At 40.5% G+C, this 259,969-nt stretch overlaps 7 protein-coding genes across 17 annotated transcripts; 5 read left to right on the forward strand and 2 right to left on the reverse strand.

Moving 5' to 3' along the window:
- Positions 1-13,802: 13,802 nt before the first annotated feature.
- Positions 13,803-39,204, forward strand: LOC119794100 (plastin-3-like). Its single transcript, XM_038301452.1, has 16 exons — positions 13,803-13,940; positions 16,362-16,431; positions 20,495-20,646; positions 22,572-22,701; positions 22,783-22,915; positions 23,006-23,087; positions 23,180-23,345; positions 23,423-23,562; positions 24,242-24,337; positions 29,896-30,082; positions 30,178-30,256; positions 33,156-33,276; positions 33,372-33,505; positions 33,721-33,844; positions 35,336-35,460; positions 37,978-39,204. Exons 2-16 carry the CDS (start codon positions 16,371-16,373, stop codon positions 38,108-38,110), a joined length of 1,863 nt encoding a protein of 620 aa, XP_038157380.1. The 5' UTR covers positions 13,803-13,940; positions 16,362-16,370; the 3' UTR covers positions 38,111-39,204.
- Positions 39,205-41,146: 1,942 nt separating this feature from the next.
- Positions 41,147-65,344, forward strand: LOC119794095 (cyclic nucleotide-gated cation channel-like). Its single transcript, XM_038301447.1, has 11 exons — positions 41,147-41,320; positions 41,605-41,694; positions 49,116-49,217; positions 49,427-49,618; positions 49,709-49,822; positions 53,801-53,907; positions 56,251-56,738; positions 56,819-57,097; positions 57,987-58,085; positions 61,492-61,869; positions 64,893-65,344. The coding sequence occupies exons 2-11, from the start codon at positions 41,606-41,608 to the stop codon at positions 65,076-65,078; spliced, it is 2,034 nt and encodes a 677-aa protein (XP_038157375.1). The 5' UTR covers positions 41,147-41,320; position 41,605; the 3' UTR covers positions 65,079-65,344.
- A 5,319-nt stretch (positions 65,345-70,663) lies between these two features.
- On the forward strand, positions 70,664-82,874 carry fgl1 (fibrinogen-like 1). The gene is made up of 7 exons (XM_038301448.1): positions 70,664-71,282; positions 74,451-74,619; positions 74,728-74,887; positions 74,978-75,066; positions 76,595-76,683; positions 81,936-82,123; positions 82,213-82,874. Exons 1-7 carry the CDS (start codon positions 71,229-71,231, stop codon positions 82,409-82,411), a joined length of 948 nt encoding a protein of 315 aa, XP_038157376.1. The 5' UTR covers positions 70,664-71,228; the 3' UTR covers positions 82,412-82,874.
- Positions 82,875-85,866: 2,992 nt separating this feature from the next.
- On the forward strand, positions 85,867-133,503 carry snx25 (sorting nexin 25). Its single transcript, XM_038301459.1, has 22 exons — positions 85,867-86,073; positions 86,252-86,862; positions 90,044-90,128; positions 108,402-108,618; positions 110,288-110,460; positions 111,070-111,256; positions 113,506-113,576; positions 116,901-117,091; positions 117,173-117,304; positions 117,565-117,714; positions 120,887-121,012; positions 121,138-121,299; positions 121,375-121,506; positions 123,029-123,169; positions 126,059-126,172; positions 130,448-130,525; positions 130,605-130,688; positions 130,777-130,894; positions 130,975-131,041; positions 131,125-131,306; positions 132,779-132,879; positions 132,950-133,503. The coding sequence occupies exons 2-22, from the start codon at positions 86,518-86,520 to the stop codon at positions 133,013-133,015; spliced, it is 2,922 nt and encodes a 973-aa protein (XP_038157387.1). The 5' UTR covers positions 85,867-86,073; positions 86,252-86,517; the 3' UTR covers positions 133,016-133,503.
- Positions 133,504-136,136: 2,633 nt separating this feature from the next.
- Positions 136,137-161,283, forward strand: LOC119794105 (centrosome and spindle pole associated protein 1-like). Of its 4 annotated transcripts, none has more exons than XM_038301460.1 (28): positions 136,137-136,230; positions 136,633-136,771; positions 138,460-138,532; positions 138,699-138,802; positions 142,126-142,391; positions 142,474-142,574; positions 142,716-142,812; positions 143,094-143,151; positions 143,241-143,518; positions 145,777-145,895; positions 145,976-146,117; positions 146,194-146,305; positions 146,400-146,438; positions 150,659-150,806; positions 150,886-151,050; positions 153,560-153,672; positions 153,788-153,937; positions 154,025-154,168; positions 154,862-154,957; positions 155,099-155,165; positions 155,249-155,375; positions 157,505-157,644; positions 157,722-157,832; positions 157,900-157,940; positions 158,015-158,075; positions 159,666-159,775; positions 159,871-160,012; positions 160,956-161,283. In XM_038301460.1, the coding sequence occupies exons 2-28, from the start codon at positions 136,673-136,675 to the stop codon at positions 161,126-161,128; spliced, it is 3,276 nt and encodes a 1,091-aa protein (XP_038157388.1). In that variant the 5' UTR covers positions 136,137-136,230; positions 136,633-136,672; the 3' UTR covers positions 161,129-161,283. The 4 variants fall into 4 exon arrangements, with proteins under 4 accessions (XP_038157388.1, XP_038157389.1, XP_038157390.1 ...); XM_038301461.1 differs by having other exon boundaries at positions 157,725-157,832; XM_038301462.1 differs by having other exon boundaries at positions 142,129-142,391.
- Positions 161,284-193,515: 32,232 nt separating this feature from the next.
- On the reverse strand, positions 193,516-198,391 carry LOC119794108 (piggyBac transposable element-derived protein 3-like). Of its 8 annotated transcripts, none has more exons than XM_038301469.1 (6): positions 196,979-197,270; positions 196,037-196,870; positions 195,730-195,780; positions 194,229-194,298; positions 194,033-194,090; positions 193,516-193,957 (listed from the first exon to the last, which is right to left on the reverse strand). In XM_038301469.1, exons 1-4 carry the CDS (start codon positions 197,169-197,171, stop codon positions 194,243-194,245), a joined length of 1,134 nt encoding a protein of 377 aa, XP_038157397.1. In that variant the 5' UTR covers positions 197,172-197,270; the 3' UTR covers positions 193,516-193,957; positions 194,033-194,090; positions 194,229-194,242. The 8 variants fall into 8 exon arrangements, 7 of the variants coding, with proteins under 7 accessions (XP_038157397.1, XP_038157396.1, XP_038157395.1 ...); XM_038301468.1 differs by having other exon boundaries at positions 193,516-193,960; XM_038301467.1 differs by having other exon boundaries at positions 194,033-194,145.
- Positions 198,392-205,797: 7,406 nt separating this feature from the next.
- On the reverse strand, positions 205,798-209,755 carry LOC119794107. The gene is made up of 5 exons (XM_038301464.1): positions 209,689-209,755; positions 207,829-208,041; positions 206,704-207,753; positions 206,434-206,602; positions 205,798-206,353 (listed from the first exon to the last, which is right to left on the reverse strand). Exons 2-5 carry the CDS (start codon positions 208,037-208,039, stop codon positions 206,218-206,220), a joined length of 1,566 nt encoding a protein of 521 aa, XP_038157392.1. The 5' UTR covers positions 208,040-208,041; positions 209,689-209,755; the 3' UTR covers positions 205,798-206,217.
- Between the last annotated feature and the right edge of the window lie 50,214 nt (positions 209,756-259,969).

Below are 259,969 nucleotides of genomic sequence, written 5' to 3' on the forward strand. Positions count from 1 at the left end.
GGAGCATTAATGGTTATCTGTGAAGCAACAGTGTCTTCATGCCTGAGCCCGTCTTCTCTGCAGAGGAGATGCAGGGTGGGTGAGAGCAAGCCTGCACAGGTGAGCGGGTCCCTATACAACCCATGAGCCAATCAGCAGCCGAGCTGGGAGCCTGACCAAATAAGGAGGCAGAGGGCCGCCGTGTGGCCGGGATGGGTGTGGTCGCAGACAGACGGCCTCTCATTAGTCTCATTTGCTGTTTATTTGCATGTAATAGAAAATGCAGAGCTTCCATCACACGCAGCCTCAAGGTTTGGTTGATGCTTCATCAGACACACACGGGCTTAAACCAACCGCAGCAACAATGATCCTGGCAATTTACAAAGCTGGAAGTAAGGGAGGAAGGTTTTCATCTCTACAGCTCAGCTATAGGGGTCAGAGGTCACAGACGGGAAGTAAGGACACATCACATTACATCACATTAGTTTGAATCTTTTTTTCTACAGAGAAAAGAAGGAGAGGACTGTAGCAGAAAGCCAAAGGGGAGGCGAGCTCAGCAAACTGAATAAAGAACCAATAAAAAAGATAAATACTAATGAAATATTGTCATTTTTCACTCCTTAAAAAAAGTAAAAATTTATATAAAATGTTAAACGGGTGTGAAAACTATCAAGAAAAGTTTGAGAACCGTTTCTTTAGACTTTTATTTTGGTAAGCCCCTTGCAAACGGGAATCCACTTCCTGTTACTGCCTGGCTCTGTTACTGTGACCAGTTCGCTCATCCGGGTCCACTCATCCGGCCCGGTTCTGGGAAGATGATGCGTTTCAGGGTGTCGTCACAAGCTGCCCAGAAGCTCCTGTCTAACCACTGCCCTCCCGCCTTCACTGGGGCTCATTTAACCTGGGACTTGAAGATGGCCGCCTTCATCCTGACAAAATTATCTCTACTTCAGCTAAATTACCTTAGGCTGATCAGCATTTTGTCCTTTGAACTTTGGTGAATAATTTTAAAGCGAGATCAGTAAAAACAGCCTTTCACCTGTAGCTGGAATGATTGACACCGAATTATGTTGATTTTAGGGGGATGGGGGGTTGACCTCTGGTGACCTCTTGAAAGTTTTCATCGGTATCTTGATGGCGGCGCAGTCACCAAATTGAGACGAGCTAGTCTCGCTGGGGTCCACAAGACAAAACAAAAATCAATTAAAGGGGTCATAGAATGGCAAACCAAGTTTCCTTTGTCGTAGATGAATAAGATGAATTCAGTGGGTGAAATGGACGTACAGAGAAGTTCAAACCCAATCGACACCTGCTTTCTCTGCAAATCTCACAATTCTAAACTTCCACCATAAAACGGACGAATCCAAACGAAACCCCAAGTTGACGTAAACTCAGGGATGTCGCCTTATTTGGTTCTGGTCTGTACTTTTGCCACGTCCTGAAATTTACATAGAGACCAGTCCTCTGGTTCACTGGCCGGGGGGGGGGGGGGGGGGGGGGGGGGGGGGGGCATGTCGACTGCTGGGCCGCTGACTGGACCGGACCTCAGCAGAGAGCCATGAACCGCCCGTCCTCAGCTGGAGCAGGGGGGCCGGCAAGGCAGGTGGGGGGAAACACGGGGCCGCCGGTGTCCAGGTTACTGTCACCTGGTCGGGTTCGGTCGCTCTAGATCCCCGCTGGATCCCTGTCCCCGTCCGCCAGGGACCTGCCAAAATCCCAGACTATCTTGAAACACCCCCTACGCCCCCTGGACATATTTTTCAGTATGAAAAGTAGGACATGTCCGGGAAAAAGAGGACATCTGGTCACCCTACCATAACAACAATTTTATGTTTCAGTGAGTGAGTGCTTGTTGCTATGATGCGTCTTTTCTCAGCAGCTTCGCTCGTTGTAAACCAACCAATCAGCACACAGCTCATCTAAATATTCATGAGCATACCATAAAAGCAAGAAAACCTGTCGGGCTTTTAACCAGGCTTGCATTAGGGATCATAGAACAGCAAATATGCAATTTTCAGCCCAACCAATGTTACACACCCTATTCAGAGACCTTAAGGACCAGCACCAAATACCCCGTAGAATCATTCTATGACCCCTTTAACATTTAAACATTGTAGACATTATTGTAGATGTCATCAGAAACTAATATGGAATAAGTTATTACATTCATATCTAATACATTATTTCTCACTTTCATAACGTTAATATGTTAATTCACTACTCACTCGCTCTAAACTGTATATAATGCTTTCTTAAGTAATAATAAAAAGATACTTAATTATCCAGCAGTGGTGTCAAAACTACACACATTAGTTACTTAAGTAGAAGTATAGATACTGCGGTTTAAAAACACTCTGGTAAAAGTTGAAGTATCAACTTGACCTCTTTACTCAAGTAAAACTAAAAGTATGTGCTCTAAAAACTACTTAAAGTATAAAAGTATAAAGTAACCTTAAATAAAAACAGCCAGATGCCACTATATGAATTGAAAGCTCAACTTTTCGACTATTTTGAAAAGTTCTTTAAGATAGGGCCAAGGATGAGGGAGGTCTTGTTGGTCTCCGTCTCCCGATACGCTCTCGCCTGTGTCCGACCTTTCAGACATTTGAACATCTTTTCCTGAATCCTACATTGTAGCATGGCATAGACAATTCATGTTTGCAGTTTGAAGAACACCTGCTTGCTGCTGATGATTTCCTTTAGCTAACCAATGAGTGTTTGCGTTATATGACTCATCCAATTACACCAGTTTTCACTCTGTGTGGATGGCGGCAATGATCTGCATTGGATGGAGCACATGACGTGAAATAAATATTCATAAATAAAACAAAGCCAAGAGAGAAACATTTGCTTTAAAAATGTAAGGAATAGAAAGTACAGATACTTGTGTGAAAATGTAATGAGTAGAAGTAGGAAGAAAAATAAGTAATGCAGTAAAGTATAGATACCTAAAAAGTGTACTTAAGTGCAGTAACAAAGAAGACCTTTAGATGCAAAGGACCATACAGGTGCACAATAATCCAGGTCACATAAAGTTAATGATTTTGTCACCTGTCCCACAATATTTGTAGGGACATAAGAAAGACAACAATTATATTAGATCATTATTTGATTTAAAGAAGGAGGGAGTGGGCGTCTCTTTATACACAAGATTAGGAAAGAGATGATTCATAAAACTAAGTTTATTTAGAGTAAATGTCAAAAAATAGAATCAGGAAGAGAATTTTTGATTTGAAAAAATAAATTAAGTTTTTTTATGCAAAAATCAGTCTTAAAACCTTCATCTTTTCATTTAGATGTTTTCAAATTTCCATTTTTGGAACAATATATTCTCTGCTTTCAGTAAAATTGGAACAAATTTCTCTCCCTATGAAAGAGCAGAAAGCTCTTTAGTGAATCTGCACTGCTCAGCCTGTTATAAATAATTCAGAATTTTCCTCTGAATTCTCTTATCATGCATTGTTAATATAATATAATTTGACTAAATGTAAACAGGTTTTGATGAATGGATGCTTGGAAAATCTTTGTAATCTCTGATCTCTGTTGTCCCTTTTTAAACTAACTGCTCTGCAGAGTTAAAGACCAAATTAGTGCTGAACCGTGCTGCTGGTGCACAGATGGTAGGTTAATGGGTAACAGATCTCTGGGCTGGGAGGCACCCTGTCTAAACAGGCCTACATTCTATATTCAAATGTTTAACATTTAAAGAGAGAAAGGACAAGTTCCACAAACATCAGTGGCTTCTGAACATTTGCTTGTGCGTGAGATGGTCATCCCACAGGGCTGGCTGTTTTCCATTCACCTGCTTTTTCCCACATATGACTCAGTGGCGAACAATAAAGAACTGGGCAGCTGTTTATTTTGCCTGCTGACTTCACACAAGTGCTGCTCATCATGTCAGATGGGGCTGAGAGGCGGTTATGGAGCTGCCTATTAAATGGAATGGGTAGGATGGCTCACCCTTTGAATAGCTGAATTCCTTTAGGATTTAAGAGTTGATTTTAATGCACATGATAAACTGATCTTCAGACAGCTAAACCTATGAGAGCAGGAGTTTCCTGGTCTGTGGTGTACAGATGTCTGTCTACTCAATGCCAAGGAGGGAAAACAATGGCAATTGTTTTAACTCCTTGTTGCAAATATGCAACAAACCATTTTTATCACTCAAACAGCCAAGATAGGTTAGCACGCAGGACCCATGTACAGAGATCTGAGTCCTCGATGCGGCCGACCTGGGTTCGAATCCGACCTGGTGTCCGCTCTCCCTCTCTCATTCCCCCTTTCCTGTCAGCCTACTGTTGAAAAAAGGAGCCACTAGTGCCGCAAAAAAAAAAAAAACAGCCAAGATAGCGCATGCGTTTCCTCAATGCCAGGTATTATACATTCAGTGTGGACCTAGGAACCTTTGGCTAGCTCTTGTTTCTGGAACAAGTTGTCCCTGATGGTGTTTGCTATCATTGACCTTCATAACTGATGTCAAGAATTTGGCAACTCAAGCTTTTTTTTTGGTTGTTTTCTCCTTTTTTTGTAATTAAAGTAAGAATCTCAATGTTCTCAAATATCTGAACCGTTCCCTGGACTCATCACTCTACCGGTTCTTAGACCGATCCCTGGACCCATCGTTGGACCAGTTCTTCGACCAATTCCTAGACCGATCTCTGTACTGAACACTAGACTGCTCCCTGGACTCATCACTGGACCTTTTCTTATACCAATCAATAGACCGATCTCTGTACTGAACACTAGACTGCTCCCTGGACTCATCACTGAACCTTTTCTTATACCAATCCATAGACCAATCTCTGTACTGAACACTAGACTGCTCCCTGGATTCATCACTGGACCATTTCTTATACCAATCCATAGACCGATCTCTGTACTGAACACTAGACTGCTCCCTGGACTCATCACTGGACCATTTCTTATACCAATCAATAGACCGATCTCTGTACTGAACACTAGACTGCTCCCTGGACTCATCACTGGACCATTTCTTATACCAATCAATAGACCGATCTCTGTACTGAACACTAGACTGCTCCCTGGACTCATCACTGGACCTTTTCTTATACCATAGACCAATCTCTGTACTGAACACTAGACTGCTCCCTGGACTCATCACTGGACCTTTTCTTATACCAATCAATAGACCGATCTCTGTACTGAACACTAGACTGCTCCCTGGACTCATCACTGGACCTTTTCTTATACCAATCCATAGACCGATCTCTGTACTGAACACTAGACTGCTCCCTGGACTCATCACTGGACCTTTTCTTATACCAATCAATAGACCGATCTCTGTACTGAACACTAGACTGCTCCCTGGACTCATCACTGGACCTTTTCTTATACCAATCCATAGACCGATCTCTGTACTGAACACTAGACTGCTCCCTGGACTCATCACTGGACCATTTCTTATACCAATCCATAGACCAATCTCTGTACTGAACACTAGACTGCTCCCTGGACTCATCACTGGACCTTTTCTTATACCAATCAATAGACCGATCTCTGTACTGAACACTAGACTGCTCCCTGGACTCATCACTGGACCTTTTCTTATACCAATCCATAGACCAATCTCTGTACTGAACACTAGACTGCTCCCTGGACTCATCACTGGACCTTTTCTTATACCAATCAATAGACCGATCTCTGTACTGAACACTAGACTGCTCCCTGGACTCATCACTGGACCTTTTCTTATACCATAGACCAATCTCTGTACTGAACACTAGACTGCTCCCTGGACTCATCACTGGACCTTTTCTTATACCAATCAATAGACCGATCTCTGTACTGAACACTAGACTGCTCCCTGGACTCATCACTGGACCTTTTCTTATACCAATCCATAGACCGATCTCTGTACTGAACACTAGACTGCTCCCTGGACTCATCACTGGACCTTTTCTTATACCAATCAATAGACCGATCTCTGTACTGAACACTAGACTGCTCCCTGGACTCATCACTGGACCTTTTCTTATACCAATCCATAGACCGATCTCTGTACTGAACACTAGACTGCTCCCTGGACTCATCACTGGACCATTTCTTATACCAATCCATAGACCAATCTCTGTACTGAACACTAGACTGCTCCCTGGACTCATCACTGGACCTTTTCTTATACCAATCAATAGACCGATCTCTGTACTGAACACTAGACTGCTCCCTGGACTCATCACTGGACCTTTTCTTATACCAATCCATAGACCAATCTCTGTACTGAACACTAGACTGCTCCCTGGACTCATCACTGGACCTTTTCTTATACCAATCAATAGACCGATCTCTGTACTGAACACTAGACTGCTCCCTGGACTCATCACTGGACCTTTTCTTATACCAATCCATACACCAATCTCTGTACTGAACACTAGACTGCTCCCTGGATTCATCACTGGACCTTTTCTTATACCAATCCATAGACCGATCTCTGTACTGGACACTAGACTGCTCCCTGGACTCATCACTGGACCTTTTCTTATACCAATCCATAGACCGATCTCTGTACTGAACACTAGACTGCTCCCTGGACTCATCACTGGACCATTTCTTATACCAATCCATAGACCAATCTCTGTACTGAACACTAGACTGCTCCCTGGACTCATCACTGGACCTTTTCTTATACCAATCCATAGACCGATCTCTGTACTGAACACTAGACTGCTCCCTGGACTCATCACTGGACCATTTCTTATACCAATCCATAGACCAATCTCTGTACTGAACACTAGACTGCTCCCTGGACTCATCACTGGACCTTTTCTTATACCAATCCATAGACCGATCTCTGTACTGAACACTAGACCGTTCCCTTGATCTATCGTTGGACCAGTTCTTAGACCAGTTCTTAGACCAATTCCTAGACCGATCTCTGTACTGAACACTAGACTGCTCCCTGGACTCATCACTGTGACAGTGCCTGGACCAATCCCTGTACCAATCCTTGCTCCAATCTTAGACAATTTCCTGGACTTATACCTAGACCTTTCCCTGGACCAATCCATAGACCAATCCATGGACCATCCCTAAACTGGACCAACAGTACGGAGGTTTCCCAGAACTGTCCTTCTCTTCTATAGAGTCAAATGTAGGGGTTCCTGTCTGACAGCTTGTCTCTACTAGATCATGCAACATGATCAACAAGCACAGCAGCAAGCCTACAGCAGACTGACAGGAAGAAAAAAAGTAAGAGATGTACCATTTTTACTGAGGTTAAAGAAAATCAGTCTGAGTAAATTCAATCTTATTAGTCTGAAATACAGGCAGTGGTGGGAAAAGTACTAACCAGGAGTACTTGAGTAAAAGTTAGTACTCATGGTCAAATCTTACTCAACTAAAAGTAAAGTGACTTGGTCAGTAATCTACTCAAGGTAAAGTATTGAAGTACTCAATTTGGAAATTAATTAAGTTTTCAAAAGTACATGTATTTAAAAGTAATTAAGTATTTAGAAATGCAAATTAAATGTTCTAATATCAGTACATTTCTACGGCGGATTATTAGGGCCAGGCAGGAGTTATTTTTTTCTTCTATTTGGAGAACAAAGTTGTAAAATTACGAGAAACAAGTTGTATTTTATGACAGCTCTTACAAGTAGCACTTTCTTCCCTAAAATGAGGAATGTGGAGCATCATGTGAAGCTATAATTTTACTCTGGTTTGAAAAATAATGAAATCTTTTAGCAGCAGCATCAAATAGGGCAGCAGGTCAAAGTGGACTCAGGTTGCTGAATGGTGGAGCTGGTCAGCTGTCCTCTGCTGGTCGGAGCTCCAAGCTTTCTTTATGAAACGGGTTGTGGTATGATGACTTCATTCTCTTAATATCACACTTTTATTCTCGTAATGTTACAACTTTATTCTCAAAATAAATAAATAAATAAATAAAATAATTGAACTTTATTGATCTTATATTGGAGAAATGTACTCTGTATTTAACCCATCCCCTTGGGGAGCGGTGGGCGCTATTGTGCAGCACCCGCGACCCAGAGGGAGGCAGTGCTATTCGAACCGGATACTTGCAACCTTCTCAGAACACTGTTCTAACCCACTAGGCCGACACTCCCCCATTTATTTAAAAACAAACCACAAAGAAAACAGGAAAGTTTTGATTCTCACACTTTCTCTCTGGAATAGAGGTTTAAGGTTGAATCTGTTGCCACAAATAAACCACAACTCTGGTTTGAAAACTCATCCTACTGAACAACTTGGCAACATGACAACAACTCATGCCTTAATAACATTTATTACTTTTAATTCTCTTTTTAAATAAATGTAACTTCTAATTCTTTAAAAACATCAATCAACATTAGAGTCTCCTACCTACATAAGCAAACAAAATAAGATAGAATATATATAAATATATATATATATATATATATATATACACTATATTGCCAAAAGTATTTGCTCACCTGCCTTGACTCACATATGAGCTTAAGTGACATCCCGTTCCTAATCCATAGGGTTCAATATGACGTCGGTCCACCCTTTGCAGCTAGAACAGCTTCAACTCTTCTGGGAAGGCTGTCCACAAGGTTTAGGAGTGTGTTTATGGGAATTTTTGACCATTCTTCCAGAAGCGCATTTGTGAGGTCACACACTGATGTTGGACGAGAAGGCCTGGCTCTCAGTCTCCGCTCTAATTCATCCCAAAGGTATTCTATCGGGTTGAGGTCAGGACTCTGTGCAGGCCAGTCAAGTTCATCCACACCAGACTCTGTCATCCATGTCTTTATGGACCTTGCTTTGTGCACTGGTGCACAGTCATGTTGGAAGAGGAAGGGGCCAGCTCCAAACTGTTCCCACAAAGTTGGGAGCATGGAATTGTCCAAAATGTCTTGGTATGCTGAAGCATTCAGAGTTCCTTTCACTGGAACTAAGGGGCCAAGCCCAGCTCCTGAAAAACAACCCCACACCATAATCCCCCCTCCACCAAACTTTACACTTGGCACAATGCAGTCAGACAAGTACCGTTCTCCTGGCAACCGCCAAACCCAGACCCGTCCATCAGATTGCCAGATGGAGAAGCGCGATTCGTCACTCCAGAGAACGCGTCTCCACTGCTCTAGAGTCCAGTGGCGGCGTGCTTTACACCACCGCATCCGACGCTTTGCATTGCACTTGGTGATGTATGGCTTGGATGCAGCTGCTCGACCATGGAAACCCATTCCATGAAGCTCTCTGCGCACTGTTCTTGAGCTAATCTGAAGGCCACATGAAGTTTGGAGGTCTGTAGTGATTGACTCTGCAGAAAGTTGGCGACCTCTTCGCACTATGCGCTTCAGCATCCGCTGACCCCGCTCCGTCAGTTTACGTGGCCTACCACTTCGTGGCTGAGTTGCTGTCGTTCCCAAACACTTCCATTTTCTTATAATACAGCTGACAGTTGACTGTGGAATATTTAGGAGCGAGGAAATTTCACGACTGGATTTGTTGCACAGGTGGCATCCTATCACAGTTCCACGCTGGAATTCACTGAGCTCCTGAGAGCGACCCATTCTTTCACAAATGTTTGTAAAAACAGTCTGCATGCCTAGGTGCTTGAATTTATACACCTGTGGCCATGGAAGTGATTGGAACACCTGATTCCAATAATTTGGATGGGTGAGCAAATACTTTTGGCAATATAGTGTATTTATATATATTCTATCTTATTTTGTTATTTTGTTTTGTTTTTTGTCTGCACCAACAACACCAAGTCAAATTCCTTGTAAGTGCAAACCTACTTGGCAATAAACCTGATTCTGATTCTGATTCTATCAACAAACAGACTCAGAGGAACCTTTATTGTTTTGGTCAGAGCTTTAAACATCACTATCACTGTCGGTGCTGGTCCTTACTTGAAATATCTTGCAAATTGTATATCCTTGGTCCATCCCACCCAAATCTGGAAAATAGATGAGGAGTACTTTGGAGAAATTGACTTGATCCAAGCACCTCAAATTTGTAAAGACGCTTAAGCCACTGCAAAAGTGTGTCAGTGATTGCCATGGTATTTGCTATTCAAATATTGATTGTAGCAAGGAAAGAGTAAGGATGAGGGACCAATATGCTTCCTAGAGGACCTTTGTTTACTATAGGGACCTCACATTCCTAACAGCTACAAGGGTTATGGTTAGGTATACGATTGATTGCATTCCTTTGCGTGACAGAGCCGATAGGAACAGCCCACCTCAGACAGTTCAGTTTAATTTAGTTTATTTATATAGCGCCAAATCCCAACACATGTCATCTCAATGCAATTTACAGTTCAACCAGATCATACAGTCTAAGTGATTCAAAGTTTTCTATTTAAGGAAACCCAGTTGATTGCATCAACTCATTGACTGGAATGCAATCCCTCACACTAAGCATGCTTGTAGCGACAGTGGAGAGGAAAAACTCCCTTTTAACAGGAAGAAACCTCCAGCAGAACCAGGCTCAGTGTGAGCGGCCATCTGCTGAGGCAGACTGGGGTTCAAGGAGACAGAAGCAGAGACACAAAAAGCAGCTGTAAAAGGCGGCCCGTCCAGGAAACACACAGCCAGGCAGACGAGCTCCGAGCCAGCTCCCATGTCAGAGGATGAAAGAGAGCACATCCAGTTAGTCACAGTCAGAGAAACAGGACTACACTGGAAAACAGGCCGATCTCCAACATCTATAAACAAAGGTGTTGATGGCAGCAGCACAACTGATATTTCTCTCCAGGATGGAGTCACAGCCAAACAGGAACAGATGAGGTGAAGCTACTATGAGAAAAAGCAGAGAGAGCAGAACGTTAGAGATTGAACTAACAGATTCTGCAGAGTGGGAGAATAGAGATAGAATGAAGCACAATAATGAAATGGGGTTTCTACACTGGAAAAAAATATATAGATAAGTCATTTTTTCTTAAAATAAGTGCATTTGTTCTTGAATTGAGGAGGTAAAAGAGATATTTTGCCAAAGGAACAAGACAATTTACACTTAAAATAAGAAAACACAATTCCATTGTCTTAATTTAAGTGCATATTATCTAATTATCTTTTAAGAGTAGAAATACTCATTCCATTGGCAAACCAAACTACCTCATTTACCTACTCAACTTAAGGTTGAATACACCTAATTTAAGACATTTTTACTTATTTCAAGATCGTGTTTGCAGTGTATGTCCTCCAGAAGTCTAAGCCCATAGCAGCATAACTATAGAGATAGTTAACAAGCCTTCTAGAAATCTCCTCTCTGGTTCTTGGTACACGAGAAGAATTTATTTCCTCAGTCAAGATTCAGCACATCGCTTAAGGAAGAGAGGGTGAGAGAGCAAGAGAGAAGTGGAGAAAATGGGAAAGAGAGTGAGCAGGAATTCCAGCATGTACAGACTAGCAGCACTGACAGCATGTTTGCACAAAGGAAGCATCCAGATTTTAAAACAATATCAATACATATGCTGTTCTGCATCGTGATGATGGTCCATATATAGATCTGCTGATGCCTTCCCTTTTATCCTGACTTAATGCATTAGGATATTAAAGTCTGCTGATGCAGCAGCATGCATGCATGCATAACTGTGCATTAGTTACACTATAGCTAGAGGGTCTTACTCTCCCTCTGATTCACGAAGTATGTCCCAATAATCTGGAGAGTGGGGTAGGTGAGGCTTCCTCTCACGGGTGAGTAAACGATACTTAAATGTTGAGCAAGGAAGAAACATTTAAGGCTAGAATTAAATTTCAGGGCATATTTGTCAGCCTAAATATGAGTCTGTAGAAATATATGTAAATATATGTAAAAATGAAACATAAGATATTTTAAATACTATTTTCAGCCAGCTTAGTATTTCAGAATAAAGAACTCCCAAACTTTTTCACAGTATTTTATTTTATATGGGTTTTAGACGATGGACCTACACACTGCAGGATGTTTGCACTCAATGTTCTGCTCATACGGTGTGCCCTGCGACGCCCTTAGAGGTCCGTTAGTGAACAAAAGGGAACAAATAGCATCATGAAGACCAAGGAACACAGCTGACAGTGCAGACACATGTGGAGAAGTTTAAAGAAGAGTTAGGTTATAGAGCAACATCTCGGAATGTCACAGAACCTCATTCAATGCAATACCCCCAAACAGAAAGAATATGGCTCCAATCAAAGAGGAAACAGCCTTCAACCTAAACTAGGAAAGAACTGGACTAGTTTAAATAGATGAAAAGAACAGGCACTTTTTATGTTAGTAGGTCACTTTACTTTACAAAAAACCCATGTGGCGTTCACCACCCGTGAACACTGGGATGCAACTCAATGGGAAAGGATATGATTTTTATTTCAGCCCTTGCATATATTAGCTGCGACATATGAATGTGATTGACAGATGACCGCTGATATATGATTGGCCGAATTTAGGTGTTCAGGCTGACGTATGACTAACTGGCCTCCATAAGATAAGGGGGGAAAAAACACAGATTTTAAGACAGAATTTTTTTTTAAATAAAAATGTTCTAACTTTTGGGACAATATTGTCTGAAAAAGAGTACATTTATATACATGTTTTACCCTGAATGATTTGACATTTAAATATGATTTCCCTACAACTTTAAACTTGGTTGTTACATAACTAGTGTTAGATTCCATCAATGTTGGTGGTGACATAACTGTTATATGCAGGACTTTGGCCTCTATCTGTAGGGTTGCTGGTTCAATCCCTGGTTCTGACATCAATGTTGCTGCTCTAAGTAACTTATATGTTGGTGAAAGGGACAGTTTTTTATTGGTTTGCCCTTTTACCAATATAGATTGGTTGTTTTAACCAAAAGATTTTTTTGGACATACCAACCAGATTTGTCAAATTTGACCAATTATTACTGTTATGCCGATGCCATTTTTTGGCCCTGATACCGATACCAACTGTTTTAACTTGATGTGTGTGTATATATGAAGAACTGCATGCTACTTGGATGTAAAATAATCACCATCATGGCTACCTGGAATGGGTGACAATAGTTGAATAAACTTCTGGCTCTCAAAATGCTATCAGTGCCCTATTTGTTGGTACTCGCCGATACCAATACCACCATTTTAGTGCTGGATCGGGGCCCCGCCCAATACTGGTATCAGTATCGGTGCAACACTACCAATTATTTGTTGTTAAAACTCAGGAACTCGTCAACACAACCTGTATTTTAAACTTTTAAACCATTTCAATACATTTTAGTTGCCTTCTAAGTAATTTTACCAAAGGGTACTGATTATGACCGCTAATTTAAAAGGTCTCTTTAATATAGTCGCTGTTCTAGAGGCTGATAAACCAGAAAGTTTACTAATAAAAGGTTTCAAAATCCTAGTTTTCTTCTCTTAATTATTATTTAATGTGTAAGAAAACGCTTTTTAATTACACACAGAAATAAGAAGTGTGCTCATAATTGAAATACATTTGAAAATTGTCCCATGATGAGGTCAATGAAGACCGACTGAGCGATGCGCTTGCCCGCGGCAGGGCATGCAAATGTCTGTGGACGCGCACCTCTGGAAAAATCTATTTAATTTCAAATTTAAATAAATTTAAAACCCTGCAGTCTAATATATTTTTCTTCACATAATGAGTCTGTAAACACCACGTTTCATGAGAAAAGTATCCAGCTGTAAATCAGAATAATGAGCATAATTTTAATCTTTGCTTTAGTAAACAAATATCAAAAAAGTAAAAACTTTCGTGCAAAAAAAAAAAATTGTTTTTGGATGACTACTTTTCTATGTCTATATAAAATGAGAGGGGGTTTATCTTATTGCAACAGAGCAATCAAAGCAGGAAAACAGTGAGCATCTTCCAGGAGGAGCAGTGAGGAACCTCCCTGATCTCCTCCTTCCTGAGGAGGCGGGGAGGAGGAGGAGCAGCTCCAGCAGCCGGGTGGTGTCAGCCCTAAAAGCCGGGGCAGAGCAGCAGAGGCAGGCTGACAGGGACACATTTCACCGCACCAATCCAGCAGACCACAGGTAAGGAGAAGATGATCACTCACAGGGTTTAGGAGCAAGCAGGGAGGAAATCTAGGTTACATCATCTATTCAGCTCAGCTCTGCAGTGCAGTAGAAATAAACATCATAGAATTGCTTAATATTCTAAGACAGATGTTCAGCTGAGAAAGGAAACAGATCCAGCTTAGAAGCTGTGTGATGATTGGCAGGATGGGCATGAATTCATGATGTTCCTACCAACCATCCTGACAGACTCACAGTTGTTGTTTTTTTAATTGGTCTGCCAGATGAGACTGTGCTTTAGCTGGGACTTGGTGCAGGAGGTGGACCAGTCTGCTCAGACTAGTCTGGATGAACCCACTGCAGCACTGCTGTCAGTAACTCCACAGGATTTAATGACATTCCCCTTTAGACAGCGACATCTAGTGGTAGTAAGATGCACCTTATCCACAATGTACAGAAAACAGGAAGTCTGTGACATTACATAAATAAATATCCTTAAAAAGTCATTAGAAATTAGACAGACACTTGAAAAATAATCTAGAAATAAGTAAAATGTCTTAAAACAAGTTTATTTACCCTTCATTTGAGTAGGTAAATTGGATAGTTTGCTAAAGGAGTGAGTATTTTCACTCTTAAAATAAGATATTTAGATACAATGCACTTGAAATAAGACAATGCAATTGTGTTTTCTTATTTTAAATGTAAATTGTCTTGTTCCATTGGCAAAGTATCTCTTTTACCTCCTTAATTCAAGAACAAATGCACTTTGAAAAAAAAAAAGACTAGATTTGTCCAGTGCAGCAGCTCTATTGATGAGGGGTGGTTGATATTTTTCTTGCTCTGGGATCAGCAGCTGCTGTTATTAAATATTATGCAGATTAGAGCGTATTGTCATTGTTTTGATCTATGAATAACAGACACACTGGAAAAATAAAAATCAAGATACGTCATTTAATCACTTTAGTCACTTAATTTAAGACATTTTTACTTATTTCTAGATGGGGTTTTTTCAGTGCAAGCAGAGGTGTTCTTACACTCGTTCTTAGGTCAAAGTATAGACGCCTTTTTGGAAAAAAAAACAACAAAAGACTGGTAGTTGAAAGTAAATAAAAATACTAATACATGTAAAATAATTTTCTTCTTTTCCCCACTGGGTTGTAAAGTGAATATTAAATATACAGACTGTCTATTTTTTTCTGAATGAATATTTCAGAGAGGGTGGAATAGATTGAACTGACCAGGAGTCCTTCATTAGCAGCACTGTGGGATTATCACAGCATTAAAGCTGTAAATATAATTAAATCTGAAATAGAACTTAAAAGAATCTGCAGTGTTTCCTCTCCTCCATCCATGTCTCGATCAGTGTTTTAGTATGAACCTAACAGGGTTCAAACTGGACAGATTCTCTTCATGTTTTGTTCCACGGAACAATTACGTATAAAAGTAAGGAGCAGATCTGAAGAAATTCATGAAAGAAAATACAGATATTTGTGTTCAAAGTAAGATTAGATACAAGTGCAGAAAAAAAGCTACTTATGTCCTCGATACGTCTGGGTATACAGAATTTTTTTTTTTTTATCATCATTCCTTTTTTTTTCTTTTGTGTGATACTGCAAACAAAACAGACAAAAGAAAATCTGCTGTTTGTTTTAACATGGGGATCCTAATGCTTCCATCTAACTGTCTATTTGGTTTTTGGTCAGTCAGGCTCACTGCTGATAATTTGATACCATTAAAGATGATAGCTAAAAGTTTAACTTCTCCCAGCCAGTAAAGGGGTGTACTCCAGCTCCACACTGTCATTCTGTACTGCCAGCTCCACTAAATAATACTAAATACGTAGTATAAATATATATATATATATATATATATATATATATATATATATATATATATATATATATATATATATATATATATATATATATATATATATATATATATATGGTATCGGTATCGGCCAATAGTGCACAGCCAGGTATCAGGGCTAAAAATTTACATTGTCGCAACACTAGTTAAAATGAAGAATAATAAGAGGTTTATTTTTTTCCAAGTCATTTTTTCACTATGTCATTCATTCATTTATAAAAATCTTAGTTTGTTAAATAAACATTTAGTTTGGAGCTAAGTATTTAGTTTGCAAAATAAATAATCAGTTTGTTACATAAATATTTAGCTCCAGGCTAAATATTTAGTTTGCAATATTTATTTAAGTAAGATTTTTATAAAAGAATAAATGACATAGTGAAAAAATGACCATAAATATTGCTCCTAATTGTTGACTGCTTAACTTTACACACGGCGCCCCATACATAGCAGCCATACTTGTGAATAAATGGTCGAGAAGCATAGAACCTCTTCCAGTCAGATTTGCACTGCCATGAATTATTCAACCAACAGGAGGAGAAAAGATGCCTGAAATATTTTCCTCTCCCGCAGGTCGTCAGCATGTCTACGAAGGTGAGCGCCGAGGAGCTGGAGGAGATCAGGGAGAGCTTCCAGAAAGTGGGTGAGTTCACTCTCAGTGGGCAGGTCCTGAGCCAAGGAGCAAACTGCTGCTCAGGCAGCACATGGTGAAGAACCTTAAAGCATGTTGCAATTTATTGCAGTAGTTTGATAGGAATGCAGTCTTCGATCAAAAATAATGCTTATATTAGAGGGAAACAGTACTGGGTTGGATTTTTGTTAGTATTTTTCTTTTTGATTTGTATATAATTAATTAGAATCCTATTTGAGGAACCCATGTAAATAGCCCTTAAGTTAAGTGTATTTACACTAAATTTGAGTAGGTAAAGAAGATGATTTGTCAGTGGAATGAGTTTTTTTCACCTTAGAATAAGATAATTTGATAATATGCACTCGGGAGTAAGACAATGCAATTGTTTTTTCTTATTTTAAATGCAAATTGTTTTGTTCCACTGGTAAAGAGTCTCACTTACCTTCTCAATTCAATAAACAATGCCGTTATTTTAAGAAAAAATGACTTATTTAGATTTACATTTTTTGCAGTGTGTGAATTGAGAAATGGCCCTTGTTGTAAAAATTCTAAGCACATCTAAAAGTAGTGACTCTATACCCTAGAGCAGGGGTCTTCAACGTTTTCCAGGCCAAGGACCCCCAAACTGATGGCGAGACGGAGCGGGGACCCCATAATTATATATACAGGGATTGAAGCAAAAAAAATCCTGAGCCTGTACTTTTTTGACACACACACACATATATATATATATATATATATATATATATACACTATATTGCCAAAAGTATTTGCTCACCCATCCAAATTATTGGAATCAGGTGTTCCAATCACTTCCATGGCCACAGGTGTATAAATTCAAGCACCTAGGCATGCAGACTGTTTTTACAAACATTTGTGAAAGAATGGGTCGCTCTCAGGAGCTCAGTGAATTCCAGCGTGGAACTGTGATAGGATGCCACCTGTGCAACAAATCCAGTCGTGAAATTTCCTCGCTCCTAAATATTCCACAGTCAACTGTCAGCTGTATTATAAGAAAATGGAAGTGTTTGGGAACGACAGCAACTCAGCCACGAAGTGGTAGGCCACGTAAACTGACGGAGCGGGGTCAGCGGATGCTGACGCGCATAGTGCGAAGAGGTCGCCAACTTTCTGCAGAGTCAATCACTACAGACCTCCAAACTTCATGTGGCCTTCAGATTAGCTCAAGAACAGTGCGCAGAGAGCTTCATGGAATGGGTTTCCATGGTCGAGCAGCTGCATCCAAGCCATACATCACCAAGTGCAATGCAAAGCGTCGGATGCGGTGGTGTAAAGCACGCCGCCACTGGACTCTAGAGCAGTGGAGACGCGTTCTCTGGAGTGACGAATCGCGCTTCTCCATCTGGCAATCTGATGGACGGGTCTGGGTTTGGCGGTTGCCAGGAGAACGGTACTTGTCTGACTGCATTGTGCCAAGTGTAAAGTTTGGTGGAGGGGGGATTATGGTGTGAGGTTGTTTTTCAGGAGCTGGGCTTGGCCCCTTAGTTCCAGTGAAAGGAACTCTGAATGCTTCAGCATACCAAGACATTTTGGACAATTCCATGCTCCCAACTTTGTGGGAACAGTTTGGAGCTGGCCCCTTCCTCTTCCAACATGACTGTGCACCAGTGCACAAAGCAAGGTCCATAAAGACATGGATGACAGAGTCTGGTGTGGATGAACTTGACTGGCCTGCACAGAGTCCTGACCTCAACCCGATAGAACACCTTTGGGATGAATTAGAGCGGAGACTGAGAGCCAGGCCTTCTCGTCCAACATCAGTGTGCGACCTCACAAATGCGCTTCTGGAAGAATGGTCAAAAATTCCCATAAACACACTCCTAAACCTTGTGGACAGCCTTCCCAGAAGAGTTGAAGCTGTTCTAGCTGCAAAGGGTGGACCGACGTCATATTGAACCCTATGGATTAGGAACGGGATGTCACTTAAGCTCATATGTGAGTCAAGGCAGGTGAGCAAATACTTTTGGCAATATAGTGTATATATACACTCACCGGCCACTTTATTAGGTACACGGTCAAGACAATCTCCTGCAGTTCAAACCGAGCATCAGTATGGGGAAGAAAGGTGATTTGAGTGACTTTGAACGTGGCATGATTGTTGGTGCCAGAAGGGCTGGTCTGAGTATTTCAGAAACTGCTGATCTACTGGGATTTTCACGCACAACCATCTCTAGGGTTTACAGAGAATGGTCCGAAAAAGAAAAAACATCCAGTGAACGGCAGTTCTGTGGGCGGAAATGCCTTGTTGATGCCAGAGGTCAGAGGAGAATGGCCAGACTGGTTCGAGCTGATAGAAGGGCAACAGTGACTCAAATAACCACCTGATACAACCAAGGTGGGCAGAAGAGCATCTCTGAACTGTAAAGTGCCTTGAGATGACATGTGTTGTGAATTTGGCGCTATATAAATAAACTGAATTGAATTGAATTGAACGCACAGTACGTCGAACTTTGAGGCAGATGGGCTACAGCAGCAGAAGACCACACAGGGTGCCACTCCTTTCAGCTAAGAACAGGAAACTGAGGCTACAATTTGCACAAGTTTATCGAAATTGGACAATAGAAGATTGGAAAAACATTGCCTGGTCTGATGAGTCTCGATTTCTGCTGTGACATTCGGATGGTAGGGTCAGAATTTGGCGTCTACAACATGAAAGCATGGATCCATCCTGCCTTGTATCAACGGTTCAGGCTGGTGGTGGTGGTGTCATGGTGTGAGGAATATTTTCTTGGCACTCTTTGGGCCCCTTGATACCAATTGAGCATTGTTGCAACGCCACAGCCTACCTGAGTATTGTTGCTGACCATGTCCATCCCTTTATGACCACAATGTACCCAACTTCTGATGGCTACTTTCAGCAGGATAATGCGCCATGTCATAAAGCTGGAATCATCTCAGACTGGTTTCTTGAACATGACAATGAGTTCACTGTACTCAAATGGCCTCCACAGTCACCAGATCTCAATCCAATAGAGCATCTTTGGGATGTGGTGGAACGGGAGATTGGCATCATGGATGTGCAGCCGACAAATCTGCGGCAACTGTGTGATGCCATCATGTCAATATGGACCAAACTCCCTGAGGAATGCTTCCAGCACCTTGTTGAATCTATGCCACGAAGATTTGAGGCAGTTCTGAAGGCAAAAGGGGGTCCAACCCGTTACTAGCATTGGGTACCTAATAAAGTGGCCGGTGAGTGTGTATATATATATATATATATATAAATTTGACTTCTGAAAATCCAATACGCAACGTCCAAAAGTGCATCTATATTTCCCACTTGCAGGAACCACATTTCTTTTGATTTCCAGTTTTGCTGCTAAGTATTGTGTTTGTCAAGGAAAGCACAAACCCTTATTTTTAACTCGTATAGACAGTCAGTTTTTTACGCTGGTACTGTACATCAGCTGTTGCCGTAGCTCCCTGCAAACGTATAGTTTGCTTGATGACCAGGGTCTAACTCATGTTTGTGTAGCACCTTTTTGCCACTGGATGCGTAAATAAGCATTCCTGGAGCACAGCGTGGTTCGCCTAACGTCCTGCACCAGCTGCTAAATGGCTAGCCATCTCGCCCTGTCTCCTCCAGTCATGCCTAGAGCCATTTATTTTTGAGAGCTTTATCTATGGTCGTGAGATCTTCCCTGGAGCTCATTATCTGCATTGTGCCTACTCCATGCAATTTCTCTCCGGTGCATGGTGACTTTCCGTGTAGAACTTCAGCACTGTACCACAATATTTCTGGCGACTTGAGCAAGAAACGAGAGGAGGAGGTACACGCTTTCCTAAGACCCGCCCCCTTCATCTTCTGATTGGCTAATACTGTTAGTTTCAGAGCGCTCCTTTGCTACCATTGGCTGACAAATGCAAGAGGGATTTCGATAGTCTTTTTAAAATGTATTTACCGTATTCCGGCCTAGGGCTGGAATACTTTAATCCCTGTAGAGAAGGTGTCAAGAAATGCTGACCTCCTTTCAAATAAGATTGTCAACTGACAGCATGTATGACACAGTTAGCAGCCACACTGAGCCTTGCTTTATTCCCCCACCCTGTCTAGATGTGGACGGTAGCGGCTACATCTGCGCCTCTGAGCTGGGCGACCTGTTCCGGGAGGTGGGCTGTCCGATGCCTGGGTACCAGATCCGGGAGCTGCTAGAGAAACTGGACCGGGACAAAGACAGCAAGATCAACTTTGAGGAGTTCACGTCTGTAGGTAACGCTAACTAACTAACTAAATAACTAACTAACTAACTAACTAACTAACTAACTAACTAACAGCTCTTGTTATCTGTTGGTCTGGTGATTGACAGCTGATTGGTGCTCCATCTTCAGAACCATAATGACATCACAGAGCTAAATCTAACCCAACCTAAAGATGGATGCAGACATTAACAAACAATAAATGATCACAGTCAGACATATAATTGGCCGTTTCTCAATAAGTTTACTTGTGCGTTCTTGTGCTCGTGAAACGTCATCAGCCTCAACCCTAGTGCTGTTCCAGTTCACAAGAACAAGAAGACAGAGAGCAGACACAGTCCCCGGATGTTGATCTCGCCCCTCCCTCTTTACCCAGCATGCATCAGAGCAGACTTGTGTGTTCTTCACACTGTCAGCTGTCCCAGCATGCACTGCGGCAGCAGCAGCTTCCAATGGAGTGCTCACAGAGCTCAGAGTATTAAGTTAAAAGTTATCTTTTCTGTTGCTGTTGTTCAGTAAACGTCTGTTTTAAGATCATTTGGGGCAAGAACATTATATTTTAAGTGTCACTATATGGCCAGATTACTGATTCAAATTATAGGAAAGAGACTAGGAAGCAACTAACATCTTCAACACACAAGAAACCAGCACTGAATGAAGGTTCTAGTGCTCTTTTAAGCCCAGCACTATGATTGTAAAGATTTCTTTCACCTGTGTAGGCTACCCAAATTCTCCACAAAGATCTTCTAGAGAGGCACAACTCACACTAACCCACACACAGGAACCCTGACAGCAGTCCTCTACAGTAATCCATGACCTCTGAACTAGAGGCTACTAGTTACAGCAGCTCCAGCCTGCCTACTGATGGTGGTCAGAGGGCCCTATGGCGCCAGTGTACGGTAGCCTCGCCTTTGTCAGTGAGCCACAGGGCAGCTGTGGCTACAATGTAGCTCACCACCCTCAGTGTGTGAGTGTGTGCGTGAATGGGTGAATGACTCAATATAGTGTAAAGTAGAGACTGACATTTTTTTGGGAATCCCACGAGTCATGGGATTCCTGTGGGATTCCCGTGGGATGGGAGTCAGTATTAGTAACGATCAAATGATTGGGACGGTACAGGATTAAACATTAACGGGAGCAGACGGGAGCGGGAGCAAACCAATAATAACTAAAAAAAAAAAATCTAGGATCGATGCCAAAATATAAAATAAAATAAAATAAAATAGAAAGGAAAAAAAATCCAGTACTGGCGCCGCCATTTTGTAGTTTTTTTCCTTGAAGTCTACACTATAATGCGAGTCAAAAAAACTACACGACCCAAAAACCAACAGTGCTTCCACTCTGAGTTTTTCATCTGCGCTCAAAAGAAATTCAAATTCAGTGTATTGGCAGAAATCTTATTGAAGACAACAAGAATGGGATTGGTGCAGGAGTGGGAGTCATTCTGAATTGGAGCGGGAGTAATTTCACCAGGAGTGGGACGGGACAGGATTTAGTTTTCTACTCTGGCCCGGGATCGGGACGGGACAACATTTTTTTCTGTGGGAGTGGGACAGGACAGGAATGAAAATCCACTCCCGTGTCAGTCTCTAGTGTAAAGGCTTTAATCAAGTCTCTTGATTTGAAAAAGCACCATCTAAGTACAGGCCATTTACTACCTTTGAATGTAGTGATGTCACAAGTAGGTTTCTGTTCCAATTGACACAGATTTATTTTGCATGCTCCCGTTCTCCCTGAGTCCATACTTGTCTGTGTTCTTGTCAAGAACGTGTCGAGAACACAAGTCCCTACTCGCGTTCTTGTGAATTGAGGAATGGCCTCTGTCTGCCTGGGCTCTAAGCTCTTCCTGTCGATCTATGCCACCTGACCTCTGATCCCTTAAAAAGCAAAGCAGATTCTAACCCATTGGACCCGTCTTTCTTCTGGACTCTCAGATCTTCCAGGAGATGAAGGACGACCGCATGGCTCAGGGTTTCAGGAAAGCTCTCAGCAAGAAAGAAGGCGTTGTAGCCATCAAAGGCACCAGTGAAATCTCCAGTGAGGGAACCCAGCACTCCATCTCTGGTTAGTACAGCCTGCAGGCACGCATTCACAGGCTTTTGAAGCAATTCATGTAAAGTGACATAAGACTGGACTCTGTTTCAGAGCAGGAGCGCTTCGCCTTCGCCAACTACATCAACTCAGCTTTGAAGGAGGACCCAGACTGTAAACACATTCTGCCCATTGACCCAAACACCAGTCATCTGTTCAAAGCCGTGTCAGACGGCATCATACTCTGGTAAACCTCAACTACCTCCTCCTCTTCCTCCTCCATATCTGCTCTCAGGTTCTGAACTTCTGTGTGGTTTCCCCTTATTAATCGCTGCAGTAAACTCATCAACCTGTCCGTTCCTGACACCATCGATGAGAGGACGATTAACAAGAAGAAGCTTACCCCTTTCACCACCCAGGTTAGTCTCTCACCAATGCATGAACACCCATCGCTGTTGGTCCTGAGGTCCAGTCCACAACAGTATCAAGCTCCGCCTGACTTGACCAACAGGAAAACCTGAACCTGGCTCTGAACTCCGCTTCAGCCATCGGGTGCCAAGTCGTCAACATCGGCGCCCAGGACCTGAAGGAGGGGAAGCCTCACCTGGTGCTGGGTCTCCTCTGGCAGATCATCAAGATCGGACTGTTTGCAGATATACAGCTGAGCCGCAACGAAGGTGAGCATTCACAACCCTGCACGTCAGCGCAAAGCTCCCGTGTCTTGCTCCACTCTGAACATCGTCGTGTTTCACAGTCCTGGCGGCGCTGCTGGAGGAGGGGGAGACTCTGGAGGACCTGATGAAACTCAGCCCTGAAGAGCTGCTGCTGCGGTGGGCCAACTTCCATCTGAGGAAGGCTGGCATGACCATCTCCAACTTTTCTGGAGATATTAAGGTGAGAAGGCGACACTGTGGGATGATTGCCTGTATCTCTGCTCATGTTGTTGGGCGATTCTGATGTGGTTTTAACCTAATGCCCTACCTGGTTTAGCTTGTTTGCTAATATTCGCTGAAGGTGCCCATGTTGTTTGCCATGTTTGCAGTAGTCTAGCTGTAAAAAAGAAAGAAGGGGGATGGTGGATTTTTATTTAGAAGCCTTATTAACAGTCTATTAACCTAAAGCAATTTGCATGTCATGTTTAACCAAGCTTTTAGGCTTCCCCCTCTCCAATTTTCCCTTTACTCCAAACATGCCGTAAGTCCGAAATCTCGCAAGACTTGCAGCAATATTTTCCCACAAGACTTCCAATGAGAGTTAATAAGTACACTGCAAAAAATGAAAATCTAAATAAGTCTTTTTCACTTCAAATAAGTGCATATTCTATTGAATTCAGTAGGGAAATTAGACACTTTGCCAATGGAACAAGACAATTTACATTTAAATGAGAAAAAACATTTACTTTGTCTTTTTTCAAGTGCATATTAAGTATTTATATGGGTTTGCCCTTAAATTAAGGGTAAATACACTTAATTTCAGATTTATTTAACTTACTTCTATGTTGTTTCTGCAGTGCTGTGTTGAAAGTGGGATGTATTCATAAGATCTCGCTTAATTTCTTGTGTTTTCCCTGCAGGACTCTAAGGCGTATTTCCACTTGCTGGAGCAGATCGCTCCAGATGGCACCAAGGAGGACGTTCCTCGGGTTGAGATCGACATGACTGGTCTCTATGTGAGTACTTTGTGAGAAAAATTACTTCCTGTTTAAAAGCAGAGATTGGCCTGCTTGGCCTGCTTGCCAGGACAGAGCAGCTTTTTGGCTTTATGTCAGAAATGGCCACACTGAGATCACTCTTCACTTTGAGGAGTTGTAATCTGTAACTCTTTTTTCTGTATTCCAGTGCAGAAAAGGTCTTTTTTGCACAGATATGTGGATGCAAATGGAAAAACATCAATTGCAGTGGTTAAAAGTGCTTTGTACTCTGTTGCTACTGACAACCAGAACTGTTTAGCAGGCATGCAGAGAACTAGCAGTCTATAATGTTGGATCAGAGGAGAGATGGAGCAGGGCGCCCTGCAGCTCTGATGACAGCTGATGCACTGTGAAATTTTCCGGCCTGTCATAATTCTGGGAAAACTTTCAAGCTGGCTCCTTAGGTGAGAGGCACTAGTTCCTTTCATAGTTTGAATGTTTACATCATAACTCTCCATAAAGACCTGGCTGTGACTCCATGCTGAAGAGAAATATCAGCTGTGCTGCTGCCATCAACACCTTTGTTTATAGATGTTAGAGATCGGCCTGTTTTTCCAGTGTAGTCCTGTTTCTCTGACTGTGACTTGCTGGATGTGCTCTCTTCATCCTCTGAAATGGGAGCTGGCTCGGAGCTCGTCTGCCTGGCTGTGTGTTTCCTGGATTGGGCTGCCTTTTACAGCTGCTTGAACCCCAGTCGGCCTCAGCAGATGGCCGCTCACACTGAGCCTGGTTCTGCTGGAGGTTGCTTCCTGTTAAAAGGAAGTTTTTCCTCTCCACTGTCGCTACAATCATGCTTAGTGTGAGGGATTGCATTAGAGTCAATGAGTCGATGCAATCAACTGGTTGTCCTTAGATAGAAAACTTTGAATCAATTTGACTGGATGATCTGGTGAACTGTAAAGTGCCTTAAGATGGTGCGTTGGGATTTGGTGCCATATAAATAAACTGAATTGAATAAGGACCTCCAGCTCTGCAACTATTTCGAGATTTCCCCCATCCACTCAAACAGCCCACCGCTCCAGCCTTCTCCTAAATGCTGTGACCTTACTGGGTCAGTTTGTTGCTGTGTTTTGGCCTAATTACAGCCGACAGTAACTGGTTTTGAGAAATAATTGCCTGTTTGAGACCAACCGCTCACCGTCCTTCTAATGTTCTACATTTATTTGTATTATTCATATTTACATTTATTTATATTATTACTTTATTATTCAATTCAATTCAATTCAGTTTATTTATATAGCGCCAAATTCACAACACATGTCATCTCAAGGCACTTTACAGTTCAACCAGATCAAATTGATACAAAGTTTTCTATCTAAGGAAAACCAGTTGATTGCATTGACTCATTGACTCAAATACAATCCCCCACACTAAGCATGCTTGTAGCGACAGTGGAGAGGAAAAACTCCCTTTTAACAGGAAGAAACCTCCAGCAGAACCAGGCTCAGTGTGAGCGGCCATCTGCCGAGGCCGACTGGGGTTCAAGGAGACAGAAGCAGAGATACAAAAAGCAGCTGTAAAAGGCGGCCCCGTCCAGGAAACACACAGCCAGGCAGACGAGCTCCAAGGCAGCTCCCATGCCAGAGGACGAAGAAAGCACATCCACTCAGTCACGGTCAGAGAAACAGGACCACACTGGAAAACAGGCCGATCTCCAACATCTATAAACAAGGGTGTTGATAGAAGCAGCACAGCTGATGTTTCTTTCCAGGATGACGTCACAGCCAAACAGGAACAGACGAGGCAAAGCTACTCTGAGGAAAAGCAGAGAGAGCAGAAGGTTAGAGATTGAACTAACAGATTCTGCAGAATAGGAGAACAGAGAGAGAATGAAGCAGAATGATGAAATGGGGGTCCCTATGTCCTCCAAAAGTCTAAGCCTATAGCAGCATAACTATAGAGATAGCTCAGGATAACCTGAGCCACTCTAACTATAAGCTTTATCAAAAAGGAAAGTTTTAAGCCTAGCCTTAAAAGTAGACAGGGTGTCTGCCTCACGGACTAAAACTGGTAGTTGGTTCCACAGGAGAGGAGCCTGATAACTAAAAGATCTGCCTCCCATTCTACTTTTAGAAATTCTAGGAACCACTAGTAAACCTGCAGATTGAGAGCGAAGTGCTCTGTTAGGAACATAAGGAACAATCAGATCTCTGATATAAGATGGAGCTTGGCCATTTAAGGCTTTATATGTGAGAAGGAGGATTTTAAATTCTATTCTTGATTTAACAGGAAGCCAATGAAGAGAAGCCAGGATAGGCGAGATATGATCTCTCTTTTTAATTTTCATTAGAACTCTGGCTGCAGCATTTTGGATCAGCTGAAGGCTTTTAACTACAGTTTGTGGACTTCCTGATAGTAAAGAATTACAATAGTCCAGCCTTGAAGTAACAAATGCATGGACTAGTTTCTCAGCATCACCCCTGGACAGGATATTTCTAATTTTTGCAATGTTCCTCAGATGAAAGAAGGAAATTCTAGAAACCTCCTTGATATGGGACCTAAATGACAGGTCCTGATCAAAAACAACACCAAGATTTTTTACTTTATTATCTGAAATCAGTTTAATCCCATCCAAATGAAGTGACTGGCTAATCAGTTTCTTTTTCAGAGACTCTGGTCCAAAGACTATAACTTCTGTTTTGTCTGCATTCAGAAGCAGAAAGTTAAGAGTCATCCAGGTTTTTATGTCTTCAAGACATGCCTGTAATCTATGTAATGGGTTAGCTTCATCTGGATTTATAGACAGATATAGCTGGGTATCATCAGCATAACAGTGGAAATTAATCCCATGCTGTCTAATAATTCTACCAATTGGGAGCATGTATAAAGTAAAGAGAATTGGTCCTAGCACTGATCCCTGTGGTACTCCACAGGTAACCTTTGAGCGTGTTGAAGATCTATCATTAACATGAACAAACTGAATTCGATCAGATAGATAAGATTTAAACCAGTCTAGTGCTGTTCCTTTAATTCCAACAAAATATTCAAGTCTTTCTAAAAGAATATTATGGTCAACTGTATCAAATGCAGCACTAAGATCCAACAGGACGAGCACAGATACAAGTCCATTATCTGAGGCCATGAGAATATCATTAGTGACTTTCACCAGAGCTGTTTCAGTGCTATGATGAGCTCTAAAGCCAGACTGAAACTCTTCAAAAAGTTCATTATGGTGGAAGTGATCGCAAACTTGTTTGGCAACTACTTTCTCAAGAATTTTGGATAAGAAAGGAAGATTGGATATAGGTCTATAATTGACCAAGTCATCTGGGTCAAGAGACGGTTTCTTAAGCAGAGGTTTAATTACAGCAACCTTAAAAGCTTTAGGTACATATCCCTGTAACAGAGATAGATTAATCACATCTAAAATGGAGGAGGAGATCAAAGGGAATACCTCCTTAAATAACCTGGTTGGAACTGGATCTAACATACAAGTTGAAGGCTTAGATGAAGACAATAATTTTGCTAATTCAGAGAGTTCAACTGGATCAAAGCAGTCTAAACCCAGTTCAGATTCCATGACTACCTCAGGTACAATCGCGGATAGAGGAGTGCTTATGATCTTATTTTTAATAAGATCAATCTTATTTATAAAGAATCCCATAAAGTCATTGCTGCTAAGAGCAGGTGGAATGGACGGTTCAACAGAGCTATGGCTCTGGGTGAGTTTGGCAACTGTATTAAAAAGAAATCTAGGATTATTCTTATTCTCCTCTATTAATGAGGAGAAGTATGCTGCTCTTGCTTTACAAAGGGTCCTCTTATTATTATTATATATTTATTTTTAGAAGCTACATTTATTTTGCACATTTCTATTTTTCCAAAATGATTGAGAGACCCCCAGACATCATCTTGCAACCCCAATTGGGGTCGGGACTCCAAGGTTGAGAATGGCTGTTGTAAACGACGGTGGTATAAATTTTGTTTGTGATGTGTTAAATGTCTCTGATGTGTAGCTTGCGCATTTAGGTCCTGGTAGGAGAAAGCCAGTAGAACCACGTCAAAAAAGCTGCGACAAGATGGTCTCAGAACCGGACCCTTTTTGGTTCTTGGCTGCTCCTAGAAGTCCTGTCTGTAAAGGTTACTATCAGGACTAGTGACACAGGGACCGTTTCTCAACTCACAAAAACATGAGTACAGACTCGTGTTCTCTCCAAGTATGTTCTTGAGAAGAACACAAGAAAGTCTGGAGTCAGGGAGAACGGGAGCACGCAGAATAAATATGGGTCAATTGGAACAGAAGCGTACTGATGATGTCACCACACACTCGGCTCGTCTGGAGCTGCATTTCACCTCCTGTTATTAATAGTCTCTAGATAATAATAGATTCTAACTTTTTTAAATTAGTGGGGGAATAATAATGAAAACAGTCAGATAAACACAAATCAAATGAACATTTTGTCAAATAAAACAAAAAAACTTGTCATCAAAGCCAGCGGTCCTTCACTCACAGCTATGCAGAGATAGGGCTGCTGCAGACGGGCTAACATTAGACCTGGCTACAGTTACCCTCAGAGCTCCTCTGGCTGCAGCGGTCCTCTGAACTTCAGAATTGTTTTTTAAATTACATATTAATTCCGTAAATGGGCCATATAGTTACCCTTAAAAGTACAATGTTCTTGCCTCAAATAATCTTAAAACATACTTTTATTGAACAACTGAAACTGAAAAGAGAATGTTTAACTTACTACTGTGAGCTCTCTGAGTGCTCCATTTAAAGGCGCTGCTGCAGTGCATGCTGGGACAGTGATCTGAAGAATGGACAAGTCTGCCCTGATGCATGCTTGGTAAAGAGGGAGGGGTGAGAACAACATCAGGGAACTTTGTCCGTTCTTGGTCTGCAGTTCTTATGAATTGGAACAGTACTAGGGCTGAGGCTGACAAAGTTTTTAATGACGAGCACATGAGAACGCACAAGAACACGGCCAATGTCTCAAGGAGCTGGGTTCCAGAGCCCTGGCTGTGTGAGGAGGCGGTCCAACTATTTCTAGCAGGTATTGCTCCAGCTCCGACACAAGTTCAGGCTCCTTCCCCCCAGAGAGGTGACATTCCACGTCCTCAGAGGGCCCAGCAGGGTCCCGCGAGGAACCACCTAACCACCAGGGGCTCGTCAACCAAACCTTACCCCAGGCCTTGCTCCATTGTGGGGATCACATTTTTTTTTTTTTTTTGGCCATCATTAGGGATCTTTGAACCACTCTTCGTCTGGCTTGTCACTCAGAGCCGCTTCGCCTTGGGACACCCTACCACTATCACTAATATCAATGTTGATTGATATTTGTCAATCACCCTAAAAAAATTGGTCAGATGTACCAATAAAAGCCTTATTCTACATTAAGAATTACTTTTCATCTTTATTGTCCACTTTAGTAAAATGTCATATTTGCACCCATAAGAGGAACATCAGAAATGTTTGGATAAATGAAAGAAAATCTACGCTACGTAGTGGCCGTTTATTTAGGGGGACTGATTTTCTCTTTTGGGCGTTTCTGAAGTTGTTGTTGATCTTAAACATGATGCTGTGTTTGTGTCACCAGGAGAAAGACCTTCGGAAGAGAGCCGACTGTCTGCTGAAACAGGCCGACCTGTTAGGATGTCGTCAGTTTGTGACCGCCACCGATATTGTGACAGGAAACGCCAAACTCAACCTGGCCTTCGTGGCCACACTCTTCACCAAACACCCGGCCCTCACCAAACCCGAAAACCAGGACTGGAATCTTGAGAGTAAGCATGCAGACCCCGCCCCCAGTATGATAAGACAGTTTTCCCACCCATGTGCAGAGGTGTGCAGGCTTCGTCTTTCTTTCTGTGTGTTTTAGGTGAGACCAGAGAGGAGAGAACTTTCCGGAACTGGATGAACTCGCTAGGAGTCAGTCCACATGTTCACTACGTCTACGGGTCAGTGCCTGTCTTCCAGCTGCAGGGACGTATATTTTCAGTTCCCTGCAGCGCTAACATCCAGGGACGGATTTAGGAAATTTGGGGCCCTAGGCAAAGACAGGCAGGAGGCCCTCTGAATTGAGAAGACAACACATAAAACAGACCATTCATACAGATACAGAATTTTTTATAGGATAGACATCCATTATTAATTCTGGGTTTTGTCCCTCTCTTCTTGTCCCTTTCCTTGTTGTTTTCCTTTCTATGTTTTGTACTCAGCTGACTTTTCATGCTCTCTCAAAAGGAATTAATTTATTTTTTTTCAAGCACTAAGCTCACTTAGTTGATTGTTCCTTCCTGTGTTTCCAAAAAGGCCAAAGTAAATAACCCAGTCCTTCTTTTCACTGTCAACAAGTCATGATCTGCTTCTCTGTTCTCCATTTTTTCATTTGGATGAAATAATAGCTGCATGAATCATGACAGCAGACGAGATAGAGGAGAGCAGGAGGCGGGGTTACCAATCTACGAGTTCGCTGCTTTTATATTTTGTCGCCAAAGTCTCCTGTAGCAGAAAAAAGTCACTAGATTTGGCGCTAGGCGCTTTTTTGAAATAAAAGTACTAGAGGGGTCTGAAAAGTCGCTAAATAAAAGCGCTAAGTTGGCAACACTGCTCTTCACACTGTTTGCTTCTGAATGGTTTGCTGCTGTCTGTTTGGACCTTTCTGAACATGTGCAGCAAATGGACTGATCCAATATAGTGGACACTGAAGGGGGAGGGGGGAACTGCCTAGTTTTGCCTAATGATAAATCCACAGTTGCTAACATCCATGGCTCCATTTACACTTCCCTTTTGAAACCGTGCCAAGATCAGTCTCAGCACGGTAACCAAGGTAACTGTTAAGTGTAAATGGCACACCAAACTGAACTGGACTGCGACAGATGGAACAGAACCGAGCTAACATGGTACTAGTTCATCAGTAGGGCTCAGCAAGGTTCAGTTTTGGCGTGGTTCTCAGACAACAAAGAACGCATGAGCAGACCGCGTCATCTCCAGCCATCTCCTTACAGTCAGCCTCCGTAATCATGAAATTTTAGACATTCATAAAAATACTAGCTTCCCTAACCTGCCACACAATTTCAGTGATGAATCTACTTATCAGTGTGATAAACCTCAACGTCTGTTGTTGTTTCCTGTGTCTGTAAGCCCTGATTAGACTATCGTTAATCATATCCACTACCCAAACGCCGACTATGTCAAGTAATTTCACAAAATGATGCCTTCTTTGCCTCACTCTCAGTCAACAACGAAATATCGCAATTATAACCAAACTTCCGGAATGTTACGGACACCGCCATGTTGGTTTGCTTGTTTCAGAGCATGTGAGCAGAGTTGAATGTGGAGCGGAAGAAATATGGTGGAGCGCAGAGCGGTTTTTCAATTCAAAGGCCAGAGGGAGGATTTCGCTCCGACTTTATTTATATTCATGTTTGACTTAAAACCTAGGCCGATGCCTATGCTGTAGTCTGTGCCTATAATCTGTTATAATCCATGTTTCAACTTTACCATGAAATCGCCAAGACGAGGATTGCATATTGTGTGATAAAAAGTGGGATAAAATATGATAGAAACATGCACTATCTATACTTAACAATACAGAGTGGGTTTACATAAATAGATAGTTGTGGTAAGAGCCTGTTTTTGAAAATGGATTGCATACATGCATCATACGCTATTATCTCATTGGCAATGGGATGTGAAGTAACCTTTTTTAATGTAGTCTAGTGAAATAAATCAACAATTAAATAGGAAATACGGGGCAACATGTATGGAGCGAGGTGTTACGTTCACAGCTGGTAATAATTTAACAGCCAGTTAAATAAGACAATCCACATGTATCGGTCACATCATGGAGCCATTGCGCGCAGCTCCAAGCTGACTGTCAGGGTTTTGGTTGAGGTTGAGGACCCATATGCAGAGGCAGAGAGGCTGAGGTGATTTCTTGGAGTTTAATGGGAAAAAAACCATAAACAAAGGCAGGAATCCAAAAATCCAACTAATAATGTTAAGAAAACCAGAAATATGGAGACATCTGGGGAAACCAAACATGAGGAGACAGGGAGAGACGAGGTAGGTAGACAACAGCATGGGAGGACAGCAAAGACAAGGAACCTACCAAGAGTGACAGCAGACGGAGAGTATATGTAGCTGACTGGGACAAAGGGAGGGCTAACGAGCTGACAAGGAGCCGGTGTGAGGAGACAACGAGGGAGCCAAGGGGAAAGGAACACACACAAGAGGGCAAAAGAGGACAACAACCGAAAAACCTGAAAACTAACATAAATCTAGAAACTACAACAAAATAGGAATTAAACCAATAAAACTAGAAAACAAGGAGCAAACTAAAGCACAACAGAACCAAGACAATGACAGTGACACCAAAAGTTCCATACCCCACAGCTCTGGGACTGTTGTAGTTAGAGGTCTGAAATTTTCTGCATTTGTGGTTGACATGCTGTAGAGCAAATATAATACAGTAAAACCTCCTTTTTCTCAAGAATGTCTTTATTACTGCTGTTCAAAAAAGACCTATAATTTCCAAGAATAAAAAAAAACAACAACTTTGAGTCATGTTTGAACTGATGCAGGGTGGTCTGTGTTCTAGTCACCCAATTTTCTTTATATATTAGGAAACAAGAGGGTGTTAGCTTTCAAATAATGTATTGCACATGTAATTTGGGCTTACAGTTCGTAAGTTATTTGCTTTTCCATTTGGGTATGCAAAATAGGCCAGGATTACCCAAAATGAGGTGGATGTTAAGAGATTAACTGGTCCAAGCTCGCTCCGAACTCAGCACGGATCGGTTTTCAGAGGTTAGTGTAAATGGGGCTTATGTGTTTGTTTGCGTTTGCATGCAGAGATCTACAGGACGCCATGGTGATTCTGCAGTTGTATGAAAAGATCAAAGTACCGGTGGACTGGGGCAACAGAGTCAACCTTCCTCCTTTCAAGGGAGTAGGAGGAGGTCGCATAAAGAAGGTCAGCATGGACCACAGCAAGACTTCAGATTCAATCAAAAACTTTAAATCAGAATACTGTACATCTGCTTGTTTTCCTGTCTTTCTCTTTAACAGATTGAAAACTGTAACTACGCTGTGGAGCTGGGAAAACAGAAAGCCGGATTTTCCCTGGTGGGGATCGGAGGTCAAGACCTGAATGAGGGAAACGAGACTCTCACCCTGGCGTTGGTGTGGCAGCTGATGAGGAGGTGATTTACCGTTTCACCTTCTAGCTAGAATTAGCAAAACTACAAAGCTTTGACTGTGAGTAGTTGGCATAGAGGTAAAGCTCAGCTGCATCCCTGGAAGAACAACCTAAAATAGAGAAACTTTATGGGAAAGTTTTATATTTATTGTAATTTTATTAAGAAAACAGCACAATATCTAGTTAGAGGAGCTAATAACGACATTCAACCCGATACAGGTACACTTTAAACATCCTGGAGGACCTCGGAGACGGAGAGGTGGCTGGAGAAGATCTGATCATCTCGTGGGTCAACAAGACTTTGAAGGAAGCCGGCAAGAGTTCCTCCATCAAAAGCTTTAAGGCAAGAGATACAGCTGATAACCAAAACCAGCAAGAAGCTCATTTTATTCTTAACTCCCCCCTAATTTACATGAAAAACCACATGGTTGGGTTTAATGTGGGAGATTAACACTAAATAACACATCATGCTGTCGAACGGACCTCCACTTTATTCATAAAGACATTGAAAACAACAAGATATTTCCAGCCTGATGTTAATGAAGGAATAGCCTTACCACATCAATAAAAGCTCCAGAAAGCAGATTTTGCCTGATGTAGGTCCCTATACACTGCAAAAAATAGAAATCTCAATAAGTAATTTTTTCTTAAAATAAGTGTGTTTTTCCTTGAATTGAGGAGGTAAGTAAGACACTTTGCCAATGGAACAAGACAATTTCCTTTTAAAATAAGAAAAAACTATTTTATCGTCTTATTTCAAGTAAATATTATCTAACTATCTTATTTTATGAGTAAAAATACTCATTCCATTGGCAGATCATCTTATTTACCTGCTCAAATTAAGGGTAAATATACTTAATTTAAGAATTTTTTTACTTATTTCTGGATTGTTTTTGCAGTCTATATCATGAAAAAGTCAGATATTCAGGAGATGACTCCTTTAAATAAGGTCCACCTAGTTTTTTAAGATGTTTATACAGAACATTATTGAACCACCAGCATCATGAAGAACATGTGAGAACTGTTGGATGTCTTAAAGTCATGTAGAAATAGTAATAATATGTATGACAGAGGTCACGGATTAGCATACTACGGTCCGGATCCAGACCCACCTGCTGGCTAAACTCGACCCAACCTGATTTATATACCGCATGTTGTCTGACGACAGTGTCTAACTTCACTTGCGCCTCTTCTCCTGTTAATACGGTAAAGCTTTCCAGAGCGTCCGGCACCAGGCTACAGGTCATACAAATTAGCCAATGAGCTGCTGTCAGTCTGGGTTGCTGCTGCTGCTACTGTGTGCTGCTGTGGGAAGCCGGGCGATGGGAAAGAAGGAGAAGATGATGAGAAAAAGAGAGTAGAGAAAGAAAAGTGAAATGGTGCTCAAAGATGACCCTGGACATTTAGAGGATGTTTGGCTCAACCTGCTGCTGTGAAGCAGGATTCTCCACCATGAACAGAATCAAAAACAAATATCAATCCAGACTCAAAATGAGCACCTTGATATTTGCTTCAGAATGGCTTAGTCTCCATTCAGACAGTAACAGATTATAATAAAAATTTACTCCGGACCTTTACTGGTTTATAATTTTCTTTATTCGGACCCCGCTGATTTTTAACCGTTTACCCCTGCTGTAGAAGAAAGTGCTGTGGTCAGATTAGATCCAGATTCAGTGTTTGGCCTCCATCAGCAGCACTGTGTGGTTAAAGGGAAATCTTTAACCATCGACATGCAGCCATAGCTATAGTACAGAGGTTTATACAGAAAAAAAAAGTCCATGTGTTATCATTTTCAGGGGTTATGCTAATTTATGGTGTTTGTTTCTTTGTTAAGGACAAATCTATCAGCACCAGCCTTCCAGCTCTGGACCTGATTGATGCCATCCAGCCTCAGAGCGTGAACTATGACCTGGTGAAGAGAGAGAGTCTGTCCGACGAGGACAAGCTGGACAACGCCAAGTAATTAGCTAATTGACTTTCCTCGAACCAACCAATCATTTTAGGTCTTATAGGGATCCATGACTAGCTGAACATGTTGGCCTAAATTTGTTGTAATTTTTCTATTGAAAAAATGTTTGTAATATGAAAAAAATGTATAATTACTCCAAAAATTATATATTATATATAATATATTATATATCCTATATTTTTCACCCATTGAGGTTACCTGTTAAAGGTGCAATGCATGCTGGGTAGATTACGCGGTTACCTCTGACTGGACAGGAAGCTACAGAGTAAACTTGGGAAGGCTAACATTAGCAGAGTTGTTTTTTATCGTATCGTGTGTCACATGTTACACTGCATCGCTGCCTCAAAGTTTTCACGAGCCATTATACGTGAGATTTTTTGTTGAAACAAGCAAATGTAATTGACTTTTCACCTACTGCTTACTATATTAGCTAGAAATAACGCCATTAGCTGGAGCTAACGTGAAATCCAAGTCAAAACAAAAAGTGATGGAGGACTGTTTAAAGTTACAGTAAAGCACCTTTCAGTCGTCGCAACTCATCATTCTAACATATCTGACAAAGAGAACCTTCATCAGCATATCTGACAAAATGTTTTGATGATAATGTTAACCGCTAACAGGCTCAATTAGAAATCGGCATTCTTTGTAGATTAGCTCCCTATCTGGGTTAGCATCTCCTATTAGCAGCTCTATAGCCAACTCTCCTATCTTCCTCTGTTTGGTCCTCCTCACTTTCACCACCTGTTGTGATTTCTACCTTCTCATCCATTTAATCGCGCTCTGGTTCTAATTGAAAAGGGTGATGCCACGTTCAGGCAGCAAGCAGCAAAGGCAGGAGGAGCAGCTAGTATACTTGAGAAGTCAATGGTTGACGCACATCTAGGTGCAGCAAAAGGTCCCGAAGCGCGTTTTGAGAAGCAAGACTAGCACGTTCTGAGCTTCTGAGCATCTGATGGCGGGAAGCGCTGTGAAAGCAGCAGCAGCTGGAGTTTGAAATATTTTACTTTTGCTGCTGGAACGCACCACATCAACCAATCAGAGGAGCTGATCTGGGAGCTGGCAGGGAGACGGACACAGTGCTGCTGATGCAGAGCGCTATGATCATTCCTCTGAAACAGTTTATTAATGCCTAAATTAACTAAATATGTCAAAACCTGCTGGCAAAATATACTTTTATTATTCTGGTGCCTGCAGTAGCGGCAAACCGCGAAGGGGCGACCAGGCCAGAAGCTGCTGTTGAACGGGATTCCCAGTGACAGCGCTCTTCCGCTGTATGGAGGTCTGAGCGTCTCCGACAGCGAAATAATATTTGTAGGCAGGATGGTAATCTGGATGAACTGACTGCACAGATTAAGTTTTCAGGTTGACTTTCTCACTTAAATATATATTAAAACAACTTTTTACCCACTGATCACAGCAAATATAGCTGCCATTGTTACAGGCAAAGAAAGTGAAGGGTAGCTCCGCATCAGACCCACTTTTCAACCGCACAGCTGGAACAAAGATGCTTTAGCCGCGCATCAGAAATAAACTTGTACAAGCATCGAAAATGAAGCAGTACGCGCCTTTCTGCTGCTCCTGCTGCTTATGATTTGAACGTAGCATGAAATGGTTTAACGAGGCCAAAATAAATTTTGCATGTTTTCTAAGCCATACTAAATCTTTGTTGGGCTACTCTATAAAGCTTTGAACTCAACGCTAATTCAGCCATTTTGAATTGAAGAAGCTTCCTAGATGGGAAACAAAACGTCTTAAAACTTGGATACAAATTCCAGTGGATTGTTTTTTTTTTTACTTTTTTGGAAAGAGTTCAAAGACCTATCATTATTTACCCAGAATGCATTGCATCTTAGACAACAAGGCAACGTCAGTGTGGTAATGTTATTTACATTTTTTTTTTTTTTTTACAGTGTCCTGTCTGGCAATGTGGCAATAAGAATAATTGTCTTGATGCCGAAAAAGAGCCCAACAGATTTTACTTTCACAGGTGGAGCAGTACGGCTATCGCCATAGTGTTCCGCTTGATTTATGCATAAAAATAGCTTTATTATAATTATGCAGGGAGTATTACAGATTATATGGAGACTGCAATGTAAGTAGAACAGGAAAGGAAAACAAAAAAATTAGAAAAGATGAAAGAAAGAGGAGATAAAAGGCAGATAGCGATAAAACATCTTCTGTCTGCCTCATCAACTGCAAAGAGATGTAAAAAGAGCAGCACAACCAACGGACATAGTATAAGAGATACAATAAAGTAGCACCTTGATACTATCGCTGAAGTATAAGTAGTATTGTTTAATCTGACATGTATACTGTGGTAGCTGAAGATTAGAATATGGGCTTTCTGTAATTTACATTTTTAATTCTAAACAGCTTACAGCAGCTTTATTGAGCTGTTTTAGATCTAAAATAAATATTTATCAAATAAAATCAGTTGTTATAGCTGATTGTAGATCCCTATAAACTATGTTTCCATAGTAACTTCATTTAAACCTTCCCTGCCCCAGGTATGCCATCTCCATGGCAAGGAAGATTGGCGCCAAAGTCTACGCCCTGCCTGAGGACTTGGTAGAAGTCAACCCCAAAATGGTGATGACCATCTTTGCCTGCCTGATGGGGCGGGGCATGAAGAAGGCCTAAGGAGCAGCGTGGACACACCTACCCACCCTGATTGACACACACACACACAAGGACTGTCTAATCCTGCTGAGATATCTGATTTGTTTTAGTTTAGACATTTTTTTTTCCTGTGCTCTCTGACTTTTAAGAGAAACATCATCCAAAAGCTGAGATGTGAGCAGCAATAATAAAAAAATAATCAAGTTCACAATCATTCAAATATTTAGGGTTACATCTAACTTGGAGTAAAAATTAGAGATCACTGATGGGACCACATGCTCACCTGTAGAGGAAATAGTGTGTTAGCTCCTGTGACAGATGTTATGGCTCTGTGTAATTTCATGTTTTCTGTATGTCACTGCTTTCTCAGCTCTGCTGTTTGGCATCCTGCTCACATTTATCAAAATAAGCCATAAAAATCCTCACAGATGCCTTGAATTGTGGCCTAGTTAGATTATAGAAGGTCTGTACAGTGGATGTCGTTTATCAGGACTGAGACTGAATATATCCAAAAAATATTATGTTCTAGAAAGAAGGCAAAAAATTCATGAAACCTGGGTATAAATATTTCTTTCCAACTTTTTCTAACCTTAATAATATTAAAGTAGTTATTTCATCACACTAGTTTGCTGTTTTCTTGTAGTTTTCACAATCAAATTGTGAACAAATGCTGAAGCTCAATGTGTTTTTCCTCTCCACCGTCGCTGCATGCATGCTCGGTGTGAGGGATTGCTGCAGAGTCATCCACACTATGCAAGCGACTTTAATGTCTTCACATGTTAATCCAGAAGGAGCGAATCCTGAGAAGTCAGTGCCTTGATGCAGTCAAGGAAAACTTCAAACCAATCTGGCTGGAGGAGCTGATTGTCTCTCTAAAGTGCCTTGAGATGACATGCTGTGAATTGGGGCAGTAGAAATACTTCCGAATTGTAACTGAATTTAGTTTTGCTGCTTTTTCACACATTCCTCTGCATCTGTAATGTTTTAAAACTCATCTGTCAAACAAGTCATTCACGTTTCTGCTTTCCAATCATTTCAGTCCAGTTCAAGCTGGCTGAAAACACTCTGTGTACGATCATATCTCTTGTTTTAAATAAATATGTTTTTTCATTGGTTTTGGCAGTCTTCTGTGCATACTTAGTAAAATTGTCATGATTTATTACAAATATATACCAGAACAATTAGAACACACTCACCTTTTCTGCATCCTTGGAAATTATTCAAAATCATTTAAAACCTAACAGTAATTACCACCCTATCTTACATGTATTACTCTGCACATTATATCTTTCAAGGCCAAGCGGTCACAATGCCACAGATGTTACATCTGTATATTCACATTTAAGAAGTTCTCTCTAAGGGAGACCCTAAAGAAATCAGATGCCTTTTGTAGGGTTTTGTTTTCCCTAGAGATGTCCATTGAATGCAAACTCATAGCCATGTCTCCATGTGTAGAACACTACACAGTACCTTTCATTTGGTTCTAATAACAGCTGATTGTTTACTTTTTTGTCTACTAGTAAATACTTTAGTTTTTTTTTATTATGATGATCATAAAGCAATTTTTACACTGTGTTATGTCATTGGCTGATCTTTAATAAATATTTTAACCAGTGTTAGGTTGGTACAACGTTAAGTAGCTTCTGATGTAGTTAAGCTACTGTTAACACATTAGTGTAACTTAGCTTGCTATAATTCTTTAGTTGGTAGCTTTTGTGTAGTGGAGCTTAATTTATTGTTGAGTGACTGATAGCTTAGCTCACTACACTGGACAAGTAGCTTGCCCAACACTGGCGACAAGCTCACTGCAATACACTGCTGCGGGAGGATAGCCAGCCGTTGAGCGTGATGATGTCACCAGACAAGCAGCTGCTGTGGGGGGACAGAGACCACGCAGTATGCCAGCAAGGAGTTAAACCCACCTTTCTTTGCCAGTGGGAAGAATGCAAAATGCAGATGGTTAACGGGTCGACCCATGTTTGATAAACCCACGTTAAAGAGCTATTTTCACTGGGAAAGAGGCTTTGGTCTCCACTTTTAGCAGGACTCATTGCGTTCTGCCTCTATGCTAGCCCCCATGTGCTAATGTAAGCAGTTTTCTAGGATGGATGAAACTCAAGGTTGAGGACCAGAGTTTCTCTTTGTGGAAAACGTGCCACTGTGAGCTTTTTTTGTTGTCCTGCAGATTTTAACTGAGGCCTAACACCAAAAAAAACAAACATATATTGATTACCAACTCTTGCATGTGGACTCTGTCCACAACTACCACTGAGCTACTGGCTCCTCTACACTCAACCCTGACCTCACACACAATTTTTGTGAAAGTGAATCAGTATTATACTGTGGTGTTTTTTAGTCTTGCACCGATAACGATACCAGTATTGGGCGGGGCCCCGATCCAGCACTAAAACGGGAGTATCGGTATTGGTAACTACCAACAATAGGGCAGTGATACCATTTTGAGAACCAAAAGTTTATTCAACTATTGTCACCCATTCCAGGTAGGCAATAAAAAGTTCTACTGGATTCACTTTGTATTAGTCTTTGCTTCACAAAGGTAGGCAGCAGCTTGACAAAGCCATGATGGCAATTATTTTACATCCAAGTAGTATGCAGTTCTTCATATCTTCGTAACTGTATGGTATCGGTAATGCTATAATCAAAATATTAAAGCGGTTTATCTCATTTCATTAATACCAACAACACAATCTGTCAAAGCTATAAGAGTTGATAAAAAATGATAAAAGAGTTTTCCAGAGATTAGTGAATCACTAATCATTCTCAGCTAAATGTTACCAATTGGTTAAATAAAAAACAATGAACCTAAACAATGTTTCTAGGCAGACATGGTCCTAAAAACATTTCTCAGTCATTAACCAGTGGAACACTGGAAGACACAGCAGCAGCCCAGAGGCCACTTCAATCAGGGTTGTTGAATTCAGATGAGCCTAGTAGTTAAAGAGGAACACCCACAGACACACATACGTACCATTTACAATTTAGATGATGCTTTTCGAGTGCACCATGTGATCATCCCTTTTATTGGTTACATTTGGCTGCTTCATCTATTCCAGCTGTCCTCTGTGTGTTTGTTTGTCCATTATGCTTTTTGTGATGAAAGGCTGGAAATAAGCTGAACACACCAAACAAGGTGGATTACAACTGAACTGAACATGCTAGTTAATTTGGAGACCTGACTAAGCAACGTTTGGGTGACACACAATAAATCAGGTTAGTTACTTCTCTGTTTTATCTCTTTTATTTTCTGCCCATCAGCTTGTTGCTAAGTGGTTTCTGTGGTGATGCCAGGAGCAGCGTGACCTCGCACTGAATGACCTTCGTTTTGTGATTGTCTGATTGCCTTTTTTTTATTTGAATAACACCAGCAGCTTTCTTTTGCTTTTGTTTTGACTAAAGTCGGGGATCTCTGCTTATTGTCTGCTGCATGTTTGAGGTTTTGGTTCTTAGACTATATGTAAATGAAAAGAACCATTCTCTGCTCCTGTTTTCTGCAGCATGACGGGTCCACTGCACGATTCTCACAGGCTATCAGTGAAAACATGGACAGAGGAGGAGAGTGATCGTGCTGAAAGCACGATTAGCAGGTAGACACACACCTCCACAGACCCACAGCCAAAGATCCTCATTTTCCTAGTCCCTTTCCGACGTGTGGGTTAGCACGGTTTGAAATGAAACCCATCTAATGATCAATCTGAGAGGAATGGTTTTCCTTCACCAGTGAAAAAACAGTTCAGTTACCAGGGAAGGAGGAGCTGGTAGAAATGACCCTTTGTAAGAATTTGTCTTTTTTAAATCTAATAATTAACAATTTTGTTAGATACCATTATGGCAATTTGGAGATCTAAAGGAGATAGCAGTTTATTTTATTTCGCTATCTGGAAGGGGGTCTGGAAAACATTGTGGAAACCCAAACGGGGGTCCAGAAAGAAAAGTTTGGGAGGAGTCAGTCTGCTTCTCAGCAGTCTGTTTCGTCCGTTTTAACTCTTCTTCTTTTACATTTTGGATTTGGGGTTGAAGTTGAAGTATTATTCAGCCATTGAGACGTTAAGCGGCTGCTCCAGGTTGTAAGAAACCAACTGGTTGCCAACGGTAATGCATCATGAAGTCCACTAAGAGCCTTCCAGCTGACCTGTCATCATCACCAGAGGAGTAAACCGTCCCCAAAAAGTCAACCCGATCGACAAAAGAATAAACCAATTTTTTTTTATTGTTTTTTAAAGATTATACAGGAACGAAACTAACAGAGCTCTGCCAACTCTCAGCCACCTTGAGCAGTGCAATTCTAGAAACAAAGACTATTTACATAGGAGATATAAGGATGTTTCTTTAGAAAGCAAATAGAAAAAGATGTTTAAATATATTTGCTTAGTATTTGATGGAGATGGTAAGTAGGCTGCCTTACACACACACACACTTTTTCCCCTCTGGCATTGTAATGGCCTTTACTAAAAGCTGATGTCTTTAAGTCACTGTTGTACCTGAGCATTAGGTTATTTTTCCTCATGATGCCATGTAATCTATGAGACCCTCCAGACCCCACACAACATCCCACATCCAGACTGACATAGGAGTCTTGTTCCATCAGTCAGCTGGTATCCAAACCTAGTTTTTTACAAGATGACCACTTTTGTTCAACTTGGCAGCAATTTTCCATTTTATTTGGCTGCAACATTATTTATTATGCAACTCTGTAATTATAAATTTTATCTCCTGCAAATTCTCCTGCACCTGGCATGTCGGTATCCCGGGGACTCTGGTTTAATTTGTTTTAATTTCGTCCAAAGAAAGAACAGTCAGTGAGCTCTATGTGAGATCAAGCTGAAGTTCAAATAACATCTCGAACAAAGAACAGACGGACAGTTCAATCTTCTAAAGTCTATTCTTAATCTTTAATACAATTTCTGTGAATGAACACCTCCAAGCAGATTTACGTTTTTTCTGGAAGGTGGAAAGCATCATGTTTAAGACATTCATCCACGATCTGTCAAGGCTCAGAAGAGAAGATCCTCTTTTTGAAGCAGACAGTTTGATATCTCAAAAAACATTTCTTAAGAAAGATGGATCTGCAGTGAACAAAGAGGCAAGAACCTCTGCAGGAAGTGAACATAGGTTAGTGAACACGTCAATCTGACCGAGGATGATTATGAACGTGTGAGTCACTAACCTGGTCTTAAAGTTTAGTACGTGCCCAGAGGATGAGGTAGATCCCAGCCGGTTGGCTGCCAACAAGACGGAGCAGGAGCCGCTCAGAGAATCCCAGACGCTGATGTCCCGGAGGCCGTAGAACAGGCAGGAGAGCAGAACCGAGCAGATGAAGGAAAGCAGGATAATCCAGAGTGCGAAGCCAAAGCCGATGTCGAGAACGTGCTTGGAAGTCAGCGCCAGAAGATCAGAAATCCGAAGGGTAATCCAGGAAGGTGCCAGGTACTTTAGATACTGTTGGGAGCTGGAGAAGTTCCACCTTTCACCAGCAGAGTCCGCCGTGGATCCTTCTGAGGGAGCCTCCTGCACAGCTGCAGCCCATCAGATCATCAGAGGATCCATTATATAAGCTGTCTTCAGACCTTGCCTCAACGCCGCAGTGTTGATCCAGTTGGTCAGCGCCTAAGCCTAGATTCTCTGAGAAACCTTGTGACTTTGAATCCAGCCTGGATTCTAATCGTTGTCTCTGTCTTCCAGGAAACCAGTGTCTCCTTCGAGAAGCTCAGGAAGAGCTAACCTGCCGAGCCGACCCTCTGAGCCAAACCTGAAGAATCATAGAGAACTTCCATGCAGCTCAGGACTAAGAGCTGGAAACCCCTAAGCCAAGGTCTGTTCATTATAAGACGTGAGACGCTGAAGCAGCAAGCGGACTCTGCTGATGAACTCCTCTCCAGATCCAACAGTGACTCTCCCAAAGCTAACCACAAGAACCCTCAAGGTACTATCAGTTATCTTCAAGAAAATCAAGCTTCAGCTTGCAACGCTAACTGAACTGTCTCCCACGCAGACTCCGGTGAACCAGTGTCCAGGTCCAAGCCAGTACCAGTACATTCTGTGTGTTTGTTCCCCAAATAAACTTGTTAAACTTTTATTCTTGTGTCAGTCAGTGGTGTTCTGCATACTTGGGTCGCTCTTTGAGAACCCATCATGACAGAACACTGCGGCCAAACTCAAGGCCCAGCAGATCACCTCATCCGTCGATTGGAGGAACAGGCGGCCCAGATCCATGGACAAGGCTTTGCGCTATGTGAGTTAAACTCCCACATTGAAAGACAGAATCAAGCTATCCAAAGCTTTGCTAATTACATGAACAGCGCTAATGCTGCACCTCAACCATTTCCGGGTCCAGTTTCACCTCCGAGGTCACCAGTAGTGACGTCATCAGAGTTCCGCCCAAGTCTCCCAGAAAGATTTTCTGGCAACATGAAAGATTGCAAAGGATTTTTATTTCAGTGTCGTTTGATTTTTCAGAACTCTCCAGGCAGCTTTTCCACGGATTACAAGAAAATAACCTTCATCCTTTCTCAGCTAACAGGAAGAGCCTTGGAGTGGGCTCAGGCAAGATTTGCCGCCGACGATAGCCTTAACTGCAATTACTCTGATTTCCTCTCTGAATTTACTCAGGTATTCAACCAAGAGACAGATCAAACCATTGACTCTCGAGCTCTTTTCAATCTTAAACAGGGAAATTCTTCCGTGGCTGAATTCTCCATCAACTTCCGGGTTAAAGCGGCAGCTTCCGGATGGAACCAAAGCGCCCTGAAGGGAGCCTATTTTATGGCTTTAAATGATCACATTAAGGATGAACTTGCTACCCTCGACGAACCTGCTACCCTCGAAGATTTAATTCGTCTTACCATTAGATTGGACAATAGAATCCGTGCCAGAAACAGTTCTAAAAAGCAGGGGACACTTTCTCCTGCCGCACTTAACGTGACTGTTTGTTCTTCCTCTACAGAGCAGCTGCCCATTCAGAGACCTAAGTCCCAGTCTCTTCCGCTGCCCATTCAGGCCTCTCATTCGGGTGAAAGAGATGTCGAACCCATGCAGGTGGGACACACGAGGCTCACCCCAGAGGAGAGACAAAGACGTTTTCTAAGCAAATTATGCATATACTGTGGTGAGAGTGGACACTTCATCGCTTCCTGCCCGGCTAAATCAAAAGCCTGGGCCCGCCAGAGGATCTGAGGAGTCTGGCGGGCCAAATTAACACTAAGAAATCTCCTCGACTGTTACTTCCTGCCACGTTGTTTTGTGCTAACCAAAGCCTCTCTTTTTCTGCATTCATCAACTCAGGCTGTGAACGGAACTTAATCGATTCTAACCTCGTCCAATAACTCCAAATTGAAACCATTCCTCTGACTCAACCTCTTAGTGTTTCTGCTATTGACGGAAAGAGACTTCATCAAGTTACCCATCAAACTCAGCCCCTCGAGCTACTTCTGTCAGGTAACCACCGAGAGACAATAACATTTTTTGTTTTTCCTTCTGCATGTTCCCCTCTGGTGCTTGGTTTCGAATGGTTGGAGAAACATAATCCTCACATTAATTGGACAGAGCGTCACCTGGAATCATGGTCCATCTCATGCCACGAAACATGCCTCCGTTCAGCTGCCCCCTTGGTGGGGTCTCCTAGAGGTGGGGGGGAGATGGACTCTCCTAACCTTTCTTCTGTTCCTTCCGAGTACCATGACCTAGCTCCTGTCTTCAGTAAGGTCAGTGCGACGTCCCTACCTCCACACAGGCCATATGACTGCGCCATTGAACTTTTACCTCGCACACCACTACCTAGCAGCAGGTTGTATAATATCTCCAAGCCTGAAAGAGAAACCATGGAAAAATACATTAATGAATCATTAGCTGCAGGTATAATCCGCCCATCTTCCTCTCCTTTGGGCGCCGGATTCTTCTTCGTTGGAAAGAAAGATGGCTCTCTGAGACCATGTACTAACCGAACCTATGTACCATCTTCCGTCAGGTCCCGTCTCATCCAATGGATGCATGCCGCCAAGTTTTCTGCTCATCCGGGAGTCAGCAGAACAATTGCTTTAATCTCAAGACGCTTCTGGTGGCCCACCCTCCATAGAGATGTCAAGGAGTATGTGTTGGCCTGCTCCACATGTGCCCGTAATAAGGCCTCACACCAACCTCCTTCTGGTCTGCTTCAGCCGCTTCCTGTGCCCTCGCGCCCTTGGTCCCATATCGCCATTGACTTTGTCACCGGCCTCCCAGTTTCTCGAGGTATGTCCACCATTTTCACCATTGTAGACCGTTTTTCGAAGGCCTGCCATCTTATACCCCTTAGGAAACTTCCCACTGCCTTCCAGACAGCCCAGCTCCTCATCAAACATCTATTCCGGTTACACGGCATTCCCCAAGAGATCCTCTCGGACCGAGGTCCTCAGTTCATTTCCCAGGTTTGGAAGGCTTTCTGTTCTGCTCTCGGCTGTAAACCCTCTCTGACCTCTGGTTACCATCCTCAATCAAACGGACAAACAGAGAGGATGAACCAGCAGCTGGAATCAACCCTTCGTTGTCTCACCTCTACCAATCCCGTGGACTGGAGCCAATTTCTCCCCTGGATAGAATACGCGCACAACTCCCTCAGATCTGCTTCCACTGGTCAATCTCCCTTCCAGGTTAGTCTCGGCTATCATCCACCACTTTTCCCCGCAGACGAGAGAGAGATTTCGGTCCAGTCAGTTAACCAACACATCCGCCGCTGTCAGAAAATCTGGAGAGAAACCATCGCCACCCTCAACCGATCTTCAGAGACCAACAAACGCTTCGCCGACTCCAGGAGACGTCCTGCCCCCGAGTACACTGAGGGCCAAGAGGTATGGCTGTCCACGCGGGACATTCCCCTTAAGGGGATGTCCCGAAAACTCTCGCCCAGATTCATAGGCCCCTACAAGATCTCCCGAGTCATCAGCCCATCTGCCGTCCGTCTCCAACTGCCTCAGTCTCTCCGGATTCATCCAACCTTCCACGTGTCACAAGTCAAACCTGTCGTCTCAAGTTCCCTGTGCCCACCTTCCGACTCCCCACCACCCGCCCTGGAGGTCGATGGTCATCCAGCCTTCACAGTTCGACGCATCGTGGACTCCCGTCGACGAGGTCGCGGATGGCAGTACCTCGTCGACTGGGAGGGCTACGGACCGGAGGATCGCCAGTGGGTTCCGGGCTCGTACATCCTCGATCCTGCCCTTATCGAGAAGTACGAGCGATCCTGCCCTTCGACCTCTTCCGGACCGCCAAGGGGCGGTCGTTGAGGGGGGGGTACTGTTGGGAGCTGGAGAAGTTCCACCTTTCTCCAGCAGAGTCCGCCGTGGATCCTTCTGAGGGAGCCTCCTGCACAGCTGCAGCCCATCAGATCATCAGAGGATCCATTATATAAGCTGTCTTCAGACCTTGCCTCAACGCCGCAGTGTTCATCCAGTTGGTCAGCGCCTAAGCCTAGATTCTCTGAGAAACCTTGTGACTTTGAATCCAGCCTGGATTCTAATCGTTGTCTCTGTCTTCCAGGAAACCAGTGTCTCCTTCGAGAAGCTCAGGAAGAGCTAACCTGCCAAGCCGACCCTCTGAGCCAAACCTGAAGAATCATAGAGAACTTCCATGCAGCTCAGGACTAAGAGCTGGAAACCCCTAAGCCAAGGTCTGTTCACTATAAGACGTGAGACGCTGAAGCAGCAAGCAGACTCTGCTGATGAACTCCTCTCCAGATCCAACAGTGACTCTCCCAAAGCTAACCACAAGAACCCTCAAGGTACTATCAGTTATCTTCAAGAAAATCAAGCTTCAGCTTGCAACGCTAACTGAACTGTCTCCCACGCAGACTCCGGTGAACCAGTGTCCAGGTCCAAGCCAGTACCAGTACATTCTGTGTGTTTGTTCCCCAAATAAACTTGTTAAACTTTTATTCTTGTGTCAGTCAGTGGTGTTCTGCATACTTGGGTCGCTCTTTGAGAACCCATCATGACAGATACTTTAGAGGACTCTCACCAAGGACTCGAATAATCTGGCACTGATTACTGGAAGAAGACAGGTGAAATACAGGCTGGAGCAGATGGAATAGGTGAACGGTAATGAGACACTGGGCTGAGCTAGACAGGTGAATGAAATGAGTAATCAGACCAGTCATAAGCACCAAGATCATGACAAGATCATTTACTGAAGGTAAGAACGTTTGTTGAATCTGATGTTCTGCATTGGTAAAGCCCTCGGTGGGAGAAAAATTGAGAAAGATTAATGACAAGAAAAAATAGACCTGTGTAATTCCCTTTTACCTTTTCAAGAATTAGAAATTCTTATGTCCCAATACATCCCCTTACTTAAACTTAAGCTCTTTGACCCTTGATGCCTTTTCAAGTTACTTTCCTTCCCATTTGGTTTGGAATAATGATTTCCTCTCTGCTGATTTCCTTTTCAAACCAAATTGCTAAAAGTCTAATTTCATAGTAGCAAATCAAACTATTATCAACTTTAGCCAGTATAATTTCCCTGTTCTTGGCATCTGGAGTTAAATTGTTCGTTGTACAGGATATAAAGAAATGTCTTCTAGTCCTGTCAATATCATATGTTTTAAATAAACTATCTGAATTCTGCAGTAGTCCATTCATTGGACTACAACTATAGAAACTAGGGAGTAAATAATATAATGCAAGGAATGACTCGTGACAGACTTAGCAAAATAGAAATTAGAAAAAGGTGGAGGATAAGAGGTTAGAACTGAGGTCAACCAAGGACACCAAGAGGTTGAGAGCTGAATTGCAAAAGTAAAGCAAACAACCTTAAACTTGTGCTTTAACCAAGGGAACCAAACAGCTGAAACCAGTTCTATAGGAACACAGGACAATTTAAAGGGACATTTTCCTCACTGCATTTTGTGCATCATTTGTAAAATCAGTTTAAAGCTGTTGTTTTCATCCTAAAACATAAACAAGCTGCATTCATTGGGGAATGCATGTCTTAGATTTATGGGTACTTTATAGTTATTTGTTTTTTTGTGTCTCTGCATTAATAGAGGGCAATCAATATGCGATGATACTTCCTCAGAGCTGCAGAGAATGGCAGCCATTGAAAGGAATTCCCAGAGCTCCTTTCGAGGCCGAGGGGCGCTATCCAGGTATGGCTAGAGTCAATAATTTGAATATTCAGCAATGCAATGTGATCTTGTATTCATCTTTGTCAGCATGTCAGCTCATTCTCTGATGTAAGTAGCAGGTGCAGTATTAAAATAGTAATTGTATCATTACCAACAGTCCAGAAGATAAATGACATTGATCTAAAGCTATTTAAGGTAAATTCCTGGATTCTTTGTCTGGCTGCCTGCAGGATAGTGGGTATGGTGATGACTCTGAGAGAATGGGCTCATAAGAGTCTGGCTGAGGAGACAGAGCGGCCCGATTCCTTTTTGGAGCGCTTCAGGGGCCCTGCCAACATGGACATGCAGGGCCCACCCAGCAGATTCAGCCAGAGCCACACAGGTTCTGAAACAGAGAATGAAATCCGACGCTCCAGGCGCACGTAAAAGACCAACGCTGATCCAGTTTAATGTTTCTCTAAATGTCTTAACCTTGATTTGATTCAGTCTGTGATTCTGACTCTTTCCCTCAGGAGGAAGAGGAAGTGGAGAATTGTGGTTTTATCCCCATCTGATGATGCCTACTACAATTGGCTGATAGTGATTGGGGTGGCAGTTTTTTATAACTTCACACTATTAGTTGTAAGGTAGGAAACTTTTTACTACACTACAACAAAATGCATTGTAATAAATATAGTTAAATCGCCTCCCATATCTTTCAATTTAGTTGAATCTATATCTCTTTCTTTGAAACGATGGCTTAACCTTTTATAAAAAAAAAAAAAAAAACCTCTGTCACATGGTGTCCACTTGTAATTTTCTGTATAGAACTTCACATACAAGACTCTTAATTTTTCAGTTTTCCTGTGGACAACAACTGGTTTTTTCTTGATGTATATACAAGGTCTGTAATTTAAAGTAGCACATATGCAGATGACTGTGTGATTCAAACGTCTTCATATGGTTGTTGTCAGCTGGATTACAACTGGCTTTTTGCTAAAGAATTTATAGCATCACAGTGACGTCATCGGTTTCAGTGATAGCCTAGCAATGATCACCGCCGTCTTAGGAGGGGTAAACATTTGCTTAAGGCTGATTTATACTCAGCAACCAGGTCATCTTTGTGTGTGTCGCAGTGAATGTGCTGCAGACATTCTGCGGCACCTCTCCAAAACTGTACCTGACCACAGACAGGAAGCCTCTGATTGGTCAAATCTATATCTACACTATGCCTATTTCCTGTTTGGTACCTTACCAGCTTGTTTTGTTTGTATGACCGCCATTGTGGAAAACGATTCGTAATTTGGACCAGCCAGAAGAGCGAGGTGAGAAAGAACGCTGGGGCCCTTTTTTCACCTGGATCCACGCTCTTTTTTGCCCTCACATCCCTCCGTTGTCACATAAACTTGCCCCCATTTCCCCATCGCCTCAGCTGTATCTAGACCCACAGCTAGTTGCGATTGTCCCTCTTCCATTGTGGCGTGAAATAACATAGTGCAGACCACACTTCAATATTGGGCATAAATCAAAAATATCTGCGACAAGCTCACTGCGACACACTGCTGTGGAAGGATAACGAGCCCTATAGTGTTTTACAAATTTACTCTATTTATTGCCCAACCCAGTAGAGGTGGTTAATATGTTGTTTTAATCAGATTATATTCACTGTCATTTACTTGCTATGAACACACATCCTACTGGCTGTGTGTAAGAACAATAAATGAAAGCGGGAAAGTATAAATTCACCAAAACTTCCCTTCAAAATATTATTGACAAATACATCCAGCTCCACTTTAATCATATTTCAAAAACAAGTGAAACTCAACCAAACTAAGCTACTATGTACAACGAAGAAGGAAAAACATGGTTGAAAACCATAATAAATGAAATGATGCAATGGTATCACGGTTTAGCATGTATTTTGTGTTTGAAAACCAAAGTTAATCTTGAAGAATTTGGGATGTGTTAGCTTTTTTGATAATTCAGAGCAATTGGACAAATCCACAATGCATAATTTAGCCAAATAATGTTTTCTTAAATATTTGCTTAACCGGCTGCTCAATGGAACAGTGGGTAGCACTGCTGCCTTGCAGCAAGAAGGTTTCTCGTTTGATTCATGGCCCGTGGTCTTTCTGCATGACTTTTTCCCACTGTCCAAAAACATGACTGTTAGGTTAATTGGCTTCTCTAAATTCTCCTTAGGTGTAAGTTGTGTGTGCATGTATTTTAGACTTTAGACTTTATGACTTTAGACAGATTTTATTTGTCAGTTTGTTTATACAAGTGTAAAACTAAAATAAATTTAGTTTGGAAACAGCTCACTGGACAATTTCATCTTTTAAAAGTGCAGCCTTGAAAAATAGTAAAAATGACTGAAAAGTTATAAACTAAATAAATTAAGGATAAACTTTAATGACTTGATACCAGTTGAAGCAAGTTGTGGGTGCATTCAGTTTTTAGAGCTTTAAACTTGAGTTACATCATGCATCTCTATACAGTTATCGCTCTACAGTCATTGAATCTTAATACTTCAAATTACAATAAGATGTGAATGATTTGGTTTAATAAATGTGAAAATTCCTCCTGTATATGAACATGGGCCTGTATCAGGGGCGTTGCTAGGCACAAAGCTTTACTGGGGCACTGGCCCCCTAGTGCATATGCCCCTCCTTCCATACATAAATACAGACAAGCACACTGCCCAACCCTGATATATTCCAACCAAAATTACCAGTTGAGATATTAATGAGTATAAGATCATATTTGTTTTAACAAACATGAACATTTTCAACATTGCAGCTATAAAAAATAAGACATTACCAACTTTAAAAATAAAAAGTTTCCTTATACACATTCTGAAGTAATCATTAATTTCTAGGTTTCAGAGTTTTAGTTCGGGGGAAATGTTAACTCATCCTGAACTAAGTTTTTCTTTTATTTTTTGAGCATTAAAGTGTACCTCCTATTGTTCATTTTTGCAAAGCGGTCAATCACTTGACTGTGACTCAGCTTAGAAAGCTCTTCCTTTTCAACTGATAAAATAGCAAGATTATGGAGCCTGTCTCGTCCCATTGTGCACCTCAGCCAAGTGTGGAGCTTTCTCAACACACTGAATGACCTTTCACAACTCCATCTGTAGACTGGGATTGTGAGGGAGATCTGGATGACCTGTGTTAGTGTTGGGAACATGATCTTATCAAGCAAGTTGAAAACACACTGCATATCCTTGATGACAAGGCTTTCTTTTTCAACCATAAAAAGCTTTCAAACCATTTTGAATTAAACAAACGTTTTTTTACTCCAAATTTGTGCTGGGGATAGTGGGATAACTTCACTTGTTTAGGACCATCATGCTTTCCCCCTAAGTCACTAATGTCACCTTCTTTTTTGTGGAAGCTGGTTGTTGCATCCTCATCACCTTCATGGTCCTGTCTCTCCTGTCCTTCACCTGTCTCTTGCCTGTCAGTCTCGCCTCCTCCTCCCTTTCCTACTCCAGCACCTTCATTCTCATTCTCTACAGCAAACATAAAAAAAAAACGTAAATCTATAATTATGTAAACATCTATCATATTGCTTATAACGTCCCTAATGTAACTGCTTAGCTTAAATCACTAATTCATCACGGGACCTTACCTCCCTCTCTCTCATTTTGTTTTACTGCTTTCCTGTCTCTGCTTCGTGTGAGGAATTTCCTGATATCCATCTACAAACCAGTGCAGTAATTTTCAATTTTCAGTCCTTTCATGTGGTTTCACTGGGAAAATATTAAAATTGACAGGTAAGAAACATTACCAGAACTAAAAATGCGTTGCGGCCGCACAGTGTCCCATCCAAAACAGTTGAGAGCAGTGAGTTAATTTACCTGCAGTTCATGCAGTGACATGCGCTGACGTGGGGGCGCTAATACATCCTCAATTTGGAGTTACCAACACACTTGCTGCGCATTTGAGTAGAAATATACGTCTCCTCCCGTTGGAATTATCTAAATTGATGCATTAAAAAAAATGTAATACTGTTGCAAATATTCATGAGATTTATACTGGGGCACAGCTCATTTATACTGGGGCACGTGCCCCAGTAAATGGGGTCTGGCGACGCCGATGGCCTGTATGATCCATTCCAATAAACTTTTCTCCCTGAATTGAGACCTCATATCTAAATGTAGACATGTCCACATAGATCAAGATGAAAAACACTCATTCTCCATTTCCATACCTAAACGCAAGCCAATACTTTGATGTATCCATGAAAACCTAACTTCATCTACATCTCTCCACTTATAATCCGGTGTACTTTGCTCACCATTGATTGACAACTGAATATCTATCTCTGGCATTTGTTCATTTCTAGATCCATTAAGAATCTTTTGTGAAACTGTACAATAGTGCACTCTGTTTGCTCACATTGAGCAGCTGTTTGCTGATCCAGAGAAACTAAACCAAAGATGAGCACATAGGCCGGGTTCTTCTTACGTATTCTCTGTTTCCAGGTAACATTTTTCACAGACTGAAAAAAAACCTTAGCAACCATCTCTCGGAAAAATGCTGAAAAGCCTCAGAATTTCTGTGTAATTTCTTGTTGATTGCAATGTTTTATATATTGTTTGTCTTCCTGTTTTACTGAAGGGCCTGTTTTGACGAGCTTCAGATGAAAAGTATTCAGGTATGGCTGGTGCTGGACTACATCTGTGACGGAGTCTACGTCCTGGATATAGCTGTTCGTCTCCATACAGGTACTCAATAGGCATGCATCAATCAAAGATGTGTTATGTGCCTTTTGAAGTATTGCATTAGAAGAAAAACAGCAAATTTGAATGAACTTCAATTTTGCCAAAACGTTTCTACGCTTGCATGGATTGGATGTTGACTCTTTCAAAAAAGATTTAACCAAGTAAATGCGCTAGGGAGGGGGAAAAAACATTTGAATAAGGTCTGCCGTAGTGAACATTAAGCTCATATAAGTGATCAGCTATTTCTGCTGCCGGTGTCCTGAATGCTGGTGTAGGTACCAGATCTGCTCGGGTGGTCAGATTTGTAGGGTCCTGCGCATGTAAGGGCTGGGTACCGAACATTGGTTCTTTTATGGTACTGACCGAAATGCTTCGGTTCTACAGAGTATCGAAACATGCCTCGTCTTTCGGTACCAAGTTTCGGTGATTGGCTGTAACACTTAACGTGATTGGGTCATCCAGGAAAAATACACAGGTGGTCATGCCTACAGCCAGGGTTCATGTGTATCTGTTGTGAACTGGTTGCGAGCGTCGTGGAACCCCTTTAAAATGCCCCCCAGGTCAGAAGTGCGGCTTCACTTTATTAAGACTGATGCCAATAGTGCGCAATGCAATACATCGTGCACGGAAACAATTTAAGAGCAGAAAGTTGCTCGGTGTTTGACTGCAAGAAGAGCGGACCGCAGCCAGCGCGACCATCCTCCTCTCAGCAGCCCGTGGGCAGAGCAAAGCCAGAGCGGAGTGAATCATGCTGCTTTCAAACTGGACGCAGCAGGAGCAGCAAAATCACGTCTGCTGCTTCCTTTTTGCTGCTTGTACCGGCTTCTGACGCGCGGCTGAAGCAGCTTTGCTGCTCTGGCTGCGCGGTCGAAAAGTGGCTCTGACGCGCGTTGGGCGGAGCTACTCTGTCCTTTAATTGCCTTGCAGCTATATTCGCTGTGATCAGTGGGAAAAAAGTAGTTTCATTATGTTTTTAAATGGGAAAATCCACCTGAAAACTTAATCTGTGCAGTCAGTTCATCCAGCTCACCATCCTGCCTTCCAATATTATTTCTGTGGGTGCCGCTCAGACCCCCACATACCAGCGGTGCGCTGTCAGTAGGATCCCATTCAACGGGCTTGTTTGTCTCCTGAGAAAGCAGACATGTTAATTTTTCTAAAGAAAACTGCTAAGTAAAAAGGTCCTCACAATGTAACAGTGAATATTAGACACTGACTTGTTTGCAACTGTTCTTCTTCACTGAAAATTTTTTTTTTTTATGTAAGAGGAAAAATGTAAATGAAAAAATAAGAGCTTAAATTAAAACTCCGGATTTGTACTTTATTATGTTGTGTAATTTTCATTTTCTTCGAATTGATATTATAAAACTGATATCGAAAAAAGTATCGTTCAGGAACCGGTATCGAAGTGAAGATATCGGTAATTGTACTGGCACCGAAAATTTTTTGAACGATACCCAGCCCTATGCGCATGCCAGTAATGTTACGCTTTTTTTTCGTAACATTTTTTAGTATGTTACATTTGCCCTTCCTGCCCTCAGATCTTAAAAAGAATAAAAGTAAGCTGAGACTTTTGTGTCATCTTGTTAAATGGCAGAGCTCAGTCTGTCTTAGAACGCAGTACTTTCCTTCAAGACTAAAAATGCTTGTTTTCTGTAAAATAATAGCAAATATAGGTAATAATATGTTGAAACTCAGATCTGATCACCCAAACAGATCTGGCACCTATACCAGCACTAAAATCCCACCTCTATTTCAAAGTCTCTGGAAAGCAGGAACCATTGCTAGCACTGGCTAAAATAACAAGTCTGTTAACATCCCCGATTGCAATGCATTGACTAAAATCTCAGTCCATTATTACTCTGTGGTCCTTGCTAGCTAGCTTTAGCTACCTCTACTTCCTGTTTACTACAGCCAATCCTAAAATCAGTGCGTGATGACATTACGCTAGCTCAATTGCCCAGAAATACATCTAATTTAAGTTTTCTTTTTTTTTTCTCGACATTTTTAAGCAGGCCTCACCAAAGTCTGTCCTGGAGGGCCACTGTCCTGTAGGTTTTGGAGGTTTCCCTGCTTTAGCTCAGCTGATTTCGAGGAGTGCAGTTGAGCAAAAGCCTGTTAATCAGCTGTCAACCAACTTTGGGGATGCATGTTTGAAGCATGTTTCAAGCTTTTAATGACATTCTAATGTGAACCGCAGCTAGCCTTTGTATCCTGATATAAATAAAGCCAACAATCTTTTTGTCGAAATAGAAAGCTATATTCAGTTCTGTTGATTTTTATTGACACAGTTTGTCCTAATCCCTTATTTTGGTCATTGCTTTTTTTATGTTTGCCTGAGTGAAGGTTTCTTGGATCAAGGATTGTTGGTAAAAGACGTCCGTCGTCTGAGAGAAAGCTACATCCGAACATTGCAGTGTACGCTGGACATCTGCTCCATCCTCCCTACGGACCTCCTGTACCTCATAGCTGGAATGAGCTACACCCCTCTTCTGCGATTTAACCGTCTCCTGCGGCTGCCGCGGCTGTTCGAGTTCTTTGAACGAACAGAGACTCGGACCAGCTATCCAAACATGTTCCGTATCTGCAAGCTAGTCCTGTACATCCTGGTTATCATCCACTGGAACGCCTGTGGTTACTACAGTTTCTCCAAAGTTCTGGGTCTAGGCTCTGACTCATGGGTTTATCCCAACGCCTCTGACCCTGAGTTTGGTTCCCTGACCAGAAGCTACATATACTGCCTGTACTGGTCGACTCTGACACTCACCACTATTGGCGAGACTCCTCCTCCTGTCAGAGATGAGGAATATCTGTTCTTGATATTTGACTTTCTGGTAAGACTATGACTCATAAAACATGACTTCCACTGCATGAATCTCTACTCCAAACCTGCCTGTTGGTGTTTCTGTCCCAGGTCGGGGTTCTGATTTTTGCCTCTATTGTTGGCAACGTTGGAGCCATGATATCCAATATGAATGCAACTCGAGCAGGCTTTCAAACCCGCGTAGATGCCCTCAAACACTATATGCACTTTAGACATGTCAGCAAGGTCCTGGAGCAGCGAGTCATTCGCTGGTTTGACTATCTCTGGACTAATCAGAAGACGATAGACGAACAAGAAGTCCTGAGGAGCTTGCCCAATAAACTGCGGGCAGAAATCGCTATTAACGTTCATCTAGACACACTGAAGAAGGTAAAACACCCAGAAACTCCACTGATATTTTAGCTTTTTAATGTTTTGGATATATGTACCCAATTTACACTACCCTTGAAAAACCGATCCATGTCGAGACCGGTCCGATCTCGGCTCCGTTAACCAGGCCGAGCTTGGTTCTGACGACATTTTACACATCACGCTATCTCGGTTCCTTGACTCCTCGCCTCCTAGTGACGATCTGCGGTATTACTGCCAGTATTGAAGGAGGAAATCAAGCAGTTGGTGGCGGTAATGCACCAAAAGTTGTTTGCCACATGCATAAAGCACAAGAAGAAGAAGACGAAGAAGGAGGGAATCAAGCAAATCAAAATGCCGGTGCCTGTCACATTCAGAATGTTATGCTTGATAATTATTGCTGTAAGTCGGTGTTTGCGGAGGGTCAGGCGAAGACGGCAACCTTTCGTGGATTTACTTTAGAAAGTCGGCTTAACTTAATTGTTGTTCTTCTTCTGTTTTGTGTTGGTTGGCAAGCAACTTCCGGAGGGGCCTTACGGCCAACTACTGGAATGGAGTGTGAATCGGGATGTGCAGCCAGACGGGGATGACGCGTTCTGCTCATGCGCTCTTGTAATCAGAGAACTGAGCCAGGGAAAAACCGAGCCGAGCCCACCTCCGGAACTGGTCTGCAGTTAGCTCGGTCCGGTTGTGTCTAGCTCGGTTCAGTTCAGTTTGCTTTCCATTTACACACGATAAGTTATCTCAGTTACTGAGCTCGGACTGGTCTCAGCACGGTTTTTCAAGGGTAGTGTAAATGGGGTATTAGTAAATGCATATCTATTCTGCTCTAATAGCTGGTCGTTCTTGTGGTTTAAACCTGTGTTCATGTCTTGTGCCCTTGACTTTCTGTGAATGTGCGTGGATCTAGGTGCGTATATTCCAGGACTGCGAGGCAGGTCTCCTCGTAGAGTTGGTGTTAAAACTTCGCCCCCAGGTTTTCAGCCCTGGTGACTACATCTGCAGGAAGGTTTGTTTCTTTTGATGGTGCTTCAGATATGATTTATTTGTTGGTCTTGGAAGAATTAAAGACATCTAGCGGTTAAATCACAATGGTTTAAAGAAGAGGCAAGACACATGAAAACTGTTGTTGGTATCGTTAGACTTACTTCTGGTCAACATGTTCACCACATTAAACAGCAGAACAGAAACTTATTCACTAAAACAATACAAATATTGTATAACAGCAGGGTCTTATTTACGTATGGAATAACTTATTCTCATCTCGTTGAGGCAAAGAAATGTTTTAAAAATGGAAAATCTATTAAAAAAATGCAATCCAGAAATCAAATTTGATTAATATTTTGTTCAAAGAAAGGTTTTAAGAGTGACTTTACTGTTTAAATATATAAACTCTTGTTGCTGATCATGTTTTACCTATATTCACAGTTAAAGATAGATGTTCTACTTTTCCAGATTTGTGGTGCTTTTCATTAATTACCGGTGCTAACCCGAGTTTGGGGTTCCTGAAAAAAAGGTTCTTAATAGCAGGAGTGTATGACTGCATCTCCTGTGACATAGCATCTGAGATATTTAAACCACACCCCCGTCGTCAGTATTTGCTGCACAGGGTAAATGACAAGCAGCGGACATTGTATCATGTGACCTTAAACAAAAAAAATCGAAGTTTAGCAAAAGTTACTTTGTTAGCTTTAGAAGTGTATGGTAAAGTGTGTAATACTGTTTCTTTAGGTTTAGGGGTCATGCTTAGGGTTAGGGAAGGGTTAGTGAGTTAGTTGTGAGTTTTTATTTCACAGCTGATGGAAAAAATGTTGTAAGTTCCTGTTACAGCCTGTCTCATGAACCCTGCGCATCAGTTACTGATGAGAGGGACATCCTCGTCGCATCAGTATGTGAACCTTTGACCTGTCGTCAATAGGTGACGAGATGGGAGGGAGAACGGGTTGGATTATAGGCCTATATCATAACTTATCCTTTTTCAGGTTATCATTTGTCTGTTTTTAATAGTTTCTTCACCATGTAGTTGGTAAGAATGAAAAGCAACATTTTAAGAGATTCTTTGACGGATGACTTTAAAAGTAGGTTTAAGGATAGGTCCTCTGAAGTTAGGATTAGTACACAGCAGACTGCTGAGGCAAGCATGATGACAGAGATGAGACTTCACAGAACCTATCACTATTTCAAAAAAAGCGCCTAACACCAAATAAATGTTTCTGCAATCAGCTAAGTGAGCTTAGTGCTTGGAAAAAGTCATCGCAGATTGATATTAAGGCTTCTGATACTTTTGACGTTTCATAGAGAACTGCATTCTGATAACTAAACAAGTCATTCTTGACCCAAGAGAAGAGTTTTTTGTTTTTGTTTTCGGGAAAATATTACAAAATTATGATCTGACATACCAAACAGAAAGTTATAGAATTTAATAATCTGTTCTGGCTTATTAATGAATACTGAGTCTGTTTCAGTTTTTGACTGTTTTTTTATTCTTGTAGATTGCTCAATATGGAGAACAATTTAGAGTATCAATTCAATCATTAAGTTCTTTCATGTCCTAGTTGACAATAAAATCCCCCATTACAATTATTTTAATGGGTTTATTATTTATAGTGTGGCACCTAAGTATTGTCTTTAATTGCTTATTGAAATGTGTTTTTGCTGAAGGGCAGAGGGGAAAATAAACAGATGAGTGTAAAATTCATTTCCGAAGATAGAGAAATTTTAACAGAAACATTTATATATTTCGACCTCTAAGTTGAGTGCAGTCCAGTTAATTTTTAACATACATAATCACCCCTCATCTTCTTCCAATTATATCCCACAATGTTGCTGTTTTCGAATTCAAGCATTATGTTGGATGCAAACAAAGTTACAGTAAAAGATAATGTTTCATTAAATAGGGCTGTAATTTAGAATTAGATTAAATTTCATTCAAAATAGTGCAAAATACTTTTTTCTGACCATAAATAAAACCATTAAAAATCAGCTGCCTTTTTTAATTTGTTATATTGTCAATCAAAGCGTAGCCATTCTTCCAGTGGCATAGTAAATGTAAAACAATATCTTCCTCTTTGTGTGTTTGTGTTGATGTAGCCATCAGCTCATTTTTAACTGTCTTGAAAAGATTGAGGTTTTAAGGTTTGGAAAGATCGCTAGATGAGCTCCAACACTACCATCCATGTTTACTTCCATATGAATCACGCTGGCCTGTGATGTCATTACGTCCTCTACTGCGCATGCGGGACACTTAAGTTGTATGAATGCAGTTCACATAGGAGATCGCATACAAGTCGCAAATATTTGGAAATTTGAATGGCGACGCAAAAAAATCATATTTAAAAAAAAAAAAATCGGAATTGAGCATCAAGGCCTGCAGTTGAAACGTACCCTAAAAGATCTGCCTCCCATTCTACTTTTAGAAATTCTAGGAACCACTAGTAAACCTGCAGATTGAGAGCGAAGCGCTCTGTTAGGAACAAAAGGAACAATCAGATCTCTGATATCAGATGGAGCTTGGCCATTTAAGGCTTTATATGTGAGAAAGAGGATTTTAAATTCTATTCTGGATTTAACAGGAAACCAATGAAGAGAAGTCAGGATAGGAGAGATATGATCTCTCTTTTTCATTTTCATCAGAACTCTGGCTGCAGCATTTTGGATCAGCTGAAGACTTTTAACTACAGATTGTGGACTTCCTGATTTTGAATAGAATTTTTGCAAAATATCCTGCAGATGAAAAAAGGAAATTCTAGAAACCTCTTTGATATGGGACTTAAATGACAGGTCCTGATGAAAAATAACACCAAGATTTTTTACTTTATTATCTGAAATCAGTTTAATCACATCTCAATTTTTGAGGTCCCACATGCAGAGATCAGGAGGCAGAGGGGAGTCTTGTAGAATTAGAGAGAACACTGAGGCTGAAATCCAACATACAAAAATACTGAGAACCAAAAATAAGAAACTTCAGGGAAGACTCACGTGGGGAGCCAGATATGAGGAAGGAAATTAACAATAAACCAGCTCTGAGGGAGACTGAACCAAGACAGGCTAATCAGCAGATTGGGAGCAGGTGTGGGATAGACCAACTAGGAGGAAGCCAAGGGGAAAGGAAACAAGCACAAAGGGCCAGCAGAGGGTAACTAAAGAACGCAGCACTGATAGAAATAAACTATAATGACACAGAATACAAATAAACTAAAAATAAACCCAAGCAGACTGAAGAATCCTGACAGTTTAGAGCTGGACAATGATCTTTCCGGGCTTCTATGCTAAAGCAAAGCAATATATACCAAACGTTTGTCTTGATAGTGTTTTTTTTTCCTTTTCAAACCTAACAAAGGATTTTTGCACCAAGCATGATCAGCTGACAAATTGTAAAAGTCTTTATATGCTACATGCTCTCTGCCTTTACCCAGGGGGATGTGGGTAAGGAGATGTACATCATTAAAGAGGGCCACCTGGCAGTGGTTGGGGATGATGGAGTCACCCAGTTCGCTGTCCTGACCTCAGGCAGCTGCTTTGGAGAAATCAGCATTCTGAACATCAGCGGGAGCAAGATGGGGAACAGACGCACCGCTAACATAAGGAGCCTGGGCTACTCTGACCTGTTCTGCCTTTCCAAGCAAGACCTGATGGAGGCACTGCAGGATTTTCCCCACGCCAGGGCACAGCTGGAGCAGCGGGGGAGGGACATCCTTCAGAAGGAGGGACTTTTGGAGGAGGTGAACGTGTCTGCCGGAGAAGATCTGGAGGAGAAGATGGACAGGCTGGAAACCAGTCTGGATCGTCTGCAGGTCATTATTTAAAACACAGACCACATGGGGGAAAAAAAGAAATTTGACAACAATTTTTATTAGAAATTTTTCCTAGATTTTATTTTCGCTATAAAAATGTCATTTTTTTCAAAATTTCATTTCATAAAAAAAAGAAAAGATTTTTATTTTTTTAAAAATATTTTTTCCGATTGTAGTTATTTGTTTAAAGTTGTAAGGAAGTTATATTTAAATGTCAAATCCTTCTGGCTTAAACATGGATATAAATGTACTCTTTATCAAACGTTAGAGATCAAAGTTGGAAAATTTCTATTTAAAAAAAAATCCTGTCTTAAAAACTTTTTTTTCCATTATCTTCTGCAGGCCACTTAGTTATACGTCAGCCTGAACACCTAAATTCAACCAATCATATATCAACAGTCATCTGTCAATCAAATCTTTTGGGTCATAGCATCTTGATTCATATGTTGTAGCTAATATACACAACGGTTGAAATAAGAAAAAGGAATAATTTTCCTCCCGTTGAGTTCCGTCCCAGTGTTCATGGGGATGGACGTCTGTGTCTTCAGCAGGCGTAGAGCTAACAGAACTGGCAGCGTTGCGAGGCAAGGGCTCAAACATGTACAGCTGTAAGCCTTCTACACCAACACTGCAAAAAATGTAAATCTAAATTAGGCATTTTTTCTTAAAATAAGTGCATTTTATCCTGATTTGAGGAGGTAAATGAGACACTTTGCCAATGAAACAAGACAATTTACATTTGAAATAAGAAAAATCAATTGCATTGTCTTATTTCAAAGTGCATATTATCTAATTGACTAATTTTAAGTGTAAAAATACTCATTCCATTGGCAAACTATCTTATATACCTGCTCAAATTAAGGGTAAATACACTTGATTTAAGGCATTTTAACTTAATTTCAGATAATTTTTGCAGTGAAACCAAGCTTTTGCCGCCCTGGCGTCCTCTTCCAAAACATCTTCATCCCCACTTTCCTCCTCTAAATAAAAGATGTACACTCACCGGGCACTTTATTAGGTACACCTGTCCAACTGCTCGTTAACACTTAATTTCTAAGCAGCCAATCACATGGCGGCAACTCAGTGCATTTAGGCATGTAGACATGGTCAAGACAATCTCCTGCAGTTCAAACCGAGCATCAGTATGGGGAAGAAAGGTGATTTGAGTGACTTTGAACGTGGCATGATTGTTGGTGCCAGAAGGGCTGGTCTGAGTATTTCAGAAACTGCTGATCTACTGGGATTTTCACGCACAACCATCTCTAGGGTTTACAGAGAATGGTCCGAAAAAGAAAAAACATCCAGTGAGCTCAGTTCTGTGGGCTGAAATGCCTTGTTGATACCAGAGGTCAGAGGAGAATGGCCAGACTGGTTCGAGCTGATAGAAGGGCAACAGTGACTCAAATAACCACCAGTTATAACCAAGGTGGGCAGAAGAGCATCTCTGAACGCACAGTACGTCGAACTTTGAGGCAGATGGGCTACAGCAGCAGAAGACCACACTGGGTGCCACTCCTTTCAGCTAAGAACAGGAAACTGAGGCTACAATTTGCACAAGCTCATCGAAATTGGACAATAGAAGATTGGAAAAACGTTGCCTGGTCTGATGAGTCTCGATTTCTGCTGCGACATTCGGATGGTAGGGTCAGAATTTGGCGTCTACAACATGAAAGCATGGATCCATCCTGCCTTGTATCAAAGGTTCAGGCTGGTGGTGGTGGTGTCATGGTTTGGGGAATATTTTCTTGGCACTCTTTGGGCCCCTTGGTACCAATTGAGCATCGTTGCAACACGACAGCCTACCTGAGTATTGTTGCTGACCATGTCCATCCCTTTATGACCACAATGTACCCAACTTCTGATGGCTACTTTCAGCAGGATAATGCGCCATGTCATAAAGCTGGAATAATCTCAGACTGGTTTCTTGAACATGACAATGAGTTCACTGTACTCAAATGGCCTCCACAGTCACCAGATCTCAATCCAATAGAGCATCTTTGGGATGTGGTGGAACGGGAGATTCGCATCATGGATGTGCAGCCGACAAATCTGCGGCAACTGTGTGATGCCATCATGTCAATATGGACCAAACTCCCTGAGGAATGCTTCCAGCACCTTGTTGAATCTATGCCACGAAGAATTGAGGCAGTTCTGAAGGCAAAAGGGGGTCCAACCCGTTACTAGCATGGTGTACCTAATAAAGTGGCCGGTGAGTGTATGATGGAGGAGACTCATCCACGACCTCCGACACTAAACTCTCCTCCTCTTGCATGTTTCCTCTGTCCATAGCGTTCCTTGACAGTGTCGTTTCTAAGTCATCAATTTAGAACCTACTAGCACTAAGTTGCTAACTGGTTAGCAAGATGCTTCAGACAAACCAGCCACAACCAAACTTTCCTGTTAACCTTCCGCCACAACAATCCCGCCCCCTTGATAAAGGACCAATCACATTCACTTTATTCACTCGTGTAAAGTCGTGCACCACTCGGGAGAATTCGGAAATGCAATGGTAAGAACTGCGCATCCCTATGACTTTTTGACGCATTACATTCTTTTCAAATCTCATTGACAGATTCCCCCCTCTGATCGTTTTTTTGGCTGCTCTCTGTGCGGACCAATAGAAAGTAGCTTGCTCTGCTTGGTCATTTGAAACAGCCTCTCTCTGAGGCCAAGCAGATGGTCCAAGCATTGACCAACCAGAAGTGTAATGGGAAAATCTGCAAAATAGAATAAAATTATTAAAAATATTTGAAAAAAAATATTGGATTTATAAGGAAAATTAACTAAATTAAAACAGAGAAAAATAGCGAATTGTAAAAATATTGGTTGAACTTTTGCTCTTTTGCTCATTTTATAAATTACTCTCAACCTCTCAAAGTTTTATAAAGCTTTGTCTTTGAAACACATTTTTTTTCGTTTCGTTTTTTGAAACATGTTATTTCCTTTAACAAATATTGAAACAAATTTCTCTCCATAGAAAATGCTGGAATCCTGACAATAACTGGGAAAAAACTTCTTTTCAGACATCCTTGGCGCGCCTGCAGAGTGAGTTTAACTCTTCGCAGCTTCGACTGAAGAAGAGACTGACCTCCCTCGAACACAGCATCCCCACGGCAACCACTGGCAGCGGCTTCCTGTCAGACCCTGATGGCGCAGACAGCATCTCTGGCTGTGATTTTGTGCGAAGTGAAATCAACATTCGTCTCTGAAAACTCCTTTCACACAACCGTCACAAATATTTCACTAAAAAAATACTTATTTTTCTTTTTGATAACTTGTTCTGTATCTCAATATAAGCCGTTTGGTAAAATTATTTGTAATTCTTTACATTTTCTATCTAAAACACTCTCATGTGTTTTCTTGAGATTTTTGCGACAGACCAACATGGTTTTTGCATAACTGTACAGTGGAAGGAAAAGTATAAATAGTTTCTAACAGTTTTATTTGCAAATAAAGATCCCAAAGGTAATGGAAAGCATTTATATTCTCTCCCTCATACGTCCTAAAACCACCGCTCTGAATGTTTTGTAGATGTAAATTGGTTATTTTGATGTTAAAGTTGTAGATTTGACCTCTAAAGTCATAGGGAAATCATATTTTAATGTCAAATCATTCTGGCTTAAACACGTATATAAATGTACTTTTATCAGATCATATTGTCCCAAAAGTTAGAAAATTTCAAAATGCAACGGTTGGAACGGCAGCTTCCCTACGACTTTAAGCCTTCCTCTCAATGATCATCTTTAATATTCTGGATCACACTAATTCAGAATAAAGCACGGTGATGTTTGAGGTTTCATGAAATGTGTAAAAGTTTCAGAGCCATCAACATCTACATTGCAAAGATAAACTTCACATACAACTTGAACCGATGAAGTTAGATGATTTATTGGGAAGAAAATCCCATAATGCTTTGAGCTTGAATCCCACAAGGCGACTTCTTTTTTGGTCAATCTGTTTTAAGTTACAATCCATTGTATAAATCCTAATAATGCCATCCTATATAAACTATTTTTTGTTGTTAAGTATTAGAAATGATTCATTCTCAGCTGTAAAAAAGGCTGTGTGTGTGTTAATGATAGTGATAATCGTGTAATGTGGTCACTCTGTAACTGCTCTCATGTTAGCAAATGGCCTCTGGTCAAAGTCCGACAGCACAAGTCTATAAGATATGAGGAAGTGACTTCAGGAGACGGTGGATACTCTCCCGCTTAAAAAGGTAAAAATAAATGTGTTGTGAACCTTTGCTGTTTGTTCTGATCACAGATGAACTTCTTCCATGTTGGAACCTTCTTATATTTTAATTCTGCATGCTGCTTTTCTGTCCATCTGAATCCCTCTGTAGGACAGATCAGATAGATCAGATCTCTGTGTTTGCTGTACATGGGCTATTGTATCTATGCTATGAAATAATTATTTTCAGCCTGTTTTGTTTGTTGTTTGTTTATTTTTTTGTTTAGCAATGCAGTCAGTTTCTCTGGTGCTGGGTACAATGCTGGTTGCCCCGGTGTCTGCAGCAGGGCAGGTAAGAGTTTTTTTTATGTAAACCACAAACAGACACAGTGCCTTGCATGTCTTTACATACCACTACCACTTTTTTTTTTTTTTTTTACATTTTGTCCAGTTATCACCATGAACTGAAATGTATTCTAATTCTGTTATGTGTAAAAAAGCAATTGTGAAATTGCTTAAAAATCTTACATGGTTTTCAATTTTTTTATTAAGGAAGGAAGGAAGGAAGGAAGGAAGGAAGGAAGGAAGGAAGGAAGGAAGGAAGGAAGGAAGGAAGGAAGGAAGGAAGGAAGGAAGGAAGGAAGGAAGGAAGGAAGGAAGGAAGGAAGGAAGGAAGGAAGGAAGAGAAAAAGACAAAAAGAAAGAAAGAAAGAAATCATTCGTGGCACATAGCAACTTAATAAAATGGGTTTCGGATCACTGTGCCACATCCTGTCTAACTGATGCATTTACCTGAACACAACATCTACACTTTGAAGCATGGTGGTGCCAGCATCATACTGTGGGAGTGCTTGGAAGACAAATGCAGCTAGACGAAGGTTAATCCTGAAAGAAGTACTGTTATGGTACATTTACACCGCACAATAAAGGTGAATGATACGCATGTTGTCCCTATGTGAATGAGCACATTGAATCTCACAGTAGATGAACAAATTGAGTGAAAGGAAACTGTAAATAGGCCCGGTGGAGAGGAGAGAAGGCCAAAGCAAAAATATGATACACTGAACTCAATTTATGTGGGGTTAATGTAGGATGGAGTGCCATCCATCCATCTTCTCCTGTTTAATTAACCACTGGCCGGTGCCTCTCTCCAGTAGTCTATGGGCAAAGGAGTTGTCCACTCTGGACAGGTCACCAGTTTATCACAGGGCAACACAGAGATGCACAACCATGCACATAACTGCCGAGTACCCAGAGAGAACCCACGTATCCACAGGGAGAACATAGAAAATCCATGCACAAAGACCCTGGCCAAAGAATCGAACCCCAAACCGTCTTGCTGCAAGGCAACAGTGCTATAAACTGCGGAACAATGCAACCCATACCTTTTTTTTTCTGTTTTAAACAGAAACCTTAACTTTATGGTTGCATTTTGTGTTTTCTTTCCCTAATATAGGCATTTATTTCATGTTCTGAAACGCATAGATGTGACAAACATGTAAAAAATAAGAAATCAGGAACGGGGCAAACACTTTTTTAATTAACACGGTATTATTCTATCTACAGCTCAGTTTCCTAGAGAGCATCATGCTGTCCATCCACCAGCGTCCATGGCTCATGGGTGTCTACGTCTTCGTTGTTGGACTTCCGCTGGTTCTCTTAGTTAGCTTCATTTGTCCTGACAAGGTACTTTAGTCAGTGATGTGAGCACGGTTGTATTCTGCAGCCAAATAGCTACAGCTGAATGTTGTGTATCACACGTAGAGGTTTGGCCCCCCTGACCAACCGTACTACTATAAGAAGACTGATGACGTCCAGCCAGATGATCCTGAGGTTTCCACCCGCAGAAAACCATCAAGTGCTAAAGGTAGGGATGTTTTTCTGATTGTCTAAACAAGAACCTATTCACAATCATTGGATTTTAAGTTACCGTAGTTGTCTTTGATATTTCAAACTTAAGAAATGTTTTAAGTTCAGTGCACGTCTCTGTGTGTAGGATCGCGGATCACTGAACAGACCTCTGCAGAGAAAACATCAACTCACAAGAGGATGCTGAGCAAACACTAATGCTATTGGTTTACTGCATGACTAACCCTCTCATAAAATAGCAGACAGGCTGTAACGTTATCTCTGCTACAATATGGTCAAATTAAAAGCTAATCTGTCTTCGTAAACTGAACCCCTACCCTCTAACTGCCATTGATGGACAATAAAAAGGAACTAAGACTAAAGTTATGTTGCTTTATTTCCAGCTGCAGGGTCTCTCTCCTAAACATTTGGGTAACCCAAGTCTCGTACCCAAGGTTTCCAGAAAAACTCCACTGTCAAGGTGTTAAACGCTCATATCAGTCACTTTATTAGTTCCGTTGGACTCATTTGTACTTTCAAGCACAATTGTTTTACTTTCCATTAGCTTAATTTGATATATATTAATTGATTTTTTTAGATCAAATTTAAGCTCTTCCAATCCAAATGTGTTAAGTACTTTTAAAACAAATGTGCTGTAAAGATAAATAGATAGTACAAGTAAGAGACAAAACACTGCAAACATGGGTAACAGTAACATTCACACCATCACAGAAATAAAATGGGATAAAAAGATAACATGAAGCCCACCGTCTTGCTCGCTGTCAAAAGCCAAACAGTGGAGGCCAGTCTGATCTGCTGAGGAAGGTCGCTCTAAGCTTCTACGCTGCTGCAGTGGTCGTCTGAGTTTCCGCTGGCAGGGTTCTGCCCTCTAAGTTTATTTTTAGTGTATTTGTATTTGTAGTTGTTTTCTAGCAGTGTTTTGTTCTTGAGTTACTCTCTGTTCCCCCTTGTGTTTGTTTCCTTTCCCCTTGGCCTCCCTCTAAATCAGGAGTGGGTAACTGCAGTCCTGGAGGGCCGGTATCCGGCAACTTTTAGATGTGTTCTTGACTTAACACACCTGAATCAAATAAATAGATCATTAAAAGGACTCGGGAGAAATTGATGGCATACTGGGGAGGTAATTCAACCATTTGATTCAGGTGTGTTGGGCGAAGGATGAAACTAACTCAAGGACTGGAGTTGCCCACCTCTGCTCTATGCTGCCTTCCATCCACACCTGCTCCCAATCAGCTCATTAGTTTAGTCTTTGTTCTGTCTCCTATATATACTCTCCCTGTGCAGTTCCTCAGTGCTGGTTCTTCGTCTTTTCCTGTCTTCCCACGTGAATTTTCCCCTGAAGTTTTTTGGTTTTGTGGTTCCTTGTATTTTTGTACTTTGATTTTTGGATTTTTACCTCAGTTAATTTATTAAATTCGTAGGGAAACGGCAGTTCTAACCGTAGCATTTCAGAATTCTCCCAAGTGGTGCCCGACTTTACTCGAGTGCATAAAGTGAATGTGATTGGTCGATTATCAAGGGGCCGGGATTGTTGTGGCGGAAGGTTCGCAAGCAAGTTTGATTGTGGCCGGTTTCTCTAAAATATCTTGCTAACCAGTTAGCAACTTAGTGCTAGTAGGATCCCAATGGGAAATTCCATTGGGACCAAGTAGCACTAAATTGGTGATTTGGACAGCGATAACATGCAAGAGGAGGGGAGTTTAGTGACGGAGGTCATGGAGAGTTCCGTATATCAAGGGTCATCTGTCAATCCAATTTTCGGTCATAGCATCTTGATTCATATGTCACAGCTAATATACGCAACAGTTGAAATAAGAAATAAGATACATGTCCTTTCCCATTGAGTTCCGTCCCAGTGTTCACGGGGATGGACGTCTGTGTCTTCAGCAGGCGTAGAGCTAACAGAACTGGCAGCGTTGCGAGGCGAGGGCTCAAACATGTATGGCTGGAAGCCTTCTACACCAAACCAAGCTTCTGCCGCCCTGGCGTCCTCTTCCACAACATCTTCATCCCGCTTTCCTCCTCTAAATAAAAAATGTATGACGGAGGAGACTCATCCACGACCTCCAACACTAAACTCTCCTCCTCTTCCATGTTTCCTCTGTCCATAGCGTTCCTTGACAGTGTCGTTTCTAAGTCACCAATTTAGTGCTACTTGGTCCCAATGGAATTTCCCATTGGGAACCTACTAGCACTAAGTTGCTAACTGGTTAGCAAGATGCTTCTGAGACACCAGCCGCAACCAAACTTGCTTGCGAACCTTCTGCCACAACAATCCCACCCCTTAAAAAACGACCAATCACATTCACTTTATCCACTCATGTAAAGTCGGGCACCATTCAGGAGAATTCTGAAATGCAACGATTTGAACAGCAGTTTCCCTACGACTTTAAAGTTTAATGCATTACATTCTTTTCAAATCTCATTGACAGATTCCCCCCTCTGATCTTTTTTCGGTTGCCGTTTCCCTACGACTTTAAAGATGATCATTCTCAACCTGATCTAAATGTGAAAAACAGGTCCTGAAGAGTACTGACAGATTCACAAAACACCTTTGCCAATTTTATTATAAAAATGTGTAGAAAATGTAAGAGGATAATTTTTATTTGCTGTACTTTGTCCTTTCTCTTTATCAAATAAAATCCCTACAATCATACTGAGACGTATCACAATTTGACCAAATGTGGAAACTATTTATAGGATGAAAAGCAGATTTCTGTCTGTGGTCAGTCACAGAATGATTATGAAACCAAATAATAGAAAAAAAAGATACTCATTCTTCTCTCCCTCCTCCTACAGAGCTTGATCTTCCCTGAGATTTTAGCCACTCCAAACAACTACTTCAAATACCACAATGCAGCTAATCAGTAACATGCTACTGGAGTGTTTTAATGACACTCGCAGAGGATGGTAGATAGGAGCATGGTGGGCATGAAGATGCAGAGAGGGAGCGAGTCTGAAACACTAGAATAGTGGAAAGACAAAGAGCTGCATCTCATTAGGCTCCATTAACTCTAAATATCGGTTGACTATAATAAATACGACTTCATTATGTAATAAGGTTAGCATTAGAGATTATAAGTTTTTATTAAAGGTAGGAAACATCTGTTCTGAACACTCCCAGAACATTTGGTGAATTTTATCACCATAGAGAATTAGGAATTTCTCAGATACTCCTCCTCTGCTGTGCCTTTGTTTTGACTCACTGGTAGAGCAAGAATCAGACAGAATCAAACTCTTTGAGGTGTCAGTCATCTTTACTGGATTTCTGCCTTGATGTGCAACAGTTTTTCCATATAAAGCGGATAAGTAGCCGTACCATGGCCCTTCTCATTGGAGTCATTATACTGTCGATTTGCACCCAGTCTTTGAAGGTAAATACATTTAAATAACCATTTATCTTTGCTTATATTTTTTAAAATCAGTATACTTCAGTGTTTTTTTTTATATTAAAACCATAAATGTCTCTGAAATGTCCTGTATATTGTATGCTGGAGCTTAAATAGCAGTTAAAGCTGCTTGTGTTTCGTCTCTACCAGCTTTGTACGCCATACGCACGGTTAGAGAGAGCTTTAAGGAAGGCTGGATGTACCAATACAGATTACATATGCACAAGATGAATGATGGGGAAAAGATCACATATTCATCAATACAAATCATCATTTACTAGTAAAAAATCATAGATTTACAAGAACAAATCACAAATTAAATACTAAAATTCATAACTTTAAGAATATTAATTAAAAATTTTGAGTATGAGACACAAATCTACTAGGATGGGTGACAAGACAAAGCACACATTTCTGAGTCCTAATAAGTGTTGCACCGATACCAGTATCAGGTGGGGCTCCGATCCAGCACTAAAATGATGGTATCGGCGATATATATGGGCTTTATATTTTATGTACTTTGACAATCATACAAGTTTCGTATCACAAATGAAGCACTCCTATTACCTAAGCACTCTCATTATCTAACTTCTGTTTCCTTGAGAGCATGGTGTAATTTGTTTTTGTACTAACAAGGTCTCGGTGCCATGCTCTGAGCATAACGTAACTTGTTTTCCATGTTTTGGCGGTCCACGACCCCTGGGTGGGTTCAGGGGGATGCCGGAAACATATATTGGTTTCTGTAATCATGCGCTCCAGGCTTGAGAGGCAGCCATCATTTTCCTGATTGGGCGAAAGATTTTCCTTTGAAGTTTGGCATAAATGACGGGTGGCGGTTGGCACTGGCAGAGTCTGCTAGGGTTGCGTACGAACGCCTAGCTGCGCGTGTTGCTGCCCTGCCAGGGTCGACTGGCTCTCCGATCCCTTGTGTCACGGTAAGGGGGACAATATAATTTGTATTGAAATAATATAATATGTATTCAGCACCGTGGCTTGATTGATGTGCTTGCTTTGCTGTGTTCTGTGGCGGAATAAAACGTCACATTTTACTCTAGCAGACACAGTGTGTGTGTATCTGTGTGTCATCTTTATTACCGGCTCATCCCGATCCTGCCTAAATTTCATAATACAATCGGCGATTACCAACAAATAGGGCACTGATACCATTTTGAGAGCCAAAAGTTTATTCAACTATTGTCACCCATTCCAGATAAGCAATAAAAAGTTCTTTGTATTAGTCTTTTTCCTTTTCCTTTTTTCCAAACAGATGTTATCGTATCGGCTGATACTACACAGCCAGGTATTGGGTATCGGGGCCAAAAAATGCTATCAACGCAACACTGGTACTAATTAAAGATAACAACTACATGTTAAAATGTAGCATCCCTGGAGAAGCTGTTAAATCCTTAACAGTTTGTGGTGGTAATGCACCTGATAGTTGTTGATCACCTGGTGTTAAACACAAAGAAGGCAAAACAGAACAAAAGTTATACTGCTTATGTCGTTTCAGCAAATGCTATACCATTTGATGGATGGTTCTAGTTCATCTTCTTCTTGTTGTGGGAAACAACTTTCTGGTGCATCACTAACAACAAAAGGGTTTGCACTGCAAAAAAATGAAATCTCAATTAGTAATTTTTCCTTAAAATCAGTCAATTTTTTCTTGAATTGAGGGGAAAAGTGAGACACACTTTGCCAATGGATCAAGACAATTGGCATTTAAAATAAGAGAAAACAACTGCATCATCAGTAGTTCAAGTGCATTTTATAAAATTATCTTATTTCAAGAGTAAAAATACTTATTCCATTGGCAAATAGTCCTATTTACCTGCTCAAATGAAGGCTAAATGCACTGAATTTAAGAATTTTTATTACCTATCACAGATTGTTTTTGAAGTGTGCAGATTTCAACTGGTAGATTGGAGATTTATACTTGCAATACTTCAAAGTTGTAACTTTGTAACTTGAAACATGGGATGTCCCATTTATTAGAGCCATAGACATGAACATTTCCGCATAAACTGTTGTACGCAGGGGGGAAATTCTGGGCCCTAGGCAAAGACAGGCAGGGGGCCTCTGAATTGAGAAGACAACACATAAATTAGACTCATTATACAGATAGAGAAATTTTAATAGAATAGACATACATGATTTGTTCTATGTTTTGTCCCTCACTAAGCCAATTCTCTCTAAGCTGATTACTCCTTCCATTGTTTCCAAAAAGGTGACGGCAAAAGTAAATGACCCAGTCCTTTATTTCACTGTAGACAAGCCATGATCTGCTTATCTGTTCTCCATTTTTCATTTGGATGAAATAATAGCTGCATGAATCATGACAGCAGACAAGATAGAGGAGAGCAGGAGGCGGGGTTACCAATCTACTCGCTCTGGAGAGCAGAGTTAGCTGCTTTTATATGTTGTTACCAAAGTTTCCAGTAGCAGAAAAAAATCGCTAGATCTGACACAAGGCACTTTTTAAAGGAAAAGTACTAGAGAGGTCTGAAAAGTTGCTGAATGTAGTGACACAAGCGCTAAGTTGGCAACACTGCTCTTCGCATCGTTTGTTTTTTAATTGTTTGCTGCTGTCTGTTCGGACCTTTCTGCGTTCTGATGAAATTTTAATGAAAGGATTTTTATTAAAAATATAACTAATGTGCACAAATAAGTAAAAGCAGCATTAACTATACATGCAAAATGAGTTTTATGGGGGTTCTGGGTTCAGCAGGAAGGTTCTGGGTTCGATTCCCGGCCCGGGGTCTTTCTGCATGGAGTTTGCATGTTCTCCCGGAGCATGTGTGGGTTCTCTCCGGGTACTCCTGCTTCCTCCCACAGTCCAAAAATTGTCCTTAGGTGTGAGTGTGTGCATGAATGTCTGTTTGTCCTGTGTGTCTCTGTGTTGCCCTGCGATGGACTGGCGACCTGTCCAGGGTGAACCCCGCCTCTCGCCCATTGACTACTGGAGAGGCTAACGTGCACGGCAGCTGGATGTTGGAATATATGCTGGCACCAGCACCCCTCGCGAACCCCCTCGGGACAAGCGTGTCAGATAATGGATGGATGGATGGAGTTTTATGTCCCCCAGAAACTTGGGACTGCCTAGTTTTGCTTGATTTTAAATCCCCCCCCCCTGGTTGTGCGTATGTGTGGGTGTAGGCATCGGATGGCTGCAGTGGGGATCTGGCTCGCCTGCAGGAGAGGGAGCAGCTTCTGAAGAGACAGCTTCAGAAACAGGAGCTCCTCCTACGCAGATTACTCCTGATGAACCAACAGAATGACATCACCCTACCCAGGTCTGACCAGGTCCAGGACACCCAGTACACAGGTGCCTCTTATCCTGAGGGAAGCTTGTGAAACTCTGAATAAATATGCATTTGCTTATATGTCAAGAGAAATCCAGATGAATCTAGGCTTGTGTAACTCTGTGTATCAGACTGCTCCCAGGTCTATGGTTCTGGCTTAAAATCCAGCGGGCTGTATCGGATCAAGCCCAGTGGGAGCCCTTCAACGGTTAAAGTCTACTGTGATATGACTGATGGAGGAGGCTGGACCGTCCTGCAGAGGCGGATCAACGGCACGGAGTCGTTTAACAGGTGTGTCGGCAGTGTACTGTATGATAAGCAAAATTTCAGAGAAAAAAATCATCTATGCTAAAAAAAATCCCCCCATCATCAATCCATCAGGTCATGGACAGACTACAAAGATGGGTTCGGAGATTTGAATGCAGAATTTTGGCTCGGAAATGACAACCTGCATCTTCTCACAACACAAGGTCAATATGGCTTCCCCCTTTTTTTAGATGAGCCAGCAAAAACAACAAGCAAAGCAAATGTCAGGGAGGACACAAAGACTTTAAACTAAAGCATGGCAACGGTGTTCTAGGTGCACGGCTTCTGTGAAAAGTTGCATTTAGAATTTTTGTTTTGTTTTTGTGCTGCTAAGAAAAGAAGCATCAAGTTGTGCTTTGCAGAACATTTCAGTTGTTGGATCGTTTAATCCCTGCAGAGTTGCAGCGGCGCAAGTACACAATTGGGGCGACCTAGAAGGGTTCATCAACTTAAAGGAAAAGTCCGATAAGCAAGAAATAATCAATGGATCATTATCTATACCTAAAACTAATGCATTTGCGGTGATTTAATAAATTTAGCGTTACAATAAAAAAAATTGCAATTCACTGAGTCCTGACATCTTCCAGCAGTGACGTCACGGTGCGGTAAGCCTAGCACCATTCTCCCCGCTTTACGAGCAAAATCAGTGGGAGCTACTAGACACATCTGCAATCAACAACAATTATTGAAGATTTCCAGAGGACTTCACCATTGAAATTCACCAGAGCTATAGTGAAACTGACAATGCCCACGTGCATGGCAGCTGGATGCTGGAATACATCGGGTAAAAGAGAAAAACATATCAGTTACATCATCTTTCCGATTCCTGATCCTCCACGGACGGGTTCGTAATTGGATTGCCAACAACTGAAGAGGGAGGATTTACCATCGAACTTTTGGCCAGAGAAAAAACACGTAATATTTAGCCCACATTTGGAAGAAGAATGTTTTCAAGATGACTTGGATAATAGCGCGTTCGTAATTTTACAACTTTACTCTCGTAATTGTACGACTTTATTCTCGTAATGTTACGACTTTATTTTCATAATTTTAGCACTTTATTCTCATAATTTTAAGGCTTTATTCTCGTAATGTTACGACTTTATTCTCATAATTTTACGACTTTATTTTCATAATTTTACAACTTTATTCTCGTAATGTTACGACTTTATTTTCATAATTTTACAACTTTATTCTGTAGTGTTACTTTATTCTCGAAATAGAAGAAAAAAAAATCTCTAGCCTGGCCCTAATACTCCATCGTATAATCATATTTAGTTACTTTAACACAATTGTTTTATTTCCTACCCTGCAAACATGAAACAATCATGTAAAAGTAACTAAATATGATTGAGTAAATGCCAAAAACGGGGGCAGGTGGTACGTAGTTTAATTATGTGAAGGGTAGAAATAAATTATACAAATAACCCATCTGGAGCATTTTCTTTATGCATTGAAAGCAATGTTGAATTCTAAAATAAATAGTTAAACCTAAAACTCTTTAAAATTAGAAGTTTATTCTATTTCTATATGTCATTTAGTGCAGCTGACCTTTCTTTATCTGACTGTTGTTGATAAGGTTGTGGATTGACTGGTGGTGCAGTGGGGGTGCAAAGGTTTCTTGGAAATTAAAAGGGGGACCCAGTTAGAAATGTTTGGGAACTGAACTTATCCCTCTTGGATCTTTTGCAGGGAATTATTCAGTGAGGATCAACTTGGAAGACTTTGATGGTCACCAGCGATACGCGGAGTACAAAAACTTCCAAGTCGCAAATGAAAAGGTCCAAGTCCTAAGATTTAACAACAATTTCAGCAGTTTTTTAAGGAGTCATGAAAACCATCAAAACATTTTGCTATTTTGACCTTTTTCGTCAGTAGAATGCAGGATGGAGGTTTACAAGAAAGTTTAAGGGTTAAAGCAGCACTGTGCAACTTCTAGCCACTAGGGGGCACTGCATCTGCAACTCCACTGATCTCTATTTATTCAGTGGATTGCATATTGCCAGTTGAAGTGAAGCCACCGGCCGCCATATTGGTACTCCCTAGTTAGACCGGTCACAATGTAAACAATATGTGCGCAACAGCATCGAACAACAATGATTTTCTAATTTTCAGGGGGGCTTAAGACTTTTACAAAAAAATAAATTTATCACTTTGACACACACCGGCTGTTTGATAGCAACAGTAGATTACTTTAACTTATAATAAAACAAATATAGGCACATCATATTTCATAGTCATTATGAAGTCAATGAAGTCTATAAATCAGGTAATATAACGTGTTTTACAAATCCATCACAACAACATTAATGCGTTAATGGAGCATAATAATACTGAAGTGCCAAAAGTTTTGATGATGTATATGTAATAGACATTATGTGTATTGATGACATTATTATTGTTATAACATATTACATATAATTTCAAAATTTTACATCAAGACTGAATTACATTTACATGTCTGTTAATGCTGAAGTGTTCTCCAATTAGCAAATTGTGCATGCATGACGCCATGTACTTTTATGCTGTCTGTGCATTAGCCTTTAAAAATGTTTGAGTGGCTTTTTCTCTCAATATAACTTGCGCTATATTTCAGCACATGACTTTTTCAAATGAGAAATACAACAAACACTACAAAAAACGAACGTGTCATTCACTAAATAAAGAATTACTACATTGACATTTCACAGTGAATTACTTTCTATTTGATCTACTTTCCATTTTCTTATGTTAGACCGAATGTCAGTCGACAATTTAGTCAATGTCTTTGAGTCAGTCTGAGATAGCCAGACTAAAGTTATGCTACATACTATACTATAGGATGCATCGGAGTATATATGGCTTTTATTGCTTAATATATCCACTGACACTAAATTATCTGTGAAATGTCTTCCCACAGTCGGCAAACTGCTTGTTTTTACAGTCGCATGCTACATGTAGGCATTTTTACTGCACATCTCGGTGGGAGTGGGGAGTACCAATATGGCGGCAGGTGACTTCACTTTTCGGGCAATCCAGTGAATAAATAGAGGTCAGTGTGAAACTCCCAGGTCTTACATGTGCAACCGGCAACACTGCTGTCTCTAAATGAACCAGTTTCCACTGTGTTTGGAATCTGAAGCAGACCAGTTTGGACCAGTAGACTGAGAAGTCATGGTGCTTCTGGTAAAGTCAAGGCAACATTCACCCCTCCAGCTCACCCTCTCAAGATACATAGGAGAGATGTCCTGCAGGGACATTGATATATAGTTTAATATTGACCTGAAAATCTGTTTAATATTTCTGAAATAAAGCTAATATTTGGGTCACATGGTTAAAAACGAAAGTATGTAATTTTATATTTACTGAGCTGGTAGGTAAGACTATTTACCAATGGATATTAAATACAGAAAAAATATATAATTTATGTTTGGAAAAAAAAAAAAAAAATATATATATATATATATATATATATATATATATATATATATATATATATATATATATATATATATATATATATATATATATATATATTTTTTTTTTTTTTTTTTTTTTATAGTAATCTCATTTTAAAGGTGCATTGTCACATTATATTCATTTAGATAAGTCCTTTTTTGAGGCTAAATAGAATTCCATTTCAGTTTGATGAGCAAATATTAACAGATGTGGCGCCACCTGCCGACCATTCTACAGAATTGCCAGATGGCGACTGCTAAATAAAGCTCTATTGACCTACAATAGAATATCAGCTGTTAAAGACCAATGCATACTTCTTAAATAAAGTTGGTGAATCCTCTCCTACACCGGACAAATGATCTACAAATAAGTTAAAATTCCCTTAAATTAGTGTGTTTACCCGTAATTTGAGTAGGTAAATCACATAATTTGTGGTAAGTATTTTTGCTCTTTAAATAAGCTAATTAGATAATATGCACTTGAAATATAATAATGCAATTGTGTTTTCTTATTTTAAGTGGAAGTTGTCTTGTTCCATTGGCAACATTTCTTTTACCTTCTCAGTCCAAGAACAAATGCAATTATTTTAAGAAAAAATTATGTATCTAGATTTTTCTATTTTTTCCAGTGTACTGCTAACATTTACAGTATTGTAACTTCTTTGCTATCGTAAGTTTTCACCAAGGGATTAATTTACTAACACACTGAGTAAAACCAAAATATAAAACAGAAACTTAAAGAAATGATGTGCTAATAGAATGCAGTCACAGTAAAACTTTGTATCCAGAGTGACTCAGTGATGTACAAACATGTAAAAATGTCATCCAACAAAACACTCATTGCACTGGCAGACAATCTTATTTACCTGTTTAAATATAGAGCCAATTAACTTATTTGAAGAAATATAACTCATATTTTTTGCTGTGCAAAAGTTACACAGTGTTGCTTTAAAAAAGCAAAAATATGTTATTGAAAATGGGACTTTAAGATATGCAGTATAGTAGCAGCCATTCAAAATGGCCCTTCCCAGTCAAAAGCCAGCCGAATGGCAGCAATATCCCCTCTAACTTCCAGCCGCTGGCTTTCTCCTGGGCGAGCATATTTTTTCACTCATACTCCACCCTGTCACTGACTTACAGGGTCTGACCAGGAGATGAAATCTCTCTTTAGATCTTAATGTCCTCAAATCATGACAGAAATAATGATTTAGATGTTTAAAAAGGATTTTGGGGAGCAGCCAAGGACCAGCTCAGACATCCCAAGTTCCAAAAACTCATTTCAGGGAGATGCTTATCGTACGCAAGAGGATTAGTCCCACTGAAAAAAAGAAAAAAAGTGAACTAATTTTGAATATAATTTCAGTTTAATATGGAAAAAAAGTCAGAATTCTGAATTTAATTGTGGATCTTAATGTAGATGGGCACCATGAAGGCAGAGATGTGGAGCACTCAGCTTTACTGACAAAGATGTGAGTTGTTTTGGAAGGCCACAAACACATTGGTGGAAAATGATGGAATTAGGCAACTTTTTACGTGCCAGAGGGGTCCCTGATGCTATTTCATTAATGGAAGTGCAGAAGGTGATAAAACAAGAGAGCTAGTTTAGTCTCCTAAACAGACATGGCTACGTCTTGATGCTAACATATTTGTTAGCTGCTAGAATTCAGTCAGAATTTTAAGATTTTAAGAATTTTTTCTCAGAATTTAAAGGGATAGTTCGGTATTTTTGACATGAATCTGTATGGCATCTCCATCACCAGCGGCATGCAATCACACTGACTTACCCCTGGCAGCGTCCTGTGAGCAGAGTTGACGTCCAGTTTTGGTCAAGCCGAAAGTGGTCCTGCAGGTTTTTAGGAACAGCGAAATAAAACTTTTCTCTTCCCAAAACATTATGTGTTCAAAAGAGTGATATTTTCGCATCCCAAAAACATTGTAGTGGAAAAAGTCACACGTTGTTATCAATTGGTCCTATTTTCTCTCTGTTCGTATCAGTGCGCGCCGTCATTCTGACAGCGAGCTCAACAACAGCCAGATGCATGTCTCCCTCCGCCGCGGAAGGAGACATGGCTGTTGTTGGGCTCGCTGTCTGAATGACGGCGCGCACTGATACGAACAGAGAGAAAATAGGACCAATTGATAACAACGTGTCACTTTTTCCACTACAATGTTTTTGGGATGCGAAAATATCACTCTTTTGAACACATAATGTTTTGGGAAGAGAAAAGTTTTATTTCGCTGTTCCTAAAAACCTGCAGGACTACTTTCGGCTTGACCAAAACTGGATGATAACTCTGCTCACAGGACGCTGCCAGGGGTAAGTCAGTGTGATTGCATGCCGCTGGTGATGGGGATGCCATACAGATTCATGTCAAAAATACCGAACTATCCCTTTAAGTCAGAATTCTGAAAAAAGTCAGAATTCTGACTTTTTCTCAGAATTCTGATTTTTTTTTCTCACATTATACTGAGATAAAATTTAAAAATCAGTTAACTTTTTTTATTTTTTCAGTGGCCCTAATCCACTTCCTTATTACTGAACCCCCTGAATCCCCCGCCTATTTTCTGACTAATACAATCAGCGCGCTCTGACAACCAGTCGCCTGGAATGCTGGTTGAACAGAGTATTGCTTTGGACAGATACTCTGCACATGTTTCACAAGCAACCTCCTCTCCATTAGCCTGGGTGCCATTCCGAACTTAGTCCCGCCCACAAGGTTTGAGGTCGGGATTTTCGGTCTGGCTCTGCTCAATAGTAGCGCGAGTACGATCGCCCACTCTCTGGCGATCCAATCAAATTGTCAGGGTGGGCTTTATACCATGATGGACAGATGATCAACAGTAACTAATAAACCACGTGACCAAAGCGCGCTTGGGTGACAACAACAATGGCTGCCGCCGTAGAGTTGAGGTGAGTAGATTCTGCTATTAGGTCTGTTCTAGAAGATATCGACAGCAAATTAATTTTAAAAGAGGAACAGAGAAACACGATCAAGGCTCATCTTCTTATTCTAGGCGTGAAACTGCACGCTTTGATTTTTGTTGACAACAACTATGCCTCGCTTAACATACGTCACGCACTCCGTTGCTCTTATTGGTTGTAGATCTATCCAATTGAGTGCAGAGGCATTTTGTTTCCTGGTTCATTCGAAACACGCCCCATAATCACAGCTCTATGGAGCAGCATCAGACTCATATTCTGACTAGAATTGAGTAGGACTACGTCAGGCTACCTCCCCAACCCCCTTTCTCTTGTTGTCTGAGCAATTAAAGTAGTTCTAATCCCCACATGATGCACGAATTATTGTATTGCTGCACGCTCTCAGTCACATAAAAAAATCACCACCTCGGATAGTCTAAAATCTGGGATCATTTATCCGACTCGCGGGCATCCGTGAACAAGTATCAACATCAGGGAATCTCCTGGAACTTCCGGGAGACTTGGGGTATCTGCCAGCCAAGGGCCCATCAAGGAAAGCGGGGAAATTTTGAATGGCTTCCACTGTAGTAGAAATCAGAATATGGCTGTAAATTTGGATGTCAAAATAAAGAGAGTTAAACTTATGCAAGTTCTTCTTTCTTATTTTTGGCGGTAGGATCAGTACCGCCTTACCTTCGGCGCCTACGTTGGTACCGCCGGAGATGCTTTGACTGGAAGCTATCAGGCTCCTGATTCCAAGTGGGCTGGTCACCAGGGCATGAAATTCAGCACTTACGACCAAGACAACGACAACTACAGAGGCAGCTGCGCTCAGGAGGACAAGGGAGGCTGGTGGTTCAATAAGTATGGGCTGCACCATGAAGGATAAATCCACATTTATCCTTCCTATAAACAATCAAGCAGTTTTTCTGATTGATCTGGGCTTTCCTTAGATGCCACTCGGCCAATCTCAACGGCGTGTACTACCCCAACGGACACTACAGCGCTGTGACAGACGATGGTGTGGTCTGGTACCCATGGAGAGGCTGGTGGTACTCACTGAAGAGCTGCGTTATGAAGCTCAGACCCATAGAGCACAAAACGGACCTCACCAGCGACCAGATAGCAGCTCCTCTCAGGGGACCCTCCTAGAATGACTTTGCTTCAGCAAATCATAAATAAAATACTCTGCTTTCAATAATCTCTTTATAAGTTTTTAAGCTGCAAGGATTGTTTCTAAATCATAAAAACTCTAAATGCCACAAGTGAAACGGGAAGATAACAGAAGTATTCCTAAAATGCACAAGTAAGGGGAAAAACTGAGGACTTGTGAAAGTTTGAGTCAGGTTTAGAGACATGAATGTTGCAAGAGGAAGTTGCATCTAGATGTCTGCTTTGAAGGAGCAAATGGAAGTTTGATGTCAGTTTTACAGATGAGTAACAGCAGAAACATTATTTTTTTTATTGCACAGCTGCTACTGACTGAACAGGTGTATTTTAACCGTTTAACAGGGTGGTTTATTATCCTTTTTTCCAAGATTTAAGAATTTCTATCAAATGTATTTAGAAAAATGTAGCTACATTAAAATAAAATGTTCTGCAATTAAACAGCATGGTGGTCAATATGTCTTGATTTCTCTATTCATTTCAAGCAGCACTGCATACATTTTAACACAATTATTAGCTTAAAATGGAGTATGTTCAATGACTTTTCAGGTCAGAATGTGTATAAATGCTCTATGTGTGCTACTCTTCTCACAGATCGTCCTATGTGACTTGAGAAGGTCGGATTCATCTCTGAACCGGTCATGTGACCTTTAGAGGTGCTTTACATCAGTCTGAGCTCCCCTTAAACACCAGAGCTAACCAAGCCAGGGGTCTCCTGATAGTGGATAGGCACCAGAACCTCAGGGTCAATCTACACTGTTCCAACAGGAAAATTAACGACCAAAACATCCATATTTTCTAAATAAAGACAAACTATACTTTCCTACAGCCTTTGCTGACAAATACACGCATATATTTAAACATCCGTATTTTCTAAATAAAAGGTATAGTGGATAAAACTCTTTCAGTTTCAAGTTCTGGGACGTAAATCTTTTCCATTTTCTTTACTTACCTACTTATAAACATTCTGCATAAAAATTATATTTAGAAGCACTAATATCTACATAAATTGATTATTTGATAAGTTTTTATTAAAATTGTTATTTATCTATGATTTCACTGAAGATTCCTAGATGACTTGCAGAGACATTTCATTTTCTCATCACCCCATATAACACAAAATCTAGTTCTAGAAAGAGCATGAATTCTGTACTTATCATCTTTGATGTTAGTATATTGATGTGTATAATTAACCACAAAAAATTTAAATGTTTTGAATATTCCACTTGAGCATATTACTGCTGCCACCATCTGTGTTTGAGGGGAAAAAATGGTAGGGGTGTGCACAGGGGTGGCCAGTAATTGGCTAAGGGTGGCCATGGCCACCCCTGGCCCCCCCATCTAGCTCTGCCCCTGTGAAAGACATATTCTGCCTCCATTTATCTGTTTACTACATTGTGTTGAATTCATGTTAATGTGTATTTTAAGACAGTCTAAGCCCAATCAACCAAAACTTTCACGACCCTCATATATAGCAGTACCGTCCTATAAAAATTCCACATTCTGTCAATATATATATTATATAGCAGTACCTCCGTGGACGTCCTGTTGAAGGCCTCTGCTATAGAGTCATCGACATCATGCAAGTAACAGCTGCTGTCTATACATGTTCATCCAGGAGGAGCCAATCCATCAAATATATAAATATATTTCCTGGATGCAATCAGCTGGATTTCCTTAAAAAAAAAAACAATCTGACTGGATGATCTAACTGAACTGATACATAGTCTAACCATAAACTGAATTGAATAGAATACAGACACCCAATAATTGGACTGGTGTGGTCAGAATCCCCTGGAGTTTAACACACTTAAGTGGAGATGATGATATACTTCGATTGAACAACCCCCCCCCCCCCCCCCCCCCCCCCCACACACACACACACTGCCTCCACTAACCATCCTCAAAAACACACAAACACAAAGGAGGTATATTGAGAATCTCTATTAGACACAATTGCCTCCAATAAAGTGACTTAGATATGAATAAAATTGTATATATATATATATATATATATATATATATATATATATATATATATATATATAGAGAGAGAGAGAGAGAGAGAGAGAGAGAGAGGGAGAGAGAGAGAGAGAGAGAGGATTTAGCTAAAACAAATAGTCAGAATGTGTAACTGAGTAACAAGTGATCTGTAGTTATGTGGAACATTTTATTTTATTTTCTACATTCTGGTGATTTTTAGAGAATTGAATTAAAGCAGAATGGGCCCTACCTAAATACTTGCATCTTAAATATACTTTAAATTAAGAATGTTCATTAATTATTCTCTGCAGGTCAAGTAAATTAAACAATGGGGACCTAATAAGTTATTACTGGATTACTGACACTGATACAGGAACCAGTGCAATCCAAACCAATGCAAACTGTCTATGAATATTTGGTAATAGGCTAAGGATTAAAAAGCTTCATTCTTTATGTTGTTAGTTTTTCTTACAATGGACAAAACGGCTAAACTATTCAGACCTTCTAGGAGGCTGTAGATATGATATAAACTCACCATGACAGGAGCCAGCACTTCTCTGGATGTTTCAGTTTGGAAGGTGTGATGGAAAATAAGTATTTAAACATATTTAACAGACCAAAATAAAGATAAATGAATAAGATAAGTAATAATAAAAGAAGAGCATCCCTGTGGTTTCTCCTCTATGAATCCAGGATATCTGAGCTCATCCTCTCTGGATGTGGTTGGTCTTTTCTTGGGTGGCTGATGCTTTCAAAAATAAAATGCAATGGTTCTTTTTCATTTTGTTGAGCTCCTATGGGTATGATAGACAAACCTGGAAGCTTTAAGAATTAAAATATTGTGTTGGTTTAATTACTCTTACATGCCAACCGGAGATTATTAAACTAGACTGAGCAATAATAATTTAACTTGTGAGCGAAATATGGACTAAAACTGGGACTAAAAAAAGCAGCAGGTAAAGAAAAAACCAACCATTGGATGGGATCCTTTTTACTGTGAGAAATTGGGAATATGGACTGAAAGTAGGAAGACACTAATATATATATATATATATATACCCTTGGGTCAAGCAATTTTGACACATGTCTATCACGTGTCAAATAAGGGGACGTTTTTTTTTTATTGTTTTTATTGACACATTTTAATATTTCAAGGAAGTGATATATGTGATCATGTCTGTGGATAAAATACGATTTATCGTGATCTCAGATTAGAATCATTCACTTGTATTCACGCTGAATGGCGTCTTTTGTGAACGTCTTTCTGAGAAAAAAAACTGTCACAGAAGGGAGCCAGGAGCCTTTTATCTTTTGGTGTGCTTGAATAGCTGATACGGTCACCCTGGTAGGGGCGGCGCTTCGACCTGTGTATCGACCACTGTGTTAAGGCTTTAAACCCCGCCCTTACAAAATGTGCGGAGATGAAATCCGGCGAGACGTCAGCGCCGGGCGCCGCCGCTGATTGGCTGACACCGCTTCACGTAGAGACAGCTTGCCAGTCAGCTGGAGGGTTTAAAGAGAATATCGGTTGTTTTTCTCACTCTGTGCTGCCTGTTTCCGGCGAGCTGGAGGCGGTTCTTTATGTGTTTAGCCTGTTGAAAATATTTGGTGTATAATTTTTTGGAAAGCAGGAATGTAACGTTCCTACCAGCCAGTAACCAGAGGTGAGCTAACAGTAGCTGCTGTTAAACAGCTTATTAGCAGGCTAGCTAGCTGGCTCCTCACCTCTAACAGCTCTCTCTGATGGGGTTCATCTCTGTTTTAGAACAATATTGTTGTTTTCTCCTTTATTTGTTCCACTTTTGTAAATGGTTAATGTAATGGTGCCTGCTTGTCTCCAAGGTGACGCTGTCGTCGCTCCCTCCATCAGCTCCTCACCCTGGCTCCGCTTGGCTTCCTGTCTGGAGGTTGTGTTGAGGCGGAGCTCGATGCTCGGAGCGGGGCAGACCTAGCGGGGTGGATCCAGGAGGAGATGTCACAGCGGGGATGCCTCTCCTTGGAGACGCTCCTGTAGTCTGTGGGATACCGGAGCGCTCACCGCACGCAGGGGACCTCCAGAGCCGCAGCCTAACAAGCAGTGACCCATTTATGGATGGTGGGGCCGCAGCATGCCCACCCCCTCAACTACCGCTACGTCGCTGGCTGGAGGGAGCAGCAGCAGCAGCGCCGGAGGAGCGGAGGAGCCCATGCCCGCCGCTGCTGGCTCCTCTTCCCGGGTCGTCCCGGCTTTCTGCCTGGGTGTGGTGGCGGCAGTGGCGTTTCAACTGGCCTGGGGAGGCCTGACTCTCACCTCCTTCCTGCTCAAGCTCTTCATCTATGTGTCCTTCGCCTTGCTGTGCTTCCTGGCCGGGAGCTTCGTTCTCCTGGTCAGAAAGAGCCCTCTGAAAGTCAGCTGCTTTGACCGAAACAGCAGAGAGTCAGCTGCTCGACTGGAGGTCCTCAACAGGCTGATGGTAGGAAGATGATGACCAGCACTGCTGATGATAAAGGCACTAATCCACATGGTACGGAAGAGGAGTAGGGCCACTGAAAAAATAAAACAGTTAACTGATTTTTACATTTTATTTCAGTATAATATGACAAACAAGACAGAATTCTAAATCTCAGAATTCTGACTTTAATCTCACAATTTTGACTTTTTTTTCCTCTCAATTTTGACTTTTTTTTTCCTCACAATTTTGACTTTTTTTTCCTCTCAATTTTGACTTTTTTTTTTCTCACAATTTTGACTTTTTTTTCCTCACAATTTTGACTTTAATCTCAGAACTGTGACTTTAATCTCACAATTCCGACATTTTTCTGAGAACTCTGACTTTAATCTCACAATTTTGACTTTAATCTCACAATTTTGACATTTTTCTGAAAACTCTGACTTTGATCTCAGAATTCTGACTAAATTCTGACAGCTAACAAATATGTTAGCATCAAGCCGTAGCCATGTCTAGAGACTAAACTAACTGTCTTGTTTTAATCACCTTCTGCTGTTCCATTAATGAAATGGCATCACAGAGGACCCCTCAGGGAAGTAAAAAAGTCACCAAATTTTCCACCAATGTGTTACTGTTCCTCCCAAACAACTCACATCTTTGTCGGTGAAGCTGAGTGCTCCCATATCTCTTCCTTCATGATGCCCCTCTACATTAGGATCCAAAATTCTGAGATTCAAGTCAGAATTGTGAGAAAAAATTCAGAATTCTGACTTTTTTCCCGTATTAAACTGAAATAGTGTTTAATAATCAGTTACCTTTTTTATTTTTTCAGTGGCCCTAATATTCTTCCATAACATGGAGATCATATTTTAGAGAAATACTTCATAACTCACCTGCATATGGAAACGAAAGCCAGTTTAGGTGCTTGCATGCAGGATTGTCGATTGATTTGATGGTAAACCTGAGCTATTTAATGTCAGGAGAATTTAGATTTACTGTCCAAGTGTCTTAAAAAGGGGGTAGGGACCCACTGGGGTTCACATGATCCTTTTTCCAATCATTGTAAATGTGATCCCTGAGGGATAAAACTCCAAAAATTATAAAAATACATGGATATGAAGGCTCTATGAAATGGGTAGATGTAACATTTATTTATCTAATGTATGATTTAAACAGTAAATACTATTTAAAAAACTAAATGTCCCATTAGATAATAAAAATACATAAACATTATGATTTAAATCATGGTTGAAGCAATTAATCAGATTAATTGATTACTGAAATAATCATCAACTAATTTAGCTATTCGATTAATCGTTAACTGAATTATAGAATTTGTAAAACGTGCATTAAGCTGACAGAGCGACCAACTTAGACCATTAATTATATCAAAATTGTTTTAAAAAAAAATATACCGTAAACATTTTGCGTTTAAGATAATAAAATGTTTTTATTTGTTAATATGATCTATCCAGAACTCCTCAAGTTGAAAAGTTTTAGCTTCACCTGGTTTAATTTTGTGAAAAACAATCTTCTTTAAGGAATCTTTGGCTATTTGATTATTAATCGACCAATTGAAAAAATTATTAACAGATTAATCCATTAGAAAAATAATCATTAGCCTAATAAAAATAATTAAATGTTATCAAATTCTATTTATTTGAAATTAATATAATTGCTTCCCTTCATATGTATGAATGAATAAAGAGTATTTTAATGTATATTTAGGGAGTGTCAGTTTTTTGGAGTGTCAGGCTGGAACGTTTGGGAACCCTCTGGTCTAAAATATCATTGATTAATCATGTTTAAAAACTCAAAATAATGGTGGACTTGTCAGGATTATTATTTGTACTTTCTGGCATTTTTTCATTAGGAGATTAACAAAATCTAAGAATATGATTAAATCTGGTTAGAACTGGATGTTTGATATAAGGCTTTTTTTTATGCAACAAAGAATATTATGATGATTGGTGATGATCACAGCAGCACAAAGTGAATTGCCAGATAAAGATGGCAAAGAAGTAACAAAAGGCTTTTTTCTTTTATTTTTGTCATCACTTTCATTGTTATCACATTAGTATTGCAAATTATGGGTTTAAGTCCACGTCCTTCTGCCCCTCCCTACATGACAACTGTATTATTTAATATCAATGTTTAAATTGAAAATATCCTTGATATTTTTAGATGCAGCCAATAAATAATGTAAACATGTATCTTAATGTGAACATTTAGGGGAGAATGTGACTAGGATTTTAAATCATAATTTTAAAACGATAAATACAGTAAAAACAGTAAATAGACTAAGAGTCAATTTGAAATTAACTTTAATTCAGATAAGGTGAGTGATAACTGAGAGGAAAAGGATGACACAACGAGAAAATCAAAATTACGCAACGCCTGAAACGTTCCTGTTCCTTTTAGGCAGCTTCAGAATTCTTGATAATTTTAATGATGAACTGCAAAAGATGAGACATTTTTTTTAGCAGATGCATCATGTTGACAGATTAGTTTTTAAACCCAGTTTAGTGATTCAGTCAGTTAGAAACAGCTTCTTTATCGGTCACATGACTTTCTTGAAATGACACGCGCACCAATGCAGTGTTTAGCTCTATAGGCTTGACGCATCAGTGATGCTGGACACATCACTACTGTTTATCAATATATTATTTTATGACATTTAATTTGAAGCATTTGTTTCTGTGTTTTAATGTTGGAGTGGCATTGAAAAACAAATGATTTAATTTTTTCTTTGTTTGTTTTTTCTAAGGCCTGTTTAGATGTTTTTTTTTTCCTGTCATTTCCCCATGAATCCACTTTCTACCTCTCATGTTCGAGCTTGTTGATGCTTGGTTCTAATGTCTTGATCTATCATTAATGACGAAATGTCATCCTCTTAGCTTCCATTCTGCACACAGTGAATGATAATTCATCCTTTTGGAAATATGATGCTGAAAGCGGCTGCTGGCTTGTTCCTCCACCGCCTCGTGAGCTGATGATTTACTGATGCTGACATTAGAGGCAGATGATGGGTGCAGACGTTTCTCTAGTTGACATGTTGCATGAGATCTGACAAATCTGGGCTGCCTTGTTTATCAGGAATAAGTTTTTTTTTTTTTTTTTTGTTAGCTGCATTCTCTTCAGACCTTTCAGCTTTCCCCGTCAGAGGTTAAAGTGAAGTCACCTGGCGTGTTTGTTTTTTCCTCAGGCCAAGTTTCTGGTGCCCGCGCAGGACTCGAGTCAGAGCAGAAGAGTGGTGGTGTCGCACAACGTAGATAAAGCCCTGAAGGAAGGTAAATAATCACCTTTGCTTCACAGGTTCTCCTGCTCTGTGTTTTCACACATGTGATTTCCTCTGTAGGTTTTATTCTTTTGGGTGAAGCTTCCTGTCTGACCTCAACAGTTATATAAACAATAATCATGCTCTGATTAGAGTTTTAATCTGAATTTACATCTCCTGTTTTATGAAGCTTTTCCAGGGATTTTATTTTTCTTTATTACTTTTTTGATGGTGGGATATATTCAATTCAATTCAGTTTATTTCTATAGCACCAATTCACAACACATGTCATCTCAAGGTGCTTTACACTTCACCAGATCACTCAATCAGATTGATTCAAAGTTTTCTATCTAAGGAAAACCAGTTGATTGCATTGACTCATTGACTTGAAGGTATTTCCTCACACTTAGCATGCTTGTAGCGACAGTGGAGAGGAAAAATTCCCTTTTAACAAGAAGAAACCTCCAGCAGAACCAGGCTCAGTGTGAGCGCCCATCTGCTGAGGCAGACTGGGGTTCAAGGAGACAGAAGCAGACATATGTATCTGTCCGTATGTATCTGAAACAAAACTATAGTTTGCAAAATAACTGACATTGAAATGCTGTTGAAATGCAACAAAACAGACTTTAACAAATGGTGGATAAATTGTAATTGTTCCCTTAATTCACACTGTATCCATCCAATTTGACCAAAAACACTGTAAACTGCATAAATGATCCAAGCTGAGTGGTAATCAGGTTGTTTCTTTAGTGGAACGCTTTCAGAGAAAACTCTTCTATATTTTCTTTATATTGAAATCCTGCTTTGTAATCCAAGGTAGAAACTATTATCTCAGAATTCTGTCCAATGCACACAGTAAATTCTCATACCAGCCATTATACTTAAACACACACACAAACTACTATTTTTGTTTGTTGTGAACATGTTAGGCTTGTAGATTCAGCATCACCAGAGCCCAATATCTCACATGACTACATGCTCCTTCTCAGTGGTCGTGGTTTTCTTCCATGCGGCTGATGTTTGTCCTGCTAGTGAGTGGCTCTCTTTCTGTACGGTCACTTTAAGGCACAGAATGTGTGATTTAATTCATACTACTAAACATTGTCTGCGACTAAGAGAAGACTACAGACAGGGCGAAGAGGAAAGACATGAGGTTGGAGATGGTATCTCCTGAGAGACATGCATGCAAACCTGGCATTTTATTGGTGCAGGAATGAATACGATTTAGAGACGTTAAGATATAAGAATTAGTCAGGGCGGAGACTTTTAATGTATCTGCATTCCCCTTAGAACCACTGGCAGCTGGCCCATGGGGGGGGGAAGTCATAATATATTTAGATTTTAAAAGTAATATTAATGACAGTTTTACTTAATAGTATGTGGCTACATGTAATATGAATTATTAAAACAACATTTCTACCAATTTACTCTCATTCAGCGGTGCATTTCCACCGACAGAACGCATCATTTCTCTTCTTGGGCGCTCATTCAAAGCGGTGCTGAAGTGTAGTGAAATAACCTACTGTATAATATTGCTTGGGAATATTAATAAATATTTGGCCAATCAGCATCGCCAAAATGAATGGCTCTGGGGCTCCTGAAATTTTGGCCCCTGCTACAGCGATATAACTGATGTAGCTAGCAGTCAGTCAGGCAGGGAGGTGGAGGTTATGGCGACGAGTCCATTTTTAAATGTCCCAGCGTGGATAAAGATAGGTAGGACTTTTTAGAAAAGGCAAAGACGAATGAACAATCTGGGATTCACATGGAAAATAATATAATATAATATAGTGTACTTTTTCTAAATGTTTGTTAATTTGCATAGTTGCTCTTAAATAAAAACATTCTCAGAAAATAGTTTTTATATATAAAAGAAATAAAGCTGATTAATAGCTTCTCTATTATTAAACTGGTACATTATTTTTTTTTTAGGTTTGTGACGCCGTATTGGACCATGGAAAACTTACAGATGATTTTTTTTTTGTGATTGAATGATAAAATTAATTAAATCGCGTATTAGTTTTAGCTATAAATGATGACCCATGGTTTATTCCTTGCTGCGTTCTCTCTCAGGAGCGGGTACAGGGTTGTGCATGTGCATTTAATGTGGGGCGGCAGTGGAGAGGGCAGGTCTTTTCAAAACTTAGACAAATCCTCCACTATACCCTGAAGTTTCCATGTAATAAAAAAAGAGTTCTCTTTGGAATTGAGTGTGAAATTCCTGCGCTTCCTCTGAATGATTGGTTTGAATGACTGGGTGGTTTCCAGTCAGCCAGAAATCAGTCGGAGCGCTTCAAGCTGTCAGTTTTAGTTAGCAGCTGATATTTTCTGTTAGAAACAGAGATGATGTTCTTTGGTTTCATAAAGTGCTTGGCAGGAAATGGCTTGGTGGGTCTCATCTGTACCAGAGGCCTGATCGAGGTTTTCAACTGGATATTTATCTTCTGTTCTGCATCCATGGCTGATTTTATTTTAGCCCATTTTAAGCCACTCCTAATTCTTTTGTTGTTTCCTCGTTTGGTTAAAATATCAGATTGACTTGGGGAGAAGGGGCGGCTATGAACTGGCTCTGTAATGATCAGAGGTGCCAAGTAATGAAGTACAAATACTTCATTACTATACTTAAGTACACTTTTTAGGTATCTATACTTTACTCCATTACTTATTTATCTTCCTATTTCTGACTTCTACTCATTACATTTTCACACTAACATCTGTACTTTCTATTCCTTACATTTTTAAAACAAATGTTACTTGTTACTCTTGGCTTCAGTTTAATGTTTATAAATAATTATTTCATGTCATGTGCTCCATCCAATGCAGTTCATTGGCTCCATCCTCATCTAGTGAAAACTAGTGTAATTGGATGAGTCATATAACGCAAACACTCATTGGTTAGCTAAAGGAAATCATCAGAAGCAAGCAGGTGTTCTTCAAACTGCTAACGTGAATTGTCTATGCCATGCTACAATGTAGGATTCAGAAAAAGATGTTGAAATGTCTGAAAGGTCGGACACAGGCGAGAGATGGAGACCAACAAGACCTCCCTCATCCTTGGCCCTATCTCAGAGAATTTTTACAAATAGTCAAAAAATTTAGCTTTCAGTTCATATAGTGGCATCTCACCCCTACCTTCAAAGGTGGCTCTCTCTGTCTGATGGGGTGGGAGGGTGGATGGTCCATGATTTCACAGCGCTCACCCGAGCTTCTTCAACTTTTGGTCCACTCTATAAATCCTCCTTCTCAACGCTTTTTCTGACACTTTAAATTAAAAAAGCTTCCTGGATGGGAAGCGAAATATCTTCAAACTTGGAAACAAAGTCCAGTGGATTTTTTTTTGTTTTTTGTTTTTTTTTGGGGGGGGGTGGGGGGGGGGGGGGGTTACAGCACAGTAGGCTGACAGGAAACAGGAAAGGGGGCACGAGAGAGGGGGAGAGAGATGCGGCAAAGGAACACAGGCTGGATTCCACCCCTGGTTGCCCGCATCGAGGACCAAGGCCTCCGTACATGGGTCGTGTGTGCTGTCAGCTGTTCCATCTGCACGCCACAGTGGATTGTTTTTTTTTTTAGTTTTTTGTGGATGACTATAACCTGGATGACTGATAATCTTCACCAGCATTCTTTTTTTTACATTTATTTATTGATTTTAACAGGAGAACAAGAAACATACATATATACACTTACAAATAATTAAACTTGACCAGACAAAAACCCAAAGTACATATACACAAGGTGGAGGAAAAAAAAAAAAAAAAATAATAATAATAATAAATAAATAAATAAATAAAAAAAGGGGGGGGGTGCAGCAGACCCTCAATAGACTAACCTACATAAACATCAGTTTGCCTCACCATAAGGCCTTATAAGCAATCTTTTTTCCAACCATCAAGTTGGATATCATTTTGACACAGCCAAGTGTAAAAGACAGACCAGACCACCCAGAATTTATCAAGCTTATTCTTAGTAAAATAACAGATTTTCTCAAGTGCAAAGTAGAACGTCATTTGCGTGGTCCATTGAGAAATTCCACATAAAGACTCTTTCTTCCAAGAGAGTGCAATGCAGCGTTTGGCTTCCAAAAAGGAGACATTAAGTAAGGATCTCAAGTTGTTTGGGATAACAAAGTCTTCAGGATAAATATTCAAGATGCACATTTTAGGATTCAAAGGAACCTTTTTACCTGTCATCTGACCTATCACAATCAATACATCCTTCCAAAACGCCAACACTCGAGGACACGCCCACATGCAATGAAATAAAGAACCCTTTTGGGAAGTACATTTAATGCAAGTGTCAGGAATATTAGGGTTAAAATGATGCAATTTAACTGGAGTGATGTATTGCCTAGTCAGCCATTTGTATTGTAACAATTTGGAATTTGTGTTAGCAGATTGTGTATGAATCGAATTGCAGGCTTCTGACCACTCCTCACTCGACAAGTTCCCACCCAAGTCCGCTTCCCATGCTTTTAGGATGTTGGCCGGAGATTCTTTACATTTTTCAACAAACAAGGAATAAATTAGAGACACCTGTCCTCTGTTATATAGGTGATTTACAATAATGTCTTCTAGTGAAGACAAGGGGGGCAGATCAAGATTATTTTGTTGCTTGGATAAAATGAAACTCCTAACTTGCAGATATTTATAGAAATGTTTAGTGGGAATGTCATGTTTATTTTTAAGTTCTGTGAATGACATAAATACTCTTCCTATAAAAAGATCAGATACCTTAGCTAACCCCTTAGCAGACCAGAGTTTAAAACCTAGGTCTGCTCTACCTGGACCAAATTCCCTGTTTCCAAAAATGGGTGAGAACTGGGATAGTTGTTGCCCTTCTCCCAAATATTCAAATACTTTTTGCCAGATAAGCAATGTATTTTTCAAAAACGGGTTTTTTGTTTGTTTAATAAGTTTTTTCCTGTCTGATGAATACAAGTATAAGTTTAAAGGAATAGAGATATGCTGGGACTCCATTGTAACCCACGCTGGGGGCTCTTTGGAAACAAAATAAAACATAGCTGCCCTGATTTGGGCTGCCCAGAAATACCATAATAAATTAGGCAGTTGTAGACCACCTCTGTCATAAGGTAGATATAAAAGGGACAGTCTCATTCTAGGACGCTTACCGTTCCAAATGAAATTGGAAAAAGTTTTATTTATCTCCTTAAAGAAGGAGGGGGGAGGGGAAAGTGGAACTGATTGGAAAATGTATAAAAATTTTGGCAAAATTGTCATTTTAATAATATTGACCCGACCTATTAAAGAAATGGGTAGTCTAGACCATCTTTCTATTAATTGCATAACTGATTGTGTAAGGTGGTTATAATTAGTTGGAATGATATTATTTATTGTAGGGGTAACTTTAACACCTAGATAAGTAAATCCATGTTTAGACGCTACATAAGGAGTTGAAACTGGGGGATTGAGGCGTTCGTTTTCTGATAGGTACAGTATTTCAGATTTAGCATCATTTACCTTATATCCTGAGAAAACTCCAAAGGACTTAATTAAATCAGCTATTGTGGAGATGGTGCTATCCAGCTTGGAGCAAAACAGGATTATGTCGTCTGCATACAAGGCTATACGATGCTCTAAGCTCCCTAATCTTATACCAGTTATATTATCGTGTTTGCGAATTGCCATAGCCAAAGGTTCGATGGCCAATGTGAACAACAGGGGAGAAAGGGGGCAGCCCTGCCTTGTTCCACGTTTTAGTTTGAAAGGAGATGAAGTTAAACCATTGGTTAAAATTTCAGCTTGTGGGTTTGAGTAAATCAACTTTATCCAGCTAAGAAATTTCCCTCCTATACCAAAGCGTTCCATAACAGCAAACATATATTGCCATTCTATCCTGTCAAAGGCCTTCTCTGCGTCTAGTGACAGGATGGCATTGTCTGGAGCTTCAGATTTTTCAAAAATTACATTAAACACCCTTCTGATGTTGTGAAAACCCTGTCTTCCTTGTACAAAACATTTTGATCAGGGTGGACCATCTTGGGTAAAAGTAGCTCCAACTTCCCAGCTAACACCTTACACAGAATTTTAACATCATTATTAATAAGAGAAATTGGCCTATATGAGCTACATTGAGTTGCAGGTTTACCTGGCTTCAGGAGAAGGGAGATGATTGCTGTATTAAGTGAGGGAGGGAGAGATCCTTTACTAAAGGATTCTTGATACATGTCTAGCATAGGAGGTATCAGTTTGGAATGAAAAATTTTATATATTTCAATTGGAATTCCATCAGGCCCCGGACTCTTACCACCCTTCATACCGGATATAGCCTCAGATAACAATTGTGCATTGAGCTCAAAATCAAGCGATTTTAAGGATTCACTATCTAGGGGAGTAAATTCTAATGAATCCAAGAAAATAGTTTGTGCCTGGGGAGCTAAGTCTGAATAGTCTGAGCTGTACAATTTGTAATAGAATTTTGAAAACGTGCTGTTTATTTCTTTTATGTCAGATGTAAACTCCCCTTCAGCTGTTTGAATTGAATTTATTGCTTTATCTGTTTGTTCCTGTTTGATACGCCAAGCCAACAACTTACTAGCCTTTTCACCTTGTTCAAAATATGATTGTTTTAGTCTCATTAAACTTTTAATTGCTTTATTTGTAGACAGCATGTTGTATTTAGCTCTTAACCTAAGAAGCTCTGTGTTTAGTTGGGTTGAAGGATTCTGAAATAGTTGTATTTCTATGTTTTTAATAGAATTATCTAGTTGTTCCAATTCTTGTTTGTTAGTTTTATGTTTGAAGCTGGTAAAACTAATCATTTGGCCTCTTAAGAATGCCTTAAAGGCCTCCCATCTCACAGTAGCCGAGGTTTGGTGGGTGTTCAATTCAAAATACATATCTATTTTTGTTCCAATAAATTGTATGAAATCTGGGTCCCTAAGCCAAATTGATTGTAGACGCCACTCAGCTGAGACTAAATAGTAATCAATTCTTGAAAATGTTTGGCAAGTACCAGAACAGCATGAGAAAGAAAGCTGATTAGGATGCATATTTCTCCAAATGTCTACCAAATTGAGTTCTTTCACAAAGTTAAGTAATTCTTTCCTTGTTTGAGCATGAGAGACGTCTTTGCCTGTAGATCTGTCTAACGTTGGAATGAGCGTACAGTTAAAATCGCCTCCTATGATGTACCCTCCAGGAAGCGACGCTACAGACAGAAACAGGTGTCTAAAAAAAGCAGGGTTATCATTATTTACCCCGTAAATATTGACCAAATTAAGTTTCACAGACAGAATCACACATTGCACAATTAAATATCTGCCATATCGATCCTCAGTTACCTTGATGAGCTGGAATGGCACCGAGCTGTGGATTAGTGTGATTACGCCCCTCGAATGTGAGCTAAAGGAAGTAGAAAAAACCCGACCATGCCATCTTCTCCTCACTCTATTAATATCATCAGGGGTCAAATGAGTCTCCTGGAGGAAAACTATCTTAGCCTTTAACTGTTGAATCCTGTTCATCACCTGTTTAAGTTTGACTAGTTTATTTAGACCTCTTACATTCCAAGAGGTGAATTGAAGGTCAGAGGCCATCAGAAAAAAGGAAAAATTACTTCAGCCACGGTATGTATATTTAAGAGTGAGCTGCCGAGGGAGAAAAAGACGGATAAAAACAAAAAAGTATAGACACAACAAACAACAATTAGACAATAGAGTATAAATCCCCAAACGAAGTATACCCACCCAACCCACTGAGAACACTTCCCAAGGAGCCATCCAGGCTCGGTCATGAAGCCCTGCTGGTCCACCCCAGTAATCAAGACGAAGAGGAACAGCATATAGAAAAACCCCATCAAACCACAGCCCCCAAATAATCAGTAGTGAAATTAACAACCCATAAACTGTAATGAAAGTAAACACACATTTGCATTACTTAACCTTGGTTACCCTTAACCATATTGTAAATTGACCATATGAATTAAACACAAAATAGAGCTGCATTAATAACCATTATAAACCATCAAAACACAGAATTGAAAAGATATGAATATAGAAGTGCACTTACAAATATGTGATCATAGTTGCAAATATAGTGAGATATAATTTGACAAAGTCACATAAATGTTCACCTTTATTGGACCTCTACCTGGTTCGCAACCACATTCCGCTCCCGCTGGAGCTGCAGGACGAAGGACTCCGCATCTGCTGCCTTGTCAAAAGCGTGACGTTTCTTCTTGTAGGTCACCAAAAGTGTGGCCGGGTGAACAACACCGTAGCGCAGCTCCGGTAACTCCAGAGAAATAGAAGATAGATCCTTTTTCACTCGGTCAAATATCTTGCGCTTTTTCAGAAGTTCGGCAGAAACGTCCGGGAAGAACATGACTCTGTTATTCTTCAATCGTATTTCTCCCTTCGCCCTGGCAGCCTTCATGATCCGGACTTTGTCAGCGTAGTTCAGCAGCTTCATGATCACCGCTCTGGACCGCGTCCCCGCAGCGTCAACTCGCCCGACTCTGTGTGCACTCTCTACAGTCAGCGGGGTCGGGAACGTTTTCGCACCAAGCACTTCAGGCAGCCATTTCTCCAGAAATGCACACATGTCAGAACCTTCAGTCCCCTCAGGGAGACCGATAAGACGGAGGTTGGAACGGCGACTATGATTTTCCAGGTCGTCTATCTTTAGTTGCAGAGCTTCAATGGTAGTTTTCGTAGCAGTGTTATCGGCTTGCAGAGAAGCAACAGAATCCTCGTTAGCGCTGATTCGGTCCTCCGCTTGAGTAACACGTGCGGCAACACTTTTTATATCCGATTGCACCCCCTGGATAGCCGTCAGCAGGCTATCAAATCTCTTCCCAAAGTCATCTTTCATCGAGTTAATAGCCGCCACGAGGTCATTGGTGCTACCTGCTTCGATGGCAGCCAGACCATTTCCTTCTGTGGCTGCGGATTCATTGTTGACGAGAGGCATATCCGAAGAGTTACTGCCAACAGGGGGAGAAACTGCCCCGTCGCTGTAGGCTATGCTAGTGCTAGCTAGCCTGCTACTCCTGGACTGTTGCACTGGGCTCAGCATAGACGTTATTAAAGCCTTTTTAGAGTTCGGTTTTGTGATCTTTGGTGCCATCTGGTCAGCGATAACTAGTACAGTTAACCAAAGAGGCAAGAAGCAAAAAAAAAAAACAGATTGTTAATTTAGTATTTAGAAGGAAATTGGAGAGGGCTCCACCGCACGTCCGTTCAGCACCACGACATGACCGGAAGTCCCAGCATTCTTCATCAGAAATGTTTCATACCTACATCTGTAAATAATGATGTAAATGTGTGTGAAAAAAAGCTCCTGTCTTAATTAAAATTCAGCATCTCAGCCGGGTTTAAGTTCAGTTTTAACATCTTTCAACTCAACTAGCCACTGCACTCGGATGTCAGTTGATTTCTTTTGACCTAAGGGCAACTTTTGATGGTCTTACTTAGGAGCCAGATGGGCATATTTAAGACCTTTTAATTTCCTTTCCTCAGTGGACCAAATGAAGAGCCAACTGTTTTCATGTGTGTTAGATGGATTATAGAAGAGAAGAAAAAGCCTTTCTTTCCCACAGGGGGGAAATTTAGCAAAGTGAAAGGCAGATGCTGGCATGTTGATTTACACAAAGATAAAAGCTATAAAACAGGAAGCTTTCTTTTATTTTTACAATCACAAATTGATATAACATATTTACCATATCTTCCTTAAAAGTTGTTCACTTCTTTCCCCTGAAAAACTGCCAGTTCATGGAGCCACAGTCTGAAAATGTCCTGCCTGTCCGGCTGTTGGAAAGATCTCATTTCCTCTGAGGTTTCTGCCGTCTGTAGTTTAAAACATTATCTTTGGTCATAAAAACATTGTGACCGTTTGAGAGTAAAAAGGAACAAAAGTCTACTTTTTTTTAAATCTAGGGTAGCTGACTGATGGACCTTTGGTTCTGGTGATCATCCCCACTTCTTAGCGACCCACAGTTACACCAATGAAAGCCCTGGGAGCCAGAGGCACAAACACATTCACTCAGTGTGTGTCTGTGCTTTTGGTTTGGCCTCAGAGTGAGAACCATATTTGTTATTTCACCATCAGGTTAAAATCTTTTTTTCTCAAAGTGAGAATATTTTTCTCGCTGTTTGGTTTTGGTACTAACTTTAACTGTATCTTCTGGTTGGGGTGAGGAATGCTCTGGTAACTCTCTGGGTTCCCCTGAAATCCCACATCCTCCTTGTCCGCCTCGCTGCGCTCCAAACCGTCTACAGCCTCCCTCTTCCTTCCGTCTTGCTCCGCCCGACTCCTCGGAGCTCGAGGAGAGCATGCGCTATATTATTGTTAAATTCATAGCAGCAAAACATGAGGAAATGATTGCTAAATTTAATATGACACATTAAAAAATCCCCACCAGCATCCAGCACCTGCCTGTGATACATTTTTTTTAATCAAATCTATCCAGCAGTCCACACTTCCTCTGCTCTCTTTTTCTCATCATCTTCTCCTTCTTTCCCATCGCCCGGCTTGCCACAGGTTTGCCTGCTGTGTCTAAAAGTAGCAGCAGCAGCAACCCAGACTGACAGCAGCTTATTGGATCATATGGATCACATGCAGCCTGGTCCCCTCGCTCTGGACGGCTTTACCATATTAACAGGAGAAGCGGTGCAAGTGAAGTTAGACAATGTTGACAGCTAACATGAGATAATTTCTAAATGTTTTAAATCACATTGGGTCCGGATTAGCCAGCAGGTGGGTCCGCTAATCCGTGACCTGTGCCCTATAGCTATAGGGGTGTGGGGAAAAAAATCGATTTGCCGAATATCATGATTTTCGGCTGCCCAATAAAATATCCATCTTTCAATTCCTAATATCGATTTTATAAAAAACATTTTATCTAAAACATTGAGGGGAAAATTGGCTATATCTGCACCCCCACTCTAGTAGACGGTGTCGTGGACTCCTTTCTGTATTTGAGCCGGTCACAGTAGAAGCAGCGGAGCGACTCAAACCCCAAACAACATGGATTCTGTTGAACATATACAGCAACTGCTCTTTTGTCTGTACATTTCATTTTAATTACTGGTTAAAAGATCACAGTATATAGTGATATTGCAATATTGTGATATCATCTTTTTATCCAAGTAGTGTGACCGGTATCGCGACACACATGCCAATACTCACCCCTCACTTTAACACAATTTCTATGTCCTACCCTGTTAACATAAAAACGATTGTGTTAAAGCAACTAAATATGATTAAGTACATGCCAAAAACATTAGCATTATTTTTTTCAGCGTATTGAGGGGATAGAGAGCTTGAACACACTCTCTAAAGAAAAACTCGCCATCTGCCAGGACGTCGGTCCACTTAGTTTAAAAGCCAGAGCCCCTAAAAGATCTTTACTCTTTTTGTCTTTGGTTGGCGTGTTTGTTGTATCGATCTGTAAACGATAATGGTGATACATTTCTTTACCATTTGCTCTGCCTTGTTAGATTAAAGTGTTTTATTTCTATTCTGATGTGATTATGATATTGTTTTATGTTGATCCTGTGAAGTTGAGAGGCTCTTGCAAGAGATTTTTCAAATTGATTTAACGTTCTCAGATGGAGAAAAAGCTCTGACTGGGGCAAACTTAGTATATACATTTATACCTTACAAACTCCCAAACCACACACTTGGAACTATCCCACCCCTGCACAAAGAACTGTCTCACACATGAACATTTGGAGGAAAAACGACTTCAGTTCATCAAGCTCATTCCCTGTTAGCTTAATATATCTTTCACTGGCCAGAAGAATCTCCTCAAAACAGCTTTCCTCTCCTTCATGCCATGAAGCAGGCTGTGTAACTTAATCTTATCTCTCATGACCTTCGTTTGGAGCCTGTGAGGCTAAGAACAGACATATCTCAACATTTTTTACTTCACAATCCTCTGTAGGAATCAAAGCACTGGGACAGATTTAGAATGAGGTGATGGTGTGAAACTATTACATTATGAACCAATGGGTTCCAGAGGCTTTAAATGGTAGTGGACAGAGGCAGAGTGTTTCAATCAGCATGCTGATAAAGCGAAAATAAAGATGTAGTCTAATGTGGTTTTTATTTGCTGATATCAGGCTCATTTCTGATATCAATATCAGATCCAGACATCCTTGGTTTGAATAATGCATTTTCGATTAGGGTGTTGTGAAGAAATGCTGCGGTTTAAACTGTTGCTTTGTTTTGGAGGCAGACCGATGCCTCCACTGTAACACAGGGCTTTGTTCTAATGCTAGAGCAGCTGAATGCCCGTCCCTCTGTTCTTCCAGCTGGTCTCTGACCATCGATGATGCTCTGTCCTTCACAGGATCAGACTACCTGATTCATGGATGAGCTGGATCCCTTACGTCGTTTGTTCTCAGGGCTCTACTGATCTGCATGCTAAGGCCTGTTAAGAAGACAGATTATATGGAAATTTATTATCCTTGAGACCAAATAGTTTAGAGCTATGAATGTTCTCCTGGTTCTGAAAAAAAGTCCAAATGAATTCATTAACAGTGAGGTTATCAGCATCAGGGATGCACCCACATTAACATTGTTTGCCTAAGCCAAAAAATTAGGTAACCAAGGCTGAAAACTGAAAAACAGTGAGAAGTTGATGTGTCAAATATTAAAATCACAGCACTTTTGGCTACAATGTGTCCTAACCCTAAAGAATTTTGTTTATTTTTTAATTTTTTTGCATACCCAAATGAAAAACGAATATTTAAGGAACTGTAAAGCCAGATTACATGTGTGATACTTGATGTGAAGCCTCTGAAAATATAAAGGAAAATTGTGTGACTAAAACACAGCCTAAACTGCATCAGTTAAAACATAACTCAGTTCTTTTTTTTAAACAGCAGTAAGAAAGATATGCTTGATTACAGGCATGTGTCATATTACAGGTGCTGGTCATAAAATTAGAATATCATGAAAAAGTAGATTGATTTCAGTAATTCCATTTAAAAAGTGAAACTTGTATATTATATTCATACATTACATACAAACTCATATATTTCAGATGTTTATTTTGTTTAATTTTGATGATTACAAATGACAACAAATGAAAATCTCAAATTCATCATATCAGAAAATTAGAATATTGTGAAAAGGTTCAAAATTGATGGCCCCTGGTGCCACACTCTAATCAGCTAATTAACTCAAACCACCTGCAAAAGCCTTTAAATGGTCTTTCAGTCTAGTTCTATAGGCTACACAATCATGGGGAAGATTGCTGACTTGACAGTTGTCCAAAAGACGACCATCGACACCTTGCACAAGGAGGGCAAGACACAAAAGGTCATCGCTAAAGAGGCTGGCTGTTCACAGAGCTCAGTGTCCAAGCACATTAATAGAGAGGCGAAGGGAAGGAAAAGATGTGGTCGAAAAAAGTGTACAAGCAAGATAACCGCACCCTGGAGAGGATTGTGAAACAAAACCCCTTCAAAAATGTGGGGGAGATTCACAAAGAGTGGACTGCAGCTGGAGTGAGTGCTTCAAGAACCACCACACACAGACGTATGAAAGACATGGGTTTCTGCTGTCGCATTCCTTGTGTCAAGCCACTCTTGAACCACAGACAGCATCAGAAGCGTCTTGCCTGGGCTAAAGAGAAACAGGACTGGACTGCTGGTGAGTGGTCCAAAGTCATGTTCTCTGATGAAAGTAAATTTTGCATTTCCTTTGGAAATCAAGGTCCCAGAGTCTGGAGGAAAAGAAGAGAGGCACTTCATCCACGTTGCTTGAAGTCCAGTGTAAAGTTTCCACAGTCAGTGATGGTTTGGGGTGCCATGTCATCTGCTGGTTTTGGTCCATTGTGTTTTCTGAGGTCCAGGGTCAACGCAGCCACATACCAGGAAGTTTTAGAGCACTTCATGCTTCCTGCAGCTGACCAACTTTTTGGAGATGCAGATTTCATTTTCCAACAGGACTTGGCACCTGCACACAGTGCCAAAGCTACCAGTACCTGGTTGAAGGACCATGGTATCCCTGTTCTTAATTGGCCAGCAAACTCTCCTGACCTTAACCCCATAGAAAATCTATGGGGTATTGTGAAGAAGAAGATGCAATACACCAGACCCAACAACTCAGAAGAGCTAAAAGCCACTATTAGAGCAACCTGGGCTATCATAACACCTGAGCAGTGCCACAGACTGATCGACTCCATGCCACGCCGCATTGCTGCAGTAATACAGGCCAAAGGAGGCCCAACTAAATACTGAGTGCTGTACATGCTCATACTTTTCATGTTCATACTTTTCAGTTGGCCAACATTTCTATAAATCCTTTGTTTTTATTGGTCTTCAGTAATATTCTAATTTTCTGATATGATGAATTTGAGATTTTCATTTGTTGTCATTTGTAATCATCAAAATTAAACAAAATAAACATCTGAAATATATGAGTTTGTATGTAATGTATGAATATAATATACAAGTTTCACTTTTTAAATGGAATTACTGAAATCAATCTACTTTTTCATGATATTCTAATTTTATGACCAGCACCTGTATATTTATTCTGCATCATGTCAACCACAACTGCAAAGAATTTCAGACCTCTACGTATAACAGTGTCAGAGCTGTGGGACTTTTACCTTCTGGTGCCAGCAGCGTCTCCAAATGTGCTAAATTATTCCATCATGCTTATGCTTTTATACAAAAGTTTTTCCTCATAAAAGCAAATTGAAGCATTTTGATGGCCATGTTTAATGTTGATGAATGAGCCAGACACTACAATCAGCCTGATAAATCAGCCCACTGATTACTTGGTTAGGCTAGTATACGTCGATTTCAGGTATCAGTTGATGGTTATTTTTGAGCATGTCTTTATCCGTCCAATAAATAGAACTGAATCGGTATTATTATTATTTCCATGTAGTTCAGGAGGGTGGAGGAGAGGATTGGTCATGTGACGTTGATGCTGAGCTGTAGCCTGGTTGTTTTATCACCATGTCTAAAGGGAATGAATATCGGTAATGTTTGATTAGCAATAGTATCATTGGATGGGGCTGGATGATATGGCTTAAAATGAAATCTGGATTTTTATTTTCTTTGGTTTTGCTTGTTTCTTTTTAATGAAAACTGGTATTGAGACATCCCTACCAGTTTACGTCATCCCTAACAATTTTTATATTACTGATACAATGCAAATATTATTGACCTGATACGATAGCAGCATTTTTTTAGAGTAAAGGTTTGATCAAGTAACATTAGCCAGAGAATAAAGGGCAATAAAAAAATTGTAAGAAAACAAGTGAACCATTTGTTATTGACCAGTTGGTTATATACTTTAAACTGTTTTTGAAAGCTGAAATCTGAGTCCACCCACTCTGTTTAAGGCAAGTTACCATATTTGATCCCTCGCATATCCCTTACAAATGGAGTCCCCCCTCACCATTCAGATGCTGCTACACAAGATCCTGCTACATGGCTGTACAGCTTATTTTGGTATTTGACCAATTAGATGAGCCCTTGAATGATATATTACCTACTGGAAATTAAGTTGAAGAAAAAGTTAACAAGTAAAGATAAAAAAAAAAAGGTAAAAAGCAAATTGAAAAGTTAATAAGCCTAGTTCACAATTATATTTAAAATTTATAAACTAAAAATTGTAAGTGCCAGTATCAGCGTTAATGTCTCTAAGGTTATGTTGTTACAAAAAATTTTTTCTTTCACTCTGAGTGTTTTTCATCAATTTCTTATAGAAGCACTTTTATTTTTCTTAATATATTTGGGCGAGTTGGCATTTCTTATTACATTGACATTAATTTCTGCCATCAAAAAATCCACATTTTTGAATGTTACAAAGGAAATAAGGTCTTGTCCCGAATTCCAATAACACTATTGGCTTGAAATGTTGATTTTCAAAGTATTTCACTGAGGGCCCTATAATGGGTTAACATTGATGGCTTTATTCGTGTCCCTCTCAAACCACCTATTATTTTTATTTTTTTTTGTCCAAAATGTGAACATTCTGGTCCTTCAAAGAATGTCCTTTCTCCATAAAGTGTAGATGTACCGCATAGTCTTGTCCTGAGGAGGTCACTCTTCTATGTTGGGCCATGCGTCTGTGGAGAGGTTGTTTGGTTTCTCCAATATAAAGATCAGAGCATTCCTACAATACAGTGATAGAGCTGATTCCTTCCCACTATTATCGCAAGCACCACCGCCATACAGGGGAACAGAACACCTCGTCTTTTTAGCCAGGCAAACAACTCCCTCTAACATCCCCCTTTCAGAGACATAGACAGGTATTGAGTAAAGCAGGCTAACATAGAACCCAAATGACCCCCTTTCCTAAGGGGCAAACCCGTTTGTCGGTTCAATTATCATGTTTTCTAAGCCAAAACAAGGCTTTGTTTCTGGTCCACTCTGTAAAGCCTCAAACTCAACACGACTCCAGACATTTTCTATTGAAAAAGCTTCCTGGATGGGAAGCAGAACGTCTTCAAACTTGGAAAAAAGTCTTGCAGATTGTTTTCTTTTTACTTTTTTTGAATGGCTATGACCTGGATGACTGAGAATCTTCACCGGCAGATTTTACTATCTGAAAGTCTATCAGAAATCAAAATGCAGCTAAAGACAAGCTGTGAAACATGCTTGTAATTCAGTAGGCAGGCCTGCAATTGAACAAAATAACAATACGACGCACAACGGGTTCTCAGCTTGTCTTCATAGATCACTCACTACTTGACCCGTTCTGACCATAAATCTAAGGATACTGGCACACTGGAAACTCAAAATCTTTCTAAATTAAATCTTCATAAATAGTAAATTCATAAAATTGATCATCTGGAGCTAATATTGGAAATCAGCTCAGAATTTCATATCGATGCATCCCTAATTTAAATTATTCAGGATTTCTGTTGATGAACTCTGGCATTAATAGTTTGTTTTTCTGGCCTGTCTGCGTATTTAATATTTATATTAGAAGCAGTGCTGACAGTTTTATCTACGTGACTTCAACTTCCTCTAAATGGGCAACATGTCACCTGGATAATGAATAAAACGGGATGTCAGGCATCATGTTTTTCCTTTTTGATATTCCACTCTCATACAGATCTGGTATAAGACCGGTACATCTGAGCCGTTGTTTGTTTGACCCTCTGTGTTTCCTGAGACGACCATGTTTGCTTTGATTAGGACTGAATTGGCCAGATCAATCAATCCATCTATCCATATTTCTCAAACACTTTCACTTAAATTTATGATTTAAAGAGCAAGAGACGGAGAGATCAAGGTCCCTTTGTCCTAGAGGACAAACCCCCCCTCACAACAGGATTATTATTACCAAGATATCCTGTCATACTCAATATTTAGTTCATATTGGCGTCTCTAATCCAACTCTGAACTGATCCTGGCAGCCTCTGTGTTTTTGTTTTTGTTTTGTTTTTTTTAGATTAAGAGTGTGTGCTTTGCTCCTACCGTCTGTCCATCCAGTTAGCTACGTCACATTGATGATGTGAGAGGTTGTCTTTGTTATGAGTCACAGCTGCGGTGCACTAACCTGTCACTTTAATAGCTTAGTGCCTCTGCTGCACCTGTGCTTTGAGGAAATGAAACCTCTTGGTCGTTTGGTTGAACAAGGCCAGGTGTGACGGATGAAACTGCTCATCTTAGAGCTTTTTGCTGCAGCCTTTCCTCAGTATTGGATAGGTTTTTGGAATGCAGACAGAAAGGAAGGTGAGAAGGGGGAGAGCGAGGGGGAGAATGAAGGGTGAGTAAAAAGAAAACAGAATAACTTGCATGCCTGCAAGGAATGAGAAGGAAGAAAAAAACTAAATGCATAAAACTCCAGCCATGACAAAAGAGGGATGATCCCATGGACATACAGTAAACGTATGCATACAAACATCAATTTACTAATAATTTCGAGCTATATCTAGTAGAAGTTGCAGCTTAGTGGTAAGCATAACTGTGTATCCACTAACACCTGGATCAAAATGCCTGTGGTGTCCAAAGGAGTTTGGTGGTGTATGTAAGGTTTGCACAGTAGCAGCCATTCAAAATGTCCCTCCCCAGTCAAACGCCAGCCGAATGGCAGCCCACTTCCCTGTAATTCCCAGCAGAAGCCAAGGACCATCAAGAAAAGTGGGGAAATGTTTGAATGGCTACTACCGTAAGGCAGCAGTAAGTGATGCTCAATGGCAGGTGTGAGGAGCCCCAGGCCCGTCCTGCAGACCCCGGGGGCTGCCACAGGACAACGGAGCCCCAGAATCCCAAGGCAGCCCAGAGAGATTTTATTGAGAGAGAAACTGTATTGGTCATCTCCCCTCTTCTTCTCTTTCTTTTTCTTCGCAGTGTTCGACTATGCCTACAGAGATTACATCCTGTCCTGGTACACCCCCCTGAGTCATGATGAAGGCCAGCTGTACTCCATGCTGCTGGAGGACTGGTGGCAGATGATTGGCCAGTTAAGATCCCGACTCGCTGACATCGATGTAGTCAACGTAGTGTGCTATGACAGCGTGCGCATCCTTCATACCCACTTCACCGACCTGAAGGCTGCATCTGGAAGGTATCATCACAGCGTTTTATTTCCTCTGACGTATCAGAACGTTGCTAATTAACTGGATTTTATTGCTGCTCTTCCAAGCTTCTCTCTACAACTTTCTGCGTTCTGCTGTATGATTCTTTGATGTTTTTCCACTTCTAAACTGCCGTTCAGAACCCATCTCCACCCACCAGACAGTCTAGTAATTTCATGCACACTGATGGAGTGAAATTGCATCAATTAGATGCAGGTCTTCATAACTCATTTCCCTTCTGCTGTACACAGAGGAAAATGGGGGGGACAGACAGAGTGGTGATTCACGCATCATCTGGGTTTATTATCCTGACAAGGCAGGCGGAGCTCATTGTTTGATCACGCCATTCTCATCCATCAGAATGAGACACGATGCTTTCTGCTTCAGAAAAGAACCCTCACCCATCAGGAGCAGGAAATCCTTTCAGTTCAGTTTTTTTTCAGACTCCCAGCCAGTCAACTTATAATCCTCCAATCCTAAAACCATCCAATCATTCAGGCAGCGTTACCCTAAACTCCCACATCCTCGGCAACCGCCCGCTCCGTTCTACTGCGTTCAAGAACGCCTTTGCAAAGCAAAGCCTGCAGCCTCCCTCTTCCTCCCTTCTTGCTCTGCTCAGACTTACCGGAGCTCGAGGAGAGCATGTGCTATATCATTATTACATTCATAGGAGCAAAACTGGTGGAAATAAACACTTAATTTAATGTAAAATATTAAAAATATCCCCATTAGCATTCAGGATATGTGGAGTTTCTGCCCAAATATTTTCTTTTTGTTGTGGATCTTTGTAACAGGGATAACTAGGACCATACAACATTTTTACGAACTATGTTCTCTACCTCCAAACTCAGCATCTCTTCATCCATGCCTACGATAAGAAGTTTCTTTTGAAGTTGCGAGAGGTGTTCTTTTAGGCTGTTGTAACTGGTTTTGATTAAACTTTTAAACCTCTTGGTATAAAATAAATATTTTGATTGAAATCAGAAATCTGCTTCCTGGTATGTTGAAGTGCCTATAGTTTGCATCCAATCATTTAATTAAACGGTCTTAGTTTTGGGGAATTTCTAAGAATTATAAATCAGGCGTATAGCAATGGAATTTCCCATTGGAAACCTACTGGCATTAAGTTGCTGACTGGTTAGCAAGATGCTTCCGACAAACCGGCCACAGCCTTTGATAAATCACCAATCACATTCACTTTATTCACTTGTGTAAAGTCGTGCACCACTCTGAAGAATTCGGAAATGCAACGGTTGGAACAACCGCTTCCCTATGACTTTAAATGACAAATCAGATGACCACATTTAAGATCTCTCAAAAGGCATTCCGACTCTCCAAAATGTGGTTAAAGTTATGTTGAAGTGTTATTTTTCACTAGAAATAATATTAAAATATAAAAAATCCTTAAGGGAAGTCAAAGTTTAGTAATGTTTGTCTGTTGTATAAAAATTTCTGTATTACTATAATGGGTCTGTATTAAGTTGGCTTCTAAATTCAGAGGGCCCTGTCTTTGCCTAGGGCCCCAAATTTTCTAAATCCTGCCCTGGATACAGTGCAGTTTGTTAATGTGGTATTTAAAAAAAGTTCAAGTGAGTCAGAGAAGGTTGACGTTTGAGTTAAGGTAGAATCTTTATTATCTATTTGTTTTTGTGTACAAAGACCAGAGGAAGTTGCTCGTCCGTTTCCTCTCCACCCCTGCCTGGTCAGCCCCGACTCAGAGATGGCCTTCCTCCGGTGTGTAGCGAGAATCCTGCTGCTCTGTCTGCTGCCGCAGAAGGACGCCAAGTCGCACACGCTACGCTGCTGCCTCACCGAAGTTATAACGACCAAAGGTAGAGACCCTCTTCATTATTTCTGCTGGATGTAGGACTGAATCCACTCCGTCTGGTTCGATGAATGGTGGTTCTGAAAAACAGGTTTAACTAATTAGCTGCAGACTTCTGAGCTGGAAGCTCTAATTATGTTTGTTCAGGGATAAACACTCGAGTGATGGTCAAAAAAAGGCCCATTATCCACACAGGTTTAGTGCCGTGATTCACTATGGAAACGGGGAAATAAAGAGCATGGAGGGATGGAGAAAAGCAGCAGCTGTTTCATTTTTATTCTGAGTTCAACTAGTACAAACCCTTCGGCTGAATGAGTACATCTAAAGTTTATTCATCTTTATTGTTTGATTAGATAGAAACTATTATTTTTTTCCAGTTGCGAGCCTCAAATAATCCAGGTGGAAAGAAGTCTGTCAGTTTGTCACTGAACAGTAGCAGTTTAGATTAATACCTAATAGCAGAATGACACTGTTCCTTTTCTGCAGCAGTTGAAAATGAGTGTTGGTTTAACATTGTCTGTTGTGAATGTGGTTAGAATGTGTGTGATGTTGTTTTGTAGCTGATTATCAAAGCTGTGTTGATGCCAGAAGGCGGTTTTCTGCCTCTGTGTTGCAGTGTTGAAGCCTCTGGTGGAGGTGCTCAGTGATCCAGACTCCATTAACAGGATGCTGCTGTCTCAGCTGGAGCAGAGGGAGCAGCAGGCCGAGCAGCAGAAAAAAGCCTACACCTACGCTGCCTCCTATGAAGACTTCATCAAACTGATATCAACTTCATCTGATGTCAATTTCCTCAAGCAACTCAGGCATGGCAGCAGCTGCTCTCACCTACCCATCCATCAATCTGTCCGTCCATCATAACCCATCTGTCCATCCATCCATCCATCCATCCCATCTGTCCATTCATTATCACCCATCCCTCCATCCATCCATCATCATCCATCCATCCATCCATCCATCCATCCATCCCATCTGTCCATTCATTATCACCCATCCCTCCATCCATCCATCATCATCCATCCATCCATCCATCCATCCATCCATCCATCCATCCATCCATCCCATCTGTCCATCCATCCATCCATCCATCCATCCATCCATCCCATCTGTCCATTCATTATCACCCATCCCTCCATCCATCCATCATCATCCATCCATCCATCCATCCATCCATCCATCCATCCATCCATCCCATCTGTCCATTCATTATCACCCATCCCTCCATCCATCCATCATCAACCGTCCATCCATCCATCGATCCACCCACCCGTCCATCCATCCATCATCCGTCCATCCATCGATCCACCCACCCGTCCATCCATCCATCCATCATCCGTCCATTCATCGATCCATCCATCCATCATCACCCATCTTCCCGTCCATCCATCCCTCCATCCATCCATCATCACCCATCCACCCCGTGCATCTATCCGTCCGTCCGTCCATCCGTCCGTCCATCCATCCGTCCGTCCATCCATCATCACCCGTCCATCAATCCACCCATCCACCCGTCCATCCATCCACCCGTCCATCTGTCCATTCGTCATCACCCATCATCAATCCACCCATTCACCCGTCCATCCATCCATCATCACCCATCTTCCCGTCCATCCATCCCTCCATCCATCCATCATCACCCATCCACCCCGTGCATCTATCCGTCCGTCCATCCATCCATCCATCCACCCGTCCATCCATCGACCCGTCCATCTGTCCATTCATCATCACCCATCATCCATCCATCCATCCACCTGTCCATCCATCCATCATCACCCGTCCATCAATCCACCCGTCCACCCATCCACCCGTCCATCCATTCACCCGTCCATCTGTCCATTCATCATCACCCATCATCCATCCATCCACCTGTCCATCCATCCATCATCACCCGTCCATCAATCCACCCGTCCACCCATCCACCCGTCCATCCATTCACCCGTCCATCTGTCCATTCATCATCACCCATCATCCATCCATCCACCTGTCCATCAATCCACCCATCCACCCGTCCGTCTGTCCATCCACCCGTCCATCAATCCACCCATCCACCCGTCCGTCTGTCCATCCACCCGTCTGTCCATCCACCCGTCCATCTGTCCATTCATCATCACCCATCCCTCCATCCATCCATCATCATCCGTCCATCCATCCATCAATCCACCCATCCACCCATCCACCCGTCCACCCATCCACCCGTCCATCCATCCACCCGTCCATCTGTCCATTCATCATCACCCATCATCCATCCATCCACCTGTCCATCAATCCACCCATCCACCCGTCCGTCTGTCCATCCGTCCATCCATCCATCCATCCACCCACCCGTCTGTCCATCCATCCATCCATCCATCCATCCATCCATCCATCCTCACCCATCTTCCCATCCACCCACCCGTCCGTCCGTCCGTCCGTCCGTCCATCCATCCATCCATCCATCCATCCTCACCCATCTTCCCATCCACCCACCCGTCCGTCCGTCCGTCCGTCCATCCATCCATCCATCCATCCTCACCCATCTTCCCATCCACCCACCCGTCCGTCCGTCTGTCCATCCATCCATCCATCCATCCATCCATCCATCCATCCATCCTCACCCATCTTCCCATCCACCCACCCGTCCGTCCGTCCGTCCGTCCATCCATCCATCCATCCATCCATCCTTCCTCATTGCCTCATTAAACTGATATTATAACTGATGTTCTGTAGCTGTGCAGACGTTCTCTGAATGCACCATGCTGTGGGTAGAAACTAACAGATGCTTTAAGCACTAATATTTTTTCCTGCTGTGCGGTTTCCATGGGAACAGAGACTTTTCTAATGCCATATGGAGAATTTAAAGGCGGTGAGACATGATATTCTGTCATTAGTGTTGAAATGAGGTGCTGACTGACCTCTCACATGTTTGATCATTTAAAGAAGCAAGAAAACATTTCCCAGTAATCATGCTGCATATTTTCATGGTGGTTCTTCTTTTGTTTTCTTTTTTTTTTAAATGTCTCATATATTCTTTGAACAGCTTGTACTGATGACCTTTGTGGTCTCCATCTCCTCCCAGGTATCAGATAGTGGTAGAAATCATCCACGCCACCACCATCAGCAGCTTGCCTCAGCTCAAGAAGCAAAAGGGTAAGATCAATCGCCTTTCATGTAATATCAAACAAGGCAGTGGCAGCACTGATTTGTAATATAATTATTGATAATAGTAAGACAGTTTACCGTTTCTTTTCCACTTTAAATGCCTCATAAAAGCATAGCATGTTCTGCAGACTCACAGCAGTTCGTTTTACATTTGAAAGTAAACCAATATCATTAGATGTTGAATTTTGTGGCTGTTTATATGTTAAATAATTACTTATAAGGTTAATGAACACAATAGGAATAAAATAGAGGGATTCAGAAAATAAAAAATAGAATTTAGGAAAAATATTACCTGTTTCATGGAGCTTTACATCTGATGGCGTCTAACACTAAGCAACCTGATTACCTGGCTCCAGTAAACACCGTGCATGTTTAGTGAACCTAATATTTCCAGATCTGATTAAATTGTTGGTCTACGGTAACTTTACAAAACGGTTCAATTTGTCCACCTACGGTGATTTTCTGATGCACTTTTTCCATGGGAGCAATACTGTTGCAAAATAATTTGCAAATGTGTGTGAAGAGTTGTGTGTCTGTATCTAGATTTGTGTGTGTGTTCAATTTTTTCAAAAATATCATTGAGATATATTGATTATAATTCCAGAGCTGTGAAACTTTAAAGTCATAGGGAAACTGCTTTCCAACAGTTGCTTTTTCGAATTCTCCCGAGTAGTGCATGACTTTACACGAGTCATCGATCCAACAGCCGAGGATCCGATGCATCAATACTCCGCAAGAGTATCGATTCATGTTTTTGTTTTCCTCCCGTCTATTTTTATCCATTTGCTCCTGGGCGTAATTCTCCCTCCCGTGCTGCGGTGGCGCTAAACCTATTTTGCGTTCTTACCTTGCTTCCTGGTTATACTCTTACAGCAGTTTGTTGCAGTGAGCTTGACGCAGACATTTTTAATCTATGCTCCATATTGAAGCGTAGTCTTCGCTACACGCTGTGGGTCTAGATACGGCCGAGGCGGTGAGGAAGTGGGGGCGAGTTTAGTCTGACGACGGAGGGACATGAGGGCCAAAAAGAGCGGAGATCCAGCTGGAAAAAGGGTCCCAGCGTTCTCGCGCATCTCGCTCTTCTAGCGGGTCAAACTTCACGAGTTGTTTTCCGCAATTTCGGTCATAAAAACAAAACAAGCCGGCCTCCTGTCTGCTGCACTGTTTGCGGTCAGCTACAATTTGGGAGAGGTGCAGCGGAGCGTCTGTGGAGGGGGCGGGACGTCTGGAGTCGAGGTATTGAATTGCACTCATTGCACTGATTTTGTGCAGTATTTTTTGATGCAAAGCCTTTCAGAATCTATAACGCAGGGGTATTATTATTTTTCAGTGAATGAGGTTTTAATAGGAATAGATGTAGTGCAATTTTTCTACTTCTGTTATTTGTTGTAGTTTTTTAAATAAAATGCATAACGATATTACAGCTTTCATTGATTTATTTCATAATTTGAAACATTGTCTAGCCTTTTAAATGTTTAAAAAAAAATGAATCGAATCGTATCGTGGTGTATTTTTGAGTATCGAAAATAATCGAATCGTTGGGTCAGGAAATCGATACTGAATTGAATCGCCATGATGGGTGTGATTTACATCCCTAGTCGATTATCAAGGGGGCGGGATTGTTGTGGTTGAAGGTTCACAAGCAAGTTTGATTGTGGCCGGTGTCTTGGAAGCATCTCGCTAACCAGTTAGCAACTTAGTTGCAACTTAGAAATTACATTGGAATGTGAAATTAAATATAAGACTGTGCTTTTTCTTATTTAAATGAAATTAACATGTTCCATCCTTTACGCTGAAATGTAGGGAGTTGAAGCAGGTGTGAAAAGAAGCAGATTCCTCCCTTATTTAGACAAGGGGGAAATATAGATAAACATGTCCTTACTGTGTTTAAGGTTCTCACATCCTTTTTCTGGTGTGAACGGAAAACAGTTGTCTGAAATATTTATCTGGCTAAATTTATGTATTGGATGAATTGAGTTGTTATCTTTCTTTTGTTCAAGTGTGTGAGAAAGATCTTTTCTGCGGGGGGTGGGTTTTAGTTTCATGGGAGGGAGAGAGTGAGCTGGGATTTTTTGAAGAATATAAATGTATGTGTTTAGGATGATAAAATCAGAGCTTTTATATACCCTCCTACCAAAGGACATTAAATAAAATTGAATACTATCTTGCAAGAACATCCTTCCAGACTCAGTTTCCTAACTTCGACTTAGAAACGACACTGTCAAGGAACGCTATGGACAGAGGAAACATGCAAGAGGAGAAGAGTTTAGTGTCGGAGGTCATGGGTGAGTCTCCTACATCATCCATTTTTTATTTAGAGGAGGAAAGCGGGGAAGAAGATGTTGTGGAAGAGGACGCCAGGGCGGCAGAAGCTTGGTTTGGTGTAGAAGGCTTCCAGCCGTACATGTTTGAGTCTGTGCTTGGCAACGCTGCCAGTTCTGTTAGCTCTACGCCTGCTGAAGACACAGACGTCCATCCCCGTGAACACTGGGACGGAACTCAATGGGAAAGGAAATGATTCTCTGCAACATATGAATCAAGATGCTATGACCGAAAACATTTGATTGACAGATGACCGTTGATATATGATTGGCCGAATTTAGGTGTTCAGGCTGACGTATAACTAACTGGCCTGCATAAGATAACGGGAAAAAAACAGATTTTAAGACAAGTTTTTTTTTTTTTTATATAGAAATTTTTTAACTTTTGTGACAATATCGTCTGATGAAGAGTACATTTATATACATGTTTAAGCCAGAATGATTTGACATTTAAATATGACTTCCCTATGGCTTTAAATGATGAATCAGAATGGTCAGAAAAGCTGATTTTATAATAAACTGCCGCCATAAGCCTGTGAGCCTACGCTCAGGTCAGCAAATCAAGATATTACACATACGAATCCTCTCTGTGCATTTGCAGATCTCACACGACAGAAGTGTAGCAAAAAACTCACGTGTGTAAAGAGAGCCACCAGAGAAACTGCTTGACTTGTAACCAATGATTTGTCTGTATTTCTGGGTGTTGAAGCAAAAATACATTCTACTTAAGTTACTCTGTGTGTTTAGAGACTGATCCCAGCATTTGTAGATCTGAATATGGATTTGTGGATTTTTTACACATTTGCAAATCAATTACACACAAGTTATTTTACTCATTTCCAGATACTCGTACAGACAGACAAATCTAAACATACATATTCAAATCCTATTGCACACACACAAATCTAGATACAGACACAAAACTCTCCACACATATTTGCAAATAATTTTAGATCAATATTACTCCCATACTCTTCTTCCTCTGGTTCAGAGCGCAAAGGTAAAGAGTCTGCAGCCATGAAGGCCGACCTGCTGAGGGCCAGAGACATGAAGCGCTACATCAATCAGCTGACTGTCGCCAAGAAACAGTGTGAGAAGCGCATCCGCCTGCTCGGGGGGCCCAACTACGAGAACAGCGAGGAAGGAGGAGCCGACGAAGGCGACGAACCGCAGAGTCAGAGGGTTCGCCACACGCCAGCGTTGGAGTTTTAACGCCCAACTAGGGACCAAGAGTTTGACTGACTGGTTTTCTCCTTCCTTTAGATCCTCCAGTTCGATGAGATATTGTGTGACGCCAGCTACAGAGAGCATTTTAGAGTTTACATGGAGAGAGTGGATAAGAGAGCTCTGATAAGCTTCTGGGAACTGGTGGAAACGCTGAAAACTGCCAATAAGGTATCCTGTTCCTCAGTCTCACCCAGCAGGGCTCAAATTCAGACAGACCAAACAGATTAAAACTGCATAAGCTGCTTTATCTTAAAGAGTCACACTGGATTTAGCTCCTAAAATACATTAATGCAGATTCAGAAGCTTTTTAGGATTTTAAATTGAGCAGCTTGATCAGTTAATGTCATACAGCTTTATGTAAATATTTGCTTTAGGTGCTTCTGCAGGTGAAGGTGTAAATATTTGACTGGCTACTGCTTGTTTGACAGAATGAAGTTCCCCAAATCGTGGGTGAAATCTACCAGAAGTTCTTTGTGGAGAGCAAAGAGATTCAGGTGGAAAAGTTTCTTCTGAAGGAGATCCAGCAGAGTCTGGTGGGAAACAGGGGGACCGAGGTGTTCGTCAGGCTGCAGGAGCAGGTACCAAAGCAGTTCCTTTTCTCAGCATTTGGTTTCTGCTGGAACAGAGACGCCCTCCCTTTGGTCCACCTGCTGCCGCGCTGACTGCAGGATGAACGCAAATGCATGCCACACTTTTCAGATGATTATTTCTAAATCCAATAATAATATTTGCTTTAAAATAATGTAGTTATTTGGATGGAAGGATGTCTCATTAAAAACCAAGGACCCCCAAACTGATGTTGAGATTGAGTCGGGACTCCCTAATTATATATAGTATGAAATAGTGTTCTATCAAACTGGTCCTATAGTCACTCTATTACAGATGGGGTAATGTAATGAAAGTAATTTCTCCCTGGGATTATTAAAGTAATTCTGATTCCTGGTTGATGGGACAGGTGTTGTGAATGAAACGGTGCCCAGCTTTAAAGAGCTCCTTTGTGTCGCTGAATGTGTGCGATCAAGTAAAATGATACGGCTGGCGTAAAATCAACTCTAGCCTTAATCGGAGAAAATGACAGACGAAGTGTGCTCCTGATGTCCAGTCTGCTCCGTAGCTTTGTTTTGGTCGCTGTAACCGCAGAAAATCCCGCTTCACAAAGATAGGATGTTATAGATAGGATGAGTCTTGAACTGGATTAACCTGTGTCAACAGGCACAGATGCACCGACTGATGTAATTGGGAGAGAATACTGCAATTTTTTATATTTTTCAAAATAAAACATCACTCAGACTCTGATTGTCGATAAATTACATATATATATAGTTTTTTTTTTTGCGGCCCGGTACCAAATGACCCACGGACCGGTACCGGTCCGCGGCCCGGTGGTTGGGGACCGCTGCTCTAGTAGACCTCTCCAAAATTGTAGGTGACCGCAAACAGTGCTGCAGACAGGAGGCCTCTGATTGGTAAATTCTACATCCTCCCTACTCTATGCGTATTTCCTGTTTGGTACCTTAATGGCTTTTTTTGTTTGTTTGACCGCCATTGTGGAAAACGACTCATGAAGTTGGACCAGCTAGAAGAGCGAGGTGCACGAGAACTCTGGGACCCTTTTTCCTCCTGGATCCCCGCTCTTTTTCACCCTCATGTCCCTCCTTTGTCGCACAAACTCACCCCCACTTCCTCACCGCCACGGCTGTATCTAGACCAACAGCGAGTTGTTGATTATCCCTCTTGTGCCGTGGAATAACAAAGCGCAGACCACGCTTCAATATTGGACATAAATAGAAAATAACCCTAACCCAAGCTAGCTGCGACACACTGCTGCGGGAGAATAACCAGCCCTTCAGCATTGATGACGTCACCAGTTTGACAGAAGTCAGGAAAATAAACAGACAGCAGCATGTAAGGAACCCAGGGCGTAGTCAGGGTGTTTATAGTTTCACTCTTTTATCTCAGAATCTCTCCAACCAGCGCTGCGCCATGTTTATTGATGTAAACATAGTTGTTTGGGCTTGTTAGATCAGGAGTGTCTGGCACAGCGTGTGGCGTAATTTAGCGTGCCTGGCTCTGGTCCTTCCAAAAAAGTTAAATAATCCACTGGACTTGTTTCAAAGTTTGAAGAGGTTTTGCTTCCCATCCAGGAACCTTTTTTAATTCAAACTGTCAGGAATATTTATTTATTTATTTATTTTTGATCAGTTTTCTATATATATATGTATATGTATGGGTATGTGTAAGTGTATATGTATAAATGTGTATATATTATATATTTTTTTATTTTTATTTATTTTTTTTATAGCTATTGTTTATTTTTGTATTACCTTTAATTATCCACGGTACTCCTGCTGGATTGGTGTCCAAACGGTTTCTTGGGATGGGGGGTTAAAATGTAAATCTGAGTATCATGCCTCTTGTAATGTAAATTATATAATGTACTACTGATGCTCAATAAAAAAAGATTAAAAAAAATAAAATGTCAAAAATAGCATTGAGTTTGAGCTTCCTGCAACAGGGAAGATGGGGCAGAGAAACGTCTTCAAACTTGGAAACAAAGTCCAGTGGATTGTTTTTCACTTTTTTGGAATGACTGATCTGAATGACTGAGAATCTTCACCAGCAACCAATCTCTGGTGTTCCCACAGCATGCCAATAAGAGCCAAGCCATTTTAACATAGATCGTTTGCCAAGTCCTTTGACCCGGTTAAACAGTGTGAGTTAGCTGTTCCCGCTACCACTAAAAGCTGAATGTTCCTGGCTTTAAACAGGATTTTCAGCCAGCGGGAAGAAGAAACCGAAAAACAAAACAAAAAACTCAAATCACCTGCATAATGTGGGTAATGATGGAAAGAAACATCTGACAGCTGCAGGAGGAACAGAGATCAGTGCTTCTGTTTTCCTCTGGTCTGTCTGCTTCTCTCTGCTTGGTCTGCTGCAGACCGTTCACACTAAGCCTGGTTCTGGTTCTGGTGGAGGTTTGTTCCTGTTAAAGGACGTTTTTCCTCTCTACTGTCGCAGCATGTGAGGAGGGATTGCTAAGGAGTCAGAGTCATCTGTCTCAAGCTGCTCATCCAGGAGGAGGGAATCCTGCAAAGTGAATGACTGGCTGCAGTCAGATGAATTCCTTAAATAGAACCTTTACTGTGACTGGCTGATCTGGTTGAATCGTCTCTGGAAAGTAACAGGAGAATTAATTAGAGCTACAGAACTAAACTGAACTGAACCTGAATGTGAACGTGAACCTGTAGTGTGTAACGTTGCCTCTCAGACTGCCATATGGTAGCATCAATCGGCAGATGGTCAATCCTTACTTTCCCTAAGCTCTGGCTCCCCCTAGAGGAGGCCATCCCACACTTTGCAAAATATTTCCCTAAAATGATAAGAAATGCATTGATCTGGATCAGGATCCAGATCAGCGTCTAAACTGAAGGTGTTTTTAGTTTGGCTAAGGAACACCACCACTTTTTTTCTTTTTTAACCTGTTTCTCACCAACCGTATCATACGATGTCATTAATACATGATGAAATAATAACATTACAAAACATGAAGATGAAGAAGCGGTATCAATACTTTAGATCAGTGTTAACCATAAAAAAAAAAAAAAAAGAAAATAAATATATATATATATATATATATATATATATATATATATAGTGCTTCTTCTTTGTTGTTTTTTTTTTTTTTAATGACCCATTTGATGGTTTTCATCTGTTCTTCAGTCACATAAAGCTCGTTTAAATGTTCTCCAGGTGGCCGAGACGATGAGGGAGCGCTACTACCCCTCCTTCTTGGTGTCTGACCTCTATGAAAGGCTGATCAGACGAGATGAGCCCCGCAGCCAATCACAGTGCAGCCCAGAGGAGAAAGGCGAAGGGGTCAGTCTCTCTCCTGTACGATGTATCCCTTATACATCATGTGGATGCTTTCTATTGGTTTCAGTTCTTTGTTGGTGTGTAAACGGTTAAAGATCTTTGCCGCCTTCCTGTTTTCTCTGTTTCAGTGTCAGGGGCTGGATGCAGGAGAGGTGTGTGATGAAGGCACTAAAGGAATCAATGAGCAAGCCAGCTATGCTGCTACCAAACTACGGCAGCTTTATGACAAACTGGAATACAAGCGCCAGGCCCTGGGCTCTATCCAGAATGCACCAAAGCCAGACAAGAAGGTAAGCAAGGATCTGCAAACCCTCTAAACAACCAACACGGTCGCTTTATCAAACCCATTCTCTTTGTGTGTGTAGATAGTGAGCAAACTAAAGGAGGAGATTGGAGCCATGGAGAAGGAGCACAGTGAACTCCAGCAGCACATCACCAGGACTGACTGGTGGTGTGAGAACCTGGGCCACTGGAGGGCAAACATCACCGCTGCTGAGGTAAACACACTGAAAGCACGCTCACTGCTGGATGACACTGTTGTTTTCAAGGCCAAACCCACAGGACATCACAGTATGTTTCATGCTCTAGTTTGAGGTTTAATCAAATAACATTCAGGCTGTCATGTTGTCCTGATCAAAGTGATCAGAGCTCCAATCATGGTCAATCGGTTAAAGTCGTAGGGAAATCATAGATAAATGCCAAATCATTCTGGCTTAACCATGTATATAAATGTTCTCTTTATCAGACGATATTATCACAAAATTTAGAAAATGTCTGTTAAAAAAAATCTGGTCTTAAGATCTGTTTTTTTTTTTCATTATTTTATGCAGGCTAGTTAGTTATACGTCAGCCTGAACACCTAAATTCGGCCAATCATATATCAGCGGTCATCTGTCAATGAAATTTTTTCGGTCATATCATCTTGATTCATATGTCAGAGCTAATATGTGCAACAAATCCTTTCCTTTCCCATTGAGTTCCATCCCAGTGTTCACGGGGATGGACGTCTGTGTCTTCAGCAGGCGTAGAGCTAACAGAACTGGCAGCGTTGCGAGGCAAGGGCTCAAACATGTACGGCTGGAAGCCTTCTACACCAAACCAAGCTTCTGCCGCCCTGGCGTCCTCTTCCACAACATCTTCGTCCCGCTTTCCTCCTCTAAATAAAAAATATATGACAGAGGAGACTCATCCACGAAGTCCGACACTAAACTCTCCTCCTCTTGCATGTTTCCTCTGTCCATAGCGTTCCTTGACAGTGTCGTTTCTAAGTCACCAATTTAGTGCTACTTGGTCCCAATGGAATTTCCCATTGGGACCAAGTTAGCAAGATGCTTCAGAGAAACCGGCCATAACCAAACTGGCTTATTAGACTTAGACAGATTTTATTTTGTCATTTTGTACACACAAGTGTATACAAAAATAAATTTTGTTCAGTACAGCTCTCTAGACTTCTTCATTTTGAAAAAGCAGCCTTGATAAAGGTAAGCAGCAGCAAACATTGTGATAAAAAAAAAAAAAAAAAAAACACTGGTGAAAAAAACAAGTGATGTAAAAATACAACTGTATAGTTACAGTCCCAACATTCAGGCTTTTTTTTTTTTCTAACCCATTCCATATAACATTTATTAGTTTAATGGCAGTGGAGAAGAAACTGTCTAAGTCTAACTGATAAGCAAGATGCTTCCGACAAACCGGCCACAACCAAACTTGCTTGCAAACCTTCCGCCACAACAATCCCGCTCCCTTGATAAACGACAATTCACATTCACTTTATTCACTCGTGTAAAGTCGTGCACCACTCGGGAGAATTCAGAAATGCAACGGTTGGAAGAGCCGTTTCCCTATGACTTTAACTCTGCACAACAACTTTAACTCAAGGTAGAGTTTGGCATCATCAGCATGAAGGCATGGATCCATCCTGCCCTTTATCAAGGGTTCAGGCTGCTGCCAGTGGTGGGTTAATGGTGGGGGCTCCAGCCTACCGGAGTATTGTTGAGCTGACAGTCTTTCTGATTGCAGGCTGCAGAAGAAGGAGGGGAGACTGTAGCTTGTTACAGCGTCTGCGTTTGCCTGATGGAAGGAGAGGAAACGGCCCACAGCCGCTGGAGCGTCCAGAGGAAGCTCACTGAATTCCAGATGCTGCACCGCAAACTGACCGAGGTAAAAAACCTTCTGTTGATTTCAGTGATGAGAAACAGAGCGATCGACCAGAATCTGCTCTGATCTGATCAGCAGCTCAACTGAAAGCTGAAAGGTTCTGAGGCTGGATTCCTGTCCTTTGATGGATAGACTGGATAATGTTAACAAACCAGGGCGACACTGTTTGATGTGCTGTGGTGTTTATAAATCCCAGTCTAAAGTGGTTTCAGCAGGTTAGACCTAAAATAAACCTGGAAACTATGGCCGTTTCTCAATTTACAAGAATGCGCGTACGTACTCATGTCCTCGCCAACTCTGTTCTTGACAGGAATGTCTGGAGTCAGGGAGAACGGGAGCACGCAGCATAAATATGGGTCAATTGGAACAGAAGCGTACTGATGACATCACCACACTCTCAGCTCATCTGGAGCTGCATTTCACCACCTGTTATTATTAGTCTCTGGATAATAATTAATTCTTACTTTTTCATTTAATAGGGGAATAATGATGAACACAGTCAGATAAACACAAATCAAATGAACATTCAAATAAAACAAAACTCTCCATCAGAGCCAGCAGTCCTTCACACACGGCTATGCAGAGAGAGGGCTGCTGCAGACGGGTTAACGTTAGCCCTGGCTACGGTTTCCCTCGACAGTGTTTCCCATTAATTAACGAGACTGTGGCGGTCCGCCACAGTCTCATATAGATGGACAGAGAGAAAAAACAACAACAACAACAAAAAGATCTGTCAGTTTATCAGACCGTTCCACAGCTGTGCTTTCATAGCGCCCATAACCCAGCGCCATAGAGAGACAAACTGTTTACGGCCGTAACCAGGCGACAGGAAGAATGCGCGCCATGCTCGTAGACGGTCAGTGGCGGTTCTACCTATCAGGTGAGACCCACTCCAAGCGCCAGTTATATTTTTTTCAAAGCACGCGTCCCGCCCTCCTTTATAAAAATGCTGCCCGGTTCGCCCGCAGTGTTGCCAAGTCAGCGAAATTGTTGTTATATTTAGCCACTTTTCAGACCCCTCCAGTGACTGTTTTTAAAAAAAAATGACTAGTGACAAAATCTAGCCACTTTTCTGGTGTCTCTGGCGGCTTTTGGAGACTCTTGGGTGAAAGCACGTATCGTTCCTACTCTTGTCCTCCAGCGCCAGGTGCTGCTGTGGGGCGCCTCCCCCGTCCCAACCCCGTTCTCCTGCTTCCGGAGGAGTCCCTCTCAGCGCTGCAGTCAGAGCGGTAAACGGGCTGCATGCACCCTCACTGCAGCAAGCGGGATGTAAATGTAAAATGTTATTTGGTCTAAAATAAATAAATACATTTTTAATGTTTTATCTTAAATAACGGTATTTTATTCACGCAGCAACAGTCACTTAATCAACTTGTCCATTGTGTTTTCCTCTCTAAGATAATGATTTGTAGGCTCCTTAGTGGACCAAAAGGGAAAAAAGAAAAAAAAAAGTGGCCTCAAAAATGCAGCTTAAAGGGGAACTTTGTTTTTTTTACATTGGGCCCTTGATTTTACGTTATTACATCATGTTCTACTCACCCATACAAGTTTTGTGTCATTTGGAGCCGTTCTGAAGCTGTTCAGTTAGGTTATATCGAGGTAACATCTTCCTATGAGAAACGAGTTGAAGGCACAACCTAAACTGTTCATAATTTATCATTTCTGGTACGCCAGCATTCATAACATGTAGGCGAATCACTGTCCCCCAGACATCCGTGGTTATAATTTTAATATTTATATCTTTTAAAAACAAAGCGGATTGTGTATGACACATTTAATCCATAAATGGGCCATATAGTGATGCTAAAAAGTATAATGTTCCCGCCTCAAATGATCTTAAAGTGTACTTTTATTGAACAACAGCAACAGAAAAGAGAACTTTTAACTTAATACTCTGAGCTCTGTCAGCGCTCTATTGGAAGCTGCTGCCGCCGCAGTGCATGCTGGGACATCTGTCAATTTCAAGTACAGACAAGTCTGCTCTGATGCATGGGAAAAGTCTGGTCAGCCAAGAATAACCAATGGGTCATTAATTATACCTTAAACTAATACGTTTGTGTTGATTTAATGAATTTAGCGTTAATCAGTAAAATAATTAAAATAATAATTTTTGTCGCAATCACAGAGTCTGGGAGCGGCCATTTTTGCCCAAATATAGTAACAACTCCCTCCTGTCATCTTCCAGCAGTGACGTCACGGTGCGGTAAGCCTAGCGCCATTCTCCCCACTTTACAAGCTAAATCAATGGGAACTACTAGACACATCTGCAATCAACAACAATTATTGAAGATTTCCAGAGGACTTCACCATTGAAATTCACCAGAGCTATAGTGAAACTGACAATGCTCTCGTGCATGGCAACTGGATGTTTCAATACATCGGGGAAAAGGGAAAAAAAATCAGTTACATCACCTTTCCGATTCCTGATCCTCCATGGACGGGATTGCCTACTTGAGGAGGGAGGATTTGTCATCGAACTTCTGGCCAGAGAAAAAAAAACGTAATATATAGCCAACATTTGGAAGAAGAATGTTTTCCAGATGACTTTTATAATAGCGCGTTGTGACGAACACCAGATACAGCACTGGGACTTGATCAACAGCCGATACCGCACCGTGACGTCACAAACCAGTAGGTGGCAGTAGTGTTCTTTGACAAACATGGATGCCTCCAGTAAAGAACATTCAAATGATAATTACTCTTAATTAAAAACACTGATCTTTTATTGAACAGTATGGAATAATTTAATATTTAAAGCACTTTCAGAAGTTTAAATTCCGAATATGGCCGGACTTTCTCCTTTAAGACATTACTGCTGAATGGATCCTTAAATGTTAGGATTGTTGTCTGTATTCATTGCTTCTTCTATATCTTCTTCTTTTTGTCCTCCAGTGTTTTCCGTGTTTGAAGAAACTCCAGTTACCATCACTTAGTAAACTTCCCTTCAAATCCATCGACCAGAAGTTCTTAGAGAAGAGTAAAACCCAGCTCAATGCCTTCCTCCAGGTACCTGCAGACTGCGGTCATCCTGTGTTTTTGTTTGGTTCATGGGTCAGCGTTAGAATACAGCAGATTCAACTCATTCACTTTTGCAGCTGTTTGCAAAAGTGCAAACATGATCGAATGTTTTTCATTTTAAATCGAACAATAAGAACAGTAATAAATCTGTTTATTTTAATAAAAAGAGTCAAGCTAATAAAAACACTTTCAATTTGGTTGTAGTTTTCAAAGGGACCTTCTGTAGCAGCTCCACCCATAACCAACCTGCACACACACCTAGGGACAATGTAGAGAAGACACTCACGATTTTGCACCTTTTTTAGTGATGATTTTGAATTTAGAGTGAAAAAAAAATTCAGGAAGAAATGATCTGATCCAATCAGACGTCAGGGTTTATGGGTGCTGCTCTAGTCCCGCCCTCTGGGTTTGATTGGGTGAAGTTGATGGCTTAGATGATTTAATGACTCTCCTGTGCAGCCACCATGAAATTAATAATTACAGAGTAGAATAAATTTCATGTCTTAGTTTAAAAGGTATATTTAATTATTTAATGTTACATTTGTTTGATCTATAATATAAATAAATGGTATTTTCTTTGTTTCATTCCACAGTTGGACCTATGTTTTTTTTCATTTTTTTCCATTAAACTTCCATATTTTCAGATCTAATCAGGAATATTTACCGTTTACATCTGAACGCCTCTGTCTCTTTTCAATGTTTTAAGTTTTTTTATGAGGATATATGTGATTGAGCTTCATTATTTCAAACAAAGGAAGCTGATAATTCTCTGGTCCATTAGTCGGGCTGTTTGCTCCTGTAGCCAGCTGCCAGAACAGAAACTCTGCTTGGAGTTTATCGGCAGGTTTTCTTTGAAAGGAATGACAGTGGTGCTTATTTGAATCCCTGGATGTTTTTGATGAGAAGTTTGACCAAATGACCAAGTTGGTGTTTTTGTTTTCGGGAACCCAGAGGAAGAAACTGTGACTCAGTGCTTCACTCTTTTATCTTATTAGTTGGATTTTAAATGATAGGAGATCTGGAGGACTATGCAGGTAAAGATTCTCAGTCATCCAGGTCATAGTCATTCAAAAAAGGTTCATTACAATCCACTGGACTTTGTTTCCAAGAAGACGTTTCTCTTCCCATCCAGGAAGCTTTTTCAATTAAAAATGTCAGAAATAGAGTTGAGTTTGAGGCTTTATAGAACGGAACCAAAACAAAGTCTTGCTTTGGCATTGAAAATATGTAAATTGAACCAGACGAAGGGGCCCGCCCCTTTGGAATGGGGGTCGTTTGGCCTCTTTGGTTAGCTTGCAATGCCCCATACCCGTCTATGTCTCTGAAAGGGGGGTCGTTAAAGGGAATGTTTTCCTGGCTGATAGGAGAGGTCTTCTGTTCTCCTGTAAAGGGCTGGTTATCCTCCCGCAGCAGTGTGTCGCAGTGAGCTTGGCGCAGGTATTTTTGGTTTATGCCCAATATTGAAGCGTGATCTGTGCTATGTTATTCCACGCCACAACGCAAGAGGGATAATCAGAAACTAGCTGTGAATCTAGATACGGCCGAGGCGGTGAGGAAGTGGGGGCAAGTTTGTGCGACAACGGAGGGACATGAGGGTGAAAAAGAGCGGGGATCCAGGAGAAAAAAGGTTCCAGCGTTCTCGCGCATCTCGCTCTTCTAGCTGGTCAATCTTCATTAGTCGTTTTCCAAAATGGTAGTCATACAAACAAAACAAGCCGATATGGGAGCAAACAAGAAATATGCATAGTGTAGAGCAGATGTAGATTTGACCAATCAGAGGCCTCCTGTCTGCGGTCACCTACGATTTTGGAGAGGTGCAGCAGAGTGTCTGCGGAAGGGGCGGGGGCATATCTGCATTCACTGCGACACACATGCAGACCACTTGGTTTCTGAGTATAAACCAGCCTTAAGGGGGGTGGGAGCTGCGATTAAAGCGGGAAGGGATGAACTCAATTGCTGAATTGCAGGTTTTTGAAAGCTGAAACCCGAGTCCACCTCCTCTGTTTAAGGTTGGTTTCTCTTTCTTAACATAGATGGCTTCTTTCATGCCCCTCTCAAAGTCTGAGTCTTGTCCAGAGGAGGCCGCTCTTCTATCTTAGTCATGCGTCTGTGGAGAGGTTGTTTGGTGTCTCCAATATAAAGATAAGAGCATTCCTCGCTGGACTGAACTGCATACACCACTCCACTCATGTTTGGTTTAGGGGTTTTGTTTTTAGGATGCACTAACCTCTGTTTGAGGGTCTTGTTAGGTTTGAAATGTACTTGTGGCCAGTATGGCCCCACACTCCGTCTTTGGTACAAGGGGGAACAAGCAACTCAAAGACGCAAACCGTGAAGCACTCAAGTTCAAATGTTTTATTTATACGAAAGCCACTGTAAAAGTGGCACAATAAAACAGTCCTTTTCACTTCCTTATAAAACCTAACATTCCTTAGAAGTTACAAATCAGAGGCTGGAAGTTGGGCTCCGCTTGTTATGCTGCTTCTGGTGGGGGTGATCCATCTGCAGCGCACACTCTTGCTGATCCACAGCTGACTCTGCGACGCTCCAGCACTGTTTCACGCTGGCGTGCCACACCCCTTTTCAGACCGATCCAGCTAAAAGAGAGAAGCAGGGAAAATGTCAGCTTCCCCGCACCAAAACCCAGTCAGAAGACGTATTTTCCTGCTGATGCTCTGAGCTAAACGAAGCTTTATTTACATGTGCAGGCAGAGGTTCCCCCTCTGCCCTAATCCTCTTTACTGGGCTGTCTGTGCACCTGCCCGGAGCGCGGGTCCCACCTGCCTCTTGCTCGGCAGCGTGTCCGTCTCTCTCACCTGCAGATTCAGTTCTTTCCCCCCTTCCATTCAGGCTTCTTTTTATGTTGGCTTCAATCAGCCTCTGCTGACACCTGAGCTCAGCAATTACGTCGCTCCCCTGACAACGTCCCTGCCTTCCCTGACAACCGAATTCAGTCCAGTGCGCTTGGATTGTCACAGGGGAGAAACCAAAAGTAAAACATGCAAAGCAAATCAAAAAGTCTAAATAAAGGAAAACACAATCATATTTTTTTCCTCCAAACATGCAAAGCACAAAAAAGAAAATGTAAAGAAAAAAAAAAACACAATCACATTTCCCCCTGTGCAACATACTGGAATTTCTGTTTGGAGAAAATCCTCTTGAGTTTTCCAGAGGCTCCAGCAACATAGCCTCGTGAGACCATCCTGATCTTGCGAGCTTTCAAGGTTTCACTCGCAGATCAGTCTGGACACTCTCGGTTTGAAAAAAATTTGGAGCCGTTCACCGAATGAACGTCCAATCAGCATTTGCTTTGAGGCGGGTTGAGGTGTGACGCAACGAGAAGCGCCACAGTTCAGTCTAAAGAACATAGCGGCTTCAGCCGATGAAACTAGCATTAGCGTGGCTATCGAGCAAGTTTTATCGGAATTACAGAGTATTTCTTCACTGAAAGAAGAGCAAAACACTGCTCTGGAGGCTTTTCTCAGAGGAAAAGATGTTTTTGCTCTTCTCCCGACTGGTTTCGGCAAGAGTTTGATCTATCAATGGGCTCCTCATAGTCGTCGCTCTGTTACGTCATATGCTTCATTGATCTGATTGGTTTATTTGGCCCGTCTATCACCAACATAGGCCAATCAGCTAACCAGTATTTTCACCCCTTCCCAAAATTACTTCAACGGAAAGTTTCCAGATGGATATGCGGAGCAAATCCATCTGGCGGAGTCAGGTTACCAGCAACATATGGGATGGAGATGTTTTTGAGTTTAATCTTCTCACCGTTATGTTCTGCTCTGTGTCTTTTGGATTTCCTTGCTGATTTGACAAACGCCCAGTTTGGGTATCCACAGGTTTGAACAGCATCTTTGATGTGTTTCTGTTCTTCATGCTTTCCTTCTGTTATATTAGGGACATGCTCAGTGAGATGTTGTGAGGTTCTAATGACTGAAAGCTTGTGTTCCAGTGGGTGGTGTGAGTCAAAAAGAAGATATTAGTCTGTGTGAGTGGATACTGAATGGCCTCGAACTCAACGCTATTTCTGACAATTGAAAAAGCTTCCTGGATGGGAAGAGAAACGTCTTCAAACTGGGAAACAAAGTCCAGTGGATTGTTTTTTAACATTTTGGGAAAACACGGAGGACATTTTCATGGGTTGAGGAGAAACTGACCTATCATTAGATAGGTCATGTTTTCTGTTTCACCATGAACAATGCAGGCGTCCTCTCTGTCCGCCTGCTGTCCATGACGTCCACTGTCTTTGTGTTGCAGCGGCTGCTGACAGATGAGCGACTGTGCCAGTCAGAGGCGCTCTACGCCTTCCTAAGCCCGTCTCCAGAGCACCTCAAAGTAACGCAGCCTTTTCTGATTCATTCCTATCTTTCAACTCCTCATGAATTCATGGCTAACTCTTTTATTGGTCTTCTAGGTGATGTCCATTCAGAAGAAGTCCTCTTTCTCTTTGGCCTCCTTTCTGGAGAGGTTACCTGGAGACTTCTTCTCCCACACCGAGGTACATAACGCTAACGTTGAGCTTTAGGAGCCTGTGCTGCGATTGCTTGCCTCATGCTGCGTGTTCTGGCTCCCACGGCTGTTTGTAGGAGGACGGCGACGATGACAGCGACCTTTCAGACTACGGCGACGAAGCTGACGGGCGCAGAAATGCTCTGGCCGAACCCTGCTTCATGCTGATCGGGGAGATCTTTGAACTCAGAGGAAGTGAGCTGCTCATTAACAGATGTGTGGCTGCAGCAGGACATGATCTGCTATAACTGCTTTGTCTCTGTTTTCCTGCTCAGTGTTTAAGTGGGTGAGAAAGACTCTAATTGCACTAGTCCAGGTTACGTTCGGACGAACTATCAACAAGTAAATATGTCCGTTTTTAACCCTTCTTCTCCGTCTGTCTGCCGTCGGCGTCCTGAGGCTGACCTTTTCCGTTCTTTCCTCAGACAGATCCGGGACACTGTGAACTGGATCTTCTGCGAGCAGATGCTGGTGTGTTACATCACGGTGTTCAGGGACACCTTCTGGCCTGATGGGAAGCTGGCGCCTCACGGGAAGGTCCGGACGGATCCGGAACGGAGCGAAACCAAGGAGCGCGCTCAGCAGAAACTATTGGACAACATTCCAGGTAGTTTTCCAGGAGTGCAGTTTGCTTTGCTGGTTTCCTCTCATTTGGACACTTTACTGGGATTCTACTGGATCAACCAGTTTAAAGTGACGAGTACGAAGAAAAATCAGTGCTTTTAGAATTTTAAATCATTTTTTACAAAGAGGGATTTAAAGCAGTGTTTTTATTTAAAGTCGTAGGGAAGCGGCTGCTCAAACCGTTGCATTTCTGAATTCTCCCAAGTGGTGCACGGCTTTACACGAGTGAATGAAGTGAATGTGATTGGTCATTTATCAAGGTGGTGGGATTGTTGTGGCGGAAGGTTCGCAATCATTTTGGTTGTAGGCGGTTTGTTGGAAGCATCTTGCTAACCAGTTAGCAACTTAGTGCTAGTAGGTTCCCAATGGGAAATTCCATTGTGACCAAGTAGCACTAAATTGGTGACTTAGAAACGACACTGTCAAGGAACGCTATGGACAGAGGAAACATGCAAGAGGAGGAGAGTTTAGTGTCGGAGGTCGTGGATGAGTCTCCTCCCTCATACATTTTTTATTTAGAGGAGGAAAGCGGGGACGAAGATGTTGTGGAAGAGGACGCCAGGGCGGCAGAAGCTTGGTTTGGCCCTTTCCTCACAACTTCTGTTATGTTCTGTTATGCTACGTTCACACCTAAAGCAGCAAGAGCAGCAAAAACCTGCTTCGTTTTTGAAAAATTTTTGCTGGCAGATTTCGGCATTCTAAGTTAATTTAGGCATTGATAAACTGTTTCAGAGGAGTGATCATAGCGCTCTGCATCAGCAGTGCTGTGTCTGTCTCCCTGCCAGCTCCCAGATCAGCTTCTCTGATTGGTTGATTTGGCGTGTCAAGCAGCAAAAGTTAAATTTTTCCAATTTCAGCAGCAGCAGCTGTGGGGCCTTCTGCTGCGCCTTGACGCACGTCAACCATTGACTTTGCTGGTAAACTAGCTGCTCCTGCTGCCTTTGTGTCTTCGGCAGGCATAGAGCTAATGCTACATTCACACCTAAAGCAGCAGACATCCATCCCCGTGAACACTGGGACGGAACTCAATGGGAAAGGAAATGATTCGTATTTCAACCGTTGCGTATATTAGCTGCGACATATGAATCAAGATGCTATGACCGAAAACATTTGATTGACAGATGCCCTTTGATATATGATTGGCCAAATGTAGGTGTTCAGGCTGACGTAGAACAAAATTAACAAAAAAATTTTTTGTAAACTGATATTTTCTACATTTTGGGACAGTATGGTCTGATAAAGAGTACATTTATATACATGTTTAAGCCAGAATGATTTGACATTTAAATATGATTTCCCTACGACTTTAACACTATGGACATTGTTCACATTCTTCTTAGCCATAAAAACTCCAGCTCCTCTGCAGAGGAGGGATCCCAGCTGTGACGCCCATCAGGGTCAAATCATGAGAAATCATTAAGTATGGATTTAGGTACATGTGTTTGTGTTTATCAGATGCACTGGCAAACCTGGTTGGCCAGCAGAACGCTCGCTTTGGAATCATCAAGATCTTCAATGCTCTGCAGGAGGCCAACGCCAACAAACATCTGATCTACGTAAGGCCCACTCAGAAAGCATCAGAGGCTTCCCTGTTCCTCTGTACTCAAACCGTCTGTGTCCCTACAGGTGCTGATGGAAATGTTCTTGAAGGAGCTGTGTCCTGAACTGAGAGCATCGGTAGAAAACATGTGAGCACAACCAGCAGAGGAACAGGGGCTCCATCTGCAGCCGACCAATCACTGATCATCGCTGATGGAGGACGCTGATCCTACCTGGAACAGATGGCCGAACAACTTTTAATTTCTGAAATCACCTCACACTATCTTACGTTTGTTTAGTTGTTTTCTGTGGATGCAGACATTCCAAATCAAAACTTAAGTGAATGAGAAGGGATCTGTTGTCGCGGTTTGAGTCTCTGAGGTTACAGTTTGGACAGCAGCAGAGATTTGAAGCTGACCGGATCGGGCCGGCGGAGCCACAGACCTCCTAACATTCCTACACAGCCTGAGCAACAACACCGTGTTCTGTGGTTCTTCTGGACACTTCTGATTGTGCAATATAATTTCACGTGACTGTCGTTGTGATGATTTTATTTATGATTGTTATTGATAGATTTTATTTTTACCAAGAAATTGTTTAGGAAGCGTTTATATGAGCAATAAATCACAAACAAATGTTAATGACTTGTCTTCTTTCAATTCTTTATTAATCTGTGGGAAAAAAATCTTATTTATTTCTAAATAACTGTAGGAAGTCGGAGCCTTCGGTGAACCAGGACAGGCTTTGCTGCACAGTTTAAAACACATCTTGGTGACGATTCTTTAGTTCAGTTAATGTAAACATTCATTAATTACCAAAGTCCTGATGTTGTGTTGTTAAGGAGCTATAGTTCAGTCAGAACAGATTGACTGGAGGTAAAAGTAATAAAAATGGTTTCTAGTATCACCCGCTGCCAAAAAAATGGGAATATGAGTGAATACATTTTTCTTTAAATTCCCTGAGTTTAAGCTGGAAATTGAATATTTCTGATGGAATGTTAAATATAAATCCTCTGATTTCGTATCTTATTTAAAGGGAAGATCAGCTCATTAATCTGCTCAAGTTAATGAAAGATGCACCAGTTTCAGGAAACGTTTAACCTCGGTCAGCTGTACAACTCACTGCAAACACTGAAATATGTCAATGTGTCTTGAAATTAGTAAAGTATTTTAAATGGAATAGACAATTTGCCAAGGGATGGGTATTTACATTTTTATTTCATTTTTTTAAACATATTTTAAAGATAATTTTATTGACACACCACCTTAAAAGGAACTTATTTAAAAGAAATGGACTGTTTTCTTGTCTCTCAGACAATCGTTTGGTTTGTTGATAGCAGATCAACATTCGTTCCTTGATTGATTTCTAGTCTGTTTATATGTGAGATGGTGTCTTATAAATCATAAGCAATTTAGTTTCCATGTGATTATATTGCTTCTAAAAAGATGAGCAATTTCATAATGAAATGTAATCTGTGTTGTGCCATGATCATGTTTTTAGACACTGGGAACCACTGGGCCCATGTTTCAGGTGTGACTTGCCTCCCCCCTCTGTGTTAAGGACAGTAACGACCACAACACACAGGATTTCACTCTATTTTTTTTTCAAGAATATATTTATACAAATTTTAGCAGTTTAAACAAACATCTTCAAGAATATACAAAATATGACCACAGCAGTAGTGGTTCAAGTCAAAATAAAATGCAAATAAAAAAAAAAGAAAACAGATTGTCTCTCACAATATTGGTTCCAATGCAACTGATCACATTTTGTACTTAGCTTCTTATACTGAGAATTAAATTTAACAGTATATGTCCTTAAATAAATAGTCCTTGGGAACTGCACTTCACATGTTCTTCAATCACTTTCACCGTCTTCTGAGATATTCAAATTCTTGACATAATTAATGAAGGAATTCCAGATAGATTCAAACAGGTCCTGTTTGCCCTTTAATATATACATCATTTTTTTCCAGAGGGAGGACAGATTTCCCATGAAGCTGCCCGAGGATCCACATCGGAAGAGGCAGCTATCATGGAGATCCAGGCAAAATGCCCAGATCTCCAGAATGACCAAGGATAAATCATGATGGTTGACTTTTCAGAGCCAAACAGCTGCAAACCAAACTGTTTTTGTAACACATTTCTCTTGAGTTTCAGAACTTACAGAGACAGACTGGAGGAGAAAGTCTCCTGAAGATCCCTTGGTAAGAGCCACATGGGACAAGAAAACCCTGGATGAAACTCAACTTTCCAAAGAAAGGACAGACATTTGCAGGTCTGGCACAATTACGGACAGAGCAAACAATATGTCTTTTGATGATGTTGATCATTTCATGTGTTTACTGATGAGTAAAGACAAAAGCTAACAGGATGGACTGCAAGCTATGCTGCAGGAACATGTGTTGAGCTGTTGTTGAAGCTTGGACAAGCTTTATTTCACTACCAAGTATGACCAAGAGTCATTTAGTGGAATCCTGATGTCTATTCGCTGCTAGCTATTTCAAAGAGGGTAAAGAATCATTTAGCTAAAGGTTATTGGTTCTTGATTAAGCAAATCATTTGATAAAACATTATTTGGCCAAATGTTTTATTGACCTCGTGGATTTGCATTGTGAATTAGATTAAAACATTCTAATTTCTCCATTTTAACAGGTTTCTTCCTGTTAAAAGGGAGTTTTTCCTCTCCACTGTCTCTACAAGCATGCTTAGTGTGAGGGATTGCCTTCAAGTCAATGAGTCGATGCAATCAACGGGTTTTCCTTAGATAGAAAACTTTAAATCAATTTTACTGTATGATCTGGTGAACTGTAAAGTGCCTTGAGATGACGTGTGTTGTGAATTGGCGCTATAGAAATAAACTGAACTTTGAATGGAGCAAACAAAGCCTTCCTGCCTTTAGTGATGGGCTCCTAGAGCTGAAGACCTCCTTACCATCGACCTAAACTTTACCTTCTGCCGCAGATTTTTATATCAGATTAAAAGTGAGACTGTCTGGTTCTGTTGGTCCTAGATCAGGACTTTAAGCTCCCCAAACACCTTTTCCTTTCCTAAATTATGCCAAACAAATAGTTAGATATTAAGCACAACAAAGTTTAGTTTTTGCACTGCAGCACATGCTAAACATGGTGCTCCTTTCTCTCACACCAGGCTTTGCAGATATTTATTTAGGTATTTTGTATCTGCATTTATGTAAATTATGAATAAAGCATATATGCATATTTACCTATATTTCAAAGAAGCTCTTATTTTGAAAGCTACGAGCTTAAACCGGAAGTAGATATTTTTCCAGAGCTGCTGCTCTAAGGCGGGCAGCCTGCGAGGAAGCGCTGATGCAGTGAACTTTCTGAGCGCAGCTTCCTCCAAACGGTATGTTTGCTTTGCGTTTCTGGTCATACAGATTATATTCTAGCAAACATGGAGGGAGGGGAGGAGATAATCATTACTTATATTAGCTTGTGAATTTATTTGTCTTATAATTGATCGGGACTTCCCTTTGCTTTGGATTCAGCTAACGGTTAGCCGGTGTAATCCGGGGCTGATATAAACACACCTTCCCATCATTACTGTTGTTTCACAGTTTAACACAAAGCTGCCTTTATAACTGGAGAAAAGGCGGTCTGCACCGTGAAAACAGGCTAAATTAGCTAGCTGTCTGTGGCTTGGGACGCTTTCCATTGTCGTTGCCTGACAACGGAGATTTAAAGAGACAGTAACCCTTTAACGCAGGCTGCTTGAATGATGTGACTGACTCCCTCCTCTCTCTTCTAGGTGGTAATGTAAACCGAAGTGGATCCTTTAGCTGAAGGAGATGGAGGACGAGCTGGAGAAGTTTATCAGAGAGAGCAAGGCGCGGGTGGCCGAGGATAAAGCCTGCTTAGAACAGGAGCCTCCCTACATGGAGATCATGGTAGGTCTGCTCAGATACTTCATCTTCACAAGGAACTTTGTTAGGTTATAAACATGGGATGTATGACTTCATCTTTTTTACATATCTGTTACGTTATGTAATAATTGTTATTAAATCTGAGGTGTCATGTTGTTTTTGTTGCAGTTAAGGAACAAGCTTTGTAAATGGAAAAAAAATGTTAAAAAAAGAATTTAGGGAAAATGTCATCCTGAAAGAAACTTTAAAAAACCTTTTAATAATAATAATAATAATAATAATAACAAATGGGTTTTATGAGTTGCTTTTCTTTTTTCTCAGGTATATTTTTTGTTTATATATATATATATATATATACGTGTGTGTGTTTATATGTATATATACGTGTGTGTGTATATATGTATATATACGTGTGTGTGTATATATGTATATATACGTGTGTGTGTATATATGTATATATGTATGTATATATGTATATATATATATATATATATATATATATATATATATATATATACGTATATATATATATATATATATACGTATATATATATATATACGTATATATATATATATATATATATATATATACGTATATATATATATATATACACGTATATATATATATATACGTGTATATATATATATACACGTATATATATATATATACGTGTATATATATATATACGTGTATATATATATATACGTATATATATATATATACGTATATATATATATACGTATATATATATATATACGTATATATATATATATACGTATATATATATATACGTATATATATATATACGTATATATATATATACGTATATATACGTATATACGTATATATACGTATATATATATATATATATACGTATATACATATATATACGTATATATATATATACGTATATACATATATATATATATATATACGTATATACATATATATATACGTATATACATATATATACGTATATACATATATATACGTATATACATATATATATATATATATACGTATATACATATATATATACGTATATACATATATATACGTATATACATATATATACGTATATACATATATATACGTATATATACGTATATACATATATATACGTATATACATATGTGTGTATATATGTGTATATAAAATGTATTTTGTATGTGTAAGTGTTTTTTTTTTCATTGCATTTTAGAGAACACATTTTGTTCACGTCTTGGACAGGTTTTCCTCTGGAGTGAGTGGAAGTTGTGAGCTTTTGTATTGAGCTTGGACTAAAGGGAAGGCGATCTCCTTATAAAGAATGTTATTTGTAAACCAAAAAACACATTGTTAAAACTCAAAATAAAATGTAGAAAAACAATGAATCACTGTTTTAAATGATGAACCTACCAGTTGAGGAAAAGCAGCAACCTGTTTTCCTCCTGAGCATCTTTGCTTCCTTCAGTCCAGCCTTCTGAAACCTGACTGAGGTTCTGCTTAATTTTTTTTTTACTTCAATCTCAGCTGTAAAGAGCAGAAAAGAAGCTACTTTTCAATTTTTTTTTTTTTTTATTTATATTTTTGCGTTCTACATAATTTTAGATGTCATGTAGATGTGTTTTTTTCATTTAATTCACTGTTTTGATAGAGAAAGCTGTAGCTTTGACCTTTAACTGTGATGAAAACATGAATATCTGATCTAAAAGCTTCCTCTGGTTGACAGGCAAAGCCCAGCAGAACCAGGGGGTCCTCGGTGAAAGAGAACATCCCTCCACGGACTGCTAACCAGGCTAAAGGTTTTTTATTTTCTTCATTGTTGCACTTTATTTTAGAAAATGAGGAAAAAAGCAGAAATGTTTCTATGGAGTTAGCATCTGGGATTTGAGTGAGCGGCTGTGTTTCAGCCTAAAACCTCATCGTCTGCCGGCCTCTGTGTGACACTGATGGATGTGTGTTTGTCAGAGGAAAGCTGCAGTGCAGGTCTGCCCCTTGGAGCGGAGTACGAAAAGAAGAAACACAGGCTGCAGAATGAGCTCCGTATGGACTACAGACGCTACATGGCTCAGGTTACTGTCCCTTTAAATCCCCCACACCCACCCACCCACACACACACACAGACAGGGACTGGCAGATAAACATATCCACTTGTCAAATTTAGAGCATTTTCTCCAAGTAAAATAAGAGCAGGAAGAATAGATGAAAACTAAAGAACAGGAACCAGAGAAAAAATCAAGACAAATAATTAGAGCAGTTCAGGAAACGACGAGGAAGATTGTCCTTCCTCAGCTTGATTCAGTTATTAGTCTAATTGAGGAAAGAACTACAGAATATTGAGGATGATGAAACGGTACCGAATTTTCTGGACTATAGATCGCACCTCACTATAAGCCACGCCCACTAAATCTTTCCAGAAAAACTGTAAACGTTCATATATAAGCTGCTAATATCTACTGAACTGTCTCCTACCAAACCTGTAGGGGGGGCTCTACATATAGCCCCTGGAGGAGGGAAGAAGAAGAAGAAGAATGCTAGCTCCCGTTAGCTTGATGGCTTGCAGTTTTAACACAGCAAATAAATGTCAGAATGTGTGGATTTGGGACTTTTTACTTAGACTTAATTGTCATTTTGTATACACAAAGTATATGCTAAATGAATGCATACAGCTTTTCAACAGTGAATGAGCAGTTAAGCAGCGAAATGAACGTTTCAATTCAGTTCCTATTTTAGATTTTTAATGCTCCACAGATTTGGGGGGAAATATTCTTTCCTCTTTGTGAAATCCAAATGCATTAGATTTGGTGGTGCATAGAAAAGGTTGGATGTCTAACGCTACGTTCACACCTAAAGCAGCAGAGGCAGCAGGAGCAGCTAGTTTACATGCAAAGTCAATGGTTGACGCACATCAAGGCGCAGCAAAACGTCCCGTTTTGAGCAGCAGGAGCAGTGCATCATAGGGTTAGGGTTAGCATTTGACGCGCGGAACGCGCTGCGAAAGCACCTGCTGCTGGAGTTGGAAAAATGTAACTTTTTTCTGCTGGACGCACCACATCAACCAATCAGAAACCAGAGCCACAGCCTGCTTTTGAATAGGATTCCTAGTGACAGCGCACCACCGGTGTACGGGGTTCTGAGCGGCTGTGACAGTGAAATAATATTTGAAGGAAGGATGGTAATCTAGATGAATTGACTGCATAGATGAAGTTTTCAGGTGGACTTTCTCAATGAAAAATGTTGTAAAACTACTTTTTACCCACTGGTGATCACAGCAAATACAGCTGCTATTGTTACAGGCAACGAAAGGATAGGGTAGCTCCGCCCAACGCGCATCAGAGCCATTTTTTCCACCTTGCAGCCAGAGCAGCAAAGATGAACGTAGCATAACACGTACATATTGTCACAGTGAAAGCTGCCATTAAAGGATCAGACCAAGTTGTAGCTGAAAGGTTTTGCAGTGTGTCTCAGCTCTGTGCACTGCTGAGGTTTGATTTAATTCAAAGTGGTGTTTTCTCTGGCACATTGGAACTGACTTTCCTATATCAAGTTAAATTCTTTGCTTTTGCATGAGCACTGGGATGGAGCACACACACACAAAATAGAAAATATAAAAGATGTGGAAAACAAAACAAATCACAGGGCCAAACTAAAGCATAATAAAAATACATTTAGGGTTACCCCATCTACACATTCCATTCAATTCAGCTTATTTATATAGCGCCAATTCACAATATGTCATCTCAAGGCACTTTACAGTTCACCAGATCATACAATCAAATTGATTTTCAATATAAGGAGAACCAGTTGATTGCATCGGCAATCCCTCACTCTAAGCGTGCTTGTAGCGACAGTGGAGAGGAAAAACTCCCTTTTAACAGGAAGAAACCTCCAGCAGAACCAGGCTCAGTGTGAGCGGCCATCTGCTGAGGCCGAGATAATATAAAAAGAAAATCCAAAATGAAAACCAAAATAACTTATTCTAATCTAATCTTCATGTTCTTCCTCATTTGTCAGCAGTAAACAGTGAAACAAAGCATGACAATATTGACACCCCTCCCCTCTACCAGGGCTTAAATGCCACGCGAACATCATTTCACATTTGATTACAAAACAAATTAACAAGGAAATGTGTAAATAAGCAGAAGTGTGGTAAAAACGTCCAAGACTGAAAAATGCAGCACCCCAAGGTCTGGGTTTCAAAGAGGAAGAAGAATGGGCAGAGAGGGAGAAGGCATCCGATACTGACAATGCCCAAATGCATGGCAGCTGAAAAAAAAAAATTCGTTTCACCTTTCTGAGCTCTAATGGTGGATGCTGATGGACCTACAGCTACTCCATCCGAACGCTTTCATTAGGTTTTTGAATTTTCCAGAAATGAGCTCAAACATCTATTTATTGAATGCTTTCCTATTGTTAAAAACACAAAAGAACCATAATACACTGATATTTATATTAATAGATGGTTATAGAGATGCCTTTTATTGCAATATATATATATATATATATATATATATATATATATATATATATATATATATATATATATGTATGAGGCCCAAAAACATTCATATATAAAGAAATTAACCAATAACAGCCGATTCCGATGCCAAAATCGATATTTATCATCCCTAGAATGTACAATTTTAATTCCACCCATCCAGAAAACATTTTAAATATAGCATAGCATATTTTTCTCTTGTAAACTTGGAGATATATATGATTGCGTGTTGCATATCCCAGTAAATCTGTTTCACCTTTAAATCTGCAGCTCTCACTGCTTCTCTCTTTGATCTGCTTAAAAAAAGATTTATGAACCTATTTACTTATGTTATGATGCCAGAAACAAAATTTCAAGATATGTAGAAGCTCTGCAGTCTGATTCTGTCTGTTCAATAAGAAAATGTGTTAATTTAAGCTGTAACTGGGAGCCATTGTCGTCTGAGAAGCCAAGCTTTCTTCAACTAGTAAAGAAGGAAAAAACTACGTTTTTTCAAGCTTTTTGCATTATAATACTAACTTGTATAAATTTACAATCTGTTGCCATTTTTAGCTGAAAGAGCTCTGTATGGCATGGAACCAAATTTTACTTAAACATCTAAGTAGCTGCCTGTTAATATTCACTGAGTGCTGCTGTTTTTCTCTCCTCCAACCACGTAGCGGGAGAGAGGAGGAAAACAGGACACTGACCCAAAACGCTCTGAACACAGTTAGCTGCACCCGACCTCTGTTACCTTTGGCTAAAGGAAATGAGCAGGAAGGGGAAAAAAGCTGAAATTATTGGTGGGGATAGGTCTTTCTGGTGACCAAATGAACCATAAGATGCACCCAGGCTGACCCTCGCCTCCTTTAGTCCTCGTCTTCTGGTCTAATCACAGATGCATCTTGGTCTCTCCAGCAGCTTCAACCGGAGACGGATGTTCCTAAGCAGCGTCTGACGTGGGACAGAGGGCTGCTCAGAGCGCCGCAGCTCGCCGACCAGAACCAGGAGCCTGTTTCGGATCTTTACATGCATCCAGACCGGGTGGAGAGTCCACTGGACCTGGATTCTGGAGAGGAGGAGGCGTTTAAAGATCAGCTGGAGAAGACTGGAGGAAGAAAGCCCCGGCTTCCTAGATCTGAGGCCGGTTATCAGAAGAGTCTGTGGGCTAGAAGTGATGAAAGGTAACCCAGCAGAGCAGTTTGGTTGGTCTTTTTCTGACTTTTTCCCTTCGGTTTTCATTGTTTTTATAATTTCTCCTGTCAGGGAGAAGGAGGAGCAAACATCAGAGGTTTGGAGCGACGGCAGGAGATCAAGAGACATCTGGAAAAACGACAAAGCTCACTTTGGGACCGGACTGGTTATAGGTAGCCAGGCTCTCTGCTCCTTTTGCTTCTTTTGGAAATAACTGTGAATCCTGATGAACATTTTCCCGGCTTCCAGAATTAAAATCTAAAAGAAAGTATCTGGATGTAGGAGCTAAAATAGGACCTGTGGTTTGTGTTCAGGAGCTGCTGATAGCGCCGAGGCTTTGAGGAGGAAGAAGGAGCGCTACAGAAAGGAGCTGCAGGAGCAGATAGCTGAACAGCATCGCAACAGAAAGAGGTAGAAGACTTTATTTTCTCTGTTTCTCTCTTTGAAAAAACAGACTGCAGTAGGTTTTATTAGACTTTTAACGGGTAAATCAACAGGCAGTAAGACATTATAGACTAAAAGCAGAAATTAAACCTGCAAATATTGAGCTACCAGGAAAAGCGTTTATTAAAGAAGTTCCAGGGTAAGATGAATTTGTTTGGTCCGATGGATGCTTCCTCTGATTTAAAAAGAAGAGAATGTTGGTCCTGGTTTCTGGTCCTTCAGATGTGTTGCATGTGGGATGTTTTCAGGGAAAAGGATCTGGAGATGAAGGTCGCTGCGACAGGAGCTAACGACCCCGAGAAGCCGGTCAGCCGCCACACAGCACACACTTTGGACTCTCCTAGCTTTTTACCTCTTTTTAATCTTCTCCATCCTGTTGTCTCTGCTGCCTGCAGCCAGAGCGAATCAGACAGTTCGGACTGAGCAGGAGGGAAGCTCCTCTATCCGCAGAGCCTTTAGCGACAGCAGAGAGCGGATCATCATCCAGGACCACCGCCAGCAACCAGAGGGCTGCGGTGAGGGGAAGAGAGAGGCCTCTGCCTGATCTGCCGCACGTCGCCTTCCAGTCCCCTCTGCTGGAGTACAGCTCCGCCCTCGGCATGGGGGACGGACGTCTGTCTCCAAATGGTCGGCATGTTGCCCCGTCCGTCCAGAACGCCGTCGACATCCACAGGTGTGGCTGATGCTGAACCATTTGCTCATTTATATCATTCAATGAAAGGAAACGATGCATCTCATTTCTTCTCATGACTCAGAAAAACGTACTTCGTCCTGTAGGGGGAGAGAAAACTGTCAATAAAAACACATTCCTAGCGGTTAGTGTACATAAATGTAAGATTTACATTTATTTCTTCGTGGCAACACATATATAACTGAAAGAGCAACAAGCTTGCAACAAATACAACTTTCACATTTATGTCTGAGTTACAAATTTACAGTATAAATGTAAGATAGACTGTGGCTGAAGAAGGCAGTAGGCAGATGTCCATTCTAGTAGGTGGTTTATTTACATTGCAAAAAAAAAAAAAAACAATTTACAAAAGAAATGTCCTAATAAAATAACTTGGAGGTTTAATATGGCTCAACAGAACAGAACATTAACTGAACTTAAAGTCGTAGGGAAATCATATTTAAATGTCAAATCATTCTGGCTTAAACATGTATATAAATCTAGCCTTTATCAGACTATATTGTCCCAAAAGTTAGAAAATTCTTAAAATCTTAAAAAGTCTTCAAATCTGTGGGGGTTTTTTCCGTTATCTTCTGCAGGCCAGTTAGTTATACGTCAGCCTGAACACCTAAATTCCACCAATCATATATCAACTGTTATCTGTCAATCAATTTGTTTTCAGTCATAGCATCTTGATTCATAAGTTGCAGCTAATATACGTAACGGCAGAAATCAGAATCATTTACTTTCCCATTGAGTTCCGTCCCAGTGTTCATTGGGATGGACGTCTGTGTCTTCAGCAGGCGTAGAGCTAACAGAACTGGCAGCGTTGCGAGGCAAGGGCTCAAACATGTACGGCTGGAAGCCTTCTACACCAAACCAAGCTTCTGCCGCCCTGGCGTCCTCTTCCACAACATCTTCATCCCCGCTTTCCTCCTCTAAATAATGTATGAAGGAGGAGACTCATCCACGACCTCCGACACTAAACTCTCCTCCTCTTGCATGTTTCCTCTGTCCATAGCGTTCCTTGACAGTGTCGCTTCTAAGTCACCAATTTAGTGCTACTTGGTCCCAATGGAATTTACCATTGGGAACCTGCTAGCACTAAGCTGCTAACTGGTTAGCAAGATGCTTCCGAAAAACAGGCCACAATCAACCTGGCTTGCAAACCTTCGTGGGATTTATCAAGGGCCACAACAACCCCGCCCCCTTGATAAATAACCAATCACATTCACTAGATTCACTTGTGTAAAATTGTGCACGACTCGGGAGAATTTGGAAATGCAACGGTTGGAACGGCCGATTCCTACGACTTTAAAGTAACCATATTTAACATCAAGTGCACCCAGCTAAACTGTCCTTGTTCTCCTCCCTTTTGAACCTCACAATTCTCATACCTTTTTGTCTTACATTAACAGATGTGGCTAATTTGTTTAAGCTTTAATAGCTTAGGCAACATCTTCAAAATAAACACCATACAATTAAATCTACTTAAAATGACCATAGGCAAGTTCTCAATTTCATTACATCAAAATGTAAAGAGTTCGCTGGTTGCCGTGGCGATCTAAACTTCGAATTTTTTCTTAAATTATGCATTAAATTGGTAAATGGGCCATATAGTGACACTTAAAAGTATAATGTTCTTGACTCAAATGATCTTAAAAGGTATTTTTATTGAACAACGGCAACAGAAAAGAGAACTTTTAATTTAATACTCTGCCGCAGTGCATGCTGGTACAGCTTTCAATCTTGAGAACGGACTAGTCTGCTCTGATGCATGCTGGGTAAAGAGGGAGGGGTGTGAAATATGCTGATGAAGATTCTCAGTCATCCAGGTCAGTCATTTCGTAAACGTAAAAAAAAAAAACAAACACAATCCACTGGACTTGGTTTCCAAGATTTGAAGACGTTTCGCTTCCCCTCCAGGAAGCTTTCTCAATTCAAATGTCTGGATCCGCAGTGAGTTTGAGTCTTTATATAGACAAGGCCTTGTATTGCTTAGAGACATGCAAATGGTAACCAATGAGTGGGTCGTTTGGTTCCATTGTTGGCCTGTAATATCTGAAACCTGTCTATGATTCTAAAGGTCGGTCGCTTTTTAAACTTTTATGGAGGGGTCCGTCCAGGGACTTTGTCCGTTCTCTGTCTTCTGTTCTTATGAATTGGAACAGTCAACGGCTGAGGCTGATGACGTTTCACTAGTGCATAAGCATATGAGAATGCACAAGTAAACATATTGAAAAACCAATTGTTTTCTCTAGAACCTCTGCCTTCCTTCCTCATCCGCCGCCTCCTATGAGAGACGCATACAGAAGCCTGTATGGAGAACCCCATCAGTGCTGCGGAACCAGAAACCTGCTGGACACAAACATGGCCTACTGTAAGTGTTGGCCTCTAACAGGAAGAGAACCTTTAGAACGCCTCTTCTGCATATGACCCGCCGTTTCCTATCTCATCCAGATCATCGCGGTCCTGATGCTGGCCCCGGCTTCCCTGTGTCCTACTGGAATATTCCACCAGGGGGAGCTGTGAGCAGCCAGCTGGGTTCCCACAGCCCCCACAGCCAGCATGGTGGCTACAGTTACCCAGAAGCTTTGTTAGGGTAAGGGCTTTAAGGTGTTCTTCATAAACCGCTCTCCTTGATTCTGAGCGTCGCTGTTCTGGAACTTTCTGTTCAGACCCAGCAACCAGAGCACTGCTGCCGGCTCACAGGCGGGAGGCTTCCCCTCAGAGAGGACTGGATCCACCAGGGACCGGATTCTGAGCTACAGAGAGGCTCTAAAACTGCAGGTAAGGCAGATTCTTTCCAGTCAGATAAAAACCGCTGGGATCACAAAGGCAAGCATGTGTGCTTCTTACATCCCAGTCTGTGGTATGTTGACAGGAAGCTTCCAGGACTGGGAGCAGCACTCCTTTCGGCGAGGTAAAATGGATCTAGACGAGACTAGCTGCTAGAGGAGAACTGTTTGTTTTTTTTAAGAGTTGATGGTAGAAATATTTAGGATTTTCCCCTCGTTGAGATCTCTAACATCCCAGATTCACTCTAGTCCTGTCCCAGTACCTCCTGCTTTCTTTAGACACGTCCTTCCTGTTCCTGTTCCATCAGGTTGGTTGATTTTCTCCAAACACAAAATTCCAGTACATTCTAAACCAAACAAGACCCCTAAACAGAGACTAGTGCATCCTAAGGACAAAACCCCCAAACCAAATATGAGCAGAGTGTTGAATGCAGGTCAATGCAGTGATGGATACTCTGATCTTTACATTGGAGAAACCTGTGAAAGCATATTTTCCTTGGCCTATTTCAGAATCAGAATCGGGTTTATTGCCATTGTTAGTGAAGGAGTTCACAACTAGGAATTTTTTATGGTACAATCGTGCAACATGAAACATATAATATTATATTTGTGAGATAAAATATTCTGAGTGTGCCTTTCCTCTGCCTAAATAGGGGTGATTGTTTAGAAGTTTTGTACCAGTCTGTATGCTGGAGTTAAGTTATGTAGGGAGCTAAGAGTGGGGGATGACAGAAAGCAGTTGCCTCCCTTCTCTAGACAAGGATGAAGGGAGGGTCATGAGAGACAAGAATGAGTTCACACAGCCTCCTTCATGCTGTGAACAGTAGACCTGTTCTGAGTGTTTATCTGGCTAAAATATATGTCCTTGACAATTTAAGTGTTTTTTCTTGGGAATAACCAAATGTTGTGAGAAAGTTCTTTGTGCAGGTGTGGCATAGTTCCATGGGAGAGGGAGTGTGTTGGGATTTTTTAAGGTATAAATGTAAGTACTGAGTCAGAGCTTTTTTCTCTCTGTCTAAGGACATTAAAAAAATTTTGAACTTTGTCTTGCAAATATCTCAGTTTCTCCTCAACTTGACAAACCAAACAACCTCTCCAAGGACATTCTTTTTAAGGACCAGAAGACAGGTGGTTTAATAGGGGTGTAAAGGAAGCCATTTATGGTAAAAAAAAAAAAAAAACAACAAAAAAACAACCAACCTTAAACAGAACGGGACAGGCAGGATCTAGCTTTCGAAAGAATTGATTCCTTCCCGCTATCATCGCTACCCCCACCCCCATATAGGAGACCAGAATATTTGCCTGATCAGCCAGGTCATTAATTCCCCTTAATAACCTCCTTTTCAGAGGCATAGACCAGTATTGGGTATTGCAGGCTAACAAAGAACCAAAACAAATCCCAATACCATAAGGGCAGATCCTTTCGTCCAGGTCAATTTGCATGTCCTGTAAGCCAGAACAAGGCTTTGTTTTTGGGCCACTCTATAACGATTCAAACTCAACGCTATTTCTGACATTTTGAATTGAAAAAGCTTCCTGATTGGGAAGCAAAACGTCTTCAAACTTGGAAACAAAGTCCAGTGAATAATTTTTTTTTTACATTTTTGGAATGTCTATGATGTGGATGATGGAGAATCTTAAGATATTGATGATATTGTTGGGCGATTTTCAGAACTGAAGAGATTCCTCACATAACGATGATAATACATCAGTTTGGGTACAGTGTGTTGTCTCCAAGCACAGCAATTCACGCAGCAGCTCATTTTGAAGCTGTGAACCCATCTGGCGCATGTTGCTGGTCTCCTGTGTACAATAGCAGACGCAATGGAAAGAGAGGCTGTATTCGCTGGGATGAGTGGAAAAAGAGTAGTTTTAAGATAAAAGTTAACCTCAAAACTTCTGCCGTGTAGTCGGATCGTCAACAACCTGATTCTGATAGGAATGGAAACATGGTTTAGGAATAATTCTTAATAGTTTATTTGATTAAAATATGTTTAATCAGATTAATTGATCACTTCTGCTTAGAAGGAATTTCTCTGTGTTGTAGTTTTATGGCCATCCAGTAGAGGGCGCCACTGTTTATTGCTTAGTAAAGTCTCATTGGTATTTATATGAGAAGTAATTCCAGAGTGTGCTTGGAAAAGCGTAGCGGGGACAGAGTTCATGGTGGAGGGGACAGAGTTCATGGTGGGGGGGACAGATTTCAGGGTGGAGGGGACAGATTTCAGCGTAGCAGGTACAGATTTCAGCGTAGCGGGGATAGATTTCAGCGTAGCGGGGACAGATTTCAGCGTAGCGGGGATAGATTTCAGCGTAGCGGGGACAGATTTCAGCGTGGAGGGGACAGATTTCAGCGTAGCAGAGACAGATTTCAGCGTAGCAGAGACAGATTTCAGCGTAGCAGAGACAGATTTCAGGGTGGAGGGGACAGATTTCAGCGTAGCGGGGACAGACTTCAGCGTGCAGGGGACAGACTTCAGCGTAGTGGGGACAGATTTCAGCGTGGAGGGGACAGACTTCAGCGTGGAGGGGACAGATTTCAGCGTGGAGGGGACAGATTTCAGCGTGGAGGGGACAGATTTCAGGGTGGAGGGGACAGATTTCAGCGTGGAGGGGACAGATTTCAGCGTAGCGGGGACAGATTTCAGCGTGGAGGGGACAGATTTCAGCGTGGAGGGGACAGATTTCAGCGTGGAGGGGACAGATTTCAGCGTGGAGGGGACAGATTTCAGGGTGGAGGGGACAGATTTCAGGGTGGAGGGGACAGATTTCAGCGTGGAGGGGACAGATTTCAGCGTGGAGGGGACAGATTTCAGCGTGGAGGGGACAGATTTCAGCGTGGAGGGGACAGATTTCAGCGTGGAGGGGACAGATTTCAGGGTGGAGGGGACAGATTCAGGGTGGAGGGGACAGATTCAGGGTGGAGGGGACAGATTCTAGCCTGACGTAGTCCGACTCAATTCTAGTCAGAATATGAGTCTGATACTGCTCCATAGAGCTGTGATTATGGGGCGTGTTTTGAACGAACCAGGAAAAAAAATGCCTCTGCACTCAATTGGATAGACCTACAACCAATAAGAGCAACGGAGTGCGTGACGTATGTTAAGCGATGCATAGATGTTGTCAACAAAAATCAAAGCGTGCAGTTGCACGCCTAGAATAAGAAGATGAGCCTTGATCGCGTTTCTCTGTTCCTCTTTTAAAATTAATTTGCTGTCGATATCTTCTAGAACAGACCTAATAGCAGAATCTACTCACCTAAACTCTCCAGCGGCAGCCATTATTGTTGTCACCCAAGCGCACTTTGGTCACGTGGTTGATTACGTTACTCTTGATCATCTGTCCATCATCATATAAAGCCCGCCCTGACAATTTGATTGGATCGCCTGACAGTGGGCTTTAATACTCGCGCTACTATGGAGCAGAGCCAGACCGAACTTCCCCGAACTCAAACCTTTGTGGGCGGGACTAAGTTCGGACTGGCACCCAGGCTAGACAGATTCAGGGTGGAGGGGACAGATTTCAGGGTGGAGGGGACAGATTTCAGGGTGGAGGGGACAGATTTCAGCGTGGAGGGGACAGATTTCAGCGTGGAGGGGACAGATTTCAGCGTGGAGGGGACAGATTTCAGGGTGGAGGGGACAGATTTCAGCGTGGAGGGGACAGATTTCAGCGTGGGGGGACAGATTTTAGTGTGGCGGGGGCAGAATTCAGCACTGCAGCCCGCTACATTGAAACATGTAGGCAAGGAACCTGTAAGTAATTGGGACATGAATGAAGGATTTACACATGAGTCTATTGGTTGCTGATCTTTTTTAGTTTTAACTGGGTAAACTCCATTCTGAAAACAGAGATCATTTGAAGGGTTCAAACTGACTGGATTCAATCAAAGCAGGTGGAAACTTTCCTGCTGATCAGGAGATTTTTAACACAACCTAAGTTTCTTATAGAAACACACACGATAGATCTGCGCCCATTGATCAGATACCTGATATCTGTCCTGATATTGATACCATATCAGTTTGTCTCTGCTTCTGCTACAACCTGCAGAGGATTGTTCCCTGGATTCTGGGTGAGGCGTGTGGTCCTGGAAGTCCCGCCCACTCTCACACCATCTGGTACAAAATGAGCCTTTCTTTATGTGATGTGAACTTCCAGGCGTTTCTGTGGCAGAGATCGCAGTTGGAGAGATTTGTTTAGGTGTGGCGGGTTTTAAGGATGGAGCCAAACTCAGATTATTTCAGCCACTCGGGCCTTTTCCCCACATGCAGACCTCATTTTTATAGTCAGCTGACAGGAAGCCATCCTTTGTCACCTTGTGTTACTAAAACATGCTCTGTCGTAGATCCAGGAGCAGCAGGAGCGCCGGCGTCGGGAGCGGGAGGAGAGGGAGCACCTGGAGGCCCAGCTGGAGGCTGAGATGAAGGACCATGACCCCTGGGGAAGGGGGGGAGGCGGAGCCCCGCTGAGGGACAGCAGGGGGAATCTCATCGGTAGGTTCTGGTCTTTTTGTTTTTTCATTAAAAAATCAGAGACTCTCATTGATCATGGTGGTGGTTTCCATCCGCCTAGCTGACCTCAACCAGATGCACAAGCTGAACGAGGAGGCTTACAGCAACCCAGAACTGTGGCAGAGGAGAGCCACAGCTGCTGCTGCGACACGCCGGACTGAGCCGCCCCCGCCCGCCGAGAGGCCTCCAGAGAGCAGCAGCTACGACACAGCTGACAGGCTTCCTGGTAACCATCCTCCTTCCTGTCTGTGCTTAGCTACCTTTAAACAAGGGAATAAAGAACACTGAGAAAAACAGACGACAGGTTGAACAGAACCTCTGGGTTCTGTCCACAGAGCATCAAACACAGCCGATTCTGATCCCTCTGCTCTAGGTCTACGCCTGACCATGTCTGCTCTAATAGAGCAATCAGGGTAAAAGGTTTTCTTTCTGAGGAAACCCAGACGAAGGTTAGGAGTCCATGACTCATAGCAACAACTCCTCCTTATGCCCCATTTCCACTAGCCCTCCGAAGCCTATCCATGCCGATATCGGGCCGAGCTTTTTATACATCACGCTAGCAAGGATACTCGCCTCCTTTTGGCGGTCCATGATACTACAGTTCTCAAGGTTGGAAATAGACGAACAAAAAAGGGCGGCGTCAATAACATTCAGGAACTTATGTGTCTGGATAGCATCCTTCACCTAAATCCCAATGATAGCCCTGATCTCGGCATCATCCCAGGTCGCACCACGCTCTTTTGATGCCATTTATTGTTAACAGGCTGAGAGGAAGTTTGTGTTGTAAACAGGTGAAGAGATCTGTGAATTGTAAAGCCGGAAATTGCTGCAAAGCTTGTGAAATGAGTCAGATGACTGTAAATAGGAGTTGATGCGGTCTGATCATGCGCTCTTTGTTATCAGAGAACAGAGCCATGGCTGAACCGTGCCGAGCCCTACTGCTGAACTAGCTTTGGATGCAGCGCGGTTCTGTTGTTTCTGGCACAGTCTAGTTGAGTTGTGTTCTGTTTACACGCAATATTTATCTCGGTTACCGTGCTCGGACTGTTCTTGGCACGGTATTAAAAGGGTAGTTTGCCGGATTATTGAGCCACTATAGTTTCTGTTCACATTCTTCCACCAGCCTTTACTAGTTGGACATTTTCTGCATGTATGCAGATGACATCCAGCTGTTTGTATCCTTTAAACCCACTGATGCAACGGTTCTGCTGCCAGTAGCTTTCTGAAATAAACAGACCTTCGGGTCTCCTACAGGTCACTGAGGTGAAGGAAAACTGGAGACAACAGCCCGGCGTTGATAACTAGGAGAAAAAAAAGAAAAAGATTAGAGACCTTCTAGTTATTTTGGGTTAATCAACTGCATGTGAAAGCGTTAATCTACCATTATCTCTGTACAGCTGCTAGAGCAGCCACTAGTGTATCCCTGCTTCCCTCAGTGTCGTCTCACAGGCAGCTTCTCCTTCCTGAAAGCTCCTCCTGCAGTCAGAGCAAAGAGGAGACATTTTCCCACAGCTGATCTATAATGAGCAGAGCTGCTGATGATTCATCCTGGATCACAAAGCACCATAGAAACATAATATCTAGTTTTAATCAAGTCCCTTTTTCACTTAAACTGTTTAAACTATTTACTGGTTATCACACAGCTTGAATCCCTCTTAATGCGTTTGGTTCAGGAGTGCAATCATCTGTTTGTGTGGCAGCTTGAATGTTACAGACACGACCGGTCAGCTGTGAGTGACGAATTATATTAGCCAAGGCCGACGTGAGTAAACACCACCAGACTCACAGCCTCGTATTGCAGGCTAAAAAAGAACCCAAATGATGGACCCGTTCTTCTGGTTTCATTTCCATGTTTTCTAAGCCGAAACAAGTTTTTGGGCTACTAATATAAGGCTTCTATGCAGGTTTTCTCTGTCTTCCAGGTCATAGTCATTCCAAAAAAAGTTAAACAAACCACTGGACTTGTTTGAAGACATTTTGCTTCCCATCCAGGAAGCCAAAACAAGGCTTTGGTCCATTCTATAGAGACTCGACGCTAATTCAATAGAAAAGCTTCTCTTAGGAATGGGGAGTTGTCTGGGTTCTTTTTTAGCTTGAAATACCTGATATTGGTCTATGCCTCTGAAAGGGGGGTTGTTAGGGTCATTGTTGGTTTGGCTAGAGATGTTTTTGTCCCCTGCATGGGTTGAGATGATAGCGGTAAGGAATGATGCTTCATAGGTTTATGAGAGCTGAAACCTTTAGTTCTTTCCCTCCATTTACAACCGTCTTAAAGAGACCTGCATCGTTTTCTACGCGCTCTGGATAGAGTGGAAATCATTTCAATCTAAATCTGCCAGAAATATGAAGAGTTTGAAGTAGAACAAGCAACACTGCAGCCAAAGGTTTAAAATCCAGGACCATTTCACTCAATGAGCCCATCAGAGGTTTTCTGGTGCATCTAATCTAGTAAAAAGAGTGAATAATGACACTATCTGCCAGCAGGTGGTCAGGATGTGAACTGCAGTCTGCCAAAATGACAGGAAGCTTTAAGATGTTCACTTCATCTGTAAAAGAAAAACAGTCAAATGTGGATAAAATTCTGTTAACGGGACAAAAACGTGACATTCTGCAGTGATGATTCCAGGCTGCTTTTTGAACAAGAGGATGTTCATTTGAATAAAGCTGGGGATTTAAACTGTAACACACAGTGGAAACATTTCCTAATCAAATAAAGTTTTTTGTCCTTTTTGCAGGTTTCACTCATGTCCAAAGCACCCAGTTTGCCAGGGGGAAGGTTTTTTCCACCCAGCCCAGTGAGCGTCAACTCCAGGAACAGGACAAGTACAAAGCTTACCTCAAACAGCAGGTCTGTTTAACCCGCCGCTCACCTCTGACAGCCAGATTTTTATGGGGCCATTTTCCTTCCCTCATGTCTGTCAGCCGAGCCATTCTAGTCCCCTGGTTCCTGCTTTTATTCACAGATCGAAGAAAAGATGCGGAAAAAAGCGGAGGAGAGGGAACGGATCAGACTGGAGGAGGAGAAGGAGGAGCGGAGGCTGGCAGAGCAGAGGGCCCGCATCCAGAGGGAGTACGAGGAAGAGCAGGAGAGGAAGAGGAGGAAAGAGATGGAGGTGAGGAAGCAAAGCAGCAGGTTTAGACTCTGACCTGAGCTCCCAGTCCGTCACTCCTCCCTGACGCTTTGCCTGCATGTCTCACAGCAAAAGGCCAAAAACCAGGAGCTGATTCAGCTGGCTGAACAGAGGAGGAAGGAAGCGGAACGGAAGAAGAAGGAGGCAGAGGAAAAGGAGAGCGCCGCTGTGAGGAGGCAGGATGAGAGAGAGATGCAGGCCAGAGTGCAGGAGGTCAGTCTGAGGAGTCACAGCTTTGTTTTCTGGTGCTGCTTCTATCAGACACTTAAAGCCTGGTTCTCTGCATCCGCTGTGAGCCCGTCCACACGCGTCGGCTTATAGAGAGGCTCCGACTACGCAGGCCTGTGCAGCATCTCTTAAATCAGACAGAGGATTTTAATACATACAAAATATAATGTGAACTAGGATCAAAGAAGAGGAAAAAGCAGCAATAAAGGCTGTGAGACGGTTTATAAGCTGGATTAGGCAGTGAGATTCACAGAGAGGGATATTTCTACCCCGCCTACTTTTTACTCGCTGTGTGACTCTAATCCTGACTGTTTTCCTGCCTTTAACAGATTTAATTTTGTATTTTCCCCAAAAGTGGATGTATTTTACTTTGTAACCACGTCTCTCTTCCCGTTGGACCCAATATTGCAGCTGAATTTCTGTTTAGTCCGGCTAAAATAGACCCTGAATCTGTCTGAGTTGAAGCTAACCATACCCCCTGCGGTAAATCATGTCTGGTATGATCATCCCCGTTGACTCTCAGAGCTAAACGCCACGACCTCATTCACAGTATTTTCTTTCAGATGGGACGTTAAATTAGATTGGGTGTTATCAGGGCTTTAGCTGGAAACCACTGCTGACATCACTTCCTCCTCAGCAACATGGAAGGTTGAGCAGCTCTCCTCTGAATGTCTCCAGGTCTGCAGAGAGCCTTCTCCTCCGATCCCAACCCTGCAGAGGAAGAACAGGAGACCCCGGCAGCACGCCCCCAGCCCCCCCAGCGCTGCCCTGTCTGTGAGTAACCCACAGTGGACACATGGGGACACAAACACCTGATGGCAAGGCTAAATGAAGGGAAGGAAGGAGGAGAAGCCCAGCCAGAGAAGGCTCTCATTAAAGTGATGAATAATTAGCCCCATCTTTCTTCCTTTTAAGGAGCGATCATCATCCGGTCTTCAGTCGCCTCCTGTTCCTGCGCGTAGGAACCAGCTCAGAGCTGCAGGTACACTAACTCTTTCTGGCTCATGGTTCCGCTGCTGAGCGGTTCCTTCAGTGGGATCATTAGATAAAACCTCTTGGTTTCAGGAGACCGCCATGACCTGTTCAGCGAGCTGTCAGCGCTCCGTCAGCAGCTTCGCAGCGAGCAGAAGCGCCTGGAGAGTGATCTGCAGAACGGAAGCTGGGAGGAGCTGGACTCACCTGTCAATGTCAGGTTAGACCCAGATTATCTATCTATCTATCTATCTGTCTGTCTGTCTGTCTGTCTGTCTGTCTGTCTGTCTGTCTGTCTGTCTGTCTGTCTGTCTGTCATCGTTTTCTGTCTCCATCTGCTGGCTGTCCTTGGTAACACATCCATACACTAACCAACTAACTAACGTTCATTTTATTTTATTGTCGTCTTTATTTTATCTTTTATCCCTCTTAGCATCCAGTATTTTTTTGGCCCTCCCTTTCCTCTCCTCTGCTTCTAGTTTCTCTGCTTCTTCACACCCTGCTTTGCTCATAGTGTGAACGCCTATTCACACTATGACCTCTCTAGCTACTAGCTACTGGTGGTCATGGTTCATTACAGGGCCACTTTAAAGGAGCAACCATTCAAACCCTGGAATGTGCGCCTCCCTCTGACGACAGGTTGCAATGACACCAGTGTGGTTTTCATTCATAGACAATCACCTCAGTCTGAAGAGCTCAGGTCTTCGTTTATCAACGCTGGACCGTTGTCCCCTGTTTTCCTTCACTACAGTGACATGTAGCCACCGGTTAGCTAGCTTCACAGCAAGGCAGACAGGAAAAAGGGATGTTGTTGGGTTTTCAAAATAAAGTCTAACATTTAAATTCATTTTAAACACTGATAATGACCAGAATAAGTGCAGAAATATACAATCTGCTGCATCAGATGCCTAATGCTACATTCAGACCAGCAAGCGCTGGAAGACGCCAGAAAGCTTCTGCTGTTTCATTTTTGATGCTTGTCCACATTAAGGTCAGGGGTGCGTCAAGAGCACCTTTGATGCTCCTGAAGTGCGTCCAGTAAAGTGTCCAGATGCATCTGATGCTTCTGCTGCTCCTGTGTTCAATGGCAGAGAGCGGCTCTGCTATTTCTGCTGTGATCAGTGGGTAGAAAGTAGTTTTAATATGTTTTTAAGTGAGAAAGTCCACCTGAAAACTTCATCTATGAGGTCAGTTCATCAAATACTGTTTCACTGTCGGAGTCGCTCAGATCCCCATACACCTGTGCTCTGTCCCAGGAAATCCCCTCCAGGGCAGCCTCTGGCCCGGTTGCCTCTTCGGGATTTTCTCCACTGTTCATCGCGGCTGGAAGGCATTTTTTATCTACATAATCCAAACTGCAGACACCAGAATAAAAGCGAACGCGTTTTGCCAGCAGGTTTAAACATTTTAAGTTAATTTAGGCGTTAATAACCTGCTTCAGAGGAGTGATCATAGCGCTCTGCATCATCAGTGCTGTGTCTGTCTCCCTGCCAGCTCAAAGATCAGCTTCTCTGATTGGTTGATGCGCCGCGTCCAGCAGCAAAAGTTAAATTCCTCCAACTCTAGCAACTGCTGTTTGTAAAGCGCGTCACGTCTTACATGCTCAGAAGCTCATGCCGCGCTGCTTCAAGACGTTTTGCTGCACCTTGATGCGTGTCAACCATTGACTTTGCATATAAACTAGCTGCTTCTGCTGCTTCTAGCGCATGTGGTCTGAACATAGCATTACAAAAAAATTCAGGAGGGGAGCAGGATTTTATTTTGGAGCGGCGGAGTGACGCCATCGACCAGATGTAGAGGAGACCCTGAAAGTCATAAATAATTTTAAACGGAGTCTTTTTTATCACAAATAGCAGCGGATCCACAGCAGATCTCTGTGTTTAAAGCAATAATATTTCCTCTTATTCCGATCAGACTGTTTTAAGGCTGTTCATGGTTTCCGTGGGTCTTTAAAAATCATTAAAAGTCATTAAATTGTTTAAATTAAGGCCTTAATTGGCATTAAGATTCATTAAATGTGATTATCGTGGCATTTAAAATGCTTTATTTCATCAGATATATAATATCGCAATATATTTGCCTGAAAATCCTTTCGGTTGATCGTGGTTACTAGTTGATGGCATTAAAATGATTTCTAAGAGAATTAAAAAGCATTAAATTAGAGTTACTCGTTCCTGTATAAACCACGTTGTTACATCAGCAGATGATCATAAGCAGATGAAACTATGTTCCTGAAGCTGTTTCAGAGTTTTTGGTTCTGATTCGTGAATGATTAAAATGATAGAGATCAAACTGCTGAGATCCTGCAGGCTGGAACCAGATGCTGAGTGTTTATCCTCATCTGCCCAGAGAGCGGGAGCGCCCGGCGGTGGACGTGTTCGACATGGCCCGGCTCAGGCTCCAGGCTCCGGTCCGAAGGCCCAACTCCAGAACCACCGAGCCCAGAAACCCGCTGCAGATCTACGACACCCTTCAACTGAAGCCCACAGGTAGGCCACGGTCACAGCAGCTCAGGTGGAAAAGCCAAACCCACCGCCTGACCCACAGCTGGTCTGCATGTTGGAAGCAGGTGGAGAGTTCTGGACGGGTTCTGGTCTGGACCGTAAACCTGAGGAGGTCAGAGGGAGGAGCCGGGAGCAGCATCAGCTCAGCAGCCACAGATCCACAGTCCAAGATGGTACCGTGTCCTCCAGGTTCTTATGTCTGCCTCCAGATGAAGATCTAACCTAGATGTTTGTTTCTAGATTACCTGGACCTTTCTCCACCCGAGCAGAACCACTACCTGGTGAGAAATGAGCTCAGTTGGTCCTCAGACTAGTTTGTCTTTAGGTGAACAGTGACCCAGACTGTGTGTTTCAGAGGAGTGTGAGCGGAGCGTCCAGAAGAGCCTTCCTCCTGGAGTCTGAGAGCGCCTTCATGAGTAGGAGCCACTGAAACCCTCGCCTACAGGCTGCTCCTGAACAGAGTTCTGATCTCTGACGTTAAAGGAGTAACCTGCAGCTTTGAACCACGGCCTGGAATACAAGCCATAACTGAAAATAAAATACCAGACCTCCATGTTTTCACAGAAACCTCTGATGTTTCAACTGATCTTTCATCTCAAACCTTCAGTATTTTTATAGATTCACTGATTAATAATTGGGTAGAACAAAACTCTACAGGGTTAAAGCGTCAAACTGCCACTAGAGGAGTTCAGGGTCGAGCAGATTGATTCACAAAGAAGGTTTTTCATCTTAAAGCCAGACTGCATTCATCTGACGTACAGCTTCAGGCTCAATTTCTGCTCTGAGCTGGTTTCAGGGTTTATGAAATATTTGAATCAGTTGCCTGATCAGTTGATGGTTGTTTCAGTATTCCATTAATAATGAATAATTATTATTCTATGGAGTGAATATTGTTCTATATTTTTTCTAAGCAAAGATCATGTGGAATGTTTAGAAGAATGAAAAAAAAAAAGGCAAATTCTTCATCTAAATATTTTGTAGAGGAGCATTGATGTTTTCTCAGGTTTTCTTTGTTTTTTTCTTATTTAATGTTTAAAATTTCTTTCCAAAATATTTTTTTGTCATTTTTTTTTCCCAATTCCTCTCTTTCACATTGAATTTTACAAACATTAACATTTTCCAGATCTCCTCTGGGGGCGGGGCTTTCCTCTGAACTGAGGAGCAAAGAAGCATTTTTATTGGTGTGCTGGACGTTAGCAACAACATTCTATTGGTTTAGAGCGAGCGTTTGGATTGTAAGGTGGCGCTGAAGTGCAAAGCACATAAACAAATCTTTAAACAAGAAATTTCTTTAAAAAAAGAAATCTGTGAAAAAACTTTTTAAGTAAAATTTTTCAATATTAATAAAGCCTAAATAATTTTTTTTTTTTTTTTTTTTGGATTGCGATTTTTCAAATCTCCATTTTCAAAAAGTGCTCATTACTTGATACAATATTGGATCAAAATTCACTCCATATAATATCAGAGGAATGCTTTATCTTTGGTTCTGATGTTTTGATCAACAGTTAAAACACCAAAGCTGATTCTTTGATCATGAAGAAATTTTTGTCAATAAATCCTGCAGGTTGGGATTATCTCCTACACTGGAAAAACGATCAAGAAATATGTAAACATTTCTTAAGTGTACTTAATTTGACTAGTTAAATGAGACGATTTGCAAATGGAATGAGTAATTTTACTCTTGAAATAAGCTATTTAGATCAAATGCTTTTGAAATAAGACAATATAATTGTGTTTTCTTATTTTAAATGTAAATGTTTTTGTTCCATTGGCAAAATGTCTCTTTAACCTCTCCAATCCAAGAACAAATGCACTTATTTTAAGAAAAATGACTTATCTAGATTCAGATTTTTTCCAGTGTAGTATTTGCTCTAGAACCTCTGGGAGGATCTAATATGGCCGCCGTCAGTTTCAGTGAAGCATGGATCAATATTTGGGCTCTAAGGTTTCTGGAGCAGAACATTTAGAGTTTATTTTCTTCTCTTTCTCCTGATGGTTGTGCTCAGACCCTCTGGGTGAAGCGTCCCCGGTGCCGCCTACTCCTGACCCCCAGAGGATCCGTCAGCCGTCTGCCAGGGAGAGGAGGAGACTGGCCAAACAAGTGCAGCGCCCCCAGGTGTTCATTATGTCAACCTGAGCCATGAGTCTCTGCAGTCTTTGGTTCTGTTGGTCCGTTTGTTGAACCGTGATGGTTTTTCCTGTGACCTCCAGGAACCGGCTGCTTCCTGCCAGTCTGTCGGGCCTCAGAGGAGCCGACCTGACCTGTCGAGGATCGGGCTCAACCTGGAGGAGGCAGGCAGTGGACTCAGGAATCGCAACAGGACCAGCCGGCTGATGGGTCTCAGTCGCCAAGGTAACGCTGCTGGTAACATTAGAACCAGTTTGGGATGTTTTTAAAAGTTTTCATAAGGTGTTTGAAATAATATATTTTAAGGTAAAATTAAAGTTGGAGGGAAATCATATTTAAATGTCAAATCATTCTGGCTTAAACAGGTTTATAAGTGTACTCTTTATCAGATGATATTGTCCCAAAAGTTATAAAATTTCTATAAAAAAAAAAAAATCCTGTCTTAAAATCTGTGGGGGGGGTTCCGTTATATTATGCAGGCCAGTTAGTTATACGTCAGCCTGAACACCCATCTTGATTCATATGTTGCAGCTAATATACGCTACCGTTGAAATCAGAATCATTTCCTTTCCCATTGAGTTCCGTCCCAGTGTTCACGGGGATGGACGTCTGTGTCTTCAGCAGGCGTAGAGCTAACAGAACTGGCAGCGTTGCGAGGCAAGGGCTCAAACATGTACGGCTGGAAGCCTTCTACACCAAACCAAGCTTCTGCCGCCCTGGCGTCCTCTTCCACAACAGCTTCGTCCCGCTTTCCTCCTCTAAATAAAAAATGTATGATGGAGGAGACTCATCCACGACCTCCGGCACTAAACTCTCCTCCTCTTGCATGTTTCCTCTGTCCATAGCGTTCCTTGACAGCGTCGTTTCTAAGTCACCAATTTAGTGCTACTTGGTCCCAATGGAATTTCCCATTGGGAACCTACTAGCACTAAGTTGCTAACTGGTTAGCAAGATGCTTCAGAGAAACCGGCCATAATCAAACTGGTTTGCAAACCTTCCACCATAATAATTCCGTCCCCTTGATAAATGACCAATCACATTCACTTAATCCACTGGTGTAAAGTCATGCACCACTACTAGAATTCAGAAATTAAATGGTTGGAACCTACGACTTTAAGGTTAGCTTCTGTAGGTCTGTTAAGTCGCAGCCTTCCCTGTCTGTCTGCAGGACCTCCGGATGAGTCGGACGAGGACTCCTCGCCTCCTCGGCTGTCTCCTCTCAGCCTGACCCATGAGAGCTCAGAGGAAACTGTCGCCACGGACTCCTGGATGGGATCAGGATCATCGGAGCCCCTGAAACATTTGGACCGAGCATCAAGGAGGAACCGGCTGACTTCGTAGCAGCTCATCCTGTCCATCCTGAGACATGCTATTAGTTTTAACCTCAGGGTGTCTCAGTGTTTCTCTGAAATCCACTTTTCTGCATCCGTATTTATAAATGTTTTAACCCTCTGTAGACTGTTGTTATGTTTTAAATAAATTATATTTTCATAATACTTTTTTCATGGTTCGTTTTCTTGTAAACTTGATGTTTCAGACTGATGGGGTTGGTCTGATAAGGGATGCTTTCTTTGTTTACCTACTTGACTTTTGTAACCATGGTTACTTCTTATGGCCACAATAGAACCAAATTCATATATTTAACAAAAAGGTCAAATCCTCTGAACAGAGCAAAAACTGGGAGTAACTATTGAACAGCAGACTAAAAGTAGAGATTTGTTCATTGTTGATTAGTAGAAAAGAGACTGCAAAGAAACAGAGCAACACAGATATGCATGTTCCGCAGTTTGTGTTCATAAAAATTTGGAAAAAAAATGCAATCAACAAATGAAACCTGGAAAAACCTGTCAACCAAAAACAATTTTAACGATCATTTTGCTTTTCTGTCAGATCTTTTTATACATATATATATATATATATATATATATATATATATTTTATTTATTTTTTTTCCTTTACAGATTTTTTTTCCTTTCAAGCTTTTTAGATTTAGTTTATGAACTGCGTGATTTTTTTATTTTTATTTTTTCCAAATTCATTTTAAGCCCAGAGCCATGGTGATAAGAGAGTAATGACAACTCCATTCTAGTGTGAGCGGCCTTCTGACGGGTTGAAGGGGAAAGAACCCTCTAGGACAGGGATCTTCAACGTTTTCCAGGCCAAGGAACCCCAAACTGATGGCGAGATGGAGTGGGGACCCCCTAATTACATATTGCTGTGAATTTATGTTCAATTCTATTCCCAGCCAGCTGGGAATTTGTATTTGATACTTTAAGATGTTCATTGCCCTCCCCGGTAGGGGGGGTAAATATTTAATCAGATATTGTTTCGGCTGTTATATATTGTTTATGACACACAGTCCTACTAACTGTGTGTTAGAACAATAGATGAAAGAGTGATTCGAGCTCTAATCATGGTCAAACAGCTAATTCTGCACATACATGGAATAAATTCACCACAACTTCTGTTCAACATATAAGAGTTTATTAACAAAAATCATTCAGCTTCAAACCTCTGGTCATCCTGTCGAGAATACTGGTTCCCAATGTCCAAAAAGTATGATCATGGCATATGGCACAACAATATATTGTATGAAATAGTGTTCTATCAAACTGGTCCTATAGTCACTCCATTACAGATGGAGTAATGTAATGAAAGTAATTTTGCCCTGGGATTATTAAAGAATTTCTGGTTCCTGCTTGATGGGACAGGTGTTGTGAATGAAACGGTGTCAGCTTAAAATAGCTCCTGAGTGTCGCTGAATGTGAGCATTGAGGACTGAAAGACATCTTCTGCCTTCATTTATCTGTTTAATACAGAGTGTTGAATACTTGTGTATTTAAGGACATTTCAATTAGTGGAAAAAAAATGCAGCAGGAATAAAAAAAAAAAAAGCTTAATAAACCTAAACTTTTGTGACCCCCATGCAGTACCTCTGTGGACCCCCTAGCTAACACCCAGTTAGCCATGATAGAAGCTGAGCCCATAGCAATGTCAAGGAGAGAAATGGGAATAAAGACTGAAAAAGAGGGCCCAGCTCTATCATCTATAATCTAAAGGTGTTGATGGCAGCAGCACAGCTGATATTTCTCTCCAGGATGGAGTCACAGCCAAACAGGAACAGACCAGATGAAGATACTATGAGAAAAAGCAGAGAGAGCAGAACGTTAGAGATTGAACTAATAGATTCTGCAGAGTGGGAGAATAGAGATGGAATGAAACAATGATGAAAAGGGGTCCGTTATGTCCTCCAGCAACCTAAGCCTATAGCAGATAGCTCACAATAACTTGAGCCACTCTACCATCATGATTTAACTGAACTAAATCAAACCTTTGCTGGATGATGTCAAAAGAGAGTGAAAATAAAGCAAATCTACTTTTAACAGCCCTGACCTTCCACCGTTTTGGTGGTGAGTTCCCCTTTGGGCTGTGTCACCAGTGCTCAGCCCTCATAGGCTGTCTGTCCCTCCTGGAGAGGCACCCCTCCCCCCTTTCTCTTGGTCTGTATGAATGATGACCTTCTCTAGCATCGGACGGGAAGGAGAAGAGAAGCCATCCTCACTCTGCCGGGCCCCCATTAGTCAACCAGACATCCAGATGTCAATATACTGTCACTGCCTCCCACTCTGCATTACTCTGACTCAGGAAGGCCTCAGCAGTGTAGCATGACTGGCAAACTCACCCAAATATTGATTTTCCTGGAAATAAAATCTCTCCTGGCATGTTAAAGCTATTTATGACTCCAAACTCATTTTTATGTCTTTAACTTCTCAGCAGTCTAAACTGAACCCCAGCATGCTGTGCACACATGGTTCTGGTGAAATGAATCCTTGTTTTTATCTCAAAACTGAATTTTACAAAGTAATCACACACAATGCAAAGTGGAATTTTCTTAACTTCAAGCTTTTCACATTTTGCAGTTTTAGAAATTAAAATAATCAATTATAATGTGATTAAAAAACACAAAATAGCCGCAACAAAGAAGAAGACAGAAATGTCTGAAAGGGGAGATTTCCTGAAACAAGAATCAATCACAGGCAGTTTAATTTCTCTGTTTGGTTTCACTCTCAAAGATTAGGGCACAGAAAGAGGTCCATGTTCGAGTAGCAAAGGATCTACAGGAGCATAAAAAGCAAGAGAAGGAGCTAGGGTTGTCACGATACTAAACTTTTTAACTCGATACCGATACTAAGGAAAATATTCGATACTCGATACCATTTTCGATACCACAAGGATAAAATTTCAACAGAAATATTTTGATTAATAATTAAAATACAATAAATACAATAAACAATAAGAACAATATTTTGAGGTTGTTTGCTGTGCACAGTATTTAGCAAGCTTGATAAAAAACTTACAAAATTAAAACTAAGTGTTCCTTCCTTGGCTATGCTTTGCACACATAACAATTACACTAGCCAAACCGGTTAAGAACCAAAAATAATTCTCAGCAGCTGCACCTCCTACAAAAAAAGTCTGAAACTGAAAAGTGCGTAGAATTATTCAATCACACAGTGTTCAGAAAGTGCATTTTCCTCTATTCTGCACTTTAGATGAATGACTGTTTAGGTGCGACTGGTACTCGATACTTTTGAAAATGAGTATTGTATCCGGATACAACATTTCAGTATCGATACTTTTTTGAGTATCGATACTTTTGACAACCCTAGAAGGAGCATGAAGTCTGGATTGCGAACCTGCATGAATAGAATGTTTAAAAAAATTGGAGAAAAGTTTAAATGCTTGTGTTATAAATAAAACTGCTCATATCAGTATTCATTAACCTAGTGCACTTTTGTGTGAAGTCTGAATTCATATTTGAGCTCACCCTGTCCCCTACCTCCGGGACGAGGCCATCCATGCCTTTAAAGGAAAAGTCCGGGCAGCAAGGAATAACCAATGAATCATGATCTAGTCCTAAACTAACATGTTTGCGGTGATTTAATGGATTTAGTTGGATCAGGGACAGATAGACACTAGGCAGATCTTGAGCAGCTGCCCTTTTCACGCTGAACCAAAACAGTGCTCAAATGATGCTTCCTTTCTTAAAAAAACAGTGTAGCTTTAGTGTGTCGCCCATTCTGGATATAAAAACTTTTACGAAAACCACTAACTTTTATTTATTTTTGCACGACAAACCCCCTCCACCACCGCCACAACCACCCCCCCAACACCTTGAATGGTTTGGATGGTCAATTATTTTATAGATACTAATGTTTCATCATACTGTGTTCAGGATTTACTAATTTTATTGTGCCTATTAATCTGAAATAGGCTACATATATGATGTTTAAGGTGTGCCCGTAATAAACACTGCTAGGACAGTGAGCGCTATGCACCACACAATGTGGCATTTCTTTGCTTGAGCACCTGCCCCCCCAAAATATCTGCACAGCACTGCCTTGGATTGCCAACTTAAAGAGGGAGGATTTACCATTGAACTTCTGGCCAGAGAAAAAGCGTAATATGTTGCCAATAGTTGGAAGAAGAATGTTTTCAAGATGACTTGGATAATAGCGCGTTGTGACAAACACCAGATACAGCACTGGGACTTGATCAACAGCCGATACCGCACCGTGACGTCACAAACCAGTAGGTGGCAGTAGTGTTCTTTGACAAACATGGATGCCTCCAGTAAAGCACATTCAAATGAAAATTACTCTAAATTAAAAACACTTATCATTTATTAAATAGTATTTGATATCTTCATATTTAAAGTACTTTCAGAAGTTTGAATTCTAAATATGACTTTTCCTTTAAAAGTCAACTTTAAAAGTTTTACAGCAGCATCACTACAGTGGGGACAGAATCACAGCATGCAGATAAATCTGGACCAGCTTCACAGCCAAACGTGGTTCTATAGAACCAAAGATTTCATCCACAGGCGCCAGCATGTGTCTGAGTGTTTGTGACGGTTTATCAGGGAGAACAAACCCTTCCTGGGTCAGAGACTCCAGCAGTTTGTCCTCAACCTCGTAACAAGCTTCTCAATTATTGCAGCCAGAGTTATGAATCCATAATGAGGCTAATGAACACATGGCTCACGTACGCTAATCAGTTTCTAGAACTAGCCTGCCGCTGGAGGGGACTGACAGGAAATCACAGCATAATGGATGATGCTGGTGGCTGACTAACCACAGCGTGGTGTCCCTCAGATCTCCTGTTTTAATATCTCTTTGAGTGTAAGTTCATATGGACTGTACTCATGTGAAACATATTACATATTTATCCATCTATTCCATTTTCTGTCACACTTCTCCCAAGCGGGTCACGCAGAGTGCTGGCCCCTATTTCCAGCTGTCTAGAGCAAGAGGCGGGGGCCACCCTGGACAGGTCGACAGTCCATTGCAGGGAAACTCAGAGACAAACAGGACAAACAACCATTCAATTACACACACTCACACCTAAGGAGAATTTAGAGAAGCCAATTAACCTAACAGTCATGTTTTGGGACTGTGGGAGGAAGCTGGGGTACCCGGAGAGAACCCACATATGCTCAGGGAGAACATGCAAACTCCATGCAGAAAGTTAAGGAAAACCAATTGATTGCATCGATCCCTTGACTGGAAGGCAATCCCTCACACTAAGCATGCTTGTAGCGACAGTGGAGAGAAAAAACTCCCTTTTAACAGGAAGAAACCTCCAGCAGAACCAGGCCCAGTGTGAGCGGCCATCTGCTGAGGCCGACTGGGGTTCAAGGGATTTAGTGATTTTTTTTTTAAAAAATTTCACGTATAGAAGTCTAATCTTTGATCTCTTGGAAAAGGAAGTGATTTCATTAAGGCCACCACAAATAATTAACCTGATGTTACTAATAAAACTAAAATCTTAGTACAGAAAATGTTTTACGGATGAGGAACTCTAATAGCTGGAATCAGTGGGACATGGCTTCTATTTGTGTTTTTTCTTAGTGGATCTACTGTTTGGATTTGGCTCATTTTCATGCTGAAAGGTCCAGTCCTGGATTCACTTTATCTTTTCAGACTCTTATCCTAAAATGCCTTTTTGGAACCATGTTGGATTCTGTGATGCTACCAGTAGGTCCAGCAACAGCAGATCCAAACCATGACACTCCCAGCTCCATGCTGCACACTTAGAAGGAACTTTTTATATTGAAGTGATGTATTTGATTATTAAAAACGTCTTCTCTATTTTGGTTAAGGAAGTCCTGGTCAATCTAATATCAGCCAAAAAACAAGGATTTCTTTTATCCCCTGATTTTATCCCCTGCTTAGACTCTGGAGAAGGAACAAAGTTGGCTGTAGTTTTGTTTAAAGTCTGAGGAAGGCTTTGCAACTCAGTGCCAAACTTGTTATGCAGACATTTTCTGTCTTTTAATTTTTTATTTAATGTAATTGTAGAATATTTTTTGATGTTCAGAGTTTACGTAGCTTATGTAGCACCACCGACCAATGATAAATGGGTCAGTGGTTCTCATACTAGTTACTGACCACTAAAGGCTTAAATTGAAACTGGAGTCCCCAATCTTCTCATCATTGCCTTCATTCCTCTGGACTCCTGGCATCCATCTACAGCCTCTCTGGAAAACTCAAGCCTGCCGTTTTTGGGAAGTAAATGTTTCCTGGAAGATAAACTGCTGGAGTCAGTTTCAGTCTCAGATAGGGCTCATCAGATTCAATTGATCAAATTTTCTGTTAATGCAGATTTTGACTTCGGAAAGCTTGGATTTTTTTCATCATTGGACTCATTGAGCGTCCATAACTCAGTGTGACATCTGTTCATCACATTCTATTCTCAGATGTGTAATCATTACTTACAAACCAGCTCTCTGTCTGAAATGATCAGCTCCAAACATTTAGTTTGTTATTTCATTTTTGAGGTGAAATAGAAAAGTTTTAGAAGCATTTTTTGCAACATGAACTCAACTGCCCTTCAATTAAGGTTACCTCAGAAGAGGTGATTAAAATAATAATGGTTAAAAATGTTTTTCTATTATAAAACTTAAAGAAGACAAAAATGATTAATATAATTTGCAGGGGAAAGAGTTTTAGGCTGTGCGGGCCAGCCTGGCTGTTAGGTTAGATCAGATCAGAAGAAACTTGGTAGGTTAAAAGTTAAACTAATTGGAGAGCTTCTCAAAATCTTAAATCATAAACTGTTGTTAATCATCTACACACACACAATCATCTACATATATATATGTAAATCTGAGCGAGCTGATCCAGGAACAGAACAGGGCTTGAATGATGCAGTTCTGCTGATACAGATAAAAGCTCAGATATGATGTCTTAGAACAGCTACACAGGTTTACATCACAATTAAACATCTGGCTCCCACTACTCTCCCTCGGAAGTATGAATTTATTTATTTATTTTTTACTAACTTAAGATAAACCATTTACATATTTATAATACTCTGCAGTACAGGTGCAATGACCCAAGTCAACTACTGTGTAGTCTTCCCTTAGCTCTCTACTGTGCAGATATTTTATATCTAAGGGAAACATATACCAGGACATTACAACTTTTTCCTTTAATTCTTTTTCGTTACTATATAAACTCTTTTTATATTGTCTTTCGTATTTTTATCTTTAATGGCATCTTGCTTTAACTCTTTGTACTCTATATAAAGGAGTAATCCCAAGGATAAATTAAATTGAGTCTAAGTCTATGAATGAATGTCTCATTATTGGTATTGCCCTACTTTTTTCTCTCTGAACATTATATATCATAGTATAACTATAGGTTCCTTAGAGAAGGGCTTGACCTGAAACTAACTGCACCTTCTCACCACTGGGTGGCAGTGTTGCTTTAAACAAAGTGGCTTTACAGCAGTAATTCTCCTCCAGAGAATAAACCTCAGACTGTGATAACATATCCACATACATGAGACCAACTGGGTTCATTTCAGTAGCTACTGTGAGTGTGATTATGAATATATTTAGATGTATTCAGCCTGAGATGGTGACCTCTGCTCAGCCGCAAAGTTTTTGGATCAATTTTTTGATCATTCAATACAACATCTCTGCCACGCCCAATTAAGCTGGTGCACACTCATACAAACACACAGTGTTGTTGACTTGTGCCGTCTATCTCCTTATTTTACCTCTGGGATGCGGCTGACAAATGACAGTGCTGCTCATCTGCCAACCCGCCGTCTCCTGCTCTGCAGGGTGTGTGTGCATGTGCTCGTTGCTGGAGGAGAAAAGAAATCGTTGAGGGACATGGGGAAACGGGGGTAGTGGGGTAAGATTCCTGCTCTCTGACTGGCTGAAGGGAACATCCTGCAGAGTTATGGATTTCTCACTGAAAAGATAGTTTGCTTCGACCATGTTGCCCAGCAGACTATGAAAAACAGGTTATGTTCTTTGTTTGAGAGCAAACCTAATATATTTGCTGAAATGACTTGCCTGTTTATTGGTTTCTCCCTTTGGGGTGGGGAGAGAAACGGAAAGGTTACACCTGCAAGGTGCTAGCATGACCTTAAAGCTTATGAACATATCAAAAGGGTTGCCAGTTCTAACTCTTCTCACACTTTCCTCTCTTTCTCACTCTACTAACTCTCACTTGACGTAAGAATAGTGACCATGGGTAATTTTCACCACAACATAGCCCTGTGGTCTGGTATAAAGGCATAAACTCACCTGGTAACTTTTTTAAATTATATTATTCATTCTTGACGTGTCCCAAACTTAAAGTCATAGGGAAGCGGCTGTTCCAACCGTTTTCGAATTCTCCCAAGTAGTTCACAACTTTACACGAGTGAATAAAGTGAATATGATTGGTTGCTTGTCAAGTCATGTCAGAAGGTTCGCAAATTTGATTGTGGCCGGTTTCTCTAAAGCATCTTTCTAACCAGTTAGCAACTTAGTGCTAGTAGGTTCCCAATGGGAAATTCCATTGGGACCAAGTAGCACTAAATTGGTGACTTAGAAACGACACTGTCAAGGAACGCTATGGACAGAGGAAACATGCAAGAGGAGGAGAGTTTAGTGTCGGAGGTCGTGGATGAGTCTCCTCCATCATACATTTTTTTATTTAGAGGAGGAAAGCGGGGATGAAGATGTTGTGGAAGAGGACGCCAGGGCGGCAGAAGCTTGGTTTGGTGTAGAAGGCTTCCAGCCGTACATGTTTGAGCCCTTGCCTCGCAACGCTGCCAGTTCTGTTAGCTCTACGCCTGCTGAAGACACAGACGTCCATCCCCGTGAACACTGGGACGGAACTCAATGGGAAAGGAAATGATTCTTTTTTTTTTTTTTCGTTGCGTATATTAGCTGCAACAATGTGAAAAAATGTGATTAAAAGATGACCGTTGATACATAATTTATAATTTAGGTGTTCAGGCTGATGTATAACTAACTGGCCTGTATAAGATAATAACCCACCCCAACCCCCCTTCATCCGTGAAAAAGCTCACGGAAGAGGATTCATTATTGGTTCTGTGGTGTTATAGGCTTGTGGTCTGTGCTGTACACCATTACCTAGAGTCAACCGGAATGCTTGGTACAGTGGTAAAGGGCTGGTTATACTCCCATAGCAGTGTGTAGCAGGGAGCCTGTCACATGTATGAGACAGATATTTTAGATTTTTGCCCAATTTTGAACACTATAGGGCTTATTGTCCTGCAGCAGTGTGTCGTAGTGAGCTTGTCGCAGATATTTTTGATTTATGCCCAATATTGAAGCGTGGTCTGCGCTATGTTATTACACGCCACAATGGAAGAGGGACAATCACCAACTAGCTGTGGGTCTGGATACGGCCGAGGTGGTGAGGAAGTGGGGGCAAGTTTGTGTGACAAGAGTAGCCTGACGTAGTCCTACTCAATTCTAGTCAGAATATGAGTAATACTGCTCCATAGAGCTGTGATTATGGGGCGTGTTTTGAACGAACCAGGAAAAAAAATGCCTCTGCACTCAATTGGATAGATCTACAACCAATAAGAGCAACGGAGTGCGTGACGTATGTTAAGCCACGCATAGTTGTTGTCCACAAAAATCAAAGCGTGCAGTTGCACGCCTAGAATAAGATGAGCCTTGATGGCGTTTCTCTGTTCCTCTTTTAAAATTAATTTGCTGTCGATATCTTCTAGAACAGACCTAATAGCAGAATCTACTCACCTCAACTCTCCAGCGGCAGCCATTATTGTTGTCACCCAAGCGCGCTTTGGTCACATGGTTTATTACGTTACTGTTGATCATCTGTCCATCATCGTATAAAGCCCGCCCTGAAAATTTGATTGGATCGCCAGATATTGTGCGAGCATACTCACGCTACTATTAAGCAATGCCAGACTGAACTTCCAGACCTCAAACGTTGTGGGCGGGACTAAGTTCGGAATGGCACCCAGGCTATGACAACAGAGGGACATGAGGGCGAAAAAGAGGAGGGATCCAGATGGAAAAAGGGTCCCAGTGTTCTCTCGCACCTCGCTCTTCCAGCTGGTCCAAATTCACAGGGTTTTTTTCCACAATGGCGGTTATACAAACAAAACAAGCTGCTAAGGTACCAAACAGGAAATACTTATAGTGTAGAGAGGATGACCAATCAGAGGCCTCCTGTTGGCAGCACTGTCTGCAGTCACCTACAATTTCGGAGAGGTGCACTAGAGTGTCTGCGTAAGGGGCTGGGGCATAACTGTGTTAACTGCAACACAGACGCAGACGGTTCCTGAACCCGTAAAGTTCAGGAAGTGTGCGGTGAGTCAGGTAAAGAAGGCAGCCTTTGGTGATTTTACTTGACAGAGTCGTTTTTTGTGAATAACCAAGAATACAAAATGAAACCTTACAAAGAACCAAAAAGTCCAGAATGGCAGGTCATGACACAGCACTGTATTAAACCAGGGTTCTAACTTTCTATTATCTAAGTTTAGTTTAGTTTAGTAAGACTTATATCACTAGGAACCCTGTCCTCCAAAAGCATGGAAGGTGTCTGGTTCACAGACCAAGAAAGCGCTCAGACTCTGACCTCATCAAGCATTTGTAAATCCCTCACCCCGCCTCCACTGAACTCCTGTGACTGAGGGATCTGCTTCATCCTTGGATCAGATGGTTACTTTAGTGACTTATTTTATAACGTGTCTGAAGTTCAGTGTTTTTACCCAAAGGGCCTCCTGTTAATAAATTAAATATGCATTAAAATAAACTATATATTTCCTGCATGTCACTTAAAATCCTGAAAGTAATTACCTTTCTGATAGGCGATACAGCGAAGTACCAGGGAGTTCTGCACAAAATACATAATTTAAAAAAAATAACTACTCTGCCTTTTTAAATGAACTGTCATCAGTTTCTATACATTTTTGTCATATAATTCAAAATGAATCTTAGAGTAACTTTGAGTGAAGGTGCAGCCGTACACAGACTGGAGGTCGGCGGCTTGTCATCCCTGCCTTAGACTGTAGAGCAGGTTCACCTTGCAGCAGGAACACTCTAGACATGCAGTAATGTGACTGTATGGACCTTACACGATAGACTCAAACTTAATGGATATTTATTATGCTAAAAACCATTATGTTACGTGCTTTTCTTTTTGTTTTTCTAAATAGAAAAGTGAGCGTATTTCATTCTCAGTTTATTTCACTCCAGCAGTCCTAAATTCACTCCATGGCAACCAAACACTTTCAGAGCTCTGCTGATTAGTAAGTAGAGCCAAACTTTATCATCTAATCTCAATATAATCACGAACATCATCTGAACATTTTTACTTGATCACGTTTCTGAAATAATAAAAAAAAAAAATCTAAGTCTTCTCAGCTGAATTAAAAAATCCAAAATCCTGATAAATTTCAAGCCTTTTTCCAACAGGTATTCCTTTAAATGCAGAGGATACAGAGCATTTTGATTAACGCGAGGACAAACACACATGGAGGACGGTCCGCCTCAAGCCTTCTGTTTTTTATTCAACATATAAGCATGTATTTGTTTAAGAGTAATAACTTACTACTATGGTGTTTGAGCATTTGTGCACCTGATGAAAGGAGCATTGTACAAACACCCGACAGGATTTTAGAGACGGTTAATGTCTAAGTTCACTGTTCACTGTATGTCAGTTTTACAATCATTAATCAGTTTGTTGGAATATTATTTATAAATATGATTTCAAACGAGGCCTAATAGTCTCAGACATTTGCACTGTGTTAACTGTAGTACACTTTACAGAGTTGCCATAAATTGTACTTTTAGAAGACCAAAAACTAGGCAGCAGTGAGTTAGAACATGAAGCAATTAAAATATTTCAAGGAAAAAGAAAACTTGAAAATCCAAAATTGAAAGAATCCCATTAGAAATTACAAATGATATCAAGAAACCTAGATAACACAGGCTGGAAACAAAGAGAACTGCACTGCAACAGGAAAGAAACCAGTGACAGGATGTAACAGATCGGACAGGTAGTGGGAGAGGAGGATCTGAGATTGGACGTGTGGGATGCAGGAAACAAGGACTGTGGGAAACTAATGGCAGAGAAAGGCAGGGAAAAAATTCAATCACCACCAAAAACCTCAGAGAGACGAGAGCAAGAATCCAATTAGAACCCATGACTGAAGTGGACCTTTATTATTCCAGTGACATGGCCAGGCAGTCTGGAGCTCAGCCAAAATAAATGTGTATTATCCATCGAGTGTCTGTCAACGTTTGAATGATGTAATTAGATTTGCACTGATCATTGTTTGGGAAGGTGAAAGACATGCTGGGTGCCAAGAACTATAATCGTCATGTAGGCCAGAGAAGATGTAAAGAAAAAAAAACATTCAAATGTTTTTTTTCTTTTTTTTTGTAGTTTCAACATCAGCACCTCTTATCAATTTTATGTTATCTTATTTCCTCCCAGCCCTGTTGCATTTCCTAGTTACTCGTTGTTGACCTCTAGTACCACCTTCCTTCCCCTTAGTTCCCTTCTAGTTCCTTCTCTGCACACCTGCACCCACTTAGCTCATTACAACAGTCTTCGTATAGTCCTCCTCTAAACTTAGTCTATTAATTTCATTCCTTCATGTCTTTGTGAACTCCTTTCAGTCACCTCCTGTGTGCTGCTGCATCGCGGACGGCTCAGCGCTGCATCTCGCTGGCAGTGCATCAGCTGATCCTGCCTTTGATGAGTGAGGATGGACTGAACTGTTAGAGTGGCAGTGAAGAGCGATGCTCTGCCTTCCCCCTGCAGCCGCTGGAGGTTCACTGATCCACAGCTGCCCGTGTTTCTGTTGTTTTGTCATTAAATGTTTTGAAACTTCCCACTGTCTGAATACTTGGTCCATCTGTCCCTTTTGTGACACTAACTGACCTCAACTCTCCTACAAACTCCCACATCTTGACTGAATACTGAGGCTGTTTAAATGCCTTTCGAAGTCTGCTGCGATCTGAACCACTTCCCAAAGCAGTCAGGAGGAATGGCAGTAGCAAAGCCTCGGATGGCATTGACTTTGGCCCCTCGCCCTAAATTGCTGGAAGCTTCTTCCTGTTAAAAGGGAGTGTTTCCTCTCCACTGTCGCTACAAGCATGCTAAGCGTGAGGGATTGCCTTTAAGTCAAAGAGTCGATGCAATCAACTGGTTTTTCTTAGATAGAAAACTTTAAACCAATCTCACTGTATGATCTGGTTGAATTGTTTCTGTAAAATGCTTGACATGACATTTGTTGTGAATTTATGCTATATAAATAAACTGTGTTGAATTTAATTAAAAGTACAGAAAGCCTGAGTTCTTTGAAGTGAAAACCCGTTTGGGTAAACTGTTAACTGAAGTATTATTAGTTAAATGTTGTAGTCCGACTGTTTTATTTCCTGTACTAACTTTTGTTATCATATTTCTATCTGTACCTGTTTTTGTTTTTATTCCATTTTATTTTATTCAATTTGTAAAGCACTTTGAATGGACTTTCAACTGTATTGCACTGAAGAAATAAACTGACCTTACCTTTTGCATTTTACCCCCACCAACCTTTAAGAATGCAGATATAATCAATACATACAATGTGTCCTTTTAGCAGATAATAACTTTATTTAATTTTGTTGTAATAATTAACAGAGAATAGAGAATTCTCTGTGTGAATACATGGAGAGGTTTCCTTAATTGAGAAATGTAGCCAACCTGTCCACAGGGCGTCCCACCCACATTCTAGTAGACTTCAAAGTACAGAGTCACAAACAGACCAGATGTCTTCAAAAAGCACAAATCTGAAACTCCCTTCTGTAAGTTTTATTTTCCCTTTTCTTAAACAGGGGCTTTCTTTTTGATAAGTCCCCTCCTTTAATGTGTTGAGAAATCAAAAGTTGTTTTAGAATGAAATTTTGCAGAGTGGCTGACTGATGGCTCAGCTGAATTACCTGCTGTTTAACCAACTGTGAAAGCAATTGATCAAAATCCAAGGACAGAAGAATAAACTGCCCAGCTCAGGGACTGTTTACTGTTTGTCCAGAGATGTGAAGGAAATCCCATTTCTTTATTTATGTTTCTCTCTGGTTATAGAAGTAGAACAAGAAAGCTTAATTGAATTCAACAATTAAAAAAACATCACACAACATCCAAAGGGAATTTTGAAACAACAACAATAATCTCAGATGTTTGCAAAAAGTTCCTTTCTTGGATACCTTTCTGAAAGACGGGGGAGCGATCTGTGCTCCACACTTGCCCTTTTGACCTGAAGTTTTCTTCCTCCCGACCAATCTGTGACTGTCATAAAAACCACTACCTTCCCCTTTTTACTAACCAAGAAAATCCATATATACTCCAATGTATCCTTTAGTATAGCATATAGCAGGGATGCCCAACCAGTTGATCGCAGGTCTACCAGTCGGTCGTGGGCGGAGTTTCAGTCGATCGCAGAAAGTTTTACAATGTAGACCTATTTATGGCTATGACAAAAAAAAAAAGTTTTAAAAAACACTAATCAAATCGTTGATCACAAGAGGCCAATGTATATTTTCATAATATTAAAATAAAATAAAATAAAAAGTATGCAGGGAACCTTTTTTTATGCATGCTGATTGCTGGGCATGGTTTGCCACGGTTGCTAGGTTGTAACCAGGGATTTTAAAGCGCGAAGAGGAATCTGCAGAGATAATGAGATAATGACATCTATCACAACTGATGGGGCTCCATCTATGGTTGGGCGCACTGCTGGATTCGTTGCTCTGTTCAAACTGTCTGAAACTTTCCCGGATTTTTGGAGCTACACTGCATCATTCAGCAACAACAGCGGCAATATTTTTAATATGAAGCATGTCATGGACGTTGCGATGAAGATCGCTTGCTCTGTTCGGGCCGGGAGTTTTCAAAGGCGTTTTTTCCGTGCCCGGCTCGAGGAGGCAGGTGCAGACCACACTGATCTGCTGCTGCATACAGACGTCAGGTGGCTGAGTCGTGGCAGATTCTTCAAAACTTTTTTGGAACTTTTGCCAAAATTAAAGAGTTTCTGAAACAGTCAACAACCTATTCTGCTGTATGTTACATCTTCACATCCGCATAGTTTGTACTTAATATTCTCCTATTTTTATTATATTTATTATATTCCCTTTTCCTTCTTCCTGCTTTGAAGTGATCTTAGACTTAGACAGATCTTATTTGTCACTTTGTTTACACAAGCAGAAATTTAGTTTGGAACAGCTCTCTGGACAATTTCATCTTTTTTTAAAGTACAGCCTTGAAAAGGAGTAAAGAAATATATATAGGGCATGCACGAGATGATTAAATTCAAAGCAGCAAAAGATGCGGAAATGATCCATGGTTTCCGCGAATCATTAAATATAATTACAATTCATTATTTTTTGGGATTTTTTTATTAATTTCATATAAAAAATTTTCATAAATTGTTATAATTTTTTTTATAAACATATACCGAACCGAAAACCGTGACCACGAAACCGTGAACCGAACCGAACCGTGGATTTTGGAACTGTTCCACCCCTAATATATATATATATATATATATATATATATATATATATATATATATATATATATAAACAGTGATATAAACATATGACTATAAATTTACAGCTGTAACGTTTTTTTTTTTTTTTTTTTTTAATCTCTACTGGACTGTGTGTGTGTGCATCAATTGGTTTATTTCGATTTTTTCACTGCACAGCCTTTGTCTGGAGATCTGGACTTCTCTTTTCAGTATTTTTGGTGAGTCTGATGAGTGAGTGAGTGAGAGAGTGAGTGAGTGAGTGAGTGAATGAGTGAGTGACAATTGATCATTTCCTCTTCTGTTGGACTTACTGTTTATTCTCCACCTGTGCAAATGAGATAAACAAATACTGCCATCCCTTGCTTTTGGCTTGGTAGATCTCGGCATGCCATCAACTTCAAAAGTAGATCTTGGTTTAAAAAAGGTTGGACACCCCTGGTATATAGCATAATTTTAGTCTGGCTATTTTAGACTGACTCGAAGACATTGACTAAATTAGCCAATCGACATTGTGTCTAATGTCAGAAAATAGAAAGTAGATTAAATAGAAAGTAATTCACTGTGAAATGTTAATGTAGTAATTCTTTATTAAGTGTTTGTTGTATTTCTCATTTGAAAAAGTTATGTGCTGAAATATAGTGCACTCAAACATTTAACCCATATATATATATATATATATATATATATATATATATATATATATATATATATATATATATATATATATATATATATATATATATACACTCTTGGCACTTCGGTATTATTGTGCTCCTTTAACACATTTAAGTTGTTGTGATGGATTTGTATAACAAATTCAAAGTCAAAAGTCAAAAGCCAAAAAGCCTTTACTGTCATTATATTCTGCAACGGATACAATGAGATTTTGGGACTTCCATATCAGCTACCGTAAAATAAAAAAATAAAATAAAATAAAAAAAACATAAAATAACATGTTATATTGCATGATTTAGAGACTTCATTGACTTCATAAGGACAAATTTTTAATTATAAGTTAAAGTAATTTACTGAAGCTATGAAACAGCAAGTTTGTGTCAAAGTGATGAATTTATCTTAAAAGTTTTAAAACCCCCTGAAAATGAGAAAAGCCGGTGGCTTAACTTCAACCTCGTACGCGGGACCAAAGCAGGAGGCTGGTGATTCACTAAATATAAAAAAAAACAATAATTCCAGCCAATAAATAAGCTAAACATGCCCAACATTATATTCAATGCCAGAACAGGAATGACAGGCGCAGCACTAACATCTGCTGGGATGGCTAAACTAAACTAAACTAAATCAGTACAAACAACAGTTTTACCTGCACAAATGAAGTAGCACTGAAAAAGTAGGCTAGATAATTTTGATTCAGTTTGGATCTTAAAGGGGGATAATTGACCTCTGGTTGACCCTAAGAAATAATATTTAATATCTCTGAAACAACATTGGCCGGCGTTATCTTTTTAAATTTATTTTATTAATAGAAAAGACCAGTCCACACAAATCTGCAGTAATGAAGCACTAACCATTCCGTCTATTTGCTCAGTTTTGTTTATGTTTAAATGTATAGTTGACTATTCAAAACCAGTGTCAAGAGCTGAAAAATGTGCAAGTCTTGATGAGGAACATCAGCTCTAAACACATGCATTGGATACTGATGGTCTGACCATTCAGCCTGGTTCTTTATTGGTCGATGTGTGTAAATCAGGGAATGATGAGGAAAATTGTGATTCACCTGATCAGCAAAACCTTACAGTAACCCACAGTTTATTACCACATAAATATTAAGGCCCTAATAAATTAACAGGCACAAAGGCAGTTGTTGGGGCTTATTAGCATCTTTGTTTAATTTGCCACAATCATATTATTACCAGTTCTCAATAAACCAGACGATCTGTTGATGGGAAGAGTTAATAGACTAATAATATGAATTTCACTGAGATGGATTCATTAAAGGGACTTCATTGTCAGCCATTTAGACCCATTTGGTGGTGTCAATAAACAAGTTTATGGGAGACATTAATATTCACATTAACTTATTAAGTCTTTTTTAAATTATTGAACCTGAAGGGAAAATGGCTCACTCCAGCATTTACAAACACGTCCTGTTGGTTCCGTCACCTAAGCTGCAAAGTGAGACTTTTTGACAACATTGTTTGAACTGCTGAACCAGAGCATTTGAAGGGTGTTTCAGAGATGAAAGTGTATCAGTGCAGTTGTGCCTGCATGATTGGTTCTGCAGAGATCCTATGAGTCCTTTAGCCTGGATCTATTTCCTTAAAGGAAAGGTCCGGTCAGCAAGGAATGATCAATGGATTATTATTTATACCTAAAACTAATTCTATTCTACTCTAGCCAAACTGAGATTAGCAGAGACTAACCTTAGTCTTGTCTCTCTGAGTCTAAGCTTGCTTTGTCTTTTTTTCTTTGGCAGGAAGCCTTCCAGATAAGGAAGCCACTGGATAAGCCCGGACCTTCTACCCCCGTGGAAGGATAAACTGAGTCTCACTGAGCAAGGGGAAACCTCCACATGATCTGTTCAAGTCCACTTCAGGAAAACCCGGTGACAGTCCGCTCCATTGCTCCTCTGGATCCAACGTTAGTCTGACTGTCCACCCTCCAATGAGTTCTTTCATCTCTGGATAAAACCCCACAAACTGGATCTAAAGAGTAACCCAGAACCCCCTAAACGTGAGTGCCCCTGCTGCAAATTACAAGCCTCAGTCGTTTTTCCTACGGTCCCTGAACTGATCATTGTGATCTCCCCTTCAGAGTTTCCGGTTCACCAGTCCGCTGAGGTCAAACAGTGTTACCCAGCTGAATATCTCTCAGTCTGTGTTTTTGCTAACCTCAATAAACCTGTTAACTTTCCTGAGTGTGTCTCTGCATGTGGGTCAGATCCTTAAAGATCACTATGACACAGCGCTTATTTAAAAACATGTCTCAGTGCAGTACAATGCTTTCCATTTTAATGATGGACAACGACCAAAATGGTTTAGGCAGAAGTAAAAGAGATCAAAGCCTATCCCGTTTCTTTGCTTGGATCAGAATTAACACCATATTCCTGCTTACAGCGAGCAAGAACAGAAGATGGGAGAGAAAGGGAAAAAGAAGAGAAATGACATAAACCTTTCTAAGTGTTTTGTGGGTACAGATGAGAGAAAGAAAAACTAAAAAAGCAACAGCTGTTTTCCACGATTACCTTAAGGTTTTTTCTCTATGTTTTCATAAGGTAATGGGTTATTGTTGTTATCTACTATTTTGGAATCACCATGACAATTTCCAGTTAAAGGTATAGTGGTAGATTATCACTAATTTTTTAGAAGACCCGCCCTCTCGACTGACAAAAAAACCTGCACACCTACAACCCTGTACCCGCCTCAAGAGGGAACGCCAATGAAACGTGTGCAAGAGCATGCACGCCCATTTCTCCTCGTGCTCGCTCTGTGTAGAAGTTGCTATTTGCGTCGCTCATACAAGCATACTTTCCAAAAGAGGATTTGCAATTGTTCTACTACGTCAGACTCACCACCGTGTTATGGCGAGAATTACCTTCCCTCTCGCACCATGATGAGAAGACGGATTGAAAGGAGAATGAAAAGGGAACTTTTATACATATTCTTGATATTATCATATTTATTATGCATGGATAGCCTAAAGTTGAGAGTTTTGGTGGACAGATAAATGCTGAGAATTTCCTGCCTGCCAAGAATGTCCTCCCCTGCCTCAGGAGCGCGCATCGCCCTAAACTCTCACACATGGGCAAACAGATTAAGATATGAATGAAAAGGGAACTTTTAAAAATATCGAATGTTTTGTCAGAAATGATACAGAACGGCGTCGATAGCAAAAGCATCAATGCATAAGAAATCTAAAAACAATAAGACTGTTTAAACATTCCCTTTTCATTCATATTTCAATCCGTTTTCTCATCAGTGTACGAGAGGGAAGGTCATTCTCAGCATAGGGTTTGGGGAAAATGGAGCACGTAGGACGGCCTTAAGCAGACATGTCAGCAGAATGATTGACAATTGGGAGGACCACTTATTTTGATGATCCACCCTAAAAAAGAAAGAAAAAAATCCTCCAATATACCTTTAACAGGAGTTAAAGTTTTGAATGAAGCAAGGAGACGCAGAGAACGCATTTTTCACTCCGTGAGAATATTTTTGGAATGAACGAGGAAACGATGATCAAAACATATCGTTTATCCAGCATTGCCATTTTGGAGCTGTTGGGGGAACTCTGAATGGATTTGGAGCCAGCCACAAGGAGGACCCACGCAATACCAGATATCACAAAACTTCTTGCAACATTGCACTTTTTTGCATCTGGGTCATTCCAGCGTACGGTTGCAGCGAGAGCTGGGATCTCCCAATCTCGTTTTTCAGAAGTGCTGTCTGACGTTCTAAATGCCATGTCGCCCTGACGCCCTACCGGAGAACCCCGACCTCCCCCCTGTGCCTGTGGAGCAACATGCCAATGCTGCGGGGATGCGTACGCGCAGTAATCTCATCCACAGTCACTTCTTGTGAGCCATTTGGTATGTGCATTTTTCTACAGGCCAATACAAAACCCCAGTTTTTTTTTGTTGTTTTTGTTTTACTGTAGTGAAGTAGAAATTCAGCCACATACCACCTTAGGGAATAAAGGTTGCCAAAGTTTTGTTTATATATATATATATATATATATATATATATATATATATATATATATATATATATTTTTTTTTTTTTTGGAGGTGGTGGGGGTGTCACTGTAAGATTTACATTTCTTAATGCACTAGTTTGTACAAACTGCTTTGCCACAAACCACAAAACGCGCAAAACCATCATTTAAATAGGGCGTCTTCAACAGTTTTGCACCTGCCACCAGTTACGCAATAACTCTTGTTAAATCACCTGCAAACCATGGTTCAGCCCCTCGCGCAAAATTCCAGTTTGCGAGCGCAAATTACTGCACGCAAAATTGGATCTTGATAAATCCAGCCCTATGTGCCTTGAGAAAGTACACATTCTATTGTTTTATTGGGAGAAATAAAAAAAAGGCCTCAGAAAGGAACAGTGGCTTCTTAGGCTACGTTCACACTGCGGGCCTTGATGCTCAATGCAAAATTGTTTTCGTGAAATCCCATTTTTTTGCGTTGCCTTTCACATTTCCAAATGCGACTTGTATGTGATCTCCTGTGTGAACTGCAGTCATACAATACAAGTATCCCGCATGCGTAGTAGAGGACGCAATGACGTCACAGGCCCACATGCTCTGTGTTTATGGACGTAAACATAGATGGTAGTGCAGGTGCACATCTAGCAATCTTTCCCAGCATTAAAGACAATCTTTTCAAGATGGTTAAACATAAATACTGCTCACCGCATATCATCTGCCATGGTTACTGTTTTTGTTGCCGCTTCTTAATAGCAAGACCCAGAATAGTGTCCTTTGTCGGGTATTAATGGCGTTCTGGTCAGATGGATGCGAGCTGGCGGCTCAGACGCAGGTCGCATTAGAAAAGATCAGATTCGTATCGGATTCAGGACCACATAGCCAAGTGGCCTGGGTCGCATTGGAAAAAATCGGATCTGTGTTGTTCAGACTGCCGTGAAAAGATCAGATTCCGGTCGGTTGCATATGGGCCAAAAAAATCGGATTTGGGTCTCTTCAGGCTGCACTGTGAACGTAGCCTTAGAAAGGACAACATTTTAGATGTAACCATCGGCAACACATTGTTTTTGCTTTTGAATATTTTAGCTGAAAGGATATTTGTTTTAGAGAGAGGGGCATACAAGTACTTTCAATAAGTTAATCTTATTCCTTTACGAGAAAAAAAAAATAGGACATAAATAGGTACATGTATTTTTATTTATTTATGTTACATAACTGATAATATAAGTAAAAGAGAATCTAAGGTGTTTTATGTTTATTTACCTCATACATGTTATAAGGTCCTCATTGAGCAAGATTTTCCTTTATTAGTCAGTGGAATAAGGCACACATTTGTGTTTACATGTCCAGCAAACTCAAACTTTAACCTTTGACCCGTGTGCTTAAGTTTCATAGAAGCAGCACTGAATATGAATAATCAGCTTTCCTGCCTTTGGCAGCAATGTTTGTAAAAAGAAATCTGTAAAGATTTGATGAGTTTCCTGCATTCTGGTGTCAATTAAAGCCCAAACAAGTTCACTGGGAAATGAACTTGGACTAGGCCATCCAGGGTCTGTTGAATTTACTGTTATTTTTTATAATTCTTCAAGAATTTACTCCTAAAATCCTTTTGATATTCACCATCATCGAACAATCCGTTTTAGGGTTGCAGCTATCGACTATTTTGCAAATGGATTAAACTGCAGATTATTTTTTATTAATATTCGGATAGCAAAAGATTCCTTAAAGAAGACTTTTCGAGATATTAAACGAGGTGAAACTGAAACATTTTCACTTGACAGACAACGATTTTTATCTTATATGCAAATAATATATAGATATTTTTTTTTGTACAATTTCGGAAGAATTACTACTCTAAGTTAAAGCCATGTTTTAGAATCTTAACACTCCAACGAGTAATCATTTGCTAAATTAGTTGACGGTTATTTCAATAATCGATTAATCACAACTAATCCGTTTATTCCAATTAATTGTTTCAGCCCCTCCTCATTTGCATAATTAGGCAGAAATACATACAGAAATGTAAATACCACAGGCAGAAATAAATAGCATGGAACAAAATAAATATGGAAAAAAAAATACAAAGCAAGAATAAACCAGACAAGAATATCATGACATGATCAAAATAAATACTTAAGTAGATACTTCTAGATACTTGTGAGAAACTCTCAGAGTATATTTTAAAGTGAATAAACTTATTCTGTTAGTTTGCAAGTAGATTAGCTTTGGAAATGATCCATCCACATAATTAAACCTAAAATAACAAATAAACTGTAGTATGTTTAAAAAAGCATGGCAAAACATTCACAAATATTAATAATTATTTTTTAGATTCAATCTATTTTCCAACCCAAACGTTTCATTTATTTAGGGTGTGTTATTTTTACCGTATGTGTTATTTCAGTGTTACCATGGCTACGTGGATGTTCATCCAGTTGTTTAATTTTGTAGAAACAAATCCAATCACAGACATGAAACAAAGCTAAAGTCATTTCAAATGGCAACGGTCTGGCTTTAATTAACACTAAAAGATTAAAACATTTAGTAGTCAGTAACGGTAATTCATGGAATCACCCAATTCATAAAGTGTATGACTAGTTTTGTCATGTCTGGGATCTGCTTTTTTCTACAAATTTAAACAATATATATATACATATACATACATATATAACACAATTTAGAGAAGCTAATTAACCTAACTTCTTTTTTAGACTTTGGGAAAGAGCCGGAGCACCCGGAGAGAACCCACGCATTATAAGAATATAAAGAATATATAAAGAATATATATAGATCTATCTATCTATCTATCTATCTATCTATCTATCTATCTATCTATCTATCTATCTATCTATCTATCTATCTATCTATCTATCTATCTATCTATCTATCTATCTATCTATCTATCTATCTATCTATCTATCTATCTATCTATCTATCTATCTGACACACATATATATATATATATATATATATATATATATATATATATATATATATATATATATATATATATATATATATATATACAATCAAGCGATCCTAACTGATGACTGCATAGTCACCTCTTTCTCTTGCGATGTCGAGGAAAACAACAGAAAAATTTCCGAACACCATGGACTGGGCCGTCTTGGTTAATAACTGAATCATTGTCCACCTTAATATTCACAGATTCAGAAACTGAGGAACCTGCATCAATGCTATGCTGACGATCCTTGGCTCTGAGGGCTTGCTGGCAAATTTTGAGCTCCTCAGACAAATCTATGCATTTTCTCTCGGCTTCAATGCGATTTTCTCGTTCTCTTCGTACTGCTGCTGAAAACTTTGGAATTACCCTTTTGACAAACTTAAGCTGCTCTTCTAGGTCATTTGAATAGAATTTTGCTTCCTTCAATTTGGCACACAGTTGCCTCCTGTCTTTTAACAAGTCTGCTAAGGCCTCTTTGTGTGCTTTCAACATGTTTCTGCATTTTGTAAGTTGACATTTGGGGGTATCTTCGAATATGTCAGATTCACAGTCGGAGATCTCTTCGATGATCCCAGATTGATATTCGAGGGCATCTTCGAATATGTCAGATTCACAGTCGGAGTCCTCATCGATGATCCCAGATTGATATTCGAGGGCATCTTCAAATATGTCAGATTCACAGTCGGAGATCTCTTCGATGATCCCAGATTGATATTCGAGGGCATCTTCGAATATGTCAGATTCACAGTCGGAGTCCTCATCGATGATCTCAGATTGACTTGCGGGGGCATCTTCGAATATCAAAGATTCAGAAACAGAGGAACCTGCATCAATCCTATGTTGACGGATCTGGGCTCTGAGGGCTTGCTGGCAAAGTTCGAGCTGCTCAGACAAATCTATGCATTTTTTCTCAGCTTCAGTGAGTTTTTTATGTTCTCTTTGTACTGCTGCTGAAAACCTTGGAATTATCGCTTTGACAAACGTAAGTTGCTCTTCTGGGACATTTGAATAGAATTTTCCTTCCTTCAATTCTTCACACAGTTGCCTCCGGTCTTTTAACAAGTCTGCTGTGGCCTCTTTGTGTGCTTTCAACATGTTTGTGCATTTTGTAAGTTCTTCAAGAGTGCGTTTCTGCTCTTCCCTGTATATTTGACATTGTTTTTCTGCCATGATTCTCTTTTCTTTCTCTTCTGTAAAACTTACACCTTGTTTAAACCATGATTTAAGAACTTGGGTTTGCTTCAGAAGAAGGTCCATTTCTTGAACATAATTTAAAGGTTCATGGTCTTCTGTGATGTTAAAATGAGGGAAATCATTTTGATTTCCATCATTCTCGGGTTGTTTCGTTTGCCAACAGGAAGCTTCATCAGACTCTGTAGGGGTTAACTCAGATGTGTCTCTTCTGGGGCTTGACTCACCCGTCTCCATCTTTTTAAAGCCTTTAAACAAACTCCTGAAAAATTTATTTGGATTTCCAAAGACTCCTTTAGGCTTTGACTCACCCTTCTCCGTTTTCCTCCTGGTTCCACAGTCCTGAGTATGATTTTCAGGGGTCTTCATGACATCCTGCAGTGCAAATTGCACCCTATCCATCGCTATCAGATTACTCAACAAAAATTTTGTTAAAAATGCTTCTCTCAGATTTCAATCGTATTTATGTGGTTGTATGCTGCTATTGTAAGACCTAAAATGTAATATCAGAGTGGTTAAATGACAAATTCTCCTTGGTAAAAATGACCAGCTTCCACCTGGGATTTACAAGTCGAGAATGAGATGCATTGGAATGACTTTCTTGTGTACAAAATATTGCCCCGCCCACTTGGAATTGTCTGTGACGTCACAGACATTCCGAGTGGGCGGGGTTATATTATGTGACCCCGCCCACTTGGAATTGTCTGTGACATAGATATCCATAATAAAGGCTAGATGTCTCGTCCGCGCTGCTGGCCAATGGGGGTCGACGTCCGCACGTGGCGGCCATCTTGGTACAGGCAGCTCGCTCATTCATAACATTGTGTTTTAAAGGCGCATGTACTTAAATAACCATAACTTCCTGAATTGTCTAATTGTTTGGTTTGTTAAACAAAAGTCAGACATGTAGTTATGATACTGCACACTTATGAATAATTATAACCATGGAATTTCATATGAAAAGAACATTGAATAGAACATACAGGTGCAATAAATATACACATGCACAAGGTATTTATGTTAAATCAATATATGCTAATAAAACTCAGTGTACTGAATGGCAACATGATATATAGATATATCTATATAGATATCTATATAGATATAGATACCTATATATATAAATTTGTGTATATATATATATATAAATATGTATATATACATATTTATATATATATATTTTAATATGTGTATGTATATATATATATATATAAAAATATGTATGTAAATATATATATATATATATATATATAAAAATATGTATGTAAATATATATATATATATATATAAATATGTATGTATGTATAAATATATAAATATATATATATATATATATATGTAAATATGTATGTATATATATATATATATATATATATATATATATATATATATATATATATATATATATATATATATATATATATATATATATATATATAACTAAACACTTTTATTTGGGTGTGATTAATTATTTCACAGTCCTAATTTATTTATATTTACATACATACTTTTATAATATGAATATTATTGTTATAATAAAATATGGAATACTGACAGAAAAGATTTATTGTGTGGCAACCTCTTGGTGTAGCAGCATAATCCAGGTTTCAAATTAAAGGTAACACTTTGAAGTTTCATGTAGACTATTCGGATTATATATCAGGGGTAATTACACAAAAGTTCCTATTTTTAAACCATTATAAAAGTGACATTTATTTGCTATTAAAATTGGTACAATAGTCCCCTTCACAAGTATATATAGATGTAGCATGTTGAAATCCACACCTACACTACTGTGATGGTATACACATGGAAGACAGAGATTTAAAAAATGACCCAAAAAACATAGCTTGGCTAATGCCCTTTGAAAAGGACGGTTTTATTGAGCTTCTGTGTAATGTACAAGAGAGCGTTGTCCACAAGGCCATCAAAGCGGACAGGAAGGTAGCTGTGGTCATGTACTAGTGCAGGAATGTCAGCAAACGGGGATGGAAGATCTTCTCCTCCTGCTTACACATTATATAACCTGCAGAAACAAAAACAAAAGTGACCAACAACAATTCACAGTGTATAAGATTGGTATATCAATATGTGATTAAATTTCAATGATACACATGCCCTTTGAAGATGAGCTGGAAAGTTGAAAATGTTTGGCACAACACCATCTTTAAGTTGTCCAAATGAAACTAATACAAACTTATAAAAGCTTTGAGTCAACAACAATCTTGTAATACTATTATGTCATAGCAAAAGTCTGGCATCTTCCTTTTAATAAACCCAGCAAATTCCTGTAACATAATGTAAGATGTGTTGACAGACCAAATCAATGTGAAATCATGTTAAATTCTGCCTCTTCCACTGATGTAAAGTTGCTAGTTAACGTTAGCAGCTAGCTAAACTGTAACGTTAGCTGCTAACTTACTAACGTTAAGTCTCACTTTGCAGCTTCTTGTTATTAGCCAGCTAACGTTAGGCTAATAATGAAAATACAACAACACTCAGATTGTTGTTATTAGCCAACTAATAACTACAACCACATCCACAAGGATTGTAATTTACACCAAAGATTAATTGTCATACAATCGTTATTGGTGCCAGTAAAACCTATATAATTGACTAATAGTCTCAGCCTTGATAACTTGCGCAAGTAGCCGTGATGCACAACTATGCTGCATGATTAAGTCATTTTTCGACAAGAAAATCTGCAATTTCGACATGTTCAAGCATCTACAATTATAGCCACGTTCATAATGTTTGTAAGAAACCAAACTGTTTGTAAATCCGTCAAGAATTCAGTGAGATAAGAGTATTTGTGTTCGTGCTGATCACTCACCTTACATTAGGTACCACAGAGCATAGATATCCATAATAAAGGCTAGATGTCTCGTCCGCGCTGCTGGCCAATGGGGGTCGACCTCCGCACGTGGCGGCCATCTTACCACAGGCAGCTCGCTCATTCGTAGCATTGTGTTTCAATGGCGCATGTGCTGAAATAACCATAACTTCCTCAATTGTCTAACTATTCTCAAACTGTTTGGTTTGTTAAATAAAAGTCAGACATGTAGTTGTGATACTGCGCACTTAGGAATAATTATAACCATGGTATTTCATATGAAAAGAACATACAGGTGCAATAAATATACACATGCACAAGGTATTTATGTTAAATCAATATATGCTAATAAAACTCAGTGTACAGAATGGCAACCATATATATATGGTCCCAGAAATATATATATATAATATATATATATTGTATATATAATATATACATATATATATAATATATATATATTTTATATATAATGTATATATATAATATATATATAATATATATATATATATATATATATAATATATATATTGTATATATATATATAATATATATATATATAGTATATATATAAAATATATATATATATAATACAAATAATATATATATATATTGTATATAAAATATATATATATATATATATATTATAATACATATATATATATATATAAACACTTTTATTTGAGTGTGATTAATTATTTCACAGTCCTAATTTATTTATATTTACATAAATACTTTTATAATATAAATATTACTGTTATAATAAATTTGAAATACCGACAAAAAAGGCTTATTGTGTGGCAACCTCTTGGTGTAGAATCATAGCCTGGGTGCCATTCCGAACTTAGTCCCGCCCACAAGGTTTGAGTTCGGGGAAGTTCGGTCTGGCTCTGCTCCATAGTAGCGCGAGTATTAAAGCCCACTGTCAGGCGATCCAATCAAATTGTCAGGGCGGGCTTTATACGATGATGGACAGATGATCAAGAGTAACGTTATCAACCACGTGACCAAAGCGCGCTTGGGTGACAACAATAATGGCTGCCGCTGGAGAGTTTGGGTGAGTAGATTCTGCTATTAGGTCTGTTCTAGAAGATATCGACAGAAAATTAATTTTAAAAGAGGAACAGAGAAACGCGATCAAGGCTCATCTTCTTATTCTAGGCGTGAAACTGCACGCTTTGATTTTTGTGGACAACAACTATGCCTCGCTTAAGATACGTCACGCACTCCGTTGCTCTTATTGGTTGTAGATCTATCCAATTGAGTACAGAGGCATTTTTTTTTCCTGGTTCGTTCAAAACACGCCCCATAATCACAGCTCTATGGAGCAGTATCAGACTCATATTCTGACTAGAATTGAGTAGGACTACGTCAGGCTAGTAGAATCATAATCCAGGTTTCAAATTAAAGGTAACACTGTGAAGTTTCATGTAGACTATTCGGATTATATATCAGGGGTAATTACACAAAAGTTCCTATTTTTAAACCATTATAAAAGTGAAATTTATTTGCTATTAAAATTGGTACAATAGTCCCCTTCACAAGTATATATAGATGTAGCATGTTGAAATCCACACCTACACTACTGTGATGGTATACACATGGAAGACAGAGATTTAAAAAATGACCCAAAAAACATAGCTTGGTTAATGCCCTTTGAAAAGGACGGTTTTATTGTGTTTCTGTCGCATGTTGTTGCTCTGTAAGCCAAGGTTGGTTATTTTGGCAATGTGGTGCAGCCTTAACTTAAAAAACAAGGACACAACCAATGTTAACAGCGTATGGTGGTGGCTGTCTATGCCATACTGCGTTTCTCCGATGTGCTCTCCAAGCACAAACACATCCTCTGACCCTATCCTCTTCCGTACAATGTACACGACCTCTAGCACTTTGATGGGCTGTGATCGTCTGGTACATGAGGTCTGACGAAGAACCCACTCTGCTGCCCTGACTACCATCACTGTGCCTTCTGATGGAATCACCAGACCTCCATTGTTTTTTAACTTCAGCAGGTGGTAGCTCTGGTCCTTGATGGCAGATGCAGCATCTGTTACCAAGCTGGCACGGCAGACATCACAGGACAGCTTTTTCAGAGCCCGTCGCACAACAAATCCTGAAATAAGAGTTGGTATATTAAAATAATTTATAATAACCATGGGGAAATTAAGGGAACATTTATCTTTTTGGGCCATTGGGATATTGATTTCCCTCAGGTTTTGACTATTGGCACCATCGGTTTTAGGCAAAATCAACTTTTAGTCAGCCTTTACCTGAAATGTACACGAGAGCGTTGTCCACAAGACCATCAAAGCGGACAGGAAGGTAGCTGTGGTCATGTACCAGCGCAGGAATGTCAGCAAACGGGGATGGAAGATCTTCTTCTCCTTCTACTGCAGAGGACATACAGGTGCTGGTCATAAAATTAGAATATCATGAAAAAGTAGATTGATTTCAGTAATTCCATTTAAAAAGTGAAACTTGTATATTATATTCATACATTACATACAAACTCATATATATATATTTTGATGATTACAAATGACAACAAATGAAAATCTCAAATTCATCATATCAGAAAATTAGAATATTACTGAAGACCAATAAAAACAAAGGATTTATAGAAATGTTGGCCAACTGAAAAGTATGAACATGAAAAGTATGAGCATGTACAGCACTCAGTATTTAGTTGGGCCTCCTTTGGCCTGTATTACTGCAGCAATGCGGCGTGGCATGGAGTCGATCAGTCTGTGGCACTGCTCAGGTGTTATGATAGCCCAGGTTGCTCTAATAGTGGCTTTTAGCTCTTCTGAATTGTTGGGTCTGGTGTATTGCATCTTCTTCTTCACAATACCCCATAGATTTTCTATGGGGTTAAGGTCAGGAGAGTTTGCTGGCCAATTAAGAACAGGGATACCATGGTCCTTCAACCAGGTACTGGTAGCTTTGGCACTGTGTGCAGGTGCCAAGTCCTGTTGGAAAATGAAATCTGCATCTCCAAAAAGTTGGTCAGCTGCAGGAAGCATGAAGTGCTCTAAAACTTCCTGGTATGTGGCTGCGTTGACCCTGGACCTCAGAAAACACAATGGACCAACACCAGCAGATGACATGGCACCCCAAACCATCACTGACTGTGGAAACTTTACACTGGACTTCAAGCAACGTGGATGAAGTGCCTCTCTTCTTTTCCTCCAGACTCTGGGACCTTGATTTCCAAAGGAAATGCAAAATTTACTTTCATCAGAGAACATGACTTTGGACCACTCACCAGCAGTCCAGTCCTGTTTCTCTTTAGCCCAGGCAAGACGCTTCTGACGCTGTCTGTGGTTCAAGAGTGGCTTGACACAAGGAATGCGACAGCAGAAACCCATGTCTTTCATACGTCTGTGTGTGGTGGTTCTTGAAGCACTCACTCCAGCTGCAGTCCACTCTTTGTGAATCTCCCCCACATTTTTGAATGGGTTTTGTTTCACAATCCTCTCCAGGGTGCGGTTATCTCTCTTGCTTGTACACTTTTTTCGACCACATCTTTTCCTTCCCTTCGCCTCTCTATTAATGTGCTTGGACACTGAGCTCTGTGAACAGCCAGCCTCTTTAGCGATGACCTTTTGTGTCTTGCCCTCCTTGTGCAAGGTGTCGATGGTCGTCTTTTGGACAACTGTCAAGTCAGCAGTCTTCCCCGTGATTGTGTAGCCTATAGAACTAGACTGAAAGACCATTTAAAGGCTTTTGCAGGTGGTTTGAGTTAATTAGCTGATTAGAGTGTGGCACCAGGGGCCATCAATTTTGAACCTTTTCACAATATTCTAATTTTCTGATATGATGAATTTGAGATTTTCATTTGTTGTCATTTGTAATCATCAAAATTAAACAAAATAAACATCTGAAATATATGAGTTTGTATGTAATGTATGAATATAATATACAAGTTTCACTTTTTAAATGGAATTACTGAAATCAATCTACTTTTTCATGATATTCTAATTTTATGACCAGCACCTGTATCTACAGCTGACAGGCTAGTCGAGGTATCAATGACAGCTGGTAGGGACTCTGTGTCATCCTGTGCAGTCACACTGTAAAAAAAAACGGCCTCATTTTACGGTAAAAAACTGGCAGCTGAGTTGCCAGAAGTTTACCGTCTTTATACGGTAAAATTCTGGCAACCAAAACTGCCAGTTTTTTACCGTATTTCTAAAATACGGTAAAATTCTGGCAACCAAAGCTGCCAGTTTTTTACCGTATTTCTAAAATACGGTAAAATTCTGGCAACCACAGCTGCCAGTTTTTTACCGTATTTGCTAAATGCAGGATTTTACCGTATTTTTAATATACGGTAAAATTCTGGCAACCACAGCTGCCAGTTTTTTACCGTATTTGCTAAATGCAGGATTTTACCGTATTTTTAATATACGGTAAAATTCTGGCAACCACAGCTGCCAGTTTTTTACCGTATTTGCTAAATGCAGGATTTTACCGTATTTTTAAAATACGGTAAAATTCTGGCAACCACAGCTGCCAGTTTTTTACCGTATTTGCTAAATGCAGGATTTTACCGTATTTTTAAAATACGGTAAAATTCTGGCAACCACAGCTGCCAGTTTTTTACCGTATTTGCTAAATGCAGGATTTTACCGTATTTTTAATATACGGTAAAATTCTGGCAACCACAGCTGCCAGTTTTTCACCGTATTTTGTAAATGCAGGATTCTACCGTATTTTTAAAATACGGTAAAATTCTGGCAACCACAGCTGCCAGTTTTTTACCGTATTTGCTAAATGCAGGATTTTACCATATTTTTAATATACGGTAAAATTCTGGCAACCACAGCTGCCAGTTTTTTACCGTATTTGCTAAATGCAGGATTTTACCGTATTTTTAATATACGGTAAAATTCTGGCAACCACAGCTGCCAGTTTTTTACCGTATTTGCTAAATGCAGGATTTTACCGTATTTTTAATATACGGTAAAATTCTGGCAACCACAGCTGCCAGTTTATTACCGTATTTTGTAAATGCAGGATTCTACCGTATTTTTAAAATACGGTAAAATACCGTACTTCCTAAAATATTTAAAAAAAAATAAAATGTGGTTTTGCCGTAGTAAATACGGTCATGCTGACTGAGGCATAATATCTCCATGAGTGAAAAACACATCCAGACTGGATGATATATTGACATTTTATTGTAAACCCTCCCCCCCAGAAAAAACTTATGGTAAATTACTGGTCTCTGTTCCTACCAGAATTTTACCATACAAATTATAGTACAACACACAAGGAAGTGTAACTTGTCAAGCATTTCTATACAGAAAGTTATAAAGAAAATAATTTCTAATTAAACAAAAATACAGATTACGAGTAATCCACTTAAAGAAACAATTTCTATTTAAAAAGTCAAGTTAAAAAAAGAACTGATTCTATTTTCTGTCCAGTTTCCTCACGGTATTACTGAGATCTGGAAAACAGAAACAAAACAAACATTATGTGTCCACATAAGAGATAACATATTGTAGAAGACAAAATGGTGATAAAAGGATTCTTGTTCTGGGTTGAGAGTCACAAGTCGCTGAGATCAGACGTTGCTCAGGATGGTTGTAGTCTTCCCAGTCACAGGTTGAAATTGAGACTCGCATGTTGTCAATCGGGTGTTTCCTCTCTGCTGGAAAACAAAAAGAAAAAGTTAGAAAGATGCACTACATGAACATCTTATTCGCTTAAATGTTTGTTTCACCTTTGTTGACTTGCATATGGACACAGGTACTTCAACCAGGTGGTGCGATCATTTCTGACTGAAAATTCAGTAGTTAAACCTTTGTTTGTTGTCAACAGGTGTGATCCTCTGGTCTGCAACCAGACAAAATACACAAACAAAAAACAAATAAAAACAAATATAACTGTTTTAGGCAATTTATGAAATAGATACTCACCATTTATCTGAGTCTCATGAAGGCCAATAGGTTGTCTTCAACCATTTATGTAAGTTACATTTCCTGCAAGCTAGCAGAAACAAAGCTGTAAATGTGAACACTTTTCATACAGGCAAACAAATTGATACAGCTGAGACAATTTATGCTAGGTTAGTTTTTCTCAGTCACTTTTGGTGCATTTCTCAAGTCATTGTTGGCATTTACAAAACAGTAAGCGCATTTCTCAAAACAATTTGTAGAAACAGGAAAAATAGCATTTGTTTGCTTTCAAAATCCTTAGTTCAGCTCTTAAAATTCTGTCTGTTAACATATCAGTGACTCAAAATAATAAGTTATAGTCTCTCTATGTACAGATAAGACAGTCAAATTGATTAGTCATGAGAAGAGACTACAAAAGGATCATTTACGCCAGTGTTTCTCAACCCTGCTCCTCACCACCCCCTGCTCTGCATGTTTTAGATGTGCCTCTACTCCAGAACAGCTGATTCAAATGATTGGATGACAATCAAGTACTGCAGAAGCTTGTTAATCATCCAGAGATACAATTCAGGTGTGTGGCAGAAGGGAAATACCTAAGCCTGCAGGACAGGGTGACGCTGAAGACCAGGATTGAGAAACACTGATTTACGCTTTTGCTATAATTTATTCATGGACCATGCCTTGGTGATTCAGAAAGAAAAAGACAGAAATGCAGAGAACAAAAAAAGTAGAAAAGGAGCCACAGGACAATCTCCTCAAGGAAAACTGTACAGTGCTGTAGAAATTACATTACATTTTAATTTCCATAGTCACTTTGTTCCTTAACTCCACTGAGGATCTTTTTTCCTCAGTGGGGTTAAGGAATGAACAGTAGGGTGGGAGGACCTCCATCAGCGTCATGTTGTGGGTCTCAGCCATGTCCTGATGTTGGACTGATGGAAACTGGCAGATGTCCTCAGCCTCTTCTGACTCTTCTTCTGCTTTCCTCCCAACTATTTCCTCCTCAGCCTCACTCCTCTTCTTCTCTCTGGCTGTTCACTCTGTCCAGATACTTGTTCATCAGTTCTCAGACATGTAACATTGTGTTGTGTTCTGACTATATAGAGCATAATGTTGCCAACTGATGGTTCACAAGATGCACCTCCAATCTGTTTCAGAAAACTGGTTGATCGTTGGTTGAGCTAATGGTTCATACACTGACCTGTTAGAGAAACTCAGGACTCACTTGGGAGCAATTTACCAATTCAGGACAGATTTAGAAAATAATAGAATATAAATTAATTAATATATGATTCACATTATGACAACTTTAAGACTTATGCATGTTAAGACTTACACAATGAACTGATGCTATTTTGGAAGTTGAGAATTCAACACAGACACGTTGTTGTCCTGTTGTCCTCATTTTCTGTATACACCCTTTATCCTCCGGGTCAAAATGACCCGTCTTCACTAAACCCCCAATATAAGCAGCTTAATTGAATTTTAAACACCAAATTCTATCTTGTATATTGTCACTCACCACAAAATGTGTGAATACTTGAGTTTTCCCTCTCCACTTGAATTTCTATAGCTTAAGAAAAAAAATGTGCAAAATGAGTTTCGAATGCATTTTTATTCATCACAGTGACTAATTTTCTTTTACTTTTCTCCAGTGAACAAGAGGATGTACAATACAAAAATATGAAAAATAACATAACCCATTCAACTAATTGGCACATGTAGGGCAGTATGCAAGTGCACAGTCTTTGCAGATATATTTCTTACACCTGCAGCACACAGTATGTGTTTTACAGTCTGAGGGCAGAACTGACATCTCTTCCTCTTACTTGGCTTAGCTGGGGAAGTGGCTGTGGTAGATGGATCCTCAGGTTGATCAGGAGCTGCTGCACTCTGAATAGCTTTCACAACTGCTGCTGAGGCTTCTGTGCGGGGGACATGCTTCCTTCTTTCAATGAGTGGAGTTACAAGTGCCTTTCCTAGCTGCTCCAGGAACACCCTCCTCTTGTTGTGCTTATGAGACATCCAGGTTGGGTTGATCTCTATCCAAATCACAAAGGCATTGTAGGAGGACACATCAATGATGTTGTGGAAGATGACCAGGGGCCAGCGGGCAGTCATTCTTCTGCAGCTATATGCTCCAATCACCTTATCTAGGTTGTCCACACCTCCTTTGTTTCGGTTGAATTCCAGGATAATGATTGGCTTCCTGTCCTCACGGTCACTAGTGTCGCCGTCTTTGTGCAGTGTGCTCAGAAGAACTACATTCTTGTTTTTCTTTGGGAGGTAGGAAACTAGAGTGGTGGTGGGTGTGAAGGCAAACTTTGAGGAGAAGACCTCTCTCTCCTTTGACCCAAGCAGTGCAGGTGGGAGCTCAGGCTTGTTCTTTCGAACTGTACCAACCATGGTGATCTTCCTCTTCAGGAGCTGCTGTCCGAGTTCATAAGAGTTGAAGAAATTGTCACATGTCACATTGTGACCCCTCAGTCCCTCTGTCACATCAAGCACAACTCGCAACCCCTGGTTCTTCTCTGGGCATCCACTGGTTGACTTCCCAGTATAGACTTGCATTTTCCAAGCATAGCTTGATTCGGAAGCCACCCATGACTTGATCCCATATTTTGCTGGCTTGCTGGGCATATACTGCTGGAAAGGACAACAACCTTTGGACAAAAGACATTAGCATCAGTGATTAGTATCAGTGTCACAGAAAACAGTCAAAGAAATCAATAGTGAAAATCACTTTTATTACAAATATGAAAACAGATTACCTCTAAATGGAACCAGTTGCTCATCCACTGTTACATCAGGCTCTGGATTGTAGAGGTAGGGTAACCGCTCCACCCACTTGTCCCATACCTCTCTTATGGCTGCAAGTTTGTCTGTCATACATCTTGCTGGTCTTGATTCACGGTCATCAAATCGCATCAGTCTTGAGTAGGTGTGAAAGAGTTTGAGTGGCATTGTGGCTCGGAAAATTGGCCTTCCACTCTCTGCTTACTTCTGCTACTGATTGATCTGAGACACAACTAAAACTTTGTAACATTTTATGGTTTGTAAATAACTCTGACCTTGATTTCAACTCCATTTGCCTCACGGGTCATTTTGACCTGAAGACCATCTTTGTACCTTTTTTTGTACAGCTTACATGGAAATGAGACTAAAAGCAACACTGAACTTTTTCTATTGTCTGGGCCAATCTAGGAAAAGTCTTAAAATCTCAAGTTAAAAAAATTACATTTAGGGGATTTTTTGGGGGGGGGGGGGGGGGGGGGGGGGGTTTAACACAGTGGCGGGTCATTTTGACCCGAGGACAACAGGAGGGTTAACATATTTTGATCAAGACGATAAAAGCAAATTACAATTATAAAAGCATAGAAGTGTACATCACCAGCTACATGATGTACAAAAGCAAAACTTGCAAAACTAATTTTTTGATGTGCAGAAGTGACACAGTAATTTGAAGATTGAACAGGTAGTTTTAGGAATTTCAATTCTGTTCTGAGAGATGCACCCAAACTGAGAAAAGCTGTAAAATATTAATATTTAAATTCTCTTATTTTAAAATCCTTCAACTGTCATGGACCCAGTGACTTTAGTGCAAGTATTTTGGGGGTGAGAGTCAAGACGTCAAAGGAAAATATTAAATAATATCTCTGATGCCAAGCTTTATACTTCTAAGTATTACCAAAGTATTGAAACAAAAGCTAACATGTTCTTCAGAGATTTAACTTGCATGCATGAACATTTCACACTCAAAGTAATTCAAATTAATTATTGAACCAAACTTGGAAAAAGTTGCTTCTGCCATTAACAATAACTTTAAGCACATGTAGTCTAAAGTAGACCAGAAATATAATCTATGCAGCCGTTCCTACAGAAACATTAATGGAAGTGTTGCATCTGTGAAGATTAAATGTTCCGTATAGTAAAAATATATAGCTGCAGTGCATATACATAAACAGCATGGCTCAGAAACTACACATTTCTTTGTCAGTTGGTTAAAGTTAGCTAACTTCAGTTAAAACCGTGAAAGGGACTCACCTGTGATGTGTTGCCCTTCTCCTCCTGAACGTGCAAAAATAGCAGAAATTTGATTTCAAAGACAGTAGCAGCATCTTGACAAGGACCAGGCTTACTGGGCTCTCAGCACCCTAGTTAGCAACCTTAGTTAGCACAGTGACTTTACTGTGTTGAGTTCAGGACACCACTACAGGAACAGAGTTAAAAGAATCTTGCTGCTGGTGCTGAAGGATCAAGCAGCAATGCAAACTAGATAATTATTTGTTTACATGACAAATAACAGTCTCCATTTACTGTAAACCCTGCTATTTATCACAATAACAAAATGAAAAACTCTCTAGACAAGGGGTCCCCAAACTACAGCCTGTGTCATTTGGTCTGGCAATGCTGGATCCGGCCTGCCTCCTCATACCAGAGAGCATTCAGTGTATTTTTTTCATATATTGTATTTTCTGGTTTGTGGATTTTTCTTCAACCACCAGGGGGCTCTTGAGCAGATGTTAAACTAACTTTCCCTCAAATATATACTAGTCAGTCCCAGTCACCGTTTCACTCACGTTTTTTTCCATTTCCATTCTGGGTAAAAATCTTTCTATTTCATCCCTACTGACCGCCAGAGGCGGTGCTTCAAGCACTGAATGATCATTCTTGCGCATGCGCAGGTCGAGTATTAATGACAACAAAGTCAGCTGTGACCTGCCGGGGACCCACGTGACTCTATATAGTCACGTGGCACCCGGCAATCAATCCCTTTTGTTCTTCTCGCGCGCAGGTGTGTTGAGTACCGGAGTGTGGTCGTGTGAAGCTGGTTGCTTCTGTGTATACCACTAGTTTCCTGGCTGCTTGTTGCTGGTAGCCCCGTGACCGGGTTTGGTCGGAGCTGCGGGTAAGTCTCGCCCTCCAGGGGCTGCACAAGCTGCTTTCACCTTACCAGATCTGCGGTGACTGGTAAGTTTTCGTTCTTTTCTCAGCAGTAGTTTACTGTTCGCTTTGATTTGCCACGTTAATTTTGTGGCTCTTTTGACTCACGGTAGCGTTTCTGCTCGCGCTGAGTTGTTTTCAGTTTGTTTGCCTAAGCCCACCAGTAGCGTTTCTGCTCGCGTTGGGTTCTTCTATAGTTTGTTTATCTACACTCACCAGTGGCGTTTCTGCTCGCGCTGAGTTGTTTTCAGTTTGTTTGCCTAAGCCCACCAGTAGCGTTTCTGCCCGCGTTGGGTTCTTCTATAGTTTGTTTATCTACACTCACCAGTGGCGTTTCTGCTCGCGCTGAGTTGTTTTCAGTTTGTTTGCCTAAGCCCACCAGTAGCGTTTCTGCTCGCGTTGGGTTCTTCTATAGTTTGTTTGCCTAAACTCACCAGTGGCGTCTCTGCTCGTGCTGAGTTCATCTTTAGTTAATAATCGATTTGCTAGTGGCGTTTCTGCTCACGCTGAGTTTGGAATCTCTGCGGGGGTTTTCCTACAACGAGTCGCCAGTAGCGTTTCCTGCTCGTGTTGACTTGTCCTTGGTAGCAGGCTGATCACGCCTTTCAGCAGTATGATGCTGGATAATTTATGTTGCTCGACCTGTCTGGCTCCACTTCACCCGGATGAGGGCATGACTTGTGTCCCTCCTGCCTGGGTGTGGAACATCTCGGGGAGGCGCTGTCAGATGCCCCTTTGGGCCCCAACTGTCGGTCATCCCGGGCCGGTCCGGGACTGGATCGGTTGGCTGCACTGGAGAAACCCTACCGACTGGGGGGAAGCGCTTCGCCGGGGTTGCTGGGTTTGCCGTGGAGAAAGGGGTTTGTGCAAACGATCTACGGGGCCTAACCCCTTCGGTACCAACGAAGGGGTTGCTAGACGGCCCCGATGAAAAAAAAGGGAGGTTGTCACCAGATTTGGATCATCTCACTACTGAGGGGCCCAAAAATTTGAAAGCCCTCCTCCAGCCCTTTTTGGATGCTGGTGGTGCGGCACGGTCCCCCATACCGGGGTTTGGAACGTCAGCCCAAGGGGACGACGTTGTTTGTTTCGGGGCGGCCTCTGGCCCCCATTTCTGTGGGGGCCCTTCCCGGAGCGGGGCTCCGGGGCCTCTGGGTGGGGCCCTCCATTCCCTCCCAAGGATAGGGGGGGAGTCTGTAAATTTCCGGGGCTATTCAAAAACGGCCCCTTTGCCCTTTTTACAGTTAGTGTTCCTCGGGCCCAGCCTGCGGTTTCCCAGCGCTTCTTTGGGCGCAGTAGGGTAGAGACGGGCCCTTTGTGGTTCCTCCCTCGGCGGAGTATGTGCGGGAAACTGCATGTTTTGGGGTCAGACCCCAAAGGGCGTTTTCACTTTCTGACGCCCGGAGGGCGGGCCCTGGCAGCTATGCAGGAGGCACCCAAGGTTGGCTTGGGGCAGTTTCCCCAGCGGGGGAAAACGGGCATTGCCTCTCTTATAATCCCGTGATGAGGCCTTGGGGCCCCCAATCCCCGTTGTCCGCGCCCTCAGTCCCGTATTCCCGACGCCCTTCTTGAAAGGGCCTTTGGACTCTGGGGCCCGTTGGGCCGGATTGGGAACTCTCTCTCCCATTTTTGCTGGCCCTGTCTTCCCCCTTGGAATCGGGTTCCGTGGATCTTTCCCAAGGGCAAGGCCTGGTTGATGCATTTTGGGCGGGCCTTTTCTTATGACGGGGGAAAATTGGACGCAAAATCTCCACACTATTCATGCTCCCCGCAGGTCTTTTGGGCGCAGTCACCACTAACTGACCCCTTTTGTAGGAGGACCCCCCGGGGCCCCTGCCGTGGCCCCGGGGGGAGTTTTTTGGGTTTCAGCGGCACGGGGACCCCCCTTGGGGAACCTTTCGGCTCAGGCCTCTAGAACGAGGCAAAAAGCTGGAAGGGCTTCAAAAAACGTGATCCCCAAGCCAGTAAGCCCCCCCCACCCCCCCCCCCCGGGAGGGGGGCCTTTTAAGGAGGTTTTGTGTTCCTTCCCACTGAGCCCCAGGGTCTGTTACCAGGTAAAGAGATGGCCCGGGGCCTGCTTAAAAATTCGGAGGAACAGAGCTCGGGGCCCGGGCGGGGACGGGGGCCCTTTTCACCCCTTTCGACCCGCGCAGTCGGGCCCCGGCGCCCCTTCCGGGGCCCTTTCAAAGGGGCCCGGGGGACCGCAGATGTTTGCCTTGGGGCCCGGGGGGTGGGGTTTTTTTTCCCCCGGGGCGGGCTCGGGTTCTGGGTCCCCAAAAACCCCGGATTGTGGGTGTTGTCCACCCTGTCCCGGGGGTCCCCGTCTTAAATTCCGCCCCCCGGCCACCTTTCCCTGGCCGGGTCAGGATGAATGTGACCCAACGCCCCGGGGGAAGGAAAAGGCATAAAACCAAGAAATCTGCCCCTTGCGGGCCCAAAGGGGTTTTTTTTTTTTGGGCTATAGTGCCTGTGGACCCCCTGCTGGACCAAAGGGGTTTTTTATTCCACGTTTTTTCGGGTTTTCCGAAGAAGCCCGGGGGCCTGCTTCCAGTCTTTGGACCTAGGGGGCCTTTGAATGGTATTTGAAGGCCATCCCCCTTTAATTTTGCTGACCCCCAAGGGAAGTGTTGCAGGCGTTTTCCCCCGGGCCCGTTTGGGTTCACTTCCATAGATCTCAGGGATGCTTATTTTCACGTTCCGATCGCTCCGCCCCATTGGCGGTTTCTTCGTTTTGCTTTTCAAGGGAGGCATTTCCAGTTCAGGGTCCTCCCGTTCGGACTTTCACTGTCCCCCAGGGTGTTCACCCGATGTGTTGCAGCGGCCCTCTCTCCTCTGCAGGCACAGGGATTGAGGATCCTCCCATATCTGGACGACTGGCTCATTTGTGCCGCGACGTGGGACCAGGCGGTTCGAGATACTCGGTTAGTGCTCCATCATGTGGGATGCTTGGGCTTGCAGGTGAACATGGAGAAAAGCAGTCTGACCCCCTCACAGGAGACTGTCTTCCTGGGCATTGCCATGGATTCCATCTCAATGACTGCTTGCCCGTCACCCCAGCGGGTGGACAGTATATTGAGCGTGCTCCCGGAATTCAGGCGCGGCATGGCGCTGCCTCTTGTGCGGTATCTTCGACTCTTGGGCATGCTTACAGCTGCGTCCGCCGTAGTGCCCTTGGGGCTGCTGTCATTGCGGCCCCTCCAGATGTGGTTGAACAGCTTGAATCTGGATCCCACACGGAACACTCATCGTCTCCGAAGACTTCGGGTGGGGCCTCAGTGTCTTCAGTCTCTGTCCCAATGGAGGGTGAGGTTGTTTATGACCACAGGGGTCCCGCTCGGTTCCCTCCCGTGTCGTCGGGAAGTTGTGTTTACAGATGCATCCTCCACGGGCTGGGGTGCAACCTGGCGGGGTCAAATGGCACAGGGGACATGGTCCCAGCGGCAGGGCAGGGAACACATCAATGTCCTGGAGTTACAGGCTGTGCTTCTGGCTCTTCAGAGCTTTCTTCCAGGCTTGCGGGGGAAGCACGTGCTGGTGAGGTCAGACAACACCACAGTGGTCTTTCACATCAACCACCAGGGGGGCACGAGGTCAAGGAAACTGTTGTGCTTGACTCAACGGCTTCTGACCTGGGCAGCTCCACGCATAGCCAGCCTCAGAGCAGCCTACATCCCAGGGCCGGAGAACGTGCCAGCAGATTTTCTATCCCGTCAGAAGCCGCTTCCAGGGGAGTGGAAGCTTCACCAAGAGGTGGTGGAGTGCATCTGGAAGGTCTTTGGCAGGGCGGACGTGGACCTCTTTGCCTCAAGGGACGCATTTCACTGTCCCCTTTGGTTCTCGTTGGACAACAGCAGCCCTCTGGGCCACGATGCTCTGGCACACGACTGGCCCAGGACCCTCCTTTATGCCTTTCCGCCATTCAGCCTACTTTTTCAGACTCTCCTCAGGGTACGTCAGGAGGGGCACAGGGTCCTGCTGGTGGCCCCCTACTGGCCAGCGAGGACTTGGTTTCCTCTACTGTGCGAGCTCAGCTCCGGCTCGCCAATGCGTCTCCCCTCCAGGAGAGACCTTCTTTCCCAGATGGGGGGTCAGATCTTGCACCCCGAACCGGACCGGCTCCAGCTCTGGATTTGGCCCCTGCAAGGCCGGGGTCCACCTTCTCAAGATACACTGGGTCCATAGGGCATACAATGGCTAATGCATGGGCGCCGTCCACGCGAGCTGTCTATGCTAACAAGTGGACGGTCTTTGCGACCTGGTGCCGTGATAGAGGGCAGGACCCGGTGCAGTGCTCAGTTTCTGACATACTGACCTTCCTGCAGGCATTGCTGGATCAAGGACGGTCCCCATCTACCTTAAAGGTGTATGTGGCTGCCATTTCCTGTTGGCATGTTGGGCTGAATGGTTGTTCTGTGGGCCGAGACAAGGATGTTGTACTGTTTTTAAGAGGTGCTCGGCGTTTGCACCCACCCAACCGCCCTGTGGCACCGGCGTGGGACCTTTCTCTTGTGCTTGAGGCTCTTCGGTCCCTCCCATTTGAGCCCCTGGCGTCGGCGGACCTCAAATGGCTCTCACTGAAGACTGCGTTCCTTTTAGCTATGGTTTCCGCAAAACGTGTAGGGGAGTTACAGGCTCTCTCGATAGCCGAACCCTGCTGCCGGTGGAATCCTGATGGCTCAGGCGTTACACTGTGGGCTGATGTAGCATTTATTCCTAAGGTATCACTGCCAGCAGGCAGCACCCAGCCTCTCCATCTTGCCCGGTTTGACTCCGGAAGTCCCTCTGAACCACTGTGTCCTGTCCGTGCCCTTGAGACATACATCAATGCCACGGCATCCTTCCGAAAGACAAATAGCCTTTTTGTTTGCTACGCTGGCTCACGGAAATGTCAGGCACTTTCTAAGCAGCGACTTGCACACTGGGTTGTGGATTTGATCTCCAAGGCTTATGCCTTGCAGGACCGGCCACTGCCGGCGGGAGTGAAATGCCACTCTACAAGGGGCATGTCGACATCGTTTGCTGCTATGACTGGGGTGCCATTGGATGTTATATGTCGTGCGGCCTCCTGGAAGTCACCTAGTACCTTTACTCGGTTCTACAGGGTGAATGTGGCTGCGCCCCATCCGCTTCAGGGAATCCTCGAGCAGCATGCCTCTACATCACATTAGGTGGGTGGTGTAGTCGTTGTTCCTTGAATGTTGCTGATTCCTCGTGACCTTGTTGATATGAGTCATCCAGTGCTTGAAGCACCGCCTCTGGCGGTCAGTAGGGATGAAATAGAACGAAAGTTACTACCGTAACTACGGTTCTATGAATCCCGGATGACCGCCAGAGTGCTTGGTCCCTCGGAATCTCTGCTTTCGCGAGAAGATTGAGGGATTGATTGCCGGGTGCCACGTGACTATATAGAGTCACGTGGGTCCCCGGCAGGTCACAGCTGACTTTGTTGTCATTAATACTCGACCTGCGCATGCGCAAGAATGATCATTCAGTGCTTGAAGCACCGCCTCTGGCGGTCATCCGGGATTCATAGAACCGTAGTTACGGTAGTAACTTTCGATCTAAAAGCGACCGCGAATGTGTCGTAGTCAGCAATACCACCGCCCCACCCCCCCCACCCCCGTCGACAGTTTCAAAGACAGAACAGCACCCCCCCCCCCCCCGCCGACAATAAGTTTCTAAGGTATCTTTCTCCAAAAACTAAGACCGGCCCCCAAGCAGAGAAAGGAACAGCTATGTGGCCCTCGCAGGAAAAGGTTTGGGGACCCCTGCTCTAGACTATTCTCTACTAATAGCGCAATATTTAAAACCAAGTGTGGGATTTGTGAAACTTCAATGATGGGTGACTTTACAACTTGTATGATTTTGGATAACACTAGAATTGTTCTTTATTGAAGTTTCACAAATCAGATAAAGGTTTTACAAACCCCACACTTGGTTTTAAATATTCTAATATGAGTTGAGAATAATCTAGTCCAGATTTGAAGAGTCTAGGTGTTGTAGTTTTTTAGCTAGAGTAAATTAAAGATGCTGATTGTAGTGAAAAATTAGGTGGAATTGCCCTTTAGCCATTTCCCAAATTGGAAGCAGCAATTGGAAACCAACTTCAGCTTCATTCAAGCAAGAGGGGCTAACATACAGTTCTCTTAATGTTAATGATCAAATACTCTCATAAGTGATGGTGGCGTTGGCTGTAGGAGTTTGCTTTGCAATCAGTGGATCGCCAGATCGATGCCTGGTCTACTGCTGAGATTTCAGTTTGGTGTATTAAAGGCATTATTAAAAAAGAAACCAGAATATCACACCAGCATTCTGTTCTTTGTAAAAAATTCTTTTGCAGTCTTGTTTACGCTTTTACATTGTAGATCTAAACATCAGCAAAATTTGTAATTTTGGCTGATTGCTACTGTTAAGTTTAGGGTAATTAACTGCTGGCAATATTACAATTTTTTAAGAACTTTACAATTACTTATATTTTTACACTATATTTCTGTATTTTCTACATTCGTGACTGTCACAATTATTTAGGATATATATTTATTCAGTTATGATAATGCCATGTATTTTCTACGGCAGTATAATGCTGTGAATATTCTAGTCAGTAACTGCTGGCATTTTACAATTACTGACTTACAGTGCAATTTTGTATGGGTTTCAATGATTGTCATATTTATTGATAGCCAAAAGAATCATTAGTTGCAGTCCTGGCTGAGATATTAATGGAGCATCTAAATTAAATGAATCTACAATTTTAAAATAAATAATACAAGTCACTCTTCTCTCATTTTACTGAACTAAAGGAACAGCCTCTCACAATGATGGAAAAAAAAGTAGCTGTTGTCTTGAACTTGTCTACATATTCAGGCATTTATAATTACCGCAAAACATACAGCAAGCCTGTTGAAATAAATTCAATAGATCCTAAAACTAAGAAATATGAAAACTAAATGTAAATTCTATCCATCCAGATTGCAAACCATATTCTTGCAGTGAAATTTGTATTCTGCTCTATAAGTGGTGTGTAAGAAATCAGAATTTACATTTCTGCTGGACTATTATGTCCATTTTAATATGTCCCTCTCCATTCATGATCTGCGATTTCAGAGATTAGGGTAAGGACCCTTGGGTTCACTGACACGTTCTTCTTATTCTTCTTGGTTTCGACTTTTGTCCCCCGGTCTGGATTGATGTTTAGGAAGCACCTATTCAATACATGAAAATCAACCACTGTAATGAAATATGACTTCATCTAAATGAGGGAAGGAAAACAAAAGAATATTACCTCTGAATGAAATCAAGTGTGGAGGCCAGATGAGTCGGATAATGAATGTTGAAGCAAAAGTAACTTGCTAACATTAGACATATAGCGGATGTGAAGGTTGGTATTTGGTCATTCACAACATTGCCGTCAATGCCAAGCATAAAATTCTTGGAAGTATAACAGGAGGTTCCTGACAAAAAATATTCCAGAAAACAATTAGTCTTATACAAACTTTAACCAGTGTAATATTTCTTTCTTAAAATTACTCAGTGAATATTCATATTTACTTACCACATACAATCAAGCATGGTGTGACAGGCAAGTTGTCCACTTTTACTTCTCCTGCTAGGCATGTCTCATCTACATAGTGGAAGAGGGTTTCCTCTTTGTCATTGAAATGAGACAGAAGGAGGAGGACAAGATCTTTCAACTCTTCAGAGCAGCCCTGGACCTGTCCTCTCAGAATATCCAGGTTTCGGACAGTTTGAAGAACTCGTTTAATTTTGTGGGCCGAGACAGTCCTTAAGTAGTCCAGAAGTCTTTTACCCTTTTTTTCTAGATTTTTATGGAAAGTCTCTAGTAGATTTACTCCAGTAAGCTCCTGGAAGTGGATCGTCATACCAATTTCCTGAAACAGGAAGGGCCACTCCTTCACCATAATTTGTAGGTCTTTTCCCTGGTTTATTTCTTTCCTTTGAGTGTAGTAGGTTCTCTGCATAAGATCTCTTATCTCGTCCGAATTTAAGTTATTTTCTTCACTTAGCATTTTCAATTTGACTTTTTTCTCTTTCTGTGTCTCTGCTGTCTCCTGGATTGGCATGACTTCCATGTCCCACTTTATACAACCGTAAATGTCCTGAACAGCTGCATTTTGCTCTGGTGGGACTGTGCCATCTTCATCTAACATGTTTTTACGCTTCCTTATTTTTGGTTTTGAAACCCGTCTCAAATTTTCTATACGATTTTGTAGTTGCTTGACGAGTGAATAATACCCTGGGCCCACTATATCACCTTCAATAATATCTTGGAGTGAAAGTGGATATTTTGCTATCAATTTTTTCGCCACTTCTGTGGTTTCTTGCTTGCGAGGAGAAGCACACACCTCCATCATTGAAGAAACGACAATCCGAATCATTTCTCTTCGAAGGTGGGGTTTCGGCCTTGCCTCATTCTTAAAACACTCAATCAAGTTCTCTGGAAACCTGTTCCAAGGAATTTGAAAAGTGTCAACCCAATCTACTGGCGTGGAATGTATAGAAAATGAAGAGGCAGACGATGTGCTGGTTGTAGAAGGAGATGACAACGACAGAGATGGCTCACTGGAAATTCCACTGGTCTGTGCTATATGATAAAAAGTATATAGTAATGAACAAAAGGTAAAGATAGGCTGCTATATCTCTGTAATAATGTACCTACTGGTTTGTTTCGAAGCTTTCAGTAACTTCCTTGCTTGAATTGGTGTTAGTACAGATCTCAGATCATTTTCATTAATATACTGAAAATCTTCATTGGTCTCCACCCCCAAAGATTCTAGTGTGTCCTCCAAAGTCTGTAGAGTTGAGACTGGGAGATCTGCCAACCCCTCATAAATAACCCTGCGTGTGAGGCTTTGGGAGTCATCATCCATATCTGAGAACAAAACAGTTAAGGAACTCCAGTTAACACAAAAATAACAACCTAAGACTTCTTCCAAAACATCATTAGTATGGCGGTGTCCAAACCTTCTGTCCTAAGGTGCAAAATATTGAAGTTGAAAGAAGTGAAGGGCCAAAGAAAAAAAGTGATAGAAAAAAAGAGGCTAAAAAGAAAAACTAATCAGTTTTTCCTACTCAACTGAGAAAAAGTGATCCACTATGGACATTTTAAAGGTCTCCAAAATTGAATAAATTCATTCAAAGTAAATCTGGGTGCAGCAGGGCTTGCTGGATACATGTGGTCCTCACAAGAGAATGCAAAAAGTTTTGATACTTTAAACTTTTAAATGTGTAGGCAACGTTTTGTGGTAATAGTTAATGTTTTCTGCATTAATTTTGCCTTAATTAAAACTAAAGACTCCATCAGTCATGCTGGATTAGTAAAACTGTTTCATTAGGGGATTATCGTCATTGGCAAAAGATAAAAGAAAAGAAAAACAGTCAAAAGGCTGCAAATGGGTCCTGGACTTAACTTTTCAAAACCCCGGTTTAATGTGACAGCACACTGTGTTTCAGTGGAACCATTTTGTTTCCATTCTTTATGTAAGATGGTAATGGATAGAAATCTATCAAGTCACAGATGTTTAGACACTGCATCTTTTCATCATCTTTCCTAACAAAGTACATGTGATACTCGGGAAGGAATTCTGCTATATACACCGAGACCAGTACATGGACAGTTTCATTATTTATCAATATAAGCTGTAGTTCACCAAACTCCACTGCCTCCATGCTCCCTGTTACAAGAAATTGGCCTTTTTTGTAAGACGTTCCCTTGTAGAGTATTTCAAATGAGACATTTGTGTTGGTCTCAGTGAAGTCAAACTGCCTAACTGCATCTTGAATTGATTTACTGTATAATGTTGAGTAAAAAGGAGAACCAGACTTAATCTGTAAGATAGTCTGACCGCTTTGGCCTGCTGAAACATAAGCCTGCAACATCTGATGTCTTTCAGAGAGGGTGAGGCAGAGATTTTTGAAATTCTTCAAATGTCTAGCACACCTCTTGAAATAACTGTGCTTACTTTCAAAACGCATTGTCCATAGTCTAATCAAGGGTCCAAATTTTATAATCAGAGCTGGATAGTGGCGTAAATAATGGTGCTTTGGTTTTAGATTACATTGTGGGAAAAGCGCTTTTCTTGTCTCCAAATACTCTTGAATAACAACGTCAAGATATGCAATCTGAGCCAAAGAAATCTTCTGAGCACATATCAACTCTACAGTATCTTTCAGCTGGAGAGTCAACTGCCACACATCATCTGCTGTATCTTGTACTTTGTCGCCAATAATGAGGGGCAACAGCCTTAGAAGGTTCCAGTTCTGCGTAGCCTGTCCTGAGAGCTTTGCTGCGTTATAAGTGACTTCACACAGCTTCGAGGAGGCATCAGAGTCACAATATTTGAACTGTTTAATGCGCCTGTTCAAAGTGGAGTAAGTGAACCATCCCTTTTTCTTAATTAAATATTTCAGGTACAATGCCAGGTCATAAGATACAATTCCCTCAAAGAGGTCATGACCTAGACAAGGAGGTAAACCTGGAAGACAGACATGAAAGTATTTCAAAGAATTAAATATTGACCTGAACTTTACACCTTCTACGTCCGGTTCCTCAGCTGTCTGGAGTTCATCAAGAGCAGAGTTGTACCTCTCAATAGTGCGGAGTGGTCCACACACATTTGGGTCCTCACCCTGAAATTCTGATCGGGTTATTAAGCAGTATCTGCAGAAATGCTGTGGCAGAAATGCTGTGTGCGACTGAAATTTTCAGAGAACCCACCAATGCAATGTGAGCCTAGATTATCTCCAGCAATGCAAAATACAGTTCCTTTAACTACCGTTTCATCAACCATTACAATCCCATTTTCCTCCAACAGCCTCAGGTCTTCTAGTAACTCAGAAAGAACTTTAGAATGCCCAAATTCCTTGAAATCTTTTTCCTTGCACAATAAAACCAGTGACATGTGGTCTGTGTCAGACCGTACATGAAGTGGCAAGTTGGCAACAGACACATACACGGCTAATATCTTATGTCTCGTCTTTGCTGAGCCTAAAGGATTAACCACTTCAAATGCATCTTGGTACAGTATTAGCTTGAGACATGATGGATTCTCCACAAAAAAGTTGTTGAATTTGTATATCTGACCATCATTAATGTCACTTAAAATGTCTGAAGGAGACTCAGACGTGTGCTGCCTTGATTTCTTCCACAGATCAGACTCCAACAAACATTTCAAAGTCTTCCTCAGAGGAACATACAGGTGCTGGTCATAAAATTAGAATATCATGAAAAAGTAGATTGATTTCAGTAATTCCATTTAAAAAGTGAAACTTGTATATTATATTCATACATTACATACAAACTCATATATTTCAGATGTTTATTTTGTTTAATTTTGATGATTACAAATGACAACAAATGAAAATCTCAAATTCATCATATCAGAAAATTAGAATATTACTGAAGACCAATAAAAACAAAGGATTTATAGAAATGTTGGCCAACTGAAAAGTATGAACATGAAAAGTATGAGCATGTACAGCACTCAGTATTTAGTTGGGCCTCCTTTGGCCTGTATTACTGCAGCAATGCGGCGTGGCATGGAGTCGATCAGTCTGTGGCACTGCTCAGGTGTTATGATAGCCCAGGTTGCTCTAATAGTGGCTTTTAGCTCTTCTGAATTGTTGGGTCTGGTGTATTGCATCTTCTTCTTCACAATACCCCATAGATTTTCTATGGGGTTAAGGTCAGGAAAGTTTGCTGGCCAATTAAGAACAGGGATACCATGGTCCTTCAACCAGGTACTGGTAGCTTTGGCACTGTGTGCAGGTGCCAAGTCCTGTTGGAAAATGAAATCTGCATCTCCAAAAAGTTGGTCAGCTGCAGGAAGCATGAAGTGCTCTAAAACTTCCTGGTATGTGGCTGCGTTGACCCTGGACCTCAGAAAACACAATGGACCAACACCAGCAGATGACATGGCACCCCAAACCATCACTGACTGTGGAAACTTTACACTGGACTTCAAGCAACGTGGATGAAGTGCCTCTCTTCTTTTCCTCCAGACTCTGGGACCTTGATTTCCAAAGGAAATGCAAAATTTACTTTCATCAGAGAACATGACTTTGGACCACTCACCAGCAGTCCAGTCCTGTTTCTCTTTAGCCCAGGCAAGACGCTTCTGACGCTGTCTGTGGTTCAAGAGTGGCTTGACACAAGGAATGCGACAGCAGAAACCCATGTCTTTCATACGTGAATTTGAGATTTTCATTTGTTGTCATTTGTAATCATCAAAATTAAACAAAATAAACATCTGAAATATATGAGTTTGTATGTAATGTATGAATATAATATACAAGTTTCACTTTTTAAATGGAATTACTGAAATCAATCTACTTTTTCATGATATTCTAATTTTATGACCAGCACCTGTAGTAGGCAAACCTATCTGTTCTGTTTTCATCTCTTCCTAAAAATATTTTCTTAGGCTCAACATAGTTGAAGTTTTTTTTGAAGGTTTGCACTCTTGAGTGTGCTGTCCTCATCGGCCCAGTATGGCATATAGAGAATAGATCAGATCCCTTGACAGACTCACAAATGTTGGTGATGTCTTCATCTGATAATGGTGTCTCATTTTTTAGCAGTGACCAAAGTTTGCTCAAACAGTATGTCTGGCCCAACCCGTGTATATTTTGTATCTCCTCAACAATATTCTGGATGGTTGAAGCTGGTAATAGAAACTGCCCTTGCAATTTCAAGTAAAATAGAGAGACATTTCTAAAAAAAAGATCACTGAAATCCTCAGTAATATCATTATCACTTTCATTTGGAGCTGTCTGTAAAATAATCTCATTTCCTTGCGACTCGATGTTATCTGGATCATTGTGAACAGATAATGACTGAGAACCAGAACATTTGTATGAGTCATGGATATTATCTGCAAGATCTCTGTGTTTCCAGGAAATGTGGGCAGTAAACGAGGACTTCACATGAAAAACTTTTTTGCATCCTCTGAAAGGACAATTCACAGCACGCCCTTCCACAATATGATGCTTCAAGTGAGCTATTAGAGCCTTAGTAGTTTGACACTGGTGGTCACACAATGCCAACGAGCATTTAAAGTCGGTAACAACCGTTCCGACGCTACTAGGACCAGAGGTGTTGTGTTTCCGATAAAAATGAGCCTTCAACGCTTCATAACGCAAGAACGTGTCTTTGCAACCAGCAGCAGCGCATTTAAATAAACATCGCGGCTCATTTCGATGTAGCTTACAATGAAGTAAATAAAGTCTTAATGTTTTAGCCAAATTGCCACAGAAATTGCAAGTAAACATTTCCTTTGTAGATTAGTAAATTAGGGTTTAATCGGAGCAGGTCCTTACCTGGAAACGGGGGCAGAACCTGAGAGGTGTCTTATTCCCTTTGAGTAAGACAGAGAGCAGCGGTTTTCTGCTCCGGAAGTGGCAGAAACGTGATTTATCTCTTATATATTTATTTATTTAATAGGTTATTTCAAAATGCTGTGCTATTTTAAATTTTAAAAATATGTATTTCATTTCGTAATAAAAATAAAATGAAATATATTTTAATTATTTTTTTCAGCACTGTTAACTTGCGTTTGGAACATGCGCACTTCACAAAAGACCCCGTTTAAGAAAGTGGGAGGAGTGAAAATTCTAAGGAAGTTGATAAGGGTGAACACAGTTGCGCAACCACACATTTTTCAGGTGGACGCGAAAACATAAATCGGCGCCCCACCCCCCTCAGAGGAAGGAGCGCTGTCTTGGGGGGCGGGGTGAAGGAGCGATGCTCACTCGCTCAACCCCCCCAGCCCCGAGGCAACGATACGTTCTCATTGTATGAAGAGGCACTGCATGAAAAGTGAGATTTTCATCCCCGTAAACCCCCGTAAACTCCCGCAGATCTGCCTGATTTTCGTCAGTTTCCGACAATTTGCAACCCGTGCTTGTCCGCGTTTGTCGTGCCACAAATTGTCGAAAACGCACCGTGACGTATGTGGAGAGCGATCAGCTGTACTAATGGCCCTAATTAGCATATGAATGCAGCAAACCCGCGCGGCTGGCCAGGTCTGCCTTGAATAACCTTCTCAGTATTGGCTGAAACCACTATTCTCAAACAAATGAAATCGCTCGTGATTGGCAGCAAAACCACACGTGGCCACGCCAGGCTTTAATTTTCTTACTGAGTATTGGACGGAACCACTTCTTTTTAAACAAGTAAAGTCGCTCGTGATTGGTTGGCATATATATATATTTACATATATATATTTATTCATATATATATATTTATTCATTCATATATTTATTCATTCATATATTTATTCATTCATATGGTGTGTATTTATGTTATCCTACACTACTACACAATTATTAGGCTACCATCAAGGACATGAATGAATTTATACAGGAAATGAACATTTGCAGGAAGCTGTTTATGCAAAGAAAGAGCTTTATTAAAACACACACAACTATATACAACGCGTATCCAAACACATGCGTTTCTAAAAATTAAAAGTCCGTGAACGGTCCGTTTGCTTCATCGGGGTTGGAGGTAACTGGCAGCATTCCCTCCGAGGCAGGTCCAATGTGCTGACGCCTACTGTGCGTGGCCCTGTACTAAGGCATCGCTTCTAACCGGGACTGCAGCTTAACACAGAGTTCAGTGAGATCCGGCCTACGAAATGGCGGCGACCGTACAATCCATCCAGAGACACCGCCGAGGAAGGCGGACTTCCAGAGTTCCACTTCCTCATCTGTTAGCACACTCTGCCTCGCTTTCAGCAGCTGAAAAAAAAAAATGAATCAGCGCACTGCGTATGGACACAACACATCTATCAATGCACCTGAAAAATAGTCACCAAATAAAGTCTTACCCTCTTTCTTCTGGCCCGACTCCGAGCAGATAGCCTCCGCACGCAGCGTGTTGGCTGGCAGCCTATATCTGAAGCTCCTGCGTACCGTCTGAAAATACGTCTTACAGGCAGCTGGAAAACAATTAAATGAGAGTGGTATAAATAAAAAATCAAACGCAAGTCACAGTAACAAGGAAGGAGAAAACATTAAAACAAGTCACTTACACACAATGTCGTCTTTATCAACATCGTGCAAATCTGGACTTGCTGATTATGGCTCCGAGCAAATAGGAGGTCACCGCCTCATTGTGAGGCGACAGTAGTCTGTGAAAACAAAATGTAAAAGCTATGATCGGTGTCTATCCGTATCCATTGCCTTTTACCGCAGAATGAAAGCATATTCTTTAAATCTTACCTTTGCTCCGGTTCATAGCGCCTGCAATTAGTCTCCGAGTTGTTAAGACGGCATACTGCTTCCTGTAATCACAAAAAATACACTTTAATAAAGCTTGTTCTTGCAAGGCTAGGCTAGATAGGCCAATAGCTAGGCTGCTATTAGCCGGTAGCTTAGGCTAGGCTGCTTTTAGCTTAGCAGGCAGTAATCGAACATATATTTACCGCTAGCATCTCTTCTTTGAGTTCGTCTTGTTCGATGCAGAGTCGCCATCGCGTCCAAGAGGAGTTTTACCCCGAAATCCAGACGCTCCAGACCGCCTGCACAAAGCAAAGCAGCATCCTCCACTATGGATCCAGACCCCGCCGCTCTAAGTTTCTTGGAGATCGTACAGAGCATGCGCAAGATGAACCAGAGTTTCCGCGGATCAATAAAAACAATTAAAAAATCATTCTTTTTTTTTTTTTTTTTTTAAATCAAGGCCTTAATTGGCACTAAAATTATTTAAATATGTTTATCGAAGTATTTATAATTCTTTAATAAAAAATGCTTATAAAAACAATTTCGTCAGATATATTATATCGCTCCAGGCGGAGAAAAAGCTAGAGGATATATATATACGTATATGTGTGTGTGTGTGTGTTTACATACATACAGGAGTCATGGAACTCTGCTTAAAGCTCCTTCATATTTCATGTACACTAATAACTTGTGTACATGATTCTTGTTGATGGTATTAAAATAATTTCAAATAGCATTTAAATAGCATTAAATTAGAGTCACTCATTCCTGTATGAACCCTGTGAGCGCTTAATTTAATATGACATATAAAAAAAATCCCACCATCATCCAGCATATGTTCAGTTTCTGCCCAAATATATATATATATATTTTTGTAGATTTTTGTAACGGGGATAAGGATAATTCAAAACTGCTTTTTTTTAATGAACTTGTTCACTACTTCCAAACTCAGCATCTCTTTTCATTCCTGTAATAAGAAGTTTCTTTTGAATGGATTTCATTAAAGTTTAAGTCCCTCAGTATAAAATAAATATTTTGATGGAGATGAGAAATCTGCTTCCTCGTTGGTGAATAACCAATAGTTTGGATCCAATCATTTAAATAAACGGTGTTAGTTTTTTTTTTTTTTATATATATATAAGAATTGTGCTATAATTTCTAGTCACCGATCTGTTGCTGCTATATTTTAATTTGACGAACCGGAATTTGTCGATGTTCTTTTTCCTGTTTGGTGCAATTGCAATTGCGGATCTTGACCTGGCCGGACCTTATGACCACAGTGTACCAATCTTCTGATGGCTACTTCCAACAGGATAATGCGCCATGTTATAAAGTGAATCATCTCAGACTCATTTCTTGAAACTTTTCCACTTAAGTAATTGTGAATTGAGCATATTGACAGACAACATTTTATTTTTTATCTTAAATGCAAATTTTTTTAAAAATAATTACTGCTCTAAATGTATTGCTCTGTCGGCTAAAGATCTGTTTTGGTCTCTATACTTTAATTAAATAAATCAATTCAAGCTAAAATGTGAGAGGCTATACTAAGCCTGATCTCTTTGTATCAGAGATTTTCTTCCTCAGAAAGATGTCACTTGGGGTAAACCCCCCCCTGCAACCCTGGTTTGCATTTGTATGTTCATGTTCATTTACATGTTAAAGCCTCCCCTAGAATTCCATGGGGGGGAGGCATGGGGGGAACACTACCTAAGAAATTCCACGTCAATTTCTGACAATTTACGGGAGTTTTCAACGAAGCCTGCAAATTGCCGTAAACTGCCGCTAACCTGAAGTTCCACGACAATCTACAGTGCCGTATATTGACGAAAATCCCACTTTTCATGCAGTGAGGGTTACAATTAGATGTTTTGGAATTCTCGGGCTATTATATTTTCAAATCTTATTGTTTTTCACCAGTTTTTTTCCGTTTTATCTATAATTTCAGCCCTCACACCAGTCATTAATACAAGGACATTTGTGCTGCACTTCACTTTAATGCTAACAGGATCCTGTCAGGTGCTAATGTACAGGAGATGTGCCAAGTAGTTGGATCTGAATCTTTCACTCGAGTTGAAGGAAAATAGCACACTGGTGCTTGTCTGCACTTCTCCTTCAGAATACCTGGGTTTGATCGTCGGCACGTGGTCAAGATTAAATCTCTTCTGTTTTTGTCCTATGTTCTTGGTATTAAAGACAACTACGTCCTTATGTAAATTATATTCCGGACCTTTTTAGACAAGAGACCTCCCACCGTCAGACTGCATCATAACTAAACCGCAGTTAACATATCAAGCAACTTGGGTAATCGATTGCAACCGCTGTCCCGCTTGTGCTTAAATATTCAACAGAAAATGGAGAACTCTGTGTTTACGTAAGGATTGACGGTACATGTAAATTCTGTTAGTGGTGTAATATTTACGCACGATTTGATTGTTTTGAACGACACATTTTCATGGACACTAGGACTCAAGTCTCAGTGAGTGTAATGCTCTTCACACACTGTAGCTGCTATTATTCTATTTCTTTTTATTTAATCGCCGAATGAACAAAACACTGCGTATGGTCCTTACTCTGTTTATAAAACATGTCATGGGGACACATGAAGATGAGTGGGGAGGAGCGATCTTGTATGGGTGACGTCACTCAGAAACAATTCTCTGTTAGCCTAAACATGCAGTACCCTTGCGGTGGCTCAGAAGTAACACACAACTCATGAACAGAGAAGGTTCTTGACGCGGTAGTCACAGGTTCGAGTTTAGGTCTCACCACCCAAGATGCATGTCTTCACCCTCCCTCATTACCATTTACTGGTCCTATCAGACCACGTTCAATGAACGGTCACTAGAGCTTCTATTTATCTTAGAAATGTTGACTAGAACAGGATTCCCGAGGTAGGGAGTCGAAAGATGATTTTGAAAATCATTGTGATGTGACCCCTGAAAGGTATGGACAGTGGCGCAAAAAGTGGGTATGCAGCGTATGCAACGCATAGGGGCGCAGCATCCACCTGAATAATGTGCAGTTGCGCCACTGGGTATGGAGAACCTTATGAGTAAAAAGAGAAAGCTTGAATGAATAGCTATGAATAAATATATTAATATTTCCCAATAAATGATTAAATAATGAAAGCAATTATTTTGCTAAGCAACTGTGTTGCATTGTTTTAAAATGCTTATGATTGAGTCACCCTATAACTATTTACTAAATACTATATATAGATTTATAAGCAGAACATTTTGAGAACCCCTGCACTACAAGTCAATAGAAGAGAGTAATATATTTTAAGATGTATTTGTAGAAATCAATTATTGTAATGTAGTTCTATGCAACATTTTGCTGATTAACTTCAACAAACTTTGTAATTTGGGAAATTAGTACCATTGATTATTAATTACTGGTAAAGAATACAATTTTTCTATGGATTTTACCATTTCTATTATTTTTACCATCCTTTTTTTTATTGCTCATGACTGTCAAAAATTCATGATATATATGTGTATTGACTTACGGTAGTTCCATGTAATTTCTACGGTAATGCAATGTTTTTGGATACGACGGTCAAAAACTGTTGGTCTTTTACCATTTCTTACCGTAAATTTACTGACTTTCTTTGCAGTTTCGACTTACGGTAGTTCCATGTAATTTCTACGGTAATGCAACGTTTTTGGATACGACGGTCAAAAACTGTTGGTCTTTTACCATTTCTTACCGTAAATTTACTGACTTTCTTTGCAGTTTCGACTTACGGTAGTTCCATGTAATTTCTACGGTAATGCAATGTTTTTGGATACGACGGTCAAAAACTGTTGGTCTTTTACCATTTCTTACCGTAAATTTACTGACTTTCTTTGCAGTTTCGACTTACGGTAGTTCCATGTAATTCTACGGTAATGCAACGTTTTTGGGTACGACGGTCAAAAACTGTTGGTCTTTTACCATTTCTTACCGTAAATTTACTGACTTTCTTTGCAGTTTCGACTTACGGTAGTTTCATGTAATTTCTACGGTAATGCAATGTTTTTGGATACGACGGTCAAAAAGTGTTGGTTTTTTACCTTTTTTTACCGTAAATTTACTGACTTTTTTTACAGTGCACATTCCCTCTGCAGGATTTGACAACCCCACACCGGGCCATCAGCTTCCTGAAAATATACTTGAACTGGCTGGCATTAGGATTGTTATTCCAGCCCCCTTAAGAAAAACACAAGGTGTATGAGTATAGTAAAAAAGATATCCAACACATGCTTTAAAAAGACAAACAAAACAGCATACAAGCTTTTACTGACACTTTGTGTGACTCAGTGTTGCGGCTGGTAAATCTAAATGAACCCTACCGGATGCTCTGATGGAGTTGAAGAGAAGCTCCAAGTGGTCCTGGCTGAACCTATAAGTCAGGACATATCGCTGTCCTTCAAGCAGCACAGGAACCATCGACATCAATGTGTCAATGTTTACGATGAATCCAATGACAGAGAGGAACCTTCAAAAGCAAATACTGTTTTACTATGATGATCCTGCCAAAACAGGACACAAGAATGCAAACTAACAGTATAAAGTGATGCTTAAAATTTATTTTAGGGACACAAAACCTTCTTGAATCAATTCACAGCATAACATGCAGACCATCCTATACATGCCTCTTTGACACCGGCATGTGGGGAGTAAAAAACTGAATACAAGAGTATTCGAACTGAAACAAATTTGCAAACTGCAAACACGTTGGAGCAAGATAATATATTAATAATACGTACCGCTTTATGAACTTGACGCAGACCGAAAAGAGCATCTCATGAACACCATGCAAACAGGAGGACAGAGCATCTGAACTCGATGCAGAAGATAGATAAACAAGAGAACAGAGCATCTTATGAACTCGATGCAGACAGGAGAACAGAGCATTTGAACTCGATGCAGAAGATAGATAAATAAGAGAACAAAGCATATCATGAACTTATATCATGGACTTGAGGGATGCACTGAAACTGGTGTAGTATTACCTTGGATAATTTAATGACTTGTAAATTGACTACTTGTATAAATCTAACAGAATATAATAAACCCATATTTTCTAAATCAGCAGTCTCTTTCTGATCATTTAATTATAATAAAAGGATTTGTATTGGGTATTGGCGACTACAAATGGTGTCAGTGCATCACTAATACAACAGTCACTATTTTAAAAGACCTCTTTGTTCGGTAAAGGGGTTTGCCATCTTCCATCTTCAAAGTGAGCAAGTATCCCCTGGCTTTTGACAAGAACTCCCTGGTGCTTGTCCAATTCCTAGAACCAAGGGGTGCTTTGAAGCCTTTGCCTCTGGGATTGCGACTGTTCAAGATGTCAAACAGCCTGTCTGTTATCTATAAACAAATATCTAAATTTACTAGAAGCACAAAAAAATATCACTGTAACTGAGTGTCAACAAGAATCAGATAGTAAACACCAAAGGATAAGGCATAGTATGATTTGTCTCAATTTCCTCTGTGGCTATGCATTTTTTTATTAAATTACTGCACTGCTTTAAAGCTATAAATCTGAGATGTGGCAATAAGGGGGCTTCTGATGTAAGTATGAGGTGGGAATAAAGAGTTTTATCCAACTTCTAGCATATTGTTGAATTTGAGGATGTTCAGTAATTATTTAATTGTTCTTGATGCCTAAATTAAAAAAATAAATAAATAAAAAGATACAGGGTTAATTCTGGTGACATTCACATTTTAAATATCGCCTACAGACCAACCACAAATGGAAGGTGAGCGTTAAAGGATGAAATGTGTTAAAGCAATAATTCACTTAAATGTTGAAGATGATTTTGGTCAACAATGCAAATCCCTTGCTGCATTACCTTTATGAATTCTGCAGTAGCCTCACAATCTTTGAACTCTGCATAGCCCAACTCCTGCAACGTGCAGAGCGCCACTGCCACAGAGCTACTCAAAGTCTGAGCAGCCAGGGAGACCTTGATACAGTTTAAAAGGAGAAATTAAGTGCCTTTAAGCGCTACAAACATCTAAAAGTTTATATAAAATAAAATAATATATACAGATTTAGCCCTAGAGCCCATTACTACTGCGGCCCTCTATACATTAAGCATCATACAAACATACCTTCATCTTCTGATTAGAAAAGTTCACATGCTTATCTGTGACTCTATTGGCAGCATGTAGTCCACTTTTCTTTTGGACATTGTTCAGATGGACTATGTACTTCCAATTGATACTGCCATTTATGCTTCCAATGGGGCTGTATGCGTGCAGAATCAGATTTTTTTTGTAAAGCACTATATTCTGCACAATCATGTAAATACAATCAAAATGTATAAAAAGCGGAGAGACTCAATCAGAGCAGATATTTGAAACAATGAGCATGTACCTGCAACATATTGCATGTCAGCTTCAGCATGTGGCAAGCGTCCATCATAACAAAAACATTGTCCTTGGTTACTGGATGTGGAAAATGGGTCTTCAAGGGCTCACAGGGGTCTGCTTTTAGATCGCACCCAAGTTGAGTGCACATACTGACATTGGATGCATGTCCATCCATTGTCATGCACACCACTCTGATCTGACGACGATGCAACTCCTCCAATGCATGCTCTACTAAGACTGTCTGTGATTGTGGTGTGAGGGACTTGGTTAGGTAATATGCAATCAGAGCTTTCCAATAACCTTGAAGCCCAACCACCATGAACACAAGAACTTCGGAAGCCATGTCAGTCTCATTCAATCGATCCCCCATGTCCACATATCCGAACAATGCTTGTGTCTGAGGGTCATACTGGACGTGATTTTTGATGGACATGGCATCCAGCATCAGAGTGACACATCCGTACTTGACCTCATCTTCCTGACGTCGTCTTTCCAGCATGTCCAACATCATTTTATTGAGACCAGGTTTGGCATCAAGAGAACTCAGCCACCTTAGTAAAATTAAAAAGTAGACATTTAACCATCAACACAAGCATCCCAAATGTAGACACTAGATAGAGAAAAAAATTGCTATAATATCAATATGTGAGACATGAGCTGTTAGATCAGTAAGTTTAACCATTCATGATATTACTGTCTGTAGTGCTTAATGTAATTCAATATAAAATTAGACATCATGAAGAATACCTTTGCAATGAACTGGGGTGTGGCAGGTGAATATGCAGGGTATCTCTCAGGTAGTGATATGCCTTTGGACCATGCAGATGGAGCGTGAGGGCAAAATCTTTCTGGTCCTTGGTGTACTCTACGCCCTGCCTAGACAAGAGATGAACTGGAAGATCTGTAATTGAATTAGCAAAGTGATTCAGTAAGTATCTTTTTAATAGTAACTAGGGACTCAACAAAGAACATAAAATACACAAAATATTCAATGTAATATTTTTATTTCACCTGAATAGCATTCAAGGTTGTCTCTTAGCTCTTCATTGATTAGATTTTTCTCCTTCAATTCCTCCAGAAGAGCCCGCATGTTCATCTTGGCCCTCTTTTCTCTCCTCAAGGCATTACTCTTCTCCCGCTGCAGTTTCCTCACAGTTGCTGAGGCCTTTTCAAGTTTGGCTTTTATAGCCTTAGGGCAAGCAGGCAATGCATACAAGTGGTCAGTGGCCTGCCGCTTGCAGCTCAAACCCCTCTCTCCAGTGGCTCCCTGTTGTTTTGCAGAAATATAAAAAAATATATATAAATAATAGTGGTATAGAAATTACTTATTTTTTTCAGAAATTAAATGTTAACTTTTCAATTCCGTGAGCCTAAATACAAGATACTCCAATTACCCGACAGAAAACACAACAGCATACATTTAAGTAATTGTATAGGCTTGTCCACTTATAAGGCAAAAATATGTTTTGTGGCTCTGAAAAAAAAATGTCTCTTTTGATTGTAAAGGCTGCCTACCCTTGAGTTTAGTTTCAATGTTCACACATGTTTATAAATTGAAGTTTATGAGCGACAGAGTCAAACTTTTTATAAGATAAAGGATTTAATATAACAAACTGTGTTTAACAAGCCACATGAAAACACTCACAGCATCAGGTTGAGGTACATCCTGGGACACGTCCATTGGCAGGTTGTCTTCCACTCTTCTAGAGGTGGTTGTGTTTCTTGTGGCTACTAGCTAAAATTAAGTAAAGAGGTTTTGAGTGTCTAAAAGGTGCTACTAAACAACACATTATATATCTTGCAGAAACAAAAGTGACCAGCAACAATTCACGGTGTATAAGAGTTTTAAATCAAAATGTGATTAAATTGCAATGATACACATACCCTTTCAAGATGAGCTGGAAAATTGAAAATTTTGGGCACAACACCATCTTTAATTCGGACTGTCTGCCCTGTTCGGTCAAAATCCTCACTCCTGAAGTGCTCACTGCAAAGCAGAGTCCTGTCAGTCGCAACAAAACTGTCCCTTCTTAGGGCAAGTTCCCACAGCCTCCTCATCTTTCCATTTTTGGGAAACCTTAAAAACGTGAGAAATGTTCCAAGAAGTATAAATTATTGTCAGCATTTCCAAAGCTTTTTCCTTCTGTCAACATTAAGGGTTAGCACAAAAATACACACCTAAATGAAATATGTTTGGGGTAATTGTATGTATGTATGCACTTGAGAATAACACAACCACACTAAACTACTTATAAAAAGTTGTCCAAACGAAGCTAATACAAACTTATAAAAGCTTTGAGTCAACAGCAATCTTGTAATACTATTAAGTCATAGCCACGCTGTTCCTGTGTACCAGAGCCTGTATTGTACATACATCCACTAATTAACTAACGATTATCCCAAAAACCAATCATAATTTCATATCTTACATGTGAAAGGTGATCCCACTGGCTCTCGTTTTGACATTACGGCGATTGGAGCATCCGTAGGCTGCATAAAAGTCTGGCATCTTCCTATTAATAGACCCAGCAAATTCCTGTAACATAATGTAAGATCTTTTGACAAACCAAATCGATTGGAAATCATGCATTAATCATGTATAAATTCTGCCTCTTCCACTGATGTAAAGTTGCTGGTTAACGTTAGCAGCTAGCTAAACTGTAACGTTAGCTGCTAACTTACTAACGTTAGGTCTCACTTTGCAGCTTCTTGTTATTAGCCAGCTAACGTTAGGCTAATAACGAACATACAACAACACTCAGATTATTGTTATTAGCCGACTAATAACTACAACCACATCCACAAAGATTGTAATTTACACCAAAGATTAATTGTCATACAATCGTTATTGATAACTTGCGCAAGTAACCGTGATGCACAACTATGCTGCACGATCAAGTCATTTTTCGACAAGAAAATCTGCAATTTCGACATGTTCAAGCATCAAGAATAATAGCCACGTTCATAACGTTTGTAAGAAACCAAACTGTTTGTAAATCCGTCAAGAATTCAATGAGATAAGAGTATTTGTGTTCGTGCTGATCACTCACCTTACATTAAGTACCACAGAGCACAACAGAAAGCCTGCCTGTGGTAAGATGGCCGCCCGGTGATGACGTTTGAGACTCCGCCGTAAGACATCTAGCCTTTATTATGGATATCTATGCCACAGAGCACAACAGAAAGCCTGCCTGTAGTAAGATGGCCGCCCGGTGATGACGTTTGAGACTCCGCCGTAAGACATCTAGCCTTTATTATGGATATCTATGGTCTGTGATGTCACAGACATTCCGAGTGGGTGGGGTCACAGTCCTTTCACAGTCCTTCAAAAAAGAACTGTGACATCACTATGGCCGGTTCATTCTGACTGTTGGGCGGTTTATGACAGACCATTTTTACATTTTTTAGCCCACTGAATGCTTATGCATTCCCACTTATTGTTTTTCTCTTTTTATTTGTCTGACTCTAACTAGTCCCGCAGTTTTCAACTGATTTCAACAATTTTGGTATCAAAACGTTCAGCTTGTTCGGAAGAATCCTGCTATGTCTTTTAGGAAAGATATATTTTGTAGTTTTCGCGATATTCAGCTTTTTCTGCATTTTTTTTGTCCCATTGAAATGCATGTAGAATTCTTACTTTTCAGCAAAATTCAGCTAAAACTTCATCATCTTTGACCTTTAATTACTTCAGCATACTTTCAGCTAGAAACACCATTCAACTTTTAAAATATTTCCGTATCTTTCTGCTATTACTCTTTAACTCGGCTTTTAGCTAACTTTTACAGTTTCGCTTCAGTGAAGCTTCAAACTTTAAAAGAAAATGTAAAGATTTTCAGATTTATAATGGAAGTCTATGGATGGAATTCTTCAACCGCTAGAGTGAGTGCTCTAGCTTTTGAGATGTTCTGTTTTTTCCAAACAAATTGTTCTCACTCCCTCATTTTTCACTCCATTGAAATAAATTTATACATCAAAACGTAGGTATTTTTGTCCGACAGTGTGGCCCAGACCACGAAGAAGTCCACACTTCCCCTAATAGAAATCCAATGAGAGACTTTCCAAAAATCTCAGACAAAATCCAAAACTATACATATTTTCGTATCGCTCCCATTTGTTAACTATTGATGTACTAACATGAAACTTGGTGTAGAACATCTTCAGACCCTTCTAGCACTCACATTGAAGGATTTTTTTCAATATCATTTATGGTTTAGCTGTTTAAGTGACTTGTTTGGAAAACGTTGATTCTGAGAAAAATCCTCATACTAAAAAACACATTTGTACATAATCACCTTGGCGAAATAGTTTTTAGTAGAAACATAAAAGTTGGCACAGTTGAAGCCGAAGGATGGCTGACGCCCATGGTGAAAGGATTATTTGAATACCTTTTACGGATTTGGCTCACCACTCATTTGTTCGGAGGGCAAGTTTTGCTTTTGAGAGCTCTGCTCTACCATTGAGCTGCATATTATTTAATGAGACCAGCAGGATTTACAAACCTTTTTATTTCTCCTTCCCATTAAGGTTGTGAATGAGCTACAGCCATGAAAGTTACCCCGATCGGAGACAAAGGATAGCTGTCGCTTAGACTGAAAGAAATTTTTAGATACCATTTATGGTTTGTCTTCAGCACTCATTTGTTCGGAGCTGATTTTCCCATTCAAAAAAGCCTGAGAGGAACTGAACGATACTGCTGCGCATTTCTCTCTGTCACTGACAGTCTTGTTAGGCGTTGTCAAGGTAACCGAGCTTCAAAGGGATTTTACCTCTGCCACTTTAAACAGCACATTTTAATCTAATGGAGGAAGACAACACTGATTTAACATTTGGAAATGGATATAATATGACTACTGCCCATGACCCTTCCCTTCACACGCAACCCTGATAGACTTTCAAAATAATACTCCGGGGACCCTACAAAATAAAAGCCCCTACATTAAACTCATATTTTTTCCCCCAGCATATGGCTCAACATTATGACGCAAACTCAACCGCTTTTTTAAAATTAGACTCTAGGGGGGTTTTCAAAACACACCCCACAGCAAATTTCAAAATAAAATCCTCCCATTGCCACTTCATCTACTGCCCTAATAAAAGGGGAAAAGAGTGATTTAACGATTGGAAAGTCATCAAGTATCACTGCTGGGTCTGACCCTTTTCTAAACACACAACCCTACTAGCAGAGATGGCAAAAGTACTCACTTTCTGTACTTGAGTTAAAGTACAGATACTTGTGTTAAAAAATACTCTGGTAAAAGTGGAAGTACTGATTAAACGTCTTTACTCAAGAAAAAGTAACAAAGTACAGGCTTGTAAATTTACTTAAAGTATAAAAGTAAAAGTAGAAACCACTTTTTTCATGCCGTTGCCTACATTTTAAATGGATGTCTGCCAATAGAACTAGATTTCCGTTGTGTTCATTTTCAATCATCTCGTCGTCCATACTAATATGCCAACGCCACCGCCACCAAGCTGCAATGATTTGCCGCGAATGAATACCACAGAATCTGTCGATTCATCTTGTAGTGGTGCGTCAAATGCAACGTAGATTCCCATCCAATTAGATGGAATTGGTATTGATGACGTGAAAAATAATAACAGTAACTCCATTGAAATGATTAAAAACTAAAGTAACGAGCCAATTTTTTTAAATGTAAGGAGTAGAAAGTACAGATATTTGTGTAAAAATGTAAGGAGTAGAAGTAAAAAGTCGCCATTAAAAATAAGTAGTAAAGTAAAGTAAAAATATCAGAAAAATCTACTTGAGTACAGTAACGAAGTATTTGTACTTCGTTACTTCCCATCTCTGCCTACTAGACATTTAAAATAAGACTCCAGTGACCCTACACAATAAAAGCCTCTATATTATACTCATGTATTAATTGATGCAAATGGCTCAGCATTATGACCCAAACTCTACCAGCTTGTTTCTATTAGACTCTAGGGACCTTTTCAAAACATACCCCAGAGAGAAATTCACAATAAAAGTCTCCCATTTACGCTCTAATACAGCATCTATTCACCCGATAACATGGAGAACCAGTGATTTCATATTGAGAAATGGATTCTATATCACTGCTGGGCATGACCCTTCCCTTGACACACATCCATGATAGACTTTAGAAATAAGACTAAAGGGACTCTACAAAATAAAAGCCTCTTCCTCACACACACTCATTCATTGTGCTGTATGGCTCATAGCTATGACCCAAACTCAACCAATTTCTTCAAATTACACTACCAAGGCCTGTTGACCACACACTTCAGTGCATATTTCTTAATCAGGTTCTAAGATTTACACTGTAATAAAGCATCTGCTAACCTCTTAACATGCAGCCTAAGCCTTCCAACGGTTCTTTCATCAACACAGAGGCTCATAACATGCAGGTTAGTTTTTTTGATAAATTCAGCTCCTTAAGTGGTATTAGCTCTCTTTCTATAAGCTTCTCTCTCTGTCCTTCATCTGCTTCTCATGATCAGTCTTGCACATAGGTTTGTAGATTTTCAATCCTCTAAGGATGACACTGTTTTCTTTATGCTAATCAACCAACACATTTTAAATAATTTCAAATTGTTTTGCCAAGTCTTGACATTTCCACATATGATTTCAAAATTCTGATACTTATTCAATACCATCTTCCTCAACATTTTACTTCCCATCCTTAAACTACAAATTTTTCCTTCAACCAGATAAGATTCTAGTTCTTCTTTGTAATTTCTTTTCTAATTGAGCTAATTTAATACGTTTCAGCCTATGCTGTGAACTTTGGCTTCATTCTGCTCTCTTTCTGGACAGGAATTAAGCTTTTCTGTTTGCTGCTAATTCATCACACGCCTGACATGTTTCTGGAAAGTAGGTGGCCCCCCTTCAAAATGTCTTTATACATTTTTCTTGAAACTTGGGAGACATTATATTAAGACCCTTCTAGCGTCCACATTCAAGACATTTTTTGATATCATGTATGGTTGTTTGGCTGTGCAGCTTTTAAGATGGGTTTGTTTCTGCCATTTTACTGCCAAATGATTCTACCCTACAAAATCTTAAGATGATTAAATTGTTTTCTGCAGTTTGAAGTTTCTGATGACTTCATATCACATTTTCATATGTTCTGCAGGTAATTTCAGCTTTTTTCATTCAGCAAAAGCATTCCCACTTGCTGTTTTTCCGAAACAGCTTTTTCTAGTTAAAATGATAATTTCAGATATCCAAAATAGCATTCCTCTTATATAAAATAAACATTTCAGAATTCTGAAATGTAATTCTTACTAATACAAATGACGTCACGTTTCCCATTAGTATTGGGCTTTAACGTCCAGAAATCTAAAATAACATTCTTCCTATCTAAAATAAACATTCTTCCTATCTCAAATTAATTCTGCCTAGGATGAATTCTAATTTCCGATCTCAATAATAGAGTTACTGCTAGTCATAATTACTATTTTGGATATCAAAAATTGAATATAACATTATTGATATCCAGAAATCCAATTCTTGACTGCGAGGGATTTGCACAAACCAGCCAGAAAACCACTGAAATTTTTCAAAAAAGTCTTACTTTATTCCAAAAATATTCAAGAAAAATGATAAACTGCCTGTATCCTTTACACAAGTCAATTATTGTAAGGTATTTAGCTTTTGCCCAATCCACTGATCATGTCATCAATGCGGGGAGTGGGATAGGCGTCAAACTTTGACACAGAATTGAGATACCTGAAGTCAATACAGAAGCGCTTTGTTCCATCCTTTTTTGGCATCAAGACGACAGGATTACACCACTCACTTTTGGAGGGTTCAACAATCCCAAGGGACAGCATCAGGTCCATCTCTGCTCTTAGTGAGCTGAGAAGGTGCTCTGGAATTCTGTAACTCAAACGTTTAACTTTAGCATCATCTTTCAACAGAATCTGATGTTCAAGAATATCTGTATGTCCTGGCTACTCTTTAAATGTCTGAGGATTGCATAATGCTCTGACCTGACGTTGTTGTTCAATGGACAGATGTTTCAGGTCAAGTTGGGTTGCTGCTGATGAGGGCAGATACTGGTCATCAACCACTTCCTCCTCTTCCACAGCTCTAATCAGCATAACCTCTGCCCCCATTTTAGGTCTGTCCATCCACTCCTTCAGAAGATTAACATGGAGCACTTTGGTGAAATGTGGCTGTCCTTACTTAACAACTTGATAGGTGGTAGGTCCAAGCCGCTTTGTAATTTCAAATGGCCCCTGCCACTTTGCTGGAAGCTTGCTTTCACTGGATGGTAGCATGACAAGAACCTTCTGACCCGGGACAAACATCCTTTGCCGTGCTGACTTGTCATACCAAGTCTTCTGGTATTTTTGGACTTCGGCATTATGCTGCTGAGCCAGTGTTGTTATCTTTTGTAGTCTCTCTCTCATCTGTACAAGATAGGAGATAACATTAACAGGCCCCTCCCTCCCCTCTTCTCCAGCCCAGGTCTCCTTCAATAATGCCAGAGGTCCTCTCCCCTCATGACCATACAAGAGTTGAAAGGGAGAGAACCCAGTTGAGGCCTGTGGGACTTCCCTTTAAGCAAAGAGGAGATAGGGTAACCACTGATCCCAATCAGAACCAGTTTCATCCACAAACTTTGGCAGCATTTGCTTTAGTGTCTGGTTGAACCTCTCTGTAAGCCAGTCGGTCTGTGGATGACAAGGTATAGTCCGTACGTCCTTAATTCCCAGCAGCTGGTATACCTGCTTCAAAAAAGTAGACATAAAGTTTGTGCCTTGATCCGTCACAATCTCACAGGGAAAGCCGACCCTTGAAAAAAATTGCACCAAAGAGTGAGCAACAGCTCTCGCTTTAATTGTCCTTAAGGGAAAAACCTCAGGGTACTTGGTTGAATAGTCTGTTATCACCAGCATATAACGATTTCAAGCTTTACTTCTTTCAAGCGGACCAACAATATCCAAAGCGTTTAAAAGGAGTGTCAATCAGGGGAAGAGGCTGCATTGGTGCTCTTGAGGGGAACCTTTGTGAGGTTAATTGGCACTGGGGGCAGGTCCTGCAAAACTTGGCAACATCAGTCCGCAAGCCGGGCCAGTAGAAATGGCGTTTGATGCGAGCCAGGGTCTTGTGTTTCCCTAGGTGGCCAGCCCATGCAATCGAGTGACCCAGGCTAAGCACCATCTCGCTTGCCTCCTTGGGGACCACAAGCCGCTGCAACACCCCCTGTTGGTGGTAGAGAATATTTTTCTGCAGAAAAAAAAAATGATCAGCAGTCTCTTTATTGTTACCTTCCTCAGGTTCCTTAACTCTCAAGAATGCAGCAGCCAGACTGGGGTCATCACATTGGATTTGAGCCATGTTGGAATGAGTCTTACACCCCTGATGCAGATCCTGCACCCCTGCTTTAGGTGTAGTGGAAGTATGCAGGAACCTCTCCTGTCTTTTTTGTCGTTTTGATTTTCGGGTTTTCCCAGGCTGCACATCCAAATCCGCATCATAAAAAGAAAGCACACTGAGAATTGGAGGAAGCTCCTCCAGTTGCTTTGCTTGAGAATGGGTTACCATATTACAATTCTGTGGTTTGGGTAGCAAATCGCACAACACCGGTAGATCTCTACCTAACACCACTGGAAAAGGTAGTTTTTCTGCAACCCCAACATTCAACAGATATAATTGTCCTTCCACTTCAATATAAAGATCTGCTGTGGGATTTGGTCTTTCATCACCATGTACACAGCGGATTGGTATGGTATCTGATGTGCAAATTACATCAGATGGAACCAGTTCTCTTTCAACCAGTGTCTGATCACTGCCAGTGTCCATTAAGGCTTTTACACCTTTTCCATTAACTTTAATGTCACTCAGTTTTACTGACTGTCCATCTTTGAGGCCACTGCCATCATTAAATGGAACAACACACAGTTGAGTGAGTTTAGGAGGGTTCTCCGGACACATAGGTTTTATATGGCCTTCCTGACCACATAAATAACAGGCAGGTACTTTATTGTATTGCTTGGGTGCTGAACCTGCTGACCGGTTTTCCCTCAGGGGAGCTTTACTCGCGAGAGTTATGCTCTCTTGGTGGTATCGTCCAGGTGCAACTCTGCGTGAATCTTTAGAAGCCTTCCAAGAGGAATAACTCCAGGGTTGTCCTTTTCTTCTCGCAGCCACAAATACCCCATTCAGTGAAGCAGTTCTGGCCACAGTTGGAGGATCATGTTCCGGACCCAAACCTGTAGCTCATGAGACAACATACGCAGATATTGCTCTAAGACAATTAGTTCACTAATGGTCTTCACTGTTTTACCTTTAGGCTGGATCCATTTTTCATATAACTCTTTTAGTCTTACATACAGCTCCTTGGGGGTCTCTCCAGGCTCAACTTCTGTGGAGTGAAATCTGTGTCGATAGGTCTCTGGGTTATTATCATATTTCTTAAGTATTGCCTGTTTAACAGACACATAATCATTCACTTCATCAATGTCCATGTGTACATAAGCACTTCTAGCCTTTCCGGTGAGCAGAGGAACAAGACGGAAAACCCAGTCAGTCTCTGGCCAGTTACATGAAGCTGCAATCCTTTCAAAAGTTGTTAGAAAATGTTCAATGTCATCACTTTCCACTAACTTTTCTAGTTTAGACTCTGAAAAGGAATGAAACCAACCTGAGTTGGAGACAACTTTATAGTCCTCTGACGGCAGTCTTGTGTCCTCTGGTTCCTGTTTCTACAAATCAGAATTCTCCAGCGGAACATGTTCAGGTGTGGGAGAAGTACGAGCTTGGACTTCTAACTGCAAAAGACTGAATTGTTATTGGAGAGCCTTAAGGAGCTGTTCTTGACGGGCTGTCTCATCCCTAATCGTTTCATTTCTCGCCTCCTGTTGACTCATGTGGGCACGAAGAATGCCAACAAGATCTGAAATGGTGGGTTCTCTTTCCTCTTCACCCACAGTGCCTGCAAAGTCCCCAGGTGCCACTGCTCCAGAAAAATCCTCCTGTTCCTTAGCATCTGTTTTATTTTGAGGCTCCTGGTTAGATTGTTTGCTCCTTCCTCCTCGCTGCATGGTTCAGTCATCAGAAGCGTAGAGGGGGAGAAAAAAAATGCTTCTGGCTGGTAAATCAAAATTCCACTTCTGACACCAAATGTGAGGGATTTGCACAAACCAGCCAGAAAACCACTGAAATACAAAAAAAAATGTAAAAAAAAAAAATTATAAACTGGGCCGAAAAACAGAGGTCAACAAAACAGAATTCAATTCAGGCTTTAACATTAAGAACTCAAGCACAAACTGACCTAACAAACATGACATGAGGGAAACTCAAATAGTGGCTGATCAGACCACTGTCAGGGGTTGATGTTAAGGATTTTTACCACTTGCCCTTAGGGCAAGTGACTTTCACATTTCATTTGCCCAGAAACAATTTTTACTTGCCCAGTATAATGTTTGATAAATACAATTCCTAATATTCATTTTTGCATATATATCAATGAAACATGTCTGTTTTTTAAATGTTTTTTGTAATTCAGCCTACATTACCGTGTTAACATTCTTTTCAAACCAAACTTTGCTTTAAACTGTTGTGTGCTTGGAAAAATATAAATTGTAATGTTAAAAATCTAAAAACAACTTAACAGGTTAAAAACTTAAGATAAATCACAAGACAGAAGTCAATGTCACAAATGAATCACTTTTATTTTAGAGTCACTGTATGTTTATACAAGATAATACTATTAATATAATGTGACTTTTCTAGAGAATCATTATACATAGTTATTTTATACAGAGTTTCCACAGTCTGACATCATTTCAGAATTCCCTGACTTTTAACTGATTAGTTTCCCTGACAAAATAAATGCAGCAACAAGACAATAATAATAACATAACAGGTCACCAGTTTAACATGTTTAGCTCTATAACATTTAAATGCACCTCTCCAATTTCTAAAAAAGTTTCTAAAAAAATGTTTATGAAATTTTTTTAATGTATGACCTGAATTAGAGTCCTGCAACGGATCGGGTACCCGACGGGTCATGCGCAAAAATGCTCTTTTGCGGGTGAAAAATACATAAATAAAAAAATGATAAACTGCCTACTGCGGGCGGGTAGTTGGTGATTTTTTTTTAGGCGTGTGTGTTGTTATGGACATCAGAAATGTTATATTAATCAGGCATGGGGTCACCCTTGTTGTAGCTTAAAGCCCTGCTGGCAGTGTGGGCTTCCCTCCAAAAAGGCCACATCTGCTGCAGTGGTAATGGCGCTGTTCTGATGTGCAGAAGGAAAATGGAACAAATTAAGGGTAAACTAGCCATTGGGTGCAGCGAAGCGTACTATAGCCTATTAGTTGATGTGTTAACGGGTCGGGTTGCGGGTTAAATATCAACGGGTCAGGTCGGAATCGGATTTGAATTGAAGATATCCGCGGGTGACGGGTCGGGTTTGGTAGTCATCCTAACGGGTTTGGGCGGGTTGGTAAAACTCGACCCGTGCAGGACTCTAACCTGCATCACTGTACAAAAGACCGCCTTAAGATAGCCATATTTACACTGTCTGCATGGCATACAATTATGCAAATTTTCCTAATACCTGACCGATAATTTTTAATTTAGGGTTATCTGGGTGGTGGGTGTGTCTAATTCGCTCCAATTCCCGAACAAAAATCACGCCATCTGGCGGAAAATCTCGCGGCTTTTTCAAATCTCACGGCTTTTTCAAATCACGCGAGAATGTGTACAAAACAACAAAAATGGCGCCGGCAACGCATGTGGGTCCGTTTTTAAGCGAATTTCGGTGATTTAAAAGTAATTTTGAGTGATAAAAAATATTTTTTTGGATCTTTGAATGAAATTTGTACTCTCCCGACAATAAAACCTACTTGCCCCGGGCGATCGGGCGATGGTTAAAATCGAGCCCTGCCCCCCTTTTTGCACTAAATGATGTCATTTTTTATATGGACCATCTTCCCCAGCCTGTTTCTTATACTATTAATAACCTCCTGCTGTTGGGTAAATATCATATCCACTGTGCTAAATGGAGAAATGCTAAACCTCCCTTTCATTGGTTTATTAATTACTTTAAAACCCTTTTTTATTATCTTAAAAAGATTTAAAAAAAAATGACAAATATGCCAAAAAATGTAGACTTGATTTCTCCAAACATCTGCTGTTCTAGGTGCGTTCACCTTTTTGTTTTTATTATTTCTATGGCTCTGTCTATGTTTGATTTAAATGTTTGCTGAGATAAATCCCCTGATAGTTGTCTTACTTTTTTGTTTTTCTTTTATTGTAATTGATCTTTATCTGTTCATGTTCACCTTTGCTATCCTCTCTGAGAGTATTTTTTTCATGTAAATGTCTTTGACTCAATAATAATAATAATAAAAAAAAAGTACTCAGGCGTTATCAAAAAAAAAAAAAAAAAAAAAGTAAAATATAAAATTCTAAATAGTTATTATCCAACAGCAGAAACTCCTAAGAAAAGATTTGGATTTGAAGAAGACTTTTTTTTACTTTTAAAAACACTTTATTTACAAAATTCAAACATATAAACAACTGAAAAACAGTGACTGACTGAAAAGATTGGGCAGCAAAATAGTCCAGGAAACCATCGTTTTAGTCCAGGCATGTTTTTAATCATTCTGTTGAAACATGGTTGGAAATTTATATCTGATTTGAATTTATTTATTTTTCATAGAATTCTTTATTATTTTTGTGAGACTGAAGTTATTTTTCTTTGACCAATTTATTATTATTTTTTCTTTCATCAAACGTAGGGGGGGGACAACTATTTTTTCCACCTAATTTGTAATTAATTTATGGAAATATTTATCTTTCATTTATTTTAAGATATATTTATGTGTTTGTTCATTTATTCATTCATGAATTTATTTCTAAATCTTTTCCTTTTTTATCTTTTATTCTGTAAATCTAATATGATTTAGTATTTTTTTATTGGCTAATTCACAACACAAGTCATCTCAAGGCATCAACAGATACAAATTTAGGAGTTTTACTGCTTAACCCCTTCTGTTTTTCAGGACTTTTTTATATCATCTTCTGCTGTTATATTGAAATGCGGGGGCAGTTTTCTCATTAGGGCTGGTGCAGCTTATAGCTTTAACCACCATATAGATCATGTTTATCCAATCTAAACATTTAGTTTTCTGCAATATAGAAATACTGTAAGACATTTTGCACAAAGCTGATTTTTCCAGTTGAGTTTATCATCAATAATAAATCCAGAGAAATCAAACTTGATATCTCCAATTAAATAGTTTTAGGATACAGTCTGCTCCGTGGTGCAGTGGGTTGCACTGCTGCCTTGCAGCAGGAAGGTTCTGGGTTCTATTCCCAGGTACTCCAGCTTCCTTCCACAGTCCAAAAACATGACTGTTAGGTTAATTGGCTAAATAAACTAAGTACGTCTCTAAATTCTCCTTAGGTATGAATGATTGTTTGTCTCTGTGTTGCCCTGTGATGGAGTGGGGACCTGTTCAGGGTGTACCCCGCCTCTCGCCCATAAACAGCTGGAGATCGGCACCAGCACCCCTGGCGACCCCCACTTGGGATTAAGTGTGTTAGAAGATGGATAGTTTTAGGATTATAATATGATGGTTATGTACAGGAAGGTTGAGATCCTCAACAATAACCTGGTTTTGAACTGTAAACCCAGCTTTATCTTAATAACTTGTAAATCTTCTTGGTGCTAAAAGAAGCAAAAAATGTAACCAGCTTTATAAAAGATGAAAGTGGGATTTCCTCAAACACAATAAAGTCGACTTATAGTTCCAGAAAATAATGAAGGATGTGGTAGTCAGGGTGCTAGACTGAGCTACAAACACGCACACAACAGTCAGAGAGAAATTTAAATATATATATTGAAATAATATAAAAAAACATTTTTTATAATGTGTACAAAGGCCCAGTGGATCCCCGAGGGACGGGGCTCAGTGGCAGGAGCCAGGAATGGAAACGGAGATCCTCCAGGGTGGGTCGTCTCCTACTGTCCTCCTCCAAACACTGCTGCAGAAAAGCCAGGCACTCTGGAAAGAGAAGCCAAAGGGTTAATGGTCAGAAGCACAGGCGGGCGCTAACTAGCAAGGCACTTGCTGGTTATGATCCTATACCTTTGGTGTCAAAGTGACGCCCGTGCAGCATGCAATACAGGATGGTGCCCAGCTGCCAAACCGTGGTTGGAGAAGGTCTGTATTTCCTACTGCTGAACCACTCTGGGGGGGCGAATCCAAGAGTACCTGGAATACAGGCATAGTCAGAGCAGACTGTTATGCTTTGTTCGTCCATTTGGTTTCTAAAGGAAATGACTCAAAGAGGATTTCAGTTAAATGTTTAATAAAGTAGAAACCCACCACTAAAACTTCTGTAGACTTTGGTGGTCTGGAAGGTTCCACAGCCGAAGTCAATAACCCGGATGCGAGGCTCCTGCCCCATTTCCACCAGTGTGTTTTCACATTTTAAGTCTCGGTGGAAAATCTCCTTATTTTGGAGGTCTATGGCAGCATCCACCATCTGCTTCATAAGAATCTGGAATAAAACAATGAAAAACGTCTTTATCATTAAACATCTCATCTTCAGTTGTTGAGATTAAATAAAACTTGAACAAATTTATTCTCTCCTTAAAGATTTCTTTGGTTTTTATTTATTTATTTTTTACACATTAATGATTCAGATCATTAAGCAAAATGTATTATTAGAAAAAGATAAACTGAGTTATAAACAAAATGCATTTTCCATTGATCAGAGACAGAGAGAGAAGGTATCTAAACCCAGATGGATTATTTTCCCCTCAACCTAAAGACTGGTTGAGTCTCTGTTTGTGGCGACAGCGGACATCAAGCCTTCATGATAAGAGGCGTTAATCTTTTGTATCGGCGCACAGGAATTTTATGGAGGGGATGTTGTTCCATTATTGTTGTAAGAAAAACAGATTTTTGCTAATTGAAATTGGGAGAAAAAAAGCAATGCAGGGATGAAACTGAAAAACGTTTTAAGAAAAGGTTTTGAGGAAAAAACTAAGCTGTTTTCTTACATTCTTGTATTTGTTTTTGTTTTTTTCAAATTTATATTTCAGATGTAATTTTTTCAAATGTTTTATTTCATTTTTTTAAGATTTAGTGTTTTTTTTTTTTTTGTTAGACTGAGTTTTTTAAGTTGCATTCTTTTCTAATTTCATTCTCCCAGATCACGTTTGGTCACATTTGGGGGCGGGTTTCCTCTGAAGGAGGGACCCATTAAAAAAACAAACAAACTATAAAGTATGCTTAAAAAAACACTTTTTGATTCAAACTGTTTCATTCCAGAAATGCATTTTTTTTAATACTTCCTTCAACTAAAAAGGTTCTTTGCTTGCAGCAATAATGTCATAAAATTCACTCCATAAACTTTTGCTCATCCTTTATTTTTTTGCTCTAACGGTCAGATTTTCCTCACTCAAAGTTTTGTTCCAAAAGGCTGTAGAAACGCTGCACATTATTTCCTGACAGACATCTTCCTAAAAGTTCCCTTCTTTACTCATCAGCCTATAAATAGTTTTGCTAAAAGTCTTGGGGATCATCGGTTTGCTTTTTGATCAAACGTGAGAGCGGCCTTTGTTTTCTCTTTGTCTTGAAACTCTTCCATGGACGCCCCTTTCTCCACTCACCCAAACTGACCCCAGCGAGGCCTGCAGGGCGTCTCTGGATGAGCTGCTGAGCAGTGAATCTGGATGCTCCAGCTCCTCCTGGGAAGGTTCACCACTGCTCTCCGTTTTCTCCATTTGTCTAGAATCACTCTAAGGGCCGGATCTATCAAAGGTTTGCGTGTATAAAAACGTGAGCTATTTCACTGTGCACGCTAAAAAATGTACAAACTGATCTATCAACAGCGTGCTAAAAGGATTTGGTCTTTAAAACGTGCTAAATAGCGCCTCTTATCCATTTAGTACTTTTTCTGCAATGAATATTCAATATGGGGCGTTTACACGCAAAAGTGCGTCTTGTGGGAGGAGAACATGTAAATATATTAATTTAGCACTCGCAAAGTGATTTATCAAACCTAAAAACAATTTTGCTAACGGTATCTGACTCTATATTTAACACGTTTCAAAAGAAGGTGCAAATGGTCTGTATGCGTAATTGCACACACATGGCAGTGGTTATTGTCGCAATAAGGAGACATGGAAATGAAGCAAGGAGACGCAGAGAACGCATTTTTTCACTCCGTGTGAATATTTTTGGAATGAACGAGGAAACGATCATCAAAACATATTGTTTATCCAGCATTGCCATTTTGGAGCTGTTGGGGGAACTCTGAATGGATTTGGAGCCAGCCACAAGGAGGACCCACGCAATACCAGATATCACAAAACTCCTTGCAACATTGCACTTTTTTGCATCTGGGTCATTCCAGCGTACGGTTGCAGCGAGAGCTGGGATCTCCCACTCTCGTTTTTCAGAAGTGCTGTCCGACGTTCTAAATGCCATGTCGCCCTGACACCCTACCGGAGAACCCCGACCTCCCCCCTGTGCCTGTGGAGCAACATGCCAATGCTGCGGGGATGCGTACGCGCAGTAATCTCATCCACAGTCACTTCTTGTGAGCCATTTGGTATGTGCATTTTTCTACAGGCCAATACAAAACACCTGTTATTCTTTTTTGTTTTGTTTTTTTTACTGCAGTGAAGTAGAAATTCAGACACATACCACCTTAGGGAATAAAGGTTGCCAAAGTAGGCATATATATATATATATATATATATATATATATATATACATATATACATATATATATATATATATATATACATATATATATATATATATATATATATATATATATATATATATATATATATATATATATATATATATATATACATATATGTATATATATATATATATATATATATACATATATGTATATATATATATATATATATATACATATATGTATATATATAATTTTTTGGAGGGGGTGGGGATGTCACGCAAAACCATCATTTAAATAGGGCGTCTCCAACAGTTTTGCACCTGCCACCAGTTACGCAATCACTCTTGTTAAATCACCCGCAAACCATGGTTCAGCCCCTCGTGCAAAATTCCACTTTGCGAGCGCAAATTACTGCACGCAAAATTGGATCTTGATAAATCCGGCCCTAAGGGTATAGCTATGGATTTTTGCATATTTTTGAAAAGACCTGCCATCTCCACTTAAAAAAAAAAAAATGCACATGAACAACCCTGAACCCATGGGGGAACAACTCTTAAACACATGTGAGAGCGTGCACGAGCTCATTTCTGCTCTGTTTAAAAGTTTGCATCCCTCATACAAGCTCACTTTCCAAAAGAAGATTTGTAATTTTTCCACTATGTTAGACTGAAAATAATTGGAAATGGGGTCGAGCACGCAGGACGGCCCGACTTAAACATATCACCAGAATGATCAACTATTAGGAGGACCACTGACTTTGATGATCCACCGTGAAAAAGAAAATCCTCCACTATACCTTTAATATAAGATAACATTTCTGCAACATTTGGTTCCCTAAAATTTAACTCTGAAATTTATTTTTTATATACTTTAAACATCACCTTGTTTTCCAGAGAAAAGAGCAGGTGTGTTTGCCTACAGCTTAAAAATGATATGGGGAGGAAAACTTACAGAACACATTCGCTGACAGAACATCCACTCCTAGAGCTATGGAGGGAATTTAGCTCAATTTTTGTTGCAAACAAAAGAACAAGATTTGTAAATGGAAATAGAAAAGAATCCAGAAATAAAATGTGGAAAATAAATAATTTTTAAATAAATATATATATATTTTTTTTACATGAGTAAATTCCTCTCCTTGCAGATTTATATCAAATTTAGAAAACCATGCATCAATTTTTATTTACCTCACAGTTATGTCATATATCCTGATGTGCAACTATGACATCAGTTCTCTTAAAACTTGTAGGTTTGTGATTAGAGAGTGAATGAAGGTGAAAAGTTGCAGAAGAGAGAATAGTTTTCCTTGAACCAGTATTAATGAACCCTTTATCTGAAAGTTATCTTCATATTCAGGGGTTGACGTTAAGGATTTTTATCTCAATGTCACAAATGAATCACTTTTATTTTAGAGTTGTATGTTTATACAAGATAATACTATTAATATAATGTGACTTTTCTAGAGAATCATTATACATAGTTATTTTATACAGGGTTTCCAAAGTCTTACATCATTTCAGATTTCCCTGACTTTTAACTGACTCAGGATTAGTTTTCCCTGACAAAATAAATGCAGCAACAAGACAATAATAACAACATAACAGGTCACCAATTTAACATGTTTAGCTCTATAACATTTAAATTCACCTCTCCAATGTCTAAGAGAAAAAAAATTAAATGAACATTGACCTGCATCACTGTACAGAAGACTGCCATATGATAGCCATATTTACACTGTGTGCATGGCATACAATTATGCCAATTTTCCTAATCCCTGACAAATAATGTTTAATCTAGGGTTATCTGGGTGGTAGGTGAAATGGGTGGAGGGTAAAATAGGTGGTGGGTGTGTAACTCTACTTACCGGTACATTTTTTTTTGCATTGTTGTTGTTTTTTAGCCTGCCAAGTCGAAAAAAATGTGTCTGATTCGCGCCGGACAAAAATCACGCCATCTGGCGGAAAATCTCGCGGCTTTTTGAAATCGCGCGGCATTTTGAAATCTCGCGAGAATGTGTAAAAAACAACAAAAATGGCGCCGGCAAAGCTTCTGGGTCGTTTTCAGTGAATGTCGGTGATTTTAAAGTAATTTTGAGTGATAAATAATTTATTTTGCGATCATTGCACTTGTCCGGCGGGCAAATGAAATGAAATTTGTACTCTCCCGACAATAAAAACTACTTTCCCCGGGAGATCGGGCGATGGTTAACATCGAGCCCTGACTGTTGACACACAAGGGGGATAACTTACTAACAAACTAATAAATAAATAAACTTAATTAAACAGATAAATGCTGGCCAGACACTAAATACTTTTTAAATTTAACTAATTAACAAAATTACCCAAACTAAGAACATTTAAACAAATGACAAACAAATTTCCCTTCCCATTACAAATGGTTTGATCCGCTGATTAGCCTGCAACCAATTGAGGAAAGCTGGAGCTCATTGCAGCCCTCCACCAGCAGATCCCAAGGAAACTGGCAACTCAAAGAAGAAATTAATGAATTACATCTTGACAAAAAAAACAACCTGACAAAGTTAACTAAATATGTGCACTGCAAAAAATTAACCTAAAGTCAGGCTAATGAAAATATATGAAATGTGCAACTGATTTTGAAAATGAAAAATGTAAGTTACCACACAGCTTCAGAGTGTGACAGCAGGCTGTCACATTGACATCTAAAATATATTTTTCCTAGTAGAAATATAAATTTAGATATCAGCTACTTATTTTATTACTATTTAAATTTGAATTCCAGATATCTCAATTTTAGCAATGCCTATCTAAAATTTAGTTTAAGATACTTTCAAAAGAATAATGAGTCTCTGTTTTAACATAAAATAGGCAGGCTGATTAGTTACATTTCTATTATAGATAACACTAAAGCATTCTACCTAGTCACAATTACAATACTCCTAGTCAGAATTGTGTTTTAGATATCACTAATTATATTTCTACCAGCAGAAATTCAATTTTAAGTACTCTGGAATCAAATTTGTACTAGTAAGAACTACATTTCAGATATCTACAAATCTTTACTTATTTTAAGAGGACGTTTTAACATATATTTGTTTGTATTTCCGATATCTGAAATGTAATTCTTACTAGGACAAATTACCTCACTTTTCCCCATTCTTTTGTTTGGGGCTGTTACTTTCAGATGTCCGAGATGACATTACTCCTATCTAAAATCATCGTTCTGATTTCTCGGTATTTGAATGTTTATCCTTACTAGTGAAATTATATCTTTAGCAGTCTGAAATGTAATTTTTGCTAGAAAAGATGTAATTATCTATATTCACATTTCTAACTTGTAGGAATGTAAGAGGGATAAAGGTCCTACTTTGGGCTGTTCCTACTGTGGGGCTGTTCCTACTTTGGGCTGTTCCTACTGAGTGCTCTGAACTCTGGGTCTGGGCTTGCTTTTTATTTGGCTGTTAAATTTCGCAAGCTGCAGTATTTTAGGCATGTTAAATAAAAGTTAATTCTGTCTAAAGCACTTTGCAGCAAGAGTCCTCATGCTGCCACTTTTACTTGACAGGATACCTACCTGTATAACAAATCAGACCAGCATACCCATAGTCAATACCCGTTTGTCCCTTTATTTTTGTACGAAAGATCCAGTATAAAAAACAAATTAATTACCTACTGTACCTTTTGGTGTTATTTGAAAAGTATGGCGATCTGACCTTAAATTGTTATTTTGTTCATGACTAAAGGGATACACGCCTGTCGCCATAGTTTAAAGTTGTCATGGTTTTTTAGTTTTTATTGGTCTTATTTTTCCATTTTTGTGTTCTATTTATGTTTGATTGTATTTGAGTTCTTAGATATTTCTTGTTTGCCCGGTTGTATCAGTCTCCTTTTCCCTAGCTCCCTTCTTGCCTTTGTTCTCACCTGCTCCCAATCTGCTAATTAGCCTGGTCTTAGTTTCTCTCTCCCATTTATTCTCCTCCTGTTCAGTCACATTTTGCTGATTTTTCATCATTTCTTTGCCCCCTTCTTGTTGTGAGTATTCCTGGTTTTCAGCATTTTTGGATTTTTGTGGATTTATGTTTTTGGATTTTTTCTTCTTTTGAACTTTTTGGTTAATAAATCTTCAAGTAACCTCCTTCAGTTTCAGTCTCCATTTGGGTCCTGTCAAACCTCCACCGTGACAAAAGTGTATTTTCCGTACGAAACTAAAGGGATAAACGAGACCACGATATGCGTATGCAGGGGGGGCGCCAGGAACTTGGGTCCCCATGAAAGACATTGATATTGGCCAACCCCCACACCAAAAAAAAATGTATGCAAACTTTAATACTGCTAAAAAGATGCACTAAAAAGTATAATTTACATTTTTTATGTAATTTTTATTGTAAAATTTCCACAAAGGAAAAATACCCTAACGTGAAAAAGTTAGATATACGTTAACTTTAAACTATATTTACATCCTATCAAAAATAATACCCGCTTATTTAAAACAAAAAGCACAGCTGTATCTGTCTACACATAGAATAGAAAATAGGTTTTGGATTGTGAAAAGATATTCCTTATAACCTCATTAAAGGACAAATCATTTTTATGTTGGCCCTGAGAACAAATTTTTCATTCATGTATACGTTTAATACCAAAACATGTATTTTTAGTGTGGCTGCTTTAGGCTGCTCATGAGAATGATCAAGATTTATAGATGTCTTTTAATGCTATATGATGGTGTAATATAATACAATGCAATACAATACAATGTAATGCAATGTAATATAATATATTTATGGTATAATATTTGAATGGTACAAAAATTTAAACATATTGTTGACGTTTCCTGTTCATTACTCATCTTTCCAATGAACCACACTTCTTTTGTTAGATAGCTGTGTTCATTTTATTGCTAACTTTTCAGTTTATCCAGAAGCTTCTTCTTCTTCTGGTAAAAAAGTAGAACCCACACACACAAGAACTCGCTCTCATTGCCCCCCAGTGGACAGCAGCAGTACAACATGTACATAAACAGAAAGTGACAGGGTATAGAACTTGCAGGTGTACTTTACAATGTAAATTAGAGATATGAACACAAACATAGAATAACTCAGACGAGTGAAGATGAGGACATATTCTAACACATATATTCAATATATATATGCTTTGTTTCACTATTTACTGCTGAAAAATGAGGGAGAACATGAAAATGTATTTCACTGCTGTACTTTCTTTTTATATTTTAAAAATATAGGAGGACAAATCTTTACAATTCAATTTCAATTCAATACTTTTACTTCTACCCCCCCAATAAATGGCATATAAATGTGTTTAAAATCTAAGACTTGAACTCTTATTAGAACCACTCAGGGATGCCACAGTGAAGGAAAAAACATCTCTGAAAATAAGTAATTTACAGCAACACAGAACTGACACCTGACTGAATTATTGTGCAGCTGTAGATTGTCATAATGACAAAGCTTCCTTATAAAAACAAGTTTACCATCTGGTTAAGAGGTGTTATGGTATGTGTTTGTGAAATCTCCTTTTACAGATGACAGCTGTCGTACCTCATATGACACTGCCCACTGATATTACCTGCAGTGTTGGGAAAGTTCTCTTTCTACGTGAACTAGTTCAAAGTTCAGTTCACACATTTTAAAATGAACTAGTTCAGTTCATAGTTCATAATTCAAAATTTTGAACTAAGTTCACAGTTCCAAAAAATGAACTAGTTCAGTTCTTTTTTTTTTCATATATTGCTCGATTACACCAAAGCCTACTGTAGAACCACAGACAGCAATTATTTTATCAGTTGTAACTCTGAAACTGTGCGTCAGATTTCATCTTCATATCCAGTTTTGAATCCTTATCCAACCAGGGTTTACATTAGCATTGAGGGGACAGCATTTCCCCATTGTTGCTTTAATGCTTTGTTGCTGTCCATTCACTTCACACTAGTAGCAGCTGCAGCTTTCACCCCTACAGTATATTCTCAAAAACATCAGGAAAAATGTGCTGCTTGAATGGTCTTTTTTATGAGTAATTATTAAAAGAAAAAAAGGAAAGTAGTCTTTAAGGTGCAAATGTTTTTTTAATTTTAATATTTTTTCAATTTGAAATTCCATTTCAGTACATACTAAAAAGGAATCCTGGAAAATTATACCAGGCAGGTTTAACAAACAAGTTACATGAATAGTAAAACCCTCATGAACATTTTACTAACACAAACTGAGGGACCAGGCTGAGGTAGGAATTTAAGGTTACTGTAGTGCGGATTTTTTTACTGAAAGCCGGCGGGCAAAGTTTGCAGAGAAATGTAAGATTGTTGCCATCATCCTCACCGACCACCTGGTCATAAAACTGTTTTAAGTGATCATACTGCTGCTTTGTCGCCTCCATGCTGCTGTGGCTTCCACGCTGCATTTTGTTTTGATGACGCACGCGGCTGTAGGCTACGACGCTGGTAGCTGGTGTTGCCAGATTGGGTGTTTTTACATATTAAGGCCTGTTTACGGTGTGATTTAGCCGGGGTTTAGCCGGGGTTTCGCCTGGAGGGCTCTATAGAAATCTGGCAACCTATTGAACGAAGTTGAACTGAGAGAGCGTGCCGTTCACAGACACCAGAATGAACGAGTTCACAATAACGTTCATCAGGCAGTAATGCAGTACGTTCAGTTCACGTTCGCCCAAAATATGAACGAGTTCATGAACTTTCGTTCAATGAACGCGTTCAGGCACAACACTGATTACCTGATAGGACAGACAGGAGCCGCTGCATTAAGTCACTGTTGGATCAGAAGCAGCATCGAAATACACAAAACAAGTAATTTCTTTAGCTTAATGAAATTAAGTTGACTTAAATGTAATCCAACTTTCATTGGCATGTGTAACTTGTGAAATTTAGAATAAAAAATGTAATGATGTCCGCAGGTAAGCCTTGAAAAGTAGTAGTGTTTAAACACTGGAAAAACAATCTAGAAATAAGTAAAAATGTTAACCCTTACCTTCTCAAATTTAATTAAATTGTAGTGGGTAAACTGTGCTTAGAAATAAGCATGCCAGTAAGTGCAATGTAATTGACCATTTATTTTTAAGCATATTTAACATTGCTTAATTTCTCTGTTGCTTACATTTGAATCAATGAACAACAAACTGTACGACAGTTGGCTTTGTATTGAAAAGACGTAGAATCTATAAAACAGTACAACAAAATATGCTTTAGTATCAAGTACTACATGTAAGTACAGAAGTACTATGCAGGTTAAAACTGTGTCTATAAAATGTTCCAGACATGTTTGTTTTGAGGCTCCTTATGTTTCACTTGTCTTCTTGTTTCTGTGGCAGAGCGGTGGTTTCTTAACCATGTTGTCACATACTTCCTAGGTTCAAGAAGATTAACAGGAGGCCCATTTATACTGATCATCATGAGATGACTTATATTTGACAACAACAGAGAAGATCTTTTATCTGTACAGATATTGTCCATTAAGCTGAACCCTCTTTCACACTCAGCTGTGCTACATGGAATGGTTTCATTGCAAGTGATCAGTGGTTTAAGGTTTTCAGGCTCCCTGCTCTATCCTTTCTCTGCCTTGCAGCTATATTTGCTGTGATCAGTGGGAATAAAGTAGTTTTAATATGTTTTGAAGTGGGAAAGTCCACCTGAAAACTTCATCAGTGCAGTCAGTTCATCCAGATTACCATCCTGCCTTCCAATATTATTCAACAGCAGCCTATGGCCCACACACATGAAATTCACACTGGTAGCTCAGTACATACGTGTCCTTGCCAAAAATTGCATCCCCTGCTTTTTTACAGAAATATGCACTTGTATCAGATGTAACAAGTGCTACATGCTTCCACCGTTCGGTTCGACTATCTCGGTTCGATTCGTGTGTGTTTCGTTCGGTTTATGCGCTGCTCCTTTTTCTCATAGGCAAAGCGTTTACACTCCAGAGCAGAAGGTGGCGGTACTGCGACCAAAGCGAAGCACCAGTAGTAAACAAGAAGAAGAAGAAGTGAAGCAGGGTAGCCGGGTGTAGCAAGGAAAAAATTCAGTTGTTGTGGAGAATTGTGTCGGAATGGCGGGTGGGAAAGAACAGGAGTTGGAAGACACGCCAGCAGCACTTTATAGGTCTGCTGTATGGGACCACTTTGCATTTAGAGTGACCTACGATGACGGCAGAAAGAAAGTTGTGGATAAAAGTGCAACAGTGTGCAAGCATTGTGCAACACGTTTTGTTTATGCTAACAGCAACATGTCATGCTAACCCCGAAATCCCTCATACTCCGTCAGCAACCCCCGCTCCGCCCCGCTGCGCTCCAGACCGCCTGCTCAAAGCAAAGCCTACAGCCTCCGCTGTGGCTTCGTCCGCTCCCCTCTGAGTTCCTTGGAGATGGTAGAGAGCATGCGCCAGATGATTAAATTCAAAGCAGCAAAACATACGGAAATGATCCAGGGTTTCCACGGATCATTTAAAATAATTACAATCCATTATTTTTGGGGGGATTTTTTCATTAATTCGATACATTTTTATGGGATTTCGGTGTAACAATCAACATGTATCGAATCGAACTGAAAACCTTGACCAGAAACCGTTCAACTTCAAAACAACTTCTTATCGCAGGCATGGATGAAGAGATGCTGAATTTGGAAGTAGAGAACAAACATGGTTCATAAAAATTTTGAATGATCCTAGCTAACCCTGTTACAAAGATCCACAACAAAACGAAAATATCTTGGCAGAAACTCCACATAAACTCTGATGGTTTTTTTTAATATGTTATTAAATTAGTCACTCAATTGGGGGGGTCTTCAGTCTGGGAACTTCAGATACCTAACTCAAGGGAACTGAACAAAATGCATGGATTGCTAAAAAACAAAAAAAAAACAAGCCAATTCACCCCTGTTGGGGTTCAATTAATTAACTTAATGATTACAATAACTCATGTGTAGCATTCCGATGGCCACGTGACGTACACTATAATACGGAAAGCGGGTCTTGATGTTCTGGTTCTCCAAGGAAAGAAACTGACCTCAAGAGGAGTGATGGCTTTCAAGGCCAGCTCAACCAAACATGGTTTTGGACATTACACTGCTGCCTACTGCTGAAGAGCTCCATGTGTGGGAACTTTATGATGATCTGACAAATGTAGTAAAGACAGTGCCTGAAAATACCAAAATACAACTACATGCTGTGTTATACACAGCAGAATGAATGCTGTGAAGAAATATACTTTGGGGGTCAGTTTTGAGAAAGTCCAGAAGAGTGGGTGTCAGCTTCACGCAGTGGATGAAATGTCTTTAATGGAGGGAAGATGAGCCCAGATGATCTTCTCTGCTGTTCTCACCACTAATCTGTTCAGCTATGTATTTAAACTAGCGTTGATAAAGTTGAACATTTCAGATGACTGTGTGAGCACGATAAGCATTGTTAATATATTTTTTGCATCATTATAGATTGAATGTTAATAAAAACATTTGGGTTATACAAGGTTTTAAAGATTCATTGAAAAATAATAATTGTGTTTTGTATAATCTCTTAATGGATTATTAGTCTATTGAATAAAGCAATCAATCATTAACTTATGCACTGGTTATTAGCCATCTATAAGAGGAGCCATATTGTAAAGTCTATAAACAAAAGTCTTAGTTTCTCCTAGATATTTTTCATCGCATGACGTTTACATCAGATGGTCTGATGCAACATATTCCAGCAGCAGCTCAGCTGCAGGAATGGACCTCTGCACAAAATATGATGAAAAAATATATAGTGTAAAAAACAAATCTATGGTATGGACTCTACTGGTTAAATGTTGAATGTTTGAAGCCTTGTTTGATTCTCTTAATTCTTGGTTTAATTTTCTATTAGACCGTTCTCTGATTCGCCAAACAGATCACAGGAAAAAAAAAAAGACACAAACAGAACAGAAAACAGTTAAAACATTTTTAAAGGTCACATTATGTGTTCTGAAAAATCAGACTACAATCCATTGATCCTGATAAAATAAGGTTATACACACCAAGCGTCCATCCTGATAGTCTTTAGATCATGTTTGAGCATAAATAGAATTCCAGCTGTGGGCAAGATGAGAGAGGGGCGCCCTCTGCTGGCAGTTCTACAGAAATACTGTAGAGCTACAACCAAGGAAACTAAACAGATGCAATGTCTTGATATAAAGCAACAGCAAACCAACGTAAAATAATTAAACCGATCTACAGCAACTCCTTCCCACACATTTGTTAGGAACAGGAGAAAGAAAACTCCTGTTCCTAACAAATGTAAATAGAGACGCAACGTCAAACTAAGAACAGGAGCAACAGTGGCGTTGGATGTAGGAGTTTGCCCTGAAACCGAAGGATTGAAGGTTCAATCCCCACTCTGACTTTCAGTGTCGTTGTGTCCTTGGGCAAGACACTTCACCTGCATTGTCTACTGATGGTGGTCAGAGGGCCCGGTGGCGCCAGTGTACAGCTGCCCCGCTTCTGTCAGTGAGCCCCAGGGCAGCTGTGGCTACAATGTAGCTTGCCACCGTGAAAGCGCTTTGGTCAAGTCTGCCGACTTGAATAAAGGTGCTATATAAGTACATGCCATTTACCATTTAAGAACCGATCAACAAGTCAATCTATTCTATTTATAATACAGTTTTTCCTTAGACTGTAGAGACTAATATCATTGCTATCACTACTCTCAGTTTTCATGACATTTACTCACACATCCATCTGTGTTCGTCAAAGTTCAGATTGTCTTTCCAGAGCTGTTCAAGTCTTTTTCCTGTTGGACTCATTTTTTTTTCACCACTTATCTTAGACTTAGACTTAAACAATTTTTATTGTTTTTTTTTGTTATTATTTTGTTCTGTTCAGCTTTCAGACTGAATGAGCAGCAGCTTAGCAGTATACTGAAAAAATAATGCAACCATTTTTGGCATTCACTTATTCATATTTATTTACTTTAACACAATTGTTTCATGTTAGCAGGGTTGGACATAAAACAGTTGTGTTAAAGTTAATAAATGTGATTAAGTAAATGCCAAAAATGGTTGCATCATGAACATTTCCATTTCATAAAGTGAAGCAGTGATCAAATCTAAACAGCGTGGGAGAAAAAAATCATGGTGCAAAAACACATTTATATGGAAGTTTTAGGGAATTTCAAAACAAATATATCAGCTTCTTTTTTTTTATTGTCATTACACTGACACAAGCACAGAGCAACGAAATGAACCCTCAGCATTTAACCCATCCTTTTGGGGAGCAGTGGGCTGCCATTTTACGGCGCCCAGGGAGCCGTGTGGGGTTAATGGTCTATCTAGAAATAAGCACAAATTTCTTAAATCAAGTGTATTTACTCTTAATTTTGGTAGGTAAATAAGATGGTTTACCAATTGAATGAGTATTTTTACCCTTAAAATAACATAATTAGATAATATGGGCTTATAATAAGACAATGCAGTTGCTTTTTCTTACTTTAAATGTAAATTGTTTTGTTCCATTGGCAAACTTTCTCACTTACCTCCTAATTCAAGACAAAATGAACTTATATTAAGAAAAAATGACCTATTTAGATTTTAATTTTTTTGCAGTGCATAGTGGCAGTCTGTAGGTGTGGGGCTCACACTCACAACCTCTGGATCCCAAGCGCAATGCCCTAACCACTAGGCCGCCACTCCCCTACTATATGTGTGTGTGTGTGTGTGTATATATGTATATGTCTTTTCAAACTCTTGGTTATGTTATGAAGAATATATGAAAACTAAAATGTACTTTTCGATTTCATGTTATGTTCCAGGCTTCAAAAACAGCTGCAGTAGACACGATCCCTTCAACAGAAAATGATGCACTACCATCTTCAACTGGAAGTGTTGTACATCCCAAAAACCCTAGGTATGCACATATCCGGCGTGCCATGGTCATAGATAACCTTCTTAATTTGTTCATGGACAAAATTATAATGGAATCAGAATTAAAAATTGAATTTAATAATGAAATGGCCGTTTACAACAGTGGAGTGTCAAAGGATGTAGATACAGCTTTCTGGGAGCAGTTCTTGGATTTCTGTGAAGGGGAGGAGGAGAGGGTGCCAAAACTCAGACCAGACTTTTCCAAAGAGAGGTGGTATGCACTAGGCCGAATTTGGGCAAAAGGACTCATTGATCATGGCATATTTCCAGTCAGGTTGTCCAAGGCATTCGTAGTTGCTTCTGTACTTGGTCTTCCAGCAGTAGAAGAAGAAGAGAGCGATAGAAGTACCATGGAGAAGGCTGTCAATGGTGAACTGGAAGAGGATGAGGAGGACAATTTGTTGGATCTGTTTTCACAGCTGGGGGCTCACAGCATTCCATCTCAGAAAAATATCAAGCAAGCAATACAGGACATGGCTCATAAAGTCATATTGCAAGAACCAAAGTATTTCATTGATTGCTTCAATGACATTTTCAAAGACATTGCATTAAATCTGTGTCATCCAGCTGATGTCCTTCATTTATACGAGTCCAACAGAGTCCAACAAACAAGAAAGTAGTTGACCTGCTGCAAACAGAGGCTTTGTCCCTATCACAGAAAGAGCAGACAACATTTACTTACTTGCAAAAGTACATTAGGAATGCAGATCCGTGCAAACTGGAAAAATTTCTGCGATTTTGCACAGGGTCCTCCGTTTTATGCTCAAAAGAAATTAAGGTGACATTTAATGCTGAAACAGGTTTTGGGAGAAGACCTGTTGCACACATGTGTGGAGCAATCATTGATGTGCCTTACACTTACAGTTCCTACCCAGAATTTAGAGCAGAGTTTGACAGTATCTTGTCAAGCAATTTCATGTTGATGGATATTATTTAAGCTTGAAAAGGTGGTTGACATATTTGCTTAAATAAACACTATTGTTCTGTATTATCATCTTCCATGTTCATAATACTTTGGGATTGTTAAACTGTGGTATTCCATTTTCAATGTTTAAAAGCTGTGAAATATTGAAAAGTTTTTTTTTGTTGGCATAAAAAAACCAAAGGGTAAACAATTTCCAATTTTGTATAGTTTCCAGAATTGTAATAACCTTCTGTTGCGATTAGACCAGTAGTTGGTTTTCACTTTTGTTTTAATACAGCTCTGACACTAAGCTGAAATTTTATTTAAATAATTTAATAGTCCAGGTGTTTACAGATAAACGCTTGCAATACAACCAAATTCAGAGTTTGACTAATACATTTACTCTTTACCCTTTCTTTTGTTGTATGCACAATGTTGACAACATAGGATAACACTGGTTTAAAAAATTTGTTACTTTTTAAATCTAAAAGTGAAAGGGTGCGTTTAAGAATTAACAAAGTAAAGAGCAAACAATTCCTAGTTTTCATGTGATTTTGACAATTTTATCTAACGGTTCCTGCTGATATTTGAGCATTACAGTTACTGTGTTTTCGTCTTTATCAAAGTATGTTTCAAAATTCAGAATAAAGTTTATTTAGATGGTTGAATAATGCAATAAAAGTACACAGAACAATATTTAAAATACAACAAACTTCAGAAGGTTCTTAAAATCTGCCAACTTTTGTTTCCTGGTTCCATGTTTTTTTGTTTGGGCCAAAATGTTTTAAGCAGTTTTTAAAAATTAATATTTGTCTTGCAAAGTTTTAATTTTGGATACATGTTTGGATTTCCTGTGAATGTTCACAATAAATGTTTACACAAACAGAGATGCAATTTGTTTACAGTACTTTATGTAAATTATGAACTGTATTTTCAGAACTTTTAGTAATTTCATTTATCCACAGCTGTGTTGTGTGTGTTGCTTTTGCATTTTGCAACATAATCCAGCACATCAGGTGTTGTGCTCCCTTTATTTAATGCTAGTTCTTTAAATGGTACAGCCACCACGAGCACCCGGTAAAGGATGAGAGCAGAGCTTCAGGTCCAAACTTTCTTTAATATAGCTGAGAGTGGGCTACAAGAAATACAGAAAAAGGAAAACAAATGGAAACTATAATTTTCACTCGCTATAAATAGCTATTTCTAATTTGTCCAGCAGGTGGCAGCAACAGACTACAAATAAACCACAAACCATATTATCGTCTTAACTGTTTAAAGCTACAGTGTGTAATAATTACAGGGATATACAGTCAGAAATGTAATATATTATACATAACTATGTTATTTATCATCATCTACGAGCTCAGCCTCTTAACCTTAATATTTGCGTTGCCTTAGAATTCGTTATTTATAATTACATAGGAGCGGGTCTCGCAGCCATGGAGGCAGACATCTTTGCACTACGGCAGCGCAGAGCCAACAAACTAGCGATTGCGAGATCGCCAAAACGTCACAACGATGTAGAAAAAATAACGGGTATATTTATTATCTTAAGTCTACATGAAATCTATACCCTACACAGACTAATGAAATGCTATCTGTAAAATTATCTATATAAACAAACCTCATCACTTGAGAAGGTAGGTGATGTGGACGTTGTGGAAGACATTTTGTCCCGTAACGCTCGCCATACTGTTTGGGGGAGAAGCGGTGGGGTGGAGATGTTCATGTTGCTGCAGTCTGCAGTCTGACCTCTAGATGTCGCTAAAAGATACACACTGTAGCTTTAAATGGATATATATATATTTAAGCTGCACAGATATACAAATCTTGCTGGTGTACTGACAAGCTTACTTTTATTCACTTACACGCTCCCAGTCTCTTGAACAAACGGCTCTAAACGGTCTCCAACAATTACTTTGTCAACTTTCTGCTCATCTAACACTGAACACATGCTCTTACAACAGCAATGGCTATTGGTAGCTTGAGATTACAATGAACCAATCACAGCAAACATTATTCAGACCGCTCCCCTAAGCTCTTAAAAAGAAACACAGACACAGTTATATTAGTCAATTTTCCCATCAGCTTTAGTACATTAGAAAGGAGGGGGGGGACAAAATGATTAGTTTCAAGTTTAACAGTGAGAATGCATATTAATGTCTCGTAATAGAAAACTACCAACTCAGTTTAAGACATTTGGATCCCTAACATGGCAGGCGCTTTCCAGGCAATACTGTTCTATGTTCTAATGGCATCTCTACATGTACAGTTTCACAGAATCATATGGATCTGATGGTGTCATTAGGCCATACTCTGCCATTAAAACATTGCAAATGTCGTACACATCTGAATCACATGGTATGGTCTGACGAAAGGTGCATGCATCTCTACACAGTTGAATATGATCAACTTGAACAGGAGTGAGAAAGTCTGTAGTACTGTACAGTTCAGGTATAGCATACATCACATTGGGCCGTCCACTGGGAACGAGCAAGTTTTTTGATGGCCTGATGTGGTGTGTGTTCCATACTTGTGCTGTGTCATCCAGCTCATCCTGTAACAGATAAAACGGAAAGAATTAGCAGACTTTTGTTAACCTCAACTGGAAAAAAAAGGATTAAGCATATTAATTGTCCTTAATTGTTAGTCATTATTTTGTGTATTTCTCTTTTTATGTAGCAATCACAGCAATGAAGTCATCAAAGAGCAATAGTGGAGAATGATCATTGCATTTTGGAGGTCAAGTAAATTGTAATTAGAGTGATTTCTTAAGTAGTTTGATTTATGGTGTAGGATCACAATCTCTCTGTGCGGGACTTGCACCAGGAGAAGACAGCTGAAATGTGCTGGCTACAAATTAGACATTTTATTATAAACATTGTGAATAGAAAATATTCTTTTTAATCTTTTTACTATGTTTTTTAGAAATACATTATTTGTGATGTATCTTAGACCGATTTATTTTTAAAATTACTTTGGTATCTTATAAAAGATTGACTGTGACACACAAAACTTGATGCCTATTTAAACCCCTACTATTGAGTTAAGAATAGTTCACTATTGATTTTGGTTTAACAAATAATAGCCACTTACATTGAATGTATCTAAATAATAATAGAGGTTTAAATGCAGCTGCCAAAATGATCTCTTGTTGCTGTGATAGTGTAAAATCTCACACTATAACAGCAAGTTACCTGCTCTTTCGTGTTGGTAGAAAAAGTAAACAGTGCATTTTCAGCACCACAGATGTGTGAACAGCGACCACAAAAGAACAACTAGAGAACCGCTTTCTTTCATTATAACAATTTCCCACAGATAAACACAGAGAACAGAGACATGTACTTCTCTTTGTAGAGACATATAACTTTAGTTTATGGGTGTGTGCTCGTCGTGCCTTATTTCCATGTTCATTACAAGTTAATGATGTCATAAAAGTATACACCTACGTGACAAAATCGAGCGTGCGCCTGACATTCACGTTTTTTACAAACAGAATACCAGACAGTGAATGCCACAAATAACCAGTGGCACCTCGCCCAGATATATATATATATTTTTTAATCCTCTGTTAAAAAAAGTGAACATTTCAAAAGCCTGCCATACAAACAGCTTTTTTCCTCTTTGAATTTAGCAGAGCAAACAGAAGAGGCTTTCCTAGCAACTAGGGGGCTTTGTTACTAACAGAGAGAAAAAAAAAACAGGAAATAAATAATAAAATATTTACTCTGTTTACATTAATCTATTGTCTCAGTGGCTGTATTTGAAGGAGCGTTGAGAGAGAAAATCAAAACAAACAAAAGGAAACACTAAAAGACAGATAATAAGAAAACCTTTTTTCTTAAAGTCGTAGGAAAGTCATATTTAAATGTCAAATCATTCTGGCTTAAAAATGTGTATACATTTTTTACTCTTTATCACCCCATATTGTCCCAAAAGTTAGAAAATTTCTATTTAAAAAAATTCCTGTCTTAAAAGCTGTTTTTTTCCCCCCCGTCATCTTCTGCAGGCCAGTTAGTTATACATCAGCCTCAACACCTAAATTCGGCCAATCATATATCAACGATCATCTGTCAATCAAATTTGTGCATTCATAGCAACTTGATTCATATAATAATATACGCAACGGTTGAAATAAGAAATAAGAGTTCCGTCCCAGTGTTCACGGGGATGGACGTCTGTGTCTTCAGCAGGCGTAGAGCTAACAGAACTGGCAGCGTTGCGAGGCAAGGGCTCAAACATGTACGGCTGGAAGCCTTCTACACCAAACCAAGCTTCTGCCGCCCTGGCGTCCTCTTCCACAACATCTTCGTCCCCGCTTTCCTCCTCTAAATAAAACATGTATGAGGGAGGAGACTCATCCACGACTTCCTTTAGTGCTACTTGGTCCCAATGGAATTTCCCCTTAGGAACCTACTAGCACAAAGTTGCTAACTGGTTAGCTTGATGCTTCCAGCAAACCGGCCACAACCAAACTCCCTTGGGAAACTTCTGGCACAACAATCCCACCCCCTTGATAATCAACCAATCACATTCACTTTATTCACTCGTGTAAAGTCGTGCACCACTCGGGAGAATTAGGAAATTCCTACAACTTTAAGCTCTAGAGTTCAGATCATTTTCACATCTTAAAGGCATAGGTCAGATTTATTAAATGGGGTTCTACTTGATTTTCCAACCACTTAATATTTTCTTGATGTGGATCTCTCATTTCATGCCTCTGATAAAGACGAGGGAGAGGATCCAAGCTCATCAAGTATATCTAGTTTGAATATCTATGATGACAATCTCCTTTTTCTTAAATTAAAAGGGATGAGGGATGTGGTGACTGCAAGGAACCTAGTGGCTCAATCCAAACCGAGCAAATCAGTAAAAACTATAAAGCATATAGGCGCCAAAGTTGGCATGATGATAATGATAACAGTGCTGACAGTAAGAAAGCAGCTATGACCAGGAGGCAGGATGCTTGTTACTACAATGGCTACTTTAGCATAGGGACCTCCTGACATCCCTATCCACCGCTAGCAACCATACAGTAGCAGCCATTCAAAACGGCCCTTCCCAGTCAAACGCCTGCTGAATGGCAGCCCACTTCCCTGCAACTCCCAGGAAAATCCCCTCCATGAACTAAACATACTTTTTTCCTCTGACTCCATCCACCCTTTCACTGAATTACAGGATCTGACCAGGAGAAGAAGCTTCTCTTTAGATCTTAATGTCCACAAATCGTGACAGAAAGTATATTTTCGTATAAATTTATTACAAAAATTGATGTTTAAAAAGTAATTGTAGGGGACCAGGCAAGGGCCCATCAAGGAAAGTGGGGAAATTTTGGATGGCTACTACTGTATAGCAGCCCAAAATCCTTTGTGTGAATGGACATATATGCTCTGCTTGAAATCCTAGGACGCGTCCTTAGGAGGCCAGATTAGAAGGCCGATTACGTCATAGCACGGCGCCAAGGTCTAGTCGGATTCCAAGAGTCCTCGTTATGCGACCTTAAAATGCGTCCTTCTTTTTGCCCGATTTGAAGGACGGGTCCGATGTATCCTCGGTATCCTTGGATATCCCAGGATTCATTGCGAGACCAAGCAAACCGTGATCAGAGGTAAGGTTACTTGCGCCGAACAGTGGTGAAAATTGGAAGTTCAGTTTAATATAATACAAGTCAGTGAATAGTTCTGTCTGAGATTAATGAAAATAGTTGTTTTAATGGTTATTGAGTCAGATATGTGGCGGTAATGTTTGGTTTATCTAAGGGTTTTGATCTGTTACTGTGTAAATGGGTTTGGCTGTAATTTAAGGACAGATTCTAATATATCTGCAGTGTGGGGACCATAAGTCTGATAGGATTTAAATTTTTTTTATTGCTGTTTTGCACAATATGCTTAACTAAGTATTTTTTGTTGTTGAATATTAGAGATTTTGCAGATATACTTTTTATACATACATTGTTTAGATTTACTTATATATTTCTACCCCTTTTATAGAATAGAAAATCCCTTTATTGTCCCACAATGGGCAAATTTACAGCAGCAGAAAGATTATTAAAAATGGTCACACAAATGAGGACCTTAGAAAAATGTATAAGAATAACATAATAGGTAAGAGTTAAAAGATAAACAATAAAATACTGTAAAGTGCTTTAACAATATAAAACTGGAGAATAAATAACCAATATGCAGCTATGGACATTTTTACAATAATGGATATTTGAAAATAGGAGCAACATCAGAGATGTGCAGAATGACAGAGGCCAAAAGAAGAATTGAATTCAAATTAGAACCCTGCACTCCTGCGGGACCCAACGCAAAGCAGTGCAGCGCGGGACAAATATTGTAAGGTCATTGCGGGTTTTTGGTCGGAGGGAGAGCGCATAGTGCTGGTGAGGCCGGGAGCGGTGATAAGTGGTAGTCCCGGGAACTAAAAACGTGTTTTAAAACTTAAAATAAGGTACTAAACTATCAGTCTATGTCTATCATATATACATCACAATGTGCTGGATATTGCAGCTCGTGCCACCTAACGCGCTGTGCTCAGCTAAGCACAGCGTGGTTAATTCCTCAAACTAATGACACGAATTGCCTTAAGCAGTAGGAAAACGTCGGAATCATGCGGGAACTGCGGGCAGGAGCAGGACAAACTATTACAGGTGCGGGAGAGGGACTGAAAATCAGAATTTTTTCTGGGAGCGGGCGGGAGCCAAAGCTGCACAGCCAAACCATACATAATATAAAAAAATGTCTTGAATGTGGATGCTAGAAGGGTCTTAATATATTGTCTCCCAAGTTTCTAGAAAAATGTATAAAGACATTTTGAAGGGGGGACACCTACTGCCCAGAAACATGTTAGGCGTGTTATGAATTAGCAGCAAACAGAAAAGCTTAATTCCTGTCCAGAAAGAGAGCAGAATGAAGCCAAAGTTCACAGCATAGGCTGAAAAGTATTAAATTAGCTGAATCAGAAAAGAAATTACAAAGAAGAACTAGAATCTTATCTGGTTGAACGAAAAATTAGTAGTTTAAGGATGGGAAGTAAAATGTTGAGGAAGATGGTATTGAATAAGTATCAAAATTTTGAAATCATATGTGGAAATGTCAAGACTTGGCAAAACAATTTGAAATTATTTAAAATGTGTTGGTTGATCAGCATAAAGAAAACAGTGTCATCCTTAGAGGATTGAAAATCTACAAACCTATGTGCAAGACTGATCATGAGAAGCAGATGAAGGACAGAGAGAGAAGTTTATAGAAAGAGAGTTAATACCACTTAAGGAGCTGAATTTATCAAAAAATAACTAACCTGCATGTTATGAGCCTCTGTGTTGATGAAAGAACCGTTGGCAGGCTTAGGCTGCATGTTATGAGGTTAGCAGATGCTTTATTACAGTGTAAATCTTAGAACCTGATTAAGAAATATGCACTGAGGTGTGTGGTCAACAGGTCTTGGTAGTGTAATTTGAAGAAATTGGTTGAGTTTGGGTCATAGCTATGAGCCATACAGCACAATGAATGAGTGTGTGTGAGGAAGAGGCTTTTATTTTTTTAGAGTCCCTTTAGTCTTATTTCTAAAGTCTATCATGGATGTGTGTCAAGGGAAGGGTCATGTCCAGCAGTGATATAGAATCCATTTCTCAATATGAAATCACTGGTTTTCCATGTTATTGGGTGAATAGATGCTGTATTAGAGTGTAAATGGGAGACTTTCATTGTGAAAATCGCTCTGGGGTATGTTTTGAAAAGGTCCCTAGAGTCTAATAGAAAGAAGCTGGTAGAGTTTGGGTCATAATGCTGAGCCATTTGCATCAATTAATAGGCGAGTATAACATGGAGGCTTTTATTGTGTAGGGTTACTGGAGTCTTATTTTGAAAGTCTAGCAGGGTTGTGTGGTGAGAAAAGGGTCAGACCCAGCAGTGATACTTGATGACTTTCCAATCGTTACATCACTCTTTTCCCCTGTTATTAGGGCAGTAGATGAAGTGGATGCTTTTATTTGGAAATTTGCTGTGGGGTGTGTTTTGAAAACCCCCCCTAGAATCAAATTTTTTAAAAGTGGTTGAGTTTGGGTCATAATGTTGAGCCATATGCTGGGAAAAAATATGAGTTTAATGTATGGGCTTTTATTTTGTAGGGTCCCCGGAGTCTTATTTTGAAAGTCTATCAGGGTTGCGTGTTAAGGGAAGGGTCATGGCCAGTAGTCATATTGATTCCATTTCCTAATGTTAAATCAGTGTTGTTTCCCTCCATTAGATTAAAATGTGCTGTTTAAAGTGGCAGAGGTAAAATCTCTTTGAAGCTCGGTTACCTTGACAACACTTAACGAGCCTGTCAGTGAAAGAGAGAAAAGCGCTTCACTTTCGTTCCTTTCCCCTCAGGCTTTTTTGAATGGGAAAATCAGCTCCGAACAAACGAGTGCTGAAGACAAACCGTAAATGGTATCTAAAAAATTCTTTCAGTCTAAGCGACAGCTATCCTTTGTCTCTGATCGGGGTAACTTTCATGGCTGTAGCTCATTCACAACCTTAATGGGAAGGAGAAATAAAAAGGTTTGTCACACCTGCTGGTCTCATTAAATAACATGCAGCTCAATGGTAGAGCAGAGCTCTCAAAAGCAAAACTTCCCCTCCGAACAAAGGAGCGGTGAGCCAAAACCATAAAAAATATTCAAATAGTTCTTTTATCATGGGCGTCAGCCATCCTTCGGCTTCAACTGTGCCAACTTTCATGTTTCTACTAAAAACTATTTGGCCATGGTGACGATGT

This window comes from Cyprinodon tularosa, unplaced genomic scaffold (genome assembly GCF_016077235.1).
Source record: "Cyprinodon tularosa strain WSP-4 unplaced genomic scaffold, ASM1607723v1 ctg468, whole genome shotgun sequence".
Classification (NCBI taxonomy): domain Eukaryota; kingdom Metazoa; phylum Chordata; class Actinopteri; order Cyprinodontiformes; family Cyprinodontidae; genus Cyprinodon; species Cyprinodon tularosa.

What these genes read in the sequence shown, in the direction of transcription:
- LOC119794105 (XM_038301460.1), top strand. Translation starts at nt 136,673, where the DNA reads ATGGAGGACGAGCTGGAGAAGTTTATCAGAGAGAGCAAGGCGCGGGTG. An exon ending in GACTGCTAACCAGGCTAAAG is followed by an intron (nt 138,533 to 138,698) that starts GTTTTTTATTTT and finishes TGTGTTTGTCAG; the next exon opens with AGGAAAGCTGCAGTGCAGGT. An exon ending in GAGAGGCTCTAAAACTGCAG is followed by an intron (nt 146,306 to 146,399) that starts GTAAGGCAGATT and finishes GTATGTTGACAG; the next exon opens with GAAGCTTCCAGGACTGGGAG.
- LOC119794100 (XM_038301452.1), top strand. Translation starts at nt 16,371, where the DNA reads ATGTCTACGAAGGTGAGCGCCGAGGAGCTGGAGGAGATCAGGGAGAGC. An exon ending in GAGGAGGTCGCATAAAGAAG is followed by an intron (nt 33,277 to 33,371) that starts GTCAGCATGGAC and finishes TCTCTTTAACAG; the next exon opens with ATTGAAAACTGTAACTACGC. An exon ending in CCTCCATCAAAAGCTTTAAG is followed by an intron (nt 33,845 to 35,335) that starts GCAAGAGATACA and finishes TTCTTTGTTAAG; the next exon opens with GACAAATCTATCAGCACCAG.
- LOC119794107 (XM_038301464.1), bottom strand. Translation starts at nt 208,039, where the DNA reads ATGGATGATGACTCCCAAAGCCTCACACGCAGGGTTATTTATGAGGGG. An exon ending in GAAAGCTTCGAAACAAACCA is followed by an intron (nt 207,754 to 207,828) that starts GTAGGTACATTA and finishes TTTATCATATAG; the next exon opens with CACAGACCAGTGGAATTTCC. An exon ending in ACCATGCTTGATTGTATGTG is followed by an intron (nt 206,603 to 206,703) that starts GTAAGTAAATAT and finishes ATTTTTTGTCAG; the next exon opens with GAACCTCCTGTTATACTTCC.
- fgl1 (XM_038301448.1), top strand. Translation starts at nt 71,229, where the DNA reads ATGGCCCTTCTCATTGGAGTCATTATACTGTCGATTTGCACCCAGTCT. An exon ending in GGCACGGAGTCGTTTAACAG is followed by an intron (nt 74,888 to 74,977) that starts GTGTGTCGGCAG and finishes TCAATCCATCAG; the next exon opens with GTCATGGACAGACTACAAAG. An exon ending in GCATCTTCTCACAACACAAG is followed by an intron (nt 75,067 to 76,594) that starts GTCAATATGGCT and finishes GATCTTTTGCAG; the next exon opens with GGAATTATTCAGTGAGGATC.
- snx25 (XM_038301459.1), top strand. Translation starts at nt 86,518, where the DNA reads ATGCCCACCCCCTCAACTACCGCTACGTCGCTGGCTGGAGGGAGCAGC. An exon ending in AATTTCCTCAAGCAACTCAG is followed by an intron (nt 111,257 to 113,505) that starts GCATGGCAGCAG and finishes ATCTCCTCCCAG; the next exon opens with GTATCAGATAGTGGTAGAAA. An exon ending in CAGAGGAGAAAGGCGAAGGG is followed by an intron (nt 121,013 to 121,137) that starts GTCAGTCTCTCT and finishes TCTCTGTTTCAG; the next exon opens with TGTCAGGGGCTGGATGCAGG.
- LOC119794108 (XM_038301465.1), bottom strand. Translation starts at nt 197,171, where the DNA reads ATGCCACTCAAACTCTTTCACACCTACTCAAGACTGATGCGATTTGAT. An exon ending in GCAACTGGTTCCATTTAGAG is followed by an intron (nt 196,871 to 196,978) that starts GTAATCTGTTTT and finishes TTTTGTCCAAAG; the next exon opens with GTTGTTGTCCTTTCCAGCAG.
- LOC119794095 (XM_038301447.1), top strand. Translation starts at nt 41,606, where the DNA reads ATGACGGGTCCACTGCACGATTCTCACAGGCTATCAGTGAAAACATGG. An exon ending in TCTTGATATTTGACTTTCTG is followed by an intron (nt 56,739 to 56,818) that starts GTAAGACTATGA and finishes TTTCTGTCCCAG; the next exon opens with GTCGGGGTTCTGATTTTTGC. An exon ending in GTGACTACATCTGCAGGAAG is followed by an intron (nt 58,086 to 61,491) that starts GTTTGTTTCTTT and finishes GCCTTTACCCAG; the next exon opens with GGGGATGTGGGTAAGGAGAT.